Raw genomic sequence first — 288,358 nt, 5'->3', positions numbered from 1 at the left:
GATAGTATCTGACCATACCTAAAGAGCAGCTCATGTTCTGTTTTATTTATCATAATTTTCAGCTGCAAATGAGCTTTTCCATGAAGAGAAAAACTCATTTAGTATTAAGAGGAAAAAAGGTATGTAGTCATTAAAATGGACAATAATAATTGACATTAAACTGCCTTTACAACAGATAGTCCTTGGTCATCAACTTCAAATGTATAAGAGCAATGATCAAATGTCCTTACTAATGCAATTAATAGAGCTCCAAATTATAAGCTGAATGAGATTCAGCAACAAAATATACTTTACAACATTTATCCTTGTTATAAGACTGGGCATCAAGGTCACCTCTCGTACTTATGGAGCCTGGCTTCTACCATTACTTTTTATCCCTGACCTTTTTCTCTGTTCTGCCAAGTGATGAATGTTGGTGATAATAATGATTCACAAGCACAGCCCAAGCTTCTTCAGCTATTGGGATTATGTAGTAGTGGTTGTGAACTAAAAGATAAGGTGAATATGACATACATTTTTCTCTCCCTTTTGTAACCCCTAACCTTGCCACATTCAAATTAACCTTTCCACATTCAACATTAAACTTCTACATAGCCCCTTATTGGCCCTACACACAAGGCTCTCTTTACCTTCACTAGTTCTTATATTGGCTCTCACACTTGTCAACTTCACTTTGGGACTGTTAATCTAATCAAGTGCTAATTGCTTTTTATCATTGATATAATTTAATGTTAACAAATGCTTGGAAGATTAACCAGTATAATCAAGAAAAGGACATTTTGAAGATGGAGCCCTACCATTGGAAAGTTTACAAAACAACAACTGCGATTGGATAAAGTTTGCAAAACATATACATGATCTCTTTTGAATCTAAATAATTGGAAGGAATGAACAATAGAAACTTTTTTTTGTTGAACTCTTACAACTAAAATACTTATATGTCTTGATAGCAATGTTGAAAACAAGCAAAAAAGCTTAATTTAAGGAAGAGGCACTGTTTGCCAATAATAATTATGATATATTCTCACCTCCATTACATTGAGATATGTGCTATAAAAGAGGATCTCTTTAAAGGGCAGTTGTTTTTTGGCTTTATTCTTTGGATACTTTTAATTCCCATTTAAGCAGAGCCAGAATTCTGAAAGTGATGGGATTCGAAGTGAAAACTGAGCAAAGAGAAGCAGTCTTTGGATCTGCAGTAGAAATGTTTTCACTGGCTGTAGCCCATGCCTGGAATGTGCTCCTTTGTCTTCCACCTCGTAGCTTCCCTTATTTCTTTCAATTCTCAGCTAAAATCACACCTACAAGAAGCCTTTCCTAGTCCTCCTTAATCTGAGCATTTTCCCTCTGAGATTACCCCCAATTTATCATGTATTTCTCTATATATCTATCTCGTTTGTACATAGTTCACATATTGTTTACTCCATTAAGTTGTGAGCTCTTTGAGATCAGGAACTGTTTTTTGCACTTAGCAAGCCTGGCACATACTAGGTGCTTAATAAATACTAGTTGATGGACTGAATGACTGTTTCAGATACATGGATTGGTATGGATGAATGCTTGTAGCCTAGAGCAGTTGAAAGAGTGCTGGCCTAGTTCCTTACTGAGATACTTCAGAGAAGTTATAACCCCTCTTTAATTTCATTTCTTCAGCTATAAAAAGTCATATCAGATGATTTCTAAGTTCTCTTTAAGCTCTAACAACCTATAATCCTATGAAATGTAAAAATATAGTTTCATTTTCAAAATGATTTTTTTTTAACTAGGCATATGGATGATCATCATTTCAGAACTCTAGATTTTTCCTGTTGGTAAACCCTAAGCTCTTTTTGGATAGCTAGGTAGCACAGTAAAGAGGGTGCCAGAACTGAAGTCTCATCTTCCTGAGTTCAAATTTGGCCTCAGACACTTACTTGCTGTGTGACCCCGGGCAAGTCACTCATCCAGTTTGACTCAGTTTCCTCATCTATAAAATAAGCTGGAGAAGGAAATGTCAAGCTACTCCAGTATCTTTGCTAAGAAAACCCCAAATGGGATTATGAACAGTTGGACACAACTGAAAAATGACTGAACGACAACAAGAAACAACCAGTGTGAGCAGATTCTCTTAAAAATAATCTTTTCTATATACCAGAGCCATAACTAGTAATTCAGCACGCTGGCGAATAGTACTAACTGGGGCAAATAACAGAAAATACAAATCAATTTTTGAATCACAATGGGAAAATAATTCAAACATATTAAGATAAATTCACTTGATTGTAAAAAAGCTCAGCTCAAATACTATCTCTTATAAGAAGTCTATCCAGATTGCTCCAGATGTGAGTGTACTCTCCTGAGAAATTATTTTTATATATTTTGTTTATAATTTTCCATGTACATCATGTAGATGTACAATAGAACATAAGTTCTTTGAAAGTGGGGCCATTTTTATTTTTGTCTTTGTATTTCTAGCATCTTGTGCGGTCCCTGTCGCATAGTTAGAACTTAACAAAAGTTTATGGAAAGAATGAATGATTTACCATCAAAGCTTACAATCTTTGAGATGGAAGTGACTTTGTTGGTCATCTAATTTGACTCATAGGGTCTGGGGAAGAAGAAGCTTCTTCAAATATAGTGTACTAAGGCAAACAGGGTTAAGTGACTTGCCCAAGGTCACCCACCTTGTAAGTATCTGAGGCCAGATGAGACAGACTTCTGACTCCAGGCCCTGTGCTCTACCCACTGTGCCATCTAGTTCTTCTTTAGCCTATTTAAACTTAGTACTGTAAACTTAAAAGACTTGTCCACCGTTATACAACTAGTTTGTCAGAAGCAGGACTGAAACTCAGTCCGGCGCTCTCTCTCTCTCTCTGTCTCTCTCTCTCTTTCTCTATCTCTCTCTGTCTCTCTCCCTTTCTCTCTCTCTCTTCACTCTGTGTACCATATTGCCGCTAAGATTATGAATGTATAAAATAATAATTGAAATGTATGTAGTGCTTTACACATTATATCCCATTTGATCCTCTCAATAGCTCCATCAGGTAAGTAATACAGATTTTATTATTTCTACTTTATTGATGAGGAAACTGAGGCTCAGAGAGGTTTATGACCCCATGATCACAACGCTGGTGAATGTCAGAGGCAGGACTTAAACCCAGGTCTCTTCTGATTTCAGAGTCAACATTCTTTTAACTGCACTGCACTGTGTCATTATATTTTCAGTTTTATTTACACTTGCTTGAGAAAAGCCTTAGGTATTCCTGCCTTTGATAACTCAAGTCAGAATCTATTTTTTGTGTGTGACAGTATATAAATGTAAATTCTCTCCTTTAACTGACTTCAAAACCTATTATCAGTCACCATTCCACAAAACATAACAAATTATTGCTGTGATTTTAGTGTTTCAAAGAAAAAAATAGGAGAGGTAAAACAAAAAGACTGATAAAAGTTTTAAAATGTTATCAGTTATTTTGAACATAAAGAAGACTTTTGGAAATAAAAACAGATGCTCAACTTGATTCCAACTCAAAATATTTGAAATAGAAAGTAAATAAGTAATATACTAGGAGAGAATTATGCAAACTACAAGGGTAAAATTATTGCCTAGGGAGAGCTCTGCTGTGTTCTTGCAATCCATTAAAAATATATTGAAGATAACCTTTTAATGATTCTTTAAAATGTTAGCCTTGCTTTTATTTTCCTCTTGTTGTAGTAAATCCATAAGACACTTACTTTAAAAATACTTTTGCAGAAATGTTGGTGTTGGTAATCAGTACCTTATGTAAATGAGGTGCCACTATTCAGCTCCTGAGAATCAAAGCCTTGAATGTTTTTATTACTTTAATCATTCAGAAGGTATCCTCAAAGGAATTTGGGTACTGTAACATTTTTCATTCTTGGAACATATGGTGTTTCATTAAATAAGTGTGTCCTTTTCTTAGACTCCAGCATTTATTTTAAAGTATGGCAGATGTTCAAGGAGTAAATTTGGGACATTAAACCTTTTGTAGGGGACCCCATTTTATACATCTTCATAAAAATCACACTTAAAGAATTAATGTAAAGGATCAGGATCCATTTCTATACTATCCAACACTCAGCCAACAAGCATTTATTAAGTACTTTCTATGTACCAAGCATTGTGCCTGGTTCTTACAAAGAAAGGTGAAACTGGTCCCTGCCCTCAAGGAGTTCACATTCTAACAGGGGAGACAACATGCAAATAAATAGGTATATATCAGAGATGTATAGAATAGGTGGAAGGTAATCTTAGAGGGGAAGGCTCTAGCAGTTGGAGGAACTATGAGGGTTCTGTTGTGGAATGTGCTTTCTGAACTGAGAAGGGATCTTTGAGACAGAGTTAAGGAAGGAGAGCATGTTAGGAATGCAGGACAATCAGTTAGTACAAAGGCATGGAATTTATTAAGGTAACAATTTTATAAGTAGAAATACAACATATCCTCTTCTCTGGCTTACTGCCTTTCTTGTTACAGAGGGCTTCTCCTAGCCCTTTAATACTTCGGTTTTTCCTTCCTTCCTATTTTACAGATGAGGAAACTGAGAAGGCAGTGGTTAAGGGACTTGTCTGGGATTGTACAGCTGGTAAATGCTCAAATTCAGGTCTTCCTGACTGAGTTCAAAACTCTATCCACTGAGACACCTAGCTCTCTAACCATTTTTTAGCTGAGTAGAAAATCACTTAATTGATTAATATTGTTTTTGGACAGAACACCAAAGACTCTGTGATAGAAATAATTTACATGTTTTCTGAGTGCACACATTGAACTCACATTTAAAATTCCCTCAGCTGGTTCTTGATTGCTGTTTAACAATCATTTCATTAACTCTATTATTCTAATTAGCTCCCTTTCAAATTCCACATAGCAGTTTTTTCAGACCTTTTCTAAGTCCCTAACTTTCACTTCCTCATATCCCATTAACATTTTTGCACTTTTGCTCTGTCATCATCAGTCAACATCTTCTCTTTGCTTGAAGTTCATACAATTCAATTAAACCACCTTTTTTCTACCCTGGCCTTAATCTTGGGGACTGCTTTCCCCTGATCTCATCTCCTTGAGGATCCATGTAGATGACACTTAATGATTCAGCCTCATACTTTTTCACTCTCTTCAACTCTGATATCTTCATCTCTCCACTACACTTCAGTTCACCCACAATCACAGTCTTATCTACAACCTTATAATTTCTTATCACTAACTGCTAACGTTCTCTGTCAAGTATTGTGAGTAAATAATGGCTATAACTTTTTAAAAACGACTGCTTTTTAGTATGGTTGGTCATCTAGGTGAATTCATGCCATCAAACTCAAAGGATTTGTTTTTTTGTTTTGAAATTCCATTTTAAGTATGACTGTCTCCTTTTCAAACCCATTTAAGATACTGGCATTATTTTTGCCATCCATTTCATTATTAGGTAGCACTTCAGGAGTTTGTGTTAAGTATAGATTTTCAGTGTCTTCAGGTTCTTTACTTCTTCATATAGTTTGGAGATTAAGGTTATTTTTATGGTTACACCTATTTAAAAAACACTGTTCTAAATTTTTTGTGTAGATAGTGAGAACGGTGGGATTTGGTACAACATTTTTAGGACTTTTCTTCCCCCCCTCACCCCAGGAGATGATTGATGTATTCTATCTTTACTTTGCTCTCTGGTTGGAATAGATCTGGATATTTTTCTTTCACTTGTACTTTCTTTACATAGTATAGAGGCTTTATTTTTATTGTGGTTTCAGAGAGTTCAATGATCCTTAAATTATCACTCCTTGACCTGTGTCTCAGCTAAATTGTTTTTGATGTCATATCTCATGTTTTCTCCAATTTTTTCAGTCTTTTTATTTCTTTGATCTAATATTTCTTGCTGTCTCATGGAGACATTGATTTCTGTTTGGTCTATTTTAGTTTTCAGAGGATCTGTTACTTAGATAAGATTTACCACTTTTTCATCTAAGCTATTCTCCTTCCAAGTATTTCCTTTATAATTTTACTTCTTTTTTTTCCTCTCTATTTCTTCTAGGTATTCATGTAGTCCTTGTGAATAGTTTATTATTTCCTTGATGTCTCTGCTTATAGCTATTACAGTTACTCAATCTTTTTCAAGGGGAGAAGGTATAGGTAGAATATCTAGATATATAATAATTATTTATACTAGTTGGTGTTTTCTTTGATATACTTCTCTTTTCAGCTTTAGAGTCTGAATTAGGGCTTTATTCCAGGACTTGATCTGTCCCTAGCTAAGTTTTGGTTGGGATAGTTGGCCCTACTTCATTTCCCCTCAGTCCCTGGGTTCCTGCACTGGCTTCCACTTCCTGGAATTGTTTTCTGCATTCCTCCATGATAGTTGAGGTGGATCTTTAGGGATCTCTGTGGTGTCTCAGAACAGAGTATTAGGGATCTCAGAACACCTAGACAATCTGTTGGCTATTGCTTTCTAGGGCTTCTAAGGTCTTCACCCTGGTTTTCTCAATTCCTGGGGTCTTTCTTGGGGTGGGGAAGGTTTCCACTCTTGCTACTTCTAAACACAAAGACTTGCTAACTATACATTTATTTGACTTGTGGCTGGTTGTGTTGGTGAGACTTGGCTTATTTCCATAGGTTAGTACTAGCTTTGCTAGAAGTCCCCATGAACTTCTGGCCAACTTTCTGTGCAGTTCTGCTGGAAGTTTCTTGTTTGTCATTGGATTTTGTGTCAATTATTCAGTCTGGTGACAATTTCAGGTTTTTGCTGGAATATGAATATGGGAGCTTGGAGGTATGGGTATGTCTCCCATTCAGGTAGCCAGCCTACCTGGAAGTCACCTCCTTCCACTTCTTCAGGAATGGTGGCAGAGAGGTAGTAATAAAGAGGGAAGAGGGTGCCTTTAAGAATCGCACAATTTCTAAACCGTTTATAACTATCTATGAGCTATTAGTACTTCAAATAGGAGATTCTTGTTCAATGATTCACAAATGAGTACAATCCTAGAGGAACTGAATTGTGTTGATCCTGGCATTATTGTTATAATGAAAACAGGAAACAAAAAGAAGTTTCAGCTACATAAAAGGATGGTTTAGAGCTTCTCTTTATGGGGGCAAATACCATGAAAATAGTTACAATTTAAGGGCCAACATCAATTTCAGAAAATATTGGGGTAGAAAATTATGCAATGAGACCTTCAAAATTAATTCAACATACATTTGGATGCTTGGTGACTCCAATGATAAAGTGTAAATAGACGAGGAAGAGCAAAAAAAAAAGTTGGAAAATATGGTTTGAAAATAACAAACAAGAGAGACCAAAAGTTTATAAAACTACACCGAAGTCCAATGACAATACATCATGAATCCTTTTTTTAAAGTTGTATGCACCGTCTTCTATTTTTAAAAATATTTTTTTCAATTACATGTAAAAAGTAATTTTTACATTAGTTTTTTAAAATTTTTAGTTATAATTTTTCCCTCTCTTCTTCTCTCTCCCTCTCATTAAGAAGGCAAGCAATTTGATACAGTTATGCAGTCATGCAAAATATATTTTCATATTAATCATATTCTGAAAAAAGAAAGAGACTGAAAGGGGGGGAAACATGAAAAAATAATACAGAAAATAGAAAATAATGTGCTTCAATCTGCATTCAGGCATCATCAGTTCTTTCTCTGGAGATGGATAGCATTTTTCATCATTAAGTCCTTTGGAATTGTCCTGGATCATTGTATTGCTGAAAATAGCTATATCATTCAAAGGTGATTATCATACAATATTACCATTACTGTGTACTATGTTCTCCTGGTTCTGCTTGCTTCACTTTGCATCAGTTCATTCAAGTCTTCCAGGATTTTTTAGAAAGCATCCCTCTTATCATTTCTTATATCATAATAGTTTTCCATCACAATCATATACCACAATTTGTTCTGCCATTCCCCAATTGATGGGCATCCCCTCAGTTTCCAATTCTTTGCAACCACAAAAAGAGCTGCTGTAAATTTTTTTGTACATATTGGTCCTTTTCCTTTTTCTTTTGTCTCTTTGAGGTATAGATCTAGTGGTGGTATTGCTGGGTCAAAGAGCTTGTACAGTTTTATAGACCTTTGGGCAATCTTCCAAATTGCTCTCCAGTATGGTTGGATCAGTTCACAACTCCACCAACAATGCATTACTGAGCCAATTTTCCCACGTCCTCTCCAGCATTTGACATTTTTCTTTTCTGTCACAGTAGCCAATCTGATAGGTGTGAGGTGGTACCTCTTAATTGTTTTAATTTGCATTTCTCTTATCAATAGTGATTTAGAGCATTTTTTTTCAAATGAACATAGATAGCTTTAATTTCCTCATCTAAAAACCATTCATATCCTTTGACCATTTATCAGTTATTCTTATAAATTTTATTTTGTTCTTTTTATATTTGAGAAAATCGTCCTTTATCAGAGAAACTTGCTGTAATTCTCCCCTCTCCTCCAGTTTTCTGCTTTTCTTCTAATCTTGGCTGCATTGGTTTTGTTTGTGCAAAACCTTCTTGATTTAATGTAATCAAAATTATTCATTTTATATCTAGTAATGTTCTCTCTCTTGTTTGGTTACAAATTCTTCCCTTGTCCATAGATCTGACAGTAAACTATTCCATGCTCCTCTAATTGGCTTTTCATGGTATCATCCTTTATGTCTCTAAATCATGTAATCTATTCTGCTATGTATTTCTATTATATGGGTGAGTTCATCCCATTCACATTAACAGTTACGATTATTAAATGTGTATTTCCCTCCATCCTACTTCCCCCCATTTATCTTTTTATCTCTCTCTCCTTTCCCCCTGTCCCTCCTCATGTTTTTGCTTTTGACCACCATTTCCCTTAATACACCCTCCTTTTTATTGGTCCCACCCCCTTTTTATCTCCCTCCCTACTTCCCTGTGGAGTAAGATAGATTTCCATATCCAATTGAGTGTGTATGTTATTCCCTCTTTGAGTTAATTCTTATGAGAGTAAGGTTCAAGTGCTGTCCTCCAACTGCTCTCCCCCATCTTCCCTCCCCTGTAAAAGCTCTTTTGTGCCTCTTTTATGTGGGATAATTTATCCCATTCTACTTTTCCATTCCTCCTCCACCCATTGCATCATTCTTTCTTACCTCTTATTTTATTTTTTTGGATATCATCCCATCATACTCAACTCACACTTATGCTCTCTGCCTATGTATACTCCTTCTAACTGCCCTAATAATGAAAAAAATTCTTAGGAATTACAGGTAACATCTTCCCATGTAGGAATGTAAACAGTTTATCCCTATTGAATCCCTTATGATTTCTCTTTCCTGTTTACCTTTATATGCTTCTCTTGAGTCTTGCATCTGAAAGTCAAATTTTCTATTCATCTCTGGTCTTTTCATCAGGAATGCTTGAAAGTCTTCTATTTCATTAAATATCTATTCTCCCCCCTCAAAAAAAAAAAAGATTATACTCAGTTTTACTGGGCAGATGATTCCTGGTTTTAATCCTAGTTCTTTTGCCATCTGGAATATCATATTCTACACCTTCTGATCCTTTAATGTAGAAGGTGTCAAATCTTAGGTTATTCTGACTATGACTCAATGATATTTAAGTTGTTTCTTTGTGGCTGCTTTGCAATAGTTTCTCCTTAACCTGGGAGATCTGGAATTTGTCTATAATATTCCTGGGAGTTTTCAATTTGGGATCTCTTTCAAGAGGTGAGTGGTAGATTCTTTCCATTCCTATTTTACCCTATGGTTCTAGTATGTCAGGGCAGTTTTTCTTGATAATTTCATGAAAGATGATGTGTAGGCTCTTTTTTTGATCATGGCTTTCAGGTTGTCCAATAATTCTTAAATTCTCTCTCCTAGATCTATTTTCCAGTTGTTTTTTTCAATGAAATATTTCATACTGTCTTCTATTTCTTCATTATTTTGATTTTGTTTCATTGTTTCTTGATGTCTCATTCAATCATTAGCTTCCACTTGCCCAATTCTAATTTTTAAGGAATTATTTTTCAGTGTTTTTTTTTAAACCTCTTTTTCCATTTGTCCAATTCTGCTTTTTAAGGAACTCTTCTCTTTGTTGGATTTTTGTGCCTCTTTTAACATTTGGCCTATTCTGGTGTTTGTTTGTTTGTTTGTTTGTTTTTTGGCTAGGCAATGGGGTTAAGTGACTTGCCCAGAGTCACACTAGTCTGAGGTCAGATTTGAACTCAAGTCCTCCTGATTCTAGGGCCGGTGTTCTATCTACTGCACTACCTAGGTGCCCCTTCCTTTTCTGTTTTTTAAGGCATTCTTTTCTTTAGTATTTTTTTTTAGTGCCTTTTTTACCAAGCTGTTGACTTTTTTCATGATTTTCTTGTATCATTCTCATTTCTTTCCCCAAATGTTTCTCTACCTCTCTTAATTGATTTTAAAATCCTTTTTCAGCTCTTCCAGAAATGGTTTTGTGGGAGCCTGAGACCAATTCACATTTTTCCTTTTTTTCTCTTTATTTTATTTTTAATTTATGGAATAAAACGAGCATTTCCATAACACAGTACAAGAAAAAAGATGGTTGTACATTAAGCTGCAAATTTACTGTGAACAACTTGCTCTTCCTTTAAAATATACAACAAAATTATCATGTAAATTTCTTTTTTTTTCTTCCCTCCCTCCCACCCTAGAGATGGCTACCATAAGACACAAATAGGTGTATATCTATCTATCTATCTATCTATCTATCTATCTATAGATATCTATACACACATATATACATATATACACACATATACATATATATTTATATAGATGTAAAATTATTCTGTACATACTTCTATATATCAGTTTTTTGTCTGGACCTTTCTCCATATGTTTTTATAGTTAATTTGGGTATTTATAATAGACAAAATAACTTATTTGCTTAAAGGCATTCTTACAACAATATTGCTATTACTGTATACAATGTTCTTTTGGTTTTGTTCATTTTGATCTTTATTATTTCATGCAAGTCTTTCCATGTTTTCCTAAAATCTCTGAGTTAATCATTTCTTGTACCACAGTAATATCCCATAACAATCATATACCATAACTTGTCCAGCCATTCTCCAATTGATGGGCAACCCCGTAATTTCCAGTTCTTTGCCACCACACAGAGAAACATTGTAAACATTTTAGAACAGACAGGTTCTTTTCCTCTTTCCCCAATCATCTTTGGAAATAGACCTAGTAGTGGTATTACTGGGTGAAAAGGTATAGGTAATTTAATAATTCTTTGGGCATAATTCCAGATTGCTCTCCAAAATGACTGGATCAGTTCACAATTCCACTGATGATTTTTTTTTTTTGAGGCTTTGCACATAGCTGTTTTGACATTGTTGTCTTCTTCTGAGTTTGTGTTTTGATTTTCCCTGTCACTATAGTAACTTTCTAGGATCAGATTCTTTTGTTGTTGTTGTTTAATCATTTTCCCTGTCTATTTCTTGACTTTTAACTTTATGTTAAAGTTGGGCTCTGCTTCTGGGGTGGGATGACACTGTCCCAAGGTTCAGGTTTTTTTGTTGCTGTTTTTAGAACTAGTTTTGGGCATCTGTAAGTTTTCAATTCTTCCAATGTGGTATGATATAGGCAGAGGTGTGGTCACTACTCTCCTGACCTGTGCTCTGGTCTATGAGCAACCACAAGCACTCTTTTTTGCCCTGAAACTATGTCTAGGGTCCCCATTCTTACTAGTGCTCCTTCTTGCCCTGGCACTGAGACCCAGAACCATATATGGGCAATGCAACAGAGTCCTGTTCCCTGTGAACCAAATGGTCCCCTATAATCTCCCACTGACCAGTTGTACATCTGTGGGCTAAGCCCACTGAAAACCTCCACAGCTGATTCAGTAGCCCCCAGGGCCTGCTGCTGGCTTGCCAAGGCAAGGCCCACACTCTCACCCCCTGTGACATAGACCTTTCCTGCCAATCTTCTAAGTTGTCTTGGGCTGGAAAATTGTTTCACTCTCTCCTTTTGTTGGTTCTGTGCTTCAAAATTCATTTGGATTTTTTTTTAATCTTGTTTGGAGAGGAATTTGGGAGGATTCAGGCAAGTCCATGCCATCTTGGCTCCATCCTCTCCCTGAATATTTTTTCAAGAACAGAATTGGAAGATGTTAGACATGACAAACCCCAAATAACATCGCAAAAAATTTAAGATGATTTTCTGTTAGACAGGAAATGATTCATTACAAATCTGTGAGTTATTCTTATGTGACAAGGATTATATTTATAACACAAGTTGATGAATATGAGCTCTGTGTCTCAGATCTTACCCACTGACAAAGCCTCTTAACTGGTGCCCAGGAAGTAGAGATACTGTGAAAAGAGCTGAAGAGGGACTGGAAAGGTGATGGTAGAGACCAGAAATCAATGAGGTAGATGCCTACACAGTACCATAATTGTCTGCTTCTCTGTGTAGCTAACTTCATGTTTCTCCTGTGAGGAGGGCTTGGTGAAAAATGGCAGACCCACGAAATAAGCAGAAATCTTCAATTCTAATTGGATCATATGCTTTTACTATCTTAGATATAGAGCTAGAAGGCATCTCTGAGGCTTCCTAGTACAACCCCCTCATTTTACAGACAAGAAAACCAGAGCCCCTTTGGGGGGCTGTGACATTTTCAAATTCATTCAGGTGATAAAATATTGAAGGTGGAACTTGAACCCACATCCTTTAACTTTGGAACCAATGCTCTTTCCACTGTACTACACTGTCTCCACTGTAGACATGAGTGCTCCACTCAAAAAGAGGTAGAACTGGGGCAAAGAAGCATCCAGTGTTCTGGGAATAAGAGAACTTGGAACTTCCCCAGAGCTCCTTTCTCTGTAGAATGTAGCACACACAATCACCTGGGTAAGCATGAAACATTCTGGTGCCTAGAGCTTACGGAACTATTCTGGTGATTAGCAGTGTAAACTGAGGGTTAAATTTCAGTCAGCTGCATGCATATGGATCATCCATGTACTTATTAAAGCAAAGATAAAAATTAATAGAAAACAGAATAATTAAATAATAAAAAGACATGTGAAACTCAGTCTTTAACCTGACCCATAAATATGCATTATTGACAAACATAAGAAATAGGAAAAAAAATGAAGGAAAGGACATCATCGTCAAAAACAACAATTTTACACTGAAATTTAACTGATGTAAATCAATTGCTATCACCTAGAGACCAAAAGGCCATAAAAACTGCCTTTGTTAGAAAATACACTACCTGTCAAGTGGAAAGATATGGCAGCCAAAGGCAAAACTTGTTTAGAATACAAACTCATTTTAAAATCTTATGGATATAGCAGATAGAAGATTATGAGCAGTATTGCCTCATAAAACATTTAGAAGCAGTGAAAGGAAGACACATTTAAGGAAAGTCTCATGAAAGATCCAACTAGGAAAGTTACCCCAAGCACAGTTGGGGAGAGGGAAGAAGGATGGAGGGAATATGCATTTATATAGTCCCAACACTGTGCCAAGCATTGTGCTAAGTGATTTAAAAAGTATTAACTCATTTTATCAATTAAATATGATATTGAAAGTAGGACAACAAACAAATGAAATATGGAAAAGTTGAATCAAGATTTTTTTTAGCTTATACTTTTCACTGTCAAGGAAAAGTAGAGCCACTACGATGGGACTCTCACAGTAGTCCTCACAATAATCTCATAATCTCATATTTGCTTCTTGAGGAAGTTGAAATGACACTGAAGAAAACAAAGATAGGAAAAGTAACTGGATTAGACCAGAACAAATATATGCAGAAGAGAGCCACAGGCAACACAATTTTCAGGTTATTGAGGGAATTAAGATGTGGAGTGGAGCATATCAAAGACAAGGAAAAAATCTTGGTTCTTATTACCAAAAAGGTGACCAAGAAAAACAGAACCAACTACTGATCCATACTGCCTAAATTCCAATTATATAAAGTTTATGTGAGAATAATCTACATACATTAAGGATATTATTTATGAGGGTATAAGGAAAGAAATATACTTTTATAAGTGGTATTACATAGTAGCCCATGTCTTTAATATCATGCAATTGATTGAAAATGTAGAGAAACACAAAATCTCATCATACTTATTGTTTGTTGACCGTAAAAAAACAAACCAAACCAAAACAAAACAGCATTTGACTCAACAGAGCAAAATGCCTCCTTAAAAGGCTTTCTTCCAACAAAGTGTCTCCTATTCATATACCAAAATTGTACAAGATTCCTTTCAAATGTATAACAGAGAAAAACTTGTTTGGTGACCTCCTGATTATGTAACAAAAAAGGAACAAAATAGGGAGATATGTTTGTCAAGGGTGTTCTCCACTGCTATGAAAGCAATTCAGTGCAAAATACAAGTTAAGAAAGATTCTCTAAATATGATAAAGTACTCTTGCTTGTAGATGACATTGCGTTGATTACATCAAGCCCCGTGACACTGTAAAGCCTCTGAAATGAAATCCATAGTCATTAAATAGTTTGACCTTACTATCTGCTCAGGAAACCCTAAGCACATGAAGTACGTCTGTTGGTCAGACTGATATTCAACTCAATAAACAACCCATAAAGCTCATATTGGCATATATATATCTTGATCAGACACTGCAAATAGACAGTGACCTTCATCCTGGACCTGAATCCAGAATTGAACAGGAACACAACAGGCTAGATTTCCTTTGGGAAAATATAGGGTTCCTTTAATGACCCAAGCTCCTCCATGAAACATAGGCCCATATATTTAACACCTATATCCTTCTGTTGTATAATTGCAAGTCATAGAAACCTAAAGTCTCTGAAGAATTGAGACTAAGAATCATACAATGGGTCATGGAGAGATGCAACACATACAAAAAAGCAATTAAAGAGAAGTATGTCAGGATGTCTTCGGTGAGATTCAGGTATGGGCATATCACCTGTGTGCTTTGTTGTATCCTCATAATTTCAAGAAAATGTGCAAGGCTCTTAGTATGTTTGGTTGGACCCCTGTGGAGAAATTATGGTGGACAAGCAGGAGAGTTATGTAGGATGGACAGACATGGATTGCTTGTGATCTGTATCCTTTGAGAATATGCAAATTGATGAGATCACAATTCCTGTGGGATACTGGAGTGTTCCTAGGACCTAGCATTAAGTCTTGTAAGTTTTGGGGGAAAGAGAGTTTTCTGGTGTGGATATTCCTTCTATCCCTATACAGATACACAAGTCATCTATAACTAATAGTCTTAATTGACTTGTCCATGGTTACACTGCTGGTGTCATTGGCAGGACTTGAACCCACATCTGCCTGACTATAAGGCTAGACATCTATCCATTTGAACTACTCTGCTCTTACCCTGCACATGGTATGTACTTAATCAATGTTTGTTTTTATTGTTGTAACCATATCCATCACTCTGATTGCCAGACCTTATCTCCGTTCCTTTTTTGACCTCTGATTGATCACAACAGTACCTTACAAATTTTCATTGAATTAAAGCAAAGTAATGTAACATTGGCTATCCCTTCTGGGGAGCATGCCTGGAGCTGGGTCCCTTTGGGGTGCCTGATGTCCTTTAGTGTCTTCTTGTGCCATGTGTGCTTCCCCTGGAATGATATTGCCCTGTATTCTTCTAGTGGATGTCCTGATAAAAGACATAAGCAACGAGAGGTTCTGGTGGGTTCCCATATTGTGGGAGTAGGATAGGAGAAATTCACAGGGACCACGCAGAAGCCTCTGATTGTACATGCTCTTTATCAAAGAACCCAATCGGAACACATGCGTCATTGGATGTCCTGAGAGTGCATGCCAATTAGCCTCTATACCCTCCCAATCTGAATAATACCTACTTCTGGTCCCTTAGAAACTTACTTAATCCTTGGTAATTAAATGACTCTGACTCCGTATGAACAATCTGATACTTCTGGTCAGTTCTAGAGTAAGACCCTACTTGTGGCAGTCTTTCCTTACACCCTAGCTCAGAGTATTTTAGCTTGGTCCACCCCTGACTGCGGCTGGGAAGTATATGAAAAATATCCAATAACTGCCATCATCTTTCCCCATCCTGTTCCCAGGTTTTTGAGTGTTACTGAATAAAGTAATGAGCCATGCTAGTTGGGATCATTATAAATTCATGTTACCTAACCTCAGCTGAGCCCTCACTAAACCACTTTTATTCATTTTCAGTTGCATATGTGAAGGAAGATCCCTTAAGTCAGTGGATATTGTCAACTAGGGCAACCTCCTGGGGGACACTGCTCCTTCTTAGAACTGACTTGAGGGATTCTTTGCCTCAATAGTACTCTCCTGTTTGTACTCCCAACCTTTTCTACAGATCTCAAGCCTTTGACCTTATCCTTATACCATTCACTCTCAGCAAATGACCCTGTCTCTTACTTTGCTGAGAAGTTGGAGGCAACCACCAGTAGCTCTTGTAATTCTCCTCCAAACCTCAAAACTTCTTTGAACTTTCACCTCTTCTGTTTTTACTGACCAATTCACAGTCCAATTCTGGTCAGAAGTTCTCTTTGCTACCTTTTAGAGAGCCTGTTTCATCTCTTTTTACTTTACTCTTAAAGTTCAAGGAAAGGATTTCCCCAACGTACTCCAGCTTTTTTATGTTGTCTAGGCTTTTCCCAAAAACTCTTCATATCTCTTTTCTGCCTTCTTACTACATTTTGAAGCAGCCCTCTCTCTTTTAATATTAAAATATTGCTATCTGATTCGTTGTTGTTTGTTTAGACCTTCATGCTCCTTGTATAGGTCAGTTCAGTTTAAGCACTGAAATATTTTAAAGACTAGTATCTATATTTATCTCATTTCTACAAAGCAAGGTGTTCAACATTTCAGAAATAAAAATTGGCTTCCTAGTAGTCCCTTGTACATACACATTTTATTGTTGTTGTTCTATAGCTTCAAATCACACATTAGCCATAAAAGAAGTTGAAAGATTTTAAATAAACCTAGAGAGCTTTGCATGTCAGGTCTAGTTCAACCAAAAACACATAAGAACACTTCTTCTGGAAAAAAAAATCAATTTGAAAAGTAGATACGCTTTCTTTAGCCTTAAAAACGCTCTATATAATTATGAATATATTTTACTGTACTTTTCAAATGAGTTCAGAAAGTAGTAAATTGTGTTCTAAAATGGTTTGAGTGTAGCGTCATATTGTGTGTATATATACAAATACATACACACACACACACACGCGAGCGCGCGCGCATACATTTTTCTTTGCATTGTTGGTGATCAACTTTTCATATTCCTCTTTCCTCAGAAAAGCCACAGCGCACAGAGCAGCCACAGGGAGAGTTTTGCTTTTATTTTTTAATTCTTTTACAGATAGTTTTAAATGATTAGTGAAGGGGGTGTATTTGGGCAAGCTGTATAGGACGGGGCAGTTTGGACGGGTCTTCCGTGGGGGGCTGTCGGTGGGCTACAGGGCGCACAGACTGCTGGGAGGCAGTCTGTGGTTTTTTTGGAGGGGAGGGGGATGTTTAGGGTGGGAGTTTGGTGAACGAGGGTCTCGCGAGGGTTGGGGGGGGTGGGGGCACTCGGCGCGTCCTTTTGCCGGATTCCTGAGGCACGCACTGATGTGTCTGTGGGCTGGTTCGCGTGAGGGAGTGAATGAGCGAGTGTATATGCCCGCGCGCGTGAGCGTGTGCGAGTGTGTGTTATGTTCGGTCGCCATTCCCCGTGACGTCAGAGTGTATTGTTGTGAGCCGTGCGAGCATCCTCGGAGCTGTCACAGGCGCCGCCGCCGCCGGTGCTGCCGCTGCCGCTGCCGCTGCCGCCGCGGCCGCGGTGCGCGAGCCAGCCCGGCCCCGGCGCCGGCGCCCCCGCCCTCCCGGCCTCGCTCCCTCACGCGCCTCCCGCCCGCTAGAGCTCTGCCCCGCTCCCTCCCCACCCCGGCCCTCCCCCCCGCAGTGTGGGTGTGCGTGCGTGCGTGTGTGGTGTGTGTATGTGTGTGTGTGTGGTGTGCGTGTGCGGGTCACCGGGTCACTGGGTCATTGTCTCCGCGCTCGAGCCCCGAGCACCCCGTGGAATCCCCCACGTCACAATCAGAACCATCAATGAGATGCAAACATGAAAGACAAGAGGAAGAAGAAGGACCGCACCTGGGCCGAAGCTGCCCGCCTGGTACGTACAGACCCCAGTCCGCCGGGTCCCGCCGGCCCCGGGCTCCGGCCCCAGCCTCAGCCTCAGCTTCAGCCTCTTGGGGTGGGGGGGGGGGTCTTTGTTATTCTCCAGGATCAAGATCGCTGGGAGGGTGGGGGGTGGGGGTGAGTGTGTAAGGGAGTGTGTAACCGAGTGTGTATGTGAGTGTGAGTGTGCTTGCGCGCGCGTGGAGGGGCCAGTGGTCGATCTCACGGGAGTCCCCCCCTTCCTTCCCAGCGCCAGCCACCGACACCCCCGACCACCCCCACGGCCCGGCCCGGGACACTTCTCCTCTGTTCCCCCCGCTCCTCCGGGGGTTTGCTTTCTATGCTTTGGTGACTGTATCTACTCGCTTATTACTCGCCCCTCTCCACTTCCCCTCTGCCGCTCGCCAGACCTTTGTGTGGCAATTACCACTCCCTCTCCCTCCCCTCCACCCCCTGGAATTTCATCAATAACTCTCTTCGTGTGCACAGTCTGCCTTGGACGTATGTATGTACAGGCTGCGTGTCCATACATCGCACATGCATGCATGGTGTGTGTAGTACCGACACGGACACTTGCGTGCCGTGTATCCGGTATGTGTATAGGGTATGCATGCGTGTGGGGACATTGAGTGCATGTGTACCGTGTCCTGTGTTATCATGTCTGCATACTTCGTGTGGAGGTGTACAGTATGTGTGTGTTTAGGGGCATTGTGCTTCAGTTCCATGCCTTCATGTACATTTTGTGCACGTGTGTACAGTGTGTGTCCCGAGAAGTTGGGTCAGGGTCAGTTTCGGTGGATAGTTTTAAAGACCATCCAGATAGGTGTGTTTTATAGTTAGGTTTTTGCAGCCGGTGGTTGGCGGTTTTTTTCCTTTTTTGGTCCCTCTGTAACCTTTACGATCTTGTGTTTTGATTATTGAAAGAATGTGGCTATAGTAGATGTGTTTCTAGCAGCACCAGCGGCACAATCATTTGGTTTGGTGCGTTTGTTTTTTCTTTTAAAGGAAAGCTGTGAAACTCATTCTCTCTTTGAAAGGATATTTCTGTACAGTGTGTGTCTCGTGGGACTTAGCCTTTCTCTAGTTCAACTACATAAATTACATGTCCACAAAGTTTAGTTGCTGTTATAAATTGAAGAAAAACAAAAACAAAAATCGGAACACACACCCCAAATACACTATGGAGTTTTTGCAAAAATGATTTCACTTAATAGCCTCAGTTAATTTTGAGATTTTAAATACTTACCTTTTGTGTATGCAGAGCGTTTATATAAATTGTAGATATTTTGTGGTTGAAGGAGCCATTATGTATCTCCAGTGCCTTTGATTCTAGTAAAGGCATATAGGAAGAGGCCTTTATTGCTCCCTACCCCACCCCACTCCAGGAGTCAGATTGTATGGTTTAAATATAGCCGTAATATAGTGGTAATTGTTGTCTTCAGGTCTTTTTTTCTGTCCTGACTTTATTTGACAATATTGTATACAGTGCTATTTCTTCCCTCAACTGTAATTGACTTAATTGACATTGTCTGTGGATGGATTTGATAGGAGAGGAAACTTAGTCTGTGTAAGCAGTAACTTTCAAGTTGATCTCAGATTGTAGATTTTGGGGTGATTTTGGGGCTGAGGATAGTATAGTACTCACAATTCTCTTGGCCATTAAATCATAGTTTAATATTGTTTAAAGGATCATGTGATTCATTATTTCATTTTCTTGGAATAACAATAAAGTCTTATTGTAAAACCCAAATGCATTTTCAAGTAAACAATGATGTGATTGATACATACTCTAAAATTATGAGCACAAGTTAGCTGTATATGCCTGTTCAGAAATATCTCTTGAATAGTAAATAAATTTATTTTTATAAGATCTTATAGTAGACATTAATATGCAATGAGTAAATTTTTCCATTTTGGTAGCTGTGTTACTCCTATTATTTGATCTAATTGTAATGGATATCATAATTAAAGTCTTGAAATTAATGTCCAAATCACAGTTCTTTTCTGAGAGTTGAATTTTTTCCTTGCAAAGTTCGTTGCTGGTAATAGACACACTGGGAATCAACAACACAAAAGAATTAATGATAGACCAGATGTCTGTATTTTTACCAGACATATTGAACCTAGTAGATATGGCAATTTTTCAATTTGGTACAAGTTTTTCCCCTGATACTTTTGTGAATGTGTGTGTTCAAAATGTGACATTTGATATAAAATATAGAATAAAACAGCAAGTAATTTTATTGGCTTTTATATTTAGAAGTTTTTTTAGGAAATTGACATGTCGCAAGTTCACAATTATTTTGAGATTGAAAGGGGGAAATTTGGTTGTTTGTTAAAGTAGCATTTTCTTCTTGTTTCATGCTTACATATGAACTGTACCTTCTGCTAGATTTTACATGGTAAATAAACCATTTTGACTGTTAGAAATAAATAGTAGAATTAATTTGTAGTTGTGAAGAAAGACTTTCCCCTTTTGTACTTCTGATAGAAGAAATATTTTTGTTACATATTTTAATTTCCTTTTGTTGACTCTTTTGAAGGAGTTTTTGTTCTTTCACCCAACTGGATAACTAGTTATTTGGTTTTAAAAGTAATGTTTCATGACAGGAGAAACACAAACAACCCAATATGATTTGCTTTGGAGGACAGACTATATAAATGAATATATTGAGAATAACTTTTGTTTTAAAATCTTTGGGGAGTGGAAGGGAGAAGATACAAGCAATTGGCAAACAATGAATAGATTTATAGAAATGTGACCTAGAGCTTGTTGTAAACATTAAAAAACAAAATTCATGCATTTTTGTCTAAATATACAACTTGCTTTCCATTCTTAAAAAAACTATGGAAAAAGTAAAATTATGGAGTAGTTAAAAGCTTGTCAGAAAGCTATAGAATTTCTCTTTTCTTCCCTCTCAAGCAAATTATAATGTCTCAGAAGCTACATACTGTGAGGTACCTCTGGGGGTTTTCTTTTCGATATATTGTCAATTACTGGTTATCAAGTAATAACATTTTTCCTCTGTCAGTCTAATAATGTTCTCATAGTGACTGTTTGTATGTGTATATGTGTATCCGTATGTGTAAATTTAGAGGGGTAAACATTTTTACTCAGCACAAGGAAGGAGAAATGATGATAGTTTTTTCATTACAGGCCAATGTAATTTAAGAAATGTATTGGCCATTAGCAGTCTGCTATTTTAAAACAGTAACAGAACAGGTTTTCTGCTTTGTGCACTAAATCAGTTTGAAAAATTCATCTTTGGTAACCCCCTCCCCCACAGCATTCTGCAGTTGCAGTTGTTACTTTGCGCATTTTCATTTAATATGGCAGTCTGCCCCCAAACCAGATGCATTTTCATCTGCTTTATCTGTTCTTCTAAGGCTGGATAGTCTCTGTGGATCACACAATCACATGGAAGTATCTTCTGTCTTAATATTTGTAGACTACAATGGGGATAAAAATCAAAACCATGACTTATGTATAGCTAGGGCTTTGACTTTAATCCTTTTGACTTTTATCTCAAGTCTTCACTCTGTTACTATAAATACAGTTTAAACCATTGTGAAAGGATCTTCATGCTGCTTTGTAAAAAATGGGGATTTGACCAGACTTTGTTTTACTGAACTAAGGGGTTTCTTTGTTATTGGCTTAACATAGACCATACTGTTGTCTCCCTATTTGTTCTAGTTTAATTCTTTTTTAGACATGCAAAAATGTTGTTGCTTTGAGAAGCTGTTTTTTTAAAATAGTTTTTGTCCCTTCATTAGATAGCCAGTGCTGCTTTGAAGATAATTATTTTATTTATTTATTTGGCAGTAGGGGGTCCCTCTTATTTGTTTTTGTTCTTAGATATCTGTGTTTTAGTTTTAATAGGACTGGAAAAATGATTTTACTAAAATGGATTTTCAGTAGCCTTATATTTGGTGGATATGCTTTTATTTTTAGTTTGGATATATTCATTTAAGAATAGTGAATTTTAGATTTTTATGTTCAAGGTGACCTTTAGAGGTTTATCTTTTTTCTGCTTTAAAAAAAAAAGTTTCATTTTTATGGATGGGATTCAAGTATGCCTTTCTTTATGCAATATGCATTGCCGAAAGATGTATATTTATTGAATTTTTAAGACTCAAATCTTATTCAAAATTTCGTAAGGGGATTGACCAGATAAAGGAATTCTATTGTCAAATCTTTTTGCAAAGTGAACTTTTTTGTAAACCTTTTTGTAAACTGAAGATAGCTTGTGGTCTTTGAGTCATCCTAACCTGAGCAAGTCACTGGACCTCTCTAAGACTTAGTTTACTTATCTTTTAAGGTGGGGATAATATTGCTTGCCTTATCTACATCACAGGATTTTTGTGAGGAAGGCGCAATGTATAAGCTTTAAAATCACACATAAATGTGAGCTATTAGAGGATCATTTTTTACATTATCATTTTTGTGTTTTGCATACTAAATTTTCCTAAAATGAAGCATATTTATACATGATATTTTGAAATATGCTGTCTTTTTCTCCTTTGAGTTTGTCTTAGTATGAGAGTTTTTTTTGTACTTGTGCATCTTTAACTTATATAGTTATACTTTTAAATAATGTTTTATTGTAGTAAAACTAACTTGATAACAGCTTATTATTTTTCAAAAAAAAAAACCAAACTTAAAAGAGAGTTCATCCATAAGCATTTATTAAGGGCCGACTATGTGCCAATTGTTGTGCCTTGGCTCAGTATACAAAGAAAGGCAAAAGACAGTCCCTGTCTGGAGTAGTTATTTTTTAAGGTGGTGGGAATATGGTGGTAATTCACAGCATATATCAATATTCTTGGAAGAATATCAAATATATTCAAATCAATATTAATTGATACCTACTAGTTGCTAATCTCGTTGGAAAGAGAAAACAAGTTCATATGGATATTGACCAAAATAAAAAGCAGTATATAAAAAGTACAAGATGAGAGGTAGAGACAGTAAGTGCCCTAGGAATTTAGAGACTGGAGAGATTGGTGTGGGTTAGGGTAGTGTGCAAGGATTCTCTTTCTGCCCCAGCCACCAACACTTAAGGTGCTGCCTACTCGGAAGGGAGGGAAGTATTCTTTAGAGACAAGTTCCTCTACAAATATGTGTTATCCAGTTTTAGATGGGTCCTTACTATTCTGCTGCATGGCAACACTTTTATTCTTCCCTAATTATTATGCTTTATCAGACTTTTCTTTCTTTAAGACCCCATCACTCTCAGCAGATGATCTGATTTCATATCTTTTTGAGGAAATAGGGGTCAGCTTTTGTGTATTCCTTAATCTCCCCCACTCTGTACTCAAAACTCTCTGCTACTTCCTTCAAATGACTTCTTTGCTTTATTTTGTGAGAAAGAGGTGACCTTTCTCCTTTCCAAGGTCAAAACCTCTACTTGTACCTAGATGCTATCTTCTACTGTCACCTTTGGGAGTTTGAACCATTGATCATTTCTTCTCTCTCATTCTTTCCCTCTCTGATAGTTCCTTACTCAATGCCTTTAAACAAACCTAATTCCTTTAAAAAAGAAAAAAGGAACAAAACCGCCAAACTTTTCACTTGATTCATCATCTCAAGCTGTTGTATTTGATCTCTCCTCCTTTTCTCTACCATATTCCTTGAAAGATTTGTCTACTCTTTGTTTACTTTCTCATATCCCACTCACTTTTCAAACTTTGCAATCTGGCTGTTATTTTCTTCTGCTGCTTTTGAGTTCTATTCCTTTCCCCTGGATCCTCTTTTTTCCTTTGGTTTCTGAGGCCCTTCTGCCTCCCAGTTCCATTCCCTATCTTACCATTCCTTCTCAGACTCACTAGTGGGATCACTATCATTTTCTGCTCCTAAGCTTCTGTCTGGAACCTGCTTTCCTTTTCCCATCTCCACTCTCTTCCTTTGTGATCTCATTCATGTCTATGAATTCAGATCTCATTCATGTCTATGAATTCAGTTATCTTCTTTATGAAGATGGCTCCCAAATTTATTCAACCTCAGTTCCACATCTCCAACTGTTGACTGGGCATCACCTAAATGTTCTGTCAGTTTTCAAAACTCAGCATATCCAAAAACAACTCATTTTTCTTTCTCTCTAAACCATATCTTCTTCTAAATCTACCCATTTCTGGTAAGCCATCCTCACTATTTTCCTACTCCATGGGTGGGGACCCTGCGGCCTGGAGGCTTCTTGAAGTTTGCATTCAGTCAAAGGGCTACAATTGAGGACCTAGAGGGCCACATGTGGCCTCCACGCCACAGGTTCCCCACCCCTGTCCTAGTCACATAGGTTTACAATGTCCAAGGAGATGTAGCATCCTGTATTTGAAACAGACCAGTAGACTTGGAGTCAAGAGAGACCTGGGTTCAAAAAAGCCTACCTTCAGTAGTTATTAATTTTGTGATTGTGAACAAGTCACTTAGGTGATCTATATCACAATTTCCTTATCTGGATAAGGATAATAAATAAGTCAGGATTATTAAATAAGGTAATGTGTTTAAAACTCTTTGTAAACCTTAAAGAACTATATAAATGTTAGCTACTGCTATTCTTCAATATTTGTCCTTCCCCTACCATGTCCATTAGTAGTCTGTCTTGTGGATTCTGTCTCCACAACATTTCCCTTTTTTTTTTTTAAAGGCAGTTGGGGTTAAGTGACTTGCCTAGGGTCACACAGCTAGTAAGTGTCAAGTGTTTGGTCCGAGGCCGGATTTGAACTCAGGTCCTGCTGATTTCAGGGCCAGTGCTCTATCCAATGCGCCACCTAGGTACCCCTCCACAACATTTCTTGCATGTGTCACTTCTCCTTTTACATCCACTAGGGCCCTCATCACATCTTACATGGAGTATTGCAATTTCCTTCTAATTGGTTCCTTACTTCTATTCTGTCCCCTTGTCAACCCTTTCTCCAAAAAGTTGCTAAAATAATTTTCCTGAGGCTCAGATCTAACCATATTATTCTTTTGCTCGAACAATTTTTATGGTTCCCCATTTATTGTCTTGGGGTAAAACACAAAATCTTCAACTTGGCAGTTGAGGGTTGCTCATGAGGCTCCTCATGAGCTCCCATCTTACCTCTGTAACCTTATTTCTCATTCCTCTCCCATGTACTCTTTCAGTCAGACCAGATGACTAGCTTTCCTTTGAGCTGCATGTTGTGTTCCTTGCCTTGGTGTATTCACACAAATTATCCCCTGTATTTGGTATGTACTTGTTTTTTGTCTTTGCCTCTCAGCATTCTTACTTCTCTTCAGGACTGAGCTCCAATGGATCCTTCTGGTCTCCCTAATTGTTAGTAGTGCTCTCTCCATCTGTCAGTTGTGTTAAATTCAGTAATTTGTATACTCATTATATTCCTCCACGAAAATATCACCTCATTAAGGGGAACTCATATTTTTGTCTTTGTAGCCTGTCTCTGAGCACAATTCCTGGCTCATCGTAGATTCTTAATAAGTGCTACAATCAACAGTAAATCAGCTAACATTGGTTAAGCACCTACTAAGCCAGGTATTATGCCAGGTAGTTGGGGGTAAGAATACAGAATGTAGAGTCTGAATTGAACTGAAAGGCTTCGTAGAAAAGAGGGTGTTCACTGGAATTTGAGGGATGGGTGTAGAATTTAGAGAGTTGGAGAGGAGGAGGTTGTAATGGAATTCTAGGCAGGGGGTATAGCTTGAGTAGAATGCAGAAGGTATGAGGCTGGAATGCAAGTCACATACAAACTAATCTGCCTAAAGAAGAGAATTTGTTAAGGATTTAAAAGAGATGATACTGTTTTGATTATTAACTGACATATAGTGCCTTTAGGTTTTCACATTGTTTAATATACATTATCACATTTGAACCTTAACCCTTAGGTAAATACTACAGATTTGTGTTTTACAAATGAAGAATCTGAATCACAGGGTGGAATGACTTGCCTTTAGTCCTATAGCTAGTAAATGTCAGAAGTAGGAATTGAACAATCCCAGATGGTTCATCTAGAGTTGCTTCTGGGACGGTAGGATTAGTCCAGATTGTAGAAGACCTTGAATGATAGGCGAAGGAGTTCAGCCTTTATTCTGTAGGCATGTGAGAGGGATTCAGAAGTTGTTCAAAATATAAAAGTTGTTATCCTTTACTGTGTTTTTATAGCTTTTGATAATGATAAGAACATAATGAGTCATAATGAGTCTATAGTACTCACTAGTGTTTTTGAGGGTTCCAGTCATTGGATCCTTAAAGGAAATCTTGCGAAAAGAATGATAATTGTATTAAAAAAAAGAATAATTGACATCTGTATAGCACCATTAAATTATGTGAAGGGCTGTACAGATATTACTTCATTTGATCCTCTTAACACTATTGTGAAATATAGGTATTATTATGCTCATATTATAAAATAGGAAACTGAAGTTCAGAAGATCCCAAGATCATATAGCTCTTAAGTATCAGATGTAGGATAAGAACCTGAATCTTTCCTGTCTATAAGAAATCCAGCACTCTTTCTATTACATGAACAAGACTTTGAGATTAGATAATCTTGGAATGTTGTTGAGAAATTATTACTTAATATATATGTTCATAGATACATATATACAAACATATGTGTGCATATGTGTAGGACAGACAATATGGCATAGAGAGTAGAAAATTGAGATGACATAGTGGGTAGAAAACTGGTCTGGAAGACCTTGGTCCAATTCTGTCTTTGGTCCATGCTAGCTGTGTGACCCTGGGCAAGTCACCTGTTATTTCAGTCTCCCAGGCAATGCAGTTATCAGGTTGTATTAGAGGCAGCTAGAGCACTGGGCCTGGAGTTAGGAAGGTCTGAATTCAAATTTGTCCTCAGACATTTACTAGTGATATGTCCCTGGGCAAGTCATTTCATCTTTGCCTCAGTTTCTTTAGCTGTAAAATGGGAATAATAAGGATACTACCTTCCAAAGTTGTTGGATCAGATGAAATAATATTTAGACAAAAAGCTTAGCTAGCACAGACCTTACAGCATATTGGGCACTATATAAATTTTAGCTACTGTTACGATGATGATGATGATGATGATGATGATGTTGCAGATGATGAATTGGTACAGAGAGTTTTTGCCCTGGGAATTCACTATGCCAGTAAAGTCACAGATATAGAGCAAATACAAACATTATCAGGTTGGGTTAAAGTATGTGTTTACTTAGCATCCAAGTTTTTGTGAAGCCTAAGATAAATATCATTTGTTAGTGGCAAAAATTCTGTGTCCAGCAATGGTTGGAAGCAGATTTTTCTCTCTTGCACTATTGTTCACGTGTAGGCACGACTAGGTGACCTTAGAGGTCCTTTCCGATTCTGAGATGTTGTAATTCTGTGATTCTGTGATCCTTGTCTAATAGAACAGAGCTTGGCACGTCTCTGTGGTCATGTCACCATGGTACCCAGAAGTTTTATTGTAGCTCCTTTATTTTCAGTGCAGTCTTTCCTGAAATTCTGTTTTTCTCCCTCACTTATGTTTTACTGTTGAAATAATTTGAAAAGAAGTGAGACAGCTTCTATGTGGGCAGCAGTTGGTGAATTATTCTGTGTGTTTCTCAGTTTCCACTGCACCTAACCCAGCTCAGGCCTCAGTTTTGAAGGAGGAAAAAGGGGATTGCATTGGGCAAAAGGAGGGGGGACAATGGTCCCTGAAGCATTTTTCACCTCCCCAGTTTGATCCAAGAAAAGCTCCTGGGCACATATGCTAAACTTTCTCCTTGAGATTTTTCTGAATGTCTTCAGAACTTTAGTGTACCAAAGCCTAGAAACATGATGCTTTTTGTTCTTTAAATTTTTTTTCCTTGTTTTGCTTCTCTTTATTTGATTATTGTGATTGTTTGTATCTTTCTTCTTTTGACTTGTCTGCGTCTGATACACCAGTTTCTGCAGTCTCTTAGGTACTGACTGAAAAGCCCTTGAGAACATATAGGAAATGCCTAAAATTAGCTTGTTTTCAGTATTAAACATATCCTAGTGGCAGAACAGCAATTAACTTTTATAAGCTTGAATTTAGATGCTTACTTGTTCCCTCACCATCCCCACACTAGGAAATAACTGAGCAATTGATGGTTTAAATGTTGCAAATTTTTATCTAATAAAGTTGTTAGGCTACATTGCTGAGGAGTTTTTCCATTCACTGGGAATACTGACACTTTTTTCCTTTGGTTCCCTCTTCAGTGTGATATATTTTATATGTAGTTTTAAGACAGGTTCATGCTGTAAGGTTGGAGCCAAAGGGCTTGTTATAACACCAAATTTACTAGTGAGAGAGAACCAGAATGGACATCTGAGCCTTTAGCTTTGATTATACTTTGAGTTCTACAAAGTTATCCATAGGGCAATACATAGCTTCTTGTCAGGGTGCTGTATTAGAAACGTACTTTTTTTTTTTAAGGGCACAGAGGGATAATTTAATTCTTGGTACCTTAGGCTTGATATGCGCTTCATGAGAGAAAACCAGATCAGAATGGACTAAATAAATGACATTTGGTAATGTGGATCTCAACTCACAGTTTATTCAGAGGTGAAGGATTCTCTAAACAAGGATCTGTTCCTGTGCCCATTTTTACTCTTATGCAAGTGCCAAAGTATCTTTCTTTAGCTATATAACAGTTGTTCTAGAGTTTTAGGCTAGGAGGGATCTTAGCAAATATCAGGATTCCCTTTCCTTAACTGCCCTTGATCCTATTTTAAAGGGAAAGGTTCTGATTTAGAAAACAGAGGTGACTTGCTCACGATTACTCAGAAGCAGAGCTGGAATTTGAATCCACCTAGTCTATTCCAAGTCCAGGGGTCTGTCCACTATCGCGTATTGCCTTTCTAAGACAAGGAGGTAGGATGGATTGCTTCTCAACTTGACAGGAAGATAAATATTGCTTCCAGTTTCTTTTAGCTGAACCTTTCATTACTCCACGTAAAGGGTTGTTTTCTAGGAGTTGTAATGCAAAGATGAATCATTTATCTGGGAATGTGAGAATGAAATTCCATTTAGGAAGACTTTATCAAGTGCCTATAAGGTATACAAATTAGGGGCTTAATAAATGAATGGAGAAGGCATAGGCTGAAAGCTGTGCATATGGAAGGCATACCTACATGAAAGAGATTACAGCCTCATTGGAGTATAAAGGAAACGACATAAAAACAATCCCTTTCTTAAGAACTTACTTCTTCTAAAAAGATACAACATGTATCCAGATAGAGGTGTAGTAGACTGGAAGGATACACCCAAGTAAGAGTGTGGGGTTTTTTAAATGCTGGGTTCTAGAGTTTTATGTGTTATCCTACAAGTGCAAGGGAGGCCCTGGAAGTTTTTGAATGAGAGAGTGACATGGTCCAAACTGTGTTTTAGGAAGATTAATTTTTTCATTTGTGAGAAAGAGTGACTACCGTGGACTTGGCTGGTTGGATTAAACCATTGCTGAGGAGGTCATAGAATTATGTATAATGAACTAAATTGAGATATCCACTCAGGATAGGGCAGCAAATGGTTGTTTTCTCTGCTCTTAAAAAAATACATTCTTGCTTATTTTGGTAATGAGCAGTATTTAACAATTTTCATAGAATATTCTTCTGAATATCTGTCCTAAATGTTCAGTTCAGCTAAGTACTATGCCTCCCCCCTCCCATTTTTAGTGTAAATAGCAGTTGATAGGCTGGAAAAGAGATCAAACCGTTACAGATTTAGTGCTGGAAGGAACCTTAGAGGCCAGCTAGTCCAACTCCCTAATTTTACAGATGTGGAAACTGAGGCACATATTGGTTAAGTGACTTGCCTAAGGTCATACAGGCAGAGGGAGGATTTGAATCAGGGTTGTCCCGGAGCCAGCTTGAAACTTGTAAGCTGATTGTTAAATTTTCATTTTAAACATTGGAAATCAGCAAATGCTACAAATTAGGGTTTAAGTTTTTTTTTTTTTTAACATTGTTTTGTTGATTGTCTAGACTGGAGTGCTAGAAAAAATGTTAATAATACAGATTAAAATTGAAAGTGTGTCGGTACTTTTTTTTTGAGAGCCAGTTGTTAAACATTTGTAAGCATACCTTGATTTGAACTCTCAAATATAGCAGTCTTTCTTCTGGACTGATTTTGAAATCAAGAGGACCTGGGTTCAAGTTCTCCATGAAACATACAAGCTGTGTGTCAGGGCTATTTCCAGTCATCCTGATTTATATGTTGCCACTGGACCCAGATGGCTCTGGAGGCACCCTCCCTCACTTAAATCCAATTCACTTTCATGTCATGGCATCGCCTCCCTGATGTCATGGTTATCTTCTAGAAAGAAGGACAAACAACAGCAAGCTATGTGACCATGGGAAAGTCATTTGACCTGTCCTTGTTTCAGGCAACTCTCCAAGTCTCTAAGTTATAGCTTAGTTTCATATCTTCATTGATGAGGAGACTTCCTTACATCATTGAGAGTGAGAAAGAGAGGGAAGAAAGGGAGGGAAGGAGAAAAGGAGAGAAAATGAACAAACAGTTGATTAATTCTTCTTCCTAACCATTTCCATGGACATATTGGAAAATTGTTATTCTTTTAGTGAGAGGTTGAATTCTTTACCAATTTAATTCCTGTCCAGCTTTTAAAGTCTCACTTGGATGTCACTCCAGTGAAATCAGTCAGCAAGCATTTATTAAGCACTTACTATGTGCCAGGCACTGTGTAAGCATAGGAGATACAAAGGCAAAAAAACCCATCCAAAGGAAACCCATCCATCTGCTCTCAAAGACCATATAGTCTACTGAGTTAGGCAACATTTTAATACATAAATACAAGTAAGATGCACACACATATGATATGAAAGTCATCTGAAAGGGGAAAGCGTTAAGAGCTGGAGGGACCTGAAAAGGTATCCTGAAAGAAGGTAGAATTTGAACTGAAACATGAAGGAAGCTAGGGGATTTTAAGAGGTGGACGTGAGGGTGCAGAGCATTCCAGGCATAATGGAGAGTCAATGCAAAGGCAAGGAGACTGGAAATGGAGTGTTTTATTTGAGGAACTTCAGGTAGGCCACACAGTGTCATTGAATCATAGAGTACATGAAGGGGGTAAGGAAGGTGTAATAGCATTGGAAAGATAGGAATGGGACAAGTTAAAAAGAATTTTAAATTTCAAACAGAGTTTACATTTGATCTTTAAGATAATAGGGAATCACTGGAGCCCCTTGAACAGGGTGATATGGCTAGAACTGTGCTTTGTAAAAATCACCTTGGCAGCTGAGTGGAGGATGAATTGGAGTGGAGAGAGATTTAGCAGGTAGACCCATTAGAAGGCTCTTGTAGTAGTACAGAAGAAAGGTGATGAGGGCCTGAACTAGGGCTTTGGTTAAATGACCAGGGAGGAAGAGATATATATGGTAGATATTGTTAAGGTAGGAATGACAGAATTTGAAAATGGATTGCATATGTGAGGTAAGAATGAATAAGTAGTCAAGGATGATACTGAGATTGTGAGCCTGGATGACTGGGAGGATGATGGTGTCCTTGACAGTGATAGAGAAATTCTGAAGTGGGGAGAGAGGGTTTGAGGAGAAAGGTATTAAGTTTCAGTGTGGACTTGTTGAGTTTGAGAATGCCTACAGCATATCCAGTTTTATTTGTCGAAGAGGTAATTGAAGATGTGTTGACTATTGCTCAGTGGAGAGACTGGGGCTGGATATGTACTTCTGGGAATCTGCATAGAGATATTTGAACTCATGGGAGCTGATGAGATCACCAAGTGAGGCAGTATAGAATGAAAAGAGAAAGGAGCATAGGTCCAAGCCTTGGGACATACCCACTGTTTTAGGACATGACATGGATGAGGAACCAGAAGACTGAAAAAGAACAGTCTGATAGGTGGGAAGAGAACCAGGAAAGAGAGTGTCACACAAACTTAGAAAGGAGAGAGTATCCAGAAGGAAAAAGTGATTGATTGGCAATGTCACATGTTGTGGAGAAGTCAAGGAGGATCAGGACTGAAAAAAAAAAGACCAGTAGATTTGGTAATTAATACACCATTGGTAACTTTGGAGAGAGCAGTTTCAGTTGAATGATGAGGTCAGAAGCCTGATTGTAGAGAGTTTGGAAGAGAGTGAGAGGAGAGGAAGTGAAGACACTTACTGTAGATGGCTTTCTCAAGGAGTTTAACTAGAAGGGTAGGAGGAATTCAGGACAAGAGCTAGTAAAATTGGTAGGATCAAATTGATGCTGACTGAATTTATCATTCTTTTTTCTGTACTGTAGTTATTTGTGTATTGTATCATCCTAACTAGATTATAAGTTCTGTGAGGGTGGGGACCTCTTTTAAAATAAAATTGAATTTTAAAAATATTTTGAAGGAAGGAAAAAAAGCATTTATTAAATACCTACTCTGTGCCAGGTAGGAGGCAGTTAGGTGGCTTAGTGAACAGAGTGCTGAATCTGGAATCAAGAAGACCTGAGTTCAAATCTGGCCTCAGACATTTACTAGCTGTGTGACCTTGGGCAAGTCATTTAACCTGTTTGCCTTAATCCACGGGAGAAGGAGATGGCAAACCATTCCAGTACCTTTGCCAAGAAAACCCCATGGACAGTATGGTCCACAAGGTGATGAAGAGTTGGCCGGGACTGAACTACTGAACAGCAACATGTGTGAGTCACTGTGCCTTAAGCACACACTGTCTTTCCTCTCTCTCTCTCCCTCTCTCCATATACACACACACACACATATATATATGTATATATGTAATTTGATACCACATTTCTGAGGTAAATGCTGTTATTTTCCCTATTTTACAGTTGAGGAAAATGAGGCAGATAGGGTTAAGTGATTTGCCTAGGGGCACACAGCAAGTAAGTGTCTGAACTCAGGTCTTCCTGACTTCAAGCCTAGCTGCTCTTATCTGCTTCACTACCTTGCTGTTTCTATGGGAAGATTAAGTACCCTTTGATGAGTTAAAAAAAAAAATCAGAAATTCTTTGGGCAAATATTGTAGTGTCTTGCCTTTTATACAGCATTTCACAGTTTAAAAAACACTTTTATATACATTGTCTTTTTGGATAATCAGAGTGTCCCAGTGAAGTAGGTAGTTTATTTATGTTATTATCTTGGGGATGACAAAAGTTAGGGTCATGCGGGCTAAATAACTTGTCACCTATCTGGTGAGTGGCAGAAGGATGATTTGAACATAGATTTCTTAGTACAAGTCCAGAGAGCATCTCATTATACCATGTAGCCTTTCATTAAAATAGTAATGTGATCATCCCCACTGTCACATAATAAACTTTCCAGTGTCCACATTCATTTAAAAGATAATTTCATAAATAACGCTGAACTTATTATACTAGGAACTTACTTTCTAAAAATGCAATCTTAATTGATATGGATTATTCTCTTTAAAAGTTTACGTAATAACCTAAGAGCCAGAAATCTAGTACATTTTTTGATGAGGTATCAGTGACCTGGGGTTCTCTAGAGGCTTTCTATGATCCCCTGACCTAGTTGAGGAACCTTTTAGTGCATCTCTCAGCTCTGAGAATGAAAATGTTTATGAATGTTATACATAGAAAATCAATAACCTTGAGGCTGCACCACCATTCCATTCAGAGTTGAGGAAACAGACAGGGTAATGGAGAACTACTGATATTTGCATTTTCATCTCATTCATTTTTTTTTCCAAGTGCTGTTCTGGATACCTTGTACTATCTTCTAATTTAAATTGCGTGGGCGATTATGACTGGACTGTGGAATCCTCACCAAAGATTTGACCTTTTTTCTTGGTGGCTTTTGTGATGACATTCATTTAGCTGACTTTGCCTCAACCTAGAAGTTACTCTGAATTAAAAAAAAATTCATTCTACTTGTCAATTGTTTTTTGTCTTTAAGTGTTCTGCATAAAATAATGTGTGCATATGATACTTAAGACAATGACTTTTTCACAGTTTGAGAAATAGGATTGCCTAAGATACATGCAGTAGAATGCTCATATTTTATATGGGAGGAGTAGTGATAATTCTCCATTTGAAAGTGGCTGTGAATGCCTCAAGCAGCCATTTGCTGGATTCAAGAGAATTTTTTATTTTATTTTATTTTATTTTTTGCTCAATGTCTGAGTTTTCTTCATGCCAGTTTTCTTCTTGGGGCTGTTTGGAAGTTTGAAAGAATATTGTTCCCACAGAATACAGTTTCCCTTTATCCGCTCTGACTGTTTTGATATAGTCATCAACAGTTACTGATTCCTTATTTTGGCCAAGACATCATGAGTTTCATCTCCCTCATCCTGTACCCCTCACCTCCAAGTAATTAAAAAAAATCTTAACTGAGAAGTGTAGTTCTGTTATTCTCCTCTGAGTGGTATGGAAATAGATATACCTTTTTAAAGTGTGTCAGGGTGGTTAGTAGTTGCTTTTGAAAGTTAGTGCAAGACGTTTATGTAAAGGCCTCCTCTGGGTCTATGAGGAAGGAATAATGGCTAAGGTTTATGGGGAGGGTGTTGCTATTTGTAAAGTGCATTCCATGTCATAGTCTTGTGAGATAAGCAAGTTATCCTGTTGTTGTATTATGAAATAAAAATTATTATCCTTATTTTATAAAAGAGGGAATGAGGCATGAGAATTTATGACTTGTTCAAGATCACACAGCTAGTAAGTGATAGAGCCAGGATGACGCCAGGCCATCTGTCTTCCAAGTCCAGGTTTCTTTTCAGTCTACTATTTTTATTGCCTTTCTACAAATTAAATATTAAGAGTATAGAGGGAAGGATGTTGTACCAGGGGCAAGGATTCTAGTTCTAGGTCTGTCACTACTGTGTGCTCATGGGCATGTTCTTTCACATCTCTGGGCTTCAGTTCCTCATGTGCAAAATAAAGGTATTGTCAGAACAATGACTTTATTTTGCCTCTTTTTGTGTCCCATGTGCTTAGCACACTGCCTGGAATATAGTAAGTACTTCATAAATGCTTAATAAAGCTTGCACTTTAGTAAGGGAGAAAGGAAAAATACGTATTGCACATTATTTCCATTTTTTCCTTAAAGCAGAATAAGACACAATAAACTTCAGTTTTCTTTTCTAAAATTTAGACAGTGTTCTCTCTACAATCCAAGAACAAGTCTATTAAAGAACTAAAGATAGAACATCAGCAGGAAAAAGCAAGATCTAAATCCATGAGTCTTTGTTACTTCGGTTTTGAGAATGGAAAGTGATTATATTCATGGCTTCTGCCTTGATCAAAACTATTGCTAAGTAAATATTTTTGCTAAGCCATATGTGTAAAATGCAAGACTTGTAAAAATGTAAGCATGTTTTCATTGATCAATGTTGGAGCTAGTAGTGTAGTACAGTGAAGGTCCAAAATGGGAAGGTGGTTTAAGGTCAGAAAAATTGAGTGGAAGAAAAACTCGAAGTAGGAGGTAACTGAGTTTTAGCTTGTCTTGTGCTCCTATTTTGTTACTGTCTTACTTAGTTAGAAGAAGATAAAGGGAAGAGGACATATGGCCTTTTATAAGGATGTTTTCCCAACTTTTTGTATTTTGGTTACATTGCCTATTTCCTTATAGAAAAGAGATGACACAAATTTTAACATAACTGTCTTTTCTTGTGAAGGGGAAAATACACAATACGAATTTGGTTTTATGTATTGATGTATATATTAAAGTGGCCCTGGTGAGGTTGATGTATTTTTCCCCTTTTTCTCTAACATGTTAATTGATTTTGAAATTCTTTCTATATATGTGGTGGTGGTATTTAAAAACCAGTAAATCATAGAGAATTTTTATTGCTAAAAAAGTATCTTATTTTGTATTAATACTTTTTTCTTTCAAAATTTCTTTTACTTTTATCTTCTGTCAGTGAAAAATGACCTAATTTTTAAACGGTTAAAGTAATTATGGTCAAGAGGGGACTGAAGATGTATGTATGAGAGATTGTATGAGCTCATTTAGATGGTATAAGTGAGTTCAAGTCTCCACACCCAGAAGAATTACATTCCAGAGTACTCAAAGAATTTGTAGATATAATCATAGAACTAGGCAGTTTTTGAAGATTCATGAAGAATTAGAGAGGTGACAGAAGACCACACAGAAGTGTTTCCAAAATTTCTAGGTTCAGAACCTGGGCCCAGTAGCCTGATGCTGATCCTCTGCAAAATCTAGATCAGATTTTAAAATTGATGACTTGTGATCTCTTAGCAAAGAAAATGGTTATGACAGGAAAGCATGAAAATATGAACTCACTAAAAATGTCATGCCACTCTGGATATGATTGTTGTTATAATAGGTGACATAAATATTGTAGACCTAATATAGTTAAATTTCAGGAAGACATTTAGTAGAGTCTCAATATTTTGGAGAATGTGGTGTAGTAATTTGGATTTATGATATGATAGTTAGAAAGACTTGTGGCTTGTTCAGCAATCATGCCCAAAGAATAGTAATGAATAAATTGATGATAACATAGATAGAGGTCTTTAGTGGGATACCACAGGGGGAGCACATAGAAAGAATGTTTATATCATAGTTGTGGATTATATAAATTTGGGAAGGATAATTAACATATTAGATGATAGTCAAGATTGAAAAAGATTTTCATAGGTTGACACTATGGGCCTAAACCGAAGAGTGAGATTAAATAGAGGTTAATGTAAGTGTACTTTGAGCAGCTATTTGAGCCTTACCTCCAAGGTCACCTGCTCTTATGAATATATCCTTTATGTACCTATTTATTTACTTATTGTCTCCTCCATTAGTATATAAGCTCCTTGAGGGCAGGAACTCTTTTTGTGTTTTTTTCTTTCTTTTTTATATTCTTTTTGCCTGTCTTTGTGCCAGCACCTAGCTCAATGCCTGAGACATAGTAAAACACCTAATAAATAATTTTTGATGGTTTGATTAAAAAAGATGAACTACAAAAATTAGGATGAGAGAGATCAGGATTGATAATATTTATTTGAAAAATGATATTAAGATTGGTTAACTTCAGTCTCATTATGAACCAGTCAATCAAAAAAGAACAACAACAAAAACCCAAACCCCCTAAATTCCTGAAACAAATGTGGTCTTAATTTGCATTAGTAGAAATGTAATGTCTGGACAAGGGATGTAATGTTCTTGGTATTCTGCACGTGTCCAATCACATTTGGAGCTTTTGTTCTATTATGTTGTTTAGTCATGTCTGACTCTTTGTGACCCCAGTTGGGGTTTTCTTGGCAAAGATACTGTAGTGGTTTGCCATTTCTTTCTCAAACTGAGGAAACTGAGGCAAATAGGGATAAGTGACTTGCCCAGAGTCACACAGATAGTAAGTGTCTGAGGCCAGAGTTGAACTCAAGCAGATAAGTCTTCCTGACTCCAGGCTGGGCACTGTGCAGTATGGCATCTAGCTGCCACTTGCTCCTTTATAGACACTGTATTTTAAAAGGGAGATTAGTGAACTGGAAGTAGTCAAAAAAAAATTGCCCAGAATCATGAAGGCTTTGAAATGGTGTTCCAGATCCAAGGGAGAATGATGGGAGATTTCGTCTTGTGCTTCAGTTCCTTCATCAGCAAAATGGATTGATTGGATTAGATGATCTCTAAATTTCCTTTTAGTTCTAAATCTAATATTTTGGAAAAGAAAAGATAATGGGGATCTGATACTGGTTTTCTAATATTTGAAGGGTTATCATTTGGAAAGTAGTATTACATATATTCTTTGTAGGTCCAGGGAGCAGATCTGGGACCATTATAATAATTAGGTAGATTTTTGACTAAACTATTCATGCAATAGACATTTACTAAGTATTCAGCTACGTGCATAGTATGGTCCTAGGTACTAGGGACACATCCCATGGCCTTTAGTTATTTGTACAGTTATTCCTTCCACATGGGGATGGGGTTTAGAGGTTTTGTGCCCCCCTTCCCGCATCTGGAAAATCCGCGTAAAATTTTTTGATACCCCTCCCCAGCTTCATACCAGAGAAGAAATCTGGATTTTTTTTTTTGCTTTTATGAGGTATTTACAGTACCTTATTGTAAAATTTGGGTTTAAGTATTTGTTCATAAACTCTGTGTCATCTGCTGGCCTTCGTGTGTTGTTTGCAGCTTCTTTAAAACGTCCCCAAAATTCCCATTTAATTTTTCATGCTGACCCATTAATATATTGAAACCGTGATGGGGAAAGTCATAATGTGGAAAGGATAACTGTATTTTATTGGGGAAGGGAAGGGAAAGCATGTGCGTGCATGCGTGTGTGTGTGAGAGAGGCAGAGGCAGACAATTACAAGTTGGCAGGGAGAGGAGCAAAAGAAGGATCTAGACAAAGTACTCTAAAACATTTGTGGAGAAAGTCCAAATTTAAGTCTTAGGAGCATGAAGGAATGCTTCATGGAAGAGGTAGTATCTGAACTGAGTGCTTGTGGGAGTGCGATGAGGAGGAAGTATATTCCAGGCATGTGAACTAGCCTTCAAGGATGTATGGAAGTGGCAGGTTGATTTTAGGGAAAAACTAATTGTTCAGGATGGTTGGAAAGGAGAGCAATATGAAGTAAAGTTGTAAAAGTAGATTGGAATTAAATTGTGGAAGACCTTAAATTCCAAACTGAGGATTTTGTATTTTTTTCCTGGAAACAAATAGAGTCACTGAAAGTTTTGAGTCAGAGTTGGATGGTGGGATTAAGAGGGTCATTTTAAATACTGTGTGAAGGATAATTTGGAGAGGGAAAAAGATGCATGGCAAGTTGTCCAGTTAGGAGTGTACTACCGGTAACTCAGTTCAGATGTGATGTGGGCTTAAAATAGGTGTCCTTAGTGCAAGTGGAGAGAAAGATAAGAGATATTTTCTAGATAGAATTAGCAGTTAAAGGTCAGATTCTTTTATATACTTTCATATGAACAGAGCAGAGACTTCTATATCCTTAGTTCCAGTCTTTCAGTTCTGATTCTGTGCCCTCAATTACTCAAGTTTGATCATTTTGTTGTACTTAGCATTGTTGTCATATCATTTAATGCTTTATCTTGGATGTTGGTTAGGAACTCTGGAGACACAGATGCCAGTGAGAGGTGATGAATGCTAGAACTTATTGTGATGGCAGTTTAAGTGAAGAGAAGGGGACAGATTCAAGAGAAACTATGTAGGTAGAGTTGTCAGGAGTTAGCAAGTGATTAAATGTGAGTGGGGCGCCGTGGGGGGGGGGGGGTGGAGCCAAGATGCCGTAGCAAAAGCAATGACTTGCTTGAGCTCTCCCCCAAACCCCTCCAAATGTCTATAAGAAAATGACTCTAAACAAATTCTAAAGCAGCAGAACTCACGAAAAGACAGAGTGAAACAAATTTCCAGCCCAAGATAACCTGGATGGTTGATCAGAAAGTTATATGGCTCCAGTCTGGGAGAGGAGCGGAGTTCGATGTGGGCACATAGGCCACAGCAAACCTGGAGCAGGCCTCGGGTGACTGAATCGCAGGCAGCTGTGGCGGTTTCTAGATTTCTCAACCCATGAACGCCAAAGACAACTTAGAAGGTCTGTTTCTGCGGTGGTGAGAGAGAAGCATGGTGAGGTTCCAGCCCCATTCTCCTAGCTTGGCTCCGGGGTGGTGGCTGCCTCCTGAGCACAGACTGAGGAGGAATCCAGTGGCTGATCAGAGCGGGATTGCAGGGATCTCTCTGCTAGTACAGGATTCTCTTGCTTTGCCTGGGCGTGGATCTGGGTCACAGTTCTGGGTAGCGGCCCTAGAGAGAGGAGGAGCGCTGGCATGGTGGAACTTGTAGTGGCTGTGGAGAGGAAATCTTCCTCACAGTTCCAAGACAGAAAAGAGTGCTCATAGACCAGAGCACAGGCTAGGAAAGGAATAAACACCTCGCCCTTGATCATAACACCTTGGAAGAACTGAAAGTTTACAGGTCCCTAGAAGTATCTCTGAAAACAGCTGCACAAAACCCCTGAAGCTTGGGACAGTACATTCTCCACACTGGAAGCAAACCCCTACCTTAACAAAGAGTTTATAACTCAAATAATTGGCTGGGATTGTGAGCAGGCAGTGCGAAAAGAGTCAGATTATATTATCTTTGGTGACAAAGAAGGTCAAAACACACAACCAGAAGAAAACAACGAAACCAAAGCTCCTACGTCCAAAGCCTCCAAGAAAAATATGAATTGATCCCAGGCCATGGAAGAGCTCAAAAAGGATTTTGAGAAGCAAGTAAGAGAAGTAGAGGAAAAACTGAGAGTGATGCTAAAGGAGACCCCCAAAAAATACTGAAGAAAATAACACCTTAAAAAATAGCCTAACCCAAATGGCAAAAGAGATCCAAACAGCCAGTGGGGAGAAGAATGCCCTAAAAAGCAAAATTGACCAAATGGAAAAGGAAGTCCAAAAGCTTACTGAAGAAAATACTTCCTTAAAAATTAGAATGGAGCAACTGGAAGCTAGTGACAATTTGAGAAATCAAGGTACTGTAACACTAATCCGAAGGAATGAAAAGATAGAAGAGAATGTGAAATATCTCATTGGAAAAACAACCGACCTGGAAAATAGATCCAGGAGAGAGAATTTAAAAATTATTGGACTATCTGAAAGCCATGATCAAAAAAAAAGCCTAGACATCATCTTTCAAGAAACGATCAAGGAAAACTGCCCTGATATTTTAGAACCAGAGGGCAAAATAGAAATTGAAAGAATCCACCGATCACCTCCTGCAAGAGATCCCCAAAGGAAAACCCTTAGGAATATTGTAGCCAAATTCCAGAGTTCCCAGGTCAAGGAGAAAATATTGCAAGCAGCCAGAAAGAAACAGTTCAAGTATTGTGGAAACACAATTAGGATAACACAAGATTTAGCTGCTTCTACATTAAGAGGCTGGAGGGCATGGAGTATGATATTCCAGAGGGCAAAGGAGATAGGACTACAACCTAGAATCACCTACCCAGCAAAAGTGAGTATAATCCTTCAGGGTAAAAAATGCTCATTCAATGAAATAATAAGGGACTTTCAAGCATTCCTGAGGAAAAGACCAGAGCTGAATAGAAAATGTGACTTTCAAATACAAGACTCAAGTGAAATGTGGAAGTGGTAAACAGGAAAGAGAAATCATAAGAAACTTATTAAGGTGGAACTGTTTACATTCCTGCAGGGAAAGATGATATTTGTAAATCATGAGTCCTTTGTCAGTATTAGGGTAGTGGGAGGGAAAAAAAATCATATATATGTACAGATAGATAGAGGGCACAGGGTGAGTTGAAGATGAAGGAGTGATATCCGGAAAATAAAATTAAGGGGTGAGAGAGGATTATACTGGGAGAAGGAGAAAGGGAGAAATAGAATAGGGTAAATTATCTCACATGAAACAGACAAGAAAAGACTTTTACAGTGGAGGGGAAATGGGGGAAGGTGAGAGGGAATGAGTGAATCTTATTCTCATAGGATTTGGCTTAAGGAGGGAATAACATACACAATGGGGTATGGAAATCTATCTTACCCTACAGGAAAATAAGGGGGGAAGGGGACAAGAGCAAGGGGTTGATAGAGGGGAGGGCAGATTGGGGGAAGGGATAATCAAAAGCAAACACTTCTGAGGAGGGACAGGGTCAAAAGAGATAATAGAATAAATGAGGGGTAGGATAGGATGAAGGGAAATACAGTTTTTCACAGCATGACTACTCTGGAAGTGTTTTGCATGACTACATATCTATAATCTGTATTGAGATGCTTGCCTTTTCAATGAGGTGGGTAGGGAGGGAGGGAGAAAATTTGTAACCCAAAGTTTTAAAAACACATGTTAAAAATAAAAAAAAAGTAAATATTGGGACATCAGAGACAGAGAGAGAGAGAGAGAGAGAGAGAGAGAGAGAGAGAGAGAGAGAGAAAGAGAAAGAAAAGAAAGGGTTAAAGATAATTGAAGTTTTGAGTCTGGGTAATCAGGAGCATGAAAGTAGAATATAAAAAGTAGGGAAGTTGTTTGGAAGGGTAGATTTTTGGGGCAAAATGATAAGTTCTGTTTGGTATGTGTTTCATTTGACATGTTGCAAAGATATTCCGGAGGCCATGTCTAGCAGGCAGATAGGGTTAGTGGGACTCAAACTCAGGGGAGAGATTGGGTTTGGATTTATAGATTTTGGAGTCATTTGCATAGCTATAATAAAGTCACATACTTTGATGAGATCACTAAAGAGATTGTAGAAATAGAAAAAGACTAAGGACAAAGTCTTGGGGGATATTCTCCCTTAGGGAGTCAAAAATCCCTTAGGGAGTTGAATATTAATTAAACACTTTGTGCTAGGCAGTCTGCTAAGTACTGGGGATAGCAAGGAAAGGTAAAAATTATTGTTTTCAAAGAGCTCACAGTCTAATAGGGGAAACAACATTAAAACAACTATATACTAACAAGGTATATACAGGAAAAATTAGAAATAATCAACAGAAGGAAGGCACTAGAATTAAAGGATATTAAGAAAGGCTTCCTGTAATGGTGGAATTTTAGCCGGGACTTGAAGGAAGCCAGGGAAGCCAAGAAGCAAATATGAGGAGGGAGAGCTCTCCAGGTATTAAGGCCTACCAGTGAAAATGCCTGAAACTGGGAGATGCAATGTCTTGTTTGAGTATTAGCAAGGAGGTCAGTGTCACTGGTTTAAAGAGTACATGGGGGTGGGACAAGGTATAAGAAGACTGTAAATGTAGGGACGGGATGCAGGTTATCAAGGGCTTTGAATGCCAAGTAGGATTTGACACTTGATCCTGGAGGTGTTAGGGAGCCACATAGTTTACTGAGTAGTGAGGAGTGATATGGTCAGATCTGTGCTTTTAGGAAGATCGTGTTAGCAGCTGAATGTAATATGATTTGGAGTGGAGAGAGTCTTGTGGTAGGCAGATAAACTAGCAGGCTGTTGTAGTAGACTAGGTGTGAGGAGATGAGGGCTTGCACAACCAGAGCTGTGGCAGTGTCAGAGCAGAGAAAGAGGCATACTGGAGAAATGCTGCAAAGGTAAAATTGACAGGCCTTGGCCACGTATTGGATATGGGCAGTGAGGAGAGTGAGGAGTCCTGAATGATATCTTTATTGTGAGCCTGGGTGACTAAGAGGATGCTGATACCCTCAACACTAATAGGGGGAACGTTGGGAAGTAGGGGAGATTTTTTTGGGAAGACCTGAATTCAAAGTTGAATCACAGACACTGGATAGCTGTGTGGTATTGGGCATATCACTTAACACCCATTTTCATCAGTTTCACCAACTCAGTTTTGGACATGTTGAGTTTAAAGTATCTGTGGGTCATCCAGTTTGAGATGTCCAAAAGATAGTTGGAGATAACAAATCTGGAGAACAGAAGAGCATTTAGGGCTTATTCAGTAGATTTGAGAATCATCTGCATAGAAATGATAATTGAATCCATGAGAATTGACAAAATTGTCAAATGAAATACAAGAGGAGAAGAGAAGTGGGCCACAGACAATCCTGTGGGACACTTAGCATAGGGAATGGGAGAAGGATCATTAGTAAAAGAATCCTGGAAGGAATTATCAGAGAAGTAGTAGAACAAGGAGAAAGCAATATATTTGAGAACTTGTTTGTTGTATCTAATGCTGCAGAATAGTCAAGAATGATGAAAGTGTCTAAGAGACAAGTTTATTTGGTTTAGCTGTAATTGGTGACCTTGGCAAGGGCAGTTACAGTAGAGTGGTAGTATTGGAAGCCTGACTGCAGAGTTTAAAAAGTGAGTGAGGGGCAACTAGGTGGTGCAGTGAATAGCGCGCTGGCCTCGGAGTTAGGAGAACCTGAGTTCAAATCCAGCCTCAGACACTTAACACTTATCAGCTGTGTGACCCTGGGCAAGTCACTTAACCCCGATTGCCTCACCAAAAAGTAAAAAAAATACCAAAAAAAAAAAGTGAGTGAATGGTGAGGAAGTGCAAGTTACAAGTGAAGATGACCCTTTCAAAACTTTTAGCAATGAAGGGGAAGGAGAAAGAGGACGATAGCTTGAAGGGATAAAAGAGGGAAGCAAACATGCTTTTTAAAAATTTTACATATGTATATATACACACATATATATATATATATATACACACACACACACACACATATATATTTTTCATAGGGAGACAGTACAACATATTTGGAGAAGGTAGCACAGGAATGCAGCCAGTGGAGAGGGTGAATAAAGAATTGCTATGTAGCAGAAAGGGGCCATTTGAAGTTAGCTTGCATGGACTTATAATGAGTTCAATCACTGTGGTTTCAGTTTCTGGAGGGGAGCATGTGGATTCTGGGGTTTAATAGGGTGGAGATTGCAGGAGAACAGAGGGGCAAAGGGATTCAAGAATAATCCACAGTTCTTTGTTGAAATAACTGATTAGAGGATCAAGACTGTTTAATGGGAAGGCAGTGAAGTTACAGTGTGATAGTGGAATGTGAGAATAATGAGGGATTGAAGACCCGGAAGAGGAGAAAACAGTGAGATGTGTTCATAGCTAACAGTTATGTCTGTTCAAAGTGGAAGAGGTGATGAGGAAACTGAGATAGTGAACTCTCAGTTAGTGGAGATGACCAAGAAGAGCCTGGATGACCTGGAGTTATCAGTGATGTCAAGACTGTTTTACATTGGGTGGAAAGTTGGATTAGATTTTTAACCATAGCTCTAGGGCAGTGCTGGCAAGTGAATATTGAGTCATCCTTAGTCAGGAAGACCAGTGGAAAGAATACTGGAGTTGGAGTCAGAGGACCTTGGTTCCAATCCGGCCTGTTATTACTACTACTTTTGTTACTTGGGCAAGCTACAGTTTTAATTCTCTGGATCTCAGGATTCCTCATCTGTAAAAAGAAGGGGTTGAATTAGGCAGCCTCAAAGGTCCCTGGAAAAGGATCCAAAAATCCTTCATCCTAAATCCTGGCTGATAGCATTCTAGCTATGTAGGCCAAGGTGAGTGGCTTAATTTCTTATACAGAGTTGCCCTCGGAAACTCTCAAAGGTTTTCAGTAATTAGAAACTAGTTGTTCATGTGGATCAGTGGAGGGAATTTCCATACTAGGATTTCCTTACAGTGATGAGATCATTGCTTCAGATCTACTCCATGTCCTTCAGTAACAATTTATTTTGCAGTTGTAATATATAGTGCAACAAGTAGTATTGTAAAACACAATAGTACGTTATAGTTATAATAAACTTTAGATGCATTTCATTTGATGCTGACAGCCCTTTGAATGAGGTACTCTAGTGCTTCTAACTTGTTTATTTTACTAATAGCATAGTATACTTTGCTATGAAGATTGTGACACACTGAATATTTAAGTTAGCAACGAATGAGAGCTTCTGTGTCCTTCTTTAATAGACAGTCAGGTCTATCAGGCCTTGGGATTCTTCCACTTCTCATTTCACTGCTCTGCTAACTCACTCTTTTTATTTACTTCTCCAGGACTCACAGGGGTGGACTCAAAAGTAGTTTGGGGCCTGCACAGATAGAGCTATTATTATGACCTTCACCAAAATGGGGACAGCAAACTGCCTTAGAGTACATGGTGGTGCAGTGAATAGAGCACTGGGCCTGGATTCAGGAAGACCTGAGTTTAAAGTTGAATCTCAGACACTGGATAACTGTATGGTATTGGGCATATCATTTAACATCCATTTTCCTCAGCTTCCTCAACTACAGATAGTGCCTACCTTGCAGGGTTGTGAGGATCAAATGAGATAGTATTTATTCATCTATCTATCTATCTATCTATCTATTCATTATTCATTCATTATTCATTCATTTATTTGTTTTTAGTTTTCTACATTCACTTTTATAAGATATTGAGTTCTAAATTTTCCCCTTCCCTCCACACCTCTCTCCCCAAGATGGCATGTACTCTGCTATAGGCTATACATGTACAGTCATATTAAACATATTTCCACATTAATCATGTTGTAAAGAAGAATCAGAACCAAAGGGAAAAACAACAAGAAAGAAAAAAGACAAAATAGTATGCTTCAATCTGCGTTCAGACTCCATAGTTCTTTCTCTTTATGTGGATAGCATTTTCCATCATGAGTCTTTTGGAATTGTCTTAGATCATTGCATTGCTGAGAAGAGCTAAGTTATCAAAATTGGTCATTGCACAATGTTGCTGTTACTGTGTGTTCTCTTGGTTCTGCTCACTTCACACAGCATCAGTTCATGTAAGTCTTTCCAGGTTTTTCTGAAATCAGCCTACTCATCATTTCTTATGGAACAGTAGTATTCCATTACATTCATATACCACAATTTGTTCAGCCATTCCCCAATTGATGGGCATCCCTTTAATACCCAATTCTTTGCTACCACAAAAAAAGCTGCTATAAATATTTTTGTACATGTGGGTCCTTTTGCCTTTTTTATGATGAGATAGTTTTTGTAAAAAGCACTTAGCACAGTGCCTAGTACATAGGGTAGGTGCTATATAAGTGCTTTTTCTTCTCTCCACCACACTGTAGCTGGAGGTAGGGGCTGTGAGAAGGAGTTTAGAGGCATACGCTATGACTCACCTTTTGAGAAGCACTGAGAAACTTGAAGTACTGTCCTCACTTGGTTGGTAATGATAATGAAACTCAGAAAAATGAGCTTTGTTCAAATCTTTCACTTAGTGTGTGGCAGAGCCTAGACTGGAATCCTTGGGCTGGTTTCATTAACCTCTAAGGTTTCTTCCAACTCAGGGATTCTGTGGAACTTAGGAACACTTAAAGGAAACGTCTTGATAAATTATTTTTCACTTCTTTTGCCAGAAACAATGCAATGATCACCTTGGGTATCAAGGACAAATTTCTTCCTAGACTCTGAGAACCTAAAGTTTTATTCCCCTGTGAAACTGAGTATTTACTAGCAAGAAACTTACATTTTCTGTGCTTTATTTTATTCATATGAAAAGTATTTTATGATTCTGTTTTCCATGGTGTCTTGAAAGGTTGTGTCTAAAGAAATGCTCACTAAGTGCATCAAGAAACTGCTAAGTTCTGTTGATACTGTACATTTCTCCTTGGATAGAATCATTATAATTACATGTAGCTGCACAAATAGCAAAGCTCTTAGAGAATAGTAATTTGTGTCCATGCAGTGCATTTCTTCCCAGGTGTTAAGTATAGTTTGTAAACATATCTCATTAACCCACACTGAATCCTTGTGGAGTCCTCTTTTGAGGATGAGTTGTAAAATTCCTATTATTATGCACAGAGTGTTGTTAAATACAAGTATATAGAAAGATGAATAAGGTGTATTTTACTCTATGTCTGAAGGTAGTCTGATAAAAGTATATGGATAAAATACTTTGTTTTGGGATGAGATGGTGGAATGTATATGGTGAAGATGTACTTGACCTGAACTGTAGCAATCCTGTGGTTTTCAGACTAATTATAGATTTTTAAAATTCAAGAGAAATAGACTAGATTTCTTCTTCATGCTTTCTTCCTATTTCTGCTTTGAGAGCATATTATTGTAGGGTGCATACAAGACAAGATTGTATTCATACAGGCACATTATACTATAAAGTGACCCAGATTCTGAGGCACTGTGTTGTAGTAGAATTCTGGCTTCATGACTTAACTCAGTATGTAGCCTTGAACCAGATACCCTTCTGGGTTCCAGTTTCCATGTTTGTAACACAGAGATAATTTTACTGTACTTACGGCCTTACACTTACAGATGGAAGGGACCATAGAGATCATCTAGTCCAACCATCTCCTTTTATAGATGATAAAACTGAGGCCCAGAAAGGTTAAGTAAGACTTGGCCAAAGCCATATAGGTAGTAGAGGTAGTGAGGAGCAGAGCTAGGATTTGAACCCAAAGAGTCCTCTGGCCCCCAAATCTACTTGTAGTAGCCACCACATGGAGTTGATATAAGGGTAATAGTTTAATTTATCTTTATAAAGTTCTTTAAGGTTTACAAAGCACTTTTCTAGAAGGGAAAGTAAAGTGGAAGTAGTGCAAGTTTTTGTTATTTCTATTTTATCGATGAGAACGAAGACTAAGAGGTAAAGTGATTTGCCCGTATTCTTAAAGTTAGAAAGCATCCAATGAAGTAAGAGCTCACATTTCTGTAGCGCTTCAGAGGTTATGTTGCATTGTCTTCACAATCTTTTGAAGTAGGGAATATAAGCCTTATCTTTATTTTACAGATTGGGAAACTGAGGCTCAGTGAGGGAAAATAACATGTTTATACTCTTTTTTTCTTTCTTTCTCTCACTTTCTCACTCTTTTTACTCTCTCTTGATCTCCCTCTTTTGCTCTTGCTTCCTATCAGTATCACTGCCCATCATTTTACCTTCCCTTGTAACACATAAGTTTAGTAATCAAGCAAAACAAATCAATACATTGGCTGAATCTGAAACTATATCTCATTTGCACTTCTGGTCCATCATCTCTCTACCTTGAAGTAGGATGAATATTTTCTCATTCTTTTGAGTGAAGTCATGATTGGTCATTGTATTTTTCAGATTCATAAGTCTTCCACATTTTTTTCCTTTTTTGTAGTTATTGTAGGTTTTGTTTTCCTGGTTGGGCTTACATTGCTCTGCATCAGTTCATGTTAGTCTTTCTAGGGTTCTCAGAATCTGTCATATTTGTCATTTCTTATGGTAATGATCCTTTGCATTCATTTACTATAATCTGTTCAGCCACCAGTGTTTTTTCCACTATGTCCTGTTGCTTTCCTTTAGATTTTCAGTATGAAATCAATGTGAAATGCAAAATCTAAAGCAAGTTACTAAATCTCTTGGAGCCACTTGTCTTTAAGATGGGTAGATTGCCCTAGAATGGATGATCTGTATGTTTCCTTTCAGTTATTTGATTTTGTGATACCTCAACTACTGCATTTTTTCCCGTGGTATATATATGCTCTGACATGCTAGAAACAAATCTTAACACCAGCAGCCTTGATCATAAGAACAAATATTTGAAAGTTGTAGTAATTTCAGGGATACAAGAGAAGGCAGGGAGTTTATATTTGAAGACTAGAAAGAATAGGTATGGAAACATGAAAAGAAGTCTGAGGAGAGAATTTGGTTAATTACATGAGAAAAGCTTGACAGAAAAAAAAGAGAACATCTATGAGTTTTAGCAACAGGGGAGCTAAGTGGACCACACAGGGATTCTTAGAGTGGGGGGGTTTAGAAGCTTTTTAAAATTTGTATCAAAAATATAAAGGAAGCTTTGAAACTAGAATGACACAATGATGTTTTAAAATTCACATTTACAATGAAATTGCAGTTCTGGGACAGCTTTTTTCATTTTTAAAATTTTTGTTCTTTTCCTTTGTCTTTTCATTATTTTTCCTCTCAAAATAATTTTGATTCTTTCTATTTCTCCCACAATCCCTAAGAGATGCAATTTCCTCTGAAGCTTATTCACATGCCTTTAATTCTGTTTCTAAAAGATATTATCTTTTTTATGTTACTTATATTTCCTTTTTCTTGTTCTGCCTACTCCTTCCTGGAGAGCCATCCCTTATAATGAAGAATACAAAACCTGGATTCCTCTAATCTGTGGCTCCCACTTCTACTTTGTCCTTATTTTCTTCACTTCATATTTCCCCATTGAATCGGTTGATTTTTCTAATCATCCTTCTTTGGTGTATCTTTTACAAGCCTGGATATAAATAGTAGGAAGGAATTTATAGGATATACCTTTTTCTTCCATGTTTAATTTCCTTTGGCATCTGCCCATGCTTTATATTTGACAGTCATTAAGTGCTTGCTATGTGCCAGGCCTTTTTAGGTCCTGGGTTTATAAAGAAAAAAATGAGATCGTTCTTACCCTAAAGGAGTTCACTTTCTGAAAGCAGAATGGATTATAAATGTCAGAGCTCATAAAGTGCAAGAGAATGAACAAATTAATGAAAAATAATTAATGTGTGTATTGCATGCCAGGTGCTTTGTTGAGTGCTAGAGAGTTAGAGAGCTCAGTCAGAGAAGGAGGCTGAAGATCACAGTCACAGCATGAAGACAGTAAGGGAGAAGACCAGTAGTGGTCTGTCATAGTTTTACACAAACCTTTAGTGCATTGTGGATTGTAGAGGTAAGGGCTTGTTACTTTATTGGTATAGCAAGGTCTCTCAGTGTGAATAATGAATTGGCTGCATTATTTAGATTTTCACTGAATATTTCCATTGATCTGGAACCATTTACTTCATTTTACATAATTATAACTTGGGATAGTGTGAATTTGAATATATGCAGTCACTTCACTGTATAGTTATGATGGGTCTGACAGTATTTACAGAAACCCTCTGACCTTGTTTGGAATTGGCGTCCTTTTTATAATTGGGGACGACAAAATTAGGTAAATAGGGGTAGGCAGGGAGAAAAGATGAATTTAAGGGATGATGAATTGTTAGTTAAAGTGAATATTTGGCATGGAAGAAATAAGAAAAAAGCTGCAAGAATCATACTTTATTTTCTTTGTGTTACAGTTAAGAGAATCAGATTGTTAAACCATGAGTTAGAACCCTAGAGTTTACCTAAACTAGCTTCCTCATTTTTCACATGAGGAAACTGATGCCAAGAGGTTTAGGGATTCAACCAAAGTAATTCAATTACTGGGTGGTGTAGCTGGGATTAGGACCCAGCTGTCTCTGGTATCCCAGTGCCGAGGAGGGGGAAGAGGGGTGAATGTGTAACTAAGACTGCTTAAGTTCAGGCAGGAATCTTATTAAAGCGAGTTTAACTTGCAATCTTTGGTAGATCTAGTTATATAAACCCCATCTTTTGAGAGTTGGAAGATTGTACCCAGTAAGTCAAACACATAGAAGGTTTTCCTCAAAAATGGGCATTTTTTTCCTAACAAACAGCATTAAGATGCACATAAATTTATTTGGGGAAATTTCACTGAAAATCAACAATGTCAGTTTACCACACTGGATCTTTAGATGGGGAGATTTAGATTTAGCTTTAGTACAAAACCCTGACTATCCCTTCATACAAATATGTATACAAATAAGAGTTGGAAGAAGACTATACCTTTTGAGGAGTCTCAAATGTGGAATTTGGGCATCAGGTCCAGGGCCTAGATGCCTCCAAGTGCCCACCATTTTTGAGTTTTTAGCAGTCTAGGAAAAGATATTCCTCAGGGACAGCTGAAAGTGCCCAGTTGTGAAGATAGCCAGCTAACAAGGATTGCTGAGACCTATAAGCATACATAGTAAGTGCTTAATAAATGTTTTTTATTTTATTGATTCATTTGTTCAGCCATGAGTCTGAAGAGAAATGTCTCAGGGAGCAAAATAGAAAGCCCACAGTCTTAAAAAAATTTTCCTAGCTTTATTCCCCTCTCATTTTCCCCTATAACTTCTATTCTGGCAAGGGTTCACCTTGCTTTGGCACACCAAGTCCTCCCAGCAGGGATCCTTATGTGATGTTTCGTGGCACCCATTTCTATTTGAGTTTGACATGACTGATCTAGGTTATATTGCAGAACTATTCAAGATGACCCATTCAGGGTTATCTTAAAGGTGACTGTTTAAAATACATTGACCACTAGGTAACTTAGAGTTAAAAATTAGAAACCTATGTCTCCCTCTAAACATTATTAGAAAGAATATTAGCAACATCTTACATTTCTTTTCTTTTCTTTTTTTTTTTTTGGCAATTGGGGTTAAGTGATTTGCCCAAGGTCACACAGCTAGTAAGTGTTAAGTGTTTGGTTGGAGGCCGGATTTGAACTCAGGTCTTCCTGACTTCAGGGCCGGTGTTCTATCCACTGCGCCACCTAGCTGCTCCAACATCTTACATTTCTATGTTGCCATAAAGTTTTTAAAATGATATTTTCCAGTACCATCTCATTTGAGAAAAAACTTATTTCAAAATTGATTTTGCTTTTTGATAAAAAAAGTTAAATTTGTGTCTCTAAGCAAAAACATCAGAAAAGATTCCTTTATTCTGTGTCAGCTATGAAGTGACATCTAATGTTGTTAAAATGTACCTCACATACTTGGGCAGTACTTAACTGAAGTGAATATTGTGTGTAAATACAATCAGTCAATTAAGGAAGCTTTTATTAAGCACCGGCTATCTTCCTGGCACTAGAATACAAGAGAAACAAATACTACTTTCTAGGAGCATAGGTTGTAATTTGGGAGCCATAACATCCTATAAAGGCAAAATGTTTTGGGGTTATTTCAAGCTTAGTAATGTTAATAACCCCAGAATTATTTGCTTCTAGCTTCTCAGCTGGGAGACTCAGTGGAGAAGAACACAGGGTCTGGTGTCAAGAGTTCTTGTTCAAATCCAACCTCATATGCTTATTAGTTATGTGACCCTGGGCAAGTCACTGAATCTCTCATTGCCTCAGTTTCCTCATCTGTAAAATAGGGATGATAGTAATGGCACCTATCTCCCAGGGTTGTTATGAGAATAAAATGAAATAATATTTAATATTGTAAACTTTAACATGCTATATATATGTTGTTTTTGTTGTTATTGTTTCTTCATTCATGGCATGTAGACTTTTTATAAATCTCAAAGTTGTGTGTGTGTGTACATATGTGTAGTAATTTTTTTTATTGTTAATGATAATTGCATTTGTAAACAATAAATTGATGATGAGTAATTTAATGTCCAGAACAAAGGAAGTGATCAGTTTTATGGTGCTCTGTCCTTGTCAGATTACTCAGGATTATTGTGTTTAGTATTACGTCATCATCGTCATCACTATTCAATCAGTAGGCGCTTATTATGTGCCAGACACTGTGAATCATCTTAATTATTATTATTAAGTACCTCACATTAATGCTTTCCTTTGTTTCCTTATTTTTAGTAGTGAGTAATTTTTTAATAGATTAAAATTTAAATAGCTAAATCCTCTAACTTGATGACAAATCAACTTGTCTGCTAATGAGTATACATATTTTAGAGAAATGGAGACAGTTTTTACCATCTACTTTCTTTGTTTCAATCCATGTGTGTTACTGACCACAATTCGACAAAAATTATACTCCTTAAAGGACCCTTGGAAAGTTCAAAATTATTTGGAGACTAAATAACTTATTCCTATAGAATTGGCAGGTCAAAGAACACATCAGAGAAACAACAGATAACTTCATTAAAAATAATGAGAATGAGATAACATAACAAAATTTATGGGATGTAGCCAAAGCAATCCTTAGGGAAAAATTCATATCTCTAAATACTTTGTTAAGCAAAAGTGAAAAAAAAATCAATTAATTGGGCATACAATTAAAAAAACCCTAGGAAACCAGTAAATTTAAAAACTTTAAATACTGAAATATAAATTCTGAAAATCAAAGAGATTAGCAACATTTAAAGCTTAGAGACAACTAACATAGAGTGGTGGGTTTAGAGTCAGAAGACATAAGTTCAAATGTGGCCTCCAACACTTAGTTTGTTACCCTGGGCAAGTCACATTACCTCAGTTTCCTCATCTATCATATGAGGATAATACTAGCACTTACCTGTCAGGGTTGTTGTGAGGATCAAATGAAATATTATTTGTAAATGTGTTTATCACGGTGTCTGGTATATGGTGCTTAATAAATGCTTAATTCCTTTCCCTTGCCTCCTTAAAACAGTAAAAAAGCCATTGAAGAGCTTTTAAGCTATTTAAGAGCTTTTTTCTTCAGGAAAAAAAAAAACAGAGAAACCATTAACTAATTTGATTTCCACTCCCCCCCCCAAAAAATCCAAATACCATTATAGTAGATAGAGGTACAGATCTTTTTACTTTACCGTTAAAGTGTGGTGGCTCATTCTGAAAATTTTCTTGATCTCTTTGAATTTATCTATTCATTTAGGGACACTTTAAATCACTCCTCTGTGTGAGACACACCAAAAAGGTCATACCTAAGGAACTGCTCTTTCTACAGTGCTTTGGGCCAAAGTTTTTTTAGTCCAAAATCTAAACTTGGGGGGAAATGAAGTTGCAATTGTAGACAATAACTTTTCATTACTTTATATATCATCCTTGTGTTTTCCTCATTTTATGTTATCATCTTCAGTCATTTAACCAGAAAGCATTATTAAGTGCTTATCACGTTCCAGGGGTACAGTGCTAAGTACTAGGGATAGCATACAAAGGCAAAAGACAAACAATTCCTGTCCTCTACCTCTAGGAGCTTACAGGAAAGATAGTGTGTGTGAGTGTACATATACACAAATACATATAGATGTACACAGACACCTACATACTGTCTTCGTATAAAGGAATATATATGTACATGTATGTGTATGTATACACATACTAAATAAATAATACATACATATATAATACACACATATAAATATGTGTATTATATATATATATATGTATGTGTATATATAAAACATATAAATAAAATACACGGTAACCTTGGAGGAGTGGTGTTAGATAAGGGTTTCTGGGAGATAGCTTTTGGATAGCCATAATTGGATGGCTTCTGCAAGGAATCCTTCTATGAGACCCAGTCTATCACAGAATATAGATGGAAGGGGAAATGTGGTGAAATCTAGTACTGGCCAGTGCTAGCAACCTTTCACTTGGAAATTGAAGATAATTTCCAAAGAAAGGAGCAGGTTATATTATCTCAGCATTGACTCTCCTTGTCTTTAAGAGCTGATTCTATAAAGACTTTTCCCTTTTCTAGTATGATGTTAGATTTTGAAACCTGCTTAAAGGTAGAAGGGCAGAAGAAGAGCAGGCTTGAAGGACATAGCTGAAGTATAAAAGATAGAAAATACAGGTTTTGCAGCATAGGAAGGGAAGGAGTGAAATGACAGCTCTAGCTTAAAAACAGGAGAGCAATTTGTTAAAAGAAAACATTTTAACTGAAGATTCCTGTTTAGGCAGTGATGGAGGTTAGTTTAATTTTTCTATTGGTGTTATTGCTAGTAGGATAATAGATTTGGAGCTGGAAAGGACCTCAGAGGACATTTTACAAAAGAGGAAACTGAAATCCGGAGAAGTCAAGTGATCTGCTACTCACAAGGTCTCTCTGAGGAACTTTGGAATTGATTGCACAACACAGGACACACTGGTGCAGGACTGCTCAGCATGGTGTGCCCTCATCAGAGAAGGTGCTTTGTGAGCAAAGCAGAATTGCAATAGCTCAAAAGAAACGTGAGTGGTGCAAATTTAGACATCTCTGTCTCAGATGTTCTTAATTTATGCCTGACCTGTTGTAGGGCATTCCAAGCTAGTGACACATTGTAACTTGACTCCAACATAGCGATGTCATTTTGGTCCTTTTTGAGAATGAAGGACAACAACCAACCAATAGCAAGGAAGGATTTGAGACAGGATTCAAATCCAGGTCTTCATGACTCTATGTCCAGAGCTCTTGAGAAGTCAGATAACTTTTAAACTTGGAAATTGGAAGGGGTCACATGCTCAGTAAGAAGGAATTTCCATAATCTTACCTAGAAAAGTTAATAGATATCTAGGTCTACATCTGCACATGAATCATTTTCTCTTGTCCTAAGTTCTGTGTAACTTCTGTTCTATTTTGTAATTACTCTCTGTGTTTGATTGGCCTGAGCAGTTACTGTCCTTAAGGAAATGTCTCTGAGAATATAGTTAGACTAAGATTGTTTTTGCTCCATTCTTGACTTGTCTGCTTAACTGACCTCTGGCTTCATACATAACATCCATGTCTTTGTCATAGTATCTTCTAGAATACAGCAGACCATAGGCAGGGAATGCACAATTTAAAAAAAAACAATATGTTATTGAGAATGTTTACTCTGCATGATTAGAAGGAAAGGAACACTTCCCACTAGTTTTGTGCTGAGATGTTAAGGCAGTTCTACTGTAAAGTTGCATTTTGTTGGATATATGAAACCTCAGTCTTTTGCAAGTCAAGAAATTCATGGAACAATGGACAATTAATCAGTCTGTGGCTTTCAGCCTAGTATTCTGCATCTTGTTATTGTCATTTTAGTCTGAATGTGGTTGTATCATACTACAGTGTTTTTAAGAGCGTGGCTGCCTTGTGGGTCCTGATTTTTGTCTCTGCCATGTTATACATTATTTTGATGGTTTTATTGTTTTGTTTTGTGAAGATTATCTTTCTCTATTCATGTGTTCTATTGTACCCACAACCAGTTCAGTGCAGCTTCCTTAGTGCATACTGTACCTCCTCTCCTCCTCCCTTTCCCCATCTTGTAGGAACTGGGTGGGGGAGGGGGTTGGCTTCTAGTGTTTTGTATAGCTTTATTATTTCCTTCCCCATTACTCATTTAGTTCATGCTGTAATACTTGGCACTTTTACTTCCTTTATAGAGTAGGATGTGATGTCATAGAGAAGGGGAAAGGGCTATCCAAATTCTCTCAATTGCTGGGAGGAGCTGCCCAGGTGTGCTGAGGGGCCTGTACTCAGGAAGAGAAACAGGGAGTCCTCCACAGTGAGTAACCCCACTTTCAAGTGCACCCAAGTTTCCTTTAAAGCCTTGTCCAGTACAGTGTAGTTTCCTCTTCTGCCCTTTCCAGTTGTACCCAATTTGCCCTTTGGAGTGTTACCAGTTCAGCTCAGGTTTTCTCCTTTCTAACCCTTCCTCCACTGTTTTTCACCTTTTCCTATCCTACCCCACCCACCCCACCAGTTTCCCTTTTCCCTGCTTGTTTCCTTTTTTCAGTGTCTATTGACTTTCTTTCTATCCCTTTGGATTGAAGTTAGTGTTCTCCAGCCTTGTCTCTCAGTTGGACAAACCTTTTCCTTCAAGTCCTTGAATCTATAATGCCCTTTTAAAGTATCTTATAATTATGTACTGTCTTATTTCTAGTCCTTACTTTAAAAAAAAAAAATCTGTCTGCTTTTACATGTCTGTCTAGTTCTTTCCCCTTTCCCTCTATGGTCTAATCTTGTCCCCTTTTCAGCTCTAAACAGTTTCCTTGTTGCCTCTTTTTTTTTCAGTATTTTCCAGTTTACTCCTCTTCCGTATCCAGACATGCCTATGTTTCTTTTTTACCCCTTTCTCAGCCTTCAGTTCAGCTCTCCACTGTCGTCTCCAGCCAGGACCAGTTTCGTTCGCCTCCCAGACCTTTCTAGTGCAGCCCATATTTCTACATTCTTCTTTAGAAGAACTGAAAAAAAGCAAATAGTAAGAAGGCTGATCTGCATTGGAAAATAATGTGGGGCAAGGACTATGGGTAAACTATCTGTACTGGAAAGGGAAGAATAGGAAAGTTAACTCAAGCTGTAAAGTAGCAGAAGAGGGTGGGGGAGGGGGGAGGGTAATCAAGTGTCTGGATAGCTTATTGGATGGACCATTATGTACTAAGCCTTTTCCTCTAGGGACCTGGTTGGCATTCAGCCTACAGTAGTAGAGATCCAAACTAAGATTCTGATGCCTGCATTGTAGCCCTTGTGAAATGAATGGGAAGTCTTCCCAATTCTCAGCTGGCAGGAGTCCCTGTCAAAAAACCTGTTGCGTTAATTGTCAGTATCTGTGACCCTGTTGGTTGTCTTAGTGGAGGTGATGGTGAGAACATGGATTGGAGATTAGACTCACTTCTTCCACCAAGATCTGATCTCTCTAGGCCATATTGGTGAGACATCATAGGAACCTGACCCTGCTATTTCTTGTTTGGGAGGAAATTGGTCCCTGGATAATGAAGGAGCTTGGTTTTTAGGATTGGTGGTAGATTACCCACTACATGTATAAATGGTACCCTTTCCCACTCAGTTTTTAAAAATAATCTAGAAAATGAATTAAGACTAAAAAGGGAGCAGGAAAAAATTGGGACTTATATTTGCAAAACTGTTTGAGATGGACTGAATGGGAAGAGGAGGGGGATTTTGCTTGTGTTCAATTGGAAAAGGCAAAGGAGTTGGAAACTGAGCTGAACTGGAAAACACACTGTCATGAGTCATCTGGGCATCTTTGTGTGCTGCTTTGACCATTTTTGACCACACTTTAAAATTATCTATTTTAAGCTAAAAAAAAAAAAATAAAAATGTAAAACCTATGAAGACATCATTGACCAGTATCTACTTTCTTAAATAGTTAGTCTCCAGCTTTTGTCTTCCCAAGGTCATGGAACCACTAAGAATGTGCTTAAGGGTGATTAAAAAAAAAAAAGGAGTTTCTTCCCTCCCTTGATCAAATTTTAGCAATTACTGTTTAATTTAGTCAGTTAGTTGAGTCAGTCTTTATTACCATATTATCCTTGGGTTTAACCCTTTTCAGTGTGTTTGCTACATTTTTTGGGGAAAAAAAATTTCCCCATATTTGATTGAAGTAGATGATGCCACAAATGTCCAAAAAGTCTCATTCTTGCTTTAGTCAGTGTCACAATTAAGTTCCCTGTCCTTTGATGATTTTTAAGTGAAAATTGCATGATTACATACAGTATTATTTATGTTAAATGACTTCACACAATAACCGGCAACTTTTATTTCTTTGTAGGCATTAGAAAAACACCCCAACTCACCAATGACTGCAAAACAGATATTGGAAGTCATTCAAAAAGAAGGATTAAAAGAAACAAGGTCAGTATTAATATATATATAGAGTTTTTACTTCTATTTATTTATTAAACTGCTGGTTCCCAAAATGATAGGTGTGATCTAGATTCTAATAGAGTAAACCTGGAATTTCTTTTCTGATCAAACATTTGCCTGGCTTCTGACTTAGGAACATTCTGATAAATTATATAAAATATATTAGTAGAACAGCCATCTATATAAAGGAAAGATTGTTTAGTAGCATCCTTTTAAAGATTATTCTTGTTTCTCTTTTTTTCCCAATAAAGTTGTTAGTATTTTTGAAAGTGAGTGGTAAAAATAGTAGTTCTTTCTGGTTTGATAGGTGAAACTATAGAATTGGAATTTCTTTTGATAAAACTTAGAGTTCTAGAAAGAGAGTAGTATTGGATAACTTGGTTAGTTTCAGACATCCTGTGATATAAGTATTAATTCTGAGCTAGTATCTCTTACAGTTTTTGACTTTGGCTGGCAAGTTGTGACTGGAGCCTTAATTGCTTGAAGAGAATGGAGTTGCCTGTTGAATGAAAATAACCATACTGTAGGCAAAAAATAGGCTAAATTTTCAGAAAATAGATTTTTGTGCGTGTACTTTTGTGCCAATAGATGTACATTTGGCAATTGTCACATGGGCAAAACAAGTAAACTTGCCAAGAGACATTTTCAGCAGTGTGACTGTTGTGACTAGTATTGAAATACAGCAGCTCAAAGGGATCGATATTCCTCTGGGATAGATTTTCTTTTAAAAACAAGAAAAGAAGGGGTGACCTGTAATTTTGTTGAAGGAGTGATACCACCCTTTATTTAGCTATTTCAAATGTTGCTTTTGCAGAGTAGGATCAATAAACTTTGAATTTTAGCTAGATCTAGGACAGTACGATCTGAAATTTCATCTTAATTGTTTCTTTATTTATCTGTACTGAAGAAATGCTCTGTGAGAATGTATCATGTTACTTTTGCAAGCATTTCTCCAAAAGTGGAGGGAATAATGCAGAGTTGTACAGTTATTGACACTACATAACAATTCTTTTAAAGGCGATCTTGTTCTGGTAAGCTAGATATGTGTGTGTTGGCAGAGAGCAGAATGGGGAGAACGAGAAATTCATTTTCCCCTTGCCACCTGTCAAAGCCCTGGAAATGTATGTGCCCTTAAGAAAGCATTGGAAATGTTTGTTCTGCAGCCAAAAAGAAAGGGGTAGGGGGAGGGAATCTGAGAAAATAAACTCCTGCTGAATATGGGCTTTTTGCCAGAAAGATCTGCCGACACAGACAAAAAGCCCCTCATTAAAGCAATCACTTGAAATTTGTTTATTAAGATACATTTCTCAACAGCAGTGAATATGCTACTTACTCTCTGTTGTTCTTCACTGTGTGATATGAGACTACTGCACCTTGGCTCTGAACTACATTATAATTAGTCTTGTTATTATGGCAACACCTCTTCACACTACTTAAAATGCTTGTCTTCTCAGAGTGGTGTGTTAAAGAGGTTGCAGTATAAATGTACATAATCAGAAAAAAAAAACCCAAGACAGCATTTTTAAAGAGTTCACTGAAACAGGAAATATAATACTACCTATCTCTCAAGTCACTCCTCCATCATGGCAGTAAAACTATTTTACACCCAGGGAACAAGACTACAATTGTTAAACATGCTGATGAGCAAGCACAGTAAGAAATAGGAAGAAAAAACACTTCAGGAATTCACAAATTAAAGATGTGATTTGAGGAAGTGGGGAAAAATGTAATGATGAATAAGGTCTTACTTCTGTTCTGTTATTGTCCTGTAAAATCAACTGACACATATGTGCATATAAGCTACGAAGTCAATTTAGTCTGGTGCATATCTGAGACCAGAATTTTGCTACCTCATTTTTCAGGTACCACCAGGGAATATGATATACAATGTGATATTCTCAATCTGCTGTGGATTTGGAAACCAGACCAGCAAGGCTGTTAGAGATGTGTTTAAATTAAGAATAAGTAGACTCTGAGCAAGGACCTGAGAAGTTCTCTTGAATTAGTGTTTTGGCTTCATGACATCTAATTTGGCTGTTCAGAGGCTCTTTTTCCTTCTTTCTGAGTTCTTGGCTGTGTCCCAAGTTGTTGAATTTGCCAGATAAGTGAGGTGTCACTGTGTATTTTTCTTTCAGAAAAGAGTTAAGTTTAGAAACAGTATTGTCATATGGTGGAACCTAACTGAGGAATTCTTAGAAGGTTGGAGTTTTCAGGAAGTTCAAACATTTTGTCTGCGTGTTTTTTAAATGTAGCAAAATCATTGGTATAAAAGGTGTGCCAGTAGTCTTTCTTTGGTTTAGCATATGTACATAATAAAAATTTTTCTAGTTTTCAGTAAGAGTTCTAATTCCAAGCACCACCTCTAGAAACAGTACCTCTAGACGTGTTTTATTTATTTTGTCCCTCTAGGAGTTGAACATCACTAATTCCGTTCATGTGTACTAGGGATTCCTATTGCTTATAATGACCTTGACTTGCCTTCCAAATTAGAAACTTTTTTTTTTTAAAGAACATCACTAGTTTCAGTTTATCACATCCAAAAGGTTGACTTTCAAGTTTAGAAAAATATATAGCAATTTTGGGTGAGTTCCATATAATATATGTATTCTGAGATTCTCCACTGTGAATTGAAAAGCTTATTGCAAGGTTGACTTATTTTCTAACACTAAGACTTCTGGTATAAAACTTCCTATTTGAAATAACAAACATACCAACTTTTAGAATATGGCTTTTGTATGTGTATATGTGCATACTTAATGTTTGGAGTAGTGGCACTGTTGTTTGATTTAGAAATGAAACATTTGGCTTTTTATACCAACCATTCCACTACAAATTCTTAACTATTTAATTATGTACTTTTCTTTTTTGAAATGATAATTAATCGAGCATTTATTAAGCACTTATGTCCAGACACCAAGGACTGAGTTTCTCAAAAGTTCATGTTCTCTATATTTCCAGATGTTTAGATTTAACAGAATTTACTGGTGAATACAGCAGTGTGTTTCAGTCATGTTTTGGTACTTTGATGTAGAAACAATATTTAACCATGTGGATTGTGCTATTCTTAATATGGTGATATTCTTTTAACCTTTTATTAGAATGTGAGTGATTTCTGATGGCACTTACTTAATACTAATATTCACAGCTACCTTTTGATAAAGGGATATGATGTGCTTCTTGTTTCATTTCCTGACATAAAGTCAGGTGACAGAAGTGAAAGGTACCTTTGATTGGGGGGCCATATTTGCACTTTGACCTTGCTCCATCATTTATCAATTGGAATGAATGGTATTTGCCAGGGGCCTGCTTTTTTAACGTGGCATAAGAATGGTCAGTCTTAGACGTGAACAGAGTATTTGGAGCACTTTTCAAGTAGAAAGAGCTATGTAATGGGAAATGTTTCATGTCGGGGATTAAAAAATACACATTCATTCCATCTTCATGTTGTTTGTAAATATGAGTATTTGAAGTTACCACAGAGGGAGATGTTTGGTCAAATACTCAACATTTTCACAGGCACCTAAGTGGTGCAATGAATAAAGTCCCTGCCCTGGAATCAGGAAGACCTGAGTTCAGGTTTCTGCCTCAGACACTTCCTAGTTGGGTAACCTTGGGCAAGTCACTCAGCTGCTTTCTATCTCAGTTTCCTCATCTGTAAAATGGGGATAATAATAGCGCCTGCTTCTTGGGACCTAGTGAGATATTTTTTGTTAAGTACTTTGCAAACCTTAAAGTGCTTTATATAATGCTAGCAAATTATTTTCTTAGGAAATTGGCATGATCTGCTCCTGTGGAATAAGCTCCTGTTTCTAGCTTTTAGAAATTAGCAGTGAGAAAATAAAGAACAGTGCCTACATTTCCATGGTTTGTGTTAAGATCTTAACAAGAAAAGGAAAATTCACTTTACCTTGCAAGTGAGGGATTACTCTGTATCTAGGTGCTCTCTACCAATAGTGCTTTACTGTCATTGCAAACACCATTCTTTATCATAGCGTGGATAATGACTTGCTGTTTTATAAACGTGTGTAAAGGGAGCAGCAATTTAAATGTAGCTGCAGGAATTTCAGATAGTGTGGTACATTGAAAAGAGTGCTTTTTTTTTTTTCAAAGAGTTAGAGAACCTGGGTTCAAATTCTGGCCCTGCTACTTCATATCTGCTGTGACCTGAGATAAGTCACTGAACCTTTTTGGGCCTGGTAAGTGTCTGAGACCAGATTTTGATTCAGGTATTCTGGACTCCAGGCCCAGCGCTCTATCCACTATACCACCTAGCTGCTTGTAATTGTTTTTCATGGTTGTCAAGTTGGTTAGGTTTCATAAATGATCAGTGTTATTTCCATTGTCACTGAGATTGACCGTTTTTAGATTTTTTTTATGTTACAGAGCATGCTATTGACAATTCTGGGTTTGGAGATTATTTAAATAGCATTATCTGCTTGCTATTTCATTGAAAATCTGTAGGAGAGATATTTTTTAGACATTTGTCTTAGGATTTTTTTGTCTTCTTTTTTTTAATGCCATAATTTGCTTCAACTAAGATCTACTGTGTATTATATTTGTATCTTTTTATTTTATATGCTTCACTTTTCTAGGGGGAAGGAAGTTTCAATCCATGGCATTACCATGTATAGTGACAAATAGTACAATTTCTTAACAATCCTATTCCTAATTTGTGCAGTAAGAGATGATAACGTTCCTACTGGCAAGATATTTTGACTGGAGATAAGATATAAAAGTATGTAATTTGTTTCAAAATTCTTACCTTAAGATTCCATGTTAGTATCATTTTATTTCAAAATAGTAAGGTCTGAAAGTATCATATTATTTTAGGATTATAAGTATTAGGTCATACTTTATCTCTTTTCACTAATAATTATAGCTTATTTTCTTAGTGGTAAAAAAAAATACTAAATAAGCTGTTGGGAATCAGATTCATGAGAATAATGAAGTTTCTAAGTTGGAGCACATTGGACATTTCTATGTGTTTGCATCATCTTTGCCCAAGCAATCTTGAGTAGTTGAACCTATGTTACTTTTACATGATAAAAATGTTAGGTTATATTGAAGAATATTTTTTGTTTTGTTTTGTTTTGTTTTGTTTTTGCAAGGCAATTGGGATTTAGTGACTTGCCCAGGGTCACACAGCTAGTAAGTGTCAAGTGCCTGGTCTGAGTCTGGATTTGAATTCAGGTCCTCCTGACTGACTCCAGGGCCAGTGCTCTATCCACTGTGCCACTGCCCTGAAGAATATTTTTTGAGATTGAGTATTAGGATATGGGGAGCATCTTTTACGGTTGATACTCAAACTTAGACATTCTGGATAGGCATTTCAGAAATTCTTTATGTTCAATTAAATACACATTTGTGGTTTTTTTTTTTTAAGACAATTGGGGTTAAGTGACTTGCCCAGGGTCACATAGCTAGTAAGTGTCAAGTGTTTAGTCTGAGGCCAGATTTGAACTCAGGTCCTCCTGACTTCAGGGCCGGTGTTCTATCTACTGCACCACCTAGCTGCCCCATAAATACACATTTGTTAAGCACATATTATATGAAATGTCTTGTTAGGTAATAGATACAAAGAATGTAACAAAAACAGTCTCTGCCCTATGGAGAGTAATACATGTACACAGATAAGTAAATTAAAGGCAGAGAGAGCCCTAATAATTGTTGCCAGGATCAAATTCTTTGTAAGTTATTTCTCCCATAGAGGGTTCACAGCCATTGGTTTAATTTTCTTGAAAGAATTTCTCTTTTTCTCTTCCCCTTTCCCCTTTCTTTTCCTCTCTTCCTCTTTCCTTCTTCCTCTCTCTTTCTCCATCTTCCCTCTTTCTCTCCCTCTGCCCTTTCCCTCTTCTCCATCTTCCCTCTCCCTCTCCTTCTTCTCCCTCTCCTCTTTTCTTTCTCCATTTTTTTCCTTTGAACCTGGATCAGTTTACCCTTCCTTAGGTAGGTGTCTGAGAGTTTACCATATTGCTGCCAGACTTAGAGCTGACACTTAAGCTTTAGCTCTACTGCATCTGAGACTTCCTGAACTCAAGTGATCTACCAGCCAACTTCCTTTTTTTCCCCCAGCAGTAGGGACTATAGGTGTGTGACACCCTACCCGATTGAAAAAATGTCATGTAAGTGGTCACCAGAACCTATTTGTAATTTTTCATCAAAGTGATTAATAATGCATTTTACTGAAAATTTTGCATCAACAGCATTTGACGTGGAAACTTAAGGGAACTTCCTGAAAGCCTTCTGAAGAACAGAAAAATCTTGGTGTTTTTGGTTTTTTTTTTTTGTCCTGACATGGATTTTTAGTTAGATAATGTACTTTTACTCAGGGAAGGTCAGATTGGTCTTAGGAAGTGAGGCATAGGTGCTCAGACAGAAACCCTCAATCATGTGACTGTTGCCAGGAATGTCCAGTGATCTGGAAAGGCTGGAAAAATAACCTAGTATTATTGCTGGATGGAAATCTTGAATTTAGAGCTTTCTGTTTCATCTTGAGGAATATTATTGAGAACATTTCTAGTGCAGTGTTGTATCCTGTGTCTGTGCTCACAATATGCTTTTTATTATATACTCCACTCCACAAAATACTTTGAAAAGAGTCATGACCATACATAATATGAACCTATCATTACATATCCACATTAAATTTACTTAGATTTGAGTTGTAGCCTTTGGTAAAAATAACTTTAGCGGCTATATATAATTCTCAGGGCATCCATTTTACTTTTAAGGCATACATTATAAGTGTGAAATGGCAGTATTTCCTCATACATCTTTTTATTCTGTCAAGCTTTTTAAAAATTTTTTTCAAATAGTTGAACAAAAAAAGTAATTTGGGTTGTTTCAATATTGTTAGGATACAGATGTAATTCATTTCAACAATACACTGTACTCTATAAATATTTTAGTGCATGACTAGAACCAAAAATGGATATAGAATTGTAGTATATGTGATGTGAGTCTATCTGAGGATCAGACAGGAGCAGGCATTAAGCAACATGATTTTATTTAATTGTTAAAGTGTTTTTCTCTTCCCTCTGTTACCTTTTTCTTTTTTTTAATAGCTTGTGCCCTGAGTTGCTGAAAGCCTAAGTGGTTTTAATTTTAAACTATTCTATCTTGAGTTTGAAATCAGAATTCAGATGCAAAGTGATAAAATGCTGACATGGAAACTTCATTTTACAGATGATTCTGTTTCAGAGGGTGTTAAATTGTGTTCTCTTTTGTTAAGCCAATATTTGTACTAGTTACTTTACTCTTGAAAAAAATGAATGAACCAACTCATTCCTCTTGATGCAGTTCACATAATGCAATTCACAGATAAATGGCACTTATCAAGGTGAGTTTAATGGTACTGAAAGAAAAATCATGTTGTTATTTTTTGTTAGAAAATGTTTGGTAAATAGTTAATTTATTAGTATTGTTACTTTTATTAAACATTTAGTAAATGTTCACACACTGTTTTTGTGTCATACATGTAAGACATCAACTCTACTCTTGAGGTGTTTGAGACTGAAAATCAATGTCAACAATTGTCTTATTAACATAAGAGTTAATAAGACAATTATAATAGTAAGACAGTTAATAACAGTGTTCTGTCATAAGACAGAACATTACTATTAGGTGCTGTGTAAGGATGCAAAAGAAATAAATAACATACTATTTTTCCTCAAAAAATTTAAAATTTAGTTAAGGAGCCATATGAAATATCTTAGAGTTGGTGGGGGCTTTAGAGATGAATGAATGAATGAATAAAGAGACATTTTTACGTGCCAACAATGTAACGCATATGAGTACAAAAGTGAAGATAGTTCTTGCCTGTTGGGCACTTACATTTTAATAGGAGGAGTAGATACATAGGGAATGACCAGATAGTGATATTTTGGTTTGGAAAAGTAAAAGAAAGGTGAGTGGAGCCAGAGGCAGTTAGATTAACACAGCCTTTCCAGGAACAATGGCAGACTTGATTTGATTATGGAGAAGGGGCCAGTGGAGGGCATGCAAGTGGCAGCACCAAGGCTGGTTAGAAAATAGATAGAGAGAGTGAAGTGTGGTTAGGTCAGGCCTAGATATGTTTGGTGACTGAGACAATCAAGACATGGTGAGAAGATCAGGTAGGAATTCTGAGGATGAAAAGGCTAAGTCCTCCAGGTCATGGTTTCTGAGTTCAGGCAGCTGGTGACAACATAGTTAAGGAGTAAAGTGAAGTATGACTGGAGCCAAGCTTAGATTTTGTAGGCAAATGGAGGTTATCACCAATCCAGATTGGAGGCCTTAGGGTCAAGTAGGTTGAACTTTGACCCTGAGGCCTACTCCTCCAGGAGGAACTGTCCAATCAGAAGAAGGGGCTGCAGAGGAAGAGGGAACTTCCAGGGTGTGAAGAAAGTTCTTGGGTGTAGAGGAGAAAGAAGTCTAGAGAGTCTGAAGTGGAGTCAAGAAGGGAGTGAAGGAAGTACTCAAAAAAAAAAAAAAAAAGCAAGATAACCACCTGTCAGAGATGCTGTGGAAAGTATTCCTGTACTTTGGTAGTAGATCTGATTCTATAATCTAATGTCTTTCCAAATCTAAAAGCAAAAATTTCAATTCTCAAAATCTTTCAGTGATTCTCTATTTTCTGCCATTATCAAGTCTCTAAACTATTGTGCTTGATTTTAAGGACCTCCATATTTAGAACCACTTTCCTATCCCAAAAATTGAAGGAGCTTTCACTCTTCATGTAGTTTGTACTTGTACATGGCAAAAGATTGAAAGAAATAGCAGTTGTGATTGCTCAGCTACTGTCAAGGATCTGTGAAATATCCTTGAGAGTAGAAGAGGTGTTTCTAGGCTGGAGAAGGCAAAATAAAACACAAACAAAATAAAACAATAAAAGTAAAGTAAAAAAAAAAGTATGCTTCATCCTGTATTTAGAATTCATCAATTCTCTCTCTGGAGATAGATAGCATTTTTCATTGTGAGTCCTTTGGAATTGTATTAAATCATTGTCTTGATCAGAGTAGCTAATTCTTTTGCAGTGATAATTGTTACAGTGTTGCTGTTACTGTGTACAATGTTTTCCTGGTTCTACGTGCTACATTTTGCATCAGTTCATATAAGTCTTCCAAGTTTTTCTGAAACCATCCTGCTCTTCATTTCTTACAGTATATTCCATTACTATTATATACCACAACTTGTTCAGCCATTCCCCAATTGATGTACAACCCTACAATGTTCCAATTCTTTGCCACCACAAAAAAAACTTGCTATAAATATTTTTGTACAAAATACGTCCTTTTCCCTTTTCTTTGATCTTTTTGGGATATAGACTTAGTAGTGATATTACTGGGTCAAAGGGTATGCACAGTTTTATAGCCCTATGGGCCTTGTTCCAGATTGTTCTCCAGAATGGTTGAGCTACTTCACAGTTCTACCAGCAATGCATTAGTGGCCCAATTTTTCCACATCCCCTCCATCATATGTCGTTTTCCTTTTTGGTCAAGTTAGCCAATCTGATAGGTATGAGGTGGTATTTTTGAGTTGTTTTAATTTGCGTTTCTCTAATTAAAAGAGATTTAGAGCATTTTTTTCATGTGACTATTGTTAGCTTTGATTTCTTCTTCTGAAAACTGCTTGTTCATATACTTTGACCATTTATCAACTGGGGAATGGCTCCTATTTTTATAAATTTGGCTTAGTTATTTTTATATTTTGAGAAATGAAGCCTTTATCAGAGAAACTTTTTACAAAAATATTTTCCCCTAGTTTTCCTGTTTTCCTTCTAATTTTGGCCACATTGATTTTGTTTGTGCAAAAGCTTTTTAATTTCATGTAATAGAAATTATTTTACTTCTCATAATCCCCTCTTTCTCTTGTTTGGATATAAACTCTTCTTTTATCCATAGATCTGATAGATACATTTTTCCATGTTGCCCTAATTTACTTGCATCACCCTTTATGTCTAAATCATTTATGCATTTTTACCTTTTTTTTCTTTTTGGTATGCAGTGTGAGATGTTGGTCTGTGCCTAGTTTCTGTCAAACTGCTTTCCAGTTTTCCCAATAATTTTTGTCAAATGTTGAGCTCCTGTCCCAAAAGCTTGGAACTTTGGGTTTATCAAACACTATATATTACTATGGGCATTTACTACTGTTTGTTTTGCACCTAATCTATTCCACTGATCCACCACTCTGTTTCTTAGCCGGGACCAAATTGTTTTGATGGCTCTCATTTTGTAATATAATTTGAAATCTGGAACTGCTAGGCTGCCTTCCTTCACATTTTTTTCCATTTATTTTCTTGATATTCTTGATCTTTTGTTCTTCCCAATGAATTTTGTTAACCATTTTTTCTAGCTCTATAAAATAATTATTTGGTAGTTTAATTGGTATGGCACATTATATAAGTAAATTAACTTAGGTAGAATTGTCATTTTTATTATATTGGCTCATCCTACTCTGGAACCTTAATTCTTTTTTTTTCCAAATTTTTTTTCCCAATTACATATAAAAATTTTTAACATGTTTTTTTTTTAAATTTTGATTTCTAAATTCTCTTCCTCCTCTCCCCCTCATTGAGAAGGCAGCAATTTGATATATTATACATAAGCAGTTATACAAAACATATTTCCATATTAATGTGAAAGAAAACACCCACCTCCCCCCCCCAAAAAAGTAAAGTATGCTTTGATCTATGTTCAGACTCCATCAGTTCTTTCTCTGGAGGTGAATAGCAGTTTTTATCGTGAGTTCTTTGGAATTGTCTTAGATCACTGTATTGCTGAAAATAGCTCAGTTATTCACATTTGATTGTTGTACAATATTGCTGTTACTATGTACGATGTTTTCCTGGTTCTGTTCACATAACTTTGCATCAGTTTATGTAAGTCTTTCCAGGTTTTTCTGAAAACATTCTGCTTGTCAGTTCTTATAGTACAATAGTATTCCATCACAATCATATACCGCAACTTGTTTAAACATTTCCCAATTGCTGGGCCTACTTGTTTTCCAGTTCTTAGCTACCACAAAAAAGAGATGCTATAAATATTTTTGTATATGTAGGTCTTTTTTTTTTTTTTTAACTCTTTGTGATGCAGACTTAGTAGTACTATTTCTGGGCCAAAGGATATACACAGTTTTATAGCCTTTTGGGCATAGTGGAACCTTCATTCTTAAGGAAGTGCCCAGACTAGTCATTTTCACTCCTCTTCTGCCTCAACTCCTTAATTTCATGACATACTTCATCATGCTCCTATCTTGGTGTCTTTTCTTCCTTAACCCCGATTTTTAGCTTTTAAAAAATGTGTTGGCGCAGTGGATAGACCACTGGCCCTGGATTCAGGAGGACCTGAGTTCAAATGTGACCTCAGACACATAACACTTACTAGCTGTGTGACCCTGGGCAAGTCACTTAACCCCATTGTCTAGGCCAAAAAAAAAATGTATTGTCTTCCTCCCATTCACTTTAGGATATCAGCTTCTTGAGAGCATGGACTATTTTTTTTTTTGTCTTGTGTTTGTATTTCCAGGACTTATTAGAGTGCCTGGCATAAACTAAGTTCTAAATAAATGCTTTCTGATTTCTCTTTTTGATTTCCAGTACCAGGAGCTCACTGCCTCAAAAAGGAGTTCAATTTGTGAACAGATTTACTTAGAAAGTTATTTCTTATGTTGATCCAAAAATCTGCTTCCCTGTAATTTTTTTTCCAATTTGTTAACATTTTTATTTAAAGTTTTGAGTTCCAAATTCTGTCCCTCCCTCCCTTTGTCCCTGAGACGGTAAGCAATCAGATATATGTTATATGTGTGCAATTATGTAAAACATTTACATATTAGTCATTTTGTACAAGAAAACTTTAAAGAAAAGAAAGAAAGTGAAAAGATAGCATGCTTCAGTCTATATTCAATCAATATCAGTTATTTCTCTGGAGGCTGATAGCATGTTGATAGCATAGGATTGTCTTGGATTATTGTATTACTGAGAATAGCTAAGTCATCCACAGTTCTTCATCTGACAGTATTGCTGTTACTGTATACAACATTCTCCTGGTTCTGCTCACTTCACTTTGCATCAGTTCAAGTACATCTTTCCAGGTTTTTCTGAAATCACTCTGTCATTTTCTGTAACACAATAATATTCCCTGTAATACCTAATGGAGCGTTTTAATTCTACCTTTTGGGACAAGATAGAGTATTCCTTCTTCCACATGACAGCTATTTGGATACTTTAGTAAAATTATCACATATCCTTTTTTCTCCTCTTTTCTCTACCTCCAATTTTCCCCTCAATACTATGGCAAAATATCCCCATGTCCTTCAACTTTTTTTTACATGACATAGTTTTCACATCTCTTAGCGTCTTGGTTTTCACAACTCTTAGAGCATTCAGGTTTGTTAATATCTGTCTTAAAATATAACAGTCTGCACTAATTTAAAAGGTTAGCAGATATATCATTTGATTAACTTAGCATCTAGTGCAACTTTTACCTTTTAGATTTGGACACTATACTTAATGTATGTACTCTGAAATTTGCATTGATTATTTTTACCACCTACTACACACTTATCTGATGCTGAGCTTATGGTTTCTAAAACTTATAGAATTTTTCCATCAGAACTGCTGTTGACTCAGATGCCTCCTTGCCCCACCCTCATCCTGTACTTGGTGCAATTGATTTTTTTGAATCTGCCAAATTTTACATTTCCATTAAATTAAAATTTTTTTTTTTTTACCATTTTGGTTCCATTCCCCCTTCGCACCCCACTCCCTGTCAGTGGTTTCTTGAATCATAATTGTGTCAACTATCTTCCAACTTTGCGTCATCCATAAATATGTTGTTTTGGGGATTTTCATCTTAATTGTTGATTAGAACAAATATGCCACTGGACACCTTCCAGGTTAATATAGGTCCATTGATATTTAAATTTTAAATCTGGAAAGGATTTTAGAGGGTTTTTTTTTTAACAACTTCATTTTGTAGATGAAGAAGCTGAGGTTAAATAAGTTGACATACTACATAGCTTCTTGATGGCTGAGCTGTAATTAGAACCTAGGGCTTTTTTCTATATGTTAGTCCAGTCCTCTTCCCAGGAAATAGTAAATATGGTCACTTCACTAGCTACTAGTCCATTTAACTGTATTTTCGTGTGACCATATTTTTCCATTTATCCACAAGAATTTCCTGAAAGATTATAAAATGCCTTGCTGAAGTTTGAATATGGTATATATACAGCATTTTCTATGTGCCTGCCCACAAATCCTAAGAAAAACAATTAAAGTGTTTGGGATAACTTGTTCATTTTTAAAAAAAAAAAAGTTTTATTGCTATTTTTTGTTTTTCTATTGCCTACATTTCCTCATGTCCCTCCCCTCTCTCTTCCCAGAGAGCCATGCCACATAATAAAGAATATTTTTTGAAAAGAAAAAAGAAGAGGAAGAAAAAACAATAAGCAAAAATAGTCAGGACATTGAAAAAAAGACCTGAAAATATACGCAGTGTCCCACATCTGTGGACCTCTCGCCTTTTCAGAGGCCTGAGAAGAAGTGTCTTTTAGTATCTCTTCTTTGGGTCTATGCTAGTTCTTTGCAATTTTGCAACATTTAGTTTCATTTTTGTGTATGTGTCTATTGTTCTTTCGAGTAATACTGTTTTAGTCATTATTTGTGTTATTTTTTTTGAACAACATAAGCAGTAGACCACCTGTTTAATAAGGCTCTGCTTAATTAACTCTGCAAGATCAGATATTTTTCTGATTTCTGTATACACATTGTTTCTTATGATTCCATTGCATTCATATACCACAATTTCTTTAACCATTCCCCATTTGATGGGTATCTACTTTGTTTCTAGTTCTTTGTGGCCATAAAAAGTGCTGCTATAAATATTTTGTTATTTTGGGAGACTTTTTTTTTTTAAATTCAGTGACTTCCTTGAAATATATTCCTAGCAGTGGAATATTTTGGGTAAAAGGATTTGGATATTTTAGTTTTGAATATTTTAGTCACTTTTTTTTTGCGTAATTCCAAATTGTTTTCCAAAATTGTGGTACTGATTCATTAGCTCTGCCAACAATGACCTCTCGTGCAGATCTTCTCATAATACCTCCAACATTGGCTATTTCCATTTTTGTCATTTTTCCCAATTTACTGGGTGTGAAGTAAAAGCTCTGGGTTGTTTTGATTTTGCAGCTTATCTCTAATAGTGATTTGGAACATACGTTCATATGATTGTTGATGGTTTGTAATTCTTCAGAAAAATGTTCATAATTTTTCAACAACTAATTTATTAGGGATAGCTTTTGTCCATTTTTACATGTTAGTTGTATATATATATCTTGGCTCTCAAACCCTTATCTGAGAAATTTGATGCAAAATCTTTTTCCACTCCACTGACTGCTTCTCTTTTTAACCTAGATACGTTAGTTTTGTTTGTACAGAACCTTTTTAATTCCATGTAATCAGAATTATCTACTTTATCTTTTGTAATTGCCTGTATCCATTTTTTGGTTAAGAATACATCTCTTAACGATTGTTGTGGTGTACATGATTTCTGTTGACCACTTCCAGGCTATCCTGTTGTTTTCATGTTGTCTTCCTTAGATTGTGAGCTCCTTGAGAGGATGGACTTACATAATTTTAGAAAGAAATCTCTTATTGGTACCTCTTTTATTTTTAACCTCATAATTACCTGTCTCTTCTTAGATTTTTTCCTTAGGTAGGCTTTCCTTGGTAGTTAGTTGTATTTATTTTTCTTATGTTTCTTTTTCTTGAGATGTTTGCTAGCCAGATAATCTGCTCATGTCTGTTTTTGTTTTTGTTTTTTTGCTTTTTTGGTGAGGCAGTTGGGGTTAAGTGACTTGCCCAGGGTTACACAGCTAGTAAGTATCAAGTGTTTGGTCGGAGGCTGGATTTGAACTCCGGTCCTCCTGACTTAAGGGCAGGTACTCTATCTACTGTGCCACCTGGCTGCCCCTGTTTTGTTTGTTTCTTTGTTTGTTTTTAAAGGAATACTTCATGTGGTGTTATTTAATTGATAGTTCATCTTTTAAATTGATGATGAGGCACAGGTGTCAGGATATATGTCATTTGGGTTGAAGCCTGAGCTCCTTTGCTTTTTGAAATATATCATTCCATTCCCTTCTTTGGTTTTTGCTGATATTAAAATTTCTTTTCCTTTACATTTGAAAGCCTTTGTCCTAGTTGCTTGAAGAATTTGTCTTTGGAATTTAAGCATTCTGTGTTTTGAAGTTGGTAGAATGGGGCCTTATTCCTTTTTTTTTTTTCTTCTGGAAGTGATTTCTAGACTGATGCTTTGTTTGCTATACTTATTCAGAAGTTCTGGATAGTTGTTGGTGCATTATGATGTTCATGTTTTTTGACCTGTCATATTTTTCTGGGAGCCATATGATTCTTACATTGTCTTTATACATCCTTGTGTTCAAGATAAATGTGTTTTGCTTATGTAGAGATCATATGTTCTTTTTACAGTATTGTTTTTTGTTTCACTTCTTCCAGATTATCCTTCACTTCAGTGTGTTTATATTTCCAGTGAATTTCTTCTTTTTCTTCCTTGGTGATATTCATTACTTTGGATTCAAGTTTTTCTATTCTGATAACTATTTTTTTTCTGTGCAGGTCATAAGTTCTATTTTGATCCTTTTTAGCTTCTTTAAAGGTTCTAATTTTTCTCTTCAGCCATTCAGGAACATCCTACAGTGGTTTCATTGCTGTCTTGGGAATACACGGGATTCTGTTTTTTCATAAGGTGTTAATGGTTCATTATCCTTTATCTTGCAAAATTTGTTTAGAGACATTTGCAGTCATTTAGATGTTTTAGTAACTATCTTCTCTCCTGTCTTAATAGTTTCCCTTTTGACTTATTTGCTTGTGCTCTAAGTTTTTAACTGTTTTTTTTTCTGCACCCCTAATACTTGGTGGTTTTAGTCTTTTATCTCCCTTCTCTTTCACTCTTCTAATGGTAGGTCCCTAGTGGACTGTACCTCAATTATATCAACCTCATCCTACATTGGGGAAATCATTTTTCATTGACGTCAGCACCTGGCCCCAACTGACTGAACCTCACTGGATGCCAATTCTATTTTTTTTTTTTTGTTTATTTGTTTTGGCTAGGCAATGGGGTTAAGTGACTTGCCCAGGGTTACACAGCTAGGAAGTGTTATGTGTCTGAGGCCGGATTTGAACTCAGGTCCTCCTGAATCCAGGGCTGGTGCTCTATCCACTGCGCCACCTAGTTGCCCCCCTATTTTCTTAAGTCCTGGTACAACCCTGCATGCATCCTGGCACCTTTCCCCAGTTTCCTCCTTTACTTAATTATCTAATGCTACTGTCCTTTTGCAAGAGGGTGGGCACAGTTGAAATTTTCTGTTTGTTACCACAGAATGGTAAGTTGAGGGCAGAATATGCTGGCAGAGATGAAGCTACAGCAGAGAAATTAAGTTAATCCCAGAGTACAAACTACTTTGTCAAATTGTGTGCGCTGTTGCTCAGTGAACAGTTGGGGAGTAATATTATCTGTTGTTAATTCGTAGCTTCTTGGTGTCTTGACCTATGGAGATAACTGTAATTACTCTGCTGCTGGCATATCATTACTTTTTGGGGGGGGGGATTACTTTTATTTTCTGAGAGTAATGACGGGAGAATATGTCTAGTCCTAGGTCTTGTTGGTTATATGAACTGAACTTGCAAAATGTGCTCTTAAACAGCCTCCTGACTCATAGTTACCACTGCTTTTTTTTTTCCTCCTTATTTTTCTAACAAATACTACTTAATAATGTTTTTTTAGAAACTTGCTGGGGAATCATATTTCAGGCTCACCGTTACGTAGTTTTTAGAATCTCCCTTGGAATTCCCCTTTTACAAAACTGGTACATTTTCCCTTTTGCAGTCGTTTTGTAGTGTTCCCATTTGCCATGATTTTTAAAGATTGTCTTGGTTTAGTGATTATACCTACAAATTCTTTTAGTTTGAAAGTATATAATTTGATAATTCTTATGGGTCTGGTGTTCTGAATTAATTTAAAAGACCCAGATTCATTTTTACTATCTTCTTCCCACTCTTGGGCTTTTCTCCTTTCTTAACTATTTTTTTTTTTTGTGGTCATTCTTGATTGGTACTCATTTAGAATGTCATAGTGGAAAGAACAATAGACTGGGAATCAATTTTGACTTATACTAACTGTGTGACTTTGGACAAATCACATAATTTCATTCTGTTTTGGTTACCTAATCTCTAATATGAATATTTTGCAATTGATACAATTAGATATAAAGTTGTTTAAGAGATAGGAACTAGGAACTAGACCTGTGATTTCATTGGTATAGGGAGCTCTCAGATAATGTAACTATTCTTACCAATGCAGGTCAGCACCTTTTTTTTAACTCATAATCTTAGAAAGTTACCTAACATACTAAGAGGTTAAGTGGCTTGGCCAGGGTTAGAAAGCCAGTATGTGTCTGAGTTCACCTCTACCATGCCGTGTTGTTTCTCATCAGCAAAAAGAGGTTACGTGCCTGTTCAGGGTCGCATAACTGGTGTCTGAAACTGGATTTGAACTTGGGTCTTCTTGATGCCAGGTCCAGCGTTCTATCCACTTAGCTACCTTGCTGCCTCATACTTAACCTGCGTGCAAAATACTATAATCCACTCATGCCCTCCATTTATTCCTGTATTGTTTCTTGTAAGTTCAGCTCTTTGAAGGCTATGGAACTTTATGGTCCATAGCCATATAGCATTACTAGAAGAAAATTGATGTTAAAAAACAGGGTTCTTCGGAGAGAAGCCCAGGATTAATAAAAGCATTATATAACTTCTGAAGGATGAGACTGTCTACTGTCTTTTGTGACAAATGAAAAGTCTGAGAGACATAGTTTGTGGGTAATTAATAATCAGTTCATTAATTATGGCTGGCAAATAATAAATTGAGGTCAGTGGCGCTCTCAGAAACCAAAGACAAACCTTGGGGGCCACTCAGTGTTTAAATACCCTTGGAGAGTGGTTTTTCCTGACAGGAGGAAATCAACTCTTATTGGTTAACAATTAGTGAGAAAATGAATATTATAATAGCAAATGGGCATTTCTAATGATGACCTGTGTGGGGGGGGAAGGGCATGTCACTCTGATCTTGTCACTCTTTGACTCATCTCCACTTGGACCATACCCATCTCTGGCAGTCTAGACAAAGGGATCCACCTCCACCTAGACCACTTACATAGCTGAACAGTGGGTGGGAATTCACCTAGATAAGATTTCTCTTTACCCTTTACTCAGAAATAAGCCCTTTGGGTTGGGTGGGGTTGTGTCTAAGATTGAGGAGAATATTAACCCAATCTTATCTTCAGCTTTGTCCTTCACAGGCTGCTTTGAATGAGGAAATAGAAAGTGAATAAACCTTGGATTCCCCCCCCATAGTAATAATTGGTTATTAGTAATCATTTCTCTCACTTTCTTCCACTCAAATCTGGACCAAGTTGACTGTCCATTAAAGATACTTTTTTTGGTGGACCAGCTCTGTATGTTTGCTTGTGTGTATTATTTTCTCCTTTAACCACTGCTTATGAGAGTGAGGTTGAAGGGTCTGCTGTTCCCCGTACTCCCACCCCTTTTTTATAGGTGGCTACTTACACACCTTGATAATATGTGAGATGATTTTGCCTAACCTTCCTTTCCTTACTCCTCCCTCCTCCATTTATTCCTCTTTCCTTCTCTTTCCATTCTTCTTTTAAGATCATCATTACATAAAAGAACCACACTGAAACCTTGTCTAATTAGACTTTGTAATGTCTGTGACCTTGATGATGACTGGGTTTAGAGGGGACAGGTATATCATCTCTCCTTATTTGAATGTATGAATTTGAATTAGTCCTCTTGTCATTATTCATTCATGTTTACCTTTTTATGTTTCTCTTCACATCCAATTTTCTATGCATCTCTGGTCTTTTCATCAGGAATGCTCAGAAGTCCTCTTATTTCTTTAAAGACTTGTAAAATCACAGTGCTCAGTTTTTCTGGGTAAGTTATTCTTGGCTATAAGCCTTTATTGTTTGCCTTCTGGAATATCATATTTCAAGTTCTCTGCTTATTTATAGTGGTAGCTCCTAAGTCATGTGTGATTCTGACTGTGGTTCCTCTGTACTTGAATTCTTTTGTTCTGGCTGCTTTCAGTATTTTTTCATTGACCTAGAAGCTTTGCATTTTGGCTATCATGTTCCTGGGAGTTTTAATTTTAAGGTTTCTTTCAGGAGGTGACAAGTGGATTCATTCTGTTTCCACTTTGTCCTCTGATTGCAAGTGTCTAGCCATTAAATTTTTTTTTTTAAATTTCTTGAAATACGTTTAGTGCCTTTTTGTTTTTTCGTTATAGTGTTTGGAAAGGCCAATGATTCTTAGATTTTTTTTTCACCTTGGTCTGTTTTCCAGGTCAGATGTTTTTGCTATGAGATACTTTACAAATGTTTCGGTTTTTTCAGTTTTTTGCCTTTATTTTAATATTTCTTGTCTCATTGAGCCATTAACTTCTACTTGGTTCATTTTGATCTTCAGGGAGTTTGTTGTTTGGGTAAGCGTTTCTTTTTTAAATGCTATTATTCCAATCTGTTAACTGCTTTGGCTACTACTGCTAATTCCATTCCTACTACTACCACTCCCTCCAGACTGTAAGTTTCATGAAGGCAAAGTCTATGTTTTGTCAAAGAGTCTTTGAGTGCCTGAAGTACTGTGCCCTCATAATCAATGTTTAATAAATGTTGGATTGAATTTATTCGTTTATAACCTATGAGCGCAAAGCAGTCTGTTTCTTTTGCTTATTTTTGTTGGTAAGGACATTACACTCCCCGTGCCTTCTACCTTCCATCTTTATCATTTGCTGACATATTAGGTGCTCTAGAGACTCTTATTTTAGTTCTCTCCTACTTTTCCCACCTCTCTCCCCCTCCCCACCCCAGTTTGTATTTATTGGCTCTGCCAGAGGTGTTTGAAAATTGTGTGAATTGTGCTGGATTGGATCAATGGAGGGTCAAATCAGAGAGAATGTCTTCCAAATAAACGATAATCCTGTGGTTTAGTTAGTGTTGGAAAGATATGATTCGTGATAGGGTCATGTAGAATACAACAGGTATTATTGTGGGCAGATGGCACTATTTATCAAAGGAGCCAGTGTGGTATAGTGGAAAGAGTGCTAAACCTAGTGTAAGGAAGGATCTGAGTGCTAGCTTCAACACTCACTAATTACATAACTTTGGGCAAGTTCCTTGGCCCCTTCTTAGTCAGTTTACTTAGCAGTGAAATGGGGATGCCTGAAATGCTACCTGCAGAGTAGTGAGGAAGAGCACTTTGCAGATCTTAAATCAACATATACACTTGGGTAGTTGTAATTTTTACAGGTCTGAAAAGCCAATTTTCATTTTTTACCATCCTGCATTCTAATAAGGTTAAACATTCCCTAGGCAAGTCCCATTTGGTGATTAGATTCATCCTCACCAGCTGTTCCAAGAGATTAGGAATAAGTGGTAGGAGGTAAGGATCACAAATAGAATGCAACAGCATTAAGTGGAACCCTCACTTTAATTTCTTTGAAAAAAAATAAAATAAAAGGAGGGCTCTGGTAAGGAATATCTGTTGCTTGATTAGCCACATTTTAATATTAGATTTGAAGAATTGCTAGGGGTCCTAGACCTCTGGCTTGGTAAGGGGACATGTGGCTAATAGTTTTAGGAGCCACTGATACCAGGTCATTGTTGAAGTTGAATGATGGGGAAGCTGATTGTCCTCTTTCATAGTATATGGAGGTGTACAAACTAGCACATTGACTTTCTTATTGTTTTTGCTGTTGTTGTTATTTGAGAGTTCAGGAGTATATTGGCTTGATTTAGCAGAGGAGTTATGGATGATACTAACTTGATGTGAATTGGGAAATTCATAGGACTAGTGGGTTTATACAGTAATAAGAAAACCATGATACTTTTCTGTGGCATAAGGCAATGTCACTTGTAACCCAGCCTATTTCCCTCTCCCTCCCTTCTCTGCTCCCCTCACCCCCCCAAGCCTCTAGGCTTACATGGAATAGGTCCCATCCTAGAGGCCTGATCACAGGAGGAGGAGTCAGTTTCTTTCTTTGCCTCTGCCACCTAGGAGTACCACTCCAGGAAAATCTATAAAACAAGATCTGGCGCTTGTTTAGCCCCATGGGTGATGCTCCTTTCCAGTAAAGGCCTATGCCCTGTAATTTCATAAAATTAGTTGGGGTGGGAGGCTCCTCAGACTCATTGGAGGTTCTTCAATGCTCCTCACTTACAAAAGTAATGTTTTAAGAAATTTTTGCACATAGCTCTGTAAGATGGATTGCAGAGGTGCAAGAGAAGAGAATCAGGGAGATCAGGTTTCAGGCTTTTGTGACCTTGAGGTAATGAGGATTTGGACTCAGCTGTTGTAGAAAGAAAGGGATATCAAGGATTATCTGATCATAGAATTTGGATTGGGAGGAAACTTAATGATCCTTCAAACTAACCCCTTCATTTTACTTGCAAAAACCAGGTCTAGGAAAGTGAAGTAATTTGTTCATGCTTATATCTGTAGTAAGAGTAGACCAAGGATTCAGCCCCCAGGTCTTCTGACTTCACACCCAGGTATTTTCTTAATTAGTAGGATATTGTGAACAAAAGGCTTTAAGTGAAGCCTAGAATAACATGTATTTTTAAAAAAGAAATATATATTTAGAATACTAAATAAGGCATTTAAAAAAAGTTCTAAATTTTCTTAATATTAAGATGTTTATGTATATTGCTTTTAAACTTATGGAGTCTTAGTGTTGGACTTTAGAGGTCATCTAATCTAGCCTCCCATATATTGAAGGAATTCTTCCCTTCATATACCTAACAAGAGATCTGAACTCTGCTTGAAAGTTTTTAGCAGCTTGAAACTCACTACTTAATAATATAACCTATATGAATTTTTGACAACTGTAATTAATAGAAAATTCTCCTTGTTTTTACTTGAAATTTAGTACCTTGCTATAACTTTTGCCAACTCATTCATCTCAGTACTTTAAAGTTTATAACATATATTACCTTAACATATTTATCTTACATATCTTCTTAACGTATTTTCTTATTTAATTTTCACATCAACCCTCTGAGGCTGGTACTGTAGTTGTTATCTTGATTTTAAAGGTGAGGAAACATACATAAGGAGATTAAGTGGCCAGGCATGGTGGCACACATGCCTGTAATCCCTGCTGCTGAGGAGGCTGAGACTGGTGGATTGTTTGAGTTTGGGAATTTTGAGCTGCAGGACTAAAGTTGATCCAGTGTGTATAATACATCAGTCCCAATATAGCGAACCCCCGATAGGGTGTTTATCAGGCTGCTTAAGGAAAGAAAGGGTAGAGTTCACCCAAGTCAGAAATGGGGTGGGATCAGAGTGATTCTAGTGGCTGATCTACTTCTAGCCTAGGTAAGATAGGGAGACCCAATCTTAAAACAAATAAATGCACAAATAAATGAATAGGTTAACTGACTTTATTCACAGTGGTTATACAATGTCAGAGGTACCAATGAAACCCAGCCCTTTCTTACTTTCAAATGCAGAATTCTTTAATACTGTCCATTGCCACTCTAAATTTAGGCTTCCACAGCTACATAGAATAAGACTATTCCCTTTTCCATATGATGTCCCCATCACATTTTTAAGGACAGATATCATATTCCTTTTCATCAAGTCCTTTCATGTTCTTTACAGGTTATAACATACTTTCTTTTTGCCATGATCTCTAGAGTTATTTGTAACAATTTCCTTAGGGTAATTTGTAATAGACTTACCTCAAATAATACTTTGCTGTGAAAATATGAACCTCTTTTATATGCTAATTATGCTTTCCTTTCTTCATTGGTTTAAACTGAAATGAATTCAACATTTACTCTGATATTCTATTAAAATATAGCCCAAATCCCTTAAATATGTGTTGTTACTCTTGTGGCTTCCTAATTAGACTGTAAGCTTCTTGAAAACAAGAAATGATCTCATTTTGGTCTCCTCTAGGGATACTTAGCATGGTATTGGTGATTAATATATGTTTGTTGACTTACTAAGGCCTATATTTTTCACCACAAAGTCTAATCATGAATTTTTCTTTGTGACTCCCGCCTTAGATGCAAATTTGCATGAAGAGACTTGTGATTTATATATCCTGTATTGAGACCAAAGTGTAGGCTGATAAATAAATGAAAATAAAATATATCCATGCCTACTCTTTTAATTTACAAAATACATTTTAAATATTGTTCAATAGCAGAGAAAGCATTTTCATATTTTACATTGCTGAGGGAGAAACAGAGGTATGTGATAAATTTTTTGGCCATGGTAATTCTTGAAGTTCATCAACTAAGAAATAGACCATGATTTCTGTTGATGAAGTGCTCATATCAACAAGATCCCTTTTAAAGTATTAGATTTAGCTCACTGTTTTAATTTATCAAGATCTTTATCTATCCTACCAATGTTCATATTATCTTCAAACTTGATAGGCATACAGTCTATGATTGAATTCACGTCATTGATAAAAATGTTTATTTCGAAGCTAAGGACAGATTCTTGGGATATTCCTCTCCTGATCTTTCTCCATGTTGACATGAGACTTCTCTTTCAGAACTATCAATTCAGCCACATCCACATCCACATCCACCTAACTATAGACTATCATTTACATCATATGTGTTTATTTTAACTGCAAGCATAGCATAAATTTTTTTAAAGTCGGTGTCCTGTACGAATGGTACCACTATAAACAAATGTTCTAACAGTGTAGAGATCTGAGACATTGCTTCTGATCAGTATGATTAGGAAAGCCTTCATATGAAAAATGGCACTTGAAAAACAGTTTGAAAGATGGTAGGATTTTATTAAGTCGAGATAGAATTACAGAGCATTTGAGCCAGAGTTAGTGGCATGAGTAAAAGTGAGAGAGGAGGAATGTGTATGGTGTATTTCTGACAGATAGCAAGTAGATATTTTCAGTGGAATAGAGAATTCATAGAGGAAAGTAATGAGAGAAGTCTTAAAAAGAAGTAGTGGCCAGATTATGGAGGATCTTGAAGGTTCATTAAAGGAGTGTTAAATTTATTTAGTAGACAATGAGGAATTAATCATTTAAACTTTTTTGATCATGGAAATATGATATGATTCAAGTGGTATCTTAGGAAGATAAATTTGGCAGCATTTTGAAGGATGAATTTGAGTGGGAAGAATCAACATTTACTCTAAACTCACTTGTTAGTGGTGCAGAGTCAAGCATTTTATAATGCAAGTCAAATGGATGTGTCTAAAGAGCTATTTTAATATCTTATAGGAAGTTACATCTTACACTCCATTTTCAGTTTCTACCTATATATTTACAGTTGCAAGTGTAGGTAGTAGGTATGGTATAGGTGCTGACTACCTACAACATTGATCAGTGAACAAGCATTTATTAAATGCTTATTCTGTGTCTATCATGTCATAGAAGTATTGCCTTCATTTTCATGGATTGTCCCTTCAGCTACTCCATTGTGTTTAAAACAAAAAAGAAAGTGCCTTAGGATGATTCCTATATGGCATATTTGGACTGGTCCACACCCGGCTTTCTGGATTCAAGTATGTCAAAATGCAGATAACTATTAGGGCTAAAGAAGGGAGTGATGTTGAGGAAGGAAAGACAAGAATGAGGAGTAATGCAAAGGAAGATGAGGTAAAAATACAAAAACAGAGAGAAGGAATACTAAAAAGTTAAATCTATAAGGGGCCTTGGAGACCATTTAATTTTATTAAATTTTTAAAAAAAATTTGGACTTAAACACCAAAAAAAGAGAAAATTTCCATGTATATAGTACATAGTGCCACTCAAAAAGAGGATGATAGGTGAAATGTGAATCTTTACCTCATACCACGTTTACTTTTTAAAAAAAAATAACATTCCATGTTATTTTCAAAACTTTTCTGTTTATCTGTGCTTCTTCCTGAACTTCCTCCTGTTGTCTTCTGCACATTTTAAAAAACGTTTCAAAAGCCTCTCTTTTTTTCCCCCTCAATATTGCTAACTTTTCTGCCTCTTAAATCTCTCCAAATTAAAAACAAAACAAAACAAAACAAAAGGAAGTTTAAAAAAAATACTGTGTTACAGATAAGCATAGTCAAATGAAATGAATCTACATAGTGATAGTGGTTCAAAAATGTCTCTTTCCATCCATCAACTATCTAGGAGCAGGGCAGTGTATTTCATTGTAGGTCCTCTGGAGACATGGTTAGTCATTGCATTGATCAGTCTTTTCAAAGTTGTTTTTCTTTACGATTTTGTTTTTTTCTTCTATGTTGTTTTTCTGATTTTACTTAATTCACTCAGTCCCTGTTCATACTACCCAAGATTCTCTGAAGTCCTTTCATTACCATTTGATGAGATTCCATTACATCCATATGTCACAATTTGTTCATCCAGCCATTTCTCAGTTGATAGGCATCCTTTTAGATTCTGGTTCTTTGCTCTCCTTTTAATTTTCCATTTACCATCAATAACTTTGTTTTGGTTGTGATAATTTACTCTTATTCTGTGTTAATGACACTTCCCATCCCTTATTGTTTTCTTATTAAGTTTGATGAATACCAAACTCTGTGTATTCAACTCTCCTTATTCCATTTCAGAGAAGGGGAAACAAGCAGCAGATTAACCTACCTTGTCCTCTTTATTCCTGCTAGGTATTCATGGAGTCCTCGTGGATAATCCCTTTTTCCTTTAAGTTTCTGCCTTTTTGTATTGGTTCAGTATATTTTTTGATTTACTCTTTTTTTCAACTTTAGTTCCTGAATTTGGGCTTTGTGCCAGGGCAAGGTTCCACCTCCTGAGACACTTTGGGATGGGGTCATCAGCCTTGCTTTGTGTTTCCCTGAATAACCTGGATTTCTGTGCTGACCTCCTTCTCCAAGCGTTAGCTTGATTCTTTGAGTGTTGATTCTTTAGAGCCCTTTCTGGTGTCTCAGGATGTTACTAGGGACCTCAGAGTCCTGAGATTTCCAGATGTGAGGCATTCCTTCTGGGTGCTGCCTCAGCTTACGCTGGTTCTTACTGCTTCCTCTGGCTTCCAAGGGTGCCTCTCTGGGTTAACTAACATCTGGGTGCTTTCTCAGGGGTACTCTCTACCCTCGTAAGCTATGTTTGTTGGTTTTGGATGATATCGGCTTGTTTTATATTTCTGGCATTGCCTTTTTTTTGCGGGAGGAGGGCGGGAGCTCCTTATTGGCTATATAGACTATTGGTTGAATATTTGTACAGTTTTGGGGTGGTGGCTGTTATATTACTGTAGTTTCTTATTGAATTTCTAAATTTCTAAATCATTACTTGATCTAGTGTATATTTCAGGTTTTTGCTGGAAAGAATGTGAGGGAGCTTGACATTCCTTCTGTTCAGGTAGCTAGATTGGCTATTATTCAAAATAGCATATGCTAGTATGCCACCAGTGCTGATTTGCTGTGTAATATGTAAACACTGGTTATAGCATTTTGAATATGTTCCCTTTACATTCAACATAATGGACACAAAATTAATCATTTAGTAAGCACAATACAACTTTTAGTTTTCATATATCCTATATATTGGCCCTGCAAAATGGGGATAATGGTACCTTCCCCCTTCCTATTTCACAGGGATGTTATGAGGAATAATAAAATAATGTGTGTGAAGGACTTTGATCACCTTGGAGCAGGTAAGATTATAAAATATGAAACCCATCCATCCATTCAACTCTCTTTCCCACTTAAGGGATGTGCTGCTTTAGTAGAAAATTCTGCTTCTTTGGTTGTGAATAATTAATTCCCTCTCAGTCGACTTGGTAGTAGTTTCTTTGGTAGGAAAAAGGTTAGAGCACTTTGGGACCTGTGTGCTCACACAGACCTGTTGTCTGTGCCATCTTATAACCTTTGAACTATGCTCTGGAGAACCTTATCTGAAATAGATTTCCCCTGCAAATCAAAGGCAATTCTGAGCAGGCTCATTACAATAGAATGTAATATAAGATTTGGGATGGTCTCTTAGTCATTTCAGTTTGCTAAAAAATAGAACTTTGGAAAAATTTACCAAATTAGAAAATTGAGGGTTTATGGATGACAATATTGAGATCCATGAAAATCTTATCTTAAACAGTGTTAAGCAGAAGATGATGTGTATACACACATTCATATATATGCATATACACATGTAAACATATGTATGTAAACATATATGTAAACATATAGATGCACATGCAGACCCACATATATATTCATGTATATGTGCATATGTACTTATAATTTTTTTTGTCTGTATATGAAGATGATAACTATTGAACTCACTTTTATTAGGGCTTTGAAATATTTTTTCTTGTACTAGAGAATGGACTTTTAGTGATTCATCCATATTCTTTAACCTGTTTCCCTCAGTAGTTAGTGGCACACTTTTATCGAACAGCTGGTGGAAATTAGAGCTACCTTTTGTGAAAACTATACTATATAAACTAGCTGGGCCATATGAGACTCATTCTAACTTATGACTGACCTTACTGGCTCCTTGCTCCTAGTAGAACATTTGCCATATAAGAAGAATGAGAATATTACAGAAGTATATCTGATTTGCCTACATTATAACATCTGTCTGATGAGTTAGAGACTACAGAGTGGTATGGAGCCAATTCTTAGTTGAATATATGCAGTTATGCCCACTTGAGGAGTGTGGGGGGGAGGGGAAAGGGTTATGTGGAGGGGGTGTCATCAGATGTAATGAGAATCTTAGTAAGTTTCCTCTTTAGAGATGAATTCTAGATACTTGAAAAAGGAGCCTTGATGTGCATGACAGTCTTTGCAATAGGGGCATATACAGCATTTTTCATTGTTTTTCTTCTAGTCAGATTTCCCTGTTGGACTGTTGCTGTGTTCTCAATTTCTTCATACACACTGTGATCATAGCATTGTGTTTCATTTTTAAATTTTGCCTTCTGTTCTATTTAGAAAGAGGGATAGATTGTGATGAAATATGCAAATATAATCAAAATGTGATAAGAAATTGAGCAGCTTGAACAGTCCAACAGGGAGATATTACAGAAGGAAACAATGTCGGTAGGATGAAAAACAAGTGTACATGTGCTAAATTAGCCTTTCTTGTTTTGCGTGTCTTCTCTGTTTCTTCTTAATTGTCATTTTAAAATATGTAATCACTAGCAAATAAGTCAAAGATGAAATGTATAGCCATTCACTTATTTATGAAATAATGTTGAAACTAATCAAACTCTAGAGTTCTTAGAACCTTCCTCAGTTTTGTGGCTGATTCACAGTATACGTAGCTAGCCTCTTGACCTTAACTGAATTTCAGAGTTTTTTATACATATAGGATTGCAGCATTTTGAGTTTGAAGAGACCTTAATGATCATCTAGTCACTGTCTTCTTGTGGAAAGAGACCTGGCTCTGGGGCAGGAAGACCCGAGTTCAAATTCTCCTTCTGATATTTATTACCAGTGTTTTGTTGGGCAAGTCACTTAGCCTCCTTAGGCCTCAGTTTCCTCATCTGTAAAATGAGGTGTCGGACTAAATGGCCTCTCTTTGAGGTCTCTTCTAGCTTGGATTCTGGCATATGATGACACATTACAAGGGAGGAAATTGAAGCTGAGGGGGGTGAAGTGACTTGCCCAGGGTTACTCAGGAAATAAGTAACAGCTGAATTTATACTCAAGTCTTATGTTTCCCATGCTTTTTCCTCAGCATTACACTGCCTCCCTGTTCATTCTCTTAATGCTTTAGACTACACTAAAACTTTTGTGACACCCTATGTAGAACATTACAGTTGTCCCTTCCACACCGTGGGGCTGGGGGAGCAGTGCCCTCACGATCTGGAAAATCTGTGTAAAATTTTTTCGCCCTCCCTTCATACCAGAGAAGAAATCGATTTATGGTATTACAAGGTAAAACATGTTGATATTATATAATATTGTACAAATATTTTATGCATTTTTGGGTTTTTCAACTTTTTCTGTGTTGTCTCTGGCCTTTGTGTGTTGTCTGTGGTTTCCGCAAACTTTCCCGAAACTTCCCCAAAACTCCCCCCAAATTCTTTCATTTAATTTCTTATGCTGACCCTTGATATATAGAAACCGCAGGGAGGAAAGTCATGATGTGGAAGGGATGACTGTACCTACTTCTCTCCTTGTTAAAGTCAGGTTCTTATTTTACCTTGACTTATCACCATGATGCTTTTGACTATTAAAGAAATAAATAGCTCTAGTCATTTGTACAGTATTTCTGAAGCAGAGAGAACATTCATAGCTATACTTAATTGAAGAAATATTAGATGAATATTAGGAGATTTGGGTTCTGGTTCTACCGTCTTCCACTTTGCTTTGTAACACTAGACAAGCCACTCAATCACTGTGGACCCCAGAGATCAATAAAATAGATGTACTATTACTTCTCCTATTTACCTTATGTGAAAATGTTGGAAGATAAAATAATTGTTAGAAAAATCTGAAACAAAAATCTACTACAGTGAGTGAGTGAAGGAAAGTCTTTCTTACGCTTCTCACAACAGAAGAGTGCACAACACACTTTAGTAGCATGTGGGCAGTGGTTCAGTGGTAGAATCAACTTTTAAACTGTTAGTAAGATCCATACTCCACCCATCAGGGCTATTATTGGTCTGGTTCATCTGAGTTACACCCTTCCTGGACAGCCCATCACATGTTTGTCCATGTTCCGTTAACTCTGCCCACTTCATGGGTCCCATGTTCGAAAAAGGCAGCTATCTCCACCCTTGGGGTGTATCAGTTAATATTCAATAAGCTTATTAAGCACATGCAGTGGAGAAAGGCCTTTGCCCTGTCCAAGCCCAGTCCTTGAACCTGACAGGTTACAGCCGGGTCAGCCTCTAGGGCTCTTTCTTAAGGAACTAGTTGTTCACAAAAAAGTTTGGAGCACTTTCTGATTGGTTGAGGGACTCTCCACAAGATCTTAGAATTTCTTATCCTGTGGAAGCCTAACCCCCTAAAATCTTTTTTTTTTTCTAATTTATTTATTTTTTTAGTTTTCAGCATTCACTTCCACAAGATTTTGAGTTCCAAATTTTCTCCCCATCTCATCCCTCCCCCCAACCCAAGATGGCATGCATTTTGTATACACCTTCCCTCATCTGCCTTCCCTTCTATCTCTCCCCCCTTCTCTTATGCCTTTCCCCTTCTATTTTCCTGTAGGGTAGGATAGATTTCTATGCCCCATTTCCTGTATTTCTTATTTCCCATTTGCATGTAAAAACAATTTTTTTTTAACTTTTGTTTTTAAAATTTGGGTTCCAAATTTTCCCCGTTCCTCCCTCCTCACCCACTGTCATTGAAAAAGCAAGTAACTCGATACAGGTTATACATGTGTATTCATGCAAAACACTTCCACAGTAGTCATGTTGTGAAAAACTAAGTATAATTCCCTTCATCCTATCCCGCCCCCCATTTACTCTATTCTCTCTTTTGACCCTGTCCCTCCTCAAAAGTGTTTGCGTCTGATTATCCCCTCCCCCAAACCCCCCTTATCATCCCTTTGCTTTCTTGTCCCCTTTCCCTCCTATTTTCCTGAAGGATAAGAGGTTTCCATACCCAATTGAATGTGCATGTTATTCCCTCCTTAAGCCAAATCCCTATGAGAATAAGATTCACTCATTCCCTCTCACCTTCCCCCATTTCCCCTCCACTGTAAAAGCTTTTTCTTGTCTGTTTTATGTGAGATAATTTACCCCATTCTACCTCTCCCTTTCTCCTTCTTTCAGTATAATCCACTCTCATCCCTTAATTTTGTTTTCCAGATATCACTCCTTCACCTTCAACTCACTCTGTGCCCTCTATCTTTAATCTATCTGTCTATCCATACATATAATTTTTTCCCTCCAACTGCCGTAATACTGACAAAGGTCTCATGGGTTACAAATATCATCTTTCCATGAAGGAAACCTTAGTCTCTTATGATTTCTCTTCCCTGTTTACCTTTTCATGTTTCACTTGAGTCTTGTATTTGAAAGTCACATTTTCTATTCAGCTCTGGTCTTTTCATCAAGAATGCTTGAAAGTCCCCTATTTCACTGAATGACCATTTTTTTCCCCCTGAAGGATTATGCTTAGTTTTATTGGGTAGGTGATTCTTGGTTGTAATCCTGTCTCCTTTGTCCTCCGGAATATTATTATATTCCATGCCCTGCGGTCCCTTCATGTAGAAGCTGCTAAATCTTGTGTTATCCTGATTATGTTTCCATAATACTTAAATTGTGTCTTTCTGGCTGCTTGGAATATTTTCTCCTTGACCTGGCAGCTCTGGAATTTGGCTACAATATTCTTAAGAGTTTTCCTTTCAATCCTTGGATCAATTTCTGTTTTGCCCTCTGGTTCTAAAATATCAGGGTAGTTTCCTTGATAAATTCTTGAAAGATGATGTCTAGGCTCTTTTTTTGATCATGGCTTTCAGATAGTTCAATAATTTTTAAATTCTCTCTCCTGGATCTATTTTCCAGGTCAGTTGTTTTTCCAATGAGGTTATTTCACATTGTTTTCTATTTTTTCATTCTATTGGATTAGTTTTATAGTGCCTTGATTTCTCATAAAGTCACTAGCTTCCAATTGCTCCATTCTAATTTTTAAGGAAGTATTTTCTACAGTTAGCTTTTGGACTTTCTTTTCCATTTGGTCAATTTTGGCTTTTAGGGCATTCTTCTCCTCATTGGCTTTTTGGACCTCTTTTGCCATTTGGGTTAGGCTATTTTTTAAGGTGTTATTTTCTTCAGTATTTTTTTGGGTCTCCTTTAGCAAGCTGTTGACTTGTTTTTCATGATTTTCTTGCATCACTCTCATTTCTCGTCCCAGTTTTTCCTCTACTTCTCTTACTTGTTTCTCAAAATCCTTTTTGAGCTCTTGCATGGCCTGGGACAGATTCATATTTTTCTTGGAGGCTTTGGATGTGGGAGCTTTGACTTTGTTGTCTTCTTCTGGTTGTATGTTTTGACCTTCTTTGTTACCAAAGAAAGATTCTATGGTCTGCCTTTTTTTGGACCTTTGTTAATTCATGATCTTGGCCAATTACTTGAGTTATAAACTCTTTGTTAAGGTAGGAGTCTGCTTCCAGTGTGGAGAATGTACTGTCCCAAGCTTCATGGGTTTTGTACAGCTGTTTTCAGAGATACTTCTAGGGACCTGTAAATTTTCAGTTCTTCCAAGGTGGTATGATAAGGGGCGAGGTGTTTACTCCTTTTTTGGCCTGAGCTCTGGTCTCTGAGTGACCACAGGCACTCTTTTCTACCTTGGAACTGTGAGGAGAATTTCCTTAACAGCCATAGTCTTTAATATTCAAATGTAAAATTATTAGGGTTTTTTCCCCTTATACCTTATATAAGAGGTTATTCCCTTGGAGTATGGAATAAATTATTTTTTTCCTAAAAGAGTGTGCTCATTTGGTTTTATGCAGAAGATACATATCCCCAGCTCTTTTTTTCCCCTCCAGTCTTACCTGTGAAACTTGAATGGATTTTCTGGCCCTCCAAACTGTGATGTTAATTGCTTTTTTTTCCTTCCCTATGAAATTGTGAATACAGTTACATTAAAAGACTTCAGAAGTGAATTAAATAGAAGATTGGGTGGAACCCAGGGAATCTGGGGAAGGGAGAAGGGAAGAGAACAAGCACCTATTAACTGCCTACTATCTGCTAGGCATTATGCTAAGCACTTTATAGATATTATCTCATTTGATCATCACAGCAACCCTGTGAGGTAGGTGCTATTATTTTTTACTTTTATTTCATCTCTAGTACTCATTCAGTTTATAAATGACTTCTATTTCTATTACCTCACATTCCAGCTAGTTTTAATAATACTGATATGGCTCAGAAGGTAATTATAGACATTTGGAAAGTTAACAGTGGCCTACATCTTTACTTGAATTGTTGTTAGTTGGTTCTGTGTTGTTATTATCAATAAACAGGTATTTATTAAGTGCCTACCATGTGCCAGGCACTGTGCTAGACATTGAGTGAGCAAAAATGAACTTTTCCTCAAGAAGCCTAAATACTGTTGGAGACAACAGATACATATATAAATATGTGAAAAATGCAAGCTAATTTATGGTGATGAGGAGGTAATGGCATCTGGGGTCATCAGGAAAGTCTTCATTTAGAAGGTTTTAGTAGAGGTGAATTTTGAAGGAAATTGGGTATTTCTTAAAAGACATGTTAGGAATTAATACATTTCAGGTGTAATGTGGGTATTGGTGAGTGAGATGTGGTAGTCATCCATGCTTTAGTGGCCATAAACCCCTCCCATGAATGTGTCAACATTTACTTATTCCTTTGGCTAGCTGTTTGTCTTGCTTACTTAACTTGCTCTCACATTGGCAAGTCTAGGTTTCCAGAGAAAGACCACTACTGTGTGGTTAGGGTTACATTTAATTTTCTCAGGGTCTTAGTAGTAGGCCTGTTGAGGGAAAATAAACTCTTTCTGCTCACCACTTTAGATCTTGGGGCCTCACTTATGAACTTCTATTTACATAAACCATCCACATACAATGAGGACATTTTTAGGTCTTGACAATTTATTTTGCAATAAGGCAAAAGAAAAACGGTAAGCAAATGCATGAATAATAAAATACATCATAATCTATGTATAAAACTGGGTTACATTCTCCCTCCAATGCAGTCAGTATCTGTGGGGAAAAGTGGGCACAAGCACATAAAGGAGTAAAACCCATGCATTTAAGGTAGTTCAGAACTGGACTTCAGGCTTTGATGTCAGTGGTCCATTGAGGAATTTGCATCATGTGAATCCACATCTCTTCTAACTGCTTGTCTGCTGGTTTTCCATGCTCTCCAGCTGGTCAAATCCTCTTTTATTATATACTCAAACTGATTATCATTTACAAGTTCTTTCAACTTAAAATCACACTTAAAAGGGCTTTGCGAGTGTGTTAATTTGGATAGCAAATTTAAAACAAGGAACTGCAAATCTCATTAGGCTGCCCACCTCTGGACTTGTAGACCAGACCAGCCAGTTATTCGCTTAGGATTCTTTATTATCCAATCAGAACAGAACTCAGAACAAGGCAAACCTGGCCAGCTCTTCACTTACCAGGATTGTGTGTTGTAAAGACAAGTTAATAAACATTTATAAAATACCTCATATGACACAGGCGCAATGCTAAACCTTGTAGATAGAAAGACAAAAGACTTCCTTCCTCTCAAGGAGCTTATAGTCTAATGGAGAAGACAACATACAGACAACTATGTAAAAAGAAGATATATACAGAGAAGATAATCTCAGAGAAGATACTAACATTAAGTAGGACCAGGAAAAGCTTCTTACAGAAAGTGCAATGTTAATTGAATTTTTAAGGAAGCCAGGGAAGCCAGAAGGTTGAGATGAGGAGTGAAAGAATTCCAAAAATGGAGGATATCTAGTGAAATTGCGTGGAGTTATAGTATATTATTTAGGGAATAGCAAGGAGGCAAGAGTCACTGGATTATAGAATACATGGAGGGGAGTTGTAGACTTGAAAAGCCAAACAGAGAATGTTATATTTGGTTCTGCAGGCGGTAGGGAGCTCTGGAGTTTATTGAATGAGAGAGGGACATAGTCAGGTCTGTGCTGTAGGGAGATCATTTTGATAGCTGAGTGGAGAATGGACTGGAAGAAACTTGAGTCAGGAAGACCTAGCCTGAAGGCTGTTGCAGTTGTCTATGTGTGAGGTAATATACAGTTAATTCCAATTGTTTAGCAAAACAGTTGTAAAACCTATCTTTTCTCTTTCTGCCTTCTCCTCTGAAATCAGATTGGGGCAGCAAAGAGCAACAGACTTCAGAGAAGCTTTTCTCTTCACTTGTCTAGGGGGTACTGAGGAGCAATGTCTGGAATTGATGATCTGATCCAATGAACCAGAGCCTCTATCCAACTAATTTTAATATTCTTGATGCTGGTCTTGTCAAACAGCTCTTGACAAAGCTCCTTTTTTCAACCCTCTTGTTTTTTTTTTTTTTAAACTTTCATTCTCTTCAGCTTTACCCTCAGCCTTAGCATCCTCTATCTTATTTTCTCTCTCCACTTAAATGGCTACAATCAAAGCCTCCTGTCTTTCAGTGACTAACCTTTCATTTAAAAAGATGGACAATTTACCACATTTCCCTTTTTTGCAATTAACAAACTTTATTTAATCATACCTCAGTGTGCAAAGTTATCTGTTTTCTCATTTAAAAAGATTTAGTTTACCTTCTTGTTCTTAAAACAGGTAAGCCCGGGGGCCATAATGACCTTCTGCATTAAGTTCCCAAAATCATTCTCCCATCTCATTTTATGTTCTCAAAACTATTTCTTCAGGCTCACATTTTTCCAGTTTTTATGAAACAAAAAGTTTTTCCTTTGTCCTCTTAATCTATCAAACTGTTCATATACAAATGAAGTATCACCCTACATCTTTCATAAGATAATTTGATTTTATGTTTATTGCAGAGTTTATTTTCTGTCCCCAAACTGCTCAAATGTCATCTGAAAACTGTTTCTCCCTACACATATTTTAATTTTTATTAACCCAAAATTCTTTTCCTACTCTTTTCAATCATCAAAAAATGTTCACCTGTGACAAAAGCAGTATCTTATATCCTTTCCCATTAAATTTAAAACTTTTTATTAATATAGATACTTTTTTTTTATCCCTTTCAGCACTAAACTCTTCCATATGAGGAGGTAGGTAATGGAGGACCATTTGTGAGGGTGAGCAGGCAGAAGGGGTTGGGGAAACTGTCGAGTACAGTAACCACTGTAATGTATTACATGGTTAGAAAAGTAGACTGGGGCCATGTTGTAAAGGGCTTTACAAACCAAACAGAGGCATTTTTATTTGATCTTGAAGGCGGTGGATGCTCTAGGTACTCTCTCTGGCCACCCAAACTCCCCAGCAGTTAATGTGCCTGCCCCTGCCCAGCTGAGCTACCTGAGCTCTTAGGGCTGCCATTGATCAGATCATGTTCAGACACTCCCTTAGGCCACGCAGACTTTACAGCAGATGCTTGCCTTGACTGCGTTAGAGGGTTGTCTGGCCTGCCAGAGCAGCCCTTGGATCACACTCCAGGTACTCTCTTATGCCCCCCAAACTCCATAGCAGTCAGCCTACCTGTTTACAGTTATCCCTTTCCAGCTACTGCTACTACTGCCTAAAGGCCTGGGACAACTGCACCTCAAGTCTGAACCTCTGTGGACCTCAGATAACTTACCTGAACTCATTCATGAATGATTAATATACCTCAGCCTAACCATTAAGTACCCATCCCAATCGTTCTGAACCTCCTGCTGCCCTTGGTCGAACCCTGTTCTTGACTCCCCAGCAGTGACTGCTCACTTATTTCCATCCTACTCAAACCAGCCCCACTAATGACCCACTCTAAAGCTACTGCCCCTTTCACTTGTACTCTCTGGAATGTCTGCTCCAGAGGTAAAAGCTATATTTTTTTTGAAACCTTTTCTTTTCCCACTCCTTCCATCTTCTTGCACTTACTGAGTCCTGGCTTCTTCTTGGTTACCCAGCTTCCCTGGCAAGCATTTCCAGCTCTGGTTGCACTTTTACTCATAACCTCTGACTCACTGCTCATGGTGGGGGATTTCTCCTATATTCCCATTCTAGAGTTCCCCCTGTCTTTCTTTTAGAGTCATACCATTCATGTTTGTCACACAGTCAAGAATTTTGGTGGCTGTCGTCTACTGACCTTTTAGGACACTCTCCTCAATCAGTTCAGTGCCTGGTTCACAGTCTTTCTCTCTTCCCAAATGCCTGTCCTCATTCTCATTGTAAAATGAACTGGAGAAGGAAACAGCAAACTACTCCAGTATCTTTGCCAAGAAAATCCCCAATGGGTTTACAAAGAGTTGGACACAACTGAAAAATGAGTGAGCACACAATGTGCCAAGTACTGTGCTAAGTGCTGGAATACAGAAAGAGGAAAACGATAGTCCTTGCCTTCAAGAAACTCACAATCAAAAGGGGAGACAACAACCAAAAAAGTGACAAGGGATTTGAAGGAAGCAGATTTGAATAGGCCAAGATGATGAGGGAGAAGTGTCACTGGATCTAAGAGAACATGGCAGGGAGTAAGGTATAAGGAGACTGGAAAAGGGGGTAAGACATGCTATATCATGAAGGGCTTTGCATGCCAAATAGAAGAGCTTGTATTTTATCCTGGAGGCAATAGGAAACCACTAGATTCTATTGAGTGGTGGTTGGGAGTGACATGGGAGTGACATTAGGAAAACCTTTTTGGAGGCTGAATGAAGGATAGATTGGAGTGGGGAGACACTTGAAAGAGGCAGACTCACTAGCAGGCTATTGCAGTAGTCCAAGTGTGAGATGATGAGGTTCTGTACCAGGCTGGAGGCAATATCAGAAAAGAGAACCGTGTGTATTTGGCTTCTCGTCTCAAATCAGATTTGGGCAGCAAAGAGCAGCAGACTTCAGAGAGGCATCTCCTTTCTTCACCTGTCTAGAGGGTGCTGAGGAGCAATATCTGGAATGGATGAAATTGACAGACCTTGGGAAGACTGGATATGGTAGGTGAGAAAGGGAAAGGACTCAAGGATGACACTTAAGTTGTAAGCCTAAGGGACCTGGAGGATGGTGGTGTCCTCTATAATAATAGGGAAGTTAGGAGAGAGGGTACAGCACAGTGGTTTAGGGGGAAAGATAATTTGTACAATTTTGGACATGTTGATTTTAAGATTTTTATTGGACATTCAGTTCAAGATGTCTGAAAAACAGTTTGAGATAAGAAGTTGGAGGTCAGTAGAGAGGTTAAGGCAGGATAGGTAGATTTGAAAATCAGCTGCATAGAGATGAGATCACCATGCGAAGTAGTCTAAAGGGAGGAGAGAAGAGGGCCCAGAACAGAGCCCTGGGGGACATGCACGTAAATGGGTGTGACTTGGACAAGGATTCAGTAAAGAAGACTAAGAAGGAGCAGTCTGATATGTAGGAGAACCAGGAGAAAGTGGTGTCCTGAAAACCTAGAGAGAAGAGAGTATGAAGAAAAGGATGATAAGTAGTTTTAAAGGCTGCAGAGGTATCAAGAAGAATGAGGGTTGAGAAATGGCCATTGGATTTGGCAATTAAGAGACTTTTGTGGCATGATGAGCCACCAAAGCCATACTGTGGAGGTCAAGAAGAGGAGAGGAAAGAAAGTGGAGGCAGCTAGTGGGGGTGGAAAGATCAAGTAAGGAGTTTCTTTGAGGATGGGAAAGACATGAGCATGTTTGTAGGCAGTAGGGGAGTAGCCAAGAGAGTGGAGGGGGGAATGGGGGGGAAGGGAGGGAGAAAGAGAGTGAGGAAGGAGAAAGAGAGAGGGAGAGAGAGGTGTTTGAAGATATAGAGTGGATCCAGATGACAGGATAATAGGATGGAGGAGTTGGGAAGGAATGGGATCATTTGTGCAGGTAAAAGGGTTGGCCTTGGTAAAGAGTTAGGTAACCTCTTTGTGTAAGAGAGAGGTAAAGGAGATAGTGATACAAGGCATGTGAGTGATATAAGGTGAGGGATAGAGAAGGAGAGGGAGCTTGTGGCAAAAGACTTTAGTTTTTCTGAGGCAAGGTTCTCAACTGAGAGAATGGGAAGGAGAGCCATGGAAGATTTGAGTAGAGATGAAAAGGTTTGGAAGGGTCACTGTGGAGAGTAGGTTAATGAGTTCATAAGGGAGATTGTAGGATTGCCTAGTAGCAGTGAGGGCCCAGTTCAGGTTGTACAACAAAAATTCATAGTGGACTCAGTCAGAATGGTTCCATGATTTTCTTCATTAACGTTCAGCAGCATGTATATAGGAGCAACAAGGTGGTGAGAGTTATTCAAGGCTGAGGCTTGAATGGCCACAATCTTCAATATGATAAAGGGCACCAGGGATTCAAGAAGACAGCTCAAAATCAGACTGGTTCACCAAGGGGTCAAGATGGGGAAAAGAGAGGAGAGTGGCTAGTACAGAAGAATTGGCGTGGGAGAGACCTGAGGAGTTGAGAATCATGGTGTGGATGAAGATTAGGGTTTGGTTAGGGAAGGCACAGGGAGATGTGTAAAGTCAATAGATTATGGTCAGATAAGGGGAATTTCAGAATTCTTTTTATTTTAAATTATTAATTTATTTATTTTTAGTTTTCAACATTCACTTCCCCAAGATTTTGAGTTCCAAGTTTTCTCCTCATCTCTTCCCTCCCCCCACCCCAAGATGGTGTACATTCTGAATACCCCTTCCCCTAATCTGCCCTCCCTTCTATCACCCCCACCCTTCTCTTATCCCCTTCCCCTTCTATTTTCTTGTAGGGCAGGATAGATTTCTATACCTCATTGCCTGTATATCTTATTTCCCAGTTGCATATGAAAACAATTTTTAACATTTGTTTTTAAAACTTTGGGTTCCAAATTTTCTCCCTTCCTCTCTCCTCACCCACCTTCATTGAGAAGGCAAACAACTCCATACAGGTTTACATGTGTAGTTATGCAAAACACTTCCATAGCAGTCATGTTGTGAAAAACTAACTATTGTTCCCTTCATCCTATCCCGCCCCTCATTTAGTATATTCTCTCTTTTGACCCTGTCCCTTCTCAGATGTGTTTGCTTCTGATTACCCCCTCCTCCAGTCTACCCTCCCCTCTATTGTCTCCCTGCTCTCTTTTCACCTTCCCCCCTATTTTCCTGTAGGGTAAGATAGATTTCCTTATCCAATTGAATGTGTATGTTATTCCCTCCTTAAGCCAAATCCAAGGAGAATAAGATTCATTCATTCCCTCTCATCTTCCCCCCGCCTCCCCTCCATTGTAAAAAGCCTTTTCTTGTCTGTTTTATGTGAGATGATTTACCTGATTCTACCTCTCCCTTTCTCCTTCTCCCAGTATAATCCACTGTCACCGCTTAATTTTATTCTCCAGATATCACCCCTTCATCTTCTACTCACCCTGTGTCCTCTATCTATGTATCTATCTATCTATACATATAATTTTTCCCCCTCCAACCACCCTAATACTGACAAAGGTTTCTTCAGTTAGAAATATCATCTTTCCATTCAAGAATGTAAACGGTTCAACCTTAATAAGTCCCTTATGATTTCTCTTTCCTGTTTACCTCTTCCTGCTTCTCTTGAGTCTTGTGTTTGAAAGTCAGATTTTCTCTTCAGCTCTGGTCTTTTCATCAAGAATACTTGAAAGTCCTCTATTTCACTGAATGACCATTTTTTCCCCTGAAGGATTATGCTCAGTTTTGCTGGGTAGGTGATTCTTGGCTGTAATCCTGTCTCCTTTGCCCTGTGGAATATCATATTCTAAGCCCTTTGGTACCTTAATGTGGAAACTGCTAAATCTTGTGTTATCCTGATTGTGTTTCCATAATACTTGAATTTTTTGTTTCTGACTGCTTGGAATATTTTCTCCTTGACCTGGGAACTCTGGAGTTTGACTATACTATTCCTAGGAGTTTTCCTTTGGAGTTCTCTTTCTGGAGGTGATCGGTAGATTCTTTGAATTTTTATTTTATCCTCTGGTTCTAGAATATCAGAGCAGTTTTCCTTGATAATTTCTTGAAAGATGATGTCTAGGCTCTTTTTTTTGATCATGGATTTCAGATAGTTCAATAATTTTTAGATTCTGTCTCCTGGATCTATTTTCCAGGTCAGTCATTTTTCCAGTGAGATATTTCACATTGTCTTCTATTTTTTCATTCTTTTGGTTTTGTTTTACAGTGTCTTGATTTCTCATAAAATCACTAGCTTCCATTTGCTCCATTCTAATTTTTAAGGAAGTATTTTCTTCAGTGAGCTTTTGGACTTCCTTTTCCATTTGGCCAATTCTGCTTTTGAAGGCATTCTTCTCCTCATTGGGACCTCATTGGGACCTCTTTTGCCGTTTGAGTTAGGCTATTTTTTAAGGTGTTATTTTCTTCAGTATATTTTTGGGTCTCCTTCAGCAAGCTGTTGACTTGTTTTTCATGATTTTCTTGCATCACTCTCATTTCTCTTCCCAGTTTTTCCTCTACTTCTCTTACTTGTTTCTCAAAATCCTTTTTGAGCTCTTGCATGGCCTGGGACTGATTCATATTTTTCTTGGAGGCTTTGGATGTGGGAGCTTTGACTTTGTTGTCTTCTTCTGGTTGTGTGTTTTGATCTTCTTTGTTACCAAAGTAAGATTCTATGGTCTGCCTTTTTTTTTTTTGCGCTGTTTGCTCATGTTTCCAGCCAGTTGCTTGGGTTTTAAACTCTTTGTTAAAGTAGGGATCTGCTTCCAGAGTGGAGAATGTACTGTCCCAAGCTTCAGGGATTTTGTGCAGCTGTTTTCAGAGATACTTTTAGAGACCTGTAAATTTTCAGTTCTTTCAAGGTGGTACAACCAAGGGCGAGGTGTTTACTCCTTTCCTGGCCTGTGTTCTGGTCTATGAGTGACCAGAAGCACTCTTTTCTGCCTTGGAACTGTGAGGAGGATTTCCTCTCCACCACCACTAGGAGCTCTACCACACCAGCTCTTCCTCACCCCAGGACAACCACCCAGAACTGTGACCCAGATCCAAGCACGGGCAAAGCAAGAGAATCCTGCCTCAACACCAGCAAGGAGATCCCTGCAATCCCCCTCTGATAAGCGACTTGATTCCCCCTCCGTCGGTGGGCTGAGAGCTCCAGAAGCAGGCGCCGCCCTGAGGCTGCACCAGCATTGGGGTTGGAACCCAGCTCCTCTCTTAACCATGATCTAACAGGCTTTTTCCTACTGACCTTCTAAGTTGTCCTTAGTGTTTATGGGTTAAGAAGTCTGGAAACTGCCACAGCTGCCTGTGATTCAGTCTTCTGAGGCCTGCTCCAGGTTCACTGAGGCCTGGTGTTTGCCTGCATGGCGAATGCTGAACTGCGCTCCTCTCCCAGCCTGGCGCAATAGAGCTTTCCAATCAACCAAAACCATCCAGGTTGTCTTGGTCTAGAACTTTGTTTCACTTTGTCTTTTTGTGGGTTCTGCTGCTCTAGAATATGTTTAGAGCCATTTTTTAACAGGTATTTGGAGGGGTTTGGGGGAGAGCTCAAGCAAGTCACTGCTTTTACTCTGCCATCTTGACTCGGTTCCCCCCGAATTTCAGAATTTTTGAACATGGAAGGTAATACATTTGTGGGTGATAGCAAGATGAAGGGTTTGATCATTTTCTTTTGTGTAGCTAATGTGGAGTAGAGAAGAGACTCATGGAAAGTGAGTGGATTATGGAACTGAGTGATGAGGACATTTGAGGTAAAGTCAGTATGTATGTTGAAATCCCCTAGTGTGAGGGTAGGAGTTGAGAAGGAGAGATTGTAAGTCAGGTACTGAATGCATTGAGGAAGGAAGAGGGAGTGACCTGGAGGTCCATAGACAATAGTAACTAGGATTTTGATTGAGTGGTAGATATGAATTTCATAAATCTCAAAGGAGGAGAGAGGTTACTGAGTGATCAAGAGAAAATGAGAACCTAGAAGTGTCAGTGGGGAGCAAGGAGTATTCCTGCTCTGGCACTTTGACCAGAGAGCCAAGAGGAATTAATGATGGCGCAACCTGTACTGGAAAGGGTGGCCTGGGAAACTGTGTAATGGGGGGTGGGACAAGGCTGGGTAGCCAGCTTTCAATGATCGCTAGAACTTGGAAGGAGTGAGAGATAAAAAGATTTAGAATGAAGGGGACATTCTGGATGCCACAGTCGAAGTGGTGGGTGACATTTGGTTGGGACTTTGGTGTGGCAAGATTGAGCCAGATAGGAGTAAGGAATCTAGGGTCAAAGGACCAGGAAGAATATGGTTTGGATGATGTTCTACAAGGTTTCAGAGTCACTGGAATGTGTAGAGTATGACCAGGACGGAGAATGTTCATCACTGAGTGGAAGGCTCCACTCCTCTTTTCAGAGGAGACAGTGTGGCTGGAGATGGAAGTCCTGCTTTCCACTGACTTTTCTCTTCCTTTACTCTCAAGGGACAGGTGCAGAAGGAGATGGAAGGTCTGAGGTGAAAGGGAAGGTTGCTCCTCTTCACACATGAAGGAATAAAGAGAGAGTGTATGGGTGGTACATGGATCTCTTGGAAGGCAAGGCCTCTTGTAAATAAATTTCTGAGATATGTCTCAATTCAGATCAGCTCCCCCTCATAATTTTTCTGTGTGTGTGTGTGTGTGTGTGTGTGTGTGTGTGTGTGTGAGAGAGAGAGAGAGAGAGAGAGAGAGAGAGAGAGAGAGAGATACTCAAGATTAGATTTCCCCTCCTACTGTTACCACTTGTTTTTAATTTGAATGCCTACTTGTTTCCCCATCTACCTGGTCACAATAGTTTTTCACTTCTCACCTTCTTTTGTCTTGAAGCAAACACCAACTCTGATGTTTTCCATAAAGAATGTTAGCAATAATCAGAACTTTTAACTAGGAATCTAGGTACATGGGACAATTCCATTGCCCCCCAAGGGTAAGAAGTAAGGGAAAGAGATGGGGAGGGGCTTAGGACACTCATTGTTCTAGTCAAGCTGGACCACTGGTCACTTCCCAGACTGATTGTACCATTTCCCAGCCCTGGTGCCTTTGCACCAGCTGTTCTTTTTGCCTGTGATGTGTTTGTTTCCTCCACCTAAACTCCTTGAAGTCTCCTCCCAGATACCACCTCCCAGGCAAAGCTTTTGTTGAGGCTCTCTAGGGATTTTTTTTTTGTGTGTGTGTGTGTGTGTGTGCTCTCTCTTCCTAAAATTACTTTGTGTGTGTGTGTATATATATATATGTATATATGTGTGTGTGTGTATATATACACACACACACACACACACACATATATATATATGTATATATATATATATACACAGTCATTCATTTATTTTTACATATTATAACTCCCAGTAGAATGTAATCTTTAGGGCAGAGTTTTTTTGTTTTTGCATTTATATCTTCAGTACCTTGAACATAATAGGTAGTTCATAAATATTTGTTGACTTGACTGGGATTGACAACTTTATAGAGAAAGACAAAAGCTGAGATGTAACTGTGGTGATTTACTTTGGGGAGCAGAAAAGTCTGACATAAACTTCCTTTATGTTTCAGAGGACTAAATGTGTTTCCAAGGTATTTTATTACTATATTTGTAGTTCCTAACTCCTGGGGCCTTTGTCTTAGTTTGTAAGATGTGGAAGGAACCTTCTAGGTCATCTTGTTTAGCAGGCCTCTCCTGTTATACTTTTGAGGAAACTCCTTGTTTCTTTTTACTATACCGTGATTCTCACAACACCCTTGAGAGGTAGATGCTATTATTATCCCCATTTTATATTTGAGGAAACTGAGGCAAATAGAGGTTAAGTGACTTGCTAGTAAGTGTCTGAGGGTGAATTTAAACTCAGGTTCTCCTGACTAGGCTCAGCACTCTATACACTGTACCACCTAGTTACCTTGAAATATATTGGAGTTTGTCAGCAGAGGCGTATTAAGTCACAAGTTTAGCTATTGGGTATAAAAGGTGAGGGGAGGAGAGAAAGTTAGGTAGTGGTGGTGGTGGGATGGAATTCCAATTAATGGCAGCTGGGAGAAAAGATGAGTCACTGTGTTCACCCAAATGAATCAGCTACTCTGATGTCGATTTGTATACATGAGAACCTAACATAAATTGGATTGATGCAAATTTGGGCCGGTCTAAGATAATTCGAAGTATGTTAGGCTTTGTTCTGAATTCTTGGAGACCATTTATTAGCATTAAGTTTTTATGTAATATAATTTTAGGTCAAGTTATTCATAGGATTTTATAGTTGGAAGGAATCTTAGCAGTCATCTAGTCAAACCCAATTACACAATGGGATCTGCAAAATGAATCCCCTTTACAACAAGGAATGATTGAATCCCAGAGGTGTAAGGGACCTTGAATGTCATGTAGTAAAATATCCACCCAGAATTTGAATCTTGTCTAGCATTCCTATCAGATTATTAGTATGTCCCTTTCCTTTATAACATGGAGCATGCTACTTCCTTAGGAAGTAGCCCGTTCTGTTTTACGGTGGCTCATTCAGAGATATTTCCTTAAATATAATTGAAAACTGCCTTCTGCAAAGTTTTTTGTCTTTACAATGTAGTTACTATGTAACGTGTTATCCTGGTTTTATTTGCTGCATTTATATACATTTTCCCAAGTTTCTCTGACATAATCCCTTTCATCATTTCTTATACTGTGGTGATATTCTATTACATTCATATACCATAATTTGCTCAGCCATTCCCCAGCTGATGAAAAAATGCCTCCTTCATTTCTAGTTCTTTGCCCATTATAAAAAAAAAAGTAGCTATGATTTTTTCTTAACATAGGTCTTTTTTTCTTTCTTTGATCTCTTTTGAGTATAAGTCTGGTAGTGGTATTACTGGGTTAAAGGGCATATACAGTTTAGTAACTTTTTGGGCATAATTCCAAATTACTTTTCAGAATGAATGGACCAATTCATAGCTTCACCAGTGCTGTATTAGTGTACCTGTTTTCCCACAGCTCCTCCAGTAGTTGTTGTCTCTTATCATCTTTCCCAACCTGATAGGTGTGAGGTAGAAATTCAAGGTTTTGTTTTTGTTTTTGTTTGTTTGTTTTTTTTTTTTTTTTTTGCAAGGCAATTGGGGTTAAGTGACTTGCCCAGGGCCACACAGCTAGTAAATGTCAAGTTTGTTTGGTCTGAGGTCGGATTTGAACTCAGGTCCTCCTGACTCCAGGGCTCTATCCACAGCGCCACCTAGCTGCCCCTCAAGTTATTTTAATACACCTGCAAACACACAGGTAGGCAAATATGTATATATGGATGTGTTTGATGTATATACATACAGTTTATTATTTTTATTTTTCAAGTAAAATTAAAAAAATTAGTCTGTCCCTCCTACTATCCCCACATTGACCAAAAAACAAATTTGGATCTTCCCCCACCCCTAAGCAAAAACCGAACAAAAGTGAATAATAAATCCTTTAATATGCAGCTGCATAGTCCAGCAAAAGAAATTCCCACATTAGCCTTGTATGAAAATATATGTTTCTTCCTGAATTTTAAATTCATTACCTTTCTGTGAGGAGGTGAATAGTATGTTTCATCTTTGTTTCATCTTTGTTGTTTTGGACTCAGTCATAGCACTGATTAGAGTTTTAATGTCTTTCAAAGTTATTTTCCTTTATAATGTTATTTGTATAAATTATTCTAGTTCTGCTCACTTTGATCTACATCATTTCATGGAACTCTTCCCAATTTCTCCTGAAACTATCCATTTCATAATTCCTTATGTAACAATATTAATCCATTACACTCATTAACCACAATGTTTAGCCATTCCCTAATAGGAGAACCTATTGGGACCTATATAGGAAAAATGTATTTTTGTTGTTGTTTAGTAGTTTTTCAGTCATGTCTGACTCTTCATGATCCCTTTTGGGGTTTTCTGGGAAAGATCATGGAGTGATTGACCAGTTCCTTCTCCAGCTCATTTTATGGGTGAGGGAACTGAGGCCAGCAGGAGTAAGTGACTTGCGCAGGGTACACAGCTAGTAGGTGTCTGAGGTAGGATTTGAACTCAGCTCTTCCTACTGCCACGTCTGATCCTCTGTCCACTGTACCACTTAGCTGAGAATCTATATACAAATATAGACCTAATAGGGTAGCTAGATCAGGGGGCGTCCGTAGTTTGGTAACTTTGTTGGTATAGTTCCAAAGTGCTTTTCGAAAAGGTTACACCATTTCACAACTCTACCAGCAGTTCGTTAGTATACTGGTTTTATTGTAACTCCTCTGACATTTGTCATTTTACTCATTTCTCATCTTTGCCAGGCTTATGTATATGAGAAAGAACTTCAAAGTTACTTTAATGTGCAATGCTTTATTTGTGATTTTTAGAGCATTTTTTCCTAGGATTGTTGTTTGTTCCTTGCTCAGATTTCTTCCTTTGAAAACTGCTTATTCATATGCTTTGCTCATTTATGTTTTGGAGAATGGCACAATCACTTCCTTATATATCTTGGATATGAGACCGTTATCAAGAAACCTCGCTGCAAAGGATTTTCCCCCCATTTCACTGTTTACCATTTAATTTTTACTCCGTTAGATTTGTTTGTACAACAAACAAAAAAATCACAACTCCTCCACACTTTGACATTTTAGATGAGTTACTGTCACCCAGTAATTGTTCGTTTTATCTTGGGTGATTGTCTCTATCACTTGTTTAGTCATGCATTCTTCCCTTAGCAATAAGCCTGCAAAGTAATTTCTTGCTTGCTCCTCTAATTTATTTACGATATGACCTTTTATATCTAGGCCATGTGCCCTTTTAGAGCATATCTTCCTGTATGGTTTGACATGTTGCTCTATACCTAATTTCTGCCAGACTGCTGTCTTGTTGAATCAGCAATTTTTATCAAGTAGTAAGTGGAGTTTTTGAGTTTATAGTGTTGTTTTAATTGGAATATTTCTAGTTTTGCTGATTTAGAACATTTTTTAAAATTTGGTTATTGTTGGTAACTTGTACCTGTTCATATCCTTTGGCCATTTAAATATTGAAGATACTGTTATAAATTTGAATTATGTACAAGAGACCTTTTTCATAGACATTTGCTACTTTTTTATTTTATATAATCAGAGTTTTGATATTTCATATATGTTGCTTGTTCTTGAACTCTTGTTGGCTCCTCTTATTTGTTCATAATGTAACCTTTTATGTTTAAGTCCATTTGGAGCTTAGCTTTGTATATTATCTAAAATGTTGGTCTGTACCTAATTTCTGCCAGACTGCTGTTCATTTTTACCCACAGTTTTTGTCAAATAGTGAGTTCTTCCTTTAGTAATTAGGATCTTTGGGTTTATCAAACTAATCTATTGCTGCTATGTTCATTCATTCTGTATGGTGCGTATCTAATTTATTCTGTTAATTGACTCTACCTTCCATTTAAAATATTAGAAAGTCTAATCTAAAGTCAAAATTTTCACTTCAAAAGATCTTTGATTCGACTTTGTGAGTTTTCCTTCCACTTGTGAAAATCATAATTCCTCCATGTTTGACATTTTAGTTGAGTTATTGTGACCCCGTAAGTACATATATTCAGTCCATTGCAAGGTCCACTCGTAAAGCCTATTTAGTTTGGTCTAACCTTCCCAAACTTGTATTCTAGTTGCACAACTTTTGAGAACTGAGAGATGTTTCCATGCTAATGAAGCATAATGGTAAAAAACCGTTTCAGAAGATTCAAAATCAGCATTTTAAATTATTCTTCCTTGGTCAGACCACATCAGGATATTTTTCTGAGCCCTATATTTTGAGAAGGCCATTGATAAGCAGTAGTATATCCAAAGGAGGATGGTCAAGGGACTTAAACCATACTGTAGAAGGATGAGTTAAATCATAGGATCATAGTTCTGTGAAAGCCTTCTAATTTAACCCTCTCATTTTATAGATGAAGTCACTAAGTTCCTGAGAGTTTAAGTGACCTGATAGGTCATACAGGTACTAGTGATCTAGTTCAGCCTAAAACAAAGAAGAGTTGGTGGAGGAAATGAAATGTAGTAGAATTTAGAGGCATCAAGGTGACTCAGTAGATAGAGCACTAAGACTGGATGGTCAGGAAGATCAGAGTTCAAATCCAGGCTCAGACACTTAATAGCTGTGTGACTAACTGTGTTGCTAGTCACTTAACCTCTGTTTGCCTCAGTTCTCTCCACTGTAAAATGGCATCTACTTCCCAGGGTTATTGTGAGGATCAAAGGATATAACATAGTTGATTCTTGTCACTCATGGTAGTTATATTTCATAAAGTCATTGAGATCATAACGTTTACTTTGTGTTTTCCAGAGTGGCCTCATGTAGAGATTGGTGAATTTTCTCTTCCTTTTTCTGGAAGTACCATATTGTTGATTCATTAACATTGATCTCATGGCCAGTGGCCAACAGCACTATAATACATACTTGAATGAAGCATATTGGACACATCATTCTTCTTGAACTTAGGACACTAGCCAGCACTTTAGAATTATGTTTGGGGTTATTTAAAACAATGAAATTACCAACAAAAAACTACCAACAGAAAGCACAAAACTGCAAATATGTGGCACCAAATAGATACTTGTTTACAGTACAAAAGCTGAAACAGGAAGGCAAAGTGTTGCCTAGTTCAACCTCTGGTGGGAATGTGCTTATTAGGGGTCTTATTTTTGGACACTCAGTGTATGTCTGCAAATGACCATGAAAGCCCTGGGAGTATTGATTTTTTGGGGTTACAAATAATTGTTAGCAAGTAGGTGAATTTGAAAATATGGTATCCACAAATAACAAGGATTGACTAGTTGCAAAGAGCTTAATACAATGACTTACACATAGTGGGTGCTATAGAAATGCTTATTATTATTATTATTATTAATACTTTTGCCTGTCCCTAGAGGACAAACAGAACTAGGACCAAAAAGCAGAAGTAAATTTGACAGTCAGATTTCATTTCAATATATAACTGAGGTTTCTAAAATTAGAATTGTCTAAAAATGGACCAATGGGTAGAAAGTATAGGGATGAAAATTTTGGGTATAAAAATGTTTCCTAATAATCTGAGCTTAACAGAAATGAAATGGGCAGCTATGTGTGGTAGTACTGATGGTCTGCAAGTGGAGTCTGGGTTATTCTTTGTAGCATGGGGATTCATGTGTCAGATTTAGGACACATTATATATCGCCTCTGAGATGATTTCAGCTTTAAGATTCTATGATTCTAATAAAATATAACCAACATGGTAGTCTTATCATTTGATATGGACACTGATTGAATTTTCCAAGTCCTCCAAAATACATCCTGAATACTTTGCACTGCTGGAAGATTGCATGGCCTGTATAAATCATGCGATCTTTTTATGAGTTGTTTTACATGTGATATGATCATCTGGGATGTTGTAAAGTTAGTGAAGAGGTCACATAGAAATAGAGTGCTTTGTTTTTGTTTTTCCATTTGTTGGCCTCTGGCATTCATCTTACAACTAATCCTTGGTACCATACCAAAGACTTCTGAATTTTTGCATCAACAGAAAGGTTAAGTTAGGGGGAAAACAATCCTAGGAATAGAGACCTAATAAACCTAATGAACATTTCTCAACTTTTAATGAAAGCTGAGCTTAAATGTCAGTAGTGTGAGCAATTTGACTAACATAGGGATGATTAAAGGACATACTTCTATTTAAATGAATTGGAATTTCCACGTAGCAGTATTGCAAATACCTATATACAAATAATGATTTATTTAAGCTAACTTTTATAAGTCAAGTCAAGTAAACAGCATTTATTAAGAGCTTACTGTGCACCAGGCACTGTGCTAAGCACCAGGGATCTCCCTCCCTCTCCCCACCAAAAAAGGAACAACAGTCCCTGCCTAAAGGAACTTACAGTCAAGAAACAATTTGAAAACACCTAACTCTTCATACAACACAAATGTATGTATATGTATGTATGTATGTATATATCTCTCTACGTATGTGGGTATGGGTATGTGTATGTTTATATACACATACAAATCCCCTCACCACCACCCTGAACACACAGACACACAGACACACACACACACACACACACACACCCCAGCATTATGGGAGAGTATGAAAAGTTTCTTATGGAAGGTGATTTTGTAGCTGATACTTGAAGGAAGATGGGGAAGCCAGCAAAAAAGAGAGGAGAAAATTTCACAGATGGGGGCAGCCAATAAAAATGCAAGTCAAAAAATGAATTGTTGTGTATGAGGAAAACTAAGGAAGCCAGTATCACTCGATCATATAAAATAGCATAATAACTTCCCTTGCTTGACTTCAAAAAATGAATTTATTGGAAACATAGGGACTGATTTTGGTAAACTTGTACATTTTTATTAATAATGTGTAATATGTTGATATCAGAATATAAACAAAGGGGAGATTTTAGGAAAACTTTTCAAAATAATGAAGTCTCTGATTCTACTAAAATTTCTCTTACAAACTAGAATTAAGGCTTCTGTATAGTGTCAATGGTTTATATTTCTGTTCTAAGAAATTGCATCCCTTAGAGAAGTGAAGAAGAGAGATAGTAGACTATATTTATTTTTTCTAGTTATTAGTTTCCTTTTGTTCTTAGGTACATAGTTAGCCCTGGGGATGGTTATTATTTTTATTGTTTTTAAAATTTAGCATATATTATAAAACCAGAATTACCTGGCTACTGTGTATGACAAAAGAGTGAACCCTATCTGTTGGGATTTGGTTATTTGTAAGTTAGATAATGCAGGCAAGATTGTAGTAGTTAAAAAAGATAAAATGGGTGATAGCACAGTAGGGCTGGATTCTTTCCACAGAAATGGAGAAAAGTTCCCTTTACTTAATTAGGTACAATTTCTAGTGTGAGTATATTGATCATTCTTTGGAACAAGTATAGATTACATTTTAAGATACTGGGCAAGTGCTTGTTTGTACATTGTGATGGGCCTGATCCTAGGTGCCATGTTAGGAAATATTGACCTTGAATGCTACTAATATTAGTTATCTGTTTCATTTTCTTTCACCCTGTCCTTGTCCTGCTACCATGTTTTTGTTCCTTGACCATCTTCACTAGGGAACAGAGCAGATAAATGCTTAGATTTACCTACTCTGTTCTTAAAAGTGTCTCTTGTTGAGGTAATTTCAATGAGAAATTTATATAGTATTGATTAAGCAGCAGTATTGTGACAAAGTAGCAGAGTGGTTTGTGGGAGTTTTATTATATATATACATATATAATATTTTCCAGTCTGGTTTCAGAACCCAGCGTGGCTTGGAGACAGCGTTGGTGTGTTTGAAGGATGATCCTCCTCGAGTGCTGGATTTGAGACAACTTTCCATGCTGATTATATTAGAGCCTCAGCTGCTTTCGTGTTGGTCAGGAGGTGATGCTGAACCGAATGCTTGAACTAGCAGGAGTGGACGGGATCACATTGGAGTGGTTCCGTCCGTTCTTCCCGGGTAGGTATCAGTTAGTAGTGATGGGTGAAAATTGACGCTGCCCTAGGGACCTCCCATGGGGAGCCCTGTAGTGGTCAATTATTCTACCATTCCTACTTAGGGGGTGTGAGAGGTCCCTCGGGGGAAAAACGAAAGGCAGTGTGATTGGAGTGGTCGTGGAGTGTGCTGAGGATATTTCTCAGATTGACCTTGTTCAATCTCCTTTACTTCTGTTCTGTCCTTGTTTAAAGATGTAGACAAGAACTAAAGTTCAGAAGACAAGAAAGAGCGGGACTAGAAGAAGGGAAATCCAGGAACCCCTTATATTTGTTGTGATTTATCTAGTGGGCCCCACCATGGGTGTTGATCAGTTATTGACATTGTCTTTATTTTTTGAATAAGTCTTCACCTGAGAATCAGATTTCAGTATTAATTAGAAATACATACTGATTGGCACCCATTCTTTCAACCAAATTATTTGTCATTTGTGATACTTGCTACAACAATAGTCCAATTACACATTTATAAGGTTTTTTTTTTTTAAGGCAATTGGGGTTAAGTGACTTGCCCAGGGCCACACAGCTAGTAAGTGTCAAGTGTTTGGTCTGAGGCCGGATTTGAACTCAGGTCCTCCTGGCTTCAGGGTTGGTTCTCTATCCACTGCGCCACCTAGCGGCCCCACACATTTGTAAGTTTTTAAGGAGAGTGTCTCATTTCAACTAAGGGTTTACATTTTATCCATGGAGAGCACCTTTTTTTTTTTCTAATATGGTTTTAACTGAGCATCTTAGGACACTTTTAAGAGCTACAAGGTACACATAATTACTGCTTTCCTTTTTTCTTTTTTTCCCTTTTAAAAGTGCTTGTGTATTTTAAGTCTTTGCAGGCAGGATGTTAGATCTCTTTCATTTTGGTCCTTTTCTGTAGTGATATTGTGTCCCTTTTTGAATGTTACTCAGTTCGATAATATGGCTTTAAGTAGATATCCAGAAGTTGGTTGATTATCAAACACTGAGGAGTTTTGACATGTGTAATAATAGAATGGAAGCATAATTCTCAAAAAGTATGCACTCAAGACATATATTTTGAATATTGTTATGAGGGATTAGAGATAAGGCTGTTTTAGACCATGTTAGCCACTATCTTATATATTTCATTTTTAGGAATAAAAGGGGGGAAAGAGTAGACAATAGTATTTGTAGCTAGAAGGGACTTTAGAAATTGTAATAGTTAAAAAGCTTTCCATTTTTTTTTTTGAAGAAATTAAGGCCCAGAGAAGTAGGAGAACCAGAATTCAAGTCCAGTTCTTCTGACTTCAAATTGAATGTCCTTTCTGTGCACCATACTGCTTTTCTGAATTTCCAGAAGGTTCACATCAGAAGCCACAAACAAATCAGAGAAGAATGTTAGGGATACTTAGAGCGACAAGAAAGTAATTATGTAAAATTTAGTGTAGTGTAGTGTGTGTATTGTAGTATAATATAGTGTGATTTAATGTCAAAGGATCAGAAGGAATTTTTAATGAACACAACTGTGTGGCAGTGGAACCATGCACAGAATGTTAAGAAAACTCATTTCAAAACTAGTTTAGTCTTTGAATGAGTTCCACCTCTCTTAACTAGTCTGTCTGTAAAATGAAAACTGTAAATAATACTTTTCATGATGTTAAAGGAAATTGTGAGGATCAATGCATTTAGGTCTGTGGAGGCAGTTATAGAGCCTTTGATAGTATTCAGAAGGCAGATGGTTATTGTTAATAAAATGCTCTTGATCAAGAAACTCTTGGACATTATTCTCCAAAGTACTAATATAAGGTGTCTGTTGAAAGAAGTTTTGATTACTTTTTGGGGGGCTACTTAAATAATTGCTTGGGTTTCTAAACATATAAGTAAATCTATGCTTTTCAATAGGCCAACATAAAATTTGGATCAGTGCCATTCTCTCCATCTTAGAAGCATAATCGGTTCCATTGGAATATGATTTTGTATTTCATTTATATTGATAGGTATCTTTATGAAATTGTTTTCTACTGCACCTTCATTTCAGGGGTAGGTAGGGGAAGTATTTTATTTGTTTATGAATTTAGTTCTTTGTATGGAGCTGAATGGCAACCATCATATGTGTTAATTGCTGTAATTGTTGTGCTGTTATGTTGTGTTATTAATAATTGTGGGCATGTTAGCTCTGTGACTGGACAGATTTCAAACTTGATTGTTATCCTTCATTGGTAGCTCTTGAAATAATGTTTGAAAATAAGAACAATAAAAAGTTTAAATATAACTTAAGTGTTCCTGGTTTGGCTATGTGAAATGTTGGCTCTGTGGAAATAGATGATGGGTGGATCGAGGAATTGTTTCCTGAAAATTTAAGTGGCACTGTAAAACTTTCAAGAATGTTAATTTATGAGAAATGAATGTGTTGGAATTATGCTTACTTAAATAAGATGAATGCCAAATGGCAGGGAGCCATGGTATTTTAGTGGAACATTTTTAAACATTGGAAAATGAAGGAACACAGAAGAACATCTCTTTTCTTTATATAAATAGAAAAAAAATTAGGGAAAAAATCTTTTGGACTAAATTAACGTTCTGATAATTGGTACTGTAGTAGTAGTAGTAGTACTGTAGGATTTAAAACTAGACCATATCTGATTTTCCTTTGCCTTTGACATGTTTTCCTATTTACCTTGCTCGTACCCATATTTAGTGTTTATATTTTTTCTTCATATTAGTTACTTGGTTTGTTTTCTAGAGGTTCTTTTTATCCGATTGAAACACCAATTGTGTTATAACAGTGTTGAAGAAACTTCTTGTTGTCTAAAGATTCATTCCCCACCTCGCCCCCTCCCCATAGGTCATCAAAATGTGAACTTTCCCCAAGAAAATAGTAATTTATTTCTGTCAGCTATAGCTACTATATTTAGCTTTTTGGGTAGCATTACTTCTAGAATTTATTAATAATGTGTGTGTATTTTTGTAATTTTATAATTATATCAGCCTTGCAAAAATCTCATTCAAACCTCAGCATTTGCATTGGTCCTAGACATCTACAATTCAATTTACTGTGACCCCTTTATCACTATAGTGCAAGCATCAGCTTGAAGCAATGACTTATTTCTCTCTTCAACACAAAACTCCTATGACCATATTCCTCCCTAACTTTAACTCTACTCCCTGATACTAATTACCCCACCCTTGCTTTCATTCCCTCTGTCCAAAATCCCTCCCTTTCCCTATTTTATTGATGTCTTTTTAAAAATTTCTGACTATACCAGTGCCAGTAGCCTTTCCTTGTAACAACAACAACAAAAAATCAAACAAGCCAAAAACCCAATAAAACCCAGTTTTATCCATAGTCCCCCAGCTCTCCAACTAAAAGAGGGAGGTTCATTTCCTAATATCTTCTCTGGAGTCAAGATTGATTAGTATAATTAAGTAGTGTTTGCCATTAGCCTTTTTGTTTATATTGTTGTAATAATTGCTTGTATTGTTTTCCTGGTTCTACTTAATTTCATCTGCGTCAATTCATACAAGTCTTGTTTCTCTGAATTTCTCATATTCTTTCTTTCCCTGCAGTGCAGTAATATCTCATTAACATTTATTTGCCAACACTTTATTTAACCAAATTGATGGCCATCCTATTTGTTTTCAGTTTTTTGCTATCACAAAATGTATTGCTAAGAATATTTTGATATATGATTAGATTGTGAGCTCCTTGTGGGCAGATGTGGTCTTTTGCCTTGTTTTATATTCCTGGCACCTAGCACAGTGCATGGCACATAGTAGGCACTTAATGTTTATTGATCTATTGGTATATGGTACCTTTCTGTCTTGTATTACTTTGGGATACTTTTTTATCAGTAGAGATTCTGACTCAAATGGTATGCACATGTTAATTTTTTCTTGCGTAATTTCTAATTATTTTCCAGAATTTACAGCTTTTTCAAAGATGTATTAAGTGTGACTCTTCTCAGAACTTCTCCCACACTGACTATCTTAATCTGTCTTCATTTCTTTAGTTTTATTTTTATGGCTATATCTAGGTTAGACAAGTTTATGGTATGGGAGAATGGTTAGTAGAATAATTCATTGTTCCTAATTTATTGTTTTTTCAAAGCAAATTGTTTAAAGGTTTTGCTTGGATTATTATATGCTTTTAGTCAATAACATTTTAAGTTGTAAGAAATCAGATAGTAATTGTTTTTCATGGAAGAATTAAGGTGGAATATCCTGAATGAATCAATCCCTAGTCCTGAGAACAGGAGACATAAAGTACAATTTACAAAGTGCAGAAAGTATTCTTGTCTCCTTATGTTAGCTATTTTTTTTCTTTTAATAATTTATTTATTTTTAGTTTTCAACTTCACTTCCATAAGATTTTGAATTTTAAATTTTCTCCCTCTCCCTTTCCTTCCCCCTCCCCAAGATGGTGGGTAATCTGATATAGTCTCTACTTATACATTCACCTTAAACACATTTTCACATTAGTCATGATGTATAGAAGAATTAGAACTAATAGGAGGAACCACGAGAAAGAAGAAATAAAACAAAACAACAAAAGAAAAGGAGAGCGAATAATATGCTTTGATCTGCATTCAGACTCCCTAGTTTTTCCTTTGGATGTGGATAGCATTTTCCATCATGAGTCTTTTGGAGCTTAGATCCATGCATTGCTGAGAAGAGTATGTTAGTCATTCTTAAATGTGTGTCTGAATACATAGGTACAAAGTTAGTTTCTCAGGCTCATGTGATAGTAGTAGCAGTGGGTGACACAGTTAGCAGTTATCAAGTCAGCCTTAAATATTTTCTCAATACAAAACAGTGAAAGAAGGTGGAAGCTCAGACACAGAACAAAGCAAAAGTTGGCCTCTTTCCTGTAGGATGGATTGGGCTGATCTATAATGGTTAATTTAATTATACTTAGATATGATCTCCTTTATCAAAGGTTTGAAGGAATCAGTATTTTCTCTCTGTAGCTAGCAAAATGTTGGACTCTTTTCCCTTCTAAAGCTTCTTTGTGCTCTGCTGATGTGAGGAATTTTCAGAATGGTTACCATTAAATCCCCAACATTGCTGTGGGGAGGGAACAATTCAGTAGTGAGATTGTGAATAATAGAATTTTTAGTGCTGTTGGGGTTGACTAAAGGTGCATTATACATCTTTAATTTGTATAATTGTTCTTATCTCCTTTTAACTGCTAGTTGTATAGGTTATTTGTAATGCTCATTTATGAATCTAAGAGAAATCAGACTGATAATGGTGCATGAGAAAAAAATCACTAAATTAGGAATTAGGAGACTTGGGTTCAAGTCCCAGTTCTACTACTAACTAGCTATGAGACCTTGAGAAAAGTACACTGAAGCTCTGTTTCCTCATCTATAAAATTTAAAGGATTGCATTTATTTCCAAATTCTTTTTCAGTTCTAAACATTTATAAATACATAAACACATGATAATTTATTATTAGAATAATTTTAAGACATTTTCCTTTGTGCTTTTTCTTCCATGTAACTTGTTTTGTAGTTTGGTATTTTTTATTGTTGTTGTTGTTGTCTGTTTGTTTAGTTGTTTGGCTGTTTGAATTGTGGTATGTGATCAACATTTTCCTAGTGTTGTCCTTTGGATAGGATAATTCAAGCACTATAAATATTTTAAGGAACAAAGCATTGCACAGTAGTACTGGGATTTCTCCACCCTTCCCCTTCCCTCCCTTTCATTATCTGACCCATATTTGCTAAAATAAGGCAACTTATAAAGTCATTGTAGAACTTTTTGATAACAGTATGTATAGTGGCCAAGCCAAAAGGATTACTTTACTTTTTTTCCTAATGGCATTGTTACAACCCAGGTGATTGTTAAGTAATTCTTACAAGTTCTTACAAGCCCATGCTTTCTTTAAAAGTGAAAAATACTAGTAGTATGAAGAAAAAGGATCATTCTTTTCTCATATAGATATTGTGCCCTGCTATTATGTAGTTCCTTTCAATTAAGACACTAAATAGAGTTATTATAATGATGACAGTACATGTACTTCCAAGAGCACAGCAACAAACCAAGATGATCCACTTCATCCTTGGAATATATGCTCATCAGTGCACTCAAGGCATGAACCATTCCTTGTTCCCAAGAATCCAGATTGGTTTTGTTGATTCAGAATAGTTTGGTTAAAGTAAATTAGATCATAGGTAGCCCCAGTTCCCTGTAACTTATGTAGAATATCATAATATCTTGAAGTAGATGTCCTGTAGACACCTTAAATTCAACATGTTCAAAAGTGAATTCATTTCTTTCTCACCCCAAATTCATCCTTCTTCCTTACTTCCTTTTTACTGTGTCAGTGGCACTATTATTCTCCCAATCATCCAAGTTCACGGTGTAGGCTTCATTCTCAACTCCTATCTCTCTTTTACCCTCTGTTTCCAATCTGGTATTAAGTTCTTTATACACCTACGTCTCTCTTCTGACAGTGCCACCAGCTTGGTGGCACCTCACCTGTGGACTGTTGGCAATAGCTTGCTGGTTGGTTTCCTTTCCTCAAATCTTCCCAGTGTCGTGCATAAGCTATCAAAATGATCTTGTTAAAATGAAAGTCTGACCATCTCATTTCTATTCAGTAAACTCCAGTGGCTAAGTTTCACCTTCAGGATCAAATGAAAAATCCTTTGTTAGGTATTCAAAGTCCTTCATAACCGAACCCCTTTCAAATTTTCTAATCTTCTTATACCTTATTCCCCTTCATATACTTTGTGATCTAGTGATACTGGCCTCCTACTTGACTTTATATCTCTTTTGCATTTTCTCTGATTTTTCCCCACACCTGGAATGCTCTCTGTCTTGTCTCTGCCTCTTGGCTTCCTAGGTTTTTTTCGAGTCTCAGCTAAAATCCTCCCTTTTTCAAGAAGCCTTAATACTAGAGCTGTCAAGCACTTAATAAATGTTTTGTTGTCATGACTTGACCCTCAAGGTGGTCCTGGAATAGATGTGGTTTTGAGTAGATCCTGTGTACCAAGTTAAGATCGAGGCTTTCAGTAACTCTTCAGAAATATATTTCTGGGTCCCTGGCATGAACTGAAGCAGTAAGCAGTCATTCTTTTCTCATCTCCTGATTCCTGGAGCTTGAACCTTTTCAGTTTCTGACACATTTTAATTAATTTTTTTTTTCTGAAATAAAAATGACATTCCTATGATGCTAGTTATTTGAATTATGAGTTTATCACATAGAGTGACAATTAAGAACCATAATATACTAGCACATATTTATATAACATTTTAAGTTTTACAATATACCTTTCTTAAGAGAAACTTAGGAGGTAGGTAATGAGTTAGTTGTATTATGCCTATTTTACAGTTGAGGAAACTGAATCTCAGGTTAATTGACTTGATCAAGGTGACAGATCTAGCAAGTGACAAAGTTAAGACGTGTACTTGAATCTCTCAACTTTAAAGCACTTGTGTTTATTATGCTATGCTGAATTTCATGGAACAGCTGGTTACATTACTTGTTTTTGCTTATATTTTTGGATAGGGTAGAAAATTTAGGTCTTCTTTAAAAATTTGGATGAATGTTTTAGAGAATAGTCCAGAAAGAGAAATAAAGGTAGAGACTAAGTGATTGACCCAGGCTTGTATATTTCATTTTTTCCAGTTGCCTTTCTGTTAGAAGTAGTGCATCGTTGTGTTAGTATCATGTATGCGGAAATCCAGAAAATCAGGAAGGGTGTCTTTTCTTTCATAGAGAGAAGTGTTGGAGAAGTCTTAAAAGAGAGAGAGAGCTCTGATGCAGTGAATTTCCATTATTAGATTCAATTTCAGAGTATTTATTGAAACCCAGCATAGATATGTATGTCTCTATATATGTATACATATACACGTATAAATATTTGTTTATTTCCAGATTGGGGTAGGTAGACACATCTTTATAAAATGCAAAGGCTGTGAGTATTCCATCTTGATAGCAGACTGCTAAGAAGTCACTTTCACAAACTCATTTTCTAAAGTAATCTGGATAAAAGGGGAATCCAAATAGGTTGGGGGCATGTTGTCATTTATCTGTAAATATACAATTATAAGGACTTTAAGGAGGATGAAGCCTTTTATGTGTTGCTTATATTAAATATATCACATTGATTTTTAGAATGATATTCAGTTATTATTGAAGAAATTACATCTTGGCTGTTTCTCAATATGATAACATTTCCTCAATATAATTTTAAGTTGATTTTTATTATGTATGTCTACTATGGATTTATCATGCCCCTTTGGGAAGATTCTAACCCTGTATGATAGCTTTGGTGGTGGATAAACTGATTTATCCACCACCAAAGCTATCATACAGGGTACATATGAAGGAATACAAACTAATATTAATATTGGCCCAAGGGGAGAAAAAACATAATTGGAAAGATTAATATGCTGCCTGGAAAAAAATCATCATAATGCTTCTCATAGGCAAATATTATTTTATTTAACATTACCAATGACACCTTAATCCTAGTATTATAAATAATCTAGAGTTGACTATATTTTAAAAATATTCATGATCTCCCATAAAGGAATTATATGTGTGCATGTGTGTGTGTATCCACAAGTGTGTGTATATATATATGTATGTATATATTTGTGAAAGTATATATAAAGCACTATAATTCTTTCTCCAGAGACCTGGAATTTATTCATCGCATTCTCTTTTGGAGTATTTTAATCCACATTTATGTTAAACTTCATTGTTCCAGTTGCTATTATTATTTCTACCATCACAAGCTACATTAATTGCTGGAGGAAATTTAAAGCTATTCTCCAAGAACACAGTTCTACTTGTTTTTATCATTCTTGACCTTTACCTTTTCTTTCTGCCAAAGTATTGTCTCATTCTTTTTACTAGTAACTTTTCAGATTCCAAGCCATCTACTTAGAATTGAATACATCAAAGGAACATTATGGAATAGGAATATTTGTTATGGGAAAAAATATGTTTGTTAGAAAATAAGCAAATCCTCAGAAAATGCCTTAGAGGTCTAGGAACAGCACATAGTATCTCCTTCACATTGTTAGTATTTCATAGGCAGCAAAAATTAATAAGTCAGCAGTGTGGTGAGGTGGATAGAGAGCTGACCGCAGAACCAAGAAGAACAGCTTTCAAGTCCTATTTCTTACCCGTACGTCTTTTGGGAGTGTGAGGAAGTTATTTAATGTTAGGCAGTTCTTTAAGAGTAGAGATTGCAAAGAATGATAGGTTGCTACCAAATGATAACTTCTGAATGTAAAAGTAAATGTGGTATACCAACTCAAAACTAACTATTCTACCTTTTAATTCAGATGGCCATAAAAGTTTTAATAGAAATCTATCTAGGCATTAGCTTATTCTCTCAGGCTGCACTCTGGACGTTTCTACCATATCCTAGAAATTTCTTCATGTTGGAAGATTACTTTGTCCTTGCAATTCACACACTGGAAGAACCTCTCTGCACCTGTGGTCTCTCTCTCTGATTGGATGGTTCTTCCCAGAACCTGCATTTCTGGAGGGTGCCCAGAACAGCTTTTTCTTCATTTTTCATCAGGATGCACTTTCATTATGCCCCTGCACTTAGTCCTTTTGTCAAACCCCTTTAAGCTTCCTTGTATGTGTACTCTTTCCCTTCCACAATTCCCTGCACCCCCACAAATCCCTTAAATACAAGCTCCTTGAGATCAAGGACTCTTATTTTGGCTTGTTTGTATTCCTAGCATAATGTCCCTGGTGCAAAGTAAGCAGTTAATAAGTACTTGTTGACTGACTAATTTTCAGTTTCCTTGAGAGTATTTGCTAAAATTGTGAAGATGCCCATGGAAATGATTATACTACCAATGGTAGTTCTGGGAGTTGGTGTTTGGGACAGAAGCTTCTGAGTATGGTACAGGTTGGCTGTGTGTTAGAGTTAGTTCACAAATGACATTGCTTGTGTAACCTTTTATCTTAAGTCTACAGAAAGGCCATGAGTTCTGGACCAATATAAGCCTCAGCAGCTTATATTAAGTTCAGATTTGAGGCCTGCTGATCTGGGCACATGTGAGAAACTATGATGGTTTGTATAGGAATTTTTCAGAGAATCTATAAAGGGTTTTGGATTTTAACAAGTTCTAGGATCATTACTGATCATTGTGAAGAGTGAAAAAAAAAGGAAATAGCCACTTGGAAGATTAACTTTTATACTTACATGATTACTTTTTTTTTTTGGTGGGGGAGGATGGTGGTGAGGGAGAGGGAGACCTGTTAGTAATATAGTCTTAGAAATTTTTCATTAAATCACTTTGACTAGTATAAATAATGTATCCTCTTACATCAATGAGTTCATGACCACTTTCTAAAATATATAAAGCCTGATTATTTTGTCTTTCAAATTTGAATCCTGAACAATAATTTAAGCCCCTTTTCTCTCTCAGTGTTTACTCTCATTGTTATCTCTTTAGCTCTCATGTATTCTATTTTTCCTTGTAATTTAGATAGATCCCCAAACTGCATATTTAGTCCTCACCTCTCTGCTGAGCTCTAATAGTTTATTTTCAGTTGTTGAATCACCTACTGGATATCCCATGGACATGTCAGACTCTGCAAAGGGATAATCTATTTAGAGCTGGAAGGAACTTCAGAGGTCATCCAAACCTAACCTTCTCATTTTACAGATTAATAATAATCATACATAACATTTATATAGTGTTTACTCTGTTCCAGGCATTGTGCTAAGTGCTTTACAGTAATTTGATTTAATCCTCATAACAATACTGGGAGATGGGTAATATTCTCATTTTACTGATGAGGGAACTGAGACCAAGAGAGATTAAGTGACTTGCCTAGGGGGTCACACAGCTAGTAAGTATCTAAGGCTGAATTTGAGCCCAGGAACTCACTCCATTGCCACACGGAGCTGACTCTAAGGCCCCTGGAGTAGAAGGGTCTTGCCTAAGGTCAAACAAGGTATTCATTCAATGGCAGAGCCAATTTAAATCCAGATTTTCTGATTCTAAATATAGCAATTTTTCCTTTTGTCTCCCTTCATGATATATTATCCCTATTTGATTGTGTTTTTGAATAGTCCCCCTAAGGACTATTAAAAATTATTATTAAAAGCTCAAAATTAAGCACTAATATAGCCAACTAAACTTTCTTAGTAATTACTTACATTTAAATTAGTCATTTTAAACGTATAACAAAAAAACTTTTCTGTTACTCCAAGTCCCCATCAATATTTTACATTTGTTTATTTTCACTTTTAAAAAAAAACCCACCACTATTTATTGAGACAACTAGATGGTAGGGTACTGTGGTTGTCAAACCTTTGATATCAGGACCCCTTTGCATGTTTAAAAATTATCAAGGACTCCAAAGAGCTTTTGTTTATGTGGGTTTTATTTATTGGTATTTACTGTGTTAGAAATGAAAATGGACAAATTTTTAAAATTAATTAAAATAACAGCCCATTACATATTAAAATAAACAACATTTGAGTGAAAAATAACTGTTTTCAAAAAATCAGAAGAATGACATTGTTTTAAATTTTTTAAAAATCTCTTTAATATCTGGCTTATTAGAGAGCAGCTGGATTCCTGTGTCTGCTTCAGCATCCAATCTGTTGTGATACGTTATTTTGGTTAAAGTATTTGGGGGGAAATGGCCTTACAGATATGTAATTGGGAAAGAGAGTGAGAATTTTAATAGACAAATGACATCTTAACATTATTATGAAATTAATTTTGGCCTTGTGGACACCCTGAAAGGTTCTTGGGGTCCCCCAGGATCTGGGGAGCACACTTTGAGAACCTTTGGGATAGTTGATAGGGAGCCCAACTTCAGTCAGGAAGAAGTGAGTTCAGATCCTGCCTCAGACACTTAACTAATCATGTGGCCTTCAGCAAATTACTTAATCTCTTTATACTAAAATTTTCTCATACATAACATGAGAGGCTTGGACTTTATGGTCTCCAAAGTCCCTTCATCCTCCAGATCTGTGGTCTTATATTACTTCTGAAACCCACTTTTCACACCCCTGTTTTTGTTGAGGAAAACACCATCTTTTCTAATATCTGTTCAGTTGTCATGTTTAAAAAAAAAATCAACAGTCACAGTTTATCTCCCATTATTGTGTCTCTACCCACATGGCTATAGATCTAATTCAAACCTTCCTTCACCTTTTACTTAAGAGTATTAAAGTTTGTTGTTGCAAACCCAGGGCCTAGCCCAGTGACTGGCTCATAGTAGGTGCTTAATAAATTCTTGTTGAATTGAATTGGATCTTTTGTCTTTAGTAAATTGTTTACAGTTTAGTAAATTGTTTTTGTTTGTTTTTTAAGCTACGGCAAGGACACATGAAATAATTTCCAGTAATATTTTCTTAGGGTACCTGTGTTCTTTGGTGTCCTCATTGTATTTCTCATGTGAAAGAGATTTCGTTTTAGAGGCTTGTGTTAGCTCTGTTGGATGACATCAAACTGTTATTATGGAATATTGTATTTTCCCCCTATTTCTTGTAGACTCCGTGCCTGCCAAATCTGCTTTTCCAGATACTTATCCTCATTTCTTACTTTAGCAAAGGAAAATATGGCATATGTTTTTTTTCTAGTTGTGCTCTGTTATCAACATTTCTATGTTCCATTACAAAAGTGGAGTAATGCAATGGTTTCTACATAAAAAGGGCATCTTTGAAACATGAACATAATTAATTTCTATAATTTCTCTTGCCTCTAAACTTCAGCCTCATTTACTCTCTTCCAGGGTCTTGAAGGCATATATGTATATGTACATATGTACACACATATGTGTGTGTGTATACACATATAGAGAAGGGTTTGCATCCTCAAAGATTTTGAAAATCACTGGAGTAGGAGGGATCAATTTGTAATAAGCAGTGCATAGCTTTGCCACAATGTACTATAAATATGGCTGGTCAGGCAAATTATAAGAGAGGGAGAAAGACAGTCATGAGAGACAGAGGAGAGGGAGTCGGGGGAGGAAGAGAGAGAATGTCAAAATGCCATATTATGTTGCAGTTTGAAAAACTAACCATTTTTACCTCTCAATTTTTTTTTAGTAACTTGGGATTTCTCACACCTACTAATTCATCTTATTAGAAAGTATCTTCCATAATTTAGATTTTTTTCTTAAATACAATAAAACAACATTAAATGTAGTGAAACCTCCAGACTCCATTATTTCAGAATTTGTCTAACTACTTTAATATTGGCTTGACTGAAGGTTACAATTGTATTAGCAGAAGAAAGTGTTTCCTAAGCAAATGAAGTATCACCACTCCACCCCATTCTGGGGATTTAACTTTGATAACGAATTGGTGTCAGACACTTTAGAGTCAACAATTTGCAATTCAGCAATTAATGTTCTAATTCCTAATAAGCATCCAGTCCTTAAAACAAACTTAGCTGAAGGACAAGTTTTGTTATCTGTAAGTATTTTGTTTCTGTAAGTATTTAAGTATTTGAAAATGACAGAACTTAATTCCTTAATATTTACAAAAAACAACCAGACTTTTCATTAATTTACATCCTAACCATTAGGTAGTCCAGATTAGTGCTATATTTTGGTACTTAAAATAGAGATGGATAGGAAGAGAAAAATAATAGTAATTGGGCAATAAGAAAAAAATTGTTTATTCTGCATCAGGTAAATTTACAAATTTACAATTTTAATTTACAATTAAAAATGTAAAACCATTGGAAAATGCCAACTGTTCCCATATTAATACATATATATATGTATATATATATATGTATATATCAAAAGCCTCTTCAGAATGGGAGAGAGTGGCTTAAAACATAAACAAACATTGTTTTTAATTTTATTAAATCTAGCTCACCCAAAACAATGATTTTTAGTCTTTTTGGCTTTTTAACACCCTATCATTGATTTCATAACATCTCAGAACTTGTCCTTAAAGTGCTAAATGCGTGTTTGCATGTGTATGTGAAGCGAATAAAAATTAATTTTATTTGGGGATATTTTTGAGAAATTTGCAGTACCCTATGTGAAATAATTGGAAGACACTCTGTGGTACTATTTGGAATCACATTATCCCAATGAAATATTTTTATTTATGAATATTAAATATTATTGGCTTTCTGTATTATGCATAAGTATTATACAAGATATATTAAAGACATTTTGTGGTCAGACAAACCATAGATCTCTGTCTGGAGCAAGAGTTGCGATAAGATATTTTTTAAATGTCCAACTTGAATTTGAGACATTGGAAATGACAGTAAATTTGAGTTACGTTTATTTGGTTTTTATTTTATGTATTGTTTCTTTTTTACTCTTTATATCCTCCTATTTTAATTAGTCTGAGGCTTAAGCATCTAGAATTTCTGTTATGACTCTCTGAGTCAAGGGCAAGAGCAACATATGTTAGGTTTTAAAGCAGGTGAATTATTTTATATAACGACATTAAAAATAACATCACTGCACCTTGTCATTTTTATATTGGATTCACTTCCAATTGTAATGTTAGTATCTTCCTGCCAACTTCCTACTGAAAACCTGTAATTCTGACAGTTTCACTATATTGAGACTCCAAAAATCTGGCATAATCATTATCGCTAGCTTCAAGTTGTACATGGTTTTGCCTGAAAGATGTAATGAAAGAAAAATTCTTTTGTGATGCTCAGTAAAATATTTCATGACTTTCCTTGTCTGGAATTTCTCCATTGAACAAAATTTCTAGAGAGAGGGCTTCATCTTCATAGGTGTGTTCAGGCCCCCTCTAAAAAAACAACAAATTATCTTTTGATTGGGAAGAATGATGGCTAAAAACTGTAGGAATTTTATGGAGAAAGGCACTACATAAATACAAAGTACAATTACTATATATTGTATTTCATCTATTAGTAACTTGTACTCTAGGCAAATTATTATTACTGTTTTTGTATAGTGTTCTTGTTAGATTCAAATGAATTAATGTATGTAAAGCTCTAGCAATAGTCAATTGCTAGTATAGTTGTTACCATTACAGTGTTATATTGTCAGGGTCAAATTTTAATGAAGTCAAATTAAACCATGGGAAAAGAAAATATTTTTATACTAAAAATAATTTTAATGAGTGCCTCAGTGTATTGCATATAAATTTTATTAACTAGAATGCAAATACATGCTGAATTGATATCATATGTGTACCTGCTAGTCAGAGTAGGTGGAAATTTTTGACTTTTCTGTCTTATCTATAACCCTTAAGCAGCAGCCTTGCCCATATTGTGGCAAGATGATGATTTTACTTGTAGGTGGCTCTTCAAGTATAGTGCCAAGTTGCATTTTCTGACTGACAAGTACAGTTACATGCTTGGGAACCTCAATAGATCTGGGATTTTTTCTTCCAGAACATTTATTAACATAGTTAGAACTCCAGAAGAAAGTTAAAGGGACTTCATTATCAGCATTATTTAGTTTTCAGTCCCTAATCTGATTTAATGTATAGTATTTTGGAGAGTCTGAAGTTAATGGGAACACCATAGTTTGCCTATTTCTGTCCCCCAAGTTAGCCCCCCCCCCAATTTTTTTTCTTGCATCATACCCTTAAGCATATTCAGGGGAGAATGTGAATGTTAAGATATAGATATTACAAATGCATTTGTGAATTTTCATTAAGATATTTGAGTGTGTGTTTTTGATTTAGTTGTTTTTATATTTATTGTTATATGGATGGCTGTTTAAGAAATTCAGTTTAATTTAGACCTTGGCATCTGATGGCTTCACAGGAGAACGTACCAGCTGATGATATTAGTATGAGAATTACTTAGCTGACTCATTTCTTAATCTCTTGTTTAAAATATCTTAATTGAGAATAGGCTATAACTGGTAGAAGTTATATCTTAAGAATGTATGAAGACATAGAAACTTCACCATGTGAAAAAATGCAACCTCTCAAGTAACTTAAATATTTGTAATTTCAAATCAGTTCTTCCTTAGTTTTTCTTATTATTCTTTTGTTGCCTTTCATCCTATAGGGTACAGCTGCCCTTGAACTTCGTAGTTTTTGATCATTCATGTGCAGCCATCAAATTGTCTGTAACATTTTAAAACTGAGGCTTCATGGTGTTTGTGAAATAATTTCACATAAATGTTTGGACTTTGGTTTCTTTAGAATGTGATGCTAGTTGCTGTATGAAGAAAAGCATAATTATAATTCACAGACTTTTTGCCTGAAGCCTATAGGACAGATGCATCTGATTAACTTTGGTGAAACTGGCCTGTTATTGTAATGTAGATGTTTTCAGGGTTGGGAGGCTATTTTAAAAGGCATGCATGATTTTTTTTAAAGAGACAGTGAACATTTTGCAACAGATATTCTACCTTAGACTGCTTCATTTTTGCAAAATTTTATTTTCTAGTGGGACTTCTCCATTAGCCTGTCTGAATGCAATGCTTCACACCAATACTCGTGTAGGGGATGGGACATTCTTCAAAATCCCTGGGAAATCAGGACTTTATGCTCTTAAAGTAAGTTGGATTGTTCTGCAAATTTTATCTGTTAATTTATGAATACATTTTTACTAATTTATAAGAAAATAGAATAGAAACAAAATTAGACTCATGGAGAGGAGAGTAGTGTAGTAGTACACAGGTATTGACCCTAAAACCTAATCGTTTTCATATGTTTTAGAAAGCAATTGCAAAAAGAGAATAAGTTGACACTTTATTTTTCAGGAAGAGTTATCTCTGTTCTTGGTTTTGACATATGGCCAAAAAAAAAAAAAAAGAATTGTTTCTTGAAGTGTTTTTATTTTTTCGGAATTCTAGGTGGGAAGTTCTTGGATTGTAAGCCACTTCATGATGAAGTGTTGTTTGTGAAAAAAATTTGTTTTTTTAATTTGAAAATAGGATGATCCAGAGGAAATAATAGTAATTAAATCTGCAGACTTTATAAGAGTGGAGTAATTGAAAAGGAGCACAAGATACCTGAAACTTAATTATTTCAACACCGTTAATTTTCTTTGTCATTAAAAATCTACATTAACTAGAATTCTTTTGGCAAAGTCTTACTGCTTTTTTTTTTTTTGCTTTAATAGCCTATATTTTGAAAGAGTAAAATCAGTGTGACCTTTATTACTTACAATTTTAAAAGGCAAGATTTTTCCTTAAAGGTTGATGGTCAGTATTTATAATTTATTACCTTATCTTAACAAGATTTTTATTTTTTAAAAAAGCTCATTATGCTAAAAGATACTTTTGACTGTTATCCAGATATTTTTTCTTGGATGCTGAATACCAGGCTCTAGCCATTATATTGGAATTTTTAAAAATTACAGTTTTTTTTTTTAAGTAATTTACTTACTTGTTTCTCCTTTATAGCGAGCAACCTGGGCATATAGGTCACTGACTAAACTCCAAAATCTTTAACAATTTTTTTTTGGGGGGCACAAGGAATGAGGGATAAAAGAAGGAAAACAAAACAAATTCACTTTGTGTATATGTATGTTAGAATAGAGGCACTTATGTTATAAATAGAAGATCTTTTAATTTTTCAGAAGTCATTATTAGTTGTTTCATTTTCAGTTTTTTTCTCTTAAGTAATGACTATTACAGATGAAGGTAATTGCTATTGAAATTCAAAATCATATCTTGTGATAATTTACTGTACATATTTTTAAAATATTGTGAATATTTTGAGTTGCTAATTTGTATTTTTTTCTATTTCTCTCCCTTGTGCTATAGAAGGAAGAATCTTCATGCCCAGCTGATGGAACATTGGATTTAGGCTGTGAATCAGAATTAGATGGCACTGAAATGGCTGAAGCAAACAATAGTAATGGAGAAGAAAATGGAGGTAGGTGTGAAGAATTTCAGGAAATGTGACTTTCTTCTGTTATGTATTCTACTTGCATGCAATTATAATAATTTGTTTCAAAATGGTATAGATTTAGTAAAGGAAATATTTTTTTTCTACATCCTTACATTCTAGATGTGTGCTCAGTGCATGTTCATGCAGAGGTTTGAGCACTAAAAGAGATGGTTTGAAGGATAGAGAGGTGTGTGTGGGGGGGTATTTATTGTTCTGGGAAATTACGTTTTTTCCTGCAGTGTTCTTAGTAGATAGATTTCTCTTATGAGATGACAATAAGGGATATAAGGTTTCTAGTGAATCAGTTCTGGATGAAAATTAAAAAAACCCACGTTCCACCTTTCAATCTGCTGATTTTCTGTGTGATCGTGGGTGGGTTCCATAACCTGAAATGAAAAATGAATGCTTATTTTTTAAGACACATTATGTTCTTGGTTGTTGTACTAAATAAAGTATTAAGCTCTTTTATTTTCTGTATTGAACCATTTTTTTAAATCAGTGACTGTGAAGAGTGACTGAAGTATTTATTCTTAGAATTCTAAGATAAATGAAGTTATAACATTGAAGACTTTTGTGTTACTTTATGTGTATAATACATGGCATAGAATAAGTGCTTAATAAATACATGTTGACTGTATGCTGGTATTTTGTACAGTTGCCCTACATGTGCAGCTTTATTTTATGCTCAGTCTGCTTTCCCATCAGTAGGCTCAAAAGGATGGTTTGGGAAGACAACTGTGTTAGCATAGTCGCCATGACTATTAATTAAATTTAAAAGCCTCATTTGAGCATTAGACTGAAGACATTACATTTTATTAAGTATAACAAAAGACTCTTTGTGGTCCTTAAACTAAATGGATGCTCTCATGCTGGTGTGCTTTTTGATAGTCTTTATGAGGTTAGTGGTAATGGTTGTCAAGTAGTCTTCTCTAGCTAACACTACAGAAGTTTTTCAAGGTCTTTCATTACAAGCTTGAAGACATGCTTTATGTGTGGAGTTTTTCTTACTATCTCACCTGTGATCAGGGTAGGCTGTCACATATCATCCGAACACTCATATTATTCTAGTTACAATTTGGACCAGGATAGATTGCTGTCACATAGAATTATGGAGACAACAGTAGCAGAGATATGCATAGCAGTCTCTGATTTCTTGGTGGTTCAATTGTGGCGACAGGAAATAGACTTTTATACTTAATGATTAAATATAAAAATAATTTTTGAGGGACCACTCTACTTGAAACTTCTGTCAGAGCTAGCTGTGGTATTGTGGCAAGGACACTGTATTTAAAATCAGAGGATACGGGTTGTAGTTCCAACTTTGCTATTTGCTACCTTTGTAATCTCAAATTACTTTACCTTTCTAGGATTCACTTTCCTAATCTGTACATTGAACAGGTTTGGTTAAATGATCTCTAAGGTTGTTTTAAATCCTGGTTCCTGTGAACCCTTTGCCAAAAGTCATATTTTTTAATTTCATGTGAAATAAAACATATATATATCCAAACAAAATTACTATAACTAGTTTTCCCAAGAATTTTCTTTTCCCATTGAATTTTTTTTGGGGAGAATAGAAAGCAAGGGGCAACAGTACTATCCAGAACAGTAGTTTGTTTACTGAAACTTATAAATTGTTCCCCGTTTACTTCTGGCAGCAGACCACATTGCTCCTTTTTGGACAACATGCTTCCTGTCTACTTAAGCAGTACACAAAAGAGGATTTGCTTATTGTTGCAGTGGTAGGAGGCATTTGTAAACAAAGGCATTTGTATGAAATTAAAGAGACAAGGTCATGATTGCTCCACAAACTTCCATTTCTGTAGGCAAGATAAAGTTGAGTTTTAGGATTAAAGAGCTATAGGGAGAGCCCTTGCCTTGTCCAAATATCAAAGATCAGTATTTTTTTTTAAAGTGTCACTAACGAACCTGACCTGATGAGCCTTCTGTAAACAGTGCATTTTTTCAGCAGAAAATTGCTACATTTTAGTTCTATGTGTTTGGCTCAGATAGAATGCATGGAATTAGAATCAAGAAGATGTGAGTTTGAATCGTGCCTATGACATGTACTACCTGCATAAATGGGCACAGTCACTTAAAGTCTTTGAGCTTCAGTTTTCTCATCTGGAAAATGGGAATAATAATACTTGTAATAATATCTAAATCCTAGGATTTTTCTGGGGTTTAAATGAGGTAAATGAATGAATGAAAGGATGAATGAAAAAGTCTATAGTAAGTACTATGTACCAGGTATTTTACTAAGTTATTAGGGATGCAGTATACAAAAAAGAAAGACAGTCCTTGCCATAAAGGAGCTTACATTCTAATAATGTAAGCTACCCAGCCAGCTGCAATCCTTAAGACTCCTCCATCTTGTCCCCAGGAACCTCATCATTCATCACACCTTAGTACCCTCTGCCTCTGTGAGTGGAGGGTGTAGGGAAGAACTCCTCCCAAAGCATCCGTTAAGGAGGGTCTCCAGGCCAGTCAATTCTTCATTTACAACTGGCTGCATTCTTTGGATTTATTCATCATGCCCTTTCGTTCCCTACTTTTCCCCAGTATTTGGCACAATGCTTGGTACATAGTAGGTATTTAATAAATGTTAATTGAGTCAGTAATATTGGCAAACAATATATATAAAAGAAATAATATATATAAATCTCTACAGATTTTAAAACATTTGCTTTTTAAGAGTGAGCGCTGTAAGGGTAAGGGCTGTGTCTTAATTTTTGTATCTCACTATCTAGCATTATGGGAAGCTAGGTGGCACAGTGGATAGAGCACTGGGTTTTGAGTCAGGAAGACTCATTTTCATGAGTTCAGATTTGGTCTCACACACTAGCTGGGTGACCCTGGGCAAATCACTTAACCCTGTTTGCCTCAGTTAATCATCTGTAAAATGAGTTGGAGAAGGAAATGGCAAACTGTTCCAATATCTTTGCCAAGAAAACCCCTAAATGGGGTCAGAAAGAGTTGGTCATGACTGAAATGACTGAACATCTTAGCATTATGCTTGCTCTAAATATAGTTGGTGCTTAATAATTATTTCCTGATGTGTTTTCATAGGCTGAACTAAGTAATAATTTCAACTACACATAACTAACTAAAGGAATGGGGAAATTATTGTTCCAAAGGTAAACATACAAATATACTTAGGAAAGAATATGGGAGCAGTATATAGATCAGAAAATCACCATCTGTCATCATACTTTTACTTTTCCTCCCCTTCCTCTTTTGAAGAAACATCCTGGTAGAGTGGTTATGGAGAGACATCATGGCAGAGTGGTTATGGAGAAACATTATGGCAGAGTGGATAGTGTTTGATTTGGAGGCAGGGAGAACTGGACTCAAACCTTGGCTCTAATGCTTATTAGCTAGGTGACCTTGGGTATATTACTGAATTTCATCTTCATCTAAAAAAGAAGGATAATAGTAGCACCTATTTCACAAGATTGTTGTGAGGATCAAAATGAAAAATGCAAATCTTAAAAGTACCACATAAATGTGAACTAATATTATTATGTGATGAAAGAGTGGGGAGAGCTGATAGGAAATCAACTAATAGGAAATCTATATACATAGATACACATCTGTCTTTCTATCCATCTATCTGTCCATTGATATAGAATATATACTCAGGTGGTCACAGGATTTGTTGACATTTACAAGGAGACAGGAATTTTAGAGACAAGGAAGGAGTTCTCAAGTCTGCAAGCAGTGGCAAGACTAGGGGTGAGCTGTTTGGCCACAATGGACTTGCCTGGAGCAAAATTGTAATAAAGATATATTAATTCTATATTTACTCTATTTTGGTTCAGTTTTTAGGGCAACTGAGTTTTTGTTTTTTATATTGGACAGTATTTTAGGCAGACATTTACTCAGACATCTGTTGAAAGAAGTAATTCGTTTCCTGTTTGAGGGAACAGTGGGAATACTATCAGTCCTAATGTTTACAAGCACAGAGTAGTGTTCATTCATTTTTAATCCTCTTTGTAAGTTATACTGTATATATTTTGCTTAATGATTCTTTATTCAGCTCTTTGGCTTCCCAACTACTCATGTTAATAAGAATCAGATTCACCAACTAAAGAAAGTAAACTGTTCAAATTTTACAAGTTAAGCTCTAGAGATCAAAGAGTGATTTAGGTGAATCACTTGATATATCTATGTTGACAACCCATGACCATTTATGTCAATGTATGTATAGATCTATGTCACCCAAAGAAAATGTTTTGAATTTTATGAACTGTTTTGGTCAGAGATTCATGTGTGTTATTATTTGTGAGTTATTATTTATAAGCACATCTCAGAAGTTTGCTCACACATTTGCTGTTTTAAGTAGACTACCTACTGTTAAGGTACTTGCATAACATACTTATGCCAATTTTATTTGATATGTGACCATGTGTGAGTAGCACTTTTTTTACAGTATTTACCAGATTTTCTATTGACAGGGAAGCAAAGGAGTTGTTGTTTTTTTGGATCTCATTATGCTTCACATTGGAAATCAACATCAACTGTGCCCTTTATTTTTAAAATGGGGATTCTCAAAGCAATTATGGAGAAACTGGAGAAAGTACAGTTTTCATCCAGCATAGATCAAACAGTGGTCTGCTTGTTATTAAGCCTAATAACTCTCAGGGATGAAGCAGCATTGTAGTGGAGGGCTTCAGTATTCTAAAGCATTCTTTATTAAAAAGAAAGAAAAAAAAACTGATAGAGAACATATATTCTATCCTTCAGTCTGTAGGATTTTTAGTAAAAATAATGATTCAGTCACCCCCCAAAATTACCCTTTGTGACCAACTTTTATAATGGGCTCCTGATTTTATGCTTTTTGACAAATTTGTTGTTAACTTAATGAAACTTTATTCATTTGGTTATTTGTTTTCTTTGGCCCAGAGGCTGATCTTTTCCTTTTTAGAAATGGAAAAATGCTGTCAGATGGCCTGAAGTATATGGATAAAGATCTTTGTTGAGATATCAGTTACATATGGTTAAGCAGCTTCTCAGGGTGCACAATTGCCTAGAGAAAACTGAAGGTAGCTTTTTGGTTCTGGGGCCATCTGGCAGTAGTCACATTGACATTTCATCAGCAGCAGTTCAAACACTAGTACAAGAAGGAAAGGTGAAAGCCTTCATGGGTGCAGAAGAAAGTGAGGAGAACTTCTTTAAATTATTGTTATAGATCTATCCTACTGTTATCCCTTTGGATTATATTTCCTAACGCTTTGAAATAGACTTTTTCTTGCTAGATTTTCTGTGATTTTCCAGGAACATTTTCCCTACTCTTCAATGAGAGTTTTTATAAACTTTAGATAATGTTCTATGAAGGGGTGATGGGAAAGAATGTGTATGAATCCCTGAGAATGTCTCTTATAACAGCTGGAGCAGGGACTGACAGACAGCCCAGGCTGAGCTCAAACAGCTCCACACATTAAACCTCAGACAGACAGACACTGGTGTGTGTGTGTGTAAGTGTGTGTACATGTGTGTGTATAAGTGCATGTGCATGTGTGTACACACATGTCAGTAACCTGATGGTGGGTCTGCCTGCCTCAAGCCTCTTTCTACTTCAATCCATCCTCTACTCAGCCACTAAAATGATTTTCCTAAAGTGAAGGTCCCATCATGTCACCCTTCCCCTCGACCCCACTCAATAATTGCCTCTAGGAGCAAATATAAAATACTCTGACAATCAAAGTCCTTCCTAACCTAGCCCCTTCCGACCTTTCCTGTCTTCTGACACCTTCCTTCCCAACACATATTCTTTGATTCAGTGACACTAGCCTCCTGGCTGTCCCGCAAACAAGATACTCTGTTTCTTGGGGCTAGGCATTTTCTCTGGCTGTCCTCCATGCCTGGAATATTCTCCCTCCTTTCCTTTGACTATTGACCTCCCCAACTTCCTTTATGGGTCAACTAAAATCCTTCCTTTGTAGGGAAGCCTTCTCTAATCCCTCTTAATTACAGTGCTTTCCTTCTTTTAATTACTTCCCATTATTCTCTATATAGCTTGCTTTGTATATATTTATTTGCCTGTTGTCTCTCCCATTAGATTGTAAACCCATTGAGGGCAGGGACTATATTCTGCCTCTTTTTGTATCCCCAGTTCTTAGCATAGTGCCTGGCATATAGTTGGTACTTAATATATGCTTAATGAATTGAGTGAGGAAGGAGAAGTATTGCAGGGTATGGGGTTTTAAGATAGGAAGAATATGGAAAGGACTATTCCAAGAAATGCGTAGGTCAGAGAGCAGTGGTTGTCACCCAACACATTGTTACCAGTTTTTACTCATATTCTTTTCTAGAGTAGGACGATTTTTCTATGTTACAAAGAGTTTGTACTTTCTTTTCAATAGTATTAACCAGTATTGGCATCTGCTTTGTGCTGGAGAATTAGAAAAATTCCTCAACTCTGGAAATTATGCCATTGTACTTACAGATGGAAGAAAACACAGGAGGGTTAACACTTTTCAAACAGAAAGAGTCGTTATCAAGAAATGAAAGATGTCTTTCTACATATTTCTGTTACCATTTTCTCATTTTTATTGAAACCTGCAAGTTCCGTAAAATACTGAATGTATATATGTGATGTCTCACTATGTATTTTCTTTTATAAAGGGTGTGCGGACATCTGTTCACTCTCTAACCTGAGTCAACTCACTCCACCTTGCCCTGGCAGGTCTAGGTTCCCAGAGGATTAAACATCATTAGGTTCTGTTTGAACTTTATTTGAATCCTAGGGGCTTCTGGGCTGAGCTTGATACAGGCCTGTCCCTTGGTAAGTTAAGTTCAATATCAGAACAAAATGAGTTGGTCATTCTACAGTTAACAAAAGGAGATTTACTTAGCCATAGCAGTAGACGATTTCAACAAATATAGGCGTTGAGAGACTCCTGAATTAATTCTACTGAGCAAAGCTCCCATCACTATCCATTATCCAAGCATGTGGAGGTCCCTCTAGCTCCCTGGGAGTGCTTTGTTCTCTGGCAATGAGGAAGTGATGTGATGTCAACTGTCTGGGCCCTTAGTCCCTTGAGCCAAACCAGAGGCATGTCTCAGTACCTTTTAAGGAAAATCTAGCCTAATTTGCATGGGAGAGGGGTTAGGATATTGTTTCTACCACTCTTCACTCATTTATGGTAAGGTCTGTAAGGCTTCAATGGGATCTTCCACCACTTAAATGACCTTAGGACAGTTAATGTTCAATCCCAACCTACCACACTGTTCATGAAGCCTGATATTGGCAGCAGTAAAAGAAGAAGAGAAAAACTAAAACAGAAACATAACAATAGCAAAACAATCAAGGAAACAATTCCTCTAAGGAGTTACTGAATCCGAAAGAGTCCCAGGAAGGATTTGAGTCCCAGGTCTAAAAAATCAGATTCACGTGGCAGATGCTACCAAATATTTTCAGTTCATAGCGAGTCAGTGTAAAAACTTGAATGTCTTCCCTTCACTCCCCACTCCCACTCCCACCCCCAGAAAAGGATCTTGCTCCCTTACTGAGAACATCAAAGCCATTCAATGTGAGGTTCCTCTTTTCTTTTTTCGTTTCAGACCCTTTAATATCATCTCTTAATCTTTCTACCTTCTTCTTAGTCTTTGACAAATATTTGTAATATCTCCTTGCCAAGGCCAATCCCTTTACATGTATACTTAATCCCACCCCTTCCAATTTTTCCAGAAGTTTTGCATCCTGAATCATTCTCTTTTTATTTTGAATTTTCAACCCTTCTTTATCTGTTTTTTCCTTCTCTGCTTTCTTCAAATATTCCCAAATGGATCTTTATCCTTAAAGAAAAAAAATCATTAGACTCTATCATCATCTTAAACTGTTGCCCAGTATTTCTCCCCAATTTCTCTGCCATACTCCTTGAAAAAGTTATCTGTACTTGCTGTCACTATGATAAAATGTAGATGACTTTGTTTAGCTTTGTAGACTGATTAGAACCACGCTCCAACCTATCTTTCCAGCCCCATTGGGTATTATTGCACCTTTCTCACTCTGGGATTCGGCCACAGTAGCCTTCTTTCTGTTCCTTACATACTATATACTGTATCCCATCCTAATGCCTTCTATCCATACAATAGAAGCCATGTAGTCCAATCCACAACAGAAAAAAAAAATCTCCCTACTATTGCACATTGTATAAATGATCATCTTGCTTCTGCTATGAGGGAGAATCTACTTCATTTTGAAGCAGTCCTTTAGGTTTCAGATAATTCTGAGTATTAAGACTCTCCACCTACATAAAGCTTAAATCTCTGGCTCTTTATAATTCCTACCCATTTGTTGTAGTTTTGTTTTTTGGGCCAAGAAGAACAAGTCTAATTTACCTTACAGGGAAAAGCCCTTATAAAGCTTGAAGATGAAGTAAATTAGATGTCTGAGGAGGGATAGGGTAAAAAGAGAAAGAGAGAAGGATAAACAGTGAGGAAAAATAGAATGGAGGGAAATATACTACTAGTATAATTATAACTTTGAATGTGAATGGGAAGAACTCACCCATAAAACAGAAACAGGTAGCAGAATGGATTAAAAACCAGAATCCAACAACATGTTATTTACAAGAAACATATTTAAAAATGAGAGCTACACATGCTACACATACAACAAAAATAAAGGACTAGAGTAGAATTTATTATGCTTCATCTAATACAAAAAAAGGGGGGCTAGCAATCATGATCTCAGACAAAGATTATGATAAAAGGTACCGTAAATAATGAAGTAATACCATTACTAAACCAATATGCACCAAATCATATAGTATCCAGTTTTTTAAGGAAAAAGTAAATGAATTATGGGTGGAAATAGATAGTAAAACTATAAAAATGGGGGACTTCAATCTTCCTCTCTCACAACTAGATAAGTTTAACCAAAAAATGAATAAGAAAGAAGTCAAGGAGATGAATAGAATCTTAGATAATAATATTATTATTATATAATCATCTTTTAATTATTTTTATTATATAGATTGTATATAATATATAATTTATATTTACATATATTTATATTTATATGTATAATTTATATATGATTTATGTATGTGATTATATAATATATAAATTATAAGTAATATAAATATATAATATATATTATATAATAATCTTAGATAATAATAATAATAAAACTGAGTGTAAAAAAAATCATTGAACTAAAAAAAGGAGTTGGTTTTATGAAAAAAATACAATAAAAAATATAAATCATTGGTTAATATGACTTTAAAAAAAAAGAGAACACCAAATCACTAGTATTAAAAATGAAAAGGGTGAATATACCGCTAATGAAGATGAAATCCAAGCAATTAGTAGGAGTTATTTTGCCCAATTTTATGCCAGTAAATTTAATAATTTAATATAATTTTGAACCATGATTACCATTATTATTATTTATACTTTTCTTGGCCCAGAATACCAACTTTATTCATTTCGTTGGCCAGCCTTTAGTAACTCACATGTCTCTTCTATTCTGAGCAATTTGCCATCATTTCATCCTAATATTTAACAGAAAGGCAGAAAAGCTTTGATTCAAATCCTGCCTCTAACACATACAAGTATGTGACAATGGGGAAGTTACTATTTTCTCAGTGTCCCAGATGGCTCTCTAAAACTACATTATGGATGAGTTGGTAATTTTTGTTAGTGGAAGGAGTTTTCACATTGGTAGTTTTCTACACAGATAAAATTACAGGTCAGGAACAAAAGAAATATCATCATCATCACTAGCATTTATATAGCATCTACTATTTCCCAAACACTGTGCCAGGAGTTGTACTGAGAACTCCTTTGATTCTTAAACAACACTGAGAGGGAGGTGCTGTTATTATCTATTTTGCAGTTGCGTGAACTGAGGCAATCAGAGATTAAGTAATGTGTCCAGGGTTATATAGCTAATAGTTGTCTAAGGTGAGATTTAAACTTAAGTATTCATGACTTTCAGCATACTGCTCTATCCACTACACTACCTACATTTCGGAACATCTGACATATTCACGTACAAGTGTGAGTACTGTACATTAAAAAATGTTCTATATATAATGATTTGTGGATTATCTGCCATTTGGAGTCATCTGCCTTTCTGCTAATCTTCATTAGTGAAGTTAGTTGGGACCTAATTGTATTTTCTGGTGATACCTTGTTAAAATGCTGTTTCATAGTATAATTATCTGTTCTGGTATCTGCATTTAAGATTATTTGTTTAAAAAAGTTATTATAATGACAGTAGTGACTATGACTAGTCTACTAACGTCAAAATCACATCTCAAGTAAGGCTCTGATATGACTTGTGTACTGAACTGCTTCAGTTAGCAACCTAATGTAATGGAAAAGAGTACGGTATTTGGACATGAGTTCAGATTTTACCTCTGATATTTATTACCTCTAGGATTGTCTTTTGCCTCTCTTTGTATCCCCAGTGTTTAGTGCGGTGCCTGGTGCATAATAAGTGCTTAATAAATATTTGTTGATTGAATGATTGATTGTGACTCTTGGGCAAGTTACTTAACCCCTTTGATCTCAGTTTCTTCATTTGTAAAAAGAGGGAGTTAAATAGTCTTTAAGATCCTTTACAGCTACAAATCTCTGACTCAATGTTTCTCTCAGAACTATCTCTCAGAATTAAAAGTCAGTGAGTAAACAAACATTTATTGGGGTAGCTAGGTAGTGGATACAGCTTCAGCCTTAGAATCAGGAGGACCTAAGTTCAAATGTGGCCTCAGACACTTTGACGCTTACTAGCTGTGTGACCCTGGGCAAGTCACTTAACCCCAATTACCTCACCAAAAAAGCAAAAAACAAAATAAAACATTTGTTAACCTACCATTTTTTGCCAGGTACTGTGCTCTTAGCACTGTTGATACAAAGAAAAGCCCTAAAAGAAAAGAAACAGAAAGGGCTATTGGGAGAATAGTAGTTTAAAGTTCAAAGCTGGAGGGTGGGGTGGCACAAAACCAAGATGGTAGAGTAAAGGCAGGGACTCACCTGAGTTCTCCCAATTTCTCCTCCAAACAACATTAAAATAAGTCCTTAAAACTAATTCTGGAGCAGCAGAACCAACAAAAGATGAGGTGAGACAGCCCAGGACAACTTAGAAGGTTGGCAAGAAAGGTCAGTCTCCCTGGGGTGAGAGTGGAATGCAGTCCAGTGTAGGTTGCACCTCAGCAGTCTAGCAGCAGGCCTTGGCTGGGGATGGTGGTGACTAAATTAGTGGTTGCTCTGGTTTCTGGAGCTCTTAGCCTATAGACTGTAAAGGGGTTGGAAAACTGGTCAGAAGGCAGTTACTGGAAACGCTTTGTTGGCATTGGGTTCAGGACTCTGTTGCATTGCCCACATGAGGTTCTGGGTTGCAGTCCCAGGGTGAGGAAGAAGACCAGCAGGAAAAGAGACCCTGGTCACAGTTCCAGGGCAGAAAAGAATGCTTGTGGTCCCTCACAGACCATAGCACAGGCCAGGAGAGCATTGACCACACCTCTCCTTAGATCCTAACACCTTGAAACAACTGAAATTTAACAGATTCTCAGAGCAAGCTCTGAACATAGCAGCACACAAAACCTGGAGCTTGGGATAGTGTCCCCTCCATGTCAGGAGCAGAGATCAACTTTAACATAAAGTTAAAAGTCAAGTAAAAGGCTGGGAAAATGAGCAAACATCCCCCTGCCCCTCCAAAAAAAAAAAAAATAGAACCTGACCATAATTACTATGGTGACAAGGAAGATCAAAACACAAATTCAGAAGAAGACAATGAGGTCAAAGAAGCTACATGCAAAGCCTCAAAGAAAAATGTGAATGGTCTCAGGCCCTGGAAGAACTCAAAAAGGATTTTAAAAATCAAATAAGAAAGGTTGAGAGAAAAATGAGGAAAGGAAATGAAAGTGGTGAAAGAAAGAGTTAACGGCTTGGTTAAAGGGGGCACAAAAAATACTGAAGAAAAGAACACCTTAAAAAACGAAATAGGCCAAATGGTAAAAGAGGCAAAAAATCCACTGAAGAGAAGAATTCCTTAAAAAGCAGAATTTGCCAAATGGAAAAAGAGGTACAAAAATTCACCAAAGAGAAGAACTACCTAAGAAAATAGGATTCACCAAATGGAAAAGGAGGTACAAAAGCTCACTGAAGAAAATAATTCCTTAAAAATTACAGTTTGGCAAGTGGAGGCTAATGATTCTAAGAGACATCAAGAAACAATAAAACAAAATAAGAAAAAATAGAAGAAAATGTGAAGTATCTCATTGGAAAAACAACTGACCTGGAAAACAGATCAAAGAGAGAGAATAATTTTACTATCTGAAGCAGCTTTTGATGATAGGAAGTATATTAGAGTAGACGGAGACCTGGATTAAATCAGGAGAGACTTGGGTACCAGTCCTGCCTCTGACACTTTCTATCTGTGTGACCATGGGCATGTTACTTCATATCTTTCAGTTTCCTCATATGCAAAATGGAAATCAAAGTAATAATTGAACTTCAGTGCTTGCAGAATGCTTTGCACACAATAGGTCATTTGATCTCACATGGTTTGATCTCTCCAAATGAAATAATGTATATAAAGTTTTTTGCAAGCATTAAAATATAATATAAATGTAGATTTTTTTTGATTCATCACTTCTTTTTTACTCCATTCTGATCTCTAATAACTTTCTATAAACTTGTCTTGCAATTTATTATCATAGACAGTTTGTACAGGTCTATAGGATAGAATGCTAGAGTGCCCTACCTCCTTATCTTTACTAAAAATTTGGAACCCAAATCACTTCAACTAGTACTGATAATCATTGCTTGGATCTGTGGACGCTAATGTGAGTTTCTATGAGGAGCTCTAATTTTACTGTTTTTGCCTGTATAGATGATTTTGGGTGATAATGTGTAGGGATTTCAGTAAGTAATAAAGGTCCTTGTACTGTGCTGTTCTTATTTCCCTTGGCCCACACACAATCCATTTATTATATCAACCACTATTATGTTTAAGTTAAGATTAAAAAAAAACCCACTTTATTTCAATGAAGCAAAACCACTGAAATTGGACTTTTCCTCTTCAAATAATTAAATTAGGGATTGATATCCATAGTTAGTGGCTTAGTAGTAGTTGTTCTCTTTCCCTTTGTGATGCACAGGAAACTTTATGGTTTGGGTGTCATATTTTCCCTAATTAATCTTGGGATGTGAGGCTTTTTTGACTTAGGAAAAATATGACTTAAAAAAGTTATTTTGTATCATTGTTCTTTGCCACAACCTGTACTTTGCTTTGAGGAATTTCCTTATTTTCTGTCTCCCTCTCTTTTAACTAAAATAATTTAAAATAAATAACATGGAAATTTAATTTTCATTTTTAAAAAGAGTTTTCTTTTAAATTTTAAAGTCATACTTAAAAGATGTCAAATGTCAAGCTAACCTGTCAAAATGTGAGTTTGAGAGTGAGATGGTGAAGGATATATTTGAAAATAAAAGAACTTTTAAAATATGGACTTTATTCTTATAAGTATATATTAAAATCTCTTAATGTCAAAACCTGTCTAAAAGATGGAGAAACTTTAATACTTTAATCATTTATTTAATACTTTAATCATTATTCTCTTCAATCAACAGTAATGCCTTTTCTCTCAATTGTTATGAAAGAAAACATCAAAATAAAGAAGAAAGCACAACACTAAGACTTTCCCTGCCAAATAAAATTTTGTTGTTGGGCAAAATTTTAAGTATGAGTTTACAGGCTAAGAGCTAGATAGCTCAGTGGATAGAGCACTGGGCCTGGAATCAAATCTGGCCTCAGACACTTACTGGCTCTATGACCCTGGCAAGTCACTTAACTTTTGCCTAGGAGACAAGTAGGTGGCTCAGTGGATAGAGTGCTGGGCCTGGAGTCAGGAAGACCTGAGTTCAAATGTGGTCTCAAAACACTTATTAGCTCTGTGCCCCTGGACAAGTCACTTAACCTCTGTTTACCTTAATACACTGGAGAAGGAAATGGCAAATCACTTCAGTGCCTTTGCAAGAAAACCCCATGGATAGCATGCTCCATGGGGGTCACAAATAGGGTTGCAGTAACCCTATATCATAGGGTTATTATGATGAAAGGACTTTGTGGAGTCTAAAGTTTTATTTACATGTGAGCTATTTATTATTATCATCACCATCTTGATCATCTCATTGCTATCATTTTATGAACAGCAACAACATTACAGGCAAAGAAGGGCTCAATCCATTTTTGTGTTATGGACCTTTTTGGCATTGGTGAAGCATGTGAGCCCTTTCTCAGAATGGTGTTTTTAAGTGAATAAATTAAAATATTAAAATACATAAGATTACAAAGGAAATCATTATGTTGGGGGCTAAGTGGCTCAGTGGATAGAGTTTGGGTCTAGAGTCAGGAACACTTACTTGAGTTCAATTCTGGCCTCAGATACTTCTAGCTGTATGACCCTGAGCAAGTCACTTAACCTTTTTCTGCCTTAGTTTCTTCATCTATAAAATAAAGATAATAATAGCACCTACTTTATAGGGTTGCTGTGAAGATAAACTGAGATAATGTTTATAAACAGCACTTTTGAACCTTAAAGAGCTGTATAAATACTAGCCATTTTTATTATTGAAATATTATTTTAGTTATATTTTTGCTGTTATTATTAAAATGTTATTAAAATTTATGTATTTTAAAATTCCATAGATGCCCGATAAAGAACCCTGTTTTAGAACAAATCCTAATGGTTTTTTTTGCATTTTTAAAAAATTTATTTATTTTTAGTTTTCAGCTTTCACTTCCACAAGATTTTGAGTTCCACTGAACTCAAGAAAGTTCCAAATTTTCACCCCATCTCACCTCTCCCCCACCCCAAGATGGCACTCATTCTGAATGTACCTTCCCCTAGTCTTCCCTCCCTTCTGTCTCCCCACTTCCCCCTTCTCTTATCCCCTTCCCCTTCTATTTTCCTGTAGGGCAGGATAGTTTTCTGTACCCCATTTCCTATATTTCTTATTTCCCAGTTGCATGTGAAAATGGTTTTTTTTTTAAACCTGTGTTTTTAAAACTTTGGGTTTCAAATTTTCTCCCTCCCTCCCTCCCCACTCACCCTCATTGAAAAGGCAAGCAACTCAATACAGGTTGTGCAGTTATGCAAAACACTTCCATTGTAGTCATGTTGTGAAAAACTAACTCTATTTTCCTTAATCCTATTCTGCCCCCCATTTATTCTATTCTTTCTTTTGACCCTGTCCCTCCTCAGAAGTGTTTGCTTCTGATTACCCCCTTTACCAATCTGCCCTCCTCTCTGTCATCCTTCTGCTCTCTTGTCCCCTTCCCCCCCTGTTTTCCTGTAGGGTAAGATAGATTTCCATACCCAATTGAGTATGTATGTTATTCCCTCCTTAAGCCAAATCTGATGAGAATAAGATTCTCTCATTCCCTCTCACCTTCCCCTGTTTCCCCTCCACTGTAAAAGCCTTTTCTTTTCTTTTTTTTTGAGACAATTTACCCCATTCTACCTCTCCCTTTGTCCTTCTCCCAGTAATTTTATTCTCCAGATATCACCCTTTCATCTTCAGCTCACCCTGTGCCCTCTATCTATCTAACTACTTGTCTATCTATCTAGCTATTTATCTGTCTATTGATATCGATATCAATATCTATATCTGTCTATCTATATATATCCATATATATATGTGTGTGTGTATATATATATATATATATATGTATACATACATATAATCTTTTCCCTCCAACTACCCTAATACTGATAAAGGTCTCATGAGTTACAGATACCATCTTTCCATGCAGGAATGTAAACAGTTCAACCTTAGTTAAGTATCTTATGATTTCTCTCTCCTGTTTACCTTTTCATGTTCCACTTGAGTCTTGTATTTGAAAGTCAGATTTTCTATTTAGCTCTGGTATTTTCATCAAGAATGCTTGAAAGTCCTCTATTTCACTGAATGACCATTTTTCCTCTACAGGGTTATACTCAGTTTTGCTGGGTAGGTGATTCTTGGTTGTACTCCTATCTCCTTTGCCCTCCAGAATATTATATTTCATGCCCTGTAGTCTCTTAATGTAGAAGCTGCTAAATTTTGTGTTATCCTGATTGTGTTTCCACAATACTTGAATTGTTTCTTTCTGGTTGCTTGTAATATTTTCTCCTTGACCTGGGAACTCTGGAATTTGGCTACAGTATTCCTAGGAGTTTTCCTTTGGGGATCTCTTTTAGGAGGTGATCAGTGGATTCTTTCATTTTCCATTTTGTCCTCTGGTTCTAAAATGTCAGGGCAGTTTTCCTTGATCATTTCTTGAAAGATGATGTCTAGGCTCTTTTTTTGATCATGGCTTTCAGATTGTCCAATAATTTTTAAGTTCTCTCTCCTCGACCTGTTTTCCAGGTCAATTGTTCTTCCAGTGAGATAGTTCACATTGTTTTCTAATTTTTCATTCTTTTGGATTTGTTTTACAGTGTCTTGATTTCTCATAAAGTCATTAGCTTCTAATTGCTGTATTCAAATTTTTAAGGAAGTATTTTCTTCAGTAAGCTTTTGGACTTCCTTTTCCATTTGTCCAATTTTGCTTTTTAGGGCATTCTTCTGCCCATTGGCTTTTTGGACCTCTTTTGCCATTTGGGTTAGGCTATTTTTTAAGGAGTTATTTTCTCCAGTATTTTTTTGGGTCTCCTTTAGCATCACTCTCAGTTTTTCCTCTGCTTCTCTTACTTGCTTCTCAAAATCCTTTTTGAGCTCTTCCATGGCCTGGGACAGATTCATATTTTTCTTGGAGGCTGTGGACATAGGAGCTTTGGCTTTGTTGTCTTCTTCCGCTTGTATGTTTTGATCTTCTTTGTCACCAAAGTAAGATAATATAGTCTGACTCTTTTTGCACTGCTTGCTCATGATCCTAGCCAATTACTTGAGTTATAAACTCTTTGTTAAGGTAGGAATCTGCTTCCAGTGTGGAGAATATACTGTCCCAAGCTTCAGGGGTTTTTTGCAGCTGTTTTCAGAGATACTTTTAGGGACCTGTAAAATTTCAGTTCTTCCAAGGTGCTATGATTAAAGACGAGGTGTTTACTCCTTTCCTGTCCTGTGCTGTGTTCTAGGAGTGACCACAAGCACTCTTTTCTGTCTTGGAACAGTGAGGAAGATTTCTTCTCCACAGCCACTACAAGCTCCACCACGCCAGCACTCCTCCTTGCCCCAGTATTGCCACCCAGAACTGTGACCCAGATCTAAGCATGGGCAAAGCAAGAGAATCCTGCACCAGCAGAGAGATCCCTGCAATCCCCCTCTGATCAGCCACTGGATTCCCCCTCAGTCTGTGTGCCAGAAGCTCAGGAGGCAGCCGCCACCCTGGGGCAGAGCTCAGAAGTGGAGCTGAGACCACCGTGCTTCCCTCTCTCACTGTAGAAACAGACTTTTCCCACTGACCTTCTAAGTTGTTTCATGGGTTGAGAAGTCTGAAAACTGCCACACCTGCCTGTGATTCAGTCCTCTGAGGCTTGCTCCAGGTTCGCTGCAGCCTGCGAGACCACGTTGAACTACGCTCCTCTCCCAGCCCGGCGCGATATACCTTTCTAATCAAATATCCAGGTTGTCTTGGGCTGGGCATTTGTTTCACTCTTTTTTGTGGGTTCTGCTGCTTTAGAATTTGTTTAGAGCCATTTTTTTACAGGTATTTGGAGGGGGTTTGAGGGAGAGCTCAAGCAAGTCACTGCTTTCACTCTGCCATCTTGGCTCCCCAAATCAGAATGTTTTAGGTTGTATTCTGACATCTTAATTACAATCTTGGAAAAAAATAGGAAGGTACATATTAGATGGACTGTCCCTTATTTCCTATTAAAGTTGTTTTCACATATCAAACCATTGAGAGCTTATAGCCTTTTTTTGGAATAGTAGAAAGAGTACCAGATTTTGAAATCAGGAGGTCTGAATGTGAATTCTTGTGTGTGCAGATACTTTCCAGGCTTGCGGTCAGACCTAAGTCACTTCACTTGAACGCTTCCATTTAGTGGGTAGGAGTAGAGGAGAGGCGGGCCTCTCCTTGGGGAACCTCTCTCCACTGATAGAGATCTGTCATTTATCTGTAATTTATATTCCTAGCAATCTGGGACACTAAGGGAGCAATAATGGATTGTTCATGCTCATGCAGGAGGTATCAGAGATGTGATTTGAAACCAAGTCTTCTTAACTCCAGGGCTTTTGAGGAGAGGACACTCCAAAATCCAGTGACTTCCGTTCAGATCCTGCCTCTGCCACTTAACTTTGTGACTCAGTTTCCTGGGCTTCCTTTTTCTCATTTTTAGAAGAGATTGGACCCGGGGTCTCTAACTCTCTCTCCAGCTCTAGGTCTGTGATCATCCATCTCTTTCACCAGACTTTTTGCCAGCTCTGAAGCTGGCTCTCTGTCTCTATAGGTGAGGCTGTGTGTGTGTGTGGCTTTTATATACACACATACGTGTATGCACACACATATGTATCTATATATATGTGTATGTATACATATACCTATCAATCTTCTTACCTGTATTATAGGGTTATTGTAATGAAGGCACTTTGTAAACTCTAAAGTTCTATTTACATGTGAGCTATTTATTATTATCATTGTTGTCTTGATCATCTCATCCCTATCATTTTAGATAAGGTTTTGATAGAAACAATCCTGGGGCCTTGTGCTAGGCTGCAAACTTCTTATAGCCTGAAGTAATATGTGTTCTCTCTGTTGTTTCCTTCAATAATCTACATTGATCTGTAAGTCCCAGCCCTGTGGTTCCATAAAGACAACCTTTCTGTAGTTTCTGGTGGTCAAGACCAAATCCTAAATTACCATCGTAAATATCTCTATTTTTACTAACAAATCTGCGTGACCCAGCCATGTGAAGGATGGCTCTTTGTTGATTTATTGGTGGCTGATTTTATATGAATGTCACTTGTCTTAGTTATTTCATAGACTCCACTCAGAGAAGCCACTTTCAGTCACCTTTTGCAAATCCAGTGGTGTGTCAGTGTTGGCCAGTTCTAAAATTTGCTTGGTAAAGGTGACGCCTGCCTATTCCAAAAGTGTTTCTGTAGGTTTTTGACTTATGTGCCTTAAGAACATCTAACAATCGTATTCTTCCTTTCTGTAAGGAAAATCTGAATCTCTCAATAGCTGCTTTAGTGCTTTGTTAATATTACGTATGGGATTTTGTTAAGATACTTTCCAAATCTTTTATGGTTCATTTTACAATTCTGAAAGCACACACTAAGATTGTTTTTGGGTTTTTTTTGTGTCAGTTGCTCTAACATGACTATGTTCTTTCCACTCAGCTTTTAAAAAAAAAAAAAATTAACAAGTAAATCTTCTTACCTTCTCACCCCCTACTCTTACTACTTTAAAAAAAAGAAGAAGAAGAAGAAAAAGAAAACCTTGGTGACAGATGTCGTATCCATCTTTGATTTCAGGAAGTCAGTAAATTTCTTAGCATTTTCAGTCACACCCTTCTTGATGTCTTTAGTCTTAGTCTGTCTTACCTTGAGGAGAACTAGGTACATTATCAAATGATATGGTGTGACCTTTTGTTTTAAATTTGAAGCCTTCAGTCTCTATCTTTCCTTGCCATATATTAATAATTTTACTTTTATCTGGTCCAAGATGACATTATTGTTGTTATTGTTGTTATTCCTCTTCTCTGATAATTCATCAAGGAGTGCAGGATATATGCGCCCAGTGACATCTGTTATAATTTTGTTATTTGAGTTTAGTCTAGCTAAGTGCACCCTCAGTCACCAAGGTGGCCACAAGGTGATGATGATCCCCCCCCCCCCCCCCAGGTATAGCAACTCTTTAAGACTCAGCTATTAAGTTTTGAGAAATTTTGGTCAGTGTTACTGAGGAGAGTACCTGTACAATGACATCAGGAATCCTTTGCTTTTAAATAATAATAACAACTAGCATTTATATAGTGCTTTATGGTTTACAAAGCACTTTACAAATATCCTCTCATTATCCTGACAACAACCCCAAGAAGTAGGCATTAATATTATTTCCATTTTATAGATGAGGAAACAAAAGATAAGTGACTTGTCCACAAAGCTCATAAGTATTTGAATTTAGTTTTTCCTGATTGCTGATCCAGTGATCTATCCACCTTGCTGCCTTGTTGCCTCTAGCTGCCTATACTTCTGAAGTATGATTATTGCTACTACCTCAATTACAATTGTTGTTAGAATTGCACATGATGAAGTATATAGAGGCACTAGACTTGGAATCTGGAAGACCTTTCTTTGTTCCTTTTTCTAACACTTATTAGCTGAGTTACCCTGGGCAAGCCACGTAATCCTTCGGAGCCTCAGTTTCTTCATCTGTAAAATGGGGATAATAGCTACAAAGATCACTTAAGATATGGTGTGAAAGTGCTTTGCAAATAGTAAATCACTGCATAAATGAGTTATTATTGTCATTTTTACTATTAATGATAATGCCCCTTGTTGGATTTCCTACCATGTTCCCATTTCTAGCCTCAGAACGACCTCTTAAGCCCCAGTATATTGGCAAAGAATGCACATTAACAGTATTTAAGTAGAGTCTGTAGAATCTCATCATGTGGATATTGTCTCCAACAATAAATGGCAACTCAGTAATACATACCTATCTTAATCAGCTCTGTTTTCTAAGAATCAGGTGAGATTAGTATAGAGAAGCTTACCAGCAATAGGCTGGACACATGAAAATGAATTATTTAGCTATGACGATTCAAATTAAATCTATATCTATAAATACACACACATGAATTAAATCTATATCTATATATACATACATGCACCTTGTACACAAGTGATTTTCAGAATAACTATCCAGAAACTTTATATATAGACTCTTGAGATTACACGTGTGGATCATAGAGATTTAATTCATGGCTGTGTATGTTGGGAGTGTATATTGATAGAGTGGTGGAAATTCAGGCAAAGAGGCAGGCAAAGTGGTGCTTGTCAGTAATCTTTACTATAGAGGCTAAGGCCAATGGATCTCTTGGGCTTGGAAGTTCTGAGCTGTAGTGGGCTGAGCTAGTTAGTGTCTGCACTAAGTTCAGCATTAATATGGTTAGGCCTCAGGCAGAAGAGGACCACTGTGTCATATAAGGAAAGGCCAAATGACCTAGGTCAGAAATAAAACTGGTCAAAGCTGCTGTCCTGAACAGAGAGGGGAAAGGGTCCTCTAGTGGCCCCTGCACTTCCATTCTGGAAAAGATAAGGAGAGCCACTCTTAAAAAAATAAAATTTTAATTTTAAAAATAAAGAACCATAAAGATTTTATACCATCTATAAGCATTAACTTAGTCATTGGATGTTAATAATAAATAATAACCAGAGTATGAAAACCCTTCTTCTCTAATAGCAAGTCCTAACCTGTGCTGTAAGTTTTAAAAGACTTTTTAAGTTAAGTACATTTGTTTAGTTTGATTTTGAACATTTTCCCAGACCAATTGTTTTAAATCACAGTGTGAAATTAAAATTAGCAGTTTGATATGTTGGTTTCTTGGGTTGCCCTTTAGGGCCATCAAGTTTTCTCCTAAATTTTCATAGCTTGTCTCTCCTGCAAAGTGGCTGAGAGTGTTCCAGAGTCAGGATTTGTACCTTTTCCCTTTTTAATTGTGTAATCTGTGAAAGAGGAGAGGGATTATCTCATTGTGCTTTGTGCTTCTTTAGGAACACCAGTTTGTTGTGGATGTCAACTGGCTAGTATTTTCTAAGCTATGTGGCAGTATTTGATAGATAAACATGAACATACATGTCCTTCCTGTTGCTTGTCTGGGTTTTTATGGTGGCTCTTAAATAGAAGGGCTCTCCCTTTATACTTTGCCTTTCACTACCTTTCTCTGCCTTTTAAAGTATTATTTTTATTTGGCTGTCATTTCTGAGAACAAATTTTAGTCTCCCAGAATATTTGTTTATTTATCTAAGAGCAGTTATTAAAATGAGCCCAACATTACTTATTCATTGTGACATGTATTACTAAAACAGCTTCAAGAATGAGAAAAAACAGAAAGAATATGTTTTGTCAGAACTCCAGAATCTTTCTTTGAACAAATACAGCCCATTAACTCAGCGCACAAGTGCTTTTCAGAATAAGCTATCCAAAAACTTTATATAGGGACACTAGGGATATATAATGGGATTTGATATTTACAGATACATTAAAAATTGTTGTGGCTTGTCTGCGTCTAAGGATCCAGTTTATGTGTCTGCCCTTCACAATTGTCTGCATGTAGTTTCCTTTAGACACATATTCATATATGCATTTTATTTGTGTTTAAGATCAAAGATATATAAGCTCCTGCTTTTAGACCTGAGATAAATGTTAGCGATAATGCATAATTGGATTGAGAATTGTAAGGGACTTTCAAAATCATCTAAATAGCAAGGCAAAAACTTTAAGAAGTTTTGTTTTCCTTGTATTCCTAGTACCTAACATAGTATTTGCCACATAGCAGGCTTTTAATAATTTTTGATGAAAACTGAAACCCAGGAAGGTTGAGACTTGCTCAGGGCTGGGGGTGGAGTGGCAATTGGGAAACAAAAATTAAGATTATCACTACACTCAAGGAGCCAACATTTTATTAAACTCATTCAACCAGCATTTATTAAATGTTTATTATACAACAGACACTGTACTAAGAACTAGGGATACAAAGAAAGGCAAAAACTTGGCCCCTGCTGTCAAGGAATTCACTTTTTAATGTAGGAGATATGCAAACAAACCATGTACTTACCAGCTGTATACAAGATATGGAAAGTAATCTTTGAGGAAAGACATTAACAGGGAGTGGGGGTGGGAGAAGGAAGAACAGGGAAAGACCTTTTAAAGAAAGCCAGGCAAGCCAGTATATGGAGATAAGGAGGGAGAGCATAACAGGCACTGGGGAGATTCATTAAAGAAGACAGGAAATGGAGTGTCATGTGCTAGGGTTGGCAAGGAGGCGTGAGTAGATAGATTTTAAAAAGACTGAAAAGATAGAAGTAAGTTTGTGAAGGGCTTGACATACCAAACAGAGCAATTTATACATGTGTTTGATCCTGGAGGCAATAGAGAATTATTGGAATTTATTGATTATAGAGGAGGGGTAACATGGTCAGATTTGTAATTTAGGAAAACCATTTCTCACCCTGGAACATCCCTCTGCAATGCCAACTCCTTTATCCCATTGGTGAATTCTTTTTGTGGGGCTTCATTTTGGGGATGGGCTCAGACTGGCCATGCTTCATTTCCCTCCTGGCTGGCTTTCTTACTCTCAGTATTTTGCTATCATGTCTCAACTGCCATTCACCTCAACTTCCTCTTCTGTGCTAACCACTTTCTCCCATTGGAAGAGCCCAGAGTGTCTGTGTTTTATTCCACTGTGCTTTTTTTTTTATTATTTAAAAAAATTAATTTATGGAATAAAACAAGCATTTCCATAACATAGTGTAGTAAAAAAAGATGATTGTACACGAAATTGCAAATCTGATATGCACAACTTGATATTCCTTTCAAACATACAACAAAATTATCATGTAAATTTCTTTTTTTTTCTCTCCTCCCCCCATGGTTACCATTAGACATGAGTAGGTATATTTTTGTAAAATTGTTCTATACATACTTCTACTTCTCAGATCTTTCTCTGGATGCAAATAGCATCTTTCTTCATGTGTCCTTTATAGTTAATGTGGGTATTTATAATAGTCAAAATAACTTATTTGCTCAAAGTTATTCTTTTTTATTTTATTTTTATTTTTATTAATTTATATTTAGTTTTCAGTATTTACTTGCATAAGCTTTTGAGTTTTAAATTTTCTCCCCCTATCTCCCTACCTCCCTCCCCAAGACAACATACAATCTGATATAGGCTCTACGTATACATTCCTATTGAACATATTTTCAGATCAGTCATGTTGTAAAAAAGAATTAGGACCAATAGGAGGAACCACAAGAAAGAAGAAACAAAACAACACAGAAGAGAAAAAAAAAAAAAGCAAATGGTATGCTTCAATCTGTATTAAAACTCCGTAGTTCTTTCTCTGGATATAGATAATATTTTCCATCATGAGATTTTTGGAGATGTTTTAGGTGCTTACATTGCTGATAAGAGCTAAGTCTATCAAAGTTAGTCATCGCACAGTGTGACTGTTACTGTGTACAACGTTCTCCTGGTTCTGCTCACTTCACTCAGTATCAGTCCATACAAGTCTTTCCAGGTTTTTCTGAAGTCCGTCTGCTCATCATTTCGTATAGCACAATAGCATTCCATCACATTCATATACCACAGCTTGTTCAGCCATTCCCCAATGGATGGACATCCCCTCAATTTGTAAGTCTTTGCCACTACAAAAAGAGCTACTATACATATTTTTGTACATGTGGGTCCTTTTCCCATTTGTATGATCTCTTTTGGATACAGCCCTAGAAGTGCTATTGCTGGGTCAAAGGGTATGCACATTTTTATAGCCCTTTGGGCATAGTTCCGAATTGTTCTCCAAAATGGTTGGATCAATTCACAACTCCACCAACAATGGATTAATGTTCCAATTTTCCCGCATCTTCTCCAACATTTATCATTTTCCTGTTTTGTCATGTTAGCCAACCTGATAGGTGTGCTGTGGTACCTCAAAGTTGTTTTGATTTGTATTTCTCTAATCAGTAGTGATTTAGAGCATTTTTTTCATATGACTATAGATGGCTTTAATTTCTTCATCTGAAAACTGCCTGTTCATATTCTTTGACCATTTCTCAATAGGGGAATGACTTTTATTCCTATAAATTTGACTTAGTTCTCTATAGGTTTTAGAAATGAGGCCCTTATCAGAGAGACTGGTTGTAAAAATTCTTTCCCAGTTTTCTGCTTCCCTCCTAATCTTGGTTACATTGTCCGTGTTAATGCAAAAAACTTTTCAATTTAATGTAATCAAAATCATCTGACAGGTAAACTATTCCTTGCTCTCCCAGTTTACTTATAATATCAGCCTTTATATCTAAATTGTGTACCCATTTTGACTTTATTTTGGTATAGGGTATAAGATTTTGGTCTATGCTTAGTTTCTGCCATACTTTTTCCAGTTTTCCCAGCAGTTTTTGTCAAATAGTGAGTTATTATCCCAAAGCTAGGGTCTTTGGATTTATCAATCAGTAGATTACTTTAGTCATTGACTATTGTGTCTTGCATACCTAACCTATTCCACTGATCCACCACTTTATTTCTTAGCCAATACCAAGTAGTTATGATGATTGCTGCTTTATAATACAATTTAAGATCTGGTATGGTTAGGCCACCTTCCCTAGCATTTCTTTTCATTATTTCCCTTGATAGTCTGGACCTTTTGTTTTTCCAGATGAATCTTGTTACTATTTTTTCTAGCTCTAAAAAGTAATGTTTTGGTAGTTTGATTGGTATGGCACTGAATAAGTAAATTAATTTAGGTAGAATTGTCATTTTTATTGTATTAGCTTGGCCTACCCATGCTCACAGTTATTCTTAAAACAATATTGTTGTTACTGTATGCAGTATTCTCTTGGTTCTGCTCATTTCACTCTTCATTATTTTATGCAAGTCTTTCCATGTTTTTCCAAAATCATTGAGCTCATCATTTCTTATAGCATAGTAATATTCCATCACAATCATACACCACAACTTGTTCTGCCATTTTTTAATTGATGGACAACCCTTCAATTTCTAGTTCTTTGTCACCACAAAGAGAGCTGCTATAAACATTTTAAAAACATATAGGTTCTTTTCCTTTTTCCCTAATCATCTTTGGAAAGAGACCAAGTAGTGGTATTGCTGGGTCAAAGAGTATAGGTGGTTTCATAACTTCTTGGGCACAATTCCAGATTCCTCTCCAAAATGGTTATATCATTTCACAATTCCACCAACAATGAATTGGTGTCCAGTTTTTCCATATCCCCTCTAACATTTGTCCCTTTCCCCTTCTATCATTTTAGCCAATCTGGTAGGTGTAAAATGATGTCTCAGGATAGTTTTAATTTGCATTTCTTTAGTCAATAATGATTTAGAGAATTTTTTCATATGACTGTAAACTGTTTTGATTTCTTCATTGGAAAACTGCCTGTTCATATCCCCTGTGCTTCTGAAGGTTAACTTCTCCCCCACCCCACCCCCTTCTTTTTAGCTCCCTTTTATGTGCTGTCTTCCTTCATTAGAATGCAAGCTTTTTGAAGGCAAGGACTATTTTTTTTTGCTTGTATTTGTACCTCTAGCACTTAGCATAGTGCCTGGTGTATAATAAGTGCTTAATAAATACTTGTTGCCTGTTTACAATTGACAGCTTAGTTGAAGAGAAATTGGAATGGGGAGAGATGAAGCAGGGAGACCAGTTAGAATGCTATTGCATTAGTCCGTGTGAGAAGTATTAAGGTTCTATACTAGGGTAGTGGCTGTATGAGTGGAGAGAAGGGGATGTATATGAAAGATGTTTAATAATATAACAAAGATTATTACTTAAAAATAATAAAGGTAGAAATGACAAGATCTAACAACAGATTGAACATCTGAAGTAAATACAGGTGAGAAGTTGAAAAAGACACTAAGATGCACATCTGGGTGTCTAGTGCCCTTTACAGTGATAGGAAAATTGGGAAGTAGGGAAATTTAGGAGGAAGTTAATTCTATTTTGGATATGTTGACTTTGAAATTTCTACAGGACTTCCAGATTGAGGTATCCAAGGGGCAGTTGGTAATGCAAAATTGGAGCACAGAAGAGAGGTTAGAGCTGCATATATAGCTAACGGAAGGATCTACACAGAGATGATGGTTGAACCCCATGGGAGCTCTTAATATAACCAAATGAGATACTGTAGAGAGAAAAGAGAACAGATCCCTTACAGACCTTAGTGAGGACACATAGTTAGCAGATGAAAACCAGCAAAGGATCCTGAGGAGCAGTCAGACATAGGAGGAGAATCAGGAGAGAGCAATGTCATGAAAATCTAGCAAAAAGAGAATATCCAAGAGAAAAGAGAAATTAATAATAGTGTCATAGGCTGCAGAGAGGTCAAGAAAGATGGAAGAATAAACATGGTACATATATAAATATTTACAAAATGTTAACAAAATGAATTTAAGTAATTTTGGAGAGGAGAGAAATAGCACCTGAGGCATTAGGGAAGTTTCATATTGAAATTGAGTTGAGTTTTGAAAGAAAAAGAGGGATTCTAAGAGTTGGAGGTGAGGAAGGGAGAGAACTATAGGCATGGATGACTTGCCAAAGACTTGGAGTCAAGAGATCGAATGTTCTTTGTGGCAGACCTCAAGAAAGCCAGTCTGGCAGACCCACAGAGGTTAGGGAGGGTAGTGAAAGAGAAAACATGAGGGATTCAATAAGGCTAAACTCTCTATATCCCTACATGGGAAGATGATACTTGTAAATTCTTAAGAATTGTATCACTGTTAGTACAGTTAAAGGAGTATACATAGAGGGTGTGGATATAAGGTAACATTGAGGGGATGATATAAAAAAAAATTAAGGGGTGAGAAAGAGGATTCCACTGGGAGCAGAGGGAAAGGACAAATAGAGTGGGGTAAATTATCTCACATGAAGAGGCACAAAAAACCTATTACAGTGGAGGGGAAGATGGCAGGGTGGGCAGTAGGCATTACTTGAACCTTACTCTCATTAGAATTGGCTCAAAGAAGGAACAACATACATGATCAGTTGGGTGTAGAAATCTATCTTATCCTACAGAGAAGTAGGAGGGGAGAGGGTTAAGTAGACAGAAGGACTGACAAGAAGGGAGGACAAATTTGGGTAGATAGTGGTCACAAGCAAAACACTGGTGAAGAGGAGGGATGACTTTGCACAGCCCTGCCTCACTTAAATCTAATTCACTTGCAAGTCAAGACATCAACCTTCTGATGAACAACAACAACAGACAATATAAAATACTTGGGAGTCTGCATGCCAAGACAAACCCAGGAACTATACGAATACAATTACAAAACACTTTTCACACAAATAAAGTCAGATCTGAACAATTTGGAAAAATATCAATTGCTCATATAATAAAAATGATAATTCTGCCTAAATTAATTTACTTATTCAGTGTCATACTAATCAAATTACCAGAAATTATTTTATACAGCTATCTATTTCATAGGAAAAAATAATAAAATTCATCTGAAAAAACAAAAAGTCAAGAAGAGAAGGGAATTAATGAAAAAAAAAATGCAAAGTAAGGTAGCTTAACTGTACCAGATCTCAAACTATGTTATAAAGTGGTAACCATCAAAGCTGTCTGGTACTGGCTCAAAAGTAGATTGGTCAATCAGTGGAATAGAGTAGGTATATAAGACACAGTAGTAAATGACTATAGTAACCTAATAACCCAAAGACCCCAGCTTCTGGAATAAGAATTCACTATTTCATAAAAATTACTGGGAAAACTGGAAAACAGTATGACAGAAACTGGGTATAGACCAATATCTTACACCATGTATCAAGATAAGTTAAAATGGGGTACATGATTAAGACATAAAAGATGATACCATAAATAAAATAAGAGAAGGAATAGTTTACCTGTCAGATCTATGGAGAAGGGAAGAACATATGCCCAAACAAGAGATAGAGAGCATTAATAGTTGTAAAATGGATCGTTTTGATTACATTACGTTAAAATGTTTTTGCACAAACAAAATAAGTGCAGCCAAGATTAAGAGGAAGGCAGAAAATTGGAAACAGTATAGCAAGCTTGTCAGATAAAGGCCTCATTTCTCAAATATATGCAGAACTGAGTCAAATTTATAAGAGTATAAGCCATTCCCTAGTTGTTAAAATGGTCAAAGGATATGAATAGGCAGTTTTCAGAAGAAGAAATCAAATCTATCTGTAGTCGTATGAAGAAATGCTGTAAATCTCTATTGATTAGAGAAATTCAAATTAAAACAACTCTGAGGTAGCGCCTCACACATATCAGATTGGCTAATATGACAGAAAAGGAAAATGATAAAATGTGGGAGATGATGGGGGAAGATTGGGACACTAATGCACCGTTGGTGGAGTTGTGAACTGATCCAACCATTCTGAAGAGCAATTTGGAACTGTGTCCAAAGGGCAATCAAACTATGCACACCCTTTGATCCAGAAATACCACTACTAGATCTGTATCCCAAAGAGGTCATAAAAAAGGAAAAAGGACCTACATGTACAAAAATATAGCACCTCTTTTTGTGATGGTAAAGAATTGGAAATTGAGGGGATGTCCATCAGTTGAGGGAATGGTTGAAAAAGTTATGGTATATAAATATAATGGAATACTATTGTGCAGTAAGAAATGATGAACAGGCAGATTTCAGAAAAACCTGGAAAGGCTTACATGAACTGATGCAAAGTGAAGTGAGCAGAGCCAAGAGAACATTGTACACAGTATCAGCAGTGTTGTACAATGATCAACTGTGAACGACAGCTTTTCACAGCAATACAATGATCCAAAACAACTCCAAAGGACTCAGAATGGAAAATGCTATCCACCTTCAGAGAAAGAACTCTTGGAGTCTGAATTCAGATTGAAGCATACTATTTTCACTTAAAAAAATTTTTTTTTGTGGTTCTTTTCTTTTGGCCTGTTTCTTCTTTCATGCACATACATATCCTATATCAAATTGCTTACCATCTTAGGGAGGAGGAGATAATTTGGAACTCAAAAATTTTTTTAAATGATTGTTAAAATTTGTCTTTACATGTAATTGGAAAAAAATTAAATACTATTAAAAAAATAAGGACATATAGATATGGAGAACACCAAACTAAATCATCAAAAAATAAAATTTCCTTAACATGAAACAACTGGTTACTTAAGTGGGATTCATATAAAAATTGACTGTGTAGTCAGAATATCGATTCTTTAGAGGAAAGGTGAAAATTAGATTAGAAAAAAGGCTAAAATCGAGGAGATTGAACAGTCACAACAGCTTCAACTTCCTCTTTTCAAATAAGCCATCAATACCAAAAAGTGGGAAACAGAAAAAGGAAAAATCATTCTTTCATGCAAAAGTTTTAACTGATACTCAACAGTTGTCATAATGGGAAGGGTGTAAGCACCCAGAAACTGACTTTGCCATCAAACAGTTCCTCTTCTTGTCAAGAGGGATAGATGTCAAGTCAGCACCAGTTTAGAATACGAATTCATTTGTAAAACACAATAAAAGAGGAAGATAGAAGATTATAAACATCATTGCCTTAAAAGTGGATGTAAAAATAATTCTAAAGAGTGAAGATTCATGTCATTCCAAGACAGTGCATAAATTACACAGGCAGGAAGCCAAGATGTATATATTTGAGAGAATAGATTTGTCAACATCTATATAATCTGACAAAATGTAATACATAAGAGTGCTGGATTTGGAATCTGGAAGAATTTAATTAGAATCCTAACATTTACTAGCTTTGTGACCCTGCTTAAATCAACCTCAGTTTCCTCATCCAGTCTTCTTATACTAACTCTCCCTCCCCCAACTCTTCATTCCAGTGACATTGGACTCTTTGCTGTCCCTCAAACAAGACAGTCTGTCTCCCAATTCTAGGCATTTTTATGGGCTGTTCCCCCATGCCTGGAATACTTACCCTCCTTATCTCTACCTTTTGGCTTCCCTGGCTTTCTTCGAGTCCCAGCTGAAAACTTCCCTTCTCTAAGGAAGTGTTTCCTGATATCCCTTAATTCTAGTGCCTTCCTTCTTTTAATTATTTCCAATTTATTCCATCTTGTATCTTTTTTTTTTGTATATAGTTGTTTGCATGTTGTCTCCCCATTACACTGTAACATCTGGGACTGCCATTTGTCTTTATTGTATCTCTCATGCTCAGCACAATTCTTGGCTCAAAGTAATCACTTAATAAATGTTTATTGACTGATTGACTGTAAAGTGGAGATAATGATAGCACTTCTCTCATAGGTTTATTCAGAGAATCAAATGAGATAACCTTAAGGCACTATATAAATGTTATTATTATCATCATTATTATTATCATTGCCTAGACCTGAATGCAGCATTTGGACCACAAACCTTAAAGTACTCCTTTCACGCCCCACCCCTCAACCATGTATGATGCAAGAAAGTAGAAAAGACATGCAGTCATATGAACAGTATAGAGAGGTAGCCATAAAGCTTTATGTTTATAATTTTGGACTTTATTCAAATGAAGCTTCTTTATCCTGCCTGTGCTATAAGCAGTGTTAGAGGAGAAAAAGTAAAAATCTCCCTAATTCAAGGAAAGGGGAAAACATCACCCTAGAGAATGGGAAAATTATATGATAGTCTGAGAAAGGGGCCCCGTTTCTTCACATTTTAAAAGGCTACATTCTGATTTTCATTCTTTTTGCTTAAACTGGGGATATATTGTTCAGCCCATAATCTCCTGTACAAATAAAAGCCCTAGCATATATATATAGCCACGTAAATGAAGGAATGAGTTTGGTGTGGTTTTGTTTGTTTTCAATTTTTCTGTTCTGTTTTGTTTTTCACAGATAACCTGTGGGGGGAGAGAGATTCAAAACAGTTAAATTTCTTGGGGCTTATTTCAGGTGGACAATATGTATTGTCCATAAATGAAGAAGCTGTTTTCTACTGGAAAGCCTCAACAGTTGGTGATTCTAAGTGAGACTTCAAATAGATCAGACATTTCTAATCTCATTTCTTTTATCTTTTTCTAGTTTGTACAAGACAAATATCTGAAGAAGCATCTTCCAGCCGAGACTCGAGCCTTACAAATACAGCAGTGCAAAACAAATTAGTGTCTTCCTTCCAGCAGCACACCAAAAAGGCTCTTAAACAGGTAAGGTTACTTCAGTGGCATTGTAATATTTATCCTTCAACATAGTTTTTGGAGGATCATGCATTAGGATTGGAAGTGAGGGACCTTACAAGCCATCTGTTTCAAGCTTCTTTTACAGGTGAATTGAGACCCTGAGAGCTTAAGTGACTTATTTAACCAAGGCCAAACAGGTACTAAGTAGGTTAGCTGGAATTTGAACTCAGCCTTTTATCTCCAAATCTGGCACATTTTTCACTGTGCCACATGCCAAAATATGTAGCTAACATATGGAACTATGCTCCAAGCAGGCACGCTCTTTAACCACCTAAGACTCCCCAGGACTTAACATTGCCTGTATACTTACAACCTTTTCTAGGCATTCTTCCTAGTCATCTGCAGCTTTATAGGACTGAACCTGTCCAGACCCTGGCACCCTCCAATCCTTTCACCTCCCTGTACTTTGCAGCCATACACAACTGTTTGAAGCTCTGTGACCACTCTACCCAAGGACAAACCTCAGTGGACAATAACCTACCTGGACTCATTCCTCAATGATAAACATACTTCCACCCCATCATCCCCACCCATAATTATGAAGCACCAGTTACCATTGTTCAACCCCATTCTCTATCCACCACTTTCCTAATTTCCACCCCTTCAAACACCACTTAACCCTGCCTCTAAAGCTACCTAACCTTTCCATTTTGCTTTCTGAAATGCCAACTCCATAGGCAACAAAACTTCTGATTAACTTTCTGCAGTCTGGCTTCTGACCTCATCATTCAACCAAAACTGCACTCTCCAAAATTGCTAATGATCTCTTAATTGCTAAATCTAATGGATTTTTCTTAATCTTCATATTTTTTGACCTCTTTACAGCCTTTTACATTATCAATCAGCTTTTTCTCACTGATACTATATTTTCATGATACTGCTTTACCTGTTTCTCCTCCTGGCTGTTGGACTTCTGTGTCTCCTTTGCTGGATCTTCATCCATGTTATGCCAGCTAACTGTGTCCCTCAAGGCTCCATCGTGGACTCTCTTCTTTTCTTCCTCTATGCCTGAGAGAGGTGACTTGGTGATAACAGCTCTCATGGTTTCAGTTATCATCTCTATGCAGATCATTCCCAGATCTACTTATCCAGCTCTATTTCTCTCTTGACCTTGGGTCTTGTATCTCTAATTGCCGATAACTATTCATCTTGAATTGGATGTCTTACAGACATCTTAACTCAACTTGTCCAAAACTGAACTCATTCACTTTTTCTCCAAACCCTTTCCTCTTCTTAACTTCTCTTTTATTGTCAAGGGTATTACCATATTCCAAGTCACTCAGGTTCATAACTTAAATGTCATCCTTGATTCTTCACTCATTCTTTTTCCCCCTCCCCCATTTTCAATTGGTTATCAAATCCTTCTATTTTATCTTCATGACATCTCTCTTATGTACCCCCCTGCAACCACTCTCTCTTGCAGTCCATTATCACCTCACATTTGGACTATTGCAATAACTTGTTGATTGGTCTTCCTGCCTCATATTTTTTTTCCACTCAAGTCTGTCTTCCACTCAGCTATCAAATTGGTCTTCCTAAAGGACAGATGTGACCATGTTATGCCTTATTTAATAAACTCCAATGACTCCCATTTATCTCCAGGTTCAAATATAAAATCTTCCATTTTGTTTTTTTGCTCTACTTTGTTTTGCCTTTCATAACCTGGCCCCTTCCTACCTTTCCAGTCTTCTCACACCTTACTCCTTTTCATGTGTTCTGTGATCCAGTGATACTGGCTTCCTGGCTGTTCCTCACATAAGACATTCCATCTTCCCACTTTGAGCATTTTTACTGACCATCCTCCATGCCTGGAATGATTTTTGTCTTCATTTCCACCTCCTAGCTTTCTTTAAGTCTCAGAAAAGTTCCACCTTCTATAGGAAGGCTTTCCTAGTTCTTCTTAAGCTTAGTGCCTTTCCTCTGAGACTATACTCCTCCCATCCAATTTATCCTATTTGTATTCTTGATAGTGCATATTTTTGCCTTTTTTTTTATCCCTCACGCTTAATCCATTCCAATCCAATGAACATTTATTAAGGGCCTACTGTTGTGCCAGGCACTATACTAAGCACTGGAGATACCATTAATAAGAAAAAGACAGTCCTTGCCCTCAAGCAGTTTACAGTCTTAATAGGGGGTGGAGGGTAGAGATCAACACACAAAAAAAAGGCAGGAAAGGTGGGGAGGATCCACTAGGGAGCACCAGGTGTGGGGGTATCTTCTTCTTTAGAGCAGCAGAGGCAGAGTGAAGTGATTAGAAAAAGTCCAGTTTCTGCTTTCTTGAAAGGAGAGCATTGGGAGGAGTTTAGTATTTCACCCTCCAGCCCTTCATTTAGAGGGGAGAGGAGACATGTGGTATCAATCAAGATTTGAGTTAGCAGGGTGGTGATGAGTTTAGAAGTAGTGAGCTTAACCTGGAAAGGGCATCTTGTTTCATGGAGTGAAATCAGGCAGAGCAACAGGTGTAGAGTGGAGTGAGCTGAAAAATTGACACATAGTAGGTGATTAGTAAGTGATATTAGTAATGTTTTAATAGAGTAACATGACTCATCTTGGCTACTGATTGGGAGAGTAATAATAGAATAACTATAATTTATTGAGTAAAGTATTGTAATCAAGGATCTGACATCATAGAATATATTTTGTTAATGTTGGTGTATAATATACTTTAATGATTTATGATAATTGCCATATGAGTTTCATAAATGTATGATGATGTATGTTGTAAAAAAAAAAAGGCTATTTGTGATCTGATGGAGTCAATCTGCTATTTGTTTTTTTCCCCCCTTAGATGAGTATTTGTTTTTATTCAGATGTTTAATTTGCAATTATAAAAAATATGAGGTAACAACTTTTCTTAATGTAATGGACATTATTATTTACATTGTGCTTTGGAAATTAAAGTGACAAAGAGGCAAAAAGCAGTAGTTTTGATATGCTTTTTCTGTTGTGCTAATGTCTGCAATGTTACTTCATTATATAAGATATACCAAACTTATTTGTTTACATGAAAGTTATGCCTTTTAAAAAAATTGCCTTGCTTAAGTGATTATATCCCATTTTTCTAAACTGTAAACTCCTTCACAACTCCAGAACAAGGATTATGTATTAGTCATTTTTATATTTTTCACAGTCCAGACCTCATTATATTTACTCTTTCAGAGTTCTTTATTTGGGTACATTTTTTGTCCCTTACTTCTATATGCTTATGTTTGCTGAAAAGTAAGGCAAGTTGACTGAACAGATATTTATTAAGTCCTTTCTATGTGCAAAGCACTATTCAGGGTGCAAACACCAAAAACAAATCATTTTTTACTGTGGTGGATTTGGGGGTCGGCCTGGATATAACATTTGCGTAGTTAAATAAATAAAAGGTAATTTGAGGAAGGAGGGACTTTAACCAGGTACAAAAGCAGAAGCTTCGTATTAGAACGGGTACCAGACTTGAGCCTTGAAGTAAGCTAGGGATCCTAAGAGTGAGAGGTAAAGAAGGAATACATTCCCACCTTAGGGGATAATTGGTTGCCTCACTCAAAGTGAGAACCTGGAAAGACCTTGCTTAAAAGGGCCAAAGTCTCCCACTGCATCCTGGGCCATCTTCAGTTGTCCTGATACATATCTGGCGCCACTGGACCCAGATGGCTCCAGATGGCCTCCTTCACTCAAAACAAAGTCAATTGCAAGTCATGTCATCATCTCCCTGATGTTATGGTCCTTCTCAAGAATGAAGGACGAACCACACACACAGGGATAATCAGAGCAAAAACAGAGAGATGGGAGATTTAGATATCTAATTCAAGAGTACAGGGAACCACTAGCAATTAGACAAGTTTGACTGGAAAAGTAGAATGTGTGAAATGGAATAATATGAAGTAAGTCTAGAAATGTAGGTTGAACTTCTATTGTAGCATGTTTTAAATACCAGGTTGAGTCATTTGCATTTTTATCTTATTATTCAGTAGGGAATCATTGAAGATTTTTGAGAAAGGAGTATATAGTCTAGTCTCAAGTTGGCTCCAGAAAAACAGGTTTATTTCAGAGATTCTTTGAAGTTTAAATTAGCTTGAGTTAAGGAAGACATTTTGTGGTCTGGGACTAACGTGGATATTTTGGATCTACTAAATTAATCCAAACCTTTGTTAATAATCTGGTAGTAATTCAGCTTTCCATCGCTCCTTGGGATTCAGGCTAGTGTCAGCCTTGCAGAGGAGTGTCTCCTCTAGTACATTTTAAATCTGCCTCAGTAACTGTTTCTGTGGAGTGGCCCCATAAAATCTAGAAATGGACCTTGCCTAGCTTCAGAGTTATTTGTCATGGAAAGAAGCGTGGCCCATAGTAGATTGTGAAATGGTCCTTGTAATTTCAATTTTGGTATTGAGCTCATTGAAAATAGATGGAACCTACATGTGTTATGGAGCAACTAGGTGGTAAAAGTGGATAGAGTATCTGGCCTATGGTCAGGAAGACTCGTCTTTCTGAGTGGAAATTTGGCCTCAGACACTTACTAGCTGTGTGACCTTGGGCAAGTCATTTAGCTTTGTTTGCCTCAGTTCCTCATCTTTAAAATGAGCTGGAAAAGGAAATGACAAACCACTCCAGTGTCTTTGCCAAAAAAAAACAACAACCCAAAATGGGGTCACAAAGAGTCAGACACAACTCAAAACAACTCAGCAACCACAAAAATGTCTTACTTGCCAGGGTGGGGTCAAGATGAGGTGTCAGAATGATGTTCTACTGATTATGTATGTAATCTTGTGTGCGTGACAATAAGCAAACTTTTGTAGGATGCATTTGATTACACTTCCAAGAGAGCAAGAAATTCAAATGACTATTTCTTATTAACATTAACCAGATATGCTGAGATCCAGAATATTCCATCCTTACTCCTGTTAGTTAAACAAAGAGAATTTTACATTTTAAAGATGGTTTAAAATGTTATTCAGTCAGTATTTGAGGGCTCACAGGGCATATGACCCTGTTGCAAGTTAGTGTTGTCATATTATATGTCATATCAGATACTGGATTGAACAGTAACCTGTAAATAATAAGGTGATGTAGGAAGTTTGTTCATGTATTGAACCTGAGGCAGCTTGATAGGATGTAGGTTGTGCCAGTAGTCAGGGAACATAAAAATCCTCGTGCCTGGCACTAGATGACAGTTTACCTGACCTTTTAGAGAGGTTGGCCGTCATGAAAGAAAAGGTCTGTAATGTGAAGATCTGAAGAATGAAAGGATTATTTTTCTTACGTTTATCAGGGTCTGTTTGGGTAAAAACTCAGAGGCAGGAGGAGAGAAGGGAAGGCAACATGGTAATTTCACTTGAATAATTATAGAATAGACTTTATCAAGGGCAGATAGAGGAAACTGAAGTGGGTTTTATGGTGGCTAGAGGGCCTTGAAGGTCATGATCCCAAGGTTGTGTTTAATTTGAAAGATGATGTAGTATCCTTATAGGACTGTAAGAGATATTGTTTGGTTTTTGTTATAAATTTATTCATTACTTAACATGTAATTATAATATTAATATGACTGTCAGATTGTTTGAAATTTATTAGTTTTGGACAAATACTATCATAAATAAAACATTTCTCAATTTAGGAACATTTGACTTTAAAAGTGTCTCATATAATAGAAGGTTAAGAGAAGTCTCAAGATCACACAGCTAGTGAATGGGAAAACTGTAACTCAAGTCTCTTGACTCAATTCAGTGAAGCAATCCTACAAAATATAATAATAATTTTGAGATATATTAATATATACATATATGTGCATTTGTGTACCTATCTTTAAGATGTGAAAAGCACTTTACAAAAATTATCAATCAGAAAATGTTAAGCTCCTGCTATGTATCAGGCATTGTTTTAACTGCTAGGGATACAATGACAAGTGAAAGAGTACCTGCCCTTAAGGAGTTTATAGTTTCATAGACTGATAGGTATAAAAATGCTGATGACATGCTTTAATCAAGAAAAAGGAAAGTTATAGAGTTTTAAGTGAAATTAGATATAATAAGAGCCAGTATTAGCATCCCATGAAGCCTGGGAAAGTGCCAAGAAGTTCCCATCCTCATTTCTACACTATCTACCTTTTAATTCTCCTCTCAATTAAAGCTGCTTTTTCTCAGGTACCATCATTTAAAGGGAAAAACAAACCTAAAGTCTCATTCAGTTGTTTCACTTTTTATCACTAGTATTGTAATTGTATTGTTCTCTACAAACTTCAGCTATAGTATAGGTTAAATATACTTCCTTGGGTTAACCTAGGAACTTACACCGCATTTATTACATTGAGTAAATTGGAAAGTGTGTTCTGTACTCCAAACTGACTTAACAAAAACAATTATAACACAATACTTTTGTAAGTTAGGGACTGTGCCGACATAAATATTGAGAAATGCAGATGTGAATAAAGAGAATTCTACTTATGTTTAGCATAGATAGTAGAATTGTAGATTGAATAGATAAATAGATTTAACAAAGGGGTGACTTTCATAGTCTTAAAGGATAAATTTAATAATCATAGGATCTAGCACTCTGTGTTCTTGTTCCTCATTTTCTGTATATACCTTGATTTGATTTAATATTTTAATTCTGTATTCTCATCATTCAGATGTTTAAGAGTTTTACAGAGTTATTCCAGTTTTAATATGGAACATATATATATAAATATATATATATATATGTATAAATACATTTCTAAAGTGGAGATAATGATACTACTTCTCAAGGTTGTTTTGAGAACATGTAAAATGCTTCACAAACATTAAAGGGCTATATAAATTCTAATATTGTTATTATTACTATTATTATAAGAACTTATATATGTTTATGTATATAATAAGCAAGATTTGTTCCATTTCTAAGTTATTCTTTGGTTGTTAGCTACATACCAATTATTTACTGAAAGCTTACTGACTACTGGCCCTGCCAGAGTTATAAATTCCTTTTTCTATTCGTTATTTATTTTATAACAAAGGAACAGCTTAGGTACTGGGAGAATCTAGCCCCAAATATACAACATGCATTTGTTTGATTAATAATCAGATACTTATTGAAAATTCATTTTAAAGAAAAGCTAGACTAGCAGAATTTTGCTTAGATTCTTGGTAATTGCCTAATTTCTTAAGTACTTGCTCTATGTTGAATTTGAAATTGCAGCACCCTCAGCAAATATGCCACCTTTAAAAAATTTTACGTAGCTATATGATTATGTTAAACATTAGCCAAATGTAATGGTCTATGTGTAAGACTCTTCCCAAAGTTCATATCAAGTCACCATATTAACAGTCCTTAGATATGGTCAAGACAGATAATTTATACCAAATTATTTTTTATAGTGAATAATGATATATTGAGGTTCTATGACCATAGGGTAATAGATTTAAATCAGGAAATGATCTTTCTTGGACAATTAATCTAACTCTTCATTTTACAATTTAGAAAACTGAGGTCCAAAGGAATTATAGGACCATAAATTTAAACCTGAAAGGTACTTAAGAAGTCAATGAGTCTAACCTCCTCATTTTAGAGATGAAAAATCTGAATCTCAGAGAGATTAAGTTTCTACATGAGGTCACACAACTAGTAAGTGTTAAGAGTTGGGGATTTGACCCCAGGTTTTCTTACCTCCAAGTTGTAGCACTCTACAGTTCAGTGACATTGGCATCCTTGATTACATCTCTTGTATAGGTGTTTTCACTGGTTGTCCCCCATAAATGAAATGATCTGCCTCCTCATTTCCATCTCTAGGTTTCTCTGGTTTCATTAATGTTCAGCTAAAGTCCTTTCTGTAGAAAGCCTTTCCTGATCTTCATTCTAGTGCCTTCAGTCTATCTTCTGCAGTAAACTAACTTGCCTACCGTTACACAAATAGTGAGTAAGAGAGGCAGGATTTGAAAATAGACCTTCTGACACCAAATCCAGTGCTGTTTACACTATACCACAGGATAATATATGTGATATGAATGACAGCCTGGAAGAAGAGAAACAAAAAGCAGTAACATTAAAAGAAAACATAATTGCCATACAATCAAAATATATTAATCTCAAAAATAGGATGTGTAGAGACAACATAAAGATTATAGGTTTCCCAAAAGAATATTGGTCAAAAACTCCAAACACTTTAATGCAATTAATAATACAAGTAATTTAGCCAAAACTTAACACCAAAAATAAAGTACCAATGAAAAGAATCTATAGATCAACACAAGGGAAAAAAAAAACCCAACAACTTATTTATCAAAGCTCAAGACATATAGTGGTTAAATTTAACAGTTCTAGTGATAAAAAATAAATTTTTGAAGCCACCAGGAGAAAGACCTTCTAATATAAATAAAAGGAAGTTCAAATGGCATTAAACTATTCTACACCCTCCAGAAACTGCAGAAGAGAATCGAATAATTGTGTTCCCCAGAGCAAAGTAAAACCTAAGGTGACCTGCCATGAAACTCTGAACCTAACCATTAGTGAAAAAAGATGGTTGCTCAGTAAACAAGAGTCATTTGAAACATTCCTAGAAAGAAAATGAGACTTGAAGAAATTACTTGCTTCTTTTGAGCTCGTCATTTCTTATAGCACTGTAGTATTCCATCATAATTATATACCACAACTTGTTCAGCCATTCCACAATTGATGGGCATCCCCTCAATTTCCAATTCTTTGTCACCACAAAAAGAGCTGCTATAAATATTTTTGTACATATAGGTCCTTTACCCCTTTTTTATTTATTGGGATATAATAGTATTATTGTGGGATGTAATAGTGGTATTGCTGGATCAAAGGGTATGCACAGTTTTATAGCCCTTTGGGCATAGTTCCAAATTGCTTGCCAGAATGATTGGATCAGATTAGAACTCCACTGATAGTGCATTCATGTCGAAGTTTTCCCACATCACCTCCAACATTTTTTTTCTTGTCACGTTAGCCAATCTGATAGGTGTGAGGTGGTACCTCAGAGTTGTTTTGATTAGTATTTCTCTAATCTTAGGGATTTAGAACATTTCTTCTGAGATAGCTTTGATTTTTTTCATCTTAAAACTGCGTTTTCATATCCTTTGACCATTTATCAGTTGGGGAATGGTTTGTACTCTTATAAATTTGACTCAGTTCTCTATATATTTGAGAAATGAGTCCTTTATCAGACAGTTTCTGTAAAGATTGTTTCCCAATTGTCTGCTTTCCTTCTAATCTTGGTTGCATTGGTTTTGTTTGTGCAAAAACTTTTTAACTTAATATAATCAAAATTATTCATTTTACATCTAGTAATGCTCACTGTCTCTTATTTGGACATACATTCTTCCCTTCTCCATAGATCTGACAGGTAAACTATTCCTTGCTCTCCTAATTTATTTATGGTATCACTTTTTATATCTAAAGCATGTGTCTATTTTGACCGTGTGTGTGTGTGTGTGTGTGTGTGTGTGTGTGTGTGTGTTAGATCGCTAGACACATGTATATATATACACACAAATACATATACAGATCTCTATGTATCTATCGATCTATCTCTTGGTATACGTTGTGAGATGTTGGTCTATTCATAGATTTTGCCAAAGTGCTTTCCAGTTTTCCAAGCAGTTTTTGTCAGATAGTTCTTATTCCAGAAGCTGATTTATTAGTCAGTACCAGATTGTTTTGATGATTACTGCTTTATAATACAGTTGAGATCCACTACTTGTTATATTCCTTCACAATTTTTTTCAGTGATTCTATTGATATTCTTGATCTCTTGTTCTTCCAGATGAATTTTGTTATTTTTTTTCTAGTTTTATAAAATAATATTTTGGTGGTTTGATTGGTAGGGCACTAAATAAGAAAATTTGTTTAGATAGACTTGTCATTTTTATTATATTGGTTCAGCCTACCATGATAAATTAATATTTCTCCAGTTGTTTAAACCTGACTTTATTTGTGTGATAAGTGTTGTGTAATTGTGTTCATATGGTTCTTGAGTTTGTCTTGGCAGGTAGACTCTCAAATATTTCGTATTATCTACAGTTATTTTAAATGGAATTTCTCTTTCTACCTCTTGCTGTTGGACTTTATTGATAATATGTAGAAATGCTGAGATTTCTGTGGGTTTATTTTATATTTTTCAAATTTGCTAAAAGTTGTTAATTATGTCAACTAATTTTTAGTTGATTTTCTAGGATTCTCCAAGTTTACCATTGTATCATCTGCAAAGAGTGATAATTTTGTTTCTTCATTATCTATTCTAATTCCTTCAATTTATTTTTCTTATCATTATTATAGCTACCATTTTTAGTATAATAGTAAATAATAATGGACATTTTGTTTAACCCCAGTCTTATTAGGAAAGCTTCTAGTTTATCCCCCTTCCAGATAATGCTTGCTGATGGTTTTAGATTGATACTACTTATCGTTTAAAGGAAACTTCCATTGATTCCTGTTGCTTTCTAGTGTTTTTATTAGGAATGAATGTTGCATTTTGTCAAAAACTTTTTCTTCATCTATTGAGATAATCATGTAGTTTTTATTGGTTTTGTTATTTATATGGTCAGTTATGCTGTTAGATTTCCTAATGGTAAACCAGGCCTGCATTCTTGGTATACATCTCACCTAGTTATAGTGTAAATTTTCATCCATTTCCTTAAATTGCTGGATTTATTGGCATATAATTGAGCAAAATAGCTCCTAATAATTGCTTTAATTTCATCTTCCTTGGTGGTTCATTTAACCCCTTTCATTTTTGATACTGGTAATTTGGTTTTCTTTTTTTTTTTTTCCTAATTATCCAGTGTTTTATCTCTTGATTTTTTTTTCATCCTAGTTTTATTAGTTCAATGGTTTTCTTAGTTTCAATTTTACTAATCTCTCCTTTGATTTTCATGAATCCCAATTTGGTATTTAATTGGGGATTTTTAATTTGTTCTTTTTCTAGTTTTTTTTTTATTTGCATGCCCAATCTATTGATCTGTTCTTTCTCTATTTTATTGACCTAAGTGTTTAGAGATATGAATTTTCCCCTAAGTACTACTTTGGCTGTACCCATAAATTTTGGTACGTTGTCTCATTGTTGTCATGCTCTTTAATGAAATTATTGATTATTTCTATGATTTGTTCTTTGACCTACTCATTGTTTAGGATTAGATTATTTAGTTTCCAATTTATTTTCAATCTATATTTACACATCCCTTTATTGAATGTAATTTTTATTGCATTATGATCTGAAAAAGCTGCATTTAATATTTCTGAAGCTTTTTGTTAATGAAGTTTTTATGTCCTAATACATGGGTCAATGTTTGTATAGGTGCTATGTACTGCTGAGAAAAAGTTATATTCCTTTCTGTTCCCATATGATTTTCTCCAGAGGTGTAGCTAACTTTTCTAAAATTTTATTCATTTCCCTAACTTATTTCTTTTCTTTCTTTCTTTTTTTTTTTAAGATTTATCTAGTACTGAAAGGGGCAAGTTGAGATCCCCTTACTAGTATGGTTTTACTATCTATTTCCTTCTGTAACTCAGTTAACCTTTCTTTTAAAAATTTGGGTGCTATATCATTTAGTGCATATATGTTTAGTATTGTTACCTCATTTTTATAGAACCTTTTAGCAAAATGTAGTTTCCCTGCTTACCTCTTTTTATTAGATTCATTTTTGCTTTTTGTTTGCTTGAGATCATGATTGCTGTCCCTGCCTTTTTTACTTCAGTTGAAACAATAGATTCTGCTCCATTCTCTTATCTTTACTCTGTGTGTGTCTCTCTGTTGCAAGTGTGTTTCATGTATACAACATATTTTAGGATTCTGGTTTTTAATCCACTCTGCTATCCGCTTCAGTTTTTATGGGTGAGTTTATCTCATTCACATTCACATTTATGATTCCTGTTTATTTCCCTTCATCCTGTTTTTCCCTTGTCTCTCTCTCTATGTCTCTCTCACTCTCTCCCCTTCTCTCCCTCTATCAATCTGTCCCTCCTCAAAAGTGTTTTACTTCAAACAACCACCTCCCTAATCAGCCCCACCCCCACCTTCTCTTATCCTATTCCTTGTATAGTAGGATATATTTCTATACCATACTTATTGTGTATGTTATTCCCCCTTTCAGCCCAATCTGATAACAGTAAGGTTCAAAGATTATCTGCCACCCCTCCACTCCCATCTTCCCCTCCTTGTAAATGCTCCTTTGTACCTGTTTATGTGAGATAATTTCCCCTGTTATATCTCTACCTTCTTCCTTTTACCAGTGTAATCATCTTCCTTATCCCTTAATTTTTTTTTGTATTATCCTATCATACTCAACTCACACCTGTGCTTTGTCCATGTATACTTCTACCTGACATAATAATGATGCACTTCTTAGGAGTTACAAGTATCATCTTCCCATGTTTAACCTTACTGAATCCCTTATTATTTCTCATTCCTATTTATCATTTTATGTTTCTCTTGAGTCTTGTGTTTGAAAGTCAGATTTTTCTATTCAGCTTTGGTTTCTTCATCAGGAATGCTTAAAAGTCTTCTGTTTCATTAAATAGCCATTTTCCATCTGAAAGATTAACTCAGTTTTTCTGGGTAGGTGATTCTTGTTTGTAATCCTAACTTCTTTGCCCTTTGGAATATCATATTTCAAGCCCTCCAGTCTTTTAATATAGAAGCTGCTATTCTTAATTGTTATTCTGACTGTGGCTCCATGATATTTGAATTATTTCTTTCTTGACTTCTTGTAACATTTTCTCCTTGACCTGGGAGATCTGGAATTTGGCTATAATATTCTTGGGAGTGTTGATTTTGTGATCTCTTTTAGTCAGTGATTGATGGATTCTTTCAATGTCTATTTTACCCTCTGGTTCTGGGATATCAGAGCAGCTTTTTTTTTTTTAACAGTTTCTTTAAATATGATGTTGACTAGTCTCTCCTCTTTAAAAATCATGGTTTTCAGGTAGTCCAATAATTTTAAAATTCTTTCTCTTTGATAGGATTTCAGGTCAGTTTTTCCATTGATACATTTCACATTTTCTTCTATATTTTCATTTTTTTTTTCATTTTGTTTTATTATTTCTTGATGTCTCTTGGAATCATTAGCTTCCACTTGCCAAATTCTAATTTTTAAGAAATTATTTTCTTCAGTGAGCTGTTGTACCTCCTTTTTCATCTGGCAAATTCTGCTTTTTGAGCAGTTCTTTTCTTCAGCTAATTTTTTAATCTCTTTCCATTTTGCAAATTTTGCTTTTTTTGTTCTGTTTTGTTTTTAGGCAATTGGGGTTACGTGACTTGCCCAGGGTCACACAGCTAGTAAGTGCCAAGTGTTTGGTCTGAGGTCAGATTTGAACTCAGGTCCTCCAGACTTCAAGGACAGTGCACTATCCACTGTGCTGCAAATTTTGCTTTTTAAGGAATTTTTCTCTTCACTAGATTTTTGTGCCTCTTAAATTATTTGGCCTATTCTGTTTTTATTTAAGGTGTTCTTTTCTTCAGTATTTTTTTTATACCTCCTTTACCAAGTTGTTGACTGTTTTCATGATTTTCTTGCATCACTTTCATTTCTTTTCCTAATTTTTCCTCTACCTCTCTTCTTTGATTTTCCAAATCTTTTTTGAGTTCTTTCAGGAATTCTTTTTGTACCTGAGACCAGTTTACATTTTTTTTAAAGTGTTGTGTGTAGCTATTTTGACATTGTTGTCTTTTTCTGAGCTTTTGTGCCTTCCCTATTATCATAGTAACTTTCTATAGTCAGGTTCTTTATTTTTTTCCTCATTTTTTTCAGACTGATTCTTGACTTTAAATTTAATGCTAAAATTGATCTCTGCTCCTGGGGTCGAGGGGATACTGTACTAAGCTTCAGGTTTTTCATGCTGCTGTTTTAAGAGCTAGCTGTTGGGGTCTGTAAATTTTCAATTCTTCTAAGATGTTATGATCTACAGAAAGGATCTACTCTTCTCACTTGTGCTTTGGTCTTTGAGCAACCATGAGTATTCTTTTCCATCCTGAAGTTCTGACCAGTGTCCATGTTCCTACTAGTGTTCCTCCCCACCCTGGGACTACAATTCTAAAATGCTTATAGGCAGTGCAGCAGAGTTCTGTTCCTGGTGCCAGCTGAAAGTTCCATATAATTTCCTTCTGACCAGTTGTCTGACCCCTTCCCATCTGTAGGCTGAGAGCTCTGGAAGCCTCCATAGCTGATTCAGTCAACACCCAGCCCCTTTTCCTCCTTCCCCCATCCCTCTACTGCCACTCCCCCCCCACCAACGTCTTGCTTCTGGCTTGCCTAGGCATGGCTTGTGCTATACTACACTTCATTCTTACCTCAGTGAGACCTTTTCTGCTGACCTTCTAAATTGTCTTGGGCTAGAAATTTGTTTCACTCTATCCTTTTGTTGGTTCTGCCACTCCAAAATTCATTTTGAGGTGTTATTTTAATGTTCTTTAGAGAAGAATTTTGGAGAACTCAGCCCTGCCATTTTTACTCCAACATCTTTGCTTCACCTGGGAATTGGTATTTCCAAGATAAAGGCACAATAGGAAAACGAGGACAGTGCAGGACACTAGCATAGAATCTAGAAGAAGGAATCCAGATAGATACCTTAGAATCTCTAATTCCATGAAGAATATAGAAAGTAAAGGATGAAATAAGAATGAGCCATTATTCAAAGACTGAAACTCTAAAATAGAAATAGAAAGTAAATAATGAAGACAATGAAGGAAAGAAATTCTTTTTAGAAAAAAAGGTGCAGAAAATAATATTTTAAAAATTAATAAAACAAGTTAACGGGATGGAGACAAATGGGAATTTTGTTTACTTATCTAAAAGGGAAAACAGGGAAAGAGTGAAACTCATACATAAAAGGGAAAAGGAACTAATAATGAAAACTCCCAAATTAGGGATAGGTTTTTAAACAAACTATGAAGTAGACTACTTACAGGGAGGAGAAGAAAGCTGATGGGAAGAGTTGCCTTAAAATAAATTAAGATAAAATAATTAAAGAGGTGTAGTGCTGTGTTTCCAGAAGAAATCCTGATTTGGCAGAAGAAGAAAACAACAACATCATCTGAGACAAATGGAGGAAAATATAATTCTGATTACTTTAAATGTGAATGGATTAAATAATCCAAAAAAGAAAAAAGAGTAACAGATTGAATAAGTATACAAAGCCTCACAATCTGTTGCTTCCAAGAAATAAATTTAAAAGACAAGGACTGACACAAAATAAAATTGAGGAGCTAGAATATGCAATATTATGTAATTAGTGAATTCAAAATAGTAGGCATTGCAATCTTACTGTCAGATATAGCAAAAACAAATGTTCAAAACATGAAAATGGATAATCACGCTACATTAGACTCAAAAGAACAATAGATGATAAACCAATGTCAAAATTAAATTTATATGCTTATCATAAATTTAAATGTTTTATCATATAGATTCATAAAAGAAACTTTAACTAAACTAGAAGAAAGTATAGATAGTAGCACATTATTGTGGGAGATTTCAGTGTCCCTCTGAGTTTTACATAAGTCTAACAGAAAGATAAACAAAATGTTAAATATAGAACTGAACAAATTTCTCACCAGATTAGTTTAAAAGACTTACGATGTCTAAATGGGACTGATATATTTCTGTGTGTGTGTGTGTGTGTGTGTGTGTGTGTGTGTATGTGTATATACGCACACATATCCACATCCATATATGTGTATGTACATATATATGTATCTCAGCAACACATATTGATTTCACAAAAAATGCTCTTTTATTAGGGTACAGAGATATTGCAAACAAATCTAAAAAGGCAGAAATAATAAAAATGCATTTACAGACCATAATACAATTAAAAGAGTAACCAGTTCAGAGAATAAATGCAAAAGACAGACTTAAATGGAAACTTAACAATGAAATCCTAAGTAGTGAATTGGCCCAGAAGCAAATCATAGAAAAAATGAGTAATTATTGTGAAAGAAAATGATAATATGAAAGAATATTCCAAAACCTCAGGGATTCAGCTAAAGGTGTTTTCAAGGAGAAAAGTCATATTCCTGCAAACATACATTAACAGTAGAAAATTATGTAATTAATGAGCTAAATACATATTTAGAAAACAGAAAATCAACAAACTAACTAAAAGTATTACAAAAGAGGCATTATCAAAATTAGAAAGAAATATATAAATTGTAAAGTAAGAAACTTTTGAAATGATGAACAAAACTAAAAACTGGTTATTTGAAAAGACCAATGGAATGAACAAATCTTTAATCAGTTTTATGAAAAATAGGACAGAAGATTAAATCAACAAAACAGCAAATGAGCAAGGTAAAATCATAAATCCGTAAGAAAGAAAAATAATTATCATAAAGTATTATGCTGTTGTGTGCTAATAAAACTAGGACCACAAAAGTATTAGAGGAATACTTTCAAAAATATAAACATTTAAATAAATATAGAAATGCTGAAAACCCAAATCTGAAACAGCTGAGGTTTTATTTCTTTCCCAGCAAAGTAGCAGAAGCTGACAGAAGATGGAAATAGGCACTGTTGGAGAGGTTGTGAGAAGATAGGCACACTAGTGCATTTTTGGTAGAGTTGTGAGTTATTGCAACCATTTTGGAAAGCAATTTGGAATTATGTGAATAAGGTGACCGAAATATCTATATCCTTTGACCCTGACGTTCCATTTCTAGTCTTATACCCCAAAGAGAACATTGATAAGTATACAGTCACTTTATACTTAATAATATTTGTAGCAACACTTTTTTGATAGGAAAAAAATTGGAGACAAAATAGATGCCCAAAGATTGGGTAATTCTTAAATAAATTATGTCACATGTAATAGAATATTACTGTACTATAAGAACTGAGGAGTATTATGAATACAGAGAAGCATGGAAAAATCTGCATGAACCAATGCAGTGAAATAAGCTGAGCCAAGAAAATCCTATACACAAGAACTATAATATTGTAAATGGAAAAAAATAACCACAAAAAACCCCAAAGTGAATGTTGCAAAGTTATAAAGAGCAAGCAGGTTTTGAAAGAAGGTACTCCTACCCACCCCCCCTTTTCAGGGATGAAAGTCTCACATGTGTTGTACATTGCACATATTTTCAGATTTATTCATTGTATTGATCAGTTTTGCTGATTTTTTACCTCTCTTTTCACAATTTTTTTAATGTGATGACATTTTGGGGGGAGTAGGGGAAACTATGGTGACCAAAAAAATCAATAAAAACTTTAAATATATATGCTGAATAATTGATAATTTAATGGGAGGTTTTTTTTTAAAGCATACATGAAGCAAATTTGCCAATATCTCAGGAATGACGTGATATTTGATTAATGCTTTCCCCCCCTTACTGTTACTACCTTAAAATTTTAGGTCTTAATACTTTTGAATATTAGAGCAAAAAATGAAAAAGGACTGAGCAAGACTGAATTTTATTATGATGGAAAATGACATGGTATTAAAACATAACCTTTCCTTTTCTCTGTTTCAGTTTATACGAAAGCCTTCATTATTTATTTAGGGTAATAGAACTTATAAAGTCACAGTTTCCTTTCTTTTATATGGCAGAGCAGATTCATTCTTGCTATTTTGCTATAACTTGTTATTTCTGACCAATACTATGAAATTTCAAAGGTTATGATGCGTAATAGTTTCTGAACATGGGCATTGACATTTAGACAACCAGTAAGAATGTGAAGTGCTGATAGTCTAATGCAGCCAGATGTTTAGTATGTATATATTTTAATTATTTAAGTTTTAACATTCACAGAATGTGATATTTTATTATATTAATGCATTATTCACATGCTGTTATATTGTTTTTCTATTAGTTCCCTAGCAAAATAAAATGGGCATTATTTCTTTATGATATAGATTTCAGGATCCTCCAACTTGCATGTTCTGTTTTTCTACTGTAGAACAGAAACAAAGATTGTTGTCCAGCTTTTGAATTTTCCAAGAAGCTCCTTGAATTAAAACTTTTGAGATATAATTTACTGATCTAGATAAAACTGCCCTGCCTTGTAAAGAGAATGTGGTAGCATGTCTATGAAAGTAACTCTCCTGACTACTTTTTCATAAATCTTACCTTTCAAGTTATGGTCAGATCTATTCGAAAGACTATGGAAGTATTTATTAAAATTTTGTAATCCTAATTGTCCATGTCTTACAAATTTGATACTTATCATAGAGTTGTTAAAATATGTATGTAATTTGAATAATAGAATATTTTACATCAGAAAAGCTGTAAGATTATGATCTTATAGTAGAATCAATTTATATTTGTTCTCAATTTGTTTAAGCTTGGGATTTCATTTCTTTCAGGTTTTTAACTGTGTTGAAATTCTTTCATGGTGTTTTTCATCAGGATATATTTTTGTGTAAAGCCCAAAGAAAATCGAACAGGTTTTATACATCTCTCACCAGAAATTAAATATGAACTTCGTACAGTGCAATTTGACTTATACTTTTATGACATATTTTTGTTATATTTCTGGACATGTAATACAATATAATAAATATAATAATTTTTGTTATCATGATGATGTACTATACTTCCTTAAAGAGAATTCACGGACCTTTAAAATTTTTGTTTTTAAGTATTCCTGTGACTGAATAGCATTAGCCTGGTTTGCAATTTTACTATCCACTCAGTCATAGTGACAAATTGCAATATGTCATATAAATCAAGCTTCTGTTGCCCAGCCAGCTTACCATGTGAGTTTTAATAGGATTTAACACCTTCAATCTAAGTCTCTACCTGAATTGTTGCCCGGTAATAGCTTCAAGATACATTGTTATCTTGTGAACAATTCTTGAACATTTTAGTGCTTCCCAAGTGAGGGATTTTAGTCCTGTCTTCCAGTGAATACATTTTTTATAGGGGTATGTGTGTGAGTGTGTGTGTGTGTGCGTGCATGTGTGCATACATGTCAGTGTCATTGTGTCTGTATTTATGTGTGTGTTTATGTTCCTATCTGGATGTGAATGTTTATATTCTATAGAGAAAAGGCTTATTCCTAGTGATCCAGGATTTGTGATATAGGGAAAACATAATAGTACACTTTTTCTTTATCATAACCAGTCAGTATGGACTCCAATCCCATGGCCTGATATCTTTCCAAAATAAACACGAACTGTAGCCCTGATTTCATATTTACCTTTCCTGGAAAGTAATTACTTTAAACTTGGAAGAAGTTAAAACAGACACAGTTTATGTCTTTATACTCTTTCTAACTTTGTCGTTCCTTTTCCATAGCACAGGAGCGTCATGTGTGTCTACCTCTTGTCCTTCATTCTTGCTACATGATCAGCATGCTGCCTTTTCAACATTCCAGATGTCTTTGATACGGTTTTTGCACCTCCTGGTATTTAATTCTCTCCTAGTAATGTACAAGTGTCTTTCAGTTGCTCTGTGATCAGTTTGCAACTTTAATTCTTTATGGACTGCTGTATTCCATGATTCATAGCTATAGTATATAGCAGCACCAGAAATAATTGCTGATTGTAGGGTCATCGGATCATAGATCTAGAATGAAGGGATCTTAGAGGACAGTGAGTCCAACCTCTTCATTTTAGAGATGAAGGAAGTGAGTCACAGAGAAACTTGCCCAGGGCCATAGAGCTAGTAAATTATCTGAGATGGGATTTGAACTCAGGTCTTCCTTGCTTGGAGCCCACTGCTCTCTTTACTGTGTCATGCTGCCTCTGTTTCTTAGAAACAATATTGGGGTTATTAAAAGTACTACACAGTTTTCCGAATGCAATGTAATGCCCTCTTCCTTCAAGTCTTGTCCATCAGTAGACAAAATATGTCCAACATAGATGAACTGATAGATCAGCTCGAAAGGTTGTCCAATCAACTGTATATCAGAGTCTGTATACTAAGTATTCTTCATCCATTTGGTTTTTCTTGTGTGCATAGATGGGCTGGACTTTTTCAAATTATTATTAAGTTTCATTTAAGAGTCTGTACTGTTCCAAGGCTCTTTCCAAATAGCATAGTAATAATGCCATCTGTAAACAGGAGCATATGGAGTACCTCACAGTCTGTGGGGAAACCTTATTTCATTTGTACTCAGTGTTAGACAAGTTCCAAGACAATGCTAAACACTTTAGATAAGCATGTCTCATTAGCTATTAATCAGAGGATATGAACAAAGTCCTTTCTATTGTTAACATCTTTTGAGAAATTTTGTATAATTTGAATTTATATATGGGAGATAGGTTGTTAGAGGAGATTCTTTCATTGAATATCCATTTTTTCCCCTGAACGATTATACTCAATTTCGCTGGGTAGGTGATTCTTAGTTATAATCCTCTCAACTTTGATCTCTGGAATATCATATTTCGAGCTCTTTGGTCCCTTAATGTAGAAGCTGCTAAAATCTTGTGTTTCCACAATACTTGAATTATTTCTTTCTGGTTGCTTGCAATATTTTCTCCTTGACCTGGGAAGTCTGGAATTTGGCTACAATTTTCCTAGGTGTTTTCCTTTGGGTGATCTCTTTCAGGAGATGATTGGTAGATTCTTTCAATTTTTATTTTACCCTCTGCTTCCAGAATTTCAGGGTAGTTTTCCTTGATAATTTCTTGAAAGATGATGTCTAGGCTCTTTTTTTTTTATATCATAGCTTTCAGATAGTTCAGTAGTTTTTAAATGATCTCTTCTGGATCTGTTTTCCAGGTCAGTTGTTTTTCCAATGAGATAGTTCACACTGTCTTCTATTTTTTCATTATTTTGGTTTTGTTTTACAATGTCTTGCTCATAAAGTCACTAGTTTCCATTTGCTCCATTCTAATTTTTATTGAAGTATTTCCTTCATTAAGCTTTTGGACTTCCTGTTCATTTGGCCAATTCTGTTTTTGAAGGCATTCTTCTCCTCATTGGGTCCTTATTTGTACCTCTTTTGCCATTTGGGTTAGGCTATTTTTTAAGGTGTTATTTTCTTCAATTTTTTTTGGGTCTCCTTTAGCAAGCTGTTGACTTGTTTTTCGTGATTTTCTTGCATCACTCTCATTTCTCTTCCCAGTTTTTCCTCTACTTCTCTTACTTGCTTCTCAAACTCCTTTTTGAGCTCTTCCATAGCCTGGGACCAATTCATATTTATTTTTCTTGCAGGCTTTGGATGTGGGAGCTTTGACTTTGTTGTCTTCTTCTGGTTGTATGTTTTGATCTTCTTTGTTCCAAAGAAAAATTCTGTGGTCTGACTTTTTTGCACAGTTTGCTCATGTTCTTAGCCAATTACTTGAGTTTTAACTCTGTGTTAAGGTAAGGGTCTGCTTCCAGTGTGGAGAATGTACTGTCTCAAGCCACAGGGGTTTTGTGCAGCTGTTTTCAGAGATACTTCTAGGGACCTATAAATTTTCAGTTCTGGCAAGGTGTTTACTCCTTTCCTGGCCTGTGTTCTGGTCTGTGAGTGACCACAAACACTCTTTTCTGCCTTGGAACTGTGAGGAAGATTCCCTTTCCACCACCACTAGGAGCTCCACCATGCCAGCGCTCCTCTTGACCCAGATCCAAGCACAGGCAAAGCAAGGGAATCCTGTCTCAACACCAGCAAAGAAACCCCTGCAGTCCCCCACTCAATTTCCCCTCCGTGTGTGGTTTGAGAGCTCCAGAAGCAGCCACTGCCCTGGGGCTGGGACCAAGCTCCTCTCTCACCAGGGTCCAACAGACTTTTCCTACTGACCTTCTAAGTTGTCTTTGGAGTTTGTGGGTTGAGAAACCTCCACAGCTGCCCACGATTCAGATGCCTGAGGCCTGCTCCAGATTCACTGAGGCCTGGTCTTTGCCTGAGTGGCACATACTGAACTGTGCTCCTCTCCCAGCCTGGCGCAATAGACCTTTCCAATCAACCATCCAAGTTGTCTCAGGCTGGAAATTTGTTTCACTCTGTCTTTTTGTGGGCTCTGCTACTCTAGAATTTGTTTAGAGCCATTTTTTACAGGTATTTGGAGGGGTTTGGGAGAGAACTCAAGCACATTACTGCTTTTACTCTGCCATCTTGGCTTCGCCCTCAAGGAGACTCTTTAAAGCAGCAGTTTGCTCCACTGAATTTCAAAGCCTCTTTTAGTCAATTCAACTAAAGGAACATTGGTTAAGTATCTATTATGTATTCGACACCATGGTAGACATTGGGTACATAAAAACAGAACTGAAAAATAATCTGTACTCTCAGGGAGTTGTGGGAGAACAAGATAACATAGAAACAGGTAAATACAAGGTCATTTGAGGAAGGAGAGACCAAGGGGGCAGCCAGGTGGCGCAGTGGATAGAGCACCGGCCCTGGAGTCAGGAGGACCTGAGTTCAAATCCAGCCTCAGACACTTAACACTTAATAGCTGTGGGACCTTGGGCAAGTCACTTAACCCCATTGCCTAGCCAAAAAAGAAAAAGAGGAAGGAGAGACCATGAAAACTAGGTGAATTAATACAGTTTTCTCATTGAAAATGGCAATTAAGCTGAGCCTTACTGGAAGGCAAAAACTCTTTAAGAGATGAAGTTAAGTAAATAATTATTTCCATTGTAACAGGAACAAGGTGTAATCACAGATAGACTCTTAGGTAGTACCTCACACCTTGGGGTCCTCTTTCTGTCACAAAAACGGTTTACATAAAGTCAGTCAGTCAGTAAAAATTTGATAAATGCCTATTATGTGCAAAGCAGTGTGCGAAACCTGGAGATATAAAAAGAGGCAAAAGATGGTCCCTGCCCTCAGGAAGTTAGATTTTAATGAGGGAAACAAAAAACAAACATGCTGTGTACAAACAAGCTAGATATAATATAAATAAGAAATGATTAACATAGGGAAGGCACTAGAATTAAGAGGGATTGTGAAAGGCTTTATGGAGAAGACAGAATTTTAGTTGGGACTTAAATGTGGGCAGGAAAGTTAACAGAGAGGAGAGAGAGCATCCCCAGCATGGAGGACAGCCAGAAAATGACCAGAGCTGAGTGAGTGTCTTGTTTGTGAAACAGCAAAGAGGCCAGTGTTAGTAGATGGGGAAATACAAGGCAGAAGTAAGGTGTAAGAAGACCAGAAAGATAGTTAGGAATGGGAGGTGGGATATGAAGAGCTTTGAATGCTAAATGGAGGATTTTGCATTTGATCCTGGAGGACATAGGAAGCCAGTGGATTTTGTTGAATAAAAGGTGACATGGTTGTACCTCCACTGCAGGAAAGTCACTTTGGAGGGTGAAAGATGGGTTGTAGTGGGGAAAAATATGAAGCAGCATATTGTAATAGCCCCAGTGTGAGGTGATGAGGACCTGCACCAGAGTGGTAGCTGTGTTAGAGTAGCGAAGGAGTCATATTAGAGAGATGTTATGAAGATGAAATTGACAGACCTTGGCAACAGATTATATATGGAAGATGAGAGACAGTGAGATAACACCTAGACAGTGAACCTAAGAGACTGGGTAGACAGTGTTGCCATCTCCAGTAATAGGGAAGTTAGGACAGGAAAGAATTTAGAGGGAACAATAATGAGTTCTATTTTGGATATATTGAGTTTAAGGTATCTATTGAAAATCAGTTCTGAAAGAAAAATCCTGTTCCTCATTAAAATTGGATTAGTACCTTCTCTGGATTTCCTCCCATTTATCCTATTTTTTTTTTGTACATACCTGTTTGCATATTGTCTCTTCATTAGACTGTGAGCTTCTTAAGATTGAGGGTTTTTTTTTTGTTTTTTTTTGTTTTTGCCTTTTTTTGTATCCCTAACACTTAGCGCACAATGCCTGAACATGGTATGTGCTTAATAATCAATATACATTTATTAACTGCCTACTTACTATTTACTAAGCATGGTGGTAAATGGTGGGAGACCATTGAGAAGAAGACAATCCATACCCACAAGGACCATATAATCTTATAATCTAAAAATTTTCGAAGAAGTTGATACAGTGCAGAGATAACCAAAAAATGGAAAGAGTATTAGAGAGGTTATAGGAAGCTTAGAAATCAGTCTAACTTCTGGATGACAATTTGGAATGATATGAGAAAAGTCACTAAACTGTTCATACACTTTAACCTAGTTGTTCCACTATTACCACTTTTTCATGACAGCAAAAATACAAAGTAGGTGCCCCTGGATAGGGGAGTGACTGAATAAACTGGGGTACATTGATGTAATGGAATATTATTGCGCAGTAATAACTAACAGATATGAGGAATTTAAAGAAAAAAAATGGAACGACATATAAATTTATGCAGAGTAAAGTAGAACCAGGAGAACAACATACACATAATAACTACAGTAATGTAAGTTATAAATCATCATCTAACAGTACAGATAATGAAACATACCTCCTTTCTCTCAGGAGAGTGGTGGTTAGCTCTAGGGACAGAATGTTGTTCCCCCCCCCAAAAAAATATATATACATATATATATATATATACACAGAGAGAGAGAGAGAGAGAGTCAGAAACAGTTGCTGTTAGGCCCTAATATGTTTTTTTGTTTGTTTTGTTATTGTTTAATGTTGTGAGGTGTCGGGGGCATATTTGAAATACTTTGATGTAAAAACAGAAAAATCAATCTACTTTTATTTTTACAGGAATAGTAAGTAAAGAAGTAGATGTAATGAATGTAGATCCCCATTCCCCCCCCCCGCCCACCCCTCTCAGTTTGGCTTAAAGGCAATCCTCTTAAACTCTGGAGTTGCAGAGAAGGTGCCAACCAGGATTTTTAGAGGGTTTCCTCACTTGAGATTCTCCTATGGCAATAAAATTGCAAGTCTGCTTGTCTTCCCTATCCTTGGCTGTGACTTCAGTGTATGTGTGTGTGTGTGTGTGTGTGTGTGTGGAGAGAGACTATTATTTTATATACTATATATTATATATTATTTTATCTACCTGGGCTGTTTAGCTACAGTCCTGAACTGAGTTATAGGAAGTTGTACTAAATAATTACCTCTTAAGGTTTTTGATACTTTATGTTAACAATTGATGAATTAATGTCTGTAAAGTCCTTTGAACTCTTCAGAGATTGCTACTAAAGTGATAAATTTGTTGTCAAGTCCCTTGAGAGCAGAGACCTCTCATATTAGCATCAGCTAGGAGAGGAAGAACTGAATTCAAATACTGCCTTGAACATTCACTGGCTATGTGACCCTAGGCAGTTCACTAAACTAAGAGCCTCAATATCCTTATCTATAAAAAGGAAGTAATAATAGCAACTCACTTCACAAAGTTATTGTGAGTACCAAATGAGAATGATATATGCTGTATTTTGCAAAACTTAAGAAGTTCTATAAAATTTGTTGTTACTTCTTTTACTCTTTTATTACATAAAGGAAGGAAGAAAGGAAGGAAACAAGCCTTTATTAAGTGCCTACTACATTCTATGCTTTGTGTTAAGTGCTTTACAAATACTTTTTCATTTGATCTTCACTATAAAAGAGTCTTCAGTACAAAATGAGGAATGATGCTTGAATGATGGTTCCCTTTGTTCTTGTTATCACCACCTTCATTTGGAATGCCCTTTCTACAGCTTTCATTTTCTCAAATTCTTTCAAAGCTCATCTCATTTTTCAGTTCCTTAATTACTTGAGTAACTAAATCTTATGATCTTCTAAGAGCCTTTTAGGTACAACTAATTGGAGTACCTTTTCCAAATAAGATTGCATTGTCTTTGACTGCAAAGAAATAGGCAAGTCAGTGATGTGTTTGAAGTGAAGTCTGTCCACACATGGTAGAAGAACATTAAATAGGTCACAGAAATGTTATAGAATTAATAGGAATTAAACAGACACAGAAAAAGCAAAGTCAAAGGCTCAGGCAGTTCGTGACAAGCTTTCTACCCTTTTGAGGACTTTTAGTAGCCCCATACATATCTCTGAGCTTAGTGCTCCTGCTTTCAGGCTTTTTCTATCAAAGATAATTTTCTTTGTAAAATGATCAGTCAGGACTCTATATTTTAAAACTTTTTAATACCTTTTATTGTGTTATCACTGTGGTTGATTCATTTGTGAAACTTAAAGCAGTCCCATTTGGAGAGATTTATTCTCATATCATTTTTTTTTCCTCCGGATTTGCCGGAACACCATCATGTTCGTGTTCTGAAGGTTAATGCCTAAAGTCAGTCAGACAGAAGCCAAGTGCTGCAAGGTTTCCAAGATTAGGACTGATTCCCTTCACAGAAATAAATGATTCCTGCCATGTTCAGTGATTTCGTGCAGCACTCCACACGGCTGAGTGAGTGCCTCAGTACTGTAGTCCTTACATGCTGTACATACTGATGACACTCTGTGTTAACTTGATTGACTGAGCAGTATACTAGAGAGGACGCACCTGCAAGACAAGTGCAGGCACATATATTTTTATCCTGGTTTCGAAACATTTATTTTACATTTATTTTACTCGGAAGTCATAGTTTCAAATTCCAGGGGTCCTCATGTTGTGCTGCAAAGGTAGACCAAACCTTTAAGTGTTGCTTTGTTGTCAGAATTGCTTTGAAAATGATCTAAGGCTCGTCCCCTTTTCCCAGAGCCTGATTTTATGCTTTTGAAGAAAATGACATGAAGGTGACTATTAGCAAGCTTGACAAATTAGTGACTGTGTAAAATTTGGATCTCTTAAGAGATTTCATTTAATGATACTCAGATGCCTCATTTAATTCACTTAAAAGAAATAATTTTGGTTATATTTTTATGTTGTGTTTTATTATCATGTTTTATAGGCTTTGAGACAGCAGCAGAAAAGAAGAAATGGAGTCTCAATGATGGTAAACAAGACTGTTCCTCGTGTTGTTTTGACACCATTAAAGGTGTCTGATGAGCAGTCGGATTCACCTTCAGGTAAAATAGCTAAATGATTGTATGCTAGACCAGTTCTCACAGAATATTCCTTAGTGATAAATGGCATATGCAATCTGGAATTGCTGGAAATCAGTGGGTACTATTTCTACTTGGAGGTTTGGTTTAATTTTTTTTAATCCCTTATGCTGATCAAGCAACTCAAACTAGTTGTACTGACCCCTTCTTTTAAAAATTAGGTACAGATAGTACATAATAAATGAAAGTAGCAGCAGGTCCAAGAGAATGTGAAATGGTGCTGGTAGTTTCTTTTAAATTTTTTTTTCCTGATCATTTCGATGTTGAACTTTAATAGTGGACCATGTACTAATGTGTAATGTTATCAAAAGCAGCTCTTTTGTGGGTATGAATTTGTGTGTAAGTCTCCTGTTGCAAAACCAGAGATCCTTTTAGTTTTTTTTTTCTGACACTATTTCTTTTTAACACTGTGCAACTCTTTGCTTTTGCTTTATAGTTGATTTGTTTATTTAAAAAATCTTTAGTGTTGTAATTGTGTTTATTATATACTGACATTTGTATTTTTCAGAAACACCTTATTGCAAAAGTCATTTGGAAAGATCTCTTCACTTCTCTTCTCTTCTTTTCTCTCTCTCTTTCTCTTTCCCCCTCTCCCCTCAGCAGTACTTGAAAATACTATATCATAATGTTTAAAGCTTATTTATGTTTTTTTTTTAAAAAGTGCTTTCTTGGGACTCATCCTCAAGCTATAAGATTAGTGAATTTACCATTTGGCTACACTTATTAGGCCACCTTTTTTTCTCCTTAATTGATTTACTTTGCTGTTATATTTATTACCTGTAGAGTTAGAAGAATCAGATTATGACCAAAGAAGATAGTATCTCTTAGCAAAGACAAAGGAGATAATACTCTTGGGCTGTTTGTTTGTTTTTTTTTTTTTTTAAATCTAATCTTTCCTTTTAAAAAGGAAAACAAGAAAGAGTTCAACAGTTGTATAACTGTTTTCTTTTTTTAGGATCTGAGTCTAAAAATGGTGAAGCTGACAGTTCAGATAAAGAAATGAAACATGGGCAAAAATCTCCCACTGGAAAACAAACAAGTCAGCACTTAAAACGATTGAAAAAGTCTGGTTTAGGTGAGTATACCACTGGTCTATTTATGGTCCCTTACATTTCTTATCTTATTGAATAATTTTGTAGACTATCCATAAATAATTCTTAAAATACTTAATTCAACCAAGCTGAGCAAAATTCTTACAGGGTATCTAAAACAAAATCTTTAAGTTACATTGGAGAAGGGAAAAACTTATTTAAGTGATCTATATATATTAAGTTTTCTATACTTGTGAATGATAGTTCTCTTTGAGTCTAAAATTAATGGATAAAATAGGTTCTAAAGATAGTTTCATAATGGCATTCATTAAAGTAATCTCTTCTTCCAAATACTGATTTCATTAGTGAGGAAGATTTTGTTGCATTTGAGTTTTCATTTGTTTGAAATGCAGTGTTACTTGGAAGTGAACTTTCAGGAATTAATCTTGGAGCTGCACATTGTGATATAGAGTTCTGTGTTAAAATTGGTGCCTAGCTACAGTGTCTTTCTCAAGCTATTCTGCATTAGTTGCTTGACAAATAGTTTCAAATTTTTGAGAAATCCATGAATTGTAGGGTCTGTGGGATCTTGCAGATTAGCATTGTTATTTTATTAATTGTTCCTTCATCACAGTTTTTCAGCTGGAACCCAACGTGTGGTATTTGGAAGAAAAGAAAAAAAGATTCAATGAAATTATATTATGTTATGCTATGCTGCATCATATCATGCCATGACATATCATGTCATGTTATGTTATGTCATGTCATGTCATATTATGTTATTAATTTATTTTTCTAAAAAAACCTGAGTCTTCCTTTTTCTCCCACAAGCCTCGATCCTACTTTGGTTGACACAGGAGTTATGACCTGCTATGTTTCCAACCTGAGTTGGTTTGCCCCTCCTTAGACAACCTGGTGGCCTCCTTTCCCCTGTATTAATTCTGAGCTTAGTGCAAACACCCAATCATCTTAGCCCACTGCAGCTTGGAACTTAGTGCTCAAGAGGTCCATTGGTCTTAACCTCTTTGATAATAGAGATTACAGGCACATGCCACCATGCCCAGCTATTTATTTTAATAAGACAGGAACAAAATGCTTTCTGAACTGCACATTGTAATCCTAGTCCTTTTCTTGTCTTGCTGGATGAACCAAATCAAGTGGCCAATTTCTTTCTTAGTGTTTTCATCTCTAAGAAAAAAAAAAGGTGTCTTAATACTTACTTGGGTCACTGTAGTATCCTGTTGAATTAATGAACAAAATACATATTATTTAAAGACTACATATTTAGTGACCTGAATTATTTCTGACTTTACCACTTACTTTCTGGATTATTTAAAACTATTTTTAGTGTTAAAATCTAGCCACATATAAAAATAGAAGTGGTTGTCTTTAACCAGAGAGAACCTTTGAAAGATCTTTGAGATCCACAAATGAACAAAACTGTCAAAGTAAAGGTTGTTTTTTGTTTTAAAACACTTTAAACATAAGATATTAGATTTAGCTTCATAGTCAAATATGCATGCTTAGGGATGCTTAAGTACTTTCTTATCACCAGGCTCCAAAGCAGAAAACAAATTGAAAAATGATGTTATATATAAATATTCCTAATGGAGAAAACTACCAACTTCATAAGATCATAGAATTAGAACTAGAAATGGACCTCAGAAGTCATCTTATCCAACACCCCAGTCTTACAGATGAAGAAACTGAGGTCCAGAGAAGTTAAGTAATTTCTCCAAGTTCAGCCAATATAGAGGAGTTATAGGTATAAAAGCCTTCACCTGAGAATGCTTTGTTGTCAGTTCTAGAGAGTAACAATTACACATATTCCAGAGAAGGCTAAATGCCTTATAGTGATTATTAGAAAGGAATTCAAGGGACAAACGAGAGTCTTATCTCAGATTGGGATCCACATGTTTATTTTATAAAATCAGACTACAGGATTAGGTGTCTCAGTGTATTGGGGATAACATCAAAAATACTTGAACTGGGCAATCAATAATTGCGGATTTTTAAACTCTGTACTTTGGAAAGTCATGTACCAGAAAACATATTTGGAGTATTCTTGGTGATGTTTAGTAACAATCTACCTGAAGACAGCTAGGATATTTTACCATCCTTCATTAAGGAAAGCCTATACTTCCACTGAAGACAGCAATTTATTTGGGAAAAAAACAATCTAGAAATTTTAGTGGACTGCAAGATTAATACAGCTAATATGATCTTGGGCTGCATTAAAGGGAAGCATAGCTTTCAAGAATAATGAGATAGATAATCCTGCTCTGTTCTTACCTGTTTGGAATACATGTGGAATATTAAGTTTGTTTTTTGGTATTACACATTTATAAACTGGAGAGTGAGCGTTCAGAGGATGGCAGCTAACCTGGAGAAGGGCTTTTACATGCTGCATGAGACTTGGTTGAGTCGAGACAGACTTGATAACTATCTTTAAATGTTTGAAGTGTTGCCCTTGTGAAAGAAGAAGACTTGTTCTGTTTAGCTACAAAAGGCAGAACCCAAAACAGTGATTGGGATTTGTAGAGAACAGTTTTAGACTTGATATCTTGAAAAATTTCTTAACAATTACAGCCATCCAAAAGAAGAATGGGCTGCTTTGAGAGGTTGTAGTTCCCCTCCTTTGAGGTCTTCAAGCAAAAGTTAAATGGCCATTTCCCAAGTATGTTAGCATGGGGATTATTTGGGGGTATGTATTAGACTTGATGGTTATTGGTGTCCCTTCATACTCTAAATTTCTGTGATTCTGTAACTCATCTTAATCTGAGAGAGTTTAAATGTATCAGAAAGTTTGTTACCCCAAAACATTCTATCAAATTACTGGTCAGTATAAAAAATCTGAAAGACTATCATATTCTGAGAGAAGCTAGGCTGGTGGCAGAGTTAAGTTAACCTTTAGCTATGAGTTTGGGCCCTGGTGGAGATGTCACATAGTAGCATCTGGTAGAGGTGCAACACTGTCCCCTGGATACTATATGTAACATTAGATGTCAGAGTAAGACACCAGCAAGGTCTGAGAATGCATATCTACTGGGCCAAAGTAGAGAAAATTTATAACAGCATGATATCTATGTAGCCACAGTGTAAACTGAAGAAGGAAAGGCAAGGAGTGATTGAAAGTAGATCAGTAGTAGGATTTATACCGTAAAGAGTCTAGGTGATAATTGACAAACGTAGGAAATAAACAATAGTAGACAGAATGACAAACATTCAGCAATCAGAGATGGGGTGGTTCATTTGGAGCAAGCAAAATCAGATAGTATTTATTAAGCATTTACTGTATGCCACTACTATCCTAAGAAAACTACAGAGGGTGAAAAGTTATAACCTCACGCAGAGGTAGGCTCAGTAAACTGTATCTGTCATCTATTAAGAGTACTCTTTTAGAGAGGCTTTAGACCTGTTGAGACTTTAGAATACTGAAAAAATAATAGCTTTAGAAGACTGTGAAATGGGATGATATTCAGTACCAGATGTGGTATGTTGTATTCATTTGTAGTATGTATACATTATGGCTAAAAGAGGAGTCAATAGGCTGCCCATCGTGGATATCTCATATGAGAAGTAGCCTGGTAAGGTCCCCCCCATTTACATTTCATTTATTCCTTGACTTCCAGGGCTCAGTTATTTGATTTTTTTGTTTATTTTTTAAATTAAGTTTTTAAATCTTTAAAATTAACAAGCATTTATTTTCTTTCCCTCATCCTGACCTTAAAAAAAAAAAAAGGCCAAAAAAACCCCTCCAAAACTCCACCTTGTAACAAATATGCGTGGTCATGGAAAAAAAAATTACATTTACCATGTCCAAAAATGTCTCATTCTGTATATTTAGTACATCAACACCCTGTCAAGAAGTTAGTAACATTTATCTTTAGTCCTCTGGAACCATGTTTTGTCATCCTTTGGATCAAAGTTCTTTCAGAGTTGTTTGTTTTTACAGTGGTGTTACAGAATAAGTGGTTTTCATAGTTCTGCTGACTTTATTCTGATTTTATCAGTCCATCATTAGGTGATCCATCACTGAGGAATTTATTCACTGTGACCAAACTCATTAGATCCTGACATAAACTAGAATATCAATTTATTAATTTATAATATGTAGATATATTTTTAAAGAAATTAGATATCCATATCTGCCATCTAAAGTACCTTTTTCTCAGTATCATGGGAGGTATATTAAAACATCTAGAGGTGGGAGATCTTGAAGAAGAATTATTCCACATTATGGAGTTCACCTTGATAGTGATCATATACTCATATTCATTAGAAATAGTATGATTTCGTAAGTTTAAAGTTGGAAGGGACCTTAGGGATCCTCTCATGTTGTTCATCTTCTACATGAGGAAATTGAATGAGGTGGTTTATCCAATATCCCACAGATAGTAAGTGACAAAACTGGTTTGACCCTTGATTCTTTTTGGTTTTCATCCCTCTTTTCCCGTATATTGTATATTTTCCCCCTATCTTTCCCTTGGACAAGTGCTACATTTACATGAAATAGATTCTCACTAACATTCCTTTGAAAATATCAGTCATCAACTTGTGTCACTAGAACCTTATGAAGACAAGTGAAATTTTTAAGATGACTACTCATATTGGTTAAATTTAAATTGATTGAAAACAGAAGGAAAACCTAAAAGAATGACACATAAATAATCTGCATAGCTTTGAAAGCTACCAGTTGAACTAATTATATACTTAAAATGAAATGCAAGCTATATAAAATAGAAATCTGAAGTTTCCCTCCCAACATTAAAAAAAATTGATTTCTCCCTTTTTGAGGGAGGCCCCTAAGCCCCTTGCTGGGATTCCGGAAGCATGGTGGCAATAGCAGGAGTACATTTTCAAATGCTCTCTTAGGGCAGGTTACCTTACAGATTTTGCTCTCATTCCTGTTGAGTTGATTCTTACTTGCTTTAGTTTCAAAGTGTAGCATTTTCTGACCTGGTGTCAGAGTGATCAAAGTATATTCTTTTGGAGACCTGATGTACGGACCATGTGTGTCCTAGTACTCTTTCTAATTATTAGAAGTGTCTCGAGAAATGGAATTGTATTGTACACTTTTTTTTTCCTCTCATAGAATCCTATATATTGCAGGGGCCTAATCAATATTTATTGGATGAATGGGGTCTAATATATCAAACATAGTGAGATGAATAATGAATTGTTCTTCACCTCTGTACCTCATCTAGTTTTTAATACTCATTTTAGGAATATTAATAATGAAGTTTTTCTGCTTTGTTTCAACTAAAGACAGTAAGAAGTAGTGAATAGAAAGGCTATGAAGCTAGGAAGACCTGGGTTCAAGTTCCCCTTCTTACGCATTCTGTTTTTGCAGCTCTGAACAAGTCATTTGTCCTTTCAGTTCTCTTAGGTGCTTCTTAAACGTGGATAGCAACCCCAAATGGAGTCCTGACCCATAGTTTAAGAAGTGCTGAAGGGGAGGGCAGCTAGGTGGCGAGGTGGATAGAGCACCAGCTCTGAAGTTAGGAAGAACTGAGTTCAAATGTGGACTCACAGCAAACACTTGACACTTACTAGCTGTGTGACCCTGGGCAAGTCCACTTAACCCCAATTGCCTAAAAATTAAAAAAAAAAAAAGTCCAAAAAAAAAATTGCTGAAGGTATTGCGAACAGAAAAAGTTTAAGAAACTTTGCTCTAGGAAGCACTGTAAAACTCTTAAGTTGCAGAAAAGGTATAAAGAGATTCTGTTAAACAATTTAGGGAGTTCCTTAGGTAACTTCCCTAAATTGGTGAAATTATTTATCCCGTCTCTATCTCTATAGCTCATGACAGTGTCAGATTTCTTAAAATGATTCCAGATGGGAATATGTATTTGGTGTGTCCATCTTGGTCTGAAAGAACAGCCTTAGAATTAAATCCAATCTCCATTACCTTCTACAGTGTTGAGTTGAGTCTTTATTCTTTCTGGTCCATTTATCTCATTATAGGACTTCCAAGATAACATACCTCACTGATGAATAATGATAACTTTGCTATTATATTGTTATCTAAAGGCTGCATTTATGTTCCAAAAATTCACTTTATTCCAGTTGCATGTGTCAGGTGGGTGCTAGGAATCTCATGACTATTGCCAAAAGGAGAAGTGGACCTGGAGTTAAGTGTCATCAACCTGAGGATGCCACAGACCTTCCCAGCCCTTTTCTGTCCTCTGTCATGCTTGATAGCAAGGATTAGCAATTGAGTAATGTGATGAGATTTGGTAATCCTTAAAGGTCATGAAAAGATTGTTGGAAAATTCTTTTCCAGAGGATTCCCATCTTTCACATTTAGGATCCTAGGAATATAGATGTAGAGCTCCAAGGTATCTCATGAGTCATCTAATCCAACTTCTCATTTTACAGATGAGAAATCTGGGTCTAGAGAGGATAAATGACCTGCTCAAGGTCACAGAGTGTTAGAGGGACACAGGGTCAAAAGTAGAGTTTGAACCTAGGTCTTGTGTTTACAGCTAGTTAGTACTGTACTAGTACAGCAGCTAGGTAGTCAGGCTAGGCCTGGAGTCAGGAAGACCTGAGTTCAAATCTGGCCTCAGACACTTACTGTGTGACCCTGAGCAAGTCACTTAATTCTTTTTGCCTCAGCTTCTTCATCTGTAAAATGACCTGAAGAAGGAAATGGCAAACCGCTCTATTGTCTTTGCCAGGAAAATCCCAAATGGAGTCAAAGAGTCAGACACAACTGAAATGACTGAACAACTATACTATTAAGAGATGAGGACTAAACCTCTTGTTTCATTGGTATAGGAAACTCTCAGATGAGGAAACTCCTTCTACTAGTGCAGATTGGCACATTCTCTGCAACTTATAGTCTTACAGAATTGCCTAACTGAAAGATTAAGCAAATTGACAAGAGTATTACATTGGTAAATAATAGGATAATTACTTTCATTGTGAAATGGACTAACTGCTTGTGTAGAATTGGGGTTTGCAGTAGACCAAATAGTAAAAGATCTGTCGACATTTCTTCACATTACCAATTGCTTTAATCTTCCATCATTTATTTAATTGGGATGTACCATTGGTTTTTCATTTTTTACCTAATTAGTCTTATTTTTCCAACTAAGTTGTTAACATCCTAAAGGTATGTTGGTATTTTATATTTGCTTCAACCATTAAATTTAGCATAGTTCTATAAGTAAATGATTATATATTTTGTCAAATGAATTGGTATGCCCACCCTAAAAGGAGAATCTTCTGTCTCTAATGGGTGATTCTGAAATGGTTTTAATAAATGCATCTGTTTCTGTTTTCAAGGGCTATTTTAGTTTCCCCCAAGAGACCATTGAGAGAGGGAGAGTATACAGGCAGATTTTTCTCAAGTATAGAAAGGAAGAAGTGCCATCCATAACCTAATGAGCTAACTGGTTCAAGTTACATGCTTAATGATAATTAATAAGGTCCTACCGTAGAAGATCCAGTATGTAAGCTTTCGTAGCACTTACCTTTCAACAAGAAGTTCATACCTTAACATATGTTACAGGAATATGATTTTTTTTAAAGTTGGATTGGAAAGTTTAAGAAAAAAATTGTCTTTGACCTTAACAAAATATCCCATGTGTTGAACTCATGGGTTTTAAGTTGAGATAGCCCTGCAGGTTCAATAGATAGGGAACTATCAGACACCTTAAATTTTATATATGAATATAAAACCTCTAATTTGTCCCCATTAGAGTTATCTACTCTTTAATATTTCCATATATTGAAAAACTTTACTGTTGAAAAAATGCTGCTAATTTTGGTCTTACGATTATTAAGATACTGCTATCCTGAAAAACAGGCATTTCCATAGAGCTAATGCTGATGGATTGTATGCTTTTTGAGGGCAGGTCCTGTTATGTTTCTACCTTTGTAACTTTAGTATCCAGCCTAGCACTTACTAGGGATATAGTATCAGGATTGGACCTGTGATTTTATTGATATATGGAACTCCAGGGTGTGGAACCTTCTCTGAAAATTATGGTCTTTGAAATTTGCCTAGGGCACTAAGAAGCTCAGTAACATGTACAGTCATGTAGCCAAGCTATGTCAAAGGTGGGACTTAAAACCCAGGTCTTCTCAGCTTCCAAGAGAAGATTCCTATCTTTCTAATCCACATAACCTCACAAGCATTTAGTAGACACTTAATATGTGCTCATTGAATGAATGAATGAACCCTGAGAAGAATGTCATCTCTTAATTTTTGCCTTTTCCATAGTCTCTCTAGAGACTAACTCAGATCTTTTGTCTTTTCATATTTGGTAAAACTTTATTCATTATTTACAGGTTAATATTTAATTCTTGAAGATTGTCTGAAGTTTGTGAACTCTAGATAACTTTGAACTGTTTGGTAAATTAACTTATTTCTGGACTGAGTAATGATCTTTATTTTGTAATGTCAGTATAGTAATCTGATCATCAAAGAGCTGCAGATTTTTCAGCATATACTTATTTTGTTATGAGATAAGGATGGAATAATATAGAACAATTAAAAATATAGAGAAGGACCAAACATTGGGCCATAAAGCTCATCCTCTAAGGTGTTATATGTCATAGAGGTAAACAGAGAAGCTTTAGATATTCAGAAGAGTGTAAAAACCCATACTAATTCAATTTTGTCAGTGGAAATGATTCTCTTTTTATAAAAGGATTTTTGGCACATTGTCCTTTTACTAACAAATAACATTAGATGCTGTGCCGTGGAAGGTCTTTTAATATGCTTTTCTATCAGCTGATCTATGGCAAATGTTTAGAACCCAGGTTCTCCAGCAGTATTTTATAAAGGGGTTTCCATTTAACCTACCATGCTTAGACCCCTGCTTTCATGGCCCCAAAGTATTCCAAAGCTACTTGGGTGGTTAGCTGTTGCAGTAGAATAAAAAAAAAATATTGGAAGTGGAGGGGTTGACAATCCAGTTTAAGCAACTAGCCCAGGGTTAGACAGCTAGAAAAATGTCTGAGGCCACATTTGAACTCATATACTCCTGATTCCAGGGCTGGTGCTCTATCCACTGCACCACCAACAGCAATTTGATAAGTTAATGGAATGTGGAAAACATATATTTGTTCATCTGGACCACGATATAAGTTTGAGTTAAAAGCGTATAAGTGATTCTTACTGAAAGATGATGTAAATAAAAAGTCAAAAGAAGACAGACAATAAAGGAAGAAACTATTAAAGTTCCCCTCTTCAAATATCAGCATTTTAAATATGATTGAAATTTAACTGTCTTGCCAAAACAATATGTAATTTAGCCCGAACATATCAATCTACAGTAAAGTTGTACTTCTTGCTTGTTTACCACAGGACACTTGAAATGGACCAAAGCTGAGGATATTGACATAGAAACACCAGGATCTATTCTTGTGAACACTAATCTGAGGGCGTTAATAAACAAACACACTTTTGCTTCCTTACCTCAACATTTTCAACAGTACCTCCTGCTTTTGCTCCCAGAAGTAGATAGGCAGGTAAGTAGAAGTTTTAGGCTTTGGATTTCAAATACTGGTTGTGTTAACAAGAAGATCTAGAACTATTATTTAGGATAATTCCCTTTAAAATAATTTGGGCCACTTTACTCAATTTTAATTTCTTAGTTTAATCTATAAAATAATAATTATTTCAAATTTCAGTAATGAGCCAATTATATCTTAGAATATAGTACATTGTATAATAAAAATCAGTAAAAGCAAAGTTTATACTGACTATATTTGGAGGGGGGGGCTGAAATCAAGCATTCAGTTCCATTATCAAATAAATCTTTGAAGTAGCTACTTCTTTGCCCTGAGGGAATATTAAGTGCAGCCATAAAAAGCCTGTGCTTCTAAGAAAATATGTAAATGTTTTTATTCTCAAACTCTTCTTAAAAAGCATTTAAAATTTATGGTTCCATACCCTGAGCATACCAGAGTAGATTAGGATTTACCATTAGCAACAACTTGGGGGGTTTTTTTGGTGGTTTGTTTGTTTGTTTTTGGCTCACTAGAGATAAACATTTGAATTCTAAATATAGTTTACATTATTGAAAACATTCTAAAATAAGTTAGTAAGATAATGTGACCTCTAAGAGTTGTCTCTTTAAGAGCATTTTCTTTAAAAAATTTAAGATCATGATTATAGAATATGATTTTTTTAGATTGCCACAACTTTTGACAAGAAGGAAATTTTTTTATTAAGTCTGCCCTTAAATTTAATTAATTAATTTAATTAATAAGCAATTGTTCACAGACATTATGATCTTTTTACCCCCCTTAAACATTGACATAAAGTGTAATACACTGATCATCATGCAAATATAGATCCATAAATGAAAGCAACGTTCTTTTAGTCCTTTGAGTTTTTTTCTTAGTTTGTACTTGATAGTTGTGATGACTCACTCTAGTATTTACCCTCAAACTTTAACTAACATCTTTAATTTCTTTTGTAGGAACTACCTTGTTCACCTTGAAAAATATTATTTTGTCTTTGTAAATACTTTAGGACATTAGGAACTCATAGAGAAAAGGGCATATCCGTTTGGCTTAGTTTTGACCAAATATTTTGTTAACCAAGAAGGAAACTAGAATATATGTCCAAAGGTGTCCCAGAGTGCAGAAGATCCAGGTCATGTCCATAAAAAGCAACAGCAGTAGGTACCAGCATGAATTTGAGATAGGATTATGAAAACAAAGAAAAAGAACCAAAGTCAGGGGTCAGACAGAGAAACAGGGGATTCCTCACTGATAGATTGGTATTAGATTGAGATGGTATTTCATTCATATAGACAATAAATAAATCTAACTGCCTAGAGTATTTGTTGCTGGTGTTTAAGCTGGGGTACTTCTGTGCAACGCCTTCTAGGATATGCTTTGTGGCTTTTTTAGACCTTCCTACAATATGCTTGGCAGATTTTTTTTTCCTCCTTTAGCTTCTAGATTTTGCACTTTCATAAATTGTACCTGTGTAGAGGTCTTTATGGCCTTATTAATTTATGGCACTTGGTGGAACAAATGTCAACTTAAGTGGAGTCTTACTTAGGTTTTTATTACTTTTCCAAATGGCATCTCAATGATGAATAGTGTGTTGTCAGTTCTGTCATATACATCATTTTTCAGGAATATACATCTTTGCTTTCTGGGCTAGTGTAAGAGAGAAGTTCCTCACATGTTATCCCCCCTTCCAGACACAGATCTCACCAAAAACTTCTCAATTTGCCCCATTTTCTTTTGTCAAAAAAAAATTTTGCTGCATTCTAAACCATTCTAATAAATTACTATTTTACTCTAAATTCATATTTTGAACATTTGAGTAAGTTAGATGCCCAACCATTGGAGTGCTCCATAGCGTCTTTAAAATCCTATCAAGTTTTGTGCTTGTTGAGGTTTTGTACTCAATCATAATGCACATAATTCTGACTGTGGAGAATACCATTAAAATAAAATGGAACATTTACACAGTTCCTTTTGCAGAGAATTTTGGATTAGAAAAATTAATGCATTTGTCAAGCATTTTATAGTGCACGAGTACATGATTTATTGATTTTTGATGGCTCTGTTGGCATCACTGTGTGTGTTTAAAGAAGTCACATAGCCTTTATAAATGCAAATGGAAGAGGACATTCAATTTTTCCCCCCAGAATAGAAGTAGCTCATACATTTGCAGTAACTCAGATTTTGCATGGAGATTGTTTTATGTACTGCATATATTGATTTTAAAAATTATGTTATTATTTTTATTCCATAGTTAGTATGTGTAATGAAATATCCATTTACCTAACAGATCATAGTAATTTCATAAGATTAAAGATAAGAAAATATAAGTTATCTTAAGTCTTTAGTCAAAAGTAAAAGTTTACTTGTGTTAAAATTATTTTAATAAACCTGACATTTCAGCTTTTTCTTCACACTGGAAAGCACATCCTGATATCTCTGTTTATTTTTTTCCTTCACTTGTGCTTTAAAATTATTGAAGATAGTGAATTAATCTTTACATTTTGTTGAATACTTAGTAGACTGGATACTTGTTGTCTGATAACATACTTCACTTAGTACAGTGCCATGTTTTCACTGGACACTAACTGATGAATAATGGACACTATTCTTCCTGCTTCCTGCCTTAGGCCCTAGTAGTTAGGGAGAAGGATGAAAGCTCTAAGACAATGGACAGTCATTTCATTACAATTACTTACCATACTTGGTTCCTCATAGGATTAAAAAGGTGTCTTTCCACATAGCTAATTTATTACCATCAACTTAATTGGATATAGAGTAATATTGAAATCAATAAGCATTTTAGAGCATTATTTAATATGTACCTAAAGTTTTAACTGGATGCTTCACCAGAATGTGGAGGTCACTCTGGGTTCCAGAAGCCTACGTAGGATAGCATATAAGCTCTGGCAGGTCCTAACAAGCCAGACAGTTTTTGTTTGTTTTTTAAATCGGCCTGGTGTTGAAAAGTATGTCTTATCCGTGGACCTCCCTAACTAAGAGCTGAGAGGCTCATCATCAAAGGATTGATCATCAGATAATGATTTGAGGTTTGGGGACCATAACTCATGAAGACAGTCTGTTAAAGCACAGTTACTTTGTTTATTATTTGTGCATACATGTTTTTAATATTCTTATATTATGCCACCTATAGAATGTAAGCTTCTGGAAGGCAGGAGAAAATTCATTTTTGTCTTTGTGTCTCTGGCTCCTAGCATAGTGCCTAGAACATAGTCAGAGGCTAGTAAATGTTTTTGATTGATTGGTCTATTGGTGAACTACCCTTATCAATTAAATAATGGATTATTGAATATTATACTGTTTGCGCAATTAAAATTTTTGTATTTCTGTAATAATAAAGGTAAACACACAAATATTAGTTCCACGACCTCTTAAGAACAAAGACCTAAGAACCCTAACTTGGCGAAAGAACAGAATAGGGAATCAGTGGAAAGAACACAGGCTCTAGAACAAGAGGATTTGGGTTCAGTTTCCACCTCTGATGCTTACTATTTCCTGTGTTAACTTGCACAAGTCACTCAATGTACATGAATTTCAGTTTCCTAATCAGTAGTATTAAGGAATTTGGACTAGATGGACTTTAAGTGTCCAAACTCACAGCTCTAGATCTATGATCTTCTAAGATATTTCATTTATTCCTTTGTTTGTTTATAGAACAAAACCTCTTAATAAAGACAATTCTAATGCTAGGCAAACCAAAGATAATTTTAAGTGTCAGTCTTGTAAATACCTAATCCTCCCTTTCTTATAATGTAAGTTTCAGGGTAGGGAGTGGGTTTTTTTGTTTTGTTTTGTCTTTATATATCAAAGTCCTAGCAGAGAGTTGGTGCTAAATTAAATACATATGTTCTTTGAGTGGAATTCCCCAAACTGTTTCTCATCTATCACTGCCAACTCCTAGTTAGGTTCTACAAATAAAACTGTGTGTCATGACATCAGTAGAAACATTTTAGACATTTTGATGTCATAAACATTGGCTTTTCTCCTTAAACACTTGTTTCATAGGTTGCACAGTTACTGCACACTACGTTCTTCCCACTGAAAAATAGTGAAGATATTCATTTAGGAGAAGGTAAAGCTCAAGGCCAACTAATTTTACTGATTTCTTGTTTTTCCTTATTTGGGCTGACAGCTAGGAATCCTAGCTGAAATACTAGGATTTGATTAAGAACAATGACATAATAACAAAAGTAAAAAACAAAACAGTAATACACAAGAAAGTCATCTAAAATACTGCAAGTGCAGTCATTCCTTGAAAAAAACTGCCCCAATCTTTTCCCCTTTCCCAGCTGATAGCATCACATTCCTCTTTCTTTGTAGAGAACGATCATTTACTTCTTTGCTGAGCTACTTAGTAATTAGAAGGGTCCTGTCACAACAACACACGTTCACACAGCTGTGTCTTGGAATAACAAAAGTGAGTTAGCCTGGACCAGAGAATTACCTCTCTGAATTCCTTTTTCAGTTGTAGTTACTGTTTTTGAATGTTTACTATTTCTTCTTTAGGGGAAGTAATTTTATAACCAGTCACCTGGAAGGACTTTGTTTTTGTGTTTGGATAGGGTTATGCTGGGCTCCTACTTGAAAGCAGTTTTTGGTGGTCACAGCATGAAAATATTTTGCCATTCAAAAAATTCTTTATATTTACTTTCATTGCTGTAAGTAATTTTGTATCAAGTTTAATTGCTTTTTGTCAGTTGATTTCTCACCTCTAAAAGACTTTATTATTTCAATCTCTTTCTTATTCCCTCTGATTGTTCTGCTTGCTTTTTCTATATTTCTTTACCTTGGACATCTAAACATATGTGTATATGTCTGTCCAACTTAGTAGGCATAAAAATTTTTATTGATGCCTTTTGATTTTATATCACACTGTTGTTTCCAGTTAGACACTTCACTTTAACTTGCTGCTTACTGCCTCTGTAGTTCTCTTGTAAAAAGGGAAAAAAATAAAGCAGTTAAGACCAATACAGTGACCATGCCCAACAGCATGTGCTTTATTCCAAATCATACTCTCCCATATTACCAACAAAAGGAAGTACATTTCTTTATTTCTAATCCAGAACCAAAAGTAATCACTATATTTACATAGTTCATATTTGTTTTATTATTTTTATTTGTATTGTTATTGTTCTATGTATTATTCTTCTGACTGTTTATTTTACCCTGCATCAATTGGTACTACTGTTGCTGCTGCTACTACTACTATCATTATTACTATCACCACTACTACTACTACTCCTACTACTACTACCACCACTACCACTACTACAGCTAGCTTCCACGTAGTGCTTACTATATGCTAGGCACTTTACAATTATCTCATTTGATCCTCATGACAATCCTGGGAGGTAGGTGCTGTTATTATCCCATTTTACAGATGAGGAAACTGAGGCAAAAAAAAAAGTTAAATGACTTGCCTAGGGTCACACAATTACTAAGTACCTACGGTTGGATTTGAACTCAGGTCTTCCTGACTCCAGGCCTGGCATATTATCTACTGTGCCACCAGCCTGCTCCAAATCTTCCCCCGTTTCTCTGAATTCCTCATCTTTTGTCATTTTTACAGTATAGTTTTATTCCATTAACATGATATAATAATATTCCATACACTGCAATTTGTTTATGCATTCCTAAGTTACCCACTTTGTTTCCAATTTGACTATAAACATGCAGCTATATATAATACAATACCTGTATAGACACAATTATAAAATTCTGCATAAAGAAAAGCAACCTAAGTAACTGAAGATATATTCAGTGTTCATGTCTGGGCTAAGCTTAGAATGTAAGCTTTAGTTTTGTCTTCATGTGCCAAGAACTTAGCAGAGAGTTGGTGCTAAATTAGATACATATGTGCATTGAGTAGAATTCCCCAAACTGCCAATATAATACAGTAAAATAACGTAATAAAAATTAAGATACTGCCCCAGTGAATGCACAGAATTACTGCTATACCAATCAAACTACCAAAGAGTTACTTTACAGAGCTAAGTAAAATAATAACAAAGTTCATTTGGGGGAAACAAAAGATCTAGACTATCAAGGGAATAATGAAAAAAAATGTAGAAATGAAGGAGGAATAGCTTTTTCACACTTCAGGTTACAAAATAGTTATCATCAGAATGATTAGATACTGGTTAAAACGTAGTATAGTCAACAAATAGAATAGATTAGACAAGGAAGAGTCAGAAGAAAGTTGAACTCAGTAACACAATGAACTCAATAATCCCCAAACAAAAATTACCTAAGAAAGTGGTTCCTGTTTGACAAGAATTGCTGGGGAAACTGGAAAGTACTCTAGTAGGAATTAGATTTAGATAATAAATTTGAAATGGATACATGACCTGAATATCAAAAATTACAACTAGTGCTAAGTTAGAAGACAAGGAAGTTACAGACTTTTCATAGGTGTAGCTAAGGAGTCAATTCTTAATCAAACAAGGAATAGGGCTTATTACAAAAGATAATTTTGGTTATATGAAGTTGAACAGTTTTTGCGTGAACAAAATTAATGGCACTAAGCTAAGAAAGGAAGTGACCAGCTAGGAAAAAATCTTTGTCTCAAATACTTCCGATAAGGTTCAGATTTCCAAACTATATAAACAAGTAACAAAAATATATGACTAAAAGCCACTCTCCAGTAGATTAGGGGTCAAGGAATATAAACTAACAGCTCTCCAAAGAAGATTTGCAAATTAATAACAACCATATGAAAGAATGTTTCACATCACTAATAAGAGAAATACATATAAAAACAACTCTGAGGTTTCAGTTCACACCCAACAAATTGACAAAAGAGAGCAAAAGATAGGAATAATCCATGTCAGAGGAGATGTAGAAAGTGGAGTGTGCTGTGATGACAGATTAGTCCAGTCCTTCTGGAAAATAGTTAGGAATTGTGAAAAGAGAGTGACAGAATGTCCACACCTTTTGACCCCATAGTTCTACTGGTAGGCATATACCCAAAAGAGGTCTTTGATAAAAGGAAAGGTACCATATATATCAAAACATGTGTAGCAGCATTTTTTCTTAACGGAGAACCATTCCCAGACTCCACTGAAATTAATGGATCGGATGGGAGCATTGAAAATATTCGTTATTCTGCATCAAATGTCTTAACATTTAGGCAATATTGTATTTTTTAAGAAGCTTTTCCAATACTATCCATCCCTGTCATTTCCAGATATTAGAAATTATTCATGTAGTTTTTCCTTAGGGCTCTAAATATTTTCCTTTATCTAGCAAATTTGTGTCTAAGACAGTTTTTATTGCAGCATGTTTAAGCTAGTTCTCGGAATCTTACTGTTTTTGGACAAAGGCCATTCCTAGCAAGTCCTCATTGTATGAAGTGACTGTACTCAGTGTAAACAAAGCTTAGTTTGAACAATAACCTTCTTTAGGTAGAGCAATTGTAAGTAACTTCAGGAAATCTCCACTCCTTTGGTTTTGGTTTGCTAATACTATGCTTTCCTTAGTAGCCTCTAATGCTACTCATTAGGCCATTAGACCAAGAAAATAAATAAGTCTGTCTTTATCCATAGTTCTTTCATCATTTCATCACATTCACAAAAAAAAAAAATAAGAAAAAGAAGAGAAAAATCATTCAGTCTGTGTTTAAGGCTTGCTGACTGACTGAGTCACATTATGACTCCATTTGGGGCATTTGAATGTATTCCAATTGAATGGTTGACTTAAATCATTTGTGGATTAAATTTCCTTTGTCAAGTAAAATTTTATTATTACACAAGGGTTTAGTTTACGGATCTAATTACTCTTAATTTTTCTATAAATTATTCTTTTTGCCCTACAGAACTGCTTTTCATAGATATATTTTTTGAAATTTTGTTTGCTTTTAGTTATCCAAGTATTCATATTTAGATCCCATTTCATTCATTGGGGAGCTTTGTGTGTACTTCACAATGTTTTTGTCATATATGTAGTAGATAACAAGTGAGTTACACAATCTCTTTAAGAATATTTGGCTCTTTGATAAGTCTTCAGGTAGAGAAATGGCCTAAGAAGATAGTCCATTTACCTTTTATTAAATAAATGGGATACTTGGTTGTGGAAGTTTTTTACCTATACATACCTATAAATGCCTCTTTCAACTCTGGAGTAGTGGAGGGAAAATGAATCTTTTGTCTTTAATTAAAATATTCTTGCCCTAGGTGGCTTCTGAGAGCCCATCTGTAATCATATACAAATAGGCTATATACTTGGCTTATGCTTTCAGGAGAATTGATAGATTTTCACTGAGTCATTCAATTAAACAAACATTTATGAAATACCTGTTGGTTGCTAGAGGGTGCTGGAGGGAACATAGTTCTAGCTTCCCAAGTTGCAAGGAGGGAGAAAATCCATGTTTTCTTTCTACCCTCTTTTGTTCTCATTGACACAAATGCTCAAACCACTTGGGGTTGAATTAAGTGTTCACTCTTTATCATGGAATGAGAGCACAGCTAACTGGCACGTATATGTGTTGAACCGTGTCATACTGGAAACTTCCTGTAATGTAACAAACTGCCCAGCCATGGACAATAGTAGTTGCATTAGTGAAAAATCTATCTCAGTAATATTTTGGTACCTTGGTATTCCAGCTAGTATTCTTTGGTCAGCTCCTTTATGAACTCTTAACACAAGAAAAAGGCAGTATTTCCTTTTGGAATTCTGAATGAAGAACAAATGTCCACAATGATACTTTTCAAATAGGATGTATAACACATTTAACCTCCCAATTAAATTTTTTGTCTTGATTTGATTATTGAATTTTTTTTTTACACATCTCATCTCTGAAGTATGGGTCTGGGCATAAAAATTTACCAGAATGTTAACAAAGTCTTACATTTTAACCACAAACAACATTCTTCTACCTACCTTTACCTTCCTTTAGTTGGGAGAGGGAGAAAATAATTTGGACATAACAAAATAATCAGTTGTCAGACTGATAGATTTTTGCTTCTGTTTACCATATTTTTAGCTCTTACATATACTTCTCAAGCACTTATGCTGTAGTTAAGTCTGTTATGTTTGCTATCTGAGATTGAAAATCTATATTTTTACAAAGTGCTTAATGGAAGTTATTCTTTGAGGCTATAAAATGTGATTGCACATTGCCCGATAGGAAAGCAATTAAAATGCTGTCGTGCATATTCAGATCTTCTTATTTTTTTTCCTGAACTCCTTTTCAACCTGCATGCTCTTCTCATTTTGTCAGATTTATTATTTCATTTACATTTTTCATTTAGTTTTGTGCATTTAGCTGTGCCTGACTGAACTCTTTTGCCATTTTTGACAAAGCATGTTAGAATGATTGTCAGTGTTATTGTGGCTTTTCTTGTTTTAGACAATTCCTAAATTAACTAAATCACATTTCATTTTGTAAACAGATGTTTGTATTTGTTCTTTTCGCTTTTCTGTATTCTTGCAAGGGTAAGGACATCTTTGTTTTCTGGTAGCACTATGAAAAAGAGAAATCCCATCTTTACATTTTCCCACGGTATTTTTTGTTTTTGCCTTTATACATCAACTTGATGGATATCTTTACACAGTTCCAGTTTCTAGTTAGTTTTTGTTTTTTATTTGAATTTGGCCCATGTATCTCAAATTGTTGTTGTTTTAAAGAAGATTTACAGTACCTGAAAGATGTGTTGCTTTTCCTTCTAAAATCTGAAGTGAGTTATTTTTGTTACTTGTGGCATTTAACTAAATGCAGCATTTCTCCTTTTATGAAGTGATAGCCATTTCATGAAATGAAGCCTTTGGTAAATAAACTGTTATCTTTGGGTATAGCTGTATTCTAGTCAGTTGGCAACACCTGCCTGTGATTATGAGGATGAAATTTGTCACTGGTAAATTATCTTTAAGTCATCTGAGAATTTTAAAACACAGTTTTTTTCTTCTACCATTGGAATAAAATTAAAACATAAGATGGCTGTCTTGGTTGTTTGTATGTAGATCATGTGTGTCCTGTGGGTGAGAGCATATGGTATACTTAAATCCCTGTGTGTACATGTGGGAAAGTAACTGTGGAAATCTCTTAGAGAGACAGTTCTGCATCTTTACAGCTGCTGTATCTCTAAAGAACTCTTCTGATGGCTGCCATTTTCTCACATTTCTTTCTTCAGTCACTTACAGATTCTTCAACTATACCTAGTTTCCTTCTGTCAGAAAGTCTCATTTATAGGCATTTCTGCAGTTGCAAGATCATATGGTGAAGGATAGCATTTTCTTTTCCTCTTAGATTATTTCTCCACTCCATTAGACAACCTACAATTTCGTTGGTGGGGTCATTCCCTCTACTGTTAACACAAGCCAGCCTCCTTTTCAAACAGGTAGATGGCTTTGTGGGTTGAGGCCAAAAAAGTTCTTTAACTGGTAGCTCACCTGAAGATAAATGTCTCCACTCCACACTTTCGCTCATCTTGGGATGGTAGCATGTACTGAACTCATTCCTAAAGCTTGGTAGGATTCACAATGTTGAAGCATCAGGGTAGGGTCACCATGGAATATCTTAGTATCTTGTTTGAATTTAGTGATATAGTTCTACCTCTCTTAACTTTTAGTTTACCATCAACAAATAGCCCTCTGCCACTTCTGTTGCTTTTTGGAATACTTTTGTGGTATGCTTGAAGCAAAATTTAAAGAGAAAGAGGAAATTGGAGATTGGAAGAGAATATTCTTTTGATAAACCTTAATGAACAGGAAATTTACTGTTTGATATCCAGAACTTTCCCTTCTATATTTTACTATATTCAAAATCAAAGAATCATTAATATCAAAACTGCAATGGACATTACAAATCATTAGCTTTCATCTGACTTATGTTCTTATACCCCTGTTCCTAGTTCTGGAACCATAATCAAATCAGTACTACCATTAGTAGTGGAAAGGGTGTGCCACTCTACCCCGGGTATCTCTACTCATCGTCCCTATAATTTTCCAAACCAAAACTCCTTCCTGGTTACCATTCCCCTGTGTGTTTTATCTCTTTCATTAGAATATAAACTCATTGAAAGCAGAGACTGTCTTTTGATTTTGTATCCTTAGACCTTAGAACAGTGTTAGACACATGGTAAGCATTTAATAAATGCTATTTCATTCATTCTTCTAGGCCAGCTACCTTATTTTGACAAGTGAGGAAACTGAGGACATGAGAAGTTATGACATGTCTAAGGTCATACAATCGCTAAGTGATATATCTAGAATTCAACCCTGATCCTCTAACTCAAAATTCATCCACATAAACCTGGTTTTGAATTTACCTGAACTACAATTATTTTATTCATGTTCTTCCATTTCTACTTCCTATAGCCATTAATGATTGCTAAGTCTTTTGGAGTGGAAGAGCTATTTGTTTTGATTTTATAATTTACTTTCAACTATAAAGCAATCAGACAAGAAAGGCAATGAAAAATAGTAGTCACCTTAGCCACCTTGGGTTGTTTTCTTCCACTAGCTGGAAATCTTTTGCTCATATGACCCTTAATACTTCTCTTAAGTAAATTTCCACTTTTAACACTACACAGATCTTAAAAGCTTTACCTTAGAAATAAATGACTTTTCCTGTTTTCACTTCTCCTGTGGTTAGTTATCCTTTTCTTGACCCTGCAAATTGTTGAACCACACTGTACTTTCTATTCACTTAACTAGTGTGTGAGAGAGCCTAGGGTGACAAGTATGTAAAGATTAGGTACCTTACACCTACAGTCTCATATTACTTAAGTATAGTGGGACCTTTCCATCTGATTTGCATCTAAAACCTTCTATGTGTATTGTCTCCCACATGTATGGTGCTTTGAACATAATATACAATTAATATATGCTTTCTCATTGTTTTGTTCATTACTCTGTTAAACTTAATATAAATTCATTGCATTGATCAGACTCTTCCATGTACTTCTGTTTCTTCTTCTATTTGATTGTTTCCTCTTTGGCTCTCATTCTTGGAAGCTTTCTTTTAAGTTATTTTCTTACTAGTTCATTCTTGGAGAACAATGAAGTAATCTGGCAGCACTTTTGTTGCCCCACAGAAACAAGGTCTTTTCTATCTGAGACCTAGGTTTTGTTTTGTTTTGTTTTGTTTTGTTTTTGTTTGTTTAGGCAGTTGGGGTTAAGTGACTTGCCCAGGGTCACACAGCTAGTAAGTATCAAGTGTTTTGTCTGAGGCAGGATTTCAACTCAGGTCCTCCTGACTCCAGGGCCAGTGCTCTATCCACTGCGTGACCTAGCTGCCCTGAGACCTAGGTTTAAGACCAGACTCCAGTGCTTAATAGTTGGATAGCCATGAGCAAGTTGCTTGAAAGCCCTGCACTATAGAGTCTAGCATGTTATTGATATCAGGAAACCAGGGTTTATTTCCTACCCCTGAGTGATCCTGGGCAAGTCACTTAACCTCTCTGAACCTCAGTTTCTTTTAAAATGGGGTTATTAAAACCTATAGCACCTACCTTTTGGGATTATTGAAAGGTTGAAATGAGATGTTTTAGTGCTTTGTAAACTTGAGAGCTCTATATAAATATCAATTGTTGCTACTATTAATAATAGTAATGATCATTAATTAACTCCTCTAGGTTGCAGTTTCCTCATCTGTAAAATAATGACTTGGCGCTCTTTCCATATTTGTGATATCTATTGGATACTGTCTTTAGAAGTTCCTTTAACTAAATATTCCTTTGAATTTATAGTATCCTGTTCAGTTTCCCCAAAACTGCCTTTTTAGAGTTTGTTATGGTATAATAGAAAGGTTATTTGATTGAGATGTAATTGAAAATGAAACCTGGAATCGAGTTTCTGCTTTGTCTGTGAATGGCTGTGTGATTTTGAGCAGGACACTTTACTCTGGGCTTCATTTTTGTCGTCAGTATAATGAAGGGGTTGAACTTGGTCTTTAAGGTCCTTTGTATCTCTACTAGTTTGTGATTCTATGCTTTTTAAGATTTTCACTCTTCTTTTTACTTATGAATTCACTAGTTTCCTCACAAAGTACCCAGTTTGTTCATAGTTCCGTATCCCAGTTTTGATAGTTCACCTGAGTGAACTACTACTTTTCCACATATCAATTATGTCAATAAACCAAGGACTTAGAGTTGTTTTGTTGTTGTTGCAGTTATTGTTGTTGGGGGTGGGAAAGAAGTTTCTCCTCTAATATAGAGTGTAATTTGTCTGTACTCTCAGTCTTCAGAGATCACTGAATCTGAGAGATTGGCTTGCCTATGGTCACATAGCTAATAAGTATCAAAGGTGGATTTTGAACCCAAGTCTTTCTGATTTACAATTCCTTCACTCTGACATACTACCTCTCTGAGATAGCGAGAGATATAGGGACAGTAAAAATCCTTTTAATCCTCATGCCCTATATAAGTATTACCTTTTTCTTGTCATCATTAGCACTTCAAATTCCACATTCCACGGATTCTCAGCTTTGGAAGGGACCTCACTGACTGTCTGGTCCAACCTGTATTGGAACAGTATACTATGATATCCCAACAAATGGCCATCCAACTAGTGTTTGAAGACCTCCCATGACAGAGAGTGCATTAGTTCCCAAGACAGCCCCTTCCATTTTATGATTCTTCTAATCATTAAGAAATTTTTCCTTACCTCAAGCCTAAATTCATTTGTCTGAACCTTTGACTCATTGTTCATTTTGTTTTTGTCCTCTGGAGTCAAGCATCACGAGTCTATTCCTTCATCCATGTGGTGACCTTTCAAATACTTGAAATATTCTTTCAAATACTATGCCCACCCCCAATCCTCTTTAAAAGTTTCCTGTTCTTCAGGCTAAACATCACTCTTTTTTCAGCCAATCTTCATTTATATTTTATTACATCTTCTCCAGCCTTCTGTTCCTTTAGTCCATGGAGATGTGCAGAGGGATGCTTTTGTTTTTGCTGTAGGCATTGGATCCATGTTGCCCAGTAATTGCTGAAAGATGTCAGGATTTGGATTAATGATTAAAAAGATCATCTGTCATTGACAACCCTTGTTCCTGCTAGCCCTGTAACTTGTATATATTTTTTCTTCTAGACAAGAATATAGCTTTATCAAATACATAGTGAGACTACAAGTTAGTCAGTTGTATTTTGGATATTTCCTTATCGTTCAAGGCCTCTTGCTCTATTTGTAGTGTAAATTATTTTAGAAGATGCATTGCATGCTGAATCTAGAGTGGAAAATTTTCCATTAATTACTCAGAATAAACCTTTCTGGTTATAAGAATCTCTGTTCGCTGTTCATTCTGTTCACTGACTTCTTTATCATCTTACAGAATTGCTCAGGGATTTTTGAATAGAGTGGAAAATAGAGAAGGAAACTCCTCAATACCCTTCAGTGACTGTGTCTTTGAAAGATCTTATATGAGAGGGAGACGATGATGATGAGGAGGAGGATTGATGATGATGATGATGATGATGATAATGATGATGATGATTTATTTTTTAACCAGAGCTGCTATAAATAATTTTTGTACAAATAGGTTCTTTTCCCTTTTCTTTGATCTCTGTGGGATACAGACAGAGTGTGTCTGGGTCAAAGGGTAGGCACAACTTTTGTTTGTTTGTTTTAATCTTTGGGCATCTTTCCTAATTGCTCTCCAGAATAGTTGGATTAGTTCACAAGACCACCAACAGTGCATCAGTGTCACAATTCTTCCACATTTCATACAACATTTGTCATTTTCCTTTTCTGTCATGTCAATCTGATAGGTGTGAGGTAGTATCTCAGAGTCGTTTTAACTTGCATTTCTCTAATCAGTAGTGATTTAGAGCATTTCTTCATGTGATTATTGATTGTTAACTTTGATTACTTCATCTGAAAACTGCCTATTCATATCCTTTGATCACTTATCAACTTATTTTTATAATTTGGCTCAGTTTTCTATACATTTGAGAAATAAGGCCTTTATCAGAGAAACTTATTGCAAATCCCCTCCCCCCCATTTTCCTGTGTTCCTTCTATTTTTAGTAGCATTAGTTTTGTTTTGGTAGCATTAAAGCTTTTTAAGTTTCATGTAATCAAAATTATCTATTTTATTTGCCATAATCTCCTCTATTTCTTGTTTGGTCATAAACTCTTCCCTTATCCCTCAATCTGACAGGTACATTTTTCCATGCTCCCCTAATTTACTCATAATAACACCCTTTATTTCTAAATCATTTATCCACTTTGACCATATTTTGCTATACGGTATGACATGTTGGTCTATGCCTTGTTTCTGCCAAACTGCTTTCCAGTTTCCCTCGCAGTTTTTGTCAGATACTGAGTTCTCACCCTGAAAGCTTGGATCTTTGAGGTTATCAAACATGGTTACTCTGGTCATTTACTATTGTGTGTTATGTACTTAATTCCACTGATCTACCACTCTACTTCTTTGCCAGTACCAGATTGTTTTGATTATTCCCACTTACAGTTTGAAATCTGGAACTACTAAGCTGCCTCCTTAACATTTTTTTTCTCTGATTTCTTTGATATTGTTGACCTTTTGTTCTACCAGATGAATTTTGTTACTATTTTTTCTATCTCTAAAATAATTCTTTGGCAGTTTGATTGGTATGGCACTGAGTAAGTAATTAACTTAGGTAGAATTGCCATTGTTATTGTATTGGCTTGATCTACCCATGAGAATTAATATATCTCCAGTTCTTTATATCTGTCTTTATTTGTGTGAAAAGTGTTTTGTAATTGTGTTCATATAGTTCTTGGGCTTGTCTTGACAGGTTTACTCCCAAGTATCTTCTGTGATCTGCAGTTATCTTAAGTGGAATTTCTCTATCTTTTCCTGCTGGGTTTTTTGGTAGTATATAGAAATGCTGATGATTTATGTGGGTTTACTTTATATCCTTAGGAGCATCTAAGTAGCTTACTTGATAGAGTGTCAGGCCTAAAGTCAGAAAACTTATCTTCCTGAATTCTAATCTGGACTCAGACACTTACTAGTTGTGTCACCCTGGACAAGTCACTTAACCTTGTTTTCTCAGTTTTCTCATCTATGAAAAGAGATATAGAAAGAAATGGCAAGCCATTCCAGTATCTTTCCTCAGAAAATCCTAAATGGGGTCACAAAGAGTTGGATACAACTGAAATGACTAAACAACATTTTATATCCTGACTCTGCTGAAATTAATTGTTTCAGCTAGTTTTGTAGGTGATTCTCTAGGGTTCTTTAAGTATATCATCTACAAAGAGTGATAATTTTGATTCCTATTTTATTCCTTCAAATTCTTTTTCTTTATTAATGTTATAGCTAGCATTTCTGGTACATTATTGAATAATGGACATACTTGCTTCCATCTTGATATTATTGGAAAGACTTCCAGTTTATCCCTTTTACAGATATTGCTTATTTTTGGTTTTAAATAGATACTGCTTATCATTTTAAGAAAGGTTCCATTGAATCCTATGCTTTCTAGTGTTTTTAATATGAATGGGTGTTATATTTGTCAGTGGTTTTTTATCATGTGATTTTTGTTGTTATTGATATGGTCAGTTATACTGATAGTTTTCCTAATCCCACCTGGTCATAGTGTATAATCTTTGTGTAATATTGTTGTAAATTTTTACATCAGTATTCTTAAGGAAGTTTGTTGATAGTTTTCTTTCTGTTTTTGTTCACCCTGGTTTAGGTATAATGACCATAATTGTGTCATTAAAGAAATATGATATGGGGCAGCTAGGGGGCGCAGTGGATAGAGCACCGGCCCTGGAGTCAGGAGGACCTAGTTCAAATTTGACCTCAGACACTTGACACTTAACTAGCTGTGTGACCCTGGGCAAATCACTTAACCCCATTGCCTAGCCAAAAAACAAAACATAAAAAAAAAAACACCACCACCACAAACAAACAAAAACAAAGAAATATGGTAATGGGTAATATGTCTTCTTTACTTATTTTTTCAAATAATTTATATAGTGTTGGGCTTAATTGTGCCTTAAGTGTTTGGTGCAATTATCCTGTGAATCCATTTGGTGCTGGGAATTTTTTTTTTTTTTTTAGGGAGCTCATTTATGGCTTGTTCAGTTTCTTTCTCTAAAATAGTTATTTAAATATTCCAATTACTCTTCTGTTCATCTAGGCAGTTTATCCATTTCGCTTAGATTGTCAGTTTCCTGTCATTGGGCAAAATGACTCCTAATAATTGCTTTAAATGTCAGTTTCCTGTCATTGGGCAAAATGACTCCTAATAATTGCTTTAATTTCATCGTCATTGGTGATGCAGTCACCATTTTAATTTTTGATACTAATAATTTGGTTTTCTGCTTTCTTTTTTTTAAGTCAAATTAACCAATGGTTTATTTTTTTTTTTTACTGAAACCAGTACCTAGTTTTATTTACAAATTCAGTGATTTTCTTTCAGTTTTATTAATTTCTCCATTGATTTTCAGGATTTCCATTTTGGTGTTTAATTGTGGATTTTTAATTTGTTCTTTTTCTAGGATTTTTTTTTTTTAGTTGCCTGCCCAATTCATTGATATGCTTTTTCTCTCTTTTATTGACGTATGCATTCAGAGATATGACTTTCTCCCTAAGTATTGGTTTGGCTGCATCCCATAAATTTTGGAATGATACTCATTGTCATTTTTTTAATGAAATTATTGATTGTTTCTATGGCTTTTTTCTTTGACCCACTCATTCTTTAAGATTAGAGTATTAAGCTTCCAATTAGCTTTAAATGTATGCTTCCATCTTCCTTTATTAAATGTAATTTTTAATTGCATGGTGGTCTGAAAAGGGTTTATTTAACATTTCTGAGTTTTTGCATTTGGCTGTGAGGTTTTGTGAAGGTGCTATGTAAAGCTGAGGAAAAGTTATACTCCTTTCTATTTCCATTCAGTTTTCTCCAGAATTCTATCATATCTAACTTTTCTAAGATTCTGTTCATCTTTCTTATTTGGAAAGTTTAAGATCCCCACTAATATAATTTTACTATCTATTTCCTGCTGTAATTTATTTACCTTTTCTTTAAAAATTTAGATACCGTGCCATTTGATGCATATGTTTATTTTTACTATGTTACTTCATTGTCTATGGTTCCTTTTAGCAAGATATAGTTTTCTTGCTTATCCCTTTTAGTTATGTCTATTTTTGCTTTTGCTTTGTCTGAGATCATGATTGCTACTCCTGCCTTTTTTACCTCAGCTGAAGGATAATAGATTCTGCTCCAGTCCCTTATTTTACTCTGTGTGTGTCTGTCTGTCTGTTTCACACGTGCTTCTTGTAAGCAACATATTGTTTAATATATAGCATTTTGCTCTCTGCTTCCGTTTTATGACTGCAAGTTCATTCCATTCACATTCACAGTTGTGATTACTAAGTGTGCATTTCCCTTCATGCTACTTTTTTCTATTTATACTTCTCTTTTTTTTTTCCTGTCCCTCCTCTAAAGTCTGTTTTGCTTCTGACCATTGCCTTCTTTTATCTGCCTTCCCTTTTCTTACTTCCATTTTCCCTTATCCCCATTTTCTTACTTCCATGTTGGGTAAGATAGATTTCTGTTACCAACTGTGGCATTTAAAAAGTTCAAAAGATATAGTTTCTAGGTAATTTAATCGTTTTATTAATTACGCTAGCATGTTTATTAATAAAATAGGTCAGTGGCACTCTTGAATGCCAAAGACCTTTCATGGTGGTAGGCTCACAGTTTATGCGCTGTTTGAAGAGTGGGTGTTTTTGAAGGTGACAATCAGCACTGATTGGTTCACAATTAGTGAGAAAATGAATATTATAATGAATGTGGGCTCATTCTAATGAGGGTCTTGAAGTAGGTGACTTGGATCACCTAAGTCTTGGTCAAAGAGACTTAGCAATTTCTATATCACCTGTCTGACAAAAATCAACATTTTCCCAGACTTTGCTAAGTAATCACAATGAAGCAGGAATACTCCCATTAACTTTAACTTAGAATTTCTTTTACTGTCTTACTAGATCTTAGTCTGGGTCAGTCTTTGTGAAAGATTTCCTGTACTTGTTGATTTCTGAATGAGAAACTAGAAAAGGGGAAAAACCTTGGTCCTGATTCAGTAATTAGTTATTAACACAAGAGAGAAATAATCATTTCTGTCATAATTGAGTGTGTGTATGAGAGAGAGAGAGAGAGAGAGTGTGTGTGTGTGTGTGTGTGTGTGTGTATGTATGTATGTGTGTATGAGAGAGAGTGAGTGTGTGGTATTCCTTTTTAGAATCAATTTAGATTTGAATGAGGTTCAAGTGTTGACTTCCCACCACCACTGTTTTCCCCTCCATTGTAAAAGCTCTTCCTTGGACACCTCTTTTATGTGAGATAATTTTCCCCATTCTCCCTCTCCCTTCTCTTTGGTCTTCCTTCTTTCTTATCTGTCCATTTTTTTTTTTTTTACATCATCCCAACATAATTAACTCACTCCCACACTTTCCTTTTATTTAGAGTCTTTCTGATCACCCTAATACTTAGGAGATGCATGTATCATCTTCCCATGTGGAAAGGTACACAGTTACACTTTGTTGAGATTCTTATATTTTCTCTTTCATGTTTATCTTTTTATGCTTCTCTTGGGTTTTATATTTGAAAGTCAGATTTTCTATTCAGCTCTGGTCTTTACATCAAGAATGCTTGAAACTCTTCTAATTTCATTAAATTGCATTTTTTTTCCTTTGAAGTTACATACTCAGTTTTGCTAGGTAGGTTATTCTTGGTTGTAATTATAGTACTTTTGCCTACCAGAATATCATATCCCAAGCCCTCTGTTCCTTTAATATCGTATCTGCTAAATCTTGTGTGATCCTGATTTTGGCTCCACAGTATTTGAATAGTTTTCTTCTTGCTTCTTGAAGTATTTTCTCTTTGACCTAGGAATTCTGAAATTTGGCTATAATATTCCTGGGAATTTTCATTTTGGAAACTCTTTTACATGGTGATCAATGGATTCTTTCAGTTTCTTTTTTACCCCCTGGTTCGAGGATATCAGGTAGTTTTCCTCGATAATTTCTATGATGTCTAGGCTCTTTCTTTCATCATGACTTCTAGGTAATCCAGTAATTCTTAAACTATCTGTCCTCAATCTATTTTCTAGGTCAGTTGTTTTTTTCTGATATTTCACGTTTTCTGTTCTTTTGACTTTGTTTCACTGTTACTTGATGTCTGTGGAGTCATTAGTTCTGCTTACTTAATTCTGACTTTTAAAGAATGTTCTGGAGTGGGGTTTGTATTTCTCTTTTTCCAGTTATCCAGTTCTGCTTTTTAAGAAATTGTTTTCACCAGTGAATTTTTGTACTTCTTTTTTCATTTGACCAATTCTGTTTTTTAAGGTATTTTCAGCTTTTTTGTGTGCTTCTTTTACCAAACTGTTGATTATCTTTTCATAATTTTCTTTCTTTGCTTTCATTTCTTTGCCCAAATTTTCCTCTGCCTCTTATTTGATTATGCCAATCATGTTTTTAGCTCTTTTCAAGAATTCTTGTTGGCCTTATGTCCAGTTCACAGTTTTCTTTGAGCTCTGCTTGCAGCTGTTTTTCACTTCATTGTCTTCTGAGTTTGTATCTTGATCTTTCCTCTCACCATAGTAGCTTTTTGTGACCAGGTTCTTTTTATTGTTGTCATTTGCTCATTTTCTTACCCTGTTTCTTGATTTAAGACTTTATGTTAATGTTGGGCTCTTTTCCTGGCATTGGGGTGAGGGTCTCAGTCTCAAAGCTTCAGGCTTTTTCTCACTGCTGTTTTTAGAGCTGGTCCTCTTACTGTCTCTGGTTTAAGAATTCCCAAAGCTGCTGCTGCTACTGCTTCTCTCTTCATTACTTAGTCACCTATGGGTGTTTCTTCCACATGCACTCTGGGCCAGCCTCCTCTCTCATGTGACAGATCTCTCTTTCCAACCTCCTGTGTTTTCTTGGACTGGAAGAACATCTCATTCTGACCTTTTGTTGCTCTACCACCCCTGAATTTGATTTGAGGCATTAAAGTTATTTGGAGGGGAATTTTGGGAGAGCTCAGCTGATGCTTCTCTATTTTGCCATTTTCTGTGCAACTTTTTGCAAATGCTAATACGAGTATCTATGTCCTTGATTGAATTCTTTTCTGTTTTCAAGACCTGACTCAAATTATCATTTCCAGTTTTCTTGAAAAAGTCTGCACAGTATCTCTACTTTACAACTTCCCCTCTTCCCAACCCTTTACAAAATCGTTTTTGTCTTCACTATTCTGAGACTAAACTCCTAAAGACCGCTCATTAAAAGAACAAATCTCCAGTGGCCTTTTTTTTTCTTTTTTTCCCTGGACCCCAGCCTCTGCCTCTCTACAGCAGGCCTGCACAACCTGTGGCCATTAAGCTGCTTATGGCCTGCAGGCACGCCAGAGGATTTTGGGTGACCCATGAAAAATGTAGACGGTGCTTTCCTCTACATTTTTTACAGATTGCCCCAAATCCTTTGGCAGGTCGCAGGTTGTGCAGGCCTGCTCTACGGTATTTGACATTATTAACTATTCCCTCCTGGCTACTATCTCCTCCCTTGACTAAAGACACGACACCCTTTCCTGCTTCATTCCTGGTTGTAGAATACTGCATGTGTGATCAGTTGTTGCTAATATGTTGATTAGTTTTGCTGAAATGTTAAAAAAAAATTTTTTTTGCTGGGGGAGGAGTTTATGATGGAAGTGTCCCAGGATAAAGGAGAGAAGAGGAATAAATTAAAAAAGACTTGAATTAAGAACCAAAACTTACTTTAAGTGCCGCTTCTCTTAAGAAGCCTTATCCCCCTAGACTGTAAAGATCTTTGCCTTCTGTAACCTCAATTGGTATACCTTTTTTAAAAAAAAATGTACTTCTATGCATAGTACGATAATATGTGCATTGACCTTAGTTCCTACTAGGCTATAAATTCCATGAGGGTAGATCATCTGTCATAGCTAAATTTTGTTTGAATTGGATTGAACTTAAACATTGTGGGGTAAATTTAATAATACTGTATTTAAATAGGACTTTTTAATGATTGTTATTTCATTGGATCCTCACAGTATGAGATATGGCAAATATTATTTATCCCCATTTTACTGATAAATAAGTGCAGGCTTATTTAGTTTAAATGACTTGCCTATTTTCAGAGGGAGTTCTTTTGCTGTGACATGATATCACTAATGACTAAATTGCTAACCATCAACAAATTCAAATATACAAATAAAATATTCATACATAAAACCACATAAACCTGATGTTATTTGTAATTTATTTATACAATAGCATACAATTATACAACAATGTATGTATGTTAACTGTCATAAAGTAACAGTGATATACTGTTTCTATACTCCCTTCTGATCTCTTTTAACTTTATTTTCTCTTCAGATTTTGTCATTGTTGTTTATAGTTACAGACCCAAAACTCTTTTCTCTATATCATAGTGGCTCCCTTTCATAGTATGGGGAAAGGAGCAGTTCATTTCTCTTTTCACATAAATTTTATTACTTCATTTACCTCTGTGGAGTAGCTCATGGTTATATAATTAAATCCATAAATTAATTTGAATAGTATTGTCATTGTTGATTTATAAATTCAACCCAGCCATTTATTGGATATTGACAAGCATATTTTGCATCTGTTCTATGAGAATACTTAATAATACTTGATGACATTTATTCCCATTTATATTTGTAAAATGTGTCTTTAGCATTAGATTGATCTTACTGAGAGGTGTTTTGTGGGGGAGAAAAGTGTATAGAACCTAAGTAAAAAATACTTTCGTTCCAGGCATAGTTCACCTCTCGACTAGCTAGGTGACTCTGGGTAAGTCATTTAAATGTCTTCCCTGTTACAAATTGTAGATAATTATTGTCTTGTCTCACTCATAGAGTGATTGTAATCATTCAGTGAGACAGTGGATATAACAACCCTTTCTAAACTATAAGGAACTGAGACAATTGAAAATCTGAGAGACATAATTTCTGAATAATTAATAATAATAATAATCAGTTAATTATGGCTAGCAAATAATAAATTGATGTCCATGGTTTCTCTTATTACCAAAGACAAACCTTGGGGACCATCGAATGGTTAAATAGCTTTGGAAAAGGGGTTGTCCCAGATGTGTGGAAATCAGTTCTGTCTGGTTAACAATTAATGAAATAATGAATATTATAATGAGAGGTGGACCTATTCTTATGAGAGGCTGGGTGCTTGTCTTTGCTTATGTCTGCCCTCATCTGGCTAGCCCGCTCTTGCCTGGGCAATGTATACGAAGGATCTATTCTCCACCTAGTCCTGCCTGAATAGAACAATGGACAGAATTCACCTCGGTTAGATTCTCTTTACCTTTTAATCAGAAATAGACTCCCACTTGGGTATGGGGTCCTGCCCAAGATTGAAGAGAATATCTCACTGTCAGCACTGTCCTTCAGAAGGACTGGACTTGGAATGAAGAAATAGAAAGGGAAAAACCCCTGGATCCTCCAGCATCCCCCATATTAACAATTGGTGAATAATTATCATTTCTCTCAGAACTACAGACATTTAAGGGATAATTGGTAAAGGGGTGCATTTACAGTTATGTGAAATCACAGGTCTAAGCAAAGCTTAAAATAGTATTAAGTTTTAATTGAAAATCAGTTAAACATATGTAATCCTATGAGGTATTAAATTTTTTAAAAGTAGCAGCAGTGATTCTGTGTCATAATGTTGGCCAATTGTTTCTATGCAAGAATGCTAACCATATCCTTGAGCCTTTTCTAAATAACAAATATTGGTATTCTGTTTGGAAAATGTATAACTGAAGATTTTTTCCTCCTTTTTAGAAGGATAATTTAATTTTAAAAGATTCAGTATTTAATAAAAATAGATTCGGCAAGTACTGATTGTTGATATCCCTTTCTGGATCTTAAAGTCAAAGAGGTAGAGCAGGTGTTCACTATCTTAAGACAAACATTGTCACCTTCACTTAATTTCTGTCATCTTCCTTGAAATCAGATTTGAAATGCTATTTCTCATATAGCTATATCAGATCCATTGTGGCATCTTCTGGCTGGAAGTTATTCTCCAAAGTTGTAGTTTAATTGACTGAACCATAGTCATCAAAATAGTTCTCTCATTTTGGTGAAGCATGTTGAAACTGTTGCAGTTCAATGCAACAAATGTTTTATCGATCCTCTTGTGTGCAGAGCATTATACCTGCCTGCACTTTTGTATTTTGCCTTTGGATCTTCCTGCTTCCAGCTTCCTTTACTTAACTTTGTTCACTTTAAGAACCATCCTGGCTTGTGTTCCCCTGCTTCAGAAGCCACTGTCTAAGTTAAAGTATTTGGATGGTGAAAAAGGCTTCCTAAAGCTTTGTCTCATGTAAAATTGTGAACTTTAGGGGAGAATATATGTAAAAGCTATGTGACATTAGAAAATACTTGGCATCTCTTAACATAGGAGATCATTTTTAAATGAGTTTAAATTGTCCTACTGGTTCTACTCACTTCAGTTGATTTATTTGAAATTGTCCATTTCATCATTTCCTATGACACATATACATCTTAAACTCAATATGCCCAAAACAGAACTAATTATCTTTTCCCCAAAACATTTCCCTGAATTTCCTTATTACTATGGAAGCATCATGTTTCCAGTCACCCATGCTCTTAACCTAGATGTCATCCTCAGCTCCTCACTCACATTCAAATCTGTTGCCAAGTTCTAATGTTTTTATCTTTTCAACATCTTTCCTATAGTCTCTCCTTTCTCCACTCATAAAGTTACAGCCCTCTTTCAGACACTTATTACACCTTGCCTGGCTTCGTATTAGCCTCCTAATTAGTCTCCCTGACTCAAGTCTTTCCTCACTTCATTTCATCCTTTGCACAGCTGCCAAGGTGATTTTTCTGAAGCACAATTCTGACCACTTCCTTCCCCTACTCAGTAAACTCCAGTGGCTCCCTATTACTTCCAGGATCAAATATAAAGTCTTGTGTTTAGTTTATAAAACCTTCTACAACATAGCCTCCTTTCAGTATTTCCAGTTTTCTTTTCACTTTATTTCCTGCTGTATACTTTACTACCATTTATTTCCTCTGCTATCTAGAAAATATAACTGTTCTTGCTGAACCCTCACGGGTGGCACTATATCTCTACTCTATATGTTTTCAGTTGGCTGTCCCTCATGACTGTAATTCTCTTTCTCCCCTTTTCTACCTCCTGACTTCTCTAGCTTTATTTAGGACTCATCTCAAATCCTACCTTCTACGAGGGGTTTCCTAGGTCCACTGCTTTCTCCCCCATTCCCACGCCCCGCACTCCCATTAGTGCATGCCCTTGGAGGTTACTGCCAATTTTCTATGTATATATCTCATATGTTCATAGCTATTTAGATGTTTAGATGTATATTTACAGTGTGATCTCCCAGAAGGCAAAGGACTGTTTTTGCCTTTCTTTGTAACCTTGGTGCTTTGCACAGTGTCTCCCTCTCACATAAGTTTAATAAATCTTTATTCACTGGATGACTGATAACATACTTTGTTTTACCATTCTTTAATTGATGAGCATACCTTTAGTTTCTGTTCTTTGCCACCAAAAAAAAAAAAGAGCTGCGATAAATATTTTTGTTCGTATGGGGTGTCCCTTTCCTCTTTATTTGATCTCTTTGGAACATAGGCCTAGTAGTGAAATCATTAGGTCAAAGGATCTACATGGTTTAATAACTTTTGGGGGCATAGTTCCAAATTGCTTTAAAGAATGGCTGGTCCCTGGGGCAGGTAGGTGGCGCAGTGGATATAGCACTGGTCCTGAAATCAGGAGAACCTGAGTTCAAATCTGGCCTCAGACCAGACACTAAACACTTACTAGCTATATGATCCTGGGCAAGTCACTTAACCCTGATTGCCTTACAAAAAGAAAAAAAAAAAAGAATGCCTGGTCCCATTCACAGGTTCAACAGCATGCATTGATATGACTCTTTCCATAGCTCCACCAACAGTTGCCATTTTCCTTTTTTTGTCAATCTGATAAGTGTGAATTTCATTAGATTGTGAGTTCCTTGAGGGCAGGGGGTACAGTGAAGCTTCCCACTGCTGTAATTTTATTATCTATTTCTAACTCTTTAGATTTTCCTTTAAGTATTTAGTTGCTAATTGTTAAGTATTGATAAATTTGGTTATATTCAGCATAATCATCTCTTTAATCAAGTCTGTTTTTGCCGTTATCTTGACTGAGATCATCACTGCTACTTATGCTTTTTTGAGTTCAGCTGATGCATAACAGATTTTGCTCAATCCCCCTTATTTTAACTCTGCTTGTGTCTTTGTTTCATGTGTGTTTCTAATAAACAACATATGGTTGGATTCTTCTTTCTAATCCATTCTAATATTGTCCTCTTCTGTTTTGGAGTTGAATTCATCTCATTCACATTCACAGTTATGATTATTAAATGTGTATTTTTCTTCATTCTCTTCTTTTGTACTCTTAGTTGACTCTCTGGAGATTGGTGAGAGATTGTGTTCAGTACCAATGCTTTATAGTTGATGCAGTGAAGTCTGCTCCCTTGTCTCCTTTCTCTTCCTCATAAACAGACCCTCATGAAAACTTCTTACCCTTCCTCCTCTTTTCAACCCATTTTTACAATGTGCCCTATGAGCTTAGTTTGTTTTGCTTATGAATAATCCTTCCCTGAATTTACCCTTCCTCTAATTCCTCATACTCCCTGTCACCTCCTGTTTCTCCATTGAATTGAATGCATTTCTATCCCCAACTCTTTCTGTGCATGTCTTCTGCTATCCTTTGGCTAGTTCAGATAAAAATTAAGTTCAGGTGACTCCTGCTGCCCCCCTCCTCCCTTTTTTCATTTGTATCGATTTTCTATCAGCATATCCTCTCTGTGTAAAGATAGCAAGTTTCTCCTCAACTCTGCTCTTCTATTAAGGAAAGCTTAGAAGTCCTGTATTTTATTAAGGGTCCATTGTTTGTTCTTTAGGATTATACTCAGTTTTTCTAAGTTATTCTTGGTTGTACACTTATATCCTTTACCTTTTGGAATATTTAATTACATTCTTTCTGCTCTTTTTTTTTCCCCCAGTGATTGCTGCTAAAGCTTATGTGACTTTGACTGGTTCCTCGGCACTGAGTCCTGGGGTAGGTTAGTTTCCTGAGCAACTGCTGTTCTTAGTTTTGGCCTGAGCCATGAGTATCCTGCTTTGGGGTGAGAGCAATCATAGTGCCAGACCACCCTTGTTTCTGTGGTTCTTATCTTGGTCATTTGCTTGAGGGCTAAAATTTTAACATTGCACTGGGAAAAAAAAATGAGACCCTGTGGTTTCTTCTTATATCACTTATAAGCACTCCTTTAGAACTTTGTTAGAAAAGTTGTAGAGGGAGGGCTTTATTACTTCCCCTTACTCTGCTATCATTGCTTGTCCTCTAGTACATCAAAATTTAATGACTTGTGTGGTTCCTGGTTGGGTAAGGATGTTTTCATTTTTGCCTAAAGCCATTTTATTTGTAGGTGGACAAATATTAGCTATGTTTGCACTAGTTCAGCTTTAATTTTGACCTTAATTTATATTAGAGAAAAATGGCACCTGTCGAAACGTAAATATTTTTCCGGTTTTGCTGCCTAGAGTTGATCAGAATTTTTTCCTGTGATAAGCTACCCTTCTTTGTTTGCAATTTCTGAACATTTCTGTTTCTAGACAACATTAAGAACAGATCGTTTCTGTTCTGTAGTTATCTCCATATTATAATTTCAGGGGTACAAGAAGATCCCACCAATGCCAAGATTATATCTTCCACATGTATTTTCATTGTTGTCCAGATTTCCTTTTGAGGGGAAAAAACCCTTTTGATTCCTTAGTTGCAAAGATAAATTTTAAATTGCAAGGGCCCAAATACAAGAGAGAGTGTATCACATTGACTTAAATTCACATACAAACATGAGAACTGATTTTGAAAAGATGGGGTTTAGAGCTGATTTTGATAAGAGGGGGTTACTGTATACCCGGGGAACTGGTAGAAAGTTAGAATAGAGAGGAGAGTGTGGGGGGTGGCAATCTTCTTAAGAAGCCTAAGGGCATTGAAGTTTTACCTACCTGTCATGTTTGCCCTTGTCATAACAGGTAAGTTAGGAGAAGCTGGCAAATATTTCTGTAGCATATACAAATTTATCTTAGTTTCCTATTTTTTACTTTTACCATAATGTAATAATTTACCACATGTTTAAGTCTTGTAATGTCATTATAGTATTATGAACAATCCCCAACTCTAAACACTCCATATCCATTCCTTATTTCTAAAATCTCTTGCATTCATTCCCTTCTCTTCGTTCACACAGCCACCACCCTGGTTCAGATCCCCATCACCTATTGCCCTGGACAATTGCTGTAATTTCCTAATTGTTTTACTTGCATTGTCTGTCCGCTTTCCAATCACTCCTCCACCCCCTATCACTCCCAGAGCTTCCAGGTGAATATTTTTAAAGCACAGGTCTGACCTTGTTGCTCTTTGGCTCACAAAGCTCCAGTGACTGTCTGTTGCCTCTAGGATAAATTACAAAATCCTCTATTTGGTGTTTAAAACCCTTCACCATCTAGTTTCACAGTCTTGCTCCAGCCTCCATTTTTAGGCTTTTTTAAATACGACTTCCTGCAAATGTGTGCATTCCAGCCAAACTAGCCTCTTGCTGTTCCTTCTCCATGATATTCCATCTCCTTTGGACAGGCTGTCCACCATATATATCTGAAATGTATTATCTGCTCACTTCTGCTTCTCAGAATCCCTCGCTTCCTTTAGACCTCAGCTCAATTGTCTCTTCATTAGTAAGACTTTTCTCCGTTTCTGCCAGTTGTTAGTGCCCCCCCCAAGTAATTCTGTATTTACTTTTATATACTTACATGTGTACAAGTAACTACTTGTAACATACTTACATATGTTTACTTTGTACATATTTATATGCTTATAAATAACTGAATGTGTGAAATATTATTTTACATTACTGTTGTCTTGTGTTTATATACCTTGGTTTTGATACCCCCTAAAACTGTATAGTAATAGATAAAAACATGGATATTAGAATGCCTTTTTCCCCAGTCATTTTTTTTCTTGCTTAACTTCTAGGGACTATTTTAGTAGAATCACTGTATTATAAAGTTATCTATTCCTTTACCAAAAGTGAAATAACTAATTTTTTTTAGTGCTAAAAATACAAAGCACTAATTCATGATACCTTCAGACTGTTAGAAACTGGAATGATTTTCAGTTCCACATCTTCTGTCATTTTACAGATTAGGAAACTGAGGTAAAGTGACTTGATCAAGGTACAACACATAAAATGTGGTAGAACTGGGATACCCACCCAGGTCTTCTGACTTCAAGTTCAGTGTTCTTTCTTCTTTAATACAATGTTTTCTTCTTTTATGAAAAGATACCTTGGATTTTAAACCTGGAAGAAACCTTAAAGGTCACCTTGTCCAACCTAGTCATTTTATAAATGAGGGCACTTGAGATCCAAATAGGTTACATGACTTTCCTCAAGTTACAGAGTTTGGTAAGCAAAGCTACAATTAAAACCTGGTCCTCAGACTCTGAATCCAGTCCTCTTTTTCCCAGTGCCATGCTGCTTCCTTTATGAAGCTGAGTAAGGTGAATTAAGACATATTAAACGAATATAAAATTGTGGAAACTTGGTAATTGCTAACGAAATGTCAGTTATAATCTTTAAGGAATATTCATGGGCTTCACGGTAGTTTTAAAAGTATAGAGCCCTAGATTAGGAAAATTATTCAGTTTATGTTTGGAAAGAATCACATTAACCATTTAAATTGTTAGCATAGTGACATTTCAGTGAGTCATAGTTCACAACAAAGGTGAGTGGTGTGATACATTTAGCTTTGTAGAAGTTGAATATTTTGAAGTTCATAGTTGCTCAAGTTTCTACATGCCAGTGTTTGACATCTCTATGCCCTGTTAAGTAAACAATCAGTGGAGTATAACCAATGCTTTTCTCTTAATTAAAAAGGAAAAATTACATCTCAAAGATTCTCATGTGACTTCTTCTTAAAAGAGCTCTTTGTATTTCAAGTGAGCACTATAGTCGTGCCTAATCAGAAAGACAGAAATTTAAAGCCCCATAGAATGAAAAATAAACCTTTCTGGAAATGTTTGTTGTTCCAGCTCATTAACACATTGTATCCATTGGACAGTATTTCTTAAAGGCCATAAAAATTAATAGTGTATTTAAAAACTGCTTTATTGGCATGTTTCTCTAAAGTCTAATTTAGCCCTAGTGTTTAATTGTGCTGTCTCTGTGGACAGGAATTATGAAGGCTAATTTTTTTTTGTTTTATTTTAAAGGAATTTTTTTTCCTGTGGTGCTTTTTCATGCATTAACTGAAAACCACATATTTAGCCTCTTGTATCTAGGTACCCAAAATTATCATACAGTCCTCAGAATGTATCCCGATTCACTTGATAGTAAAGTATAATTCCCACTTGGCATTTTTGAGGGGTTAAAAATTACATTGAAGCATACTGTTTGTCTCAGTAATCATTCCTCCAGATTAGTAGCCATATTCAAATTCTATAGTTCCTGTCAAGTGTGTTTGGAGAAGAGAGGAGGGTTGAACCTTGAGCTTTTAGATTCTTGCTTCTCTTTGTTTTACTCTGCTTAACTGACAAGAAGGAAGTATTAGCTCACTTTTTTTTAGCCATGGGTATTGCATGTGTATATGCATGTGTCATGTGTCCCATTGTGCAAGATTTACTGTTAAATACTTCATATCTTGATGGTAAAGTGAACTGATGTCTTGGATTAAATGGGGTAGTTTTGAATTTGAACCCCTGGTCCTATGTGGAAAAGTATCCATAAAACATCCTATGTTGTATCCTCACTGGGTCTCTTTTTCCTCATTTGTAAAATGAGGAATCCTGGACTAGATTGCCTTCTAAGGTTCCTTCAAGTTCCAGATCTATGATTTCTTTGATCATCTTTGGTGGTGGTGTTGTTGTTTGTCCTTTGTTCTCAAGGAGGACCAATGACATCAGGAGGGTGAGACTTGCGAGTGAATTGGATTTAAGTGAGGCAGAGCTGTGCAGAATCATCAGTCTCACTCTCTCCTCCAGAGTCATCTGAGTCCAATGGTGAGACATAAGTCAGAATGATTGGTGATGGCCCCAGAAAGGCCAAGGTTTTTGATCATCAAATATAGGATGATATGTGTTGAGGGTGATAGGGGTTGATAAAGAAGTTCATGCCTGGATGCAGACCGTTGTCCCAATGCAGAAATCATATGTTATATTTCTAGTTTTGGATTGAGAAGCTATGATTCCTTCATTCCGTGATTCTGACCTATAAATTAAGAAATGGGATGGGGGGAGGTAGATTCAAGATTATAAGATTCCTAGAAGGAGTCCTTTACTCCCCTACACAACTTTCCAACCAGGGTTGAATGAGAGATATGTCTTCGGCTTATTCATGATTCGGTTTTTCTGTTCTGTTATGGATCCTTGGTATACAATGATTATTTGGATAAAAATTAGATGTAGTCACAGACAAAAATGAAGCTGTGCCTGTCCTCAAGTTACAACCTTTTACTTGGAGTTGGAAAATAACATGCACCAGAGATAAGCAAATAAATATTTACACCAAATAAGTAGTTTTGGGATTTGGGGAAAAGCTAACCATTGTGAGGTGGAGGAGGCTAAACTGAGCCTTGAAGGAAGTAAAGATTCTAAGCCCAGCTGTTGATGAGGAAAGCATTCCAAGCAAGGAAGAGAGGCTCTGCAAAGGTGCAGGGCAGAAGATGGGATGTGGGTGTGGGAGCAACAGGTAAGCCAGGTTTACTGGAATGCAGAATGTATGAGAGAGATTTTGAACCCAGCTTAGAACGAGGATATAGCCGGCTTGTGAAGGACTTTAAATAGTGGAGTTTGTATTTTATCCTAGAAGCAATGTAGAGTCACTGAAGCTTCTTGAACAGGGGAGTGATATGTCAGACCTGTGCTTTGGGAATTATTTTGGCAGCTAACTAGAAGATGAATTACAGAAAGGAGAGAGTGAAAGCAGACAAAACTATTTGAAAGGTTATTGCAGTAGTTTAGGACAGAGGGGGTGAGGGCCTGAGTCAGGGTAGTGGCATAGACAAAGTATCAGAGGTGATATTGAGACCTCACCAGGGAGGTAATTGAGGGGATTAGAATACCAGTTGGTAGTAGGAATTGAGTGAACCACACTGACTATATTTTATTCAAGTCCCAGCAACCTTTCCCTTAATTTTCAGAGAATGACCAAGGTAGAAAGTTTTACAGCAGTATAGTATACAGTACAATACCCTAACATTGCCATCTGACACAGTAGAAGGTAAGATTCAGGTTAAAAAATGTTTTAGTTTTAAGATTTTATTTGCTGTACAGTATTTATGGTGTTGTAGATTTCATGTGTTATGAAAAGTGAATGTTCTCTGAAATAATTTTTTTTAATTGAGATGTTAACACAAGAGATCACAGAATTCTAGGGAATTGCTAGTGAGAAAAAATGTTTTGCATGTTGCCAATTTTATTTTGTGTACTGCATTTTATGGGTTATTTCATGGTTACTATGTTAGGAAAAGTATATATTATCAGAATTAATGTTTTGTTATAAAGAAGTTTATATTGAAATGTTCATGTTTATGGATAATTAAATTTGTGGTTAAAAAAGAATTTTTATAAATTTTGAAAGAATATACAGGGTTCTGGTTTTGACATAATGAATTTGATGTACAGTTCAAAAATGTCCATTAGGAAATAGATGGTGTGAGAATAGGGTTCAGTAGAGAGACTTAAAGGGCTGTAGATAAATAGATCTTGAAGTTCAAAGAAAGCAAAAGAGGCACTTAAGATATGGGATGGCTCTCTTGTGATGGACTTGAGGCAATACCTAGACAAGTGATGGCTAAAATGGATAGGCTGTGATCTGCATGATTAATTGAAGTATTGACATTCATGGCATTGCAGATCCATTTGAGTATTTTGAGGTAGAATCCTTGGAGGTTGGTGACTATAATTTTGGATGGAGAACTTGGAGTTTCTTTCCTACCATCCTGTTTGTTCTGTTGATCTCTACTTTATTCTCTGTTGCCAATACTTTGGAGAATTTTTTTGTGATTTCTTTAAACATAGAATTTCTATTTTTTTATGAAAGAACAATCATTTTCAGATTTTCTTGTCTTCTGTTTTCAAAGACAATTGCTTTAAAATACAGAGCTCTCATGAACTCTTCTAATTTTACTTTCTCTTGATTTTATTCTGATATTATTTCTTCCATCTCTGTTTTTTTGAGTTCTCAGTCTTCCAGCATTCAGTTTTAAAAGAGATTCTTCACTATTCTGAAAAAAATGAATCTCTTTGACTCTGAATTACTGTGAAAGCTCTAATTTCTGTTCATATTTCTACTTTTAATTATTTGAGTTTCTAAGCCACATATATATCAAGATCAGTTGAAGGTATTGGCAGTATGTAACCTAGAGAAGAGTAGATTTAGAGAACCCATGAGTCTTTCAAATGCTTATTGACTGCTGTCATGTGGAAAAGTAATGGGCAGTGGGTGATAAAATTGCCAGGAGCAAAGGTAGAAGACCATTTATGGGAATGGTTTAAGGAGGATTCTTGTTCAGGTGTGGGTTGGATTAAATGGCCTCTAATATTTATTCAAATGAGATTAACTGAAGATTATAAATGTGTGGCTATAGATAATACAGGGAAAGATGCTTATCTGAAGTGCTGACAGTTAAAATAAAAGAACAAGTAATTTCCTGTCAATAGAGAAGTCTGATAGTGAGATCTTCCACATGTTATTTATCTTTTTTTTTAATTTGGCATTATACCCATTGCATTGAGTTCCAGAATATTATAAACATTCTTGAGTGAAATGTACTGACATGCAAAGAAATCATTTATAACAATTCATGATGGAAAAACAAAGATGAAAAACACAGCTTCCAACCACTTCATAGTTTGGGCAGTAAGCTCATTCTTTCCAGTTAGTTCAATATGTATATTTTAGAGGGACAGATTGAGAAAGAGGAAACCAGACTAAAATCTCAGCAGGGAAATATTGGAGTGCTTTTAATGATCCCCAAAACCTCACCGCCACAGAGGCGTTGTCTTTAAGTTCAGTGTTCTACATGTGATGTTATATGGATTCTCAGCAGAATCAAAATTATAAATAATCCAAAAGTCTAACAGAAGTTGTGTGACAGGAATAACTACACTGTCTCATGTCTCATTAATGACTTAGATGCTACAATTAGCATAAAAGACATTATTGACAATATATACTATGAGTTTCAGGAAGTGACCAGTCCCTTCTTTCAATTTGGACTTCACCTTTTGGTTCTAAAGTATCTGATCAATTTTTTTTAATGCTATTCAAACCCTTTTCTTTTCATCGCTTTTAGGTATTCTGATGCTTCTTAAATTATCTCTCTTCACTTTCTTTTCCAAGGCAGTTATTTTTCCTATGAGACGTTTCACATTTTCTTCTGTTTTCCAGACTTTTGGCTTCTATTATGTCGTGATATTTCATGGAATCATCAGCTTCCATTTGGCAACTTTTAATGTTCAAGTAGTTATTTTCTTCAGTAAGATTTTTGTGCTTCTTTTTGCAAGTTGTTAATTCTATTCATATCTTTTTTCCATGGCTTTTGTGTTTTTGTTTTTGTTTTTTTGAGTGTTTTTAAACTCTTCTAGAAATTCTTGTTGGGCTTGTTTCTAAGCTGCATTTTTCTTTGAGGCTTTACAAGTTGTAGATGTTTTTCATCATCCTCTTATACTAATTGTCTTGAGCTTCCCTGTCACCATAGTAGTTCTTTATAACAGGATATTTTTTTCTTCTCATTCTTCTAGCCTACTTCCTAACTTTGGACGTTGTGTTATTGCTGCGTTCTGCATACTGTTGGTAAAGGTGGGTGGGGGATATCAGGCCTTTTGAGTCCTTATTACTGACTGCTTTTACAACTCAATCTGAGGGCCTGCAAGTTTTTACTTGTCTTAAAGTAGTCTGATTCGAGGAGAAGTCTATTCACTGCCCTTCTGATCTGAGCTCTGCTCTGACCCATTGTGGTGGAGAATATCAGTAGACTGCTGATGAACTCAGTCTCTTAGCCAAATGGAAGGTTTTTCAGGTGCAAGGTGACTAAACTGCTGTCTCCTCTTTGATCTGGAGCTCCTTACTGGTTATTCCACTGCAAGCTTACAAGCTAGGCTAAAGGCTAGAACCACATCCTTGCTGTTCTCTTCCTGGGATCAGAGTCACACAGCTACATTTCTGGAACTTGTTCCTTGCTAGTACAAAGCTAGGGCCCATGCTCTGGAGTGATCTCTCTGCCATAGATCTGTGGCAGAACTGAGTAATTGGTGACAGGTGCCAGATGGCATCCATTCCTGTACCCAGTGGTAGTTCAGGGATCTCCTGGGATCACTTTCTGCCCTGGTGCCCTGTCTTGATCTTCTTTCTGTTTTTGGCTACTGAAATGTTCCTTATGATTGCCACAGTATGTGCTCCTGGCCAACCCCTGTCCCCATTGTCTACAGTTCTGTCTGCCTAGGCTGCCCAGGGCTGGAAAAATGACTCATTGTGTCTTTTTCTTGGCTTTCCTGATCAGAAGCTGAACTGGTACATTTTCTCAGTCATTGTGGAGAAGGTAGGCTGGGCAAGGTGAGCAAAAAATGCTTCTTCTCACTTTGCTATCTTGACTCCCCTCCAGTAAGATATACTATGAAAAAAAGGGAGTGGGCTTATCATGTACACTATTGCCCATGGAATATTAAGGAACAGTAAACAAGCATAAAATACATTCCATAGAGAGCCCTTTGACATTGAGGAGCTTATGAATATAGTTGGTGGGACACATGAAAACTTTAACACCAGTTATTTTATAATACATTGATAAATACATGATTCCACTGGTGTGGATGTCCCTTTCACAGATCTGCTCAATATTAGATTAGTTTCATAAATACATTAAGCATATGTAATACATTGTATAAAATATAATTAGATTATATATAACATTATATGATATAATTAATAATATAATGTGTAATATTTATAAATGGTAAATAACCTCGACACAATTATGCTTATTATGTTATAATATATGAATAATATAAAATTATTTTTACATTTTATGTAATTTACCAGTGAAAAATTTCATCCCCCAAATCATGAATAAGTATTGATCTTTAACTAGACAACAGCTATACCCAGAGATGACAGTTTAGTTTTTGGAGGTTTCGTTTTGTATATGATATCATTATCACTTCACAAACAGATAAAGGCTTCAGTGAGCTAAATACAAGTAGCAAAAATAACCCATGCCTGATTTTTTTGAAGAAAAAGTATATCTTTCATGTATTGAAAATCTTCTTTAAAACAAAAACACCACTACAAATTTGTGACGTGGCTCAAATTCAAACAAAAAAAAACTGGTACTGAGTAAAGGTATCCTTCAAATTGGTATATGAAGGCAAAAAAAAGCCCTCAAAAATGCAGAAATGGGATTCTTTTTCTTTCCAGTGCCTGCAGAAAACAAGATAACCTTAATCTGCATAAATATAGCAAACCTAAGAGAACAAATGCAAACATCTATTACAAAATGAAGTGTAATTTTGTTAACTTAGGAACTGTATAAATCAAATGTAACTAACATTAGCTTTTCTTTAGAGGATTAGGGAAAGACATGAGCTAGAGTCACATAGGATAAAAAGGAATGGGATAATTGGTATCTCTATCTATGAAAAGGGTATCAACACCAAGGAAATTATGTCTCCATCACAAAATATCATGTGATAATTAGTGTTAAAGCTTTCATGTGTACCACTAACTAGATTAATAAGCTCTTGAATAGTAAAGGACTCTTTATGGTGTATATTTTATGTCCTGAAGAGAACCTGTTTGATTTAACAGACATTTATTAGCATGACCAACATTTATTAATATTTATTTGCAGGGTGTGAGGGGCTGTGATCATATAAAACGTGATTACTTGTTCACTGAATTAAAAAAACAATAAATACTTATTGGTTGAATTCAAGTTTATTAATTTCAGCACATCCTAGCCTTTAGGTTGCCTTTTCCCCCAATTTAATGCATGTGCGTATTTTGGAAAGGAATAGTATATATTTTTCTGTCATATTCAGATTTGTAACACTTTTAGCAGCATACCAACCTCTGTCTGTGTGCATGTTGAGAGAAAGAGCAAAAGATGTTGGTTATGTATGCATGTATTTTTTTAGTTTTGTTGCAGAAATTTATTGTCTAAACTTTAGAAAACAATAAAATACCTTAATATAGTTATGACATACCTAGTATTATAATTTTGATTTTTAAATTTACCATGTGGGAAGTAATATGAGGAATAGCCAAGCTTAATGTCTGATTCAGATGTTAATTTTTATTTAATTACTAGCATTCATAGTAATGATTTTTAAAGGTATTCTTGTTAACTATTATCACTCTAGTGAAAATCCTATTTTATAAAAAAAAGCTTAAATTTTATAGTTATACTTTTTGAAAAGTTTTCACATATACTTTATAATTTGATCTTCACAAGAACCCCTTCATAGAGGCAGTGCAAGTGTTATTATTCTATTTTACACCCAAGAAAACAGCCTCAGTGGGCAGCACCAAGATGGCAGAGGGAAATCAGTGACTTGCTTGAGCTCTCCCTCAGACCCCTCCAAATACCTATAAAAAATGGCTCTAAACAAATTCTAAAGCAGCAGAACCCACAAAAAGACAGAGTAAAACAAATTTCCAGCCCAAAACAACCTGGATGGCTGATCAGAAAGGTATATCACGCTGGGCAGGGAGAGGAGCACAGTTTGGCGAACCTGGAGCAGGCTTCAGAGGACTGAATCACAGGCAGCTGTGGTGGTTTCCTGACCTCTCAACACACAAATGCCAAAGACAACTTAGAAGGTCAGTGGGGAAAGTCTGTGACTGCAGTGAGAGAGACAAGTTAGGTCTGAGGCCGCGGCTGCCACCTGAGCTTCCAGCCCACAGACTGAGGGGGTATCAAGTTGCTGATCAGAGGGGGATTACAGGGATCTCTTTGCCAGTGCTGAGGCAGGAATTTCTTGCTTTATCGGTGCTTGGATCTGGGTCACAGTTCTGAGGGGCGGTCCTGGGGTGAGGAGGAACACTAGTATGGTGGAGCTTGTGGCGGTGGAGAGCAAACACCTCGCCCCTTATCATAGCACCTTGGAAGAACTGACACTTTTCAGGTCCCTAGAAGTATCTCTGAAAACAGCTGTACAAACTCCCAAAGCTTGGGACAGTACATTCTCCACATTGGAAACAGACTCTTACCTTAACAAAGAGTTTAATGCTCAAGTAACTGGCTGGGATCACGAGCAAGCAGTGCAAAAAGAGTCAGACTATATTACCTTACTTTGGTGACAAAGAAGATCAAAATGTACAATGAGAAGAAGACAGCAAAGTCAAAGCTCCTACATCCAAAACCTCCAAGAAAAATATGAGTCAGTCCCAGGCCTTGGAAGAGCTCAAAAGGGATTTTGAGAAGCAAGTAAGAGAAGTAGAGGAAAAACTGGGAAGAGAAATGAGAGTGATGCAAGAAAATCATGAAAAGCAAGTTAACAGCTTGCTAAAGGAGACCCAAAAAAATACTGAAGAAAATAACACCTTAAAAAATAGCCTAACCCAAATGGCAAAAGAGGTCCAAAAAGCCATTGAAGAGAAGAATGCCCTAAAGAGCAAAATTGGCCAAATGGAAAAGGAAGTTCAAAAGATTACTGAAGAAAATACTTCTTAAAAATTAGAATAGAGCAATTGGAAGCTAGTGACTTTATGAGAAATCAAGACAGTGTAAAACAGATCCAAAAGAATGAAAAATTAGAAAACAATGTGAAATATCTCATTGGAAAAACAACTGACCTGGAAAATAGATTCAGGAGAGAGAATTAAAAAATTATTGGACTATCTGAAAGCCATGATAAAAAAAAGAGCTTAGACATCATCTTTCAAGAAATTATTCAGGAAAACTGCCCTGATATTTTAGAACCAGAGGGCAAAATAGAAATTGAAAGAATCCACCGATCTCCTCCTGAAAGAGATCCCCAAAGGAAAACTCCTAGGAATATTGTAGCCAAATTCCAGAGTTCCCAGGTCAAGGAGAAAATATTCCAAGCAGCCAGAAACAAAAAATTCGAGTATTATGGAAACACAATCAGGATAACACAAGATTTAGCAGCTTCTACATTAAGGGACCATAGGGCATGAAATATAATATTCCAGAGGGCAAAGGAGATAGGATTACAACCAAGAATCACCTACCCAGCAAAACTGAGTATAATCCTTCAGGGGAAAAAATTATCATTCAGTGAAATAGAGGACTTTCAAGCATTCTTGATGAAAAGACCAGAGCTGAATAGAAAATTTGACTTTCCAATACAAGACTCAAGTGGAACATGAAGAGGTAAATAGGAAAAAGAAATCATAAGAGACTTATTAAGGGTGAACTGTTTACATTCCTGCATGGAAAGATGATATTTGTAACTCATGAGACCTTTGTCAGTATTAGGGTAGTTGGAGGGAAAAAATTATATGTATGTGTGTGTGTGTTGAAGGGTGAGTTGAAGATGAAGGGGTCATATCTGGAGAATAAAATTAAGGGGTGAGAGAGGGTTATACTAGGAGAAGGAGAAGGGAGAGGTAGAACAGGGTAAATTATCTCACAAAAAAAAACAGAAAAGAAAAGACTCTTAAAGTGGAGGGGAAACAGGGGAAGGTGAGAGAGAATGAGTGAACCTTATTCTCATAGGATTTGACTTAAGGAGAGAATAAGATACACACTCAATTGGGTATGGAAATCTGTCTTACCCTACAGGAAAATAGGAGGGGAAGGGGACAAGAGAATAGGGGGATGATAGAGAGGAGGGCAGATTGGGAAAGGGGGTAATCAGAAGCAAATACTTCTGAGGGAGGGACAGGGTCAAAAGAAAGAATAGAATAAATGGGGGGGTGGGATGGGATTAAGGGAAATAGTTAGTTTTTCACAGCATGTCTACTACGGAATGTTTTGCATAACTGCACCTGTATAGCCTATATTGAGTTGCTTGCCTTTTCAATGGGGGGGAGGAAGGGAGAAAATTTGGAACCCAAAGTTTTAAAAACACATGTTTAAAAAAAATATTTTCACGTGCACCTGGGAAATAAGAAATACGGGAAATGGAGTACAGAAATCTATCCTGCCCTACAGGAAAATAGAAGGGGAAGGGGTTAAGAGAAGTGGGGAAGAAATAGAAGGGAAAGCAGACTAGGGGAAGGGGGATTCAGAATGCATGCCATCTTAGGGTGGGGGGAGGGGCAAGATGGAGTGAAAATTTGGAACTCAAAGTGTTGTGGAAGTAAATGTTGAAAACTAAAAATAAATAAATTTATTAATAAAAAAATCTGCTAAAGAGAAAAAGAAAACAGCCTCAGCCAGCTTAAATTGAGTCATGCAAAGTAATATGCCTAACTTATTAACAGAGCTAGGATTCAAACCTGCTTCCTAATCCAGTGCTCTTTCTATCAGCTGCCTCACCATATGTTGTAGTGGAAAGCATGCTATAAATTTGGAGTCACCAGATCTGGATTTGAATTCTGGTTCTTGCACTTAATACCTCTATGAACGTGGGCAAGCCATTTTATCCTTCATTTCTTCATCTGTAAAATTAAATTCCTTTCCATCTCCAAATCTTCATCAAGCATTTATTAAGCATCTGCTATGTTGCAGGCACTGTGCTAAGCTCTGGAGTTACAAAGAAAGGCAGAAAAAAAAATCCCTACTCTGAAGGAGCTTACTTAATGAAGGAGACAAAATAGATGCGGGATAAATTTGGAGTTTTCTTAGAGGGAAGTCACTGAGATTAAAGAAAAAATGGAAGGGCTTCTTGCAGACTTTAGCTGAGACTTGAAGGGAGCCACTAGGAGGTGGAGATAAGTAGAGAAAGAATAATAGGTGTGGGGCATAGCCAGTGAAAACACTCACAGATGAGGGATGGGTGGCCTATTTGAGGAACAGGAAGGAGGCCAATGTCATTGGATTGCAGAGTATGTGGGGGTGAGTAAGGTATAAGAAACCAGAAAGGTAGAAGGGCAGGGCCATGTTATAAAGGGCTTCAAAAGCCAAATGGGGTTTTATATTTGATCCCAGAGGTAATAGGGAGCCACTGTTGTTTATTGAATGGGGGTGGGGTGTTGATTTGCTCAGGCCTTTACTTTAGAATGATTGGTTTGACATTTGAGTGAAAACCTGAGGCAGAGTGACCAACCAGTAGGCTATTGCAACAGGCCAAATGTGAGATGTTGAGGCCTGCACCATAGTGGTAGCAATGATGGAAGACAGATGGGGGCACATATAAGGAAATTACAAGACTTGGCAACTGATTGGATATGAGGATGAGAGAGAGTGGGGAGTCAAGGATGATGCCTAATTTGTGAGCCCTGGTGAATGGGAAGATGTTGATAACCTTCACATAATAAGGAAGGTAGGAAGAGGGGAGAGTTTGTGGGAAAATGAGTTCGTTTTTCAGCCTCTTCAGTTTAAGATGTCGATGAAACATATAGTTTGAAATGCCTTGTAGATAGTTGGAGATAAGAGACTGGAGGAGAGGAAGAAAGGATAGAAATGGACAAATAATCTAAAATCCCCTGCATAGAGATGATAGTTGAATCCACTAGAGCTGATGAGATCACTAAGTATAATAGTATAAATGGAAAAGAGAAGAGAAGAGAATCCAGACATGATTTGTAGGTATGACCTGGATGAAGAAGGAAAATGAGAAAGAATAATCAGAAATGTAATTGGAGAACCAGGGTAGAATATCACTAAAATCAGAGAAGAGAGGGATTGACAGTGTTAAAGACCTCAGAGAGATCAAAAAGAGTAAGAATTTAGAAAAGGTCATTAGATTTAGCAGTTAAGAGATCATTGGTAACTTTGAAGAGAATGGGTTTCAGTTGAATTATGAGGTCTGCAGAGAAATTAAGAAGGGAGTGAGAGGAAAGGAAATGGAAGTAACAATTTTAAATCACTTTTTCAATGAGTTTAGCCACAAAAGAGAGGAAGGATATGGGACAACAGCTAGTGCAGATGGATTGATCAAGTGAGGATTATGGACATGTTTGTAGGCAGTAGGCAAGCAGTTGGGTAGATAGGTGGCACAGTTAATAGAATGCCAGGCATGGAGTCAGGAAGACTCATCTTCCTTTCAAATCTGGCCTGAGACACTAGTTGTGTGATGCTGGACAAGCGACTTCACCCTGTTTACCTCAGTTTCCTCATCTGTAAAATGAGTTGGAGAAAGAAATGGTAAACTGCTCCAGTACCTTTGCCAAGAAAACCCCAAATGGGGTCACGGAGTCGGACATGAAGGAAGAATGACTGAACGGCAGGGATGCAGTCAATACAGAGAGAGACTAACGTGAATGAGTGGGGATGATATAGAAGGTGATGTGCTAGAGAAGATAGAATTGAGTTTGTGCATGTAGAGAAAGGTTTGTCTTGGCAAGGAGAAGGATTACCTCTTCACATGAAATAGGAGTGAAGGGGAAGATAGTGGAGGAAGGTATCTCAGTGATATGAGGAAGGGAGAAGGACCTCTCATTGAATGGGCCCATTTTTTTTTCAGTGAAGTAGAGGCAAGGTTTTCAATCAGTGGATCCATTAGAAGTTTGAAGAAAGATGAAAAGATTTTGAAAAACCTGTATGGTGAGTAAGATTGTAAGTCAGGGAGAGATGTAAAAATATTGCCTTGCTGCATTGAGGGACCAGATGAGGTCATGTAAAACAAATTTGTATTTGTCTTAAATTAGCATGTTTTAGTGATTTCTCTCCAGCCTTGTTCAGTAGTGCCTGTGTAGAAAAGATGGCAGTTGATGGTGAGAATAATGCAAGACCAAAGCTTGGCAAGGCAAGGTCTTCAGTAAGATAAGGAGCAAGAGACTGAAGAGCTGAGGAAAGTGTATAGCTGAACTGGTTCACCAGGGGTCAAGATGACAAAAGGAGTGGAGTAGAGTGTAGCCTGTGCAATCGTGATGACCTGGGAAAGAACTGAGAGGTGTAAGGGTTAGTGATCACAGTGAGGACAAAGAATAAGATTTGGGGTTGCAGGGCAGAGGAAGAGTTGGAATGACAGCAAATTGTGATCAGATAAAGGATTTTCACAGTTCATGAACATGGGAATGGCCCTTTCTGACTGATTGCAAAGATCAAAGAAGAATATGATCATCTCTGTATGTAGGTGAGGTAGGGTGGAGGAATAGTTCACGTGACATGAGTAAATTGAGAGACTGGGAGATTAAATTTTTTGAGGGAGTCTGGGAAGAGTATCAATACAAGAAAGTCCCCTGGTATGAGAGCAGGAATTGGGGAAGAGAAAAAGACTGGGAGCCAGGTACCCTTTAAGAAAGGAAAGGGAATGTCCTACAGGTCAGTAAACAACAGCTACCAGAATCTTAATTGGGTGATAAAAATGGTTTGTATGAACCTAAAAGGTTACTGAGTGATGGTGATAAAATGGGAGAATTTAGAAATGGTAATGGGGAGCAAGGAGCAACTCCCCCACATTAACCATTGAGTCAGGGGTTACAAGTGAAAGTGCTGTTAGTGCTGGAAAGTTTAGACAGGGAAGCTGTGTCATTAGGAGGGAACCAGGTCACAGTGAGTGAAAGAAAGTGGAAGGAGTGGGAAGAGAAAAGGTTTAATAAGTTTGTTAATACGTTGCCTACAGAGAAGCATTCCAGAGTAGGGAGACAGATCTAAGGCAGGCAGACCTATGAACAGGCTGGATGGAGGTCTAGATGTTCCCTAGCAGGGTAGTTATAAAGGAGAGTAGGAGATTTTACATACATACATACATACATATACGCACATGTCTTAAGAAGATAAAAATGACATGGCTTAATCCTACCATTTTGATTCTAGAAATCCATTTATTTTGTTACTTTCCTTTTTTTCCTTTATCTTCCTTCTTTTGTACTCTAAGCCTCACATTTTTCTTAATTGGAATTTTCAGTTTATTTCTATGTAATCTTAGTTGAACATCTTTCTGATTATTGCGTCTTATTTTTATTGGGTTATTTTCTAGATGGGAAGTGATGGAGTTTTACGCCTCAGTAGTTCTGCCCTAAATAATGAATTCTTTGCATATGCAGCACAAGGATGGAAACAGCGATTAGCAGAAGGTAAATTTCCATTTTTTCTTATTCTGTGACATATCAAGTCTTAAAATCCTACTCTACTGAGTCATCATGGCAGAAAGATCACTCGCTACTTGCCTAGTTTTCTAGAACAACTAGGAAGAGAAGCTTTGGCATGTCCTACTTAAATGGAAAAACAATGATACTGGATTAAAAAACAATGATACTGGATTTTGTGCCTGTCACTGAAGACCACCATCTACCTAAATTCTTAATCACTAATTGCCAGGTAATTAATTTGAAAGGGAAGAAAGTTAGGAGGCAGCTCACAAAGGTGGTCTGCTAAGAGTTCGCGAAGACACAAATGCTATCTCTGTCACTTACTACCTATGTGATCTTTGACCAGTCTCATTCTTTGGACCTCTGTTTCCTCATCTGTAGAATGAGGGGTTTGAACTAGATGATCTATAAATTCTCTTGCATCTCTAAATCTGTGATCCTATCATTCTAAGCCAGTTTTTTAAGGGGTTGCAACCTATTCAGTGAAGAGAGTATCCATACTAACAACATTATAGTTCTTCGAAGCATTGAAGTATCTGACACAGCTGAATCTCCAAAATGCTCTGGATTCTGGATTCTTTCTCAGATTTCTCAATTTGTCAGAATTCTTCTGAATAATACTTTAATTTAGTACAAGTCAAATCCTGTTTCAACAAATTCTAAGGGGCTTTCCTAATGCTTTCAGTGTAAGGAAGATCATTGGCTCTGAAGTTTTAGAGGACCTTGGTTCACATCTACCTCAGATTTATTGACCTTTGTGAACGTGGGCACATTGTTTAACTTCCAATGACCTAATTGTCTCCATTTACAAAATTAAGAAGTTGAACTGCTTGCTTCCAGCTCTAGATCTATGATTCTGTCAGCCTGTTAGCCTGTTGTGTGTGTGTGTGTGTGTGTATGTATATATATATATGTGTGTGTGTGTGTATATATGTATATATGTGTGTGTGTGTGTTTGTGTGTATATGTGTGTGTGTGTGTGTATATGTATATATGTAGAAGATTGTGTGAAGTGGGCCATAATCTAATCCTTGACCCTTGCTTAGTGCCAAGGATAGAAAGATCTGGGTTATTGAAGTTTCTGTCTGCCTCCATCCCCTTATCCGCTGCCTCAAGGTAGGCATCTTAACTTGTCAGGTCCTAGACTATAGAAGCTTCCATCTTACTCCTTTATTGTATTGAAAGAACAGTGGATTTGAATCTTCAGTCTGCTGCTTACTGTATGTATGTCTTGTATGTCCTCGGACAAGGAGGAAGAGGTAGGATCACCTTTATTCAAAGTGTTAGCATTTGTCTTCTAGGAGAGTTTACCCCAGAAATGCAGTTACGGATAAGGCAAGAAATTGAGAAGGAAAAGAAAACAGAACCTTGGAAAGAGAAATTCTTTGAACGATTTTATGGAGAAAAGTAAGTATTAAAGAATTTTTTTTCATTTCTTTTAAAGAGAAATATAAATATAATTCTTTGCTTTAAATAGCACACTCATACTGTAGCACTCAATAAACCTTTGATAAAAGGCAGGCACTCCCTTATGTAAGGAATTGTGGGTAAAATTATAGTGGCATGTCAGCACTCCCATTAAAAAACTCATTTTCAAGAATGTACAGCTTGTCCATAAAAATTCACTCTGGGATGAAAATAGCACATGGGATTTTACTGTAGAAGTCAAATTTGATTTTTCTTAGTTAATTTTTTAAAAAATCCATTTCTTCATTTTTGAAGTGTTTCTGTTAATAAATATATTAGAAATAATGGTTTAGGTATATTTGTATTATCATAAATCAGTTACAGTCTCATTTTTTCAGAAGTGCTAAATGTAAACATGCTTTTAGCGCTTATTTAGGTAAAAACTAAGTTAATGTATGTTTATGGAAATGTGTTGCAAAGGTGATATTACTGTTTTTGACTATTCTCACTTGCTTACATAAATTTCTTTTTTTTTTTTTTTTTTGAAATTTGTTTCTTGTGTTTACCTCTTATAGTTTTAGGTTTTGGAGGTTTTTATTTTGGGGTGGAGGGTGGTTGTGTTTAGACTTACTAAAGCTATTTCCATACCACACTTCTATGTGCTGATGATTATGAAATAAATTAAAATGTTGGGTCAGAGTGTCTGTAAATCAAACATTTTACAAAGTTGATGCCAACAGAGCGTCTTGAATAGTTCAGTCTGTGTGAAAGGTGGATTTAGCCACTGAGTTTTGACTGGATTTAGGTTTCCTTCCATGTAAGAGTATGTGCACTGACTTTTAATTACTAGACTTAAACCTGAATTCAATTGCTTATTTTGTGTTAAAAAAAAATGCTGAATCGTTTTCAGGTACCAGGCTTGGCTGTTTTCCCTTGTAGCTCATGCTTCTCCTGTGAATGGAGGAATCCTGGGCTCAATGAGTTGATTTAGTAAACTGCCTATTTAAGGAGGGTGGTAGCCATTAGTGGCATGCACCAGGTAGCAAGACTGATGAATAGGAAGGCCTGCTTTTGAGAGCAACCAAAGGAGTACTGTCAAAGGCACTTGGATGCCCAGTCATAGTTAGTTATAAGTAATTTTAATTTTTTTCTTTTCCCTTTATTTTTTTTTTAGTGGGGAGGATGGTGGGGGAATTGAAAAAGTATCAAGTTCAGGGTTATACCAGGTGCCTACTCTAAAACAGCGTTGAGGACTGTGGTTCAAGCCCTAGGGAAAATGTTGGATGCCACAGTAATTCACCACTTAATTTTTGTTTAGTGCATTCTTACTGGCAATAGCATCTTAATGACTGAGTTAACCATCTAGAGTCTGGCAGTCATGTTGTCCCAAAAGAGTTTAAATCAGCAGGCTTAAGTTCTTCAGTTAGAGTTCTGCTCAGTATGTGGCAATGAACAGCAGTTTTTCCTTTGTAACTTTTTACCTTTTTTTTTGGTGAAGTGCATAGGGAAAGGATAAAAGAGGATATTTCTTCTTTACTGATCTACTTTGTCCTTTCCTGGCTATCTTCTAACTTTGCAAATATTTTGTGTCCTTGAACAATTTTTGACAAATCTCTTGACTAATACAACAGTAAGGCTTATTTAGCCATATGCTTTGAATTCTTCCCTCTCAATATCTTCCCTTACTGGCATGTGTGTGCAAGTATGATGCATATGTATGTTTATGTATATATGTTTTTATGTTTTGCCATCAAGTTGAAAAGTCTTTATTACCCCTTTGAGTATTTCTTGATTATTTTGGCAGACAGACTGGCATCCATTAAAGGTTTGCCATGTTCAGTTCTCTGCCTTGAGTTTGGTATTTTTGTTATGATCCCTCATGGGCTTATTTGACCTATAAGCAGGCCAACTTTTCATTGTCATACTAGTGACTTGAAAGTAAGACACTCAGGTCTGTTATCTTATAACTATTGAATGTATTGTTCCTGAGGCAATTAGGTGATGCAGTGGATAGAACGCTAGGCCTGCAGTCAGGAAGACCTGAGTTCAAACATGGCTTCAGCAGCTACTAGCCACGTGACCCTGGCAAATCTTTAACCGATTTATGTCTCAGTTTCCACATGTGTAAGGGATAAGGAGAGTAAGTTGGGGATAAGTTGTAAGAACTAAATGAGATAATATTTATTAAGTTTTTAACACATATGTCTGGTGCATAGTAGGTGCTTAATAAATCCTTCCTTCTTCCCTCTTACCTGCCTTGTGTCTGCTTGCCTGCCCTGTTCATAAAATCTATTTGTATAAGCTTGATTTGATTTTTCTTTCCTTCCCATTCTGTCATATTTATACATGAGAATGTATATTGTAAATCTGTGTGTGACACTGAAGCATTTAATACAGCCCTCAGCAGGTTAATATCATCGACTACCTTAATTGACATGAGATGGTCACAACATTCCAGGCTATATATCCTGCCCAAACTAACTTACTAGGTTTAGGTAAAGCTTGGAGTTGGAATGCACCTAGAAGCTACATAGTTCCACTTCTTATCTAACACAGGAATTTCCTCTGTGACATCCCTGATAATTTGAATACTTTCAGTAAGAGAAAACTCATTGCCCCACATGCAAACTTATTACAGTTTTGTAAATACAGTTAGAAGAAATTCTTTCCTTTCAATTGAAATAAAACTTGCTCCTCTGAAAAATCTACCTTTTGGTTCTAGTTAATGCTTTATGGACCCACAGAAACATTTGACGTTTTTCTGCACATTGTGTCCCCTGATGATTCATTGCTTCTCTAGGCTAGACACCCCCAGAGTTTCCTTTAGACATTCCTTGTATGAAAATGAATTACAGAGGTAAAATCACATAATCTCAGAGCAGGAAGAAATCTCAAAGCCCATTTTGTCCAATTCTTATCTAAACAAGAATCCCTTTTACAAACAGACCTGACCAGTGGTCTTCATTTGAAGACTTCAAGTAACAGAGAACCCAACTGTACTGCCTTCACAGTCAACTCATTCCATTTTTTGAGGGGCTTTGTTAGGAAATCTTTGCTTAGAGCAAATCTAAAACTCTGTCTACAACTTCTGCCCCTGGCTCCCAGGTCTGACATGTAAAGGCAAACAGAGCAAGTTTATTCCCACCTCCACATAAAATCCTTTCATATACTCTGGGATGTATCCCCAAAGTCTTCTCTCCTTTAGGCAAAACATCTCTAATTCCTTCAAATGATCGTTCTGTGGCACAATCTTTAAGACCTTTTTCATTCTGACCAACTTCCTTCCCTATCCCTTCTGCTCATCACAGAATCCCAGAATTTCAGTGTTCTTCCAAAAAATTAGAGCCCAGAATTATCTCGGTACTCTACGTGGTCTGAAGTGAACTAAAGTGTATTGATAGTATCACATTCCTAATAATTCTGGTTCCTCCATTTCTCTTAAATTGCCACATCACACTCTTGAAATGTTCTTTCAAATCACTAAAACTTCATAATTTTTATCAGATTGTGTAGTCACCCCTATCTTGTACATGTAAAGTTGATCTTTTGAACATAAGAATAAAACTTGGTTAAGGTAAATTTATCTCATGTTTAGATGTGACCCACTGTTCTAACCTCTTGAAATCTCTTTGAAGCTGAATTCTTTTGTAGAGTATGTCAACATCCTTCCTAACTTGGTGTCATTTTTTTTTTAAGTTTTGCTAGGAATGCCATCTAAGCCTTTTTTCAAATAATGGATAAAATTGTTAACCAGCACGTGATGAATCATAAAGTCTTGAGGCATTCCACTAAAGACCAACTTCCACATTGACAGTGAGCTACAGTTAGGGTCTGGCCATCCACTTCACTATACAGAATCAGAAAATCCCAAAGATGGAAGGGACCTTAGAGGCTATTTAATTCAAAACATAACTGAACAAGAATTTTTTCTTTCGAATCTATCCAAAAGGGAATCTTGCTTTACTTGAAGACTTCCCTTGAATGAGAACCCACTGTCTCCTCATTCCTCTTTTGCCATTTGGAGTACATTTTTTTTTTGGTAGTAATCTTGTCACAGATCATTTTTAGGTCCCTAAGTTAATCCATAAAAGCCCACTATTGATATTATTAATATAATACTATATATTTGCAATGAAAAATTAAAAGAGAGTACTGCTATTATCTAGCAAATTGTTCTCCATCTTACCCACATATATAGTGTGAAAGTCTTTGTCAAATGCTTAGCTAAAATCTAGATAAAATATTCCTATAGCATTCCCCTCTTCTTTTAGTCTAGTAATTAAATAAAAAAATTAGTTTAATCTAACATGACCTATTCTTGATGAAGCCAAGATGGTTCTTTGTGATTCCTACTTTATTTTTCAGATGTTTAGTAATCATCTCTTTAAGAACACATTTTTGAATTTTACAGGAATTTACTCAAATTTACAGAAATTAAAAGTCAAGTTCACTAGAATGTAGTTTGAAGACTCTATTCTCTTCCTTTTTTTTTTTTAATCAGGACAACTATATTTGCCCACTTCCATTCACCAATATCACTCTTACTGTTGAAGGTATCATCATATTCCCAATCACACAGGCTGACAATCTCACTGTCTCTCCCCCGTACCTCCGTGTAAAATCTGTTGCCAAGTCCTGTTTTCTACCTTCATAACATGTCTCTGTCTTCCTATTCAACATTTTACTTTGAGCTTCATAACAGCTGTTTGCCCCCTTCTTTCCTCTGACACTGCCATTACCCTCCTCGTGAAGGTTTTTATCACCTTTCGCTTGTACTTATGCAGTAACCTTTTGATTGGTCTCTGCCTAAAGTCTCTCCTCACTTGTCTTCCTAAAGTGCAAATCTGACCAAATCATCACCCTATGTAACATAGAATATGGCTCCCTTTAATGTCCAGGATCAAATATAAAATCCTCTGGCTTTTAAAGCCCATCATAACCTGACCCCTTCCTATCTTTCCTTTTTCTTATATTTTATCCCCATATTCTCTGTGATCCAGTGACACACTGGTGTCCTTCCTGTTCCTATTGCAATAGCCTGCTGCTTGGTTTCACTGCCTCTAGTCTCTTCTTACTATAGTCCATCTTCCGCTCAGATATCAAATTGATCTTCCTACAGCACAGATCTAACCATGTCACACCACCCCCCATTCAATAAACTCCAATGGTTCCCTATCACCTTTAGGATCAAATATAAAATCCTCAGTTTGACATTCAAAGCCCTTCATCACTTAGCTGCTTTCTACTTTTCCAATCTTCTTATACCTTATTTACTGCCATGTACTGTATGATTCATGGACACTGGCCTCCTGGCTGTTCCTCAAATAAGACACTCCATTTGTTTCTAGAACAAGACACTCCATCATGTTCCTCAAACAAGACACTTTATCTCTCAATTCCTAGCATTTTCACAGGCTATCCCCCATTCCCTAAATTCTCTTTAACCTTATCTCCATGTCCTGCCCTACTTGGCTTCCTTCAAGTCTCAGTTGAAATCTCACCTTCTACAAAAAGCTTTTTATGATCCCCCTTAATTCTAGTGCCTTCCCTCTGTTGATTAAATCCAGTTTATCCTGTATATGTCTTATTTGTACATAGTTGTTTTCTTGTAATCTCCCTTATTAGGAGTTGCTTGAAATCAGAGACTGGGTTTTTTGTTTGTTTTGTTTTGTTGCCTTTCTTTATTATCTCTTTCTTTATTGCCTTTGTTACATTTTTTTTAGTATCTCCAATACTTAGCACACTGCCTGGCATGGAATAGGCTCTGATGAATGCTTGTTGCCTGACTGACTGCCTTTCCTCCTGATCTTGCGAAGGTCCCTTAGTAATCATGTTCTTTCACCTGGGATGTAAATCGTCCTGGCCTGGTTATTTGGTTTTTCTTTTTAAAAAATTATTTTCCTTTATTCTGAACTAAAAGCAAACAAAATGAGTAACCTTATATATAGCAAAGGAGAGAAAAGAAAATGCACTTGAAACTCCAAGTCTCTACCACATACAGCTTGCTCTTCCCTTTAAGTACATAACAAATCCAACATAGAATTTTCAAAGCTGTCCTGCTTATCTTGATTCCTTATGGATTTCCTTCTGTTCATTATTTAAAATGCTTCAATGACTCTCTTTCCTTTTTCTTTTCTTTTTTTTTACCACCCTGTTCTTAACCCTATCCCTTTTTGCCTACTTTTCCCCACCAGCTGAAGAAAAGAAAAACAAAACCTTCATAACAACTATTTATAGTCAAGCAAAACAAATTCCCACATTGGCCTTGTCCAGAACTCTATGTATTATTCTGCATCTTGAGTCCATCACTTCTTGTTTAGGAGGTAGATAGCATAATTCCTTACTGGTCTTCTGAAATTGTGGTTCATGGTGGCATTCTTCAGTTTTCAGAGTTGTGTGTTTTTACAATACTGCTGTTGTTTAAACTGCTCTCCTGGTTCTTCTTACTTGGTTATATTAGTTCATACAAGTTTTCCTAGGTTTCTCTGAAATCACCCATTTCTTACAGTACAATAATAATTTGTTTTGTTCACATACCGTAATTTGTTTAGCCATTGCTCACTTCTCAGGCAATTCCCTCGGTTTCCAGTTCTTTGTCACTACAAAGAAGACCTGCTACAAATATTTTTGTATATGTGGGTCTTTTTATTCTTTCTTTGATCTCTTTGGACTGTATGACCTATTTAATTTTAACTCATGAAGGTTAAATAGATGCTTTTTACTATCTCCTTATTAATCTTGAGTCTTGACTCTCTAAAAACCATTTTCATTCTATTCTTTACAATCCAAATATTATCCTCTTTGACAGAGAAAAGAGTAGGCAAATAATTAGTCAAGCAGTCAGTCAACAAGCTTTTATTAAATACCTGCTATGTTGCAGGCACTGTGCTAATCACTGGAAATACAAAGAAAGACCAAAAATTGACCCTGTTCCCAAAGAACTCAGCAACAACACCTCTACTTTGTCCATTATCATTGTTTCTTCCACCTGTAAGGGTCATCCTATCCTTTCTTTTATTGTTCTTTTGTCATCAATGAAGCCTTTTAAAAAAAAAAATCTGTGTTTTCATTGTCTTAGCATCTTAGCTCATTCACAGGGGGTTGGGGTTGGGGAAGAGGGAGATCCTTAGCAAAAGCTTTTCTGATTGAAGCCCTGCCTCCCCATTCTACTTTTTGCCTCTGAACTTCCTATCTATGTCCTCTTTCTATTTGGGTGATTTGTGGTTCCTCAGTGATACTCTACGTCTTTTTTTTGGTGCTATTAGTCTTCATACAGCTGTTCCCAACTATGTCCACCTGCTTTGAGCATGTCTTAATATTTAGTGCTGTTGGCCTGTCCTATTACTTCTCTTCCCTCCCTTTCCGAGGTGTATTCTAGGCATAAGACCCCTTCCCTACAATTATCACTTCCAATTCACTTCACTTGTTAGACATAAGTGGTGTGTAGAAATTTGAAGTCTTGGATTTTATTGCTTATTGCTGCTTTGAGTCTGGTCTCCTGAGACCTTTTGGGCATCTCAAATGCTATTCTTTTTTCCTCTGTGAGCTTAATGGTTTCAAATCTTCTTACCAGCCTAGTTTCCCTCCAGTTTGACAGTATCCCTTTTAAAATATAGTACCCTGAACTTAACAGACTACTTCAGATGTGGTCTAACCAATGCAGAATATAGTGGGACAATTGCCCCCCTTCATATACTATCTTTGATCTAAGATTTCATTATTATGGCAGTCCAATCTCTCTGTTGACTCAGATTGTGTGTGTAGTTCCCTGAATCCTTTTCACCTATCCCTCCTTTCTTAGTCCCAAGGAATGGTGATGTTGATAAGGATTGTTCCTGGATTCTCTTTCTACATAATTATTCTGCTCTCAATTTATCCTCTAGTCCAGACCTGCACAACCTGGACCACTAATGGCCCACGGGCATGCCAGAGGATTTCCGGTGGCCATCAAAAAATATAGAGGATGTTTTCCCTCTACATTTTTTGCAGGCCACCTAGAATAGAGTCAGTTATTTTTCAACTGCTAGGAAACATATAAGCCACTTTATAATATTATTTAAATCCATCTTTAGGTAGAGGTGAGGAAGCAAAGATTGATTTTTCAAGATCTTATCTTGGACTTTGCCTTTAATAGCCCCAGCCTTGATAATTTAAGTGAGTAGATAAATGATCAAAGGTTCAATCTGTTTGATTTCATGAATACTTTTTAGGTAAAAGATAGAAGTGTTTGTTCATCCAGTTTTTTTCATTCCTGGATGTTATTCCTGTGACCTTTCTTTGGGGTGTCCTCTGCTCGGTTTCTTTGCCTGTTCTTATTCGTTGCACAATAATTTAATTTCAATTAGCAGCAAATATTTCTCCAACATCTAGTACTACTAGAGTTATGCCATATATTCATCTAAAAAGTGTCTTGAGTATAATGCAGTCCTCGACGGAAGTATTTTCAGTTATGATAATACTTAAAATAAAGATAGTCCCTATTCGAAACATAGACTGCTGTTTATTGTACCAGACTTTTGGCATTATAAACATAACAAAGCTAAGTCAGAGCCTAGTAGGTTACCTTTAAAAAAAAAATAGGGAACTTGTTTAGTCAGTTTGCCTTTACACTTTCACAGCTCATTCTTTTTTTCTTCTAAATTATAATACAGGATCAGGTTTTGAATCTTAACATCTACTGGGACATTGCAGAATTCTCTCTTGTCAGATTCACTTTGTATCTTAGAATACAGCCAAAGTAGTAGGTTATGTTTCTGTTGCCTTTTTCTCTTTCTTTTTGGTGGCTTGTGATTTTCTGTTAGTTATACACCCATTCTCACATGTATTTATTTTTTCTGGCACATTGAGACAGGTGCTTATAAAAATATTAGTCCAGTTAGTGTAAAGTACTGATTTTACTCACCTTAATTTTGTTACCCATTGTATAATGCTGTCACAGTGAAAAAGAAAACTTGACCTAGTAATGATTACGAAAAAGGACATGGCTAATTTTAATTTACATTAATGAATCTTTGCTGGAGGTATTGTGATCACTTTCTGACAGTGAATAGAAAACAAGATTCAGAATGGAAGACTTGGGATCAGTGCTTGCCTCTGGCACATACTGACTGTGTGACCCTGGGCAAGACACTTACCTTCAGTGCCCCAGGCAATTCCTGGAGACAAAGTTGCATAGCACATGTGGATATGAATTGATAGAGAGAATTTCTCTATCAGAAGTTCCTTCCTTCTACAAGTGAATTCATAGGTTGGGTCAGGGGAAAAGGAGGTGAGGGAGAGAGAGAGAGATTTATTTGGGGGTGTGCCTACCCTGTTAAAAGAACCGTGGATGGATACAGTGATGAATAAGTCAGAATCCTTGCCTTCAGAAAGCTTGCATTCTTTGGGTATTTATATTCTTAAACCAGAAAAGTAGTTTAATTTTAGTCACAGTTTTAAAACCAGTGGGAAAATCGAGGTACTATAAACTATAAACTAGCTCAAACAAATTAAGTATTTACTTACCATATATAGATTCAAATTTGTCAAATAGAGCATCTGAGAAACAACCAAGTGATGTCATTAATTCTCTATAATTGAATAGTAACTTAATGTCTATAATTTCTACTCAGGCTGGGTATGTCAAGAGAAGAATCAATGAAGCTCACTTCAGTTGAAAACAGTGATGGTGATGACAACACTCCTTTGTGTGGGTCTTCATGTTTGCCTGGTCCGTCTACACCATCATCCTTTGAAGAGCAATTACCAAAAAGCACAAAAATCCTACCTTCTCCAGAAACTGATTTCTGTGCTTCCATGGAACAGGTCCCAATTAAGAATATCATGGCAGAATCTGAATCAGAGGATATCTTGATCCCTGAAGAATCTGTGATTCAGGAAGAAGTTGCAGAAGAGGTAGAAACCACTATCTGTGAATGCCAGGATGAAAATCATAAGACAGAACCAGAGTTTTCCCAGGAATCTGGGAGCCCCCCAAATCCAAGTGAGGAGGCAGTGATAGTGCCTGCTGAAGAAAATGTAGAAGCCTGTGTCATGATGAACGATGTTATAGATATACTGCCTCATGTTGAAATTAAGGTGGAAGAGAAATTGGAATCCCCTCAGGAAGAAATGGCTGTTGTTATTGATCAGCTAGATGACTGTGAATCCCCAGCCCCTTCTGCTTCCTCTGTGAATTCTGTCAGTGATACAGCAGATAAGGAGCCAGAGTCCACAAAAGAGTCCAGTATCCCAGAAACACAGAGTATTCCTCCTGCTGCAGAAGGACTGTTTTCAGCTGAAGGCATTGCTGTAGATATGGAGCTACAGAGTGAGCCTGATGAACAGCTTTCTGAAAATGCTTGTGTCTCTGAAACATCCTTCTCTTCAGAGAGCCCAGAGGGAGCATCCACTGGTCTGACATCCCCAGGCGGGGAAACGCAGTCCATTTCAGAAGAGCCCTGTACTCCAGCATCCCTTGAAACAACCTTTTGTTCTGAGGTGTCCAGCACTGAAAACACTGACACAGATAGTAATAGAAAGCCTGCTGATGAAAATCTTCATGCATCTTTGATGTCAGAAATATCTCCAATGTCCACTTCTCCTGGAACATCAGAAACATCCCTCATGTCCAATTTACCTTTGACATCAGAAGCCTCCCCAATATCTAACTTGCCTTTAACATCAGAAACATCACCAATGTCTGATTTGCCTTTGACATCAGAAACCTCTTCAGTGTCTTCAGTACTGCTGACAGAGACATCCATTGTAACCAGTTTACCCATCCCTTCAGAAACATCTCCAATTTCCAGTTCTTCCACGAGTGAGAGGCTTATTCATCAGCCAAGAAACTCATCTTCCATGTCTGAAGAGCCACTTTCCCCTCTTAAAGATGAAAATTCTATGCTTTCTCAACCTCCAGGAGAGAGCCTTATGGCTCACCAGACGGTGCATCCTAGTACCCCTGAAACTATCGAACTGGATCCACCACCTGTTGCCCCTGAAGCTTTGACAGCTGAAGATACTCACAGTAAATACCTGAATCAGCAGCTGTGTCAATCTCCTGCAGAAACAGAGCAGTCTGGTGTTGCATCTGTTCCAGAACTCTCTCCTCCAGAAGTGACGAAAGTTAAAAATCATAATGTCCAGCAAAGAATTGAAAAGAAAGGTACAGCCACACCATCCGAGGGATCTGTTTCATCTGAAGGCGCCGTGGGTAAGAACAATGAGCTTCCTCCAGCTAAGTCACATGACAAACAGTATACCTCATTAGATAAGGCTTCGTTTTCTGAAGGATCTCGAAGTAAAACACACAAGCAGGGGAGCACACAGACTCGACTGGAGAGTTCCCATTCCTCTAAGTCCTCAGAACCTGCCAAGTCACCTGAAGGGATAAGAAATGAAAATAGGGAACCAGAGATCTCAAAGAGGAAAACTATAGAACAGCACAGTTTTGGAATCTGTAAGGAGAAGAGAGCTAGAATAGAAGATGATCAGACAGCCCGTAGTACTTCAGCCACCAGCCCGATTGAAAAAGAGCAGCCTCCACGAGAGGAGCCCAGGGTACCACCTCTCAAGGTACGGTATTGGAACATTTAGAGTCATGTAAAGGGACAGAAAGTGGGGCATTGTTCCACTCTCTTTATCCATTCAGGCAGCTCTTTCCGAATCTGAAGTGAGTTTATCCACTTTATAGATGATCTCGAGCAACTTAAGAATGGCTTAGCACCATCATATAATCAGGTCTGAGGCTGTTTTCAGTAAGGGTGAAACAGAAAGTAATTGGGGCCATGTTGGGGAAAGATAGAGGGAGAGACCAAGATGGGGCGGGGAGGGAGGGACACACACACTGTCTTTCTTTGTCTGAATGTCTGTACTGGGTGTTGATGAGATGGAATGAAGGCCAGCTACAAAATGGACTTAGTTTGGTGTGGGAATCAAGAAAACCAATTAGAATATATTTCATGAACACTGACTCCATCTTGTGCTGGCACATGTATTCTTTTCTTTCTTGTTGTTTTTCTGCAAATCATCCATGGTAAACTAGATGGTATAAGCCACACTTATTGTTTCATAAATGCAGGTGGATGCAATTAATTGGCATCTCTCAATTTTACGGGAAAAAAAGACAACAAAACCTATTCATCCCCCTCTCAACTTGGAAAACCCCTAATGTTTCCTCCAATTAGAAATCAGATTGCCTAATTTTATACCCTGGATAATTGTTTCCTTATAATTAATTGATTTTATTTGATTGTTTTTAATACATAAAAATCTGTCTCACTCTGTATTCAAGGTCTTTGGACTGACTGGAGAGTTTATCAACCCATTTATTATGCCTATTTTATTAAAAGAATCATATAGCTCAGATTGTTTCCTCAGTTATTAACCATCATACTGAGTAGATGGTAGCCATTGACTACATTTCACAAACAAAAATTATTTTCCTTTTATTGTATGTGCCTCCTCTCTTCTTTATAAACTTAGTAATTGAATGATTCCTTACTGTCCAGAAATCTTTGTTTTGTGGTTTCCCCCCTCAGTGAATGTTGATTGTAAGATTTTATTCAAAAAGGCATGAGAGGCAAGTTTTATTATTGCTGATTCACAACTGCCTAGTTGTGTGATTTGGGGCAAGGCTTCATTGTCCTGCTTTTTTCTTCTGTAAGCAAAGTAGAGCAGTGGACCTTGAGTCAGGAAGTCCTGAATTCAAATTTGGCTTCAAGCACTTGTGTCTGACCCTGGGCAAATCACTTCTGTTTGCCTCACTTTCTTCACCTGCAAAATGAGGGAAATAGCACCTAACTCTCAAAGTTGTTGTGAAGATAAAATGAGATAAAATTTGTAAAGAACTTTTGCAAACCTATATAAGCACTATATAAATGCTAGCAATAGTAGTATTAGTTGTTGTAGTAGTACTCAGTCAATTTTTAATGCGTGGATCATGTGGCAAAGAACTTTGACAAGCCTGAGTAATGAGAGTTAGTATAGATACATAACGAACTACCCCCAGGTTTTCATTTTTCTGCCATAAACCAAGTTTATGGCATCATATATTCTTGTAGGTTTCAGCACTCAAATAGTAAAGTTTTAATGAAAATGAGTCCTGCATAAGCAAACTAAGAGAAGCATTGCCTGAATGGACTTGACAATCCAGAAGGCAACGTGGGTGGTGAAAAGACTTAAAAATGTCACTAGAAATCATTGAGACACGGGAAAATAGGAGTGTGGGTTTGGGGAAGTAGGGATCTAACATTGATAATAGACTTCATTTATATAAAGTTTATATTGTAGAAGAACTAGCTTATTTAGTGTTGCCTTAGAGAATAGAGCTAGGGTAAATGAGTAGGCAGGCCCAAAAGGTAGATTCTAATTTGAATAGTTATAGCTAGGCTGCCTTGTTCATTAGTGAGCTCCCCTCATTGGAAGTACATAAGCCAGAGACTGGATGATCACTCACTCATTAAATATTTATTAAGTTTCTACTTCATGCACTGCATTCTGCCAGAGTGATAGACCATTTGCCAGAGATGTTATCCAGAAGGTTCTCATGTTGACTAAAAGTTGGATTAGGTGGCCTCTAAGATCCCTTTCAGCTCTGTGGTTCTATGAACATACATTAATATAAAGGATGAATCTTGGAGAAAATGCTTTTAATTTAATCAAAATTCTGTATGCTATATTTTGCTCTTATTTATTCAGTGCTTTTTCATCTAAGACCATCTATGGAGTCTACTAAATGAGAAATTTCACTGAATGTTTGAATGAACAAATGCTTTCCCCAAAGTCAGTAGGGGACTGGTTATGTTAGGAATAGAACTTGTTTGCATGTTTTGGTTTTTAGACACTTTAGTTTATACTCTGTTGCAAAAATATTAATTTTGTTGTCTTTGTAGTATGATGAAATCTGAGCACGTGTAAAAGTACAAACCACATGTTGATAATGCATGAAATGAACACTCTTCGTTGTGATGATCTGTTCATATTCCTGTGGCTACATTCATGCTTTCTGCAGAAAGCACATGAAATCAATTTCTGGTTGGTTTTTCAGGTCTCAACTAGTTGGTCCCTCTATTTGGTAAAACAGCTCCTCATCAATTGTACTCTATTCCAGTAACGTGGAGAACATTTAAAAATTTGCGCTTTTGATTTCTGAAGCTTTAAACATATAAAAATGTGAAGGATGCATTGCATGTAGTAATAAGCCTTATTATAAGGTTTATTAAATATAAAAAAAAAGATTACTTTTCATGTTAGTTTTTTTTTTCCTTCATGACTGTGTACTCTAAAGTGTGGCAACAAGTCCACATATGTGCAAGACCTGCAAATAAAACAATCTATGTTGAGCTTTTTTTTGTGTGTGTGCCAGATAACAAATATTTATTATGCACTTACTGCGTGCTCTGGCATTGTGCAGAGCACTAAGAATGCAAATATAAGTAGAAAACAGGCAGCCCCTGCCCTCAAGGAGCTTACATAGGGAAGAAAACACATATAAGGTACCTGGAAAAGGGTAGCAGGGAAGAGACAAAGGTACCTGGTACAGGGCATGGTAGTGGAAATCTGGAGCACAGGAATGAGAGACATGGCTGGCCTGGGTGCTCACTTAAATGGAAGTTCTAGGAGGAATCATCCATTCAGAAGGAGAGGAAACGGGCAATTATTATAATTTGACTTCCAACTTTTTTATGTTTATTGAGTTTTATTTTCCAGTTATTTTTCTGGTTAGATAAGTTAAGGGAAGAGTTTCAAAGGGCCTGCTCTATCTAGTCACAGAACTGCTGGGTATGAGAGGGGTGCCTCTTGAGTAAGGGGAGTAAAGTAGATTGATATGAATGATAGTTTTCCCCATTAAGTTAGGATGTTACCTATAGCAAGATGAACAGGGAAAACTAGTGGAGGATGTGTTGTCCTCAATAACGGCTTTCTTGCTTTCCCATGAGAAAATCTCACAGCCAAGCTCCCCTTATATTGGGGAAGCATAAGGCATTCCCCACAACTGCAGTTCCATAGAAGCCTCAGCTATTAGTAGAGTGGAATGAACACACTGGATTTGGAGTCAGAGGACCTAAGTTACAATTTCTTTACCACCTTGGTAATTTAACCTCTCTGGATCTCAGTTTTCTCATCTGTATCATGTGGAGGTTGAACTGGAGGGGTCTCTGAGGTCCCTTCCTGCTCTGAAGCTATAATCCTTTGATTCTGTGGTTTACTCTTTTGAATAACAAAACCATTGCATCAAAATTTGCTAGGCATCTACAGAATATGGTAACATGATTTTAATAGAAAATTTCAGATTAAATAGAGTTCAGATTAAAATAGAAAATTTTAAATGTTATCCAGAAGAAAGTTATCAGTGGCTTTTTTATTGTCACTAGAATATGATAGGAGTTTCTGTGGGAAAACATTTTAGATATTAGATTTAACTCATGTCAAATCTTGATCAAAGAATGAAATTAAAGTGGTTTAAGTCTTAGAATAATATGAGAATAAGTCTTAGAATAATGAGAGAAGATGGACAACAGTGTGCGGACATTTTTTTTTAGTAAGAGGGTGCCTTGTTACCTTCAGAGAAAGCTAGATGACCCACATTCTTTATTAGCTATAAAGCATGATCCCTGTAATTTCAGTTTATACCTTTTTTTTTCTTCATACCTATAATTTCAGTGGTATAGGGAACACTCAGTGAAGAAATCTGACCACGGTAAAGGTCAGCAGATGTTCTGTTTTTGTGGTTTTAGGTAGCTCTTGGGGGCACTGAGTATTGAAGTGACTCGCCTCCCATTAAACAGCAATTATATATCCATGGAAGGACTTGAACCCAGGGCTTCCTGACTCCAGAATTTGCCTCTCTATCCACTATGATTAAATAGATTTATAATTATTGTTGTTGATGTTAATAACACTCACAAGACCTAATAGTGCCTTAAGGTCTTTCCATCTATTCTCTCAACTGAGCCGTATGGCCAATCTATGAGGTAGAAACCACTTGACCCTTTTTCCAATAAGAAATCTAGCCTACAGGCTGGATTTGAACTTAGGTCTTCCTAACTCCAAGAATGACACTCTGTCTTGTCCCTGTACCCTGAATATGATAGCACTTTGCATGTACTTTCCTTTTCTTAATCCTCACAGAAGCCTTGTGAGGTTAAGTAAGGCACCATCCAATCCCTGTTGTACGTTAAGAGAAGGTTGAAAGGCTCATCCCACAATAAATATCATTGGTGACAGAACTCGGGCTGAAAACTTGTCTCCTGACTCTTGGTCAGTGTATTGTCTTTTTGTTTGTTTATTTGTTTTAAGTAAACCACAGTAAGAATAGGCAAACTTCAAAGAGAGTTGGTTCTTAATACCTAGAAAGCAAGGTTACTTATGAACTAAATACCCCTGAGGAGCTTAAGTCAACCACAAACACATTTTTAAAAATGGTTTGTTTTTCTAGTTGTTTTCTTGTGTTAACAAGAGTACTTACTTCTTTTTTTTTTCCCAAGTGAGTGCAGTTTTTGGTTTTTAAACAGATTAAAAGCGGATAGAGAATGCTTGATGAATAGTGGCAGATGACTATATCATTTTCATACTTGTGCTGAGGTGAATCAGCCTGTCTTTATGCCCTAAAGCCCTAACCATCACAAGGATTTAGTTATATCTTATTCCTCTTAAAAATAAAAGTGATGTGAGTGCAGCATGTCCTTCACTATGCAATAGCTAAGTAAGTGTATTCGTTGTGGTGGAAAAATAATATTTCTATTCCTCCCCTCCCCTTTTTTTCTTTTTTCTTCAGATCCAGTTATCAAAAATTGGGCCTCCTTTTATTATCAAGAGCCAGCCAGTCTCCAAGCCAGAGTCTAGAGCATCCCCTAGCACCTCAGTTAGTGGAGGGAGAAACACAGGTGCCAGGACCCTTGCAGATATCAAGGCGAGAGCCCAACAGGCCCGGGCTCAGAGAGAGGCTGCCGCTGCAGCTGCAATGGCGGCCGCAGCCAGCATAGTCTCAGGAGCTATGGGGAGTCCAGGTGAAGGTGGGAAGACCAGGACCCTAGCACACATCAAAGAACAAACAAAAGCCAAGCTCTTTGCAAAGCATCAAGCTCGGGCACACTTACTGCAGACAAATAAAGAGGCCAGGCTGCCACAGCTCAGCTCAAAGGATGGCTCTCCTCCTCTGGAATTGTCAGCTGCTCCTGATGCAAAAATGGAAGGTTCAACGGGTGTCATTATTGTGAATCCAAACTGCAGGTCTCCGAGCAACAAGTCCGCTCCCCTCCGGGAGACTGCCACTTTACTGCAGCAGTCACTTAATCCTGCCAAGCTACCAGAAACTGCTACTGACATATCTCTGCACAGTTCTGATGAAAATATACCTATGTCACATTTGTCTGAGAAAGTTATTTCATCTACCTCTTCTGAAAATAGTGGTATGCCCCTTCTTTTTAATAAAAGTTCTGTCCCTGTGTCTGTTTGCAGCACTGCCATGTCGGGAACAATTAAAGAACTTCCCTTTGCAAGTTCTGTTGACAAATCCTCTCTTTTAATGTCTGTTGACAGTACAAATACTGCAGGCTCTGCTTGTAATTTAAGTATGCTAAAAACCATCCAGGGAGCTGATACTACATGCGTAGCCATTGTACCAAAATGTATTGATAGTGCTTCTGTTCCGACCTCCACAGAGGGTTCAGTCTTACCAAACTCTGTTGATGATAAAAGGTTGCCAATAGCAAGCAACAGTGCTAATAATAATTTAGTCTCTGGTCAATATACCACTGTGCCATCTCCCTCCATTGGAAATAATTTGCCAAATCATACCCCTCCCAGCTCTGTCCTGGTTCCCCCAGTGGGAGCCAATGGCAGATTTCCTTCTGATAAGATAGCCATGCCTGGGTGCGATGAGCAGGCCGGCATGTCTACGAGCACCACTGTGAGAGCAGCTGTGAGCTGCAGTGATCGGGTTGCGGTCACAGACTCCTCAGCTAAATGCCCGTCTATTGCTATGTTTACTGGAAACATGTTAACAATAAGCTCTTATGACAGCCCTACCAAGGTAGGTACTGAAAGCTTGGAAAAAAGTACAGGTGTCAGAAGTAGAACGGATCACTCTGGCAAACCTCAGCACCCACCTGGAGGCCATCCACCAGCAGCAGTGAACAGATCGATTCCCTGCAAAGTCATTGTTGATCACAGTGCCACACTGAGCTCCAGCTTATCACTTACCATTTCCATTGAAAGTGCAGAAACAGCCTTACAGAATGTGGCATGCCCTCAAGTGTCTGTTATCAACAGACCTGAACCAGTGACAGGTGAGAACATGGAACATGGTTTGGGCTTCATTGCTACTCCTACAGCAAAGCAGGATGGCAAATCATTGAATTCCACCTGCACCCATCTCCGAGAATTACCTCTTGCTTCTCCTGATAAAGTAGATGAGGTGACTACACCTAGTCATGGATTTGCTGAACAGTTACAAGGCCCCACTTCTTTCAAAAGTGAAGCAGACACTACCTGTAGCAATCAGTATAATACGGGTAACCTGATTTGCTGGAACAGTGACGATGTGATGAGTACAGAACCTTCTGCAGCCAGCCATTCAACTGCTACAAATAAACATAAGGAGTACCTGGAGCAGAATTGCCCAAAGACGATCAAAACAGAACATTCCAGCTATACCCATGTCTCAGAGTTACACCCTAGGAATCTTATGGCAAAAATCGCTCTTCCTGTGAAGTCAGAAGGCCCTGAAATTGACAAGTGCTTTAGAATGGACACTGAAGATTTCTCCGTACCAGAAATGCCTACCCAGTCTGAGGTAGCCACCCCAAGTACACAGCAAACCCCAAACTCTAAGGCATCTATCTCCAGTTCCGTGGAAGAGACTCTGTCATTGGCCGCAGAATCAATAAAGAGAGTCCCAGGTGGAGGAAACTCAGGCTGTCGTCTGTCATCTGTAGAGGCCAATAATCCCCTCGTGACACAGTTATTACAAGGCAACCTGCCTTTAGAAAAAGCACTGCCACAGCCCCGGTTGGGAGCCAAACTAGAAATTCACCGGCTTCCCCTGCCTCTGCAGACTCCCTCGGTGTGCAAAACAGCATCTGAGAGGAATATTGTCGAAACTCCTGCTAGCTCTCCAAATCCAGATGGTAAAGGCTACTTGGCAGGGACTCTAGTGCCACTGCAGATTAGAAAGCGAGAAAACCACCCAAAAAAGAGAATGGCCAGAACTATGGGGGAACATGCTCAAGTGAAATGTGAGCCAGGAAAGCTGCTGATGGACACGGATGTTAAAGTGGCACCGTGTGTCATCAACTCCAACATGAGTCAGCTGGGGCACAGCCAGCCTTTTAAGCAAGAGTGGATGAGCAAACACACAGCCCAGAGCAGAATTGCTCACAGCCCTGAGATGAAGCAGCAGAAGAGGCTGCTTCCCTCTTGTAGCTTCCAGCAGAACTTGTTCCACGTTGACAAGAATGGCAGCTTTCACCCAGACGCCAGTACCTCACACCGACAGCAGTTTTACCAAATGCCTATGACTGCACGGGGCCCCATTCCTTCAGCTGCTCTGTTACAGGCCTCTTCCAAGGCCACAGCTGGCTGCCATGCATTTGCCTTCAACAGGCATCTGGACCAGAAGGGCTTGGGAGAGGTTGGAATTCCAGCAACCTCTCACCAGTTAAGGTTGGCCAGTGTGTTATCACCCAGTATTCCCATTAAGGAAGGTGATGACATGGGCAGTACTGTACATGCCATCCAGAATAAATCGTTGGTGCATCCCCCACCACCACCACCCCCACCCCTTCCTCCGCCCCCTCCGCCCCCACCACCCCCACCTCCCATACCGCCTTCCCTTCCTAATGCAGAAGTCCCACCTGATCAAAAACAACCACCAGTTACTATGGAAACCACTAAAAGACTCAGTTGGCCACAGCCAGCCAGCATATGTAGCAATATAAAATCTGAACCTCTTTCCTTTGAGGAAGGTCTGAGCAGCTGTGAACTGAGTATGAAGCAAGTGTCTTATGACCAGAATGAAGTGAAAGAACAGTTAAAAGCCTTTGGGCTAAAAAATGCAGATTTCTCTTCCTATATACTTTCTGAGCCACAAAAGCCTTTTACCCAAATAGCTGCTCAGAAAATACAGGTGCAGCCCCAGCAGCCACAGCCACCACAGCAGCTCTGTGGAAATTACCCAGCTATACACTTTGGTAGCACAAGCTTCAAAAGGGCAGCCTCTGCAATTGAAAAGTCCATTGGAATTTTGGGAAGTGTTTCTAGCACTACTACAGGCCTCTCTACCCAGAATGCTCAGATTCCAGTTCAAAACTTTGCTGACAACAGCAATGCAGATGAGCTAGAGTTGAAATGTTCCTGCAGGCTGAAAGCCATGATTGTGTGCAAGGGCTGTGGGGCCTTCTGCCATGACGACTGCATAGGCCCTTCCAAACTCTGTGTAGCTTGCCTGGTTGTCCGATAGGAGCCAAGTCCAGGGTGCAGTATCCCATTTCCCTGTGGAGAAGCCAAACAACAGAAACAGAAATAATGTAATTGCAGTGCTTTCTATCATTCTAATTTATTTTGTTTTAGGGGATATTATATTCTTCACAGTTGGATTCCTTTCCTCCCTTTCCCACCCCCTTTGCCTTATCATATCTGTTAAAAAGGATGCATCACATCAGAAATGTCTCAGTGGCATGTTGTCTGTGGTTTTTAGTTTAGTTTTGTTTTCAGTAAGCTTGGTTGTCATGATAAAAGAGGGTATTAAGAAGTGTTATTCCCAGCTTTGGAAATAATCTGCCAATGTGGACACATTGTACTGTATTTGTTTTCCTAGGTAGTTGATCTGAAATGCCCTGAGATAAATAATTAGGACATGTTAATTTGATTTCTTTCAATAGAAAATTAAGTCAGGAGAGAGAGTTATTTTAAATAGTTTAGAATTTTACCCTACATTAACAATTGCAAGAGTTAGCTGTCCTACTGATTCCTTACCTGAACCTACCTTTACCATGGATTATGCCCAGTCATATTAACTGGGGAAGGGATCAGACTTAAAAGGTGTGCCTAGGGAGTTATTTGCTTGCTGAGCCTCACACAAGATATTAATAGAGGTAAGAGTTTAATGGAAACAACCATTCTTATTGATTTCCCCATTTAGCCCTCCCAAACATTGTTAACATAGTAGAATAACTTGGCCTGTTAAAAGATTTGCACAGGTTTATCCATCTGGGGAAAATAGTATCCATCCTCAATCCTTAAGTGGGTCTCATAGAGCCAATAATGTGACCTTGGCCCCACCGATTTATTTTAAGTCCAAGGTAACCAACTCTTGGCCCCAATAAATACTATATTCTGTTCTTCATAGTTTCATGCATGACCCTTGAAGCAAAATGGAAAAAAAAATCCCTCCGATTAAAATATTTCACATATAGGTAAATAAATGGGTAAAAATGGCAAATACTTTCCATTTTATTCAGTATAATATGTTCTTTAGCTATTAGAATTTGAAGGGAAAGGTGATAGTGGCCCTTCATCAATGACACTTCTGAATTCTGGCTTCTCCACTTAGGCCAGGCACTATCTTTCAAGGTGACATTGATGATGAAAGTGAATGTCAGATTAGAGGGCTAATTTAGAAGAAAACACTTTTAAAAAATGTTTCTCATGTTTTCCTATCTATATAAATATATTTCGCCCTCAATTTATAATCCTTATTTTAAAAATTACTTCTAGATAATGCATGCTTAAATTTTTTTTTCTTAATTTAATTCCAGACATTGTTAGTGTCGGGGGAGTAGGAGTGCTTTTTTGAAAAAGGGATACTGTATCTTTGAAAAATGACCATCAGTATTTAACTAGTACAATATGCATGTTGAGGACCGTGTAGGAGCTACTTTCCAAAAGCTTTCGCTGCCATCACATCTGAAAACAGTTGTAATTTGGGGGCTCTAGTCACGAAAGCACGTATAAAAAAGCACATGCAGATTGCAGGAAGAAAAACTTAACATACCCTTTTTACTCCAAATTAGCAAAAAAATTTGGAGTGCAGTGAACTCATCCACTGATGTGGCTGTGACCACTAAAATAAACACAAAAACATAGGAGAAATGGTAATTTATATCTAGGTAGAACCACCTGGCTATTTACATGTGGGATTATCTTAATAATGAAAATGCTATGCCATTCCCTTAGAGTTTGTCATAAGAGTGGACTAAAACGAGCAACTTAAGATTTTAAAATGTTTTTCCCTCATATTTATTGTTATGATGTTGCCAAATTCCTTTTGTTATGTGATACAAGTCAGTTTTGATTAACAAAAATTACTAATATGAAAAGATACTTTGTCTCTACAAATGCCTCCTTTTGTGAAGTAATTCAGCTTTTCAATACTTTTGCTATTATCTTTCCCATAAAACTGATCATTGAAGAAGTTAGGAGTGCACTTAATCCATTCCAAAGGAATCAGGATAGACTTCAGAAGATACTTAAGCTCCTCTTGTGTGCCAAGCTTCAATTTAGTGGTGTCTTTTGTTTTGTATCACATCATATTGTATTTAATTTTTACAAATACAGAGCAAAAAACTTCATTCCCCAGGTGAGCAGAATGACAATATGCTAGTGTATCTTAGTGTGAACACTCCCTAGGAAACAGGAGTGCATGTCTCCTAGTTCCAAACTCTTTGGCTACTATGTGGGTATGAGGCTCTGTTTATACCAGCAGATTGAAAAATTTTGTAGCAGTGACTGATAAGCAGTGTTGAGAGAAATTCCAACCAACAGAACATTTGCACTTTTTATGTGAGATATGAATGCAACTGATGTGATACTAAACTCATTCTTACCAGCTCAGTCATTTTTGTATATTGCTTGCAAGCGGCTTTTGGGGGATAAAGAAAAGTGTCCTTCTGTATCTTTGATTTTTCATTGACTAGGTTTTAAGAATCTATTGATGGTTGTGTATTTAGTCATTCTGTAGCCTAAATCGGAGCGCAATCAAGTTCAAAGCTAGCTTTTGCTGATTTTTGCCTGTTCTTGCCCATTCTGGTTTTGCTCCAATTTAGTTTCCTAACCTAGTGCTTATGCAGTTTGGTGTCACTGAGCAGCTATGTTCACACACTAAAAAATAGTGAGATTTAAAAAGTAATAAGCAACATGAAGGGTCAGATATTCTGCAGGTATCTATTGAGTGCATATAGAAAAGCCAACATATGCAAATTAGGACAGTAGGGTTTCTCTTTGCCGATTTGCACCAGCTGCCACCTTTGAGTACAGATGGGGTAGTTGGCCCATTTCCTTCTTGGTGTATGTTAATATGAAGGCTTTTGTATGTGCCCTGTCATACCTGTGGACTATTGCACCCTGATGTATCCCCATCAGGAAGAAAAATATTTGCACACTTGCCTTTTGTTTTTGTTTTTTTTTATTTCCTTAAAAAAAAAAAAATTCCTAAGTAGCACTTTTGGAGCAGGGGAAGGAAGAAAAGTTGCTTCCCCTCCCTCACCTCCTTCATGATATGCATATACCTGAGGTGTATAATGACAGTAAGGTATCAAGGAGCATACTAAGAAGTGTGTCCTACTACAAAATTCATTTCCAATATGAAGATTCTTTTCTTCCCCAGAGTGAGAAAAATAGAAAGTTTGGTGAGCTGAGCACCCTATTTATATACTGTTTACTTGCTGAGATGTAGTCCATGGAAAATATAGGTTAACTTGAAGAAAATAGACTACTAAGGTTGGACCTCTTTACTCAGCAGACTCCCTGTGGTAGCCTGTGTTGTAGGGGTGAGCTATAGAACATCTAGTTGATTTCTGGACCCTAGAGTTTCTTGCTCAGTTTAACATAAAAGCAGAATAAACTGGTGCATATGGTGCTTTCCAATGCCATCAGGGGTAAAAGTACTCTATGCTGCAGCCTCATTTCCTTTGACAAAGACATGCACAATTTCAAAGTTCTTGTAGCCTTTGGTTCAACAGTTCTACCAAGTATAGTAAAATACCAAGATAAACACTTGAATGCTGGCAAGCTCAGAAGCTCCATCTCCACAAGATTCAGGCCCATGACCATCTCATTTCCCAGGTGTGAACTGCCCTATTGAAACTGCAGGACATATGTAGACATTCTGTGACAGTAGCAAAGTCGTCTGGTCGTTACCCATGTGTTTTCAGAGAATGATGTGGACAGTCCTAAAGACAGTACTTGGCTGTCATGGGCCTACGTAGCTAAAATGTTTTTTGAATTTAAAATTCTGTCTTCAGCCCTCATGTGTTTTCACTGTCAAGCCAACAGAAAACATTTTTTTAGTCTAATTTAAAGGAGCTGCTTTTTTTATAGCACATACTATTTCTCTTTGTACTATATTTGATAGTTACAGAATAATTTAGTCTGTAGAATAACTTTGTTGTATTTGTACTGTAAATGAATGTTACAAAGAAAGTGCTTTACTTGGTTGCCATAATTCTCTTGTACTGCTGTAAAATATTCTTCCACACTTAACAACTCCCACCATTCCTTACTTCATAGAAACCTAATCCGATTCACATTTTCAGTACAGGGTTTTTTGTGTGTGTATGTGTGTGTGCGTGCGTGCACGCAAGTGGTTTTTTTTTTTTTGTTGTCAGTATTCTGAATGTTTACATCTGTTTGACATTAGCCATTTAATGCCTTTTTTAAAAGGCAGTATTACTCCTACAGTATAACAGCAAAATGTGAAATCAACCCAAACATAACATGCATGATAAATACAGACTTGGGGTGAATGCCCCTGCACCATACATAGACATTTTATATCAGCATACAGAAAAGTAAAACCCTCCTTCAGTCCTCTACCAAAGAAAATACCATTCCCACAGGAAAAAAAATAAAAACAAAACTCAGAAATGGTTTGCAAAATCCTCAGAAGGGGGAGCAGTTGATTTCAATGGGACTGCTACAATTTAATACTGTGTTATGCTTGCTTTGATACCTGACTAAATGTGACTGCCTGCAAGAAGCATTTTAACACTTTTTTTAGACAGTGTTTTGTTTAAAATTCAGGGATCATGCGTTCTTTAATGGTGCTGTTTGTTTTTTGTTTTTTTTTTCTACAAAAAAAAAAGTGTTGCCTACAAAAGTGACTGCTCACAATACCATAAGTTAAATGAAATGTTTGTCTTTTTCATGTTTTTCTGTTTCCCTCTCCCTAAAGTACAATTTGGGCTTCGATATTAAAATATTCTGAAGAAAATAAAGAAGTTAAATATAAATACTTGTCAGTAGCTTTTTTAATTTTATTTCTATGTGTAGTTTGTTGATACATACATCATGTGCTATTACTACATTGGAAATCTGAATCAGTGAAGAAAGTTGGGAAGACATTTATACTTTTGAAAGCGACTGACCCTGAATTGTAGGGTTGGCGGGGTTGGAGTAGTCAGGAGTAGTCAGTAGCCTATAGCTTAGGGCTGATTTACAGATTTGCAAACAAAACCAGACACTTTTGAATACACTATCTACACTGCTCTCATCAGTTTTTTATCTGTCTGGAAACAGTCTTTTATAAATATCTTGTTCTTTATTCTGAATGCTTAGCATTCAAATTAGAAATCTTTTCCTGTTAAAAACATTTTTGCTGTGTATGTAATTCACACTTTGAAAATTCCTGTGATAGAAAAAATTTCCCCAAAGTTGCTCCATTTTAAAACTTTCTGACATTCTGAAAAATAAAACTAAGACATTTATATGCAGAGTAACCCAAAAGTCTTAGTTTAGTTTTAAGGCTTTAGGGCCACCTTGTTTATATGAAGATTTGTTACTGATACCTACAAAAGATTGTCTGCATGCCTTTGAATAATATGTTAGGTAGGTAGTCAAAGCAATTACAACACCTCTTCTATTAAATGAATCTAAATTTAACTATATTGTCCTTTTATAATTTGGAAATGTAGTTTCCTAAGACCACCAGGTAATGACTGAACATGTTTGTGTTTCCAGTAAAGTCTGGGTACTATTTTCATGTACTTCCCCCTCTCTACCCCAAGTCATATTCAAATAAGGTGGTGAGTCATCAGAGCTTTTATAATGTGTTTTCTATAGATTTCAATTGGTATTTTTATTTGTACCCCCAACAGAGAATATAAGTATCCAGCCTAAGATTAATTAAATGAGAGAAAAACACGTCATTGTAGAAAATCACTGTATTGTTACTTAAACTCCATCCCGGTTTTGTTCATCTCATCCCTACCTCCCAGGGTGGTTGTGAGAATCCAGTGAGTTGATAATTTTAAAGAACTTCGTACAGTGCCTGGCCTATAGTAAGCACTATCATCTCTCCAGGCCTCAGTTTTCTCAGTTATAAAATGGAGACATTTGGAGTAGATGATCTTTAAGTTCTCCTCCAGCATTAAATTTATGTTGTAAGAGAATTCCTTTACTTGAACCTAAAGTGAGACTGTCGAAACTAGAATTCAAATCTTCTGCTTCTCTTTGATTATAATACTTCCTGAAGAAGTTTTGTGCCCCCCCCAAAAAAAATCTCTTCGAATGTATTCAGTGTCCTAATACTGTAAAATTTAGTGTCTGTAGTAGACAAGGTGCCTTTAGTACCTCAAAGTTCAGAGAGCCCTTAGTTTTGATACTGAGAGAGGAATAGGATTAATATGAACAATTAAAACTCATAGGTAATCTTTTAATTTAATTTAGATTGTAGCTAAGCATGACACTAAGAGCAACTTCAGTATAAATTGTTGGTGAGGAAGAGGGCTGAGACTAACTGCTAGATTCCTTATTTGGGGAAAGACTAGTATGAATTGTTACTGCTTTTTCTTTAAAGGAAATAATATTTGATTTTGCATCCCTGCATGTTTTAAAAAGTCTAACTTGTCTAGGAAGGAATCGACAGTCTGTTTGAAAAAGATTTGAACTCAGCACATTTTTTTGTGCACGTGAATGTTGCTAAAGTAATTATATTTCTAATATCTAGTAATTATGGCAATATCCACCTGTAAATTTTCCATAGGGCCTCTTTGTAATGTGCTGGTGGCCTTTTACCAGATCTCTTGACATTACATGAACACCAACAGAGTATGGATTATCTATTGGTTACCTCTGGCTTTCCCTGCATGATCATCCCACACCTTCTACAGGTCACATATCACTCTGATGATACACCACTTTTCCTAAGCAATTCTTCACTGGTAAAATATTTTAACCCACTTACACCTACCATGCTGTTCCCCATTGCTTTGTGGGTACTTGTCAACTTTAATTTTTCAAATCTTGTGGTATTTCCTGATTTGTAGCTATGAAGAACCACTGGAAGAATATTAGTGTTAAAAAAAATGGGTACTTATTTTATGAAGCAGCTTGAGATCATTAAAAAGCATTGTGTAATTTCCCAAAGGCACTTCAGCCCACTTTCATTCTCCAATTCTGAGTATAGTTTTGAGAATCATTCATTATACATCTAGTTTATCTGTCCAAGATATAGATACTGATGGATCTCCTTTGCGGGTTATTCATCCAACAACATAATATAGTCTAAATGATAAACATTCTTCATCCACTTGGTTTTTCCTCTGTGGTTAGTTAGGATAAATGCTTTTGTGTTATTTTAGGCCATATTTAGAATGTTGTGCATTGTTCTAAGGCTTGATGCAATCACCACAATGCTATGTGCAAACAGGAATATATGGAAGATGTTTCATCTTTAGAAAATATTCTATTTGAATTATACTCTGGACATCTTCCATGATAGTGGTAATGGCCTTAGGTGAGCAAAAGTTCTCTTGTTTTATGCCTTATTTTGTATTAAAATTCAGATGTTATCCAGCAAAATCATCTTGTTACATTGCAGGGAGTCATAATTTCATAGGCTTGGAAAACACCTTTTGGAAGTGACATTTTATTCTACCAATTAAATGTTCTTTTATGGTTTACAAACAAAACCCAAAACAGCATCTTATATTCTTTGTACATTTCATCAGCTGGGATATTGTAAAAATGAAATATGCTGTAGAATATTATCTGCAAAGACCTACCTATACTTTTCATGCGTTCATCAAATATGCCATCTGTTTCTGCAGATTATTTTTATAAAAATTGTGTAGAGGTCATCAGGGGTCAGTAGCTTTTGATATTTTCTATGTTTTCTTCAGTGTCATTTCTGTTTCTTGATAGAACACATCAGGAATATTAGCATGTAGTATGACTCCACTATCATTGATGGATAAGAATTTGTGATAGAAATCTTCATAGATCATTTCAATTATATGTTTTGTGCTTGTGTATGTCCATACGTATAGTCCTTATCTACATTGTATATGTATATTGTCCTTATATATGTATATATATACATGTATTGTCCTTTCATTTCCATCCTAAAATGCCTTAAAACAGACTTAATTTTCTCCCTGAGCTTTCTGTAAACTTGTTTTTTTACCTATTGCTACATAGCATAGAGTCTTCCACAAATTTGTTCTGTATTTTATGATGTTTATATTCTAATCCAGTGATGATTTTGGCTGCCATATCTCTTGATAAGAAAATGAAGTCTTTGCTGACTAAGGCAATTTCTAGACTCTTGGTCTCTTGGTGGCAATTGATTTAAGTTAGCTAAAGTTTAAGAAGTGGCGAAAGTTTATGTCAATATCTGTTTTAATCCATTTCCCATTTTTCAGCATCAACAGCTTAATTAAATGTAATAGATTCAGGTTGCCTCAATTGCACATCATATCTTATCATTTGTATTCTAATGTGCTATTGATTTTTATTTTTATTCTGATATATCAATAGTCTGAATTTATATAAAGAGCAAGTACAGACTTTCAACCTCTCTTATTTCAAAATCATGTTTTGTATGTGTATGTGTGTGTGTTGTGTGTGTTTTAACATGTCACACCATCCTTCCCTTTGCCTACCTTTGTGTTAAAAGTCACTCGGTATTAAACATTTTTAATTTGAAAGGTCACATAAAATTCTTTGTAAAATTTCTGTAAGTATTCTACAACAGATGTTGGCACATAAGGTGCAATTATCTTAGTGATGATATTTTTGCAAATGAGCATCATGAGCATGGCAATACATGATGAGTAGCTATGCCATGATGTGCCTTTGAGTGCACAGTGATTTCAATTCCAAACAATTATATCTTCCTCACCAGGGGAACCCGTGGAACATCTTTCCATCTAACAACTTCCTTTTGGTATTATTTATGGCAAGACTATCAATATTGATATAATTCAGTTTTTTTCAGTAATATATCTAGTCAGTGGACAGAGATCTCCCATTTACAATAGCAACAGCAGATACGTTAGTGTTTATAAACAATCTACAAACTTATTTTTAGTATCCTCTATTCTTTTTTTTTAACCAGTTTGTCACCTTCACTGAAGAAGCAGAATGGGGGCTATACAGGACTGAGGACCATTTTGTATTTGTTTCATGGGTTGCCATGGCCAAGGAAGTTAGCCAGCCTTCCTGGTCACCCTACTGCTGAGCCCCTTTTACTTTGCCAGACTGAGCCACAAAAAGCAGACCTGATGTGTCACCAGAACTCTTCTCAAATATGTTCCACCATGGTAAAATCTTTCATACATTTTTCTTTGTTGGCATAGGCTTTGAAAACCTACATCACCTGTCTGCCATATTCAGATCTTAGAAGAAGATTCCTGTAGAAGAATTATGTAGGAGGAAGAATGGTAATAGAGGTCCATGGTAAATGAAAACAGTATCTGGGGATATGAATAATGATAAATTTCAAGGAGGAATTTAAATATTAAATTCAAGGAGAATTTAAATAAATGGTGGCCAGTTGGAGGCGGAATAACATGTATGACACAAGAATAGAAAAGCAAGAATGCAAACTCCTTTGAAGGCAAAGAATTTCAATTTTTGTAAAATTGAAGGATGAGATTGAGGGTCATACTAGGTAGAATTGGATCCTGTGAAGAAAAAGAAGTATCAGGTGAATATATTATTAGAAAAGTTAGGTATGATAGCTCTCTGGAGAAAACTGAATGGGGATAGAAAGGAATATACTTTTTTCTCAGTGGTACATGGCACATACACAAATATTGACCATGTAACTAGGGCATAAAAACCTCACAATCCAGTGCAGAAAGGCAGAAATATTACATGCATCCTTTTCAGATCATGATGCAATAAAAATTATATGTAATAAAGGGCCATGGAAAGATAAACTAAAAAATAATTGGAAACTAAATAATCCTAAAAAATTATTGGGTCAAACAACAAATCATAAAAACAATAACTTCATTCAAGAGAATGACCATAATGAGACAACATACCAAAATATATGGGATGCAGCGAAAGCAGTTCTTAGGGGAAGTTTTGTATCTCTAAATGCTTATAGAAATAAAATAGAAAAAGAGATCAATGAATTGGGCATACAACTAAAAAAACTAGAAAAAGAACAAATTAAAAATCCTCAATTAAACACCAAATTAGAAATATTGAAAACCAAAGGAAAAATTAATAAAATTTAAATTAAGGAAACTATTGAACTAATAAATAAAACTAAGAGCTCGTTTTATGAAAAAACCACTAAAATAGATAAACCTGTGGTTAATTTAAAAAAAGAAAGAAGAAAACCAAAATACTAGTATCAAGGATGAAAAGGGTGAATCTACCACCAAGGAAGAGGAAATTAAAACAATAATTAGGAACTATTTTGCCCAACTGTATGCCAATAAATTTGACAATCTTAGTGAAATGGATACATATTTCCAAAAATATAAATTGCCCAGATTAACAGAAGAGGAAATAAAATAAATAACCCCATCTCAAAAAAAAAGAAATTAAACAAGCCATGGATGAACTCCCTAGGAAAAAGTTTCCAGGGCCAGATGGATTTGCAAGTGAATTCTATCAAACATTTAAAGAACAATTAATTCCAATACTATATAGACTATTTGGGAAAATAGGTGAAGAAGAAGTTTTACCAATTTTTTTTTAAGGCAATTGGGGTTAAGTGACTTGCCCAGGGTCACACAGCTAGTACGTGTCAAGTGTTTGGTCTGAGGCCAGATTTGAACTCAGGTCCTCCTGATTTCAGAGCCAGTGCTCTATTCACTGTGCCACCTAGCTGCCCCCAATTTTTTTTTTATGATACAAATATGGTGCTGATATCTAAACCAGGAAGAGTCAAAACAGAGAAAGAAAATTATAGACCAATTTCTCTAATGAATATAGATGCAAAAATTTTAAATAAAATATTAGCAAATAGATTACAGCAATTTATCACAAGAATAATACACTCTGACCACATAGGGTTTATACCAGGAATGCAGGACTGGTTCAATATTAGGAAAACTATAAGCATAATTGATCATATCAATACCAAAGCTAACAGAAACCACATGATCATCTCAATAGATGCAGAAAAAGCTTTTGACAAAATACAACACCCATTCCTATTAAAAACACTAGACAGCATAGGGATAAATGGAGTCTTCCTTAAAACAATAAATAGCATCTACCTAAATCCTTCAGCAAGCATCATATGTAATGGGGACAAGTTGGAAGCATTTCCAATAAAATCGGGGGTGAAACAAGGATTTCCATTATCCTCACTGTTGTTCAATATTGTACTAGAAATGTTAGTTTTAGCAATAAGAGAAGAAAAAGAAATTGAAGGTATTAGAATAGGCAAAGAAGAAGCAAAGCTATCACTCTTTGCAGATGACAGGATAATATACTTAGAGAAACCTAGAGAATCAAGTAAAAAACTACTTGAAATAATAAACAACTTTAGCAAAGTTACAGGCTATAAAAGAAACCCACATAAATCATTGGCATTTCTATACATTACCAGCAAAGCCCAACAGCAAGAGATAGAAAGAGAAATTCCATTTAAACTTGCTGTAGACATTATAAAATATTTAGGCGTCTACCTCCCAAAACAAACCCAGGAACTCTATGAACACAATTACAAAACACTTTTCACACAAATAAAGTCAGATCTAAATAATTGGGAAAACATCAGTTGCTCATGGGTAGGCCGAGCTAATATAATAAAAATGACAATTCTACCTAAGCTAATTTACTTCAGTGCCATACCAATCAAACTACCAAAAATTATTTTATAGAGTTAGAAAAAATAATAACAAGATTCATTTGGAAGAACGAAAGGTCCAGAATATCAAGGGAACTAATAAAAAGAAATGCAGGGGAAGGTGGCCTAGCCATTCTAGATCTTAAATTGTATTACAAAGTAGCAATCATCAAAACTGCTTGGCACTGGCTAAGAAATAGAATGGTGGATCAGTGGAATAGGTTAAATATGCAAGACACAGTAGTCAATGACTATAATAATCTATGATTTGATAAACCCAAAGACCCCAGCTTCTGGGATAAGAACCCACTCTTTGACAAAAACTACTGGGATAACTGGAAAAGAGTATGGCAGAAACTAGGCATAGATCAAAATCTCACACCATATACCAAAATAAAGTCAAAATAGGTTCATGATTTAGATATAAAGGCTGATACTGTAAGCATACTGGAAGAGCAAAAAATAATTTACCTGTCAGTTTATGGAGAGCAGAAGAATTCATGACCAAACAGGAGATAGAGAACATTACAAAAAGCAAAATGGATAACTTTGATTACATTAAAGTGAAAAGTTTTTGCACAAACAAAGCCAATGCAACCAAGATTAGAAGGAAGGTAGAAAATTGGGAAAGAATTTTTACAACCAGTCTCTCTGATAAGGGCCTCATTTCTAAAATATATAGAGAATTAAGTCAAATTTATAAGAATACAAGTCATTCCCCAGTTGATAAATGGTCAAAGGATATGAACAGGCAGTTCTCAGATAAAGAAATTAAAGCCATCTATAGTCATATGAAAAAAATGCTCTAAATCACTATTGATTAGAGAAATGCAAATCAAAACAACTCTGAGATACCACATCACACCTATCAGATTGGCCGAGATGATAAAACAAGAAAATTATAAGTGTTGGAGAAGATGTGGGAAAATTGAAACACTAATGCATTGCTGGTAGAGTTGTGAAATGATCTAACCATTTTGGAGAGCAATCTGGAACTATGCCCAAAAGGCTATAAAAAGTGCATACCCTTCGACCCAGCAATAGCACTTCTAGGGCTATATCCCAAAGGACCCACATGTACAAAAATATTTATAGCAGCTCTTTTTGTTGTGGCCAAGAATTGGAAATTGAGAGGATGCCCATCAATTGGGGAATGGCTGAACAAGTTGTGGTATATGAATGCAGTGGAATACTATTGTGCTATAAGAAATGATGAACAACAGGCTGACTTCAGAAAAACCTGGAAAGACTTGTATGATCTGATGCTGAGTGAAGTAAGCAGAGCCAGGAGAATGTTGTACACAATAACAGCCACGTTGTGTGATGAATAATATTGATAAACTTAATCCTTCCCAGCAATACAAGGATCTACGACATCTCCAAAGGCCTTGTGATGGAAAATGCTATCCACATCCAAAGAAAGAACTATGGAGTTTGAATGCAGATCGAAGCATACTGTTTGCTATTTTTTTTTCTGTTGACTTTTGTTTCAGCTTTCTGGTGGTTCCTCCTATTGGTTCTAATTCTTACTTACAACATCACTAATGTGAAAATATATTTAATGGGAGTGTATATGTATAGCCTATATCAGATTGTGTGCCGTCTTGGGGAGGGTGGTGGGGAGAGAGGGGGAGAAAAAATTTTAAACTCAAAAGCATATGGAAGTGATTGTTGATAAATCAAAATAAATTAATTAAAAAAAAGAAAAAGAAGTATCCCATGCTTCCCAAAACCCTTACTAATATCTAAAGGTAGCACCAGGGAAGAATGTCGGGTGTCTGGTGAATTCTTGATGAGAGGTCCTGAGATTACCTGTTAGGAAAAATTGGGAGGAATGCTGCTTTCCCAGGATATGGATCCGGGATGTTACAGAGGCTCTCCAAGGCTTGTTGAACCTGGTGAGCACCAGGCACTTCTGGAGATTTGTACCGGGCCAAAGGTTACCAAAAGAAAGTTTGAACTTGAAAACTCTTGGGATTGTAAAATCCTAGGCTGAAAATAAGAAATGAGCGACACAAGTGGTATTTCATTACTACTACCAAAAATAAAGTGTATGTTATAATAAAGAAAAAGAAATGATTTGGGAAAATGAATAGCCACTTAAAAAGACTGTGTTGGAGTATAAAAATTAGGTTTCTGAATCAGGACCTAAAATATAAGAATGACAGGCTCTTGGCCATAGATGGAGTACATTAAGTAAAGACTAAGGAGACTTGCAGATTTGATTAAAGGAACTTTAAACTGAAAACTGTATGGACAAAGATCATATTTTCTGCATATAGATGCTATAGCCAATACCACAGTAAATGGCTGATGTGACTTAGGAAGAATAACAGTGAATGTGTCTATGAATTCCCAGGAGATAATATTTGGGAAGAGAACTATTATTCTTTGATTCCAGTATTTACTCAAGAATTTACATATGTGTAGGTAGAATAATAGTGGACTAGAGATCATAATACAAGAAAATGAATACAATTTCATTGGTGTGGGATGAGGTGGGAGGTGATTCAAGACCTGGGGCCACCTTAGGTGGAAGGGGCTTTATAAATATAGCCCGTAGATGCTGTTATAGTACACAACTCTCTGTTTCCTCCTCATTCCTGTCTATCCTAACCAGAAAAATGTGGTATTGAAAAATGTCACACAACATTAGCCTCTATCTCTCAGTAAGCCATTGGGCATTGGGTTCTAGCTCACCTATTTTGTGAAATATAAAGAAAAACCTCTTTAGAGCTATCCTTCCATTCAGCATACTCAGCAAAACACTAGAGAATTGTCTCTAAATTAATTAAGCTTAATTTAAAAAAAAAACAAAAAACAAACACCGTTGCACAATGAAAGATCTGTGTAAAGGGAAAATAGAAAGATCTAGGGGGAAAAATCTTTGGGCAGCTGAAGAGGAGGAAAAAGAGAGGACATCTCCAGCTACTTCACAGCTGAGGAAAAAATATGTACTAGTAACTCCTGCTCCATTCTGATTGCCAGTGCTCCATCTACCTACCTAGCATCTGGCCTCCTAGAACAGCCTCTGCTCTGCGCATCTTTAAGGTCTTCCAAACTTTGTACATCAACAATATATTATACTCCCATCTCAAATTCCACGTGACTGGGATCTCCACAGCCTCTCCCCCAGAGAGCTATGTCATTAGTCCATGGAAGCTTACAGGAAGGACTACACACATTAAAAAAGATGTCCTTATTTAAGGAACTCTGTGAATTAGAGGGGGAATTAGAGTAGAGATCACTTGGATGAAAATGGATCATTAGAAAGAGAAAAATAAGAATTAGTGTGCTAAGAGTACATTATAGACCAGCTTGCCAGAATGAAAAATGGATTGTGGGTTCCAGAGGCAGATCACGAAGTTGGTATGGAAGCAAGATACAGCACAGGTGGAGACTTCCGAAGAAGCTCTCTTTTGGCTAAAAACAGCTGCTGAGATATTCTTAGCCATGATAATTTCATCCTTCAGAAGGCAAAGTTGGTGCAAGAGGGGAATTTCTACTCTGCATCTGATTTTGATCAATAAGGAAGAATTCAATGTAGATGTAGACATGATAGGAACTTCCCAAGGCCACATCACATGTTCAACTTCCTGGAAGATAAAAAAAAGGAAGTCTATGAATACCCTAACCGGGGGGGGGAACCTGTGGCCTCAAGGCCACATATGGCTCTCTAGATCCTCAAATGTGGCCCTTTGACTGAATACAAGTCCAAAGTTCCCTACTCGTTCCTAGACTACAGAATGAAGTTTTATATTCAATAAATAGTATGCTCAGTGGAACCTTATATTCTCTATACCCTTTAGCTCAGGATGGGCAGATTTCCAAGAATTTTAGAGAATATAATATAGGAATATAAAAGAACACATGGCCTAAATTTTTTCAGCAAAGATTAACTCAAGAGGAATAGGACATCTAAGAATACAGTTGTTATGTACAAATTATTCTGAATATAGAAAAATATAGAAAATTTTAAAGAAGGTCGTGTAGCTACACAAAATTTAGTGAGCAGGTCATCTTTTTTAAATGATGAAGGCCGAGGCAGATGACTAAGGTCTGATAGAATGGAATAGTCTAACCCAATAAGCTCAGCAGGAAAACTAAAGTCTAGAACAAAGTGACAGTAAAAAGAGAATTTTTAGATATATTGGGGGTAAGAGGAAGATTTGAAAATGGTGATAATGGATTATAAAGATATGTGGGAACCAGAAAGACTAGATGGCATTTCTACTGGTCTAGTGCCCCAAGCCTGGCTGTATATTTTTGTGTTCACTTCTGAACACAGAGTGCAGGAAAGATAGGCACAGTGGGATGGAGTGTACAACTAAGGAACTAGTTGGAAGAACTAGAAGTATTTGGCCTAGGGAAGCAAAAGCTTTGTTAGAGGTATGATTTTTATCTGCAAACATAGAAAGAATTGTTGGGAAAATTAAGGTTAGACCTTTTTTTTTTTTTTTAGCTTGTCCCCAGAACTAGTGGCAGGGATTAAAAGTTTCAGAGAAGTGAATTTTAGGTCAATATTTTTTTGAAGTTCCTAATACTCAGAGCTATTCAAAGGTTGAATGAGCCACCTGAGGAAGTTTGTCGTTGAATCATTTTTCAGTCAGATACAACTCTCCATGATCCCATTTGGGGTTTTCTTGGCAAAGATATCGGAGTGGTTTACCATTTTCTTCTCCAGCTCATTTTACAGATGAGGAAACTGAGGCCAATAGACTTTCCCAGGTTTAGACAGCTAGTAAGTGTTTGAAGCCAGAGTGGAACTCATGAAGATAGAGTTTTACTGACTTCAGGCCCTGTACTCTAGCCATTGCGCCAACCTAGCTGGCCCATTAAGAAGTAGTAAGTTCTTTATTACTGGAGATCTCCAGATAGAGATTAGATGACCTTCATATATTGTAGACAAGGTTTACATTTTCAGGTATAGGTTAGGCTAGATGACACCTGAAGTCACTTTCAGTGACTGTAATTTTATATATCTGAATTTTGAGTCATTATTGAATCACAAATCCAGTGTGTTCATTGGTTGCTAGAGTGCTGTGATAAAGACCAACAGATTTAGAGCTGGAGGGATGTTAGGGTGACTGAGTCCAAAGTCTGAATTTTACAGATGATGTAATGGGGGTCCACACAGGTGATGAAGTGTCATATCTAGTAAGTGCGAGGTAGAATTAGAACCCTATTCTTCTCAATTCCAAGTTCACTAAAAGAAAGGATAGAATGAAAATAAAGAAAATAGTTCCTTAATTTTTTTGACTGAGAAAAAAATAATTCTTGACAGTCTAAAACACTAAAGACCTAAATTAGGGTCTTTAACTCAATATGTATCTTCTATGTAGGTTTTGTGGAAACGTCTAATATGATAGAAACTTAAGGTTTTCTTTTGCTCCAGTGCATCAATAGTAGCATTAAAGAAAATGGGTTTTTAGAAAGCTTCAGTTTTTACTGTAAAGGGGTGAGCTGGGGAGAGAGATCCAGTTAGGCCTTAAAAAATGTTTGTAGATTGATTGCTTAACTATTAGTTTTTTTACTATAAAGTTTGAAAACAACATTTTTTAAATCACCAAACACATGAAATCTGAAAAGGAAACACTGGTCAATGTGTGTATTACTTTCAAATTAATGATGTGATGATGATGATGATGATGATGATGATGATGATGATGATGATAACAGCTAACATTTAGATGGCATTTTAAGGTTTGCAAAGCACTTTACAAATATTACCCCATTTGATCCTCACAATAACTCTCTAAATTAGGTGTTCTTATTAGCCACATATTGTAAATGACAACATTCAGGCTAAAAAGAATTAAGCTATTAAGAGCTACTTAAGAGTCTGAAAAGGAATTTGAATTCAGATCTTCCTGCCTCCAGTGAATCATAGTTCTAACCACTGTACCATCTAGTTGTCATCAAATTAAGCCATGAAATCAACATGATCTCTTCCTTTTAGTTAAGGGGTAGTTGTGAAGGGCAGCTAAGTGGCACAGTGGTTAGAGTTCCAGGCCTCATCTTCCTGAGTTCAAATTTGCCCTCAGACACTTACTAGCTGTGACCCTGGGCAAGTCACTTAACTCTATTAACTCAGTTTCCTCTTCTGTAAAATGAGCTGTGAAAGGAAATGGCAAATCACTCCAGTATCTTTGCCAAGAAAACCCCAAATGGGGTCATGAAAAGTCAGACATGACTGTAATGACTGAAAAACAATAGTTGTGAAGTTGGTTTTTTTCTCTACTATATAGTTTCCCAAAAAGCTTAGTTTAGCTTTTCAAAAAGAAACACTAAACTCCTTCATTTTCTACAGTGAGCCTCAGTTAGAGTTGTCCTTTATCATTAATTTATTGACTTCCACTGGCTCTGAACACTCAACACATCACTTCTGCCTCAGAAGTTAGTTCATAGACTAGTTTGTAACTTCAGAGTATAAAGTACATAGAGAGTTAAAGGAAGGTAACTTAAGTGGGAAGACTCAGGTGACTGGGCAAAGAGGATTAGGGAGTGCAGTGGAGAGGGTGTGGGTATAGGACCTGGATTCAGGATGACTGGAGTTCAAATGTGCCTCAGACACTTGAGTAGTTTTGTGACCATGGGCAAGTCACTTAACCATTGTCTACCTTAGTTTCTTGAATTGTAAAATGGAAACAGTAATAGTACCTCCCTTCCAGGATTATTATGAGACTGAAATGAGATGTTTGTTAAATGCTTTGCAAACCTTAAAGGTGCTATATAAATACTAGTTGTTGTTGTTTTTAATCTGAATACTGAAAGAAGCCAGGAATATCTAGAAGCAGAAGTGAAGATAGAGAGTATTTCAGAGATAGGGACAACCTGTACAAAGCCGTGGAGATAGAAGATGGAATGTCCTATTTGAAGAACAGTATGGATGGAGACATAGTTATATACAATCTAGTTAGATTGTGGAGAATGTGACATAAAGACTGGAAAAGTAGGAAGAGGCCAGGTAGTAAAGAAGCTTAAATAATTGAGGATCTTATATTTGATCCTGGAGGTAAAAGGGAGCCACTGGAATTTATGGAGCAGGGGGAGGTGACGCAGTCAGACTTACCCTTTAGGAAATTGATGTTGGCACCTGTTCAGAGGATAGACTGAAGAGGAGAGAGACATGAGGTAAGGAGGCCAATTAACGCTACTGCAGTAACCCACTTGGGTGGTGAAGGAAGAAAGCCTCAGTAAGAGTGGTGCCAGTGTGAGTAGAAGGGATATAGAAAAGAGATGTTGTGAGGGTAGAAACAACAAGATTTGGTGATTGATTAGATTTGTGGGAAGACTTGAGAATGATCCTGAGGTTCTGAATCTATATGACTGGGAGGATGTTGATATACTCAACTGTAATAGGGAAGTCAGGAAGAGTGGAGGGTTTTGGGGAAAAGAAAATGAATTCTCTTTGGGCAAGGTTGATTTTGAGATGCTTCCAGAACACCCAAATGAAATTGCCCAAGAGGTATTTTGAGATATGAGATTGGAGCTCACAAGAGAAAGTGAGATAGGATTTGAACTTTCTGACTCCTAGTCAAATGCTCTATCCATTATACCCATCAGTCCTTGGATAATCTGAATATTTCCACATATTCTTCCATACATGAGTATTTCAAATTATCTTGCTAGGACTTATATTAACTGATTATTTGGGTTTACAGGATGATAGAAAGAATCCCTACTTCATAGAGCAGCTTGAGTCTTTTGATTCCAAATTCAGTGTTCTCTAGCTCCTATAGGATGTCACATCTGTATTCACATTCATCAACAATTAGGTGGATGGTGACTATCTTCATGATGGTCCCTTACATTTGAATAGAATTTTACATATTTCAAAGTACTTTGCCCCTGTATTTCTTTTCTTTCTCTAATGGTTTATTTAATGGATGACAGCTTTTTTCCTTGGGGCTGTTAATTTTTGAAAATGGTGTTGTTTTTGCCTAATAAAATGTATGGTGGTATTTATTTACTCTGAGTTTTATTTTAGACACCCTTTAGATGAATTATGAGCTCCTAATGAGGACAGTTAAGTGAACAAAACGTTGTTTGACAAGAAGTGTGAACATACTCCAATAGTTTAGTGGTTCTTGATAGATGATAGCATTTTTAAAAAAAAGCAATATTCATTGATTGAATGTTTTGAAAACTACAAAAAACCAATATTCTTAGTTATGTCTTCTAGACTGCCAATTTAAAATTGTTTTTAAAAAGGTGCTGTTGAGGCATTTACATCGAAAGGAGACAAGAAGATGCCAGATTATAACTGACACTTCATCCTCCACTTTGCAGAGAATATTTCACATACTCTGTGCTGCCTCAGCATTTGTGAGTTCACTTCATAAATTGAAAGCTGAAAGGAACCTTGTAGCTCATCTGAACAACTACTAAGTTTATAGATGGCTAATCATGTAATTTTAAAGCCTATAGGGATCTCAATGGCTATTCAATTCATTGCCTTTTCTCCCTACCTCCTCCAAAAATTGCATCTCTTCTTTTTTTGGCAAGGCAATGGGAGTTAAGTGTCTTGCCCAGGGTCACAGAGCTAGTTAAGTATCAAGTGTCTGAGGCCAGATTTGAACTCAGGTGCTCTTGAGTCCAGAGCCAGTGCTCTATCCACTACACCACCTAGGTGGGCCCAAAAGCATCCCTTCTATAACATCCCCAACAAGTACTTATCCAGCCTTTATTTGAAGACATCCATTGCAGTGGTACCCAATACCTCCCAAAGAGTTTATCTGTGTACCTGAAGCCTAAAGTTTCTTATTTTTTGCCTTTTAAAAAACATATATTTCCAGGACTGTACACAGGGCCTAGCACACAGTAAGTACTTAACAAATACTTGTTGATTGACTGACTTCCATCCATAGCTCCTACATTTGTCTTCTGTGGCTAAAAAGAACAACTCTGCCCCCTTCCATATAACCCTTCAAACATTTGAAGCTAGCAATCATACCCTAACTGAGTTTTCTCTTCTTCAGGTTAAACAGTCTAATTTCCTCCATCTAATCTCATTTGGCATTTATTTAAGGCCTTTTACCATCCTGGAAACCCAACTTTGGATGCTCTACAACACTGGAGTCAAACTCAAATAGAAACAATCCCTGAAGGCTGCTCATTGACTTAGAAAAGCACAAATTAATATTATCTATATTACAATTTTATTTATTTTGTTAAGCATTTCCCAATTAGATTTTAACCTGGTCCAGGCTGAATGGGAAGTTTTGTGAGCTCTGTGCAGGTCACAGGCTGGGAGTCTGACACCTCTGCTCTACAGCTTATAATAACACCAATAATGGCCAACGTATACAGAACTTTAAGGTTTATAAAGCACATTGTATCTTCTTGTTTGATCCTCCAGTCAACCCTGTGAGGGAGGTGCTATTATTTTCCTCACTTTATCAATGAGGAAACAAGACCAAAAGAGGTTAAAAAAAATTGTCCAGAGACACAGAACTAATAAATGTCTGAGTCTGGATTTGAACACTGGTCTTTCTGACTCCAAGTCCTGTGCTTTATCTACCATGTCACCCAGCTATCTCTAGCATATAAAATGTGGAGTTAAGAAATGAACATAATACCTCGAGTGTGGCCTAAACAGGTCACAGTATAGGAGTACCATTACCTCTTTATTCCTGGAAGTTATATCCCTCCTAATGCAGTCCAAGGTCATAATAGCTTTTTTGACTATCATATCAAGACTGTTGACTCACACTTAAATTTTGCTTAAATTTTAGCATACTAAAATCCTTACTTCTTTCACATTTAACAGCTGTTAAATTGTGCCTTCCCCTACTAAAAAAAAAAAGATTTATATTTATCTTCATTAACTATCTTACTAGATTTGTCCCAGGTCACAAATTTCTTAAGCTCAGAAAAGAGGATTGAATAGTGATAAACATTTCAGCTCTCCTCTGACAACTAAGCTACAACAAAGACCTAGAAAGAGTACCAGACCTAATAGTGATAAGGGAATCCAAGGAGAAAATGCAGCAAGTTTTTGCAGCCCAGATCAGCATAAGGATACAGACAGACACTTTCAGGGACTGGAGACTGAATCTATTGTGTACAGTGACAAGAAGTGGTATCAGATCTAGCCATGACGGGCCTTACTCCTGTGCAGGGAGAAGAACAGGAGACAACTGGCAGCTAAGTAACTTTGACCCCAGAACTGGGTTATAGTTTCTGTGCAAGTCAAGGAAGGGCCTTCCTTGGCCAGTCAGTGGCTTCCTTGGGGCAAGGATTGGTTATGGGCTGAGGCAATGCAGTAGAAAAGGAGCAAGAACAGAAGCAAGGAATATTTGTGTGGCCCTGAGCTTGGGTCGTGGTCTTAGATTCAGACCTCAGAACAGTTTGAATCATCAAGTTGAGTAACTAGGGTAGGGAACTCAGATCAAGGAAGAGCCTACAGTTCTACTGCTTTGAAACTACAGAGCCTTCCAGCTAGCTAACAGGGCCTGAGGCCAGCAGCAGTCTACTCCAACCAGGGACAAGGTCACACATGTATTGGCCACACCCAGGGCTTACAAAGCTTAGACCAAGACGGGAACAATCAGATCAGACCACTTTGGGTACACTGAAAGACTGCAGATCCTGGACCTGATCTTCCCCTGATGGCCTTCAATACAACATGCAATACAACTAGAATTTCTAGAAGAAATGAAGCAAGAAATTTCTAAATTTAAAAAATGATTTTATAAATGAAATGAAAGCTCTAGATGAAAAAAATTGGAAAAGAAACAAGAGTTATAGAGAAAAGATTTGAAAAAAGAATTAATAGCCTAGGATAAAGGGTACAAAACTTTACCCAAGCAAGAGACTTCTTGAAAATTAGGAAGAACCAAATGGAAATTAATGACTCTGTGAGATAACAAGAAATATTAAAGTCAAAAGAAAGGAGGGGAAAAGATCAGAAGTTTATTAAATAAAGTATGGACATTGGTACTGAGCGCCCACCTCTCTGACCACCCTCTTCTTTATAAAAAGGGAATGAGAAACAAAGAGAGGAAATGTTTAAGAGAATAGAATGGAGGGAAATGCAAAATTAACAATCTTAAATGAATGTGAATGGAATGAACTCAATAATAGAAATAGAAGAGGAGAGCAGAATGAATTTAAAAAGGAGAATCCAACAATATATGATTTACAAGAAAAATATTTGAAGCATAACTATTCAAACAGTTAAAACAAGGGGCTGGAGCAAAATCTGTTTTGCTTGGGCTGAACATTCAAAACCAAGGATAGCAGTCATGGTCTCAGAAAAGGAAACAGCAAAAATATAATTGATTAAAAGAGATGAACATCAACTACATTGTGCTAAAAGGAACCACAGGAAATGAAATAATATCAATATTTAACATGCATTCTTTAATGGCATAAAGAGTTATTGGGAGAAATAGGCAACAAAACTATAATAGTAGAGAGTTGGGAGAAACCTTCATGAACCCCTTTCATTCCTCCTAAACTAGGGAGAACAAAAATAGATTAAAAATAACAGCTATAGATCATTATTCCTGTTGATGCAAAAATTTTAAGTAAAATGTGAGCAAAGGGGCTACAGAAACATGTACAAAGATTATGCAATTTGGATAGACTGGATTTATACTCGGAATGCAAAACTGGTTCAATATTAGGAAATTCTAAATGTAATTGGCCATACTGATAAGAAGAATAATACAAAACCATATAATTATATCGATAAGTGTAGAAAAAAAGTTTTTGATAAGATACAAAACTTATTCCTATAAAAACCCCCCACAAGAAAATGTAGGAATAAATGTACTTTTCCTTAATGTGTTAAATCATAGCTATTAAAACCCAAGAGCTGGCATCATATGTAATGGAGATAAAGTAGAATTCTTTTCAAAAGAGCAGAGGTAAAGCAAGAATATTCATTGTTAATGCTATAATTTCATATAATGCTAGAAAAGCTAGTTATAGAAATAAGACCAAAAAAAGAAGCAAAGGAATAAGGATAGATAAAGAGGAGACAAAATGATCACTTTTGACAGATGATGATTTACTTAGTGAACACTAGGGAGTCAATTAAAAAATTAATTGAAACAATAACTTTAGCGAAGTTGCAGAACATAAAATAAATTCACATAAATTATCAGCATTTTCTTTATATTACCAACAAAACCCAGTGAAAAGAAATAGTGAGACAAATCTCACTTAAAATAACTATAGAATGTGTAAAACACTTGGGAATCTACCCACCAAAACACACACAGGACCTATAAAAACAAGACTACAACACTTTACACAAAAACATACCTTATTAATTGGATAAATAGTAATTGCTCATGGGTTGGATGAGACAGTACAACAAAAAGGGCCATATTACCTAAATAATTTGCATATTCATTGCCAGGACAACCAACCTACAAAAAGATTACTTTATACAGCTAGAAAAATAACAAAATTCATATGGAAAAAAAGATAAAGAATTTCAAGTGGAATAATGAAAAAAAAAAAAGAGGAGGGGAAACAAGGGTCCTAGTACTACTAAACATCAAATTATACCACAAAGCAGTTAATCATCAGAATGGGTTGTATAGTTAAAAAATAACAAAAACAATTAGAATTAAAGATTATGTACACAACATATAAAAAAGGAAATTAACATAGTAGATTGTTGTCTATTAAATACAAAAACCTCAGCTACTGAACATCTGCTGGAAAAGTTGGAAAGTTGTCTGGCAGAAATTAGATATAGATCAACATCTCATACAATATACCAAGATAAGCTTTAAATGAGTGCATGACTTAAGCCAAAATAGTGATATCATGAACAAATTAAAAAAGTAAGAAAGATATTGCTTTGAAGATCTATCAAAAGGGGAAGAGTTCATGATGAAACAAAGTACAGAAAGGATCACCGATGATAAAATGGACAACTTTTAGTATATCATATTTACAAAGGTTTTTTTTCTTTATCAAAAAACCCCACATAGCTAAAAATTTGAAAAGAAACAGAGAAGTGGCAAAGAAAAAATTCTTCTAGCCAATTTCTCTGGGAAAGGTCTCATTTCCAAGTTTTATAGAAACCTGATTTGAATTTATAAGACCACGAGTCACTCTGCAATTGATAAATGGTTAAAAGATATGAAAAGATAGTTAAAAAAAAAATCCAAGCTGTCAACAATCATATGAAAAGTGCTCCAAATCACTAACAAAGGAATGTGAATTAAAATACTTCTCAGATTCCACCTCATAGCTATCAGATCAGCAAAGTTGACCCAAACAACAACAAAAAGCAAATGACACATGGTTAAAGTACTGCAGGAAACACAGATGTTAATGTACTTTTATGGAAATGTGAATTAATCAAGTCTTTCTGTAAAGTAATGGGAACTATGCCAAAAAATTGCTAAATTGTGCATACCTTTTGACCTAGCAATACCCCATATTGGTC

The 288,358-nt window shown here is 36.5% G+C and overlaps 1 protein-coding gene across 1 annotated transcript; it reads left to right on the top strand.

The window, feature by feature from the left end:
* The first annotated feature begins 58,366 nt into the window (after positions 1-58,366).
* Positions 58,367-263,367, top strand: LOC114031694 (putative Polycomb group protein ASXL3). Its single transcript, XM_027846847.1, has 11 exons — positions 58,367-58,443; positions 126,774-126,882; positions 128,098-128,209; positions 159,873-159,994; positions 186,662-186,779; positions 187,771-187,890; positions 197,169-197,332; positions 241,406-241,502; positions 242,819-242,924; positions 252,536-254,480; positions 259,684-263,367. Exons 1-11 carry the CDS (start codon positions 58,388-58,390, stop codon positions 263,365-263,367), a joined length of 6,633 nt encoding a protein of 2,210 aa, XP_027702648.1. The 5' UTR covers positions 58,367-58,387.
* The last annotated feature ends 24,991 nt before the right edge of the window (positions 263,368-288,358 follow it).

This window comes from Vombatus ursinus, unplaced genomic scaffold (assembly GCF_900497805.2).
Source record: "Vombatus ursinus unplaced genomic scaffold, bare-nosed wombat genome assembly UNPS02015255.1, whole genome shotgun sequence".
Classification (NCBI taxonomy): Eukaryota; Metazoa; Chordata; class Mammalia; order Diprotodontia; family Vombatidae; genus Vombatus; species Vombatus ursinus.
The sequence above is the reverse complement of the archived record's forward strand: the minus strand, read 5'-3'. Positions and strand labels throughout refer to the sequence as shown.

Excerpts from the sequence above, each read along its gene's own strand:
- LOC114031694 (XM_027846847.1), top strand. The coding sequence starts at position 58,388 with ATGACTGCAAAACAGATATTGGAAGTCATTCAAAAAGAAGGATTAAAA. Across the intron at positions 128,210-159,872 it reads TAATGGAGAAGAAAATGGAG|TTTGTACAAGACAAATATCT; the intron begins GTAGGTGTGAAG and ends ATCTTTTTCTAG. Across the intron at positions 159,995-186,661 it reads CCAAAAAGGCTCTTAAACAG|GCTTTGAGACAGCAGCAGAA; the intron begins GTAAGGTTACTT and ends CATGTTTTATAG.